At 45.7% G+C, this 265,054-nt stretch overlaps 5 protein-coding genes across 14 annotated transcripts; 2 read left to right on the forward strand and 3 right to left on the reverse strand.

Moving 5' to 3' along the window:
• Positions 1-12,014: 12,014 nt before the first annotated feature.
• On the reverse strand, positions 12,015-24,124 carry FGFR4 (fibroblast growth factor receptor 4). Its single transcript, XM_008692330.2, has 18 exons — positions 23,282-24,124; positions 19,600-19,743; positions 18,740-19,003; positions 18,569-18,649; positions 18,279-18,445; positions 17,634-17,757; positions 16,980-17,170; positions 16,705-16,843; positions 16,180-16,373; positions 15,926-16,071; positions 15,717-15,838; positions 14,410-14,520; positions 14,133-14,323; positions 13,627-13,749; positions 13,469-13,539; positions 13,109-13,246; positions 12,812-12,917; positions 12,015-12,713 (listed from the first exon to the last, which is right to left on the reverse strand). The coding sequence occupies exons 1-18, from the start codon at positions 23,313-23,315 to the stop codon at positions 12,570-12,572; spliced, it is 2,490 nt and encodes an 829-aa protein (XP_008690552.2). The 5' UTR covers positions 23,316-24,124; the 3' UTR covers positions 12,015-12,569.
• A 10,089-nt stretch (positions 24,125-34,213) lies between these two features.
• Positions 34,214-65,941, reverse strand: ZNF346 (zinc finger protein 346). 6 transcript variants are annotated; one of them, XM_040630252.1, is made up of 9 exons: positions 65,717-65,941; positions 65,341-65,407; positions 61,933-61,940; positions 54,057-54,160; positions 53,351-53,443; positions 51,534-51,678; positions 47,101-47,286; positions 40,556-40,649; positions 34,214-38,116 (listed from the first exon to the last, which is right to left on the reverse strand). In XM_040630252.1, exons 1-9 carry the CDS (start codon positions 65,889-65,891, stop codon positions 38,029-38,031), a joined length of 960 nt encoding a protein of 319 aa, XP_040486186.1. In that variant the 5' UTR covers positions 65,892-65,941; the 3' UTR covers positions 34,214-38,028. The 6 variants fall into 6 exon arrangements, 5 of the variants coding, with proteins under 5 accessions (XP_040486186.1, XP_008690555.1, XP_008690554.1 ...); XR_569026.2 differs by lacking the exons at positions 61,933-61,940; positions 65,341-65,407 and having other exon boundaries at positions 34,214-35,009; positions 37,969-38,116; positions 47,101-47,334; XM_008692333.2 differs by lacking the exons at positions 61,933-61,940; positions 65,341-65,407.
• Positions 65,942-65,987: 46 nt separating this feature from the next.
• On the forward strand, positions 65,988-198,073 carry UIMC1 (ubiquitin interaction motif containing 1). Of its 3 annotated transcripts, none has more exons than XM_040630253.1 (15): positions 65,988-66,123; positions 109,433-109,587; positions 118,390-118,474; positions 135,187-135,311; positions 136,047-136,152; positions 136,462-137,198; positions 143,541-143,605; positions 145,855-145,931; positions 151,134-151,237; positions 156,216-156,369; positions 192,223-192,301; positions 194,389-194,560; positions 195,880-195,943; positions 197,008-197,050; positions 197,607-198,073. In XM_040630253.1, the coding sequence occupies exons 1-15, from the start codon at positions 66,075-66,077 to the stop codon at positions 197,815-197,817; spliced, it is 2,226 nt and encodes a 741-aa protein (XP_040486187.1). In that variant the 5' UTR covers positions 65,988-66,074; the 3' UTR covers positions 197,818-198,073. The 3 variants fall into 3 exon arrangements, with proteins under 3 accessions (XP_040486187.1, XP_040486189.1, XP_040486188.1); XM_040630254.1 differs by lacking the exon at positions 65,988-66,123 and adding an exon at positions 88,576-89,044; XM_040630255.1 differs by lacking the exons at positions 136,047-136,152; positions 136,462-137,198 and having other exon boundaries at positions 65,994-66,123.
• A 5,667-nt stretch (positions 198,074-203,740) lies between these two features.
• Positions 203,741-220,090, forward strand: HK3 (hexokinase 3). Of its 3 annotated transcripts, none has more exons than XM_008692334.2 (19): positions 203,751-203,953; positions 207,029-207,150; positions 209,973-210,135; positions 210,341-210,495; positions 210,582-210,701; positions 210,792-210,887; positions 211,779-211,878; positions 211,960-212,143; positions 212,597-212,752; positions 212,886-213,137; positions 213,509-213,804; positions 213,898-214,037; positions 214,117-214,236; positions 216,864-216,959; positions 217,145-217,244; positions 218,847-219,030; positions 219,122-219,277; positions 219,447-219,680; positions 219,769-220,090. In XM_008692334.2, exons 1-19 carry the CDS (start codon positions 203,890-203,892, stop codon positions 219,911-219,913), a joined length of 2,883 nt encoding a protein of 960 aa, XP_008690556.1. In that variant the 5' UTR covers positions 203,751-203,889; the 3' UTR covers positions 219,914-220,090. The 3 variants fall into 3 exon arrangements, with proteins under 3 accessions (XP_008690558.1, XP_008690556.1, XP_008690557.1); XM_008692335.2 differs by having other exon boundaries at positions 212,904-213,137; XM_008692336.2 differs by lacking the exons at positions 219,447-219,680; positions 219,769-220,090 and having other exon boundaries at positions 203,741-203,953; positions 217,145-217,315; positions 219,122-219,271.
• A 121-nt stretch (positions 220,091-220,211) lies between these two features.
• UNC5A (unc-5 netrin receptor A) lies at positions 220,212-231,002 on the reverse strand. The gene is made up of 14 exons (XM_040630609.1): positions 230,341-231,002; positions 229,991-230,094; positions 229,664-229,844; positions 228,867-229,034; positions 228,143-228,307; positions 226,357-227,124; positions 224,770-224,842; positions 223,647-223,844; positions 223,232-223,400; positions 222,858-223,091; positions 222,589-222,738; positions 222,344-222,508; positions 221,479-221,657; positions 220,212-221,239 (listed from the first exon to the last, which is right to left on the reverse strand). The coding sequence occupies exons 1-14, from the start codon at positions 230,534-230,536 to the stop codon at positions 221,074-221,076; spliced, it is 2,916 nt and encodes a 971-aa protein (XP_040486543.1). The 5' UTR covers positions 230,537-231,002; the 3' UTR covers positions 220,212-221,073.
• Between the last annotated feature and the right edge of the window lie 34,052 nt (positions 231,003-265,054).

Consider the following 265,054-nt stretch of genomic DNA (forward strand, 5'->3'; position numbering starts at 1 on the left):
CCCAGCGCTCCCAGAAGGAGACGGAAGTCCACTGTGCCAGCCCTCCTCTTGGGCTCTGGATCCCGCCCTCACGCCTCCTCTGGCTTCTGCTCATCTCGCTCCTCTCGCTCCTCTGGAGCTCCAGCCTTCCGGTCTTCCTGCTCCTTTCTGGCAGCCCACAAACAGTGTAGTCTGTCTCTTAGGATAAAAACCTCAGTGCTCTTCTAGCCAGCCTGTGCCTCTCTTCTCTCCTCCACTGCCTCTGGCCTCCCTTCCTCATCTCCTCCTTCATCTTACCGCGGTCTGTCTTCAGGTCACCAACAGCCCCACTTTGACCAAATCTGGTGGCATTTCATAACCTTTGCTGCTGCACTTCTGGGAGCGTTTGACTCTGTTGACCTTTTGGAACAGACAAGGTTTCCAGGGACTCCCACTCTTGTCTGCTACCTCTCCTCTCAAGCCTCTCTCTATGCATTCGCATCGCGGGCATGCCTCCCAATTTTCCTGGCCAGCAAACAGGCCCACTTTGCCGATCATTTACGCAGTCTCCCTGAGGGATCTCATCTACTCGTCACTAGCATTCCCTAAATGCCAGCAATGCCTGAGTCTCAGTCTCTAGTCTAGATTTGTCTCAGAGCTCCAAACGCATTACCTGCATGTGTTGGGTACCTCGGGCTCAAGGTAGGTCATTCACTCAACTAATGCTTATTAAGCAACGTGCTCATTTATAATATAAATATATAAATACTTATTTGTTGCTGTGTGCCGAAAGTTGTCTCCTGTAAGCAGCACACAGTAGATGTCTCGTTACTGTGTGGTGATTTCATGTAGGAATGAATGTCTGGTGTAGTGCCTGGCACAGAGGAGCTGCTCAAAGTTGCCTCATCCCTCATCCTGGGTCCTCTCTATCCCAGGGATGGAAACAGTCCCATCGCCTCACCTCCAGTGCAAAAGCCACATAAGCGAGCAAAACTTCAGAGAAAGCCAAAGTGAAAGTCCTCCTTGTCTTGTCTAATATTTCACTCCCACGGTGGTCTAATCTGTAGACTCAGCAAAGGCAGCACTGCCCTCCTGATGGGAGCAGGAGCTCTTAGAGGAACCTGGAAGAGGTTGGTGCTTGGCTCTGGTTTTGGCTGAAAGGGATAGTAAAGAGGACTTGCATGTTACACTATTGCCACCGTGTGACCAGCTGGGGAATTACATTCATAGGGGAGGTTCTCCAGCCTGGGAAGGGCAGCTACCTGAACTCGGGTTCTCTGAGGACTGAGAATTTGTCCCCTGCTGCCAGTGCCATCCTCTGCCGTCCTGGCTCCCTTGGGCCTCCAAAGTCAGTGCTGTCACCTGTGGAGGAGGAAGCATCCCACCCTTGGGTTTAGGAATTATCTGTGCTTCTCTGACTCCAAAACTTTTGGGGGTTCGTCAGTGTGGCATTCAAGGCCCTTCAGAGCTGGTGCCTTTGACACCTGCTCTGTGCTTGGAACTCAGGGTGACCTAGCTCCAGACCTGCCCTGAGATGCTATCTCTGCTTTCTCCTCCCTCCCCCCCCCCCCCGGCTTTGTTTGTCCATCCCTTGATTCAGGAGCCTGAACACAACTGCCCAATGAGCATGTTAAGTTCCTGGGACAGTATTAATGTGAACAGCAATCTTTTATTGAGCCCCTACTGTGTGCCTCGTACTGTGCTGGGCCCCGTATGGGCATTTATTCCACATAGTCTTCACAAACTCCATAGAACAGTTTATTATGATTATTCCAATTTTGTAGAAAGAGGATGCTGAGGCAGAGAAAAGTAAAGGTGAAGTGAGCCATCAGGTGACAGAGCCCGGCCTGTAACTGCTAGGCCACCTAGTGTGGTGGAGAAGGTAGGCAGACTCTGGTTCAAATCCCATCTCTGCCACTCACTACCAGCTTCCCAACTTTGAGACCATTGTCCTGTCCTGCTGTAAAATGGGATGGCAGGGGCACCTGGGTGGCTCAGTCGGTTAAATGTCCGACTCTGGATTTCGGCTCAGGTCATGGTCTCAGGGCTATGAGATCGAGCCCCCAGTCATGTTCCTAGCTGGCTCCTCCCTCTCCCTCTGCCCCTACCCCCCTAAAAATAACAAAATGGGATGGCAGCTCCCACAATACACAGGTTCTGGCTCTGAGGGGCAGGCAGCATTGGAAACCTAACACCAGGAGATGAGAAGTTAGGGGCAGGGGTTGCAGCAGGCAGCCCGAGCTGGTGTGGGGCACACTGGGGTAAGGAGGCTACAGCCAGTGAGAGGGAGCCCCAGTTCAGAACCCAAACAGCAAGGAGTAGGGGCTCAAGGGTCCAAGCCCCCATCAACTCCCATCTATGTATGCAACCCCTATCTGTTCTCCCCACACCCACTTTAGCCTCTTCGTGTCTTACTCTCTTGGCAACCTCACGTGGGTCTTTCCAAACACACATCTGATCATGTCCCTTGCTGCAGAAAATTTTGTCATTCACCAAGGAATCAAGCCCTCACCCTGACCTTTGAGCCACGTGGGGGTCTGTGGCTGCAGCCCTGCCAGCTCTGCCATTCTCTCTGGTCTCTAGCCCCCTGCCATTTCCTTGAAAGCATTGTAGGCCTTTGTACATACTGTTTCCACTGCCTGAAACACTCTTTCCCTCCCTTCTTTGTCTAGTTAATGTCGGGTTGCTAGAAGATCTCCTCCTGGAAGAAGGGGAATTTGAGATCAGAAAGAGAAGTAGGCATTTAGAAAACCAGTAGGGAGCAGGAGAGTGTTCTAGGAAGAGAGAACAATCTGAGAAAAGGGATGGAGATGCAGGGGTGGGGGGTGGGGAAGGAGGGAGAGCAGAAGGAGGAAGTTGGGATTGAAACTAATAGGAATGAACTGTGCCTAAGGCCAGGGCCAAATCCTCAAATGCTTTGTGAAAGAGCCTGGACCCAAGGGCCCCTGGCTGGTTCTGTAGGAAGAGCATGCAACTCTTGGTCTCAGGGTTGTGAGTTTGAGCCCCCACATACATTGTGTATAGAGATTACTAAAAAATAATAAACTTAAAAAATGGGGCGCCTGGGTGGCTCAGGTGGTTAAGCCTCTGCCTTCAGCTCAGGTCATGATCTCAAGATCTTGGGATGGAACCCGGTGTTGGGCTCCCTGTTCAGCAGAAGTCTGCTTCTCCCTCTCCTTCTGCCCCTTCCCCCCCCTTGCTCTTTCTCTCTCTCTTCTCTCAAATAAACAAATAAAATCTTTAAAAAAAACTTAAAAAAAAAAAAAAAGAGAGAGAGAGAGCTTGGACCCAATCCTGAGAGCAGTGGAAAGTTTTTGAGCAGGATAATTATAGTAGTTTTGCCCACCTGGATTCCCCTGGGTATGGTGGAGAGGGGCTTATCAGCACTATTCTGAAAAATACAGCGCCCAGAACTGAATGGTCCTCCAGGAATGACCTCATCACCACCAGCAGGGGAAGACATCTCTTCACAGGATCCCGGAGTGAAACCTCTATAGGGAGGGCCCAAGGGCCCCCAGCCCCCACTCTACAGGAGGATGAAGTGGGATGCTGCACTTCTCATGGCTTCCAGAAGGTGGCACCATCACCGCAGTGTGTCCCCCTCCACTCTACTCTCTGCGGGAGACCCCTCCCAGGGCACAATTACAAGGCAGAGACCACAGAGGAAGGAAGAGGTGGATGAGGAAAGGAAAGCCAAGGGATGAGGCTGGGGGAGGTTGGGATACAAGGCATGAGGATGGGGGAGTTAGGGTGGTGTTGGTTCCCTGTTGCCTTTTTCAGAGTCAAGCCCAACACATTGGTCTGACTTAGCTTTTCATCATTATCTGCCCTGCCCACCTCCTTGCCACCCTTCTTCAGGCACCTGAAACACTCACTTGGACTCCACCTGGTCACCCAGTTCTTGGCCCTTTTCCATCTGCAAGTTCTTGACCACCTTCCTCTCCTTCCTGCCCCCATTAGCAAATCCTCTTATTCTATGTCTTAGATCGATTTCCACTTCTCTCCATCCCCTGGCCACCCCCTGGCCCTAGCCTGGGGGACTGCAGTGCAGCTGTGCAGGGTAACGCTGGTCCCAGGTCAGAGAATAAGAGGGGAAGTGGACAGTCCCTCTATGGCCTCGTTATTTCTGTCCCCTTGGGAGACCATGTGTATTTTGGGAGTGCTGTCCCAGTTCCCAGCTCTGTCTCTAGACTCTGCAACAGTCCCCTCCCCCATCTCCCCACATCTGCATCAGCAGCCCCTTGCTTCCTGGTCTCTTCACTCCCCCAGAGATGAGATCCGCAGCCTGCAATGCTCCCTACAGTGTGGCCTCATCTGGTACCGTGTTCCCCCTTACTCTGTGTATGTTCTGTCCAAATGGCCGGATTAGAATGCCTCAAATTCTCCCCACTCCTGCCTGCTTTCCAGACCTTTGCAGAGACTGTTCCTTCTCCCTGGGATGCTTTTCTTCCTGCTAATCACAAGGCCAAGTGCTCCCCTCCTTCACCCAAATGTCATTCCTCATGGAGCCCTTCTCTGAGTTGAGTCAGGGTCAGTTACCATTGTAGATACTCAGAGCTGCAGACAGCCGGCCTTGAGAGTCTGTGTTTCGTCAGCACTTTCCTGGCAGTTGGTTTAATGTCTCTCTCCACCTCCAGATTTTACCTCAGGACGGGAGCCTGTCTTCATCACAGGGTGTACCCGATGAGTATAGATCGGCACCTGGCTCTAGTAGGTGCTCAATAAATGTTTGCTGATTTACTGCACCTTCTGTCCCCCAACGCGCACATGTGCACACTCAGACCTTCTGTCTGGTCAGCTCTTCATTCTTCTCAACCTGAGCACCTGGGTCACCTCCTCTGGAAGTATTCCTGACCCCTCACCTGGGCACCTGCTGCTCCTGGGCTTCATTCCTTTGTCTGTTTTTTAAATTCCCTTTGCTCCTCATTCCCGACTCTGATCACCCTGCCCTTAGGCAGTCGTTCTAATGATTTTGTGTGTGTTCTCACAATGTGTGTTTTCTGTGTCATTTCTTTCGCGCAGATGGCTTTATGCATTAGAACTCAGTCCACTTCTTACCGTTTCCCGTCAGCACTAGGTTTCTGAGGTCCTTCCATGTGGCTTTGTCTGTTGGGTCCTCCACACATGTTACCGATCCATCTCCCGGTGATGGACTCCAGATTGTCTACGGCCCCGCCCCCCGCCTTCCCATGTAGTCATTTGTGAGGGTTGAGAGTGGGGGTGTATAAACAGGGCAAATGGCTAGATCATAGGGTATGTGTTTACATAATTAGCTGAAAGGTCCCAGACGGCTCTGGGATGGCTGTACCTGCAGTCCAGAAGGGCCCCCCATATTCCTGCCAACACCTGGCATTCTCTATCTTTCTAATTTTGTCAGTCTAATAGGTGCAAAAGGAGAGCATCTCTTGGATTCGTCTTGAGTGTTAGGATCTTTTCACATGCTTGTTAACCTCTGTGTATCATCGTCAGTGAATTATCTTGTCATAAGCTCTCTCTATCTGTATTTCGAGGTGTGTCTTTATTTATTTATTTATTTGGTGTATGTCTTTTTCTTGTAGATTTACAGTCCTATCTTAGTTATCGGTCCCTTGTCTCCCATGTTATCCTCAACACAGTGTGGGGGAATGTTGGTTTATAAGCAGATACCCTGAGCTTGTCCTTTTTTTTTTTTTTTTTTTTAACAGAGTGTAAGAGAGAGCAAGTTGGGGGGAAGGGCAGAGGGAGAGGGAGAGAAAATCTTAAGCAGGCTCCATGCCCAATGAAGAGCCGGATGTGGGACTCAGTCTCATGACCCTGAAATCATGACCCGAGCTGAAATCAGAGTTGGAGGCTCAACCAACTGGACCCCCTAGGTGCCCCTCCTGAGCCTGTCCTTTAAGGGCAGTGACAGTCCTGAGGCCTCCCTGGGTTTCCAGCTGCGCCTCAGGACTGGGACCAAGGTCAGAGGATGGGCTGACCATCCCTCTGTGGACACTGTGGGCTCATCACTGTGGTCCACTCAGGAGGCTATGTGTACGTTGCAGGGGCATTGTCCAGCTCCCAAAGGACTCGGGAGACTTCTCTGAGATCAGCTTGCCTGTCTGGGATTTGAATTTTGAGTTTGGGAAATTAAATTACTCATTCTGTGAACATCTATGGAGCACTTACTATGTGAAACGCCCATTGTAGACATTTGAGGTATGGCTGTGGACAGGACAGCCCCCTAGCTTCTCAGAGCTCACCTTCTAATGAGGTAGCAGCCACTAAAGAATGAACAAATAAGATAATTACGGAAGAAAACAAACAAAGGGCTAAAATATGGAATAACAGAGGGAGAACTTTAGCCAGGGTGGTCAGGAGAGGCCAGTCTTAAGAGGTGACCTTTGTTCTGAGAGCCAGCCAGAAGAACCAGGGGACTCGTGTTCTAGGCACAGATCTGCAAGTGCAAAGGCCCTGAGGTTTGTGTGAACTTGGGGTGATGTAAAAAGAGAACGATGGTCACTGGGGCTGGAGACTAGATGGAGGAGGGGTAAGTGAGGGGTTTGGGGAGTGGGCAGGGGTCAGTTTGGGCTGTGTCTAGTGGGCCTTGATTCCAGCCTGAGCTGGTGTGTGAAGCAGGCAGGAGGACAGTGTAGCTGCTTAGGAGAGCACTGGGCCCTAGAGGTTCTGAAACTGGCTCTGTGGCATCCTGAGGTTTGGGCCAGGCAGCCTTGGAAGCTGGTGTGTATGCAGAGGGGATACTTTTCTTCTGTGGTGTTTTTTCTTTACTTTACATTTTTAATTTTTGTAAACAAGTAATGCACATACCAGTACAAAACAAAAAGAAAGTTTCCCCACCCCTTACCTACCTAGTTCCCCTCCCCAGAAGCAACCATTGTGACCACTTGCCCACTGTTCCCGAGCAAATGCACCCCTGCAACCTCGGACACATATTTCACACGGGTGTGAACACAGCATGCACACTGCTCGTACCTCCGGTTTTCCTCTCAGCAGTGTAAGTTGGGAGGAGTCCCCCATCCGTGCGCTCAGAGCAGCCCCTTTGTGAAGGCGCTAGCGCAGGCCTGTCAGTGCATGGCTCTTTAAATAAACTAAAATAGGGGCACCTGGGTGGCTCAGTCAGTTGCGCGTCCAACCCTTGGTCTCGGCTGGGGTTGTGGCCTCTCGGTCGTGGAATCGTGGAATCGGCCCTGAGTCGGGCTCTGAGCTCCACGCGCCTCTGCTGGAGATTCTTTCTCGCTCTCTCCCTCCGCCCCCGTCCCCGCTCGTGTGCACATTCTCTCTCTCTAAAAATGGATAAATCTTTAAAAAAATAATGAATGAACTAAAGTAAAATAATCAGTTCCTCCGTCGCAGGAGCCACATTTGGCTGGTGGCTCCTGTCTTGGATAGCACAGTGCTAGAACCTTTCCATCAGTGCAGAAAGTTCTGTTGGACAGTGCTGCTCTAGGGAGTTCCATGCTCTCCCTCATTTATTTTTAACCGACTTCAGGGGTTGCTTGGAAGGGGCCACAGCCACTGGAGCAGAAGCTCGGGGGCATACGCAGTGGGTCCCCCAGCAGTAATAATAATCTTGGTCCTCCAGGATCCAAGAGCCGTTTTGTTTTAGAGGTTCTAGAGCCGTGGTCCTGATATGGGGCACTGTCTCAGCCCTGCAGCGAATCCACCTCTCCTGGGCTTCTGTTGTTGAAGGAAAGGGCCTGTCTGGCTGGGAGCCACATTGTCACCCTTCCCAAGTCATTCAGTTTTCTGACAAGCTTTAGGGTGGCCTGCTCTGCACTGGGCCTGAGTTCCCAGAGATGGAGCCTGAGACCGCCCTGAGTGGGACAGAAAGGGACATAAACGGATCATACTAGTCCTACATAGAGGCAGGATGCCTCAGCTGTGTTGTGAGGTCAGCGTGGGCTTTCTGGAGGAGGGGGTACCTGAGCTGAGTCCTGAAGGGTATGAGGGTGACCTGGAGTTCGAGAGCTGCGAGGAGCCCACAGCCATAACGTGTAGGGCCAGTGGGTGAGATCAGTAGGGCCACGTCAGGCTGGGCCCAAGTACCCACACAAGAACATGAGCCTGGCACTGGGGGGCCCGGAAGGAGCGGGCGCTGTGGAATGTGAGCAGCCACGGGGTTGAGAGGATGTGGGGAAAGACTGGGTGTGTTCAGCTGTTGGCAATTTCACGCCCCCTCCTTAGCCACTTCTCGGGGACAGGCCCCAGCCGTGGGGCCCAGGTGCCGACAAAGGTCAGATTTCCATAGCAAGAGAATACAAGGAGATTTCCTCCAGAGGGGAGCCCTCTCCCCTCAGAGAGAGCTGCAGCTGCCTCGAACACATACTCTGGGATTAGGCTAAATCCTATAGCAGGTGGAGGAGTGGGAGGAGAGGCTCCCAGTTAGGGAGCCAGAGTGTGGGAAGGGGTGGGCAGTGGCCGGCCTGGGGTGCACACCTGACTGTGTCTGTACCTGGCAGTGGGTCTCTTTATTTCCCCTCAGTGCTACACCGTGCCTTAGTTCTGCCAGGCAAGGCCCCGGATTTCGGGGGCAGGAACAGTAACTGATGAATTGGATCAGGGGCTATACAAGCAGGAAGGGGGGAGCGTGCAAGAAGACTAAAAAATGGGGCAGTTTCCCCTGAGGAGCAGAGAGAGGGGGTACAAGGGGTGGTTTTTTATTGAAAATCTTTTGTGCCATTGGAATCCATTGGAATTTTGGTTTAAATTGCTTAAACTGTGAATGCCTCTTTAAAACCGTGGTTTCCAGGGGCATCTGGCTGGCTTAGGTGGTAGAACATGTGACCCTTGATCTCGAGGTTGTGAATTTAAGCCCCATGTTTAGTGTAGAGATTACTTTAAAAAAATAAAAATCTTTAAAAAAAAATAAATAGGGGCGCCTGGGTGGCTCACTCAGTTAAGTGTCCAACTCTTGATCTCAGCTCAGGTCTTGATCTCAGGATCGTGAGTTCAAGCCCTGCATTGGGCTCCACACTGTGTGCGGAGCCTACTTTAAAAAAATAAATAAGTAAAATAGGGGCGCCTGGGTGGCTCAGTCGGTTGGTCGTCCAACTCTTAGTTTTAGCTCAGGTTGCGATCTCTGGATCGTGCGGCTCCACGCGCAGGCGGAGTCCGCTTGAGATTGTCCCTCTCCCTGCCCCTGTGCCCCTCCCCCCATCACACGTGTGCTTTCTCTCGCAAATAAATAAATAAATAAAATCTTTTTTTTAAAAAAGGTTTTATTTATTTATTTGAGAGAGAGTAAGAGAGAGCACGAGAGCAGGCTGAGGGGAGAGGGAGAAGCAGGCTCCCCGCTGAGCAGGGAGCCCAATGCCAGACTCGATCCCAGGACCCTGGGATCATGACCTGAGCTGAAGGCAGACGCTTAACAGACTGAGCCACCCAGGCGCCCAATAAAATCTTTTTTTAAAAAATAAGTTACATAAATAAATAATAAAAACTAAAACCGTGGTTTCCAAAGTGTGGAGCTCCAGACCAGCGGCGTCTGCAGCCCCTGAGAACTTGTCAGAAATGCACATCCCCAGGCTTCACCTCAAAGCTGCGAAACACAGACTTCTGGGGGTGGAGCCCAGCAACCCAGCCCTTCCAGGTGATTCTGATGTATGTTCAGGGTTCAGAACTACTGATTAAAAAACTATCAAAGCAGTGCTTGCTTCCTGGTGTTCAGTTTTGGGGAAGGAGACTATTGAGAGCAGCTCCTCTCTAGCCTCTGAACAGGGGGGCCCAGCGGGAGGAGGACGCCTCTTGGAGAAATGAGGTTTGAGTGAGATCTGCAGGGTGAGTAGGGTCTGGCCAGGTGTCAGTGGGGAAGAGTGTGCCCCAGGAAGTGTCCCGTGGGGGAGCAGCCCACGAGAGGCAGCAGGGCTGAAGGCCGTAGGGCTGGAGTTCTGTGCTTGGGCGTCGTGAATGTCCGCCCACCCATGTACATGGACGGTCTGTTGGCCGATGTCTCCTGCTTCGTGCAAACCCAGAGGCTTTCCTGGTTCCCGGAGCAGTGGGCAGCTGGGGCTCTGGGAATGAGTGCTGCACGAGGACGGAGCACCCACTCTCCCGCTTGCCCCCATGTAACCTCAGGCCAGTTACTTCTTTCTTCTGAGCCTCAGTGTCCTCATCTGGGCAGCAGGAACAAAAATGCTTTCCAGGAAGGGCTGCCATGAGGAGGGAATGAGATCATGGCAACCCGGCCCTGGAGGCCATTCCCTCCTAATCCCTGAGCAACAACAGCCATTGTTGACTGAGCACTTCCAACCGTTCTCTGAGACATGTCATCATTCCTGTGTTTCAGGCTTGAAGAGGGTAACTTTGGTCATAGCGTCTCCCCCATCTCCCCACCCTGCCACACTCATTGTGGACAACCTGACCTTCCCTCCCAGCAGCCTCCTGTTCCCTGGCTTGGACTTTCCAGATTGGGGCAGCTATCTATCTGTTGCTCCCACCAGAGCCCTGACTAATACACAGCCAGCAAGTGGCAGAGTCTGGAGGTGACCCAGTGCTTTTTCTGCAAGCTCCCAAGGCCAGTACCACTGGCAAGGAGGCCACTCAGAACTGGCAGACCGAGGGGACCAAGCTCCAGATGCTGCCATGCCGTTCAGAGAGGCTTGGGGGAGGGGAGATGGAGCAGCAAAGCTTGCATGGGGGAATTAGCAGCATCTGTCTCCTTCTGACTTGGGATGTCAGGAATGTGGCAAGCGTGTGCCTGCCAGGGATGTTGGCAGGGAGGGCGCACAGGGTGGGTAGCTGAGCCCCTCCTGGCCCCCGAGACCTACCAGGCACCATCTGCCCCTGTCACTCTGAGTGACCTGACTCTGGTCTCCCATGTGCACAGGACCTGCCAGGAACCTGGACTTGGGGGTTGGGGGTTGGTCAACTCAGCACCTTCCTTAGTCCCCCATCCTTGTGACCTTAGGCCTGTCACATTCCATTTCCCCATCATTAAGTTGGGAAGGCTGATCTTTGATGAGGCTGTGGTGGGAGACAGTGGTGGGTGACTGAGCCTAGCTCAGCAGTGGGCTCACAGAGGGGAAGTGGAAAAATGGGAGTTCTCATTCGTCATCCCCTGTCTCTATACACTACTCTAGCCTCCCAACACTTTCCTCCCCCAGGTGGATTCTTAGGGACCTGCCTGTCCTGTGATGGACTGGGCTGGGCACAGTGACCTCCAGTGGGAGACTAGGTTTGGGAGGGGGGCTCAGTCAGAAGGAGAGTGCATCGGTGGGGGTGTGAAGAGACCCAGAGCAAGAAGAGAAGCATGGCCATGAGCTGCTGCTCAGTCTTCTAGGACAGCCCGGCCCTTCTGCCCCAATATGTATTTTCAGCTGCCACCCATGGGAGGCCATGGGGCAATCCAGGTGGCCCTCACTAAGGGTCTGTCCTGTGCCAGGAGAAGACAGGAGGGAGCACCAGGCACGGGGTCAGGTACCTCCGCCTTGTGGTTCAGGGGCTGGAGAGCAGCAGTAAGTGCCTGGATGGCCCCCGGGGAAGGTTCCAGGCTCAAAGCCCTGGGAAGCTGATCTCCCTGCTCCCCCCAGAGGGTGTTTGAGAACAGGGCCATGACGGCCTCTCCAGGGAAAGGCCAGGCAGGCAGGGACAGCTGCAGCCTAGCCGGGCCGCAACCAGCTGCTGCCCGGGCCCCAGTCTGAGCAGCAGAGCGTGGGAGCGGGCAGCAGCCTCGAAGCTGGGCTTCAGGCTTTCACGCTGTGTTAACGGTCAGCTTGGTTAATGCTGAGCAGATGGGGGAGGGGTGCTGCCAGCTCCCTTGGGGACAGTCCCAGGGCAGGCACATGGACACGCATGTGCAGAGGGTCCAAGAGTTCCACCCAGCGGATGGTGCCATGTGGACTCCTCTGCCATTAGCGCTCATTCAGACCATCACGTACACAAGATGGTGCTACGAAGACAGACCAAGACAGAGGTGCACACAGTTCCTGGGGGCGCCCTGAGGTAGCTGAGGTGGATGCAAACCCGAGGCCTGGCACAGAGCCCTCCGTTTGTAGCACGCAGCAAAACTCCCAGCTTGGGGATCCCTCCAGCCAGTTTCCCCTCCATGCACTGCAGGGAAGACACCAGGAACACAGAGGTTTATTTCAAAAAATAATTTATAAAAGGCCATTTGCTTCTGTGTTTTCGGCAGGCTTCCAGCTGCTCAGCTAGGAACACAGGTACCAATGCTCTTTCCACAAGATGCTGGGACAAGCAGCAAAGGGGAGGCAGGGGACACCGGGGGAAATGGGGTTTAGAGGCCCAAGACCTCTCGGTGCAAGGAAGCAGGGAGGTTTAGGACAGCTCTACAGCTAGGTCCAGCCAAACCCCTGGATCAAGGACTGAGTGCTAAGGCCTCGGAGGCCAAGCAGAACCCTAACACTCAGGCCATTAGAACGCTGGGGCCATGACTCTAAAGGCAAGGGCAGGGCCTTAAGACTGAGGTTGAAGTCTGGCTTGGGAGCCCAGGCCAGAACAGGAAGCCTCATGTAGGGACCCCAGGAACAAGAACGGAACTCCCCAAAACAGAACTAGAGATCTGGGATGGTAGCCTGAAGTTGGGGCCTGAGGCTGCCCAAGCCAAGCACTGCCGGGGTGCAGCTCAGCTGGGGGTCCGAGGGCGGCCGCCTGCCTGCACCACCTCGTGGCCCTGCTCATGTCTCCGCCCCCGGGAAGGAAAAGGAGCTGGGCCCCAGGGGCAGGGGGTCGTGGCAGAAGACAGAGTCGTTGGAGGAGCAGCTGCTGGCGTCCCCGCCGGCAGGGGAGTAGGGTCCGAAGGTCAGGCGGAGGTCTAGGTACTACAGGGAACAGTCCTGGTCAGTCCTGGTGGTCAGCTGGGACGAGGGCCAGAGGGGAGTGGGCAGAGAGGGGTCATGGGACAAGAGGGGAGCGGTACCTCCTCGGAGACGGCCAGCAGGACCTTATCCAGTGCCTCCACCAGCTGCTTGAATGTAGGCCTCTGAGAGGGTGCTGCGTGCCAGCACTCCCGCATCAGCCCGTACCTGGCGGAGGGGGTGCGGGGTCAGCTCTAGGTGCAGGGCTTGATGAGGGGTAGGTAGGACCACTCAGCGGAAGGGCACGGGACCTAGGCTCAGACCTCCCCTTGGGGCTGGGAGGAGATGGTGACGGTGAATTAGGAGGCTGGGCAGAGGATAAGGACTGTAAAGTGGGGGAGAGGAGGGTGAGGCCTCACAGCTCTGGGGGGCAGTTCGGGGGCCGGTCCATCCGATGCCCCTCCCGCAGCAGTGAGAACAGCTCCTCCACGGGGATGCCGGGGTACGGGGAGCCCCCAAGGGTGAAGATCTCCCACAGCAGGATCCCGAACGACCACCTAGAGGCAGGACCAGGGCTCAGCAAGGCACAGCTTTGCTCCCTACTCTACGGCTGGGATGGGGGGCCTCGCAGGCACGAGCCACCATGGAGGGTAGGGATTGGAGTCTGGCCCCACGCAGGTCCTAGGGTTGTGTGACCTTGGGCAATTGCTTTGCCCTTTCTGTGGGGCAGGGCAATGAGTGCTGGCAGATATTCCAGACCCCCAAGCCCCAGGACTCACACGTCACTCTGATGTGTGTAGACTCGGTCAAATAAGGCCTCAGGCGCCATCCACTTGACAGGTAGGCGGCCCTGGATGGGAGAGGTAGGGGTCTCGGCGCGGAGTCCCACGGTCCCGGTACCCCCAAGCCCCCTTTCCAGCCCCGCCCCACCCCTCACATTGCTGGTTTTCTTGTAGTAGTCAATGTGGTGGATGCCGCGGGCCAGCCCGAAGTCGGCGATCTTCATCGCATTGTCCTCTGTCACCAGTACGTTTCGGGCAGCCAGGTCCCGGTGGATGCACTGGGGGCAGGGCAGGGACTTAGTTTTATTAGGACACGTGGCTGGAGGCTGGGCACACTGTACTTCCCAGTGACCCTGGGGGAGGCCTCGTCCACTCGTTGAACAGATGAGGAAGTCAAGATTCAGAGAGGGGAGACTAAAGCTAACTTCAGGGCCCATACCCTCCCGCTCACACGGCCTCTTCCCCTGTGCCATGAGAGGAAGGAATAGGGACATGCAGTGTCAACTGTGTACGGATGGGGGGTACAGAAGGGCTTGGGGACATTTAGACAGGGCAATGGAATGGGGAGAGCGGGAGAAGATGAGGACATTCAATGGCAGGGGCAGGAAAGGGAAGAGACGGAGCGGTGAGAATGGTCCAGAGTGCTGCCCACCGCCCATACCTTCCTCGACTCTAGATACTGCATGCCTCGGGCCACCTGGTAGGCGCAGGACACCAGGGCGGGGAAGGAAAGCGGCCCCTCACTGCTCCTCGGCCCGTCAGGGCTGAGGTCAGGGCCCGGGGGCCGCCGGGCCCGCAGGAACTCCCGCAGGTTTCCCTTGGCGGCACACTCCACAATCACGTACAGGGGCCCTGTAGAGGGGAGAGGGGCCAGGGAGGCTGCTGAGGCTGGGGCTCCATACCCCCCCATCCCTGCCCTTAGCCCCAGTCCAACCCACCTTCCTGAGTACAGACGCCCAGCAGATTGATAATGTTCTTGTGTCGGCCAATCAGCTTCATCACCTCCATCTCAGAGACCAGGTCTGCCAAGTCCTTGTCGGAGGCATTGTCTGCGGGGGGGACAGCCAGGGCGATATACATGGGGGAGCTGCAGGGTCGGGGACAGGACATGGAGTGCTAGGCCTGGAGTCAGAAAGGTCTGGACCTGAATTCCCACTAGGCTGTGTGGCCTTTAAAATGTCGTCTAACTTCTCCGAACCTCAGGATCCTCTTGTAGCAAATGGGACAATGGGTCGCGCCCTACCTCTCACGCCCTACCTCTCACAGCAGCAGGGAAGCAACAAGATCAAGGGTCCACAAGAGGTGGGCCTGTCCGTGAGGGGGACCAGGAAACAGGAGAACTCTGGACAGGAAGAAGTTCTATCTGGAGGTTTGGCATTAGTTCCTCAATGGGGTGAGAGCTCCTGGGGGCGGGAAGCAGGCTGGCGCCCTGAGGTCGGACAGGGGCCTGGTGTCCATCTGGCCTGAGAATTCAGGGAATCGTCAGTGGGGCGCAGCTAGGGGAGGCTGAGAAGAAGCTGCTCCAGATTCTCTTGAGAAGGCTGAGGACCAGGGGCTGGCTGGTGGCCCTGGGCCAATGACATACCCTCCCTGCCAGACCTCACGATGCACATTTCCCAATCCCTGCCTCCCAGAAAGTACCAGGTGGCCCCAGCTGTGCAGAGAGGAGGGGGTGGGGGAGCAGAGATGTGGTTTGGGCTGCTCTTGTAGTGGAGGGGGGTTAGCAGTGATAGGCCCCCATGGTAGGTCCCAGGTATGTCCTATGCACTCTGGGGCTGGTGCTTGGGCTGTTCTCCTAGAGTGGTGGACACAGGGAGACAGATCTGGGAAGGGTCCAGGGTGGGGGAGGCTGAAGGTGTGACTTGGGGGTACTCAGGAGGAATGAGGTGGAAGCCTGTGAGGCTGACAAGGTTGTTTGAGGCCAAGGCTGACATGAGGCCAGGGCTGAGTTGGGGGTCTCTGACCCCAGTCACCCCAAATCCTTATAGTCATCATCATTCCAGCGGTTAAGATTTTAGGTACCAGGCACTTTCCACGAACCTCAGGCCGGGAGGTAGGGACAATTATTTACCCCCAGGTGCCACGTGAGCACATAGGCTCAGACACGGCTTGCCTGGGTTGGTAGCGGAGTTGGGCCCTAGGCCCAAGGGTGGGGTCCTGCCGCCCTTCTGGTCTAACTGGTAGCACCATGAGCCTCTTCTGTTAGTCCCAAGGCCACAGCACGTCCCCCGGGACCACCACTCACCCTTGAGCATCTTGACAGCCACGGTGCTGGCTTGGTCAGGCCGGGCGGGGTCCATGCCGAAGGCCTCCGCACGCACCACCTGCCCGAAGCAGCCCTCACCCAGCGGCTTCCCGAGCACCAGCCTGGAAATGAGAAAGCCGAGGCCTCAGCCATATGAATGTCATTCCTGCCTGGAGCCCGCACCCCCACCCTCCCTCCACGCAGCATACCTGTCCCGGGGGAACTCCCACAGTGGGTCGAGAGGTAGGTCTAGACTCACAAGGCCAGCGAGCAAGGGAGGGCCACTGGAGGACAGACGGACGCCCCGTACTAAGGAGGAGCTCGACTTGGCCGAAGAACCAGACTCCAGGGAGAACTGTAAGGTGGGTGACTCGGTCAGCCTGCTGGAGCTGAGCTGGGTTGGGAAGGCGGGCCAAGAGCTTTGCTACGGGGACACCATGAGGGGTGGGGAACAGCATGGTACCTGTCGGGCCAGAGGGAAGCGGGACAACTTCTGCACAGTGGCGGGCTGCCTGGGGTGCTGGCTGATGAGAACCTGCCCTCGATACAGCCCGGCCAGCAGCAGGAGGACAACCAAAGCCAGAGAGCCGGACACGTACAGAATGATGTCCGTGTACCTGGCCTCAGGCGCTGCTGCTGTCCATGTGAGGTCCTCCTCTGCCCACAGACAGACACATATATAGACAGAAAACTGACCGGTCAGTGGTCGGATGGCCAGCTCCACACCCTCTAACTCAGGCCTCACAGCTCCCAACACACACACCGGGACACACACCAAGAAAGCTGCAGTTGTACCCATCCTGCACACCCCCACCCCAGAGCGTCACACGGCCGTCCCGTGTGGACACGCACAGAAGCACTGCTACACGAGGGATCAAACACACAAATCCGCATGCCACGTCCCAAGCCCTACAGGCCAAGGGACACAGCCCGCCGCTGGATCAGAGCAGGATTCCGGCAGCCTCTCCCGGCCCCCTCGAGTGCTCACCTGGCAGCACCGTGAGCCAGGCGGACTGGTAGGAGAGGCCAATGGAGTTGCCCGCCAGGCAGGTGTATTCGCCCGCATCCTCAGCTGACACGTTCCGAAGGTACAGGACCTCCACCTCTGAGCTATTGATGTCTGCTGTCTGGGGATGGGGACATACTCAGGGGTCACAACAGGGCCTGGGGCCATATTATGGCCAGGAAGGAAGCTGGGGACCACCCCCCACCCCCACGCCCCATGGGAGAGCCGTGGGGTTCAGGAGCTGCTGGGGGCCGGACCTTCAGGACTTGCACGTAGGGGAAGCCGTCGGCCCCGAAACTGCTGCCGTTGATGACGATGTGCTTCAGCCACTGGATGTGGGGCTGGGCGTCGCTGTACACCTTGCACAGCAGCTCCACGTCGCTGCCTGCCACGGCTGTCGTGTTGGCCGGGAGCCCCGCCTGCAGGATGGGCCGGTGCGGGGACCGCTCTGGGGGCCGGGCCAGGCGGTCAACCCTGACCGGTGGTACCCACGGAAGCACCCGGGTCACCTGCCTCCAGCATTTCCCCCACCTCAGCTCAAGGGAGGGAACTTCCCTGATACACAACTCAGACCTTGTCTGCCCCCTGCTTACCCTGCTGAAACCTTCCATAGCTCCCTACTGCCTTTAGGGTCAAGGACGACTTCAGACTCTAGCTTTCAAAACCCTCCACGACGCGGCTCCCCGCTTAGGTACCACACCCCAGGCACACACCTCCTCACAAATGCATTGTGTTCGTTACACCTCGGACCTTTATTCAGCCTGGGCCCTCTGCCTGGATGTCCCTCCCACTTTTTCTCTCAGCTGACCCCTGTTCCTCCAGGTCAAGATCGTCGCCTGCCAGACTGGGCGCTACCTGAGGGCAGTGTCAGGGCCCCACCCCCACACCGCCTTGCCTGCCCGTCCGCTCACCCAGCACATCCAGCAGGTAGCTGTAGCGGATGCTGCCCATCGCGTTCTCCACCAGGCAAGTGTATGTGCCACGGTCCGAGGGCACCACGCTTTCCATCACCAGGCTCCAGTGCTGGTGGCGCAGCTGGGGGTGGGGGAGGCGTCTATGAGTGGCCATTCACCTGTGCCCACCCCGGGTTCCAGGGCACGAAGAGGTCAGATCCTGCCCACAGGGGTCTTCTCAAGCTCCAGAGACCCTGGGGAGGCCAGGCCCAGGCCGAGAAGTGTCTGACCCCTTGGTTTGAGCCTCTGAGTTTTAGTGTGGCCTCTTCCTGGCTGTACCCCTTGAGCCAGTTTTGCCCTCTTGGAGGGAGTCTCAGCTTCCTCACTGCACCCAGGAGCTGAGAATGAGCTGCTAACACTCCATACCTGCCAGTCAGGGAGCTTCCCACTTTACGAGGAAAGCCAAGGCTGAGAGATTAAGTCACTTGCGGGAGGGCGGCAGAGTGGGGATTTGAATCGGAGCTGTCCCAGTCTACGGTCTAGTGCTCCTCCTAGGGCCCGCAGTGGCCTTCCTCATTAGAGAAGGAATGACTTCTAGGTATGAGCGGACCAATGGGGGAGTGAAAACGGAGGAGCAAACGATCTTGGAACCTGGAGACTCACCCGAATGCCTCCAATGCGATGCTCCCCATGGAAGTCCTGTCCGTCCTTGAGCCAGCGGATGGTGGGTGTGGGGTTGCCTGCAGCTGGACAGCGGAACTTGACGGTGTTCCCAGCAGGCACTGCGTGCAGTTTCTTCTCCATGCGCTGAGGGTGTGTCCAGTAGGGAGCTGGAGGGGAGGGGAAAGGAGAACTTAGTGCCCCCAGGATGACCACCTGTTTCCACACAGGTGTCTTCTTTTCAGTGACCAGCTGGGAGGTAGGGAAATGAGTCCCTGACGACTCATACTGACCTTGCTGGGGGTAAATATGCCCGTTCAAGGGGCCCCCATGGGCCTTAGGGTCCTCATTACCATTGCTGGAGGTCAAGGAGTCTATGTCAGGGACAAAAAGAGATGTCTGAGGTCTAGGATGGGAGGGTCTCTCTCCCCAGGCACCCTTTAGCCCCTGCTAGACCCCCTTACCATCCACAACCAAGGTAACATTGTGCAGGACAAGCATGGAGCCTCGGGCCAGGCAGAGGTAGCAGCCAGCGTCCTCCGGTAGGAAGCCGGCGATCTCCAAGCGGCCCCTCCAGCCTCGTACCCGGCCAGCAGGTGGTAGGCGACTGCCCTCCTTGTACCAGTGGCCACCACGCTCAGCCCGCCCACAGCATAGCCGCACAGGCTGCCCGAGGGCCACGGTCAGCTCCTGCTCTTGCTGCTCTGGGCTGGGGGCCAGGCAGGGCTCTGTGGGCCAAGGGCAGAGGTCAGTGAGCCCCACAGCCCCAGCTGAGGGGCCGCCTGTGTCTGGAGAAGATGCTGCACGGGCAGGGCACAAGCACCCCTGGGCACATGCCGGACACCGCTGCTCCTCTGCACACACATCCCATGCTACAGATGCTATATGTAAGGCACTTGCGTAGCACACGTGCTGGACTGGACATGCCATCGCCACACACACACGCACACGCACATGCTACAGGTGCCACATACAGGGCACAGCACACTCACAGTGCATACACCGCACATGCCGCTGGGCCTCCCAAACCACACACCCGGTGCACAGAACACACACACACACACACACATATACACACGGCCAGGGGCTCACCACCAGCTCTGCAGCCCAGCTCAGGACCCTCCACCCTGCAAGGCCATTCCTCTCTTGTGGACACAGAGATAGGCGGACGCTTGCTGGGAGCCAGACACTGAGTCTCAATGGTGGGGCCCTGTCCTGCTGTCACCACCTCAGGGGCTGGGCCAGGTCCTTTCCAGCTTCGCTCAGCTAGTAGCCTCCTCCAGGTGCCCACCCCTGCCACCCGCTCCCACCCTAAAGGCCATACCTAGCTCCATTTCCTCGGAGGCTTCAAGAGACAAAGCTGGAGCCCCAGGCACCTCCACCAGGACCCCCAGCAGAGCCAACAGCAGCCACATATCCTTCCTGCTGCTCACAGGGACCCAGTGCGGGCTTACCACCAACTGCCTTCCTGGAAAGGAGGGAGAAGAACTCCTGCTATGCATGCACCTTTGGTAGTGCTATTCCCCTATTTTGCGGATGAAGAAACTGAGACCGGAAGTGGTCAGGAGACTTGTCCAACCCCCCGCACCCCACGCAGCAGCACAGCAGAGACTGGAAGCCACTCTGCTGTTGCCAGAGCCCAAAGCTTCTTCCCAGTAGGTTGTGCGGGGGGCAGGGCCGGGCTTCCTGCTCTCCTCCGGTCCTGCTGAGACCCTGGCACAAGTTCACAGAAAGGGCAGTTTGGGGATTCTTTCCTTGGAGGAAAGCGGAGAATGGAGACATATCTTCTGCTCACTCTCAGCACACATAATTTATTTTTTGCTGAATAAATGAATTTATTGCTGAAGAACCAAAAAAAAAAAAAAAAAAAACCCATGAAATCTAATACAAGGCCAAACTTCAGCATCTGGGTGTTATCTGATCTGACCCACACTTCTAGCATTGCTGACATTTTCATGGCCAGCTTTGAATACCTTCAGTGGCAGGGCACTCACTCCTAACAAAGCAGCACAGTCCATGGCGAGCAGAAGTTCTTCCTCACTCTGAACCAGAATGGCATGCTGGGAATACATCTGCTCTTTGTATCCTCACAACTCCGTTTGAGGCAACATGGGCTCTGTGTCCAGCAAAGCCAAGTTCAAATCCTGACTCTTACCAACTTGCAAGTCCCTGTCCCTCTCTGGGTGCTGTCCTCAGAGGACTGCTTTGAGGATAAAAGAGACCATACGGAGGGGCTGGGGACACAGAATGTTGGCATGTTCTCCCCCCCCACCCCACCCCGTGACTGTCACTCTGGGTCTGCCCTTGGCCAATTACCTCTGATTCTGGTGCGGTTCCTGTCAGGTATGAGGTACACACCCACACTATCCGTATGCCACCAAGGATGTCTCCATCTCCCAAAAGGAGCACTCAAAACGGCATCAGCTGGGGCAGGGGAAGAGGTGACCAATGTAGTCACAGGGGACTACTGGCTATTACCTGGGACTCCATAAATCGGGAGGCACTGGTGTCTCTGAATCTACTTGCCCAGGAAGCTCACTGCACCCTGTCTCTTCAGCCACTGCCCCCGTTCCAGCTCTGGCTCTGAGGCAGGGGACACTTAGCTTGTCCTGACCAAAGCCATCATCTCCCCCTCCAACTGCTCCTTCCCTGGGTTGCCCCTGCAGCTGGGGCATCATCTCTCCCCATCCCACTTCACCCCTCCTCCACTTCCAGTCCCATCTGCCTCCTCAATCCTCCAGTCCTTCTCACCTCCCTTGCTTGGACCCAAGGCAGGCAATGGTCATCTCTAGCTTGGGCCTTTGCAAACATCTCTCTTGGCTCACCAGCCTCCACTCTCCAGCAGAGCTTTAGAAATTATAAGTATCTGCCATGTCACCACCCCAGATCCCCCAGCTTTCAAGCCCTTAATGGCTGCCCATGGCCAGCAGGATCCAATCTACAGTTTATCCACCATTCTAGGCCTCCCTCCCTGCCCTTGTCAATATCTTTGGTTGCAGTCTGCTCCTTCAGCCTCTTCAGCACTAAAGCCATTGGCTTTCAAAACTGGGCATGTCTTCTCTCTTGCACATACATACCTCTGTGTCCCCATTTCTCTTCACCACCCCACTCAGATTCCACTGTTCCTGCACCCACCCCCAGCTTCCATTGCCCTCCTCCATAGAATCCCCCCACCCTGCTCTGTTCTGCAGGGAGAGCAGCCCTCTGGGTCCACAGCTCCAGTTGGGAGAGGGGTGGGGAGGTCTGGGGATTTTATTTCCATTCCTAGGCTGCCCTGACCTTGTAACCTCAGGACCCTTCCTAGGATCACACGCGGCCGCAGACAGACCAACCCACCGCCTTGCTCAGGGGGTGAAGGGCCTGACTCTGGCATCAGACAGTCTTGGGTTCTCCTTCAGCCTCCCTCACTCAAGCGCTGGGGGACCCTGGGCAAATGACCGCACCTCTGGGATCCTCAGCTTCCTCATCTCTACTCGGGGCGCGCAGACGGTCCAGCAGCCGAGGGACCAGCGCGCTCTTCTTCCTCCACCCCTACCCGGCCACCCTGGGGGGAGGTGCGAGTCGGCAGGTCTAGAGGGGGAGCTGCAGAGACAGCCGGCCCGCCCCCGCCCGGGTGGGCAATGAGTAACCAGCTCCATGGCCAGGGTGCTCTTTGGACGGAGCGGGACAAAAGGCCCTGTGTGCGCTGCGGGTTACTGATTTACCGTCTCCTCCACCCCCCTTCCAAGAGGACGCCCAGGTCCCCCGTGCTGGGCGGGGGCAGCTCCCTGAGCCCCGCCGCCGCTCGCCCTCTGGCGGCGGGGAGCGCAGCCTGGGCCCGCAAGGGGACCCGGCTCACCTCAAGCCTCCGGGGTCCCGCTCCAGGCACAGAGTTCCCGGCTCACCTGGGTCCTCCGCGGCCCCGCTCCCAGCTCCGGCCAGTCCCGACACCCGCGCCCAGCGGGGACCGCAGACTCAGCCGGGGCGCTCCTCCGCCGCGGGCCAGAGAGCCAGGAATGCACCCGCGACAGCGGCGTGGCCGCGGGAGGCCCAGCGCCCCGCCCACCTCGGGCCCCGCCCCTCCTGGACCAGCTCTATCCTGACAGCAGCTTGGCGGGGGACAACCCAGCGCCCCGCCCACCTCCGCCCGGCCCCTCCTGGACCAGCTCTATCAAGAGAACCACCACGCGGCGAGGAGCGCAGCGTCCCGTCCACCTGGAGACCAGTCCCCAAATCCAACAGAGCTGAGGGGCGCACTGGGTCAGCCCGATCCGGGGCCCCTCCCCAGCCCTCTACACGCCCCATCAGACTCCGCCTCTTTTGCCGCACCTAAACCAGGCTTCCAAGTTCTAGTTACTTGCATTATCCTCTGCTCTTCACCCCTTTTAGGGAGCAACACCCAGCAGTCCTGACCGGCCAGCCTCCACAGACCTTGGCCCAACCTGGCTACTCTGGTTTCCGTGCAATCACCATACAGTGGCTAGGAGATCCCCTCTGCCCCCAACCACTCCCATCCATTCTCTGCACAACATTAAGACTGATATTTGAAATACAAATCTTGGGGGGCGCCTGGCTGGCTCCGTCGGTGGAGTATGCGACTTTTGATTTTGGGGTTGTGAGTTTGAACCCCACGTTGGGTGTAGAGATTACTTAAAAATAAAATCTTTTCTTAAAAAGATTTTATTTATTTGAGGGGGAGGGGCAGAGGGAGAGGGACAAGCAGACTCCCCGCTGAGCAGGGAACCCAAGGCCCGCTGGATCTAGGAGCCCTGAGATCACGACCTGAGCCAAGTTAGACGCTTAACCAAGTGAGCCACCCAAGCGCCCCTTAAAAATAGAATCTCAAAAAAAAAAAAAAAAAAAAAAAAAAAAAAAAAAAAAAAAGAAGAAGAAAAGAAAAGAAAAAAAAAAAAAACAAATCTGAATGTATCCACTACCCCTTTAAAACTTTCTACTAGCTTCCCATAATGATTCTTGGCATGACCTGGCCCCGGTCCACATCTCCACACAAATCCTTCATTTCTTACCTTGCTCCCACTCTACCTCTGGGCCTTTGCACATATGGTCCTCTCTTCTTGGAACGATTGTTCCCCTCCAGGTCTGGTTGGTTCCATCTTATTCTTAGATGTCAGCTCACTGCCTCAGAGAAGCCCTCTGGACCTGCCAGGTTCCTTTTAGATGCCTTCTGTCCTGTGAGCATGGAGAAAGAAGCAGGAAGTGAAGCGATTCAGAGCGCAGATTTCAGGACTCACATCTCAACACCATCACACTTGGAGTAACCTTGGCAGGTTACTCCATCTCTGTTTTTTCATTTTCTCATCAGTAAAGGAAGTATAATGATAGATAGTATCTTCCCCGCGACCTTTTGCAGAGTAAACATGTATAAGGCTGTAGAACTGCCTGGTATATGACACTTGCTTTGTAATGTTAACTATGATTATTTAGGACCCGTTATTTCTTCATCCTCACGGAACATTCCAGAACTGTTACTAAACAGTTGTGTAAATAGAAGGCAGGAACTGCTACAGACTTCAACAATGTATCCCAAGCACCTGGCACACAGTGGGTACCCCCAATAGTTCTGCCCCACCTTGCTCGGGTCTGCCTCACTTGGAAGCATCTCTCCCCTTGAGCAACTAGACAGTGGTCAAACTAGGAGGGCAGCTGAACTTTGACCTCTGCCCAAGCCTCACCTGAAGTCTAAGCCCTCCACTCCTCGGAAGGCTTCTTGAGGAGAAAGGAAACCCCTTAGCTGGGGTCTCAGACTCATCTCCCAGGTGCCCCGCTAGCTGGTGGAGACCCTGCCCAAAGGGAAGCAGCTTCCTTTCCCATTGCTATGCGGAGAAGTCTAGCTCTCTCCACCCTAACTCCCTCCGGGGATAGAGGCTTTTCCTTTGCATAACTTAAAAGCCCAATAAAGTGATTTTTTCCCCTTCTCAAACAAAATAATGATTTCCTCCCAAAGATAAATCAGAAAATAATTGGCTATCTTTTAAAACCAGTTGGTTCTGATCCCCTCATTCAGTGTCCTTCCTTGCTGAGTACCTGGAAAGGTTGAGGCTCCTGGCACTGGAGGAGCCCAGCAAATGGAAGCCTCCTGCCCAGAGGGGCCTCACCAGACCTCCCGGACTCCTGGAGAGATCCAGCTCCCCACCTGTGGTCCTCTGCGGGCTCCCCTTAGAGAATGTGCTTGTTGCGGGGCGGAGGGGGAGGGGTGAGCTGCCAGTAGGAGCTGGACCCCACACAGCTTCGTTCAACTTCCAGGCACTTCTCAGGTTTACCTGAGCCAAAGGCAAAGGAAAGGCTTTCATAGTCCAGGCTGTGCAACCTGCCTGCCTCCTGAGATGGCCAAGTCCCTCGGACTGGCAATCCTATACCTCCCACCCCCACGGCTGCACATCCCTGTCCATCTGCCACCCTGCACTCGTGACCTCTGAGGAGTCACACGGACCCTCTGTGGCATCTGATGCTCTTTCACGTCATTCATTCATACACACATTCATTTGCCAGGTGTCAGTTAAAGGTTCATTATGTGGTATGCACTGTTCAAGCGGTAATCTGCCCCAGCCCCTCCCCCTCAAGGAGCTGCTGCCCTGTAGTGTGGAGAGATGGCTAAGTAAACAGAGCACAGAAGGAGACATGCTGAGGGAGTCTGGGAGAGGCATCCAAGCCTGTCTCCCGATCACGGTCTCACTCTCTTGGTAACAATGTTCCACCAGTGACATTTGCAGTCTCTCTCTCTCAAAACCTTTCAAACACAAGCTCTTGGGGCGCCTGGGTGGCTCAGTCGTTAAGCGTCTGCCTTCAGCTCAGGGCGTGATCCCAGAGTTCTAGGATCGAGCCCCGCATTGGGCTCCCTGCTCCGCTGGGAAGCCTGCTTCTTCCTCTCCCACACCACCCGCTTGTGTTCCCTCTCTCACTGGCTGTCTCTCTCTCTGTCAAATAAATAAAATCTTTAAAAAACCCCCACAAAACACGACCCACCCCACACGCCCCTAGCAGGAGGTCAGGAGCCTGCCATCCTAAAATCCTGCCTTTAGTCTGCTTCTGCCTCAGTTTCTTTATTCAGAAAATGGGCACACTCCTGCTTCTTTTTCCCCAGGGATATTGGAGGAAGTGAATGGGACTGGGTTTCAGGAGAACAGGAAGTAGGGAGGAAGTTCTTTCCTTGGTGAGCTCCCACCGTCCACCAGATGCCATGCCAAGCTAGGTGTTATACATGCAGCATATCCTTTGATCCTCCCCCAAACCAGATGGGGTTAGAATCCTTAGCTACGTTTTGCAGGTAAGGAAACAGAGGCTCAGGCAGATGGAATGACTTGTCTAAAGTCATGTAGCAGGGCGATTGGCTGGCTCAGTCAGTAGAACACGTGACTCTGGATCTCAGGGTCACGATTTCAAGCCTCATGTCGGGCATGGAGCTTACTTAAAAACATGCAGTTGCATAGCAAGTGGACAACAGAGCTGAGCTGAACCCCGATCTTCTGGGACAAAGAGAGCGAGCTCAGGGCGACTCTCCACAGACTTGGGATTTTTGACGCTCCGGCACCAGCCTGCTTTCTGCCCCCATCCTTCACTTCAGCCCAGGAAGGTGCAGACCCTCCCGGACGTGAGTGCAAGAGGCGGCTGGGGCGGGGCACTGCTCTCCCCGTGCAGGTGGCCAGTACTGGCGGGGCACCTATGAAGCACCAGGTCCGAGGCGGAGGTTTGCGGAGTCTGGGCTCCTGAAGTGCGAGGCTGGGCCGGGAGGGACTCCTGAGGCCAGGCCCTGCCCCCCACCTGCCTGAGAGCAGAGCTGGGGGAGGGGGCAGACGTCGCCTGGTGCCGACCGTGTTGCTCTTGGATGGCAGCCGGGCCGGGGAACACTGGGGCTCTTGTGCGGAAGGGCTGCCCTGAGCCCCTGCCCAGGCCCCATTCCAGCCCAGGCCTGGCCCAAGCCCTGGCCTCTGAGCCAGGCCTGTGCTTTCTTGTCTTCTTTCCTTCATTTCTTTCCTTTAAAATGATTTTTATTTTGAGAAAGTTTTAAAATATAAAAAAAGTGCACAGGGTAATATCATATACTTGCTACTCAGAATTGACGATTATTATTACTTTTTCATTTTTTTTTTAAGATTTTATTTATTTATTTGACAGAGATAGAGACAGCCAGCGAGAGAGGGAACACAAGCAGGGGGAGTGGGAGAGGAAGAAGCAGGCTCATAGCGGAGGAGCCTGACGTGGGGCTCCATCCCATAATGCCGGGATCACGCCCTGAGCCGAAGGCAGACGCTTAACCGCTGTGCCACCCAGGCGCCCCTACTTTTTCATTTTTTCTAACCCCTTTTCTCTCTGGCTCTTCTCACAGACTCCAGGGAGGTCTGGCTTGGCTTGTCAACATGGAGGGGACACTGATAGCAAGTGACTGGTGAAAGGTTGGGTTTTAGAACCACACAGATAAAGGTTTGAATCCTGAAAACTTGGGAACTTCGACAAGTCACTTAATGTTAAGCCTCTGTTTCATTTTCTGTAAAATGGCAACAATAGGTTTTCTGTGAGGACTTGGTGTAATGATGTGTGAGAGCCCTGGCACACAGCCCAAGCTCAGGAAAAATTGGCCAGTATTAATAATAGCAGCTCTGGGTCTAGGTAGGACCTACCCAAATGTTGAGTAACACACTTTTGTGACCAAGAGTGAGGGACTGTAAGGGTCACCCCTCTCCCAACCCTTATATCTCCTTATTCCCCACCCATTGGGCACCTTTAAGCCCAATTTCTATGTGGGGAAAACAAAGCCATGAATTGCAGGCTGCCAGGGCATCGTGGTGGAGGCAGGGAGCCTGGTGCTGATGTTGGCAGCCTGGGAGAGGATGAAGCCAGAGAGAGGGGGATGGGCCAGGAGGAATATGGGGCTCTCCTTGGGATAGTCCTGGTGCTTCCCAGAGTCTCAGCAGCACCCTTGGCACTCTCGTCCCCTAGTCCCAGACAGTGCGGCCCCATGTCCTGGGAGGCTCTCAGGGTTTGTCAGACTCGGCTATCCCTAGACTTGGGCCTACAAACCTCACACCTACTGGGGCTTGGCATGCATATATTTGTGAAGGTGAGAAGGGTCCAGGACAGCTGTGAGGTGGCGGAAGCTGGGCAGGAAGGGTTACAGGGCTAGTAGTCTGCATCAGGAAAGAAGCCTCAGGGGGCCCTCACCCTTCTCTACCTTGCCTTGTGCCCACCTGGACTATATAGGATTTTGTCTGGGCATAAAAATCAGAAAACCTAAATGGCAAGGGCTTTAACGAAACAGGTTAACTCATCCCTCGTTAGTACCAGGTCTCCCAAGTCTGGGGATGGGTGACGGTGGGTCTGAAATCAGGGTTGAGGTCCCTTTAATTCTCTACACTTTGCCCAAATGGTTGTAAGATGGTGGCTTCAGCTCCTGCCATCACATTTGTGCTCAGGCAGGAGGAAAAAAGAAGCCACAGAGAGTTGAATCTGTATCCAGCAACTTCTGATTTTATCTCTTTGGGGAGCCTGTTATACATTGTCACCCCTAACTGCAATGGAGGCCAGAAGGGTCTGCTAGAAAGAAGGGGGGGCTTCATAGTCTCTGTATCACCAGCCTTCTCTTCAGTGCCCAAACGACTTCTTTATCATTATTATTTTTTAGGTAAACTCTACCTCCCAGTGTGGGACTCAAACTCATGACTCCAAGATCAAGATTTGCACGCTCCACTGACCGAGCCAGCCAGGTGCCCCACCAAAATGGCTTCTTTAAAACACAGATTTAGGGGCACCTGGGTGGCTCAGTGGGTGAGGTGTCTGCCTTTGGCTCAGGTCGTGATCCTGGGGTCCTGGGATTGAGCCCCACATCGCATCGGGCTCCCTGCACGGTGGGGAGCCTGCGTCTCCCTCTCCTCCCTGCTCTTGCTCTCTCTTGCTATCTGTGTCTCTCTCTCTCAAATAAATAAATAAATGAAATATTAAAAAAAAATAAAACTAAACATAAACCACAGATTTAACCAACTCACCCCTCAGCTTCAACTACTCTCTCCCTCCCTCCCGCTGGCAACCCCAGCTCCTCAGCTTGGCACTGGGGGCCCTTCCAGACCGGCCTCTGCTGCTGTCTCCTGTCCCACTTCCCGTCTCCGCAGGGATGCGTGTTCTGTGTGCCAGCTGCCCTGAGCTCCAGGTGAGCCCTCCTGAAAGTGCCTTGGTGCCTTTGTACTTGCTGTTCTCATTGCTGGGAGTATCCTTCCTTGGTCCTGCCTCCCCTCTTCCCTTCCCTCCAGCCATCGCACCAGATGACTGCCATTCAGCTTTCTGGACTCCTCACAAGTGTTCCCTCTTCTCTGACAACCTTCCTGACCACCTTGAACTGGACACCTGAACACTCCTCCTCTCTCTGAAAACAGCTCTTCCATTTTCTTTGAGGTCCTGGCCTTCCCTTACTCCCAGTCCACTGGGATTTGGGTCGAGCCAACTTCTCCCTGGTTCCTGTGGTGCGCATGTGCCCCTGGACTTGGCTAATGAGATTATTCCATCCCCCAGGCTATTATTATTGGTCAGGGATGAGCATGTGGCCCAAGCAGGGCTAATGAGAGCCAGTCTGGGTCTTTTATTGGAACTAATGGGGACCTAACACTCTCTGAGGCTACTGAGGCATGAATACGGAAGCCCAGCCCTGCTTGAGAGAGCCTGCTTATGAATGAGGCCAACACAGGAAACAAGAGGGCCGAGAGACGGAGCATGCCTGCATTTAGCCATGCCTCGAGGCAGAAATTACTACTTGGAACATTTCATTACCATGAGCCAAATAATTTTTTTCTTAAGCTAATTTGTCTTTTTTTTTTTTTACTCTTTATAAATAAAAAGCCCCTAATAAACGTCCTCTCAGTAGAAGTGACCCCTCCCTCCTTTGCGTCTCCACTACCCTCTGTTGGCTCCCAGGCCACAGTACTCACCAGTTTACATGTCAGCAAATTCATCACGTCATTGCCCTATTTCTTTAAAACCTTTCAACAGCTTCCTGTTGCTTTTATTTTTAAAGATTTCATTCATTTATTTGACAGAGAGAGAGAGAGAGAGCACAAACAGGGGGAGTGGCAGCAGAGGCAGAGGGAGAAGCAAGCTCCCCGCTGAGCAGCAAGCCCAATGCGGGCTCGATCCTAGAACCCTGGGATCATGACCTGAGCCAAGGCAGACGCTTAACCAACTGAGCCACCCAGGCGCCCCTTCCTGTTGCTTTTAGAATAAACACCTGTATTAGTTACCTACTGCTACATAACAAATACCCCTAAACGTAATGGCTTTGAATAACAAACATTTGGGGACGCCTGGGTGGCTCAGGGACGCCTGCGTGGCTGAACTTAAATTAGCTGGAGTTTGTTCCTTTTGCTTTTAGCTGAAAATCTTGATACACCCTGAGGGACCTGGGTCCTGCCAGTCTCTTTCCTTATCTGGTGACATACTATCCCTCTTTCAAGGTGATAAGCATCATCTTGCCTCAGGGCCTTGGCACATGCTTTTCCCTCTACCTGGAACATCCTCTCCCCACCTTTCCCTGTTTACGGGCTAATTCCTATTCATCCTTCAAGTCTCAGCTTGCGTGTCACTTCCTCAGAGAGACCGGCCTGCCCTGCCCCCACACCCCCTCCACCTAGGCTGTCCTATTATATGCTCTGGCTACATTGGCATTTTTCTTTTAGCATTTTATCACAATTGGAATGAGATCTAGGACTGAAATTATGTCTCATTCCAGGGTCCTGGCATATAGGGGGACTGAGGAAAAATAAACTCTTCTCATACTCTCTAGGGACCTCTGTCTTACCCTAACAGCCTTCTGCCACACGCTGCTCAGCCTCTATCAGACTTCCTGACTCTCAATATTTTCATTCGGGTGCAAGTAACAGATATCTCAACTCAAATGGGCTTAAGCAAAATAGTGAATTTATTGGCTTATGTAAGTTTAATGTATTTTTTTTTAAAGATTTTATTTATTTATTTGACAGAGATAGAGACAGCCAGCGAGAGAGGGAACACAAGCAGGAGGAGTGGGAGAGGAAGAGGCAGGCTCATAGCGGAGGAGCCTGATGTGGGGCTCGATCCCATAACGCTGGGATCACGCCCTGAGCCGAAGGCAGACGCTTAACCGCTGTGCCACCCAGGCGCCCCCAATGTATTTTTTAAAAGATTTTATTTATTTGAGACAGAGAGCATGAGTGGGGAGGCGAGGGAGAAGCAGGCTCCCCGCCGAGCCCAACCCCAGGACCCTGGGATCATGACCTGAGCCGAAGGCAGACATCTAACCAACTGAGCCACCCAGGTGCCCCTGGCTTATGTCATTTTAAAGTCCAGGGGTGGATCCAGGCCTCAGGAACAGCCAGACCAAGACTCATTCTCTTTTGCTTTCTTCCCTATGGCTCCGTTCTCTGGCAGGTGCTCCCCAAGAGGTGACAAAGAAGGCTACCAACAGCTCTGGGGTCAAAACCTTCCTGCTTAGGGGCGCCTGGGTGGCACAGCGGTTAAGCGTCTGCCTTTGGCTCAGGGCATGATCCCGGTGTTATGGGATCGAGCCCCACATCAGGCTCCTCCGCTATGAGCCTGCTTCTTCCTTTCCCACTCCCCCTGCTTGTGTTCCCTCTCTCGCTGGCTGTCTCTCTCTCTGTCGAATAAATAAATAAAATCTTAAAAAAAAAAAACCTTCCCATTTAGCAACTCCTTCCCGGTTCTAGCAGAAGCCAGGAGGGGGGAGGTCATCTCCACCCGAGCACACCAGCTGAGCGTGGGGTTCCTCAAGGAAGAAGACAGGTAAATAGACACCAGGAGGCCCCAACAAGGTATGGTTACTACACTTGGTGATTCTGGAAGACTTTCTGCATAATAAACCATTCCCGCACATGGTGATTTAAAACATTTAATGTTCCTCACAATTCTGTGGATTAAGTGGGCTCAGCTTGGCGGTTCTCCTGCTGGTCTCTTCTGAGGTTGATTATGCTGGTGGCTTCTCTGTGCTGGATGGTCTAAGATAGCCCTCTTCACATGCCTGGAGCTAGCTGCTGGCCTCTCTCACATGGACTCTCATCTCCACTTGGTCTAGCCCAGGATTCCTTTTACAGCGGCTGGAGCGGAAGCTGCAAGGCCTAAGTTCTAGCCTTGGAAGTTGCACAGTGTCACGTCACTGCATCCTCTGATCAGAGCAAGTCTCGAGTCCAGCTCAGGTTCCCCACCTCGGTGGCCTGAGTGACAACGCCACATCGCAGAAGTGCACAGTTGCAGGGAGGCAAAGATTCATGCGAGGCCGTTCCTGAAACAATCACCTGTACTGCACAGCTCCTCTCCTCTAGGTCCTTGCCTTTACTCTCCTCTCGACCTGGGTCCTTTGACCTTGGTAACCACTGGAGGCTCAGCTCTTTCAAAAAGTCTTTCTGTGAAATCCTAGCAATAGTCCCTACCAGCCCATACCCACTTTTAACTTACCCATTAATTGACTCAATCACTAAGCAGTTACTGAAGCAATCACCGTCCCCTGCTGGGCACCAGGGACCCACTATGATAAGACCCAGTTACTGTCCTCAAAGAGTTTCTAGTCTACAGAGGAGACGGAACTGAGCAGATCATCATAACATAGTACATTAAGGGCAATGTTAGAGGGGGCACAGGGCATCTGAGAGCACAGGAGGACAACCAGCTCAGCCTTGGGGGTTCATGATCCTCTTAGGGTCACTAGGTTGAGAGCGAAGCTGGAACTTGTATTAGTACTCCTGGTCGTGATAGAAAACCACCTTAAATTGCCTTAAGGAAAAAAGAGTATTGACTCATAACTAAACAGTCCTGAGAGTGTTGGTTTCATCAGAAATCAGTCACTTCTCAACTCCCAGCTGTTTTCCTCTGTAATGACTTAATTTTCATGCAGATTGTCTTTATGTGTTGGCAAAGACGGCTACTAACAGCCCAGGGTTACTCTGATTGCCCAGGCTTCGGTCACAGGTTCACCCCTGGAACCGGGGAGTGGGGTCAGTCTCTCCGGACTACAGGACTACAGGTGGAAGAATGGAAGAGAGATGTTACCCAAGGGAAAAAGAGTAAAAGAAAAGCTGAGTAGAGTGGCCATCAGGTGTCCTCCCAGGCAGGCGACCAAATTACAGCCTTCAAACAGTGTCCTCCGGAAGGAAATGTCCTGAGGGAAGGGCGAGGGGGCCTTTGGAAGTAGAGATAGCAGGTGTGCTGACAAAGACTTAGAAACATGGGGGTCAGATCCCTCGATGACTGCTTCTTGGTTATGTAAGCTCTCCAGGATTTTGCTTCTGAGTTTCCACTGTGAAATCGAGCCTTTTCGAGTTGTCTTGAGGGCTAGTGAAATATGAAATGCAGGGGCTCAGGACAAGTCATCCTATTCTCTTCAAGTAGCAAGGTCCTGGGACTGACCTACTTTGCCCAGCAGGGGGTGGAAAAAAGGCGCGTTCTCCACCTAGCGGCCATCAGGGTCATTGCGCTGTAGCATTGACGCGTTTACAGAACCGGCTCAAGTTTCTTCTGAGTTTTGGAGCGGCTGGACAGATGAAGCAGCATTTGTGGCGGACAGTGAGCCTCGGAGTGCCAGATCGGGGACATGCCGGCCCTCTCTGTAAGGTGGGCTTGGCACAGGGCAGGGCAGGTGAGGTTGTTAGGTGGACAGATGGCCAGAGGCAGAAATTGTTTTTTTCTACTCTATTTGACACTAATGACAGCTGAACAGAAGCAAGGTCTGGTTAGGGCTGGGAACAGCTCATCTGGTAGGGGCTGCTGTGAGGGCAGGGCTTTCTTTGTTACCTGCTTGGGGAAGAACCCCCAACTGCCCATCCCTACCTCTTCAGGACTCGGGCTCGAACTGTGACGGAAGATAGCAAGGCTTCAGGTCACATGAAGTTGGTGGCAGCGCTCAGACCAACAGCCAGGGACCCTGAATCCCAGACCAGTGTCCCCCATGACATGCCTCACGGCTGCTCTAAGGTTACATACACAGCTGTGTGTCCGCACTGAGGGGTTATTACATCCCAGCTTGCTTTTCATGCAGCTCTGGGTTAAGAGCTTTACATACATGATTCCATTGTCTTCTCCTCAGATGTCATTGGCTGCAGAACCTGAGGTGGCCCTGACGTGCCTGGGATAAGCTGAGGTTCCTTAGCAGTGAAAGGTGACTTCTGGCTGGAGCCCAGGGAAGAACCACCTCCGGCCAGCACGTTCCTCCCCAATCAGACTGAATTAGGTTTCTGGCATTTGATAAATCACTGCCACTTAATACAGGACTCTGTGCCAGATGCCATCTGCTTCTGGCCTCACATCCCCAGGGAGACCCAGAGCTTACTTCAGGCCAATAATATAAGGAACATTTACATAGTATCTATCATATGTCAGGTACTGTAATTGTTTCATATGTATCTATTCTTTTAATTCCCCCAAATAACCCTATAAGGTAGATACTCATGTCTCACCCTTAGATACAGGGCAGCTCCAGATCACACAGTCCTGCGGAGCTAAGATCTGAACGCTGGCTGCCTGATTCCAGAGCCTGAGTTTTTGCTGTTAAACTAGACTGCCTCTCCAGGGCTGATGCCTCTCCCTCCACGAGACCTTTCTTAGCCACCAGAGCCAAGGGCAGGGGCTCCCTCTGATGTTTACCTGTTGGATTGGGTATTGTGGGTCCTGGGTACTGACATGAGAGACCATTCCAGGCTAGAGAAATTCAAATATGATCTCAGGGATGCTCAAAGTAGGAGGGGCTCTGATATGAAGTCAACATGAACCCGTGGCTTCAAATTCCCACGTGCCACGACAGTGTCCAAATTAGAAAGACCGACAATACCAAGTGCTGACAAGTTGGTAAGCGGGTAGAAGCACAGGGGAAATCCATGTAGGGTAGCTAGACAAGCTAAGCACACGCCTGTCCTATGACGCAGCAGTGCTACTCCCGGGGGCATGCGTGCACAGGCACACCAAATGACACACGCGCAGTTTTTCACAAGAGCTTTACTTATAATAGTTCAAAACTGAAATAACCCAACTGTCCATCAACAGAACGGCTAAACTGTGGTGCGTTCATATAATGGACTACTACTGTGCAGCATGGCAAAAATGAACTTCTGATACACATAAAAACATGGATGAATCTCAGACATAATATTGAGCAAAAGAGGATGTGATTCCATTTTTATAAAGTTCAAGAGCAAGCAAAACTAATTTATGGCGATAGAGGTCAAAACAGTGTTTACTTCTGGGAGATAATAACCAGGAAGGGGAACAAGGGAAACTTCTGGGGAGCTGGCGATGTTCTGTACCTGGATCTGCAGGGTGACTGCCCAGATGTGCACACATATATAAGGATTATCAAACTGTACTTGAAAAATTAGAGCACATTACGAAATGTAGCTCAGAAAGTTAGAGAAAAAGTGATATTTCAAATAAAGACAATTTCTGGGTACGGCTTAGAGCAGTTATTTTTGCCCACCACCATCCATTCTTCTTCCTTAGTCTGGAAGGAGCCCCACACTGTCTTCTTTTCTCTTAGAGTCGATGTGTTTTAGATGGTGCCCACTCCTTCCCAGGCCCCAAATGAGGGCACCATCTCCCCTAGTCGCAGTGACTGGTTTAGGAATTGGAATAGGGCCAAGCTGGCTAATGACTCAATCCAGAATTTTTTCTTGGAACTAGTAAGAAAAGATTTTTTTTCTGTACTGTAGTTGCCTATCTATCAGGATACAAGCCTGGAGTTGCCAGTGGCCATCTTGTTACCTTCCGGAGAGAGTCCACCTGAGAAAGAGGCCGCACAGAGGAAAGCAGAGTGAGATTAAATTCTTCCTGAAGACACTGTGTCAGAACCTGGATCTAGCCATCCCTGTACTGAAATTTTCATTAGGTGAAACAAACTTTCCTTCTTAGCTAATCATTTTGATTTCAGTTTTTTACCGTTATAACTGGAGTCTAATACACTGGAAATCTTGGGTAAAATTATGAGAACTGTGCAGAGGCGGGGGCTTGGAATATAAAATAACTACTGAGCCTGGTCTAATCTATTCTATGGCTGCTTGTTCTGTGAGACCATAGTCCTGCCAGAAGGTGGATAGGGCAGACCCAGGGGTCCTGTGGGAAGGATTCTGGTCCTTGTTTGGAAAGGGTTCTGGACTAGCAATCTATAGAGAACTGGATTCCACTCTCCATTTTGTTGCTTCTTAGTGGCAGAACCTTGGGCAGAACCTTTGAGTCTTTTCTATAAAATGGAATATCATTACCTAGCTCAAAAGGGTATTATCAGATCAAATGCAAGTTTCCTAACTTCTCCAGCTTCTTCCATACCCTTAGGTGAGTTAGTGCCTGCATCCTGGGCATTCTCACTGCACCCTGTATGACCCTCTGACCATTGCCATAATTATCTTTATAGTGTGTGAGCTCCCCAACGGCAAGAAAGTGTTCATCCCTGTGCCCTCTTGCCAACAGGGCTGGGCACGTGGCTAGCCAGGACTCCTGAATCCAGATTAAGGGGTCTTCCGGGCCAAGGGCTCATGATCTGGCAGCCCACCCACCCTTCTGCCCTCCATTTCCTTGCCTGATAGATGAGGCTGATTCTGAGATCCTGGATGAGGTAAGGACTCCAGGGAAACTGCTGGACAGTCCTGGGCTTTGGATGCTGAGAGCTGAGAAGCCACTGTGGGGGCCACAGAGGGCCCTTCCCAGCTGGTCAAGAGCTGATGCCCAAGAACAGTTTGCTGAGTGAAGAATGGGGGCTGAGGCTGCCTGGGTACCCTCCTCAGATCTGAGGACATCTGCCATCTGAGACAAACGTTGGACAAAGGGCTCCTGAGGCCATCATACTCACTCCTTCCCTAGCTCATTTCTGGGTCATAGAAAAGCTTCCTGCAAGAATCTCTAGGCCTATAAGTTGATGGAACAAACCTAGTGCTGAGTAAGAGCTGTGAAGGAAAAGGCCATCTTTCCTTAGATACCCTCATTCATTCAAACATTCATTCATTCAACAAACATTTCATGACATACCACTCCACATTAGAGAAGTGGAGGTGAAAGAGGCTAGGTCTCAGCCCTGAAGGGATTAGCCTGGAGAGAGCCATATTGGCACAGCCTCCATTTTGGCTTCCCTGTCTGTCTCTTGTCCTGCTCTCCTGCATCTCTTCTCCACCAAACAGCCAGAATGATCCTCTCAAAAAAGTAGATTCTCAGCTTAACCCCCCTGAAGACCTCCATAAGGCCCTCTGTGACAGGACCTCTGAGGTGGTATTAAGTTTAGGGCACCTGGGAAGGCTTCAACAAGGTTGCCAAGCACTTTAGATGTTTATCTCTGCCCCACCTCTTAAGATCGGTATTTAAAGCCTTGAGAGTTTGAAAGGGGTGAGGGTAAGCAGTCAAGACACACATATTAGATCCAATGGCAATATGGCACCAAACCCCAGGTCTGTTAAGTTGCAGTCTGGCTCATGGGAGAAATTCTTTATTTAGATGCTTCAGTGACCAAGAGACAGAGCATAAGCACACGCACACACACCCATACACAATACGTAAAGGCATTGCACAGGCAAAGGGACAGGCAATCGGGAGAAGAGGCCACGAGAGCAGCTAGGGGCTTCTCTGACTCAGTGAAGAGGGGCCTATGATGGTGACACTCCTTGGAATTTCTGCTTGAGAGCTACAAGGAAAAGTCCACTCCCAGTGAGTCCCAGGCCATAACACACAGCAGAGTTGGAGAAATCTAAGCGTGGAGCCTGGGGAACATCTTTTTCCTTATTGCAGAAACCTGTACCAGCTCTCCTTTCTTCCCGTGGGGGTCCTATCCTGTTCCCTGGTACCCAGGAATCTCCTGGTGGATGACGGGAGAGGGATAGCACCACAGCAACCTGGGCAGGTGGTCTGCTGCATAAGGAGAAGGAGAGGGCTAGTAGAGCCAAGGAGCAGCAATGAACCTCTGAGCTGGCTGGCATGAGGCAGTTTGCCTTTAATGGCACAGAACCATCAAGGGAACTTGCATGTGGGGACTTTCCCACATGCCCCTGGGTCAGAGCACCTCTCTGACAGAGGAGGGGGAAAGCTCCCCTTGGAGCTTTCCATGATCCAGCAGGGTACTGAGGCCTCCTCCAGCTCTAGCTTTCCCCCAGCTGCTGTGGATCCTTAGCACCATTCAGGAACCGTGGAGAGGGGCAGAAAGGACAGCACTGCTTGGCCAGGACTGTGTCATTGCTCCAGGAGGAAACTTCACAGTGGGCAGAAAGCTGCATAACTGGCCAGCATCTGGTCCCAGGCTCAGGAAAGGCTGTACTTTTTGGGGAAGGGGGAGTGTCATATTAGCTCCAAGCTTCCATGGGGCAGCCATTTCCATCTACCCTTTCCCATGTAGGCCAAGGTCTGGTGTGAGAGCTCCAGGTTTCACTGGAGTGGCCTAGGGCCCAGGGAGAGCCCAGTTCTTTAGCTGCAGAGACTGGTTCAAAACTGACCTGCAGAGGAAAGACAGGCCTAGGGCTCATGATGTATGGCCCAAAGAGACTGGGGAAGGGGAAAGGCCAACCTCCAAACTACTACCCTGTGAGGCCCCAAGTCCTCTCAAGATCCAGGCCCTTCCCTTGTCCTGACCTACAGGGCCCATTCCAAAGGGGAAGAGCAGGGGTGGATTTGCCTGGACCACTCAGAGGCTATTTGTGGCCCACTCCTGCCTTAGGCCTATGTTCTCCAGGTATAAGAAACGAGAAAGAGGGAGCCAAGGGCTGACCATGGTCACAGGAAGCTGGCTCATGGCTGATTCAACCTGGGGTGCCGGACAGAAACATCTCTAGTCTTCCAAGGTGGCTGAGTCTTTCTGAATGGGCTGCCTTTGCACTGGAATCTGGCCCAGGGGTGACGCCATTGTTTTCGGTGACCTGTAATTTGAGAAGGAATAAATGCACAGCATCAGTTCGTGGCGGTTGTGATGTGCTCTAGGTCATTTATTCTAAGGATAGTACAGCTCTTCCAGCGCCTTGGAGTAATAAGGAGGGCAGCTCTCCTTTACTGAGGGCCACTGCATGCTAGGCACAATGCTCGGTGCCTTGCCTCCAGCATCTTATTTCATCCTCATGGCAATTCTACAAGGGGGAGACAGTACCCCCATTTTATATATGAGGAAACTGAAGTTCAGAAAGTGTAAGTCACCTGCCCCCACTAAGCTTTTTATTGTTGTTTTTCGTTGTTATTTTTACCCCCTTCCCCCCCCCCCCAAGCTTTTTGAAAGTGTGGTTGATTCAGGATGGCAGCCCATGTCTCTCCACTATACCATTTATTCTGCCTACAGGGCTCTATATGATCCGGACAGTACAGACTGACCACTCTCCCCTCACACTGAGTCAGAAGTGTCTCTCCTGTCTCTCTCTCTCTCTGAGCATCTAGCAACACCTGATGCTGTCTTATCCGTGTATGGATTTGTTTAGGGTCTGCTTCTGCCACTAGACGGGGATCCAAAAGATCAGGGAACACTACTGGTCTTGGTTCCTACTCTAGCCCTAGTGCCCCAAACAGGGCCTGGCACATAATCATAATAGGTACTCCATAAATATTTGTTGAATGAATGACAACTTATCTCTAATAGCTCCCCTTTCTGGTACTAGCAGTACACACACATTATCTCTAACTTTCATGTTACCCTACAAGGTGAGGAAAAGGAGCTCCATTTGGAATGGCAGAGCAAAATGAATGCACTTTGGAATCAAAAGATTTGAATTCTGGGTCTAACTCCAAGTAACTAAGCAATCTTAGGCAAGTCACTTAACCTACCTGACATTAGGTTTCCTTGGGTTGGAAAAGGGGGGTTTCTGTGTCTTTAATTCAGAGCTGCTATTGTGAATTAAATGAGATTAAATTAGGTGTTTCACAAATTGTATCTATAATCTCACAGAAAAGGAAGTGGAGGTTCAGAGAGGTTTACTGACTCACCCCAAGTCACAAAGCTAAAAGTGTAGGACAAAAACAGTAAATACTAGCATTTTTAAGATGGGGTGGCCCCAGGGTAGGGCTCTGGCTGGTTCCAGGTAGTCTGATGAAACTGCCACCAGTCACGCTGCATGGGAGGTATGTTAAAATGGGAGTGAGCCCCAGGCTGGATTGCGGGGGGCTTGTGCCAAATTCATCAAAAGAAACCTCGAGAGTCCTCCCAATTTAAGATCTATACACAAATAAATAAGAAGATCTGCTGCGATGTGGGAGGGGAAACTTCAGGCAAAGAGGACCAAGGACATTTTGACTCTAATATTCTGTGTTTCCACCACCTTTAATTCCTTCAGCTCTGTGAACAATACAGCGCCTACCACCAAAGTCAACGCAATCATTTTCGTAGACTCGCTTGCCTGGAACTCAGTCTCCTCAGCTGTAAAATGCAGGGTGTCCCATTCCAGAAAGTTACACAGTGGCGCACTGTCCACACTGCCCAGCGCCCTTCTGAGAGGAAGGCGCAGGATCACGTGAGCCCTCCCCTGGCCAGGCCCTAGCCTCCTCACGTCACACGGTGCCACAGCCCCCTTGTAAGCAGGATGCCTGGGCGGAGTGTGCTGTGGGCCAGACAAGCCTTGGTTTGAATTATAGGCTCTGCCTCGTACTGTCACTTGGAATGGTGCTTGCCTCTGTAGTAATAATCCCTTCTACCTAGGGCTGTTGTGAGGGTTATCTGAGAGAATTGGCTTGCCATATGCCCTGTAACAGAATAGGGGCTCAAAGAATGCTAGTCATTTTCAAGGTTATTCTGAACAGATGACGGATTCTGTTTACTTCTTCCCTTCAAAGCACTTATCACAATTAGTAATTACTGGTTGTTCACTTGCTTATTGTTTGTCTCCTCCCATCAGAACATCAGAATGTAAGGTCACGAGAGCAGGGACTGGGTCTCTGGCCAACACTCAGACGGTGTTCAGTAAATACTTGACCAAGGAATGAACAAACCTGGTCATATTTGGTAATAACCTGTAGAGGGAGCTCTTGCCATAGGATTGATGGCAATCGAGACTAGGTTCTTCAGGCCAATAGTGGGGGGAAAAAAAAGCTTCCCCAGTCAGACTGCTAAAGGGCAGGAAATCGAAGTACTTTTAGGAGACCGCCAAGGAAACTATTTCTCTACTAAAACCTTCAGCCCAGCAGGTCCAAAGGCTGCAGAGAAGCTGACGGGAGAGAAACGTACAGAGGAGACACTTCTTTCTGTTAACTGATGGATCTTCTGTTGACTGAGAAAAGGCTGTCAGGAGTCCATTTTAGCAAAGGAACACCTGGCTTTGTTTTTATTTAGAAGCCCTGAGCTCCTGTCGCAGACCCCTGAATTTCAAAGCACGGTTACTCACTGGTTCTTGTGTTTGAAGCCGCTGACGTGAGCTTGATACTGTTCTATGGAGTTCAGCACTATCTTACACGTCTTGCAGGGGTAGCCCTTCCCAGCTGAAACACACAGAAAAATCAAGATGCTTAGTTATCCAATAAAATGGGACCTGGGCACTGCTGCTCTTGACAGTAAATGCCCTTCTGAGGATGGATGGTGGGTGAGGTTAGGTGGTTGGCCCTGATGAGAATCCCACAGGCCTCAATGCTCAGGGGGCACAGGCTGTGTGCCTATGTACTTCCTGGGGTTGGGAACATCCTCATCCCCTGCAGCACCCCCAGCATTGAACCTGGTCCACAGTAGCTGTCTGCTGAGTAAATAAAAGATTGACAGAACAAAGACGTGACATTTGGTGTAACTGTCTTTTCTACCTTGACTCTGCTAAGCGGCCTCATTAAGAATGCCCTTCACTGAGAGATCTCTGGGAAACTGCCACTCTCCTTGGGCTTGTAATAACAGTAATTAATGAGAATGCCTGCTATGAAAATTAATCTATCTTTCTACCTTGGGACTCACAGACACCCCGTCTTACTACCAGGGCTGATCCAATGACAAAGTGGTCTTTGTTGACATGGTCTAGTAGAGAGCGTGGGTCAGGAACCAAAATATGGAGCTGGACTCCTGGCTCTGCCTTCATGTGATCTTGGCTAAATCCCTTCCTGATCCTCAGCTTTTCTCAACTATAAGCCAATTACACCGTAACTTATAACCATAATACTTATAATAAAAAGTAGTATTATCAACCAAGTATCTGATATAGGCCATACACACTATATAGTTTTGTTTGGCCCTCATGACGATCCTGTGAGAATCATCACCATTATTTTATAGATGAGGAAAATAAGGCACAGTCACATGTCTAAGAACACTGAGTTAGGAAGTGGCAAACTCAGGCTTGGCTGGCCACAAAGGCTATACTTATTCTAGCATGCCAAATGTTAGCTGTACAAGAAAGACAGCTGTACACGTAACTTCAAGAGCCCTCTGGTTCTGACGCTTTCCCAATCATCTGCCATCCTAAAGCTTCACAACTCCAGAGTGAGGTCACCTGGGCTCAAATCCCAGCTCTATCATTTCTTACCTGTAGGACCACAGGCCAGTTACTTAACCTCTCTGAGATTTGGTTTCCTCATTTGTAAAAGTGGGGCTTCTCTGAGACTCAGGTTCCTTACCTATAAAATGGGGTTAATATTAGTATCAACCTCATAAGGTTATTGTAATGATTTAAGTAAAAGTATTTGACACATAGTAAGTGCTCAACAAACGTGAGCTTTCATCACTAGCATTATTTTACTTTCACAGGTTCCGTGCGTCAGTCTGGTAAAGAGGTGGAGGGTATCTTTTAACCAGGCTCCCACGGCAGCTGAGGCTACTGCGAACACCGACGGTCGCTTCTACTGCGATAAACGAGCCGACGTTACGGCTACACTTGTTTCCTTCGCATCTTCCGGTATTTCCTTGAATGAATTTAAGGGAAATCACTGCAGTCAGAATTCAGGTTCTTTTTAGACATTAATGGACAGAATTTCCAGAAGGCTGAATTTTAGCTCCTCAGTTCTTCTCTCTCTAAACTCTCTAGGGGGGTCTCACTCATTCCCCTGAGTTTAATTACCGTCTAAAACATATGGAACTACCAATATTTAACAGCTACTGACCTACCAAATGGCAGTATCTCTAACCCAGACCTCTCCACTGAGGTCTAGACCTATTTATCCAACTGTCTACTTGGATATCTCACGGATATGAGATCTTAAACTTAAGCTGATGAAACCTGGCTTCAGGTTTACCTAATAGCTTAAGACTAAATCTGGTTATCATCCTTGACTATGCCCTTTCCTTCACCTTTCACATTTTTTTTTTGGTAAAGATTTTATTTTTATGTAATCTCTTACACCCAACATGGGGCTTGAACCCAAGATCAAGAATTGCACGCTCTACTGACTGACCCAGCCAGGTGCCCCTCACCTCCCACATTTGATGGCCAAATCCTGGCAATTCTACTTCCAAATAGCTCTTGAATCCATTTACTTCTGTCTACCTTCTCCACTGCTACCTTAGTCCAAGCTCCCATCTTCAATATCCAATATCCTCATTGCTGGGGTCTCCCCACTCCCCTTCCTCCCTGTTCCAAACATTCTCCACTTTGTAAGCAGAATGATCTAATAATGCTCAAACTGTCAGTGGCTTCCCAATGCTCTTAGGATAAAGGCCCAAATCCTTAACATTACCAACAACACCATAACTGGATGTTTGCTCATCTTCCCAGGATCGTTTGGCCCAACACTATTCTCCTTACACTTTGGGAAGCCTTCCTTGATCCCTGCTCCTCCCCCATCTTAAGTTATCCCATTTGTTTCCTTTTTTTTTTTTTTTTTTTTAAGATTTGTCTATTTATTTGAGAGAGAGAGTGCACACGTGTGCACGAGCGGGGAGCAGAGGGAGAGGAAGGGAGAGGAGATTCCCCGAGGAGCCAGATATGGGGCTCAATCCCAGGACCATGAGATCATGACCTGAGCCAAAATCAAAAGCCAGGCGCTCAACTGACTGAGCCACACAGGTGCCCCCCCACTTTTAAAAAGATTTATTTATTTATTTGAGAGAAAGAGAAAGCGAGAGCAGGGGGTAGGGGCAGAGAGAGTCCTAAGCAGAATCCATCGGTAGTGCAGAGCCCAATAAGGGGCTTGATCTCATCTCACAACCCTGAGATCATGGCCTTAGCTGAAACCAAAAGTTGATGCTTAATTGACTGCTCCACCCAGGCACCCCATTTTCTTTTCTTTTTTTAAAAATATTTTATTTTTAAGTAATCCCTGAGATCAAGAGTTGCACACTCGGGACGTGTGGGTGGCTCAGTCAAAATGTCTGCCTTCGGCTCAGGTCATGATCCCAGGGTCCTGGGACGGAGTCCTGCATTGGGCTCCCTACTTGGAGGGGAGCCTGCTTCTCCCTCTGGTCACTGCTTCCCCTGCTGTGCTCTCTCTCTCTCTGACAAATAAATAAAAAAAAACCCTTAAAAATAAAAGAGAGTCTCACACTCTCCTGACTGAGCCAGCCACGTGCCCCATTTGTTTTCTTTTCTTTTTTTTTTTTTTTTAAAGATTTTATTTATTTATGTGACAGAGAGACAGCCAGCGAGAGAGGGAACACAGCAGGGGAGTGAGAGAGGAAGAAGCAGGCTCCCAGCGGAGGAGCCCGATGTGGGACTCAATCCCGGAACGCCGGGATCACGCCCTGAGCCGAAGGCAGACGCTTTAACGACTGCGCTACCCAGGCGCCCCTTGTTTTCTTTTCTAAAGCTTGTCACACTTGTAGTTATTTATCAATGCCTAGCTTCTCTGCTAACCTCTAAGCTCTATGAGAACATAGACAGTACCTGTCTTGTTTACTACCATATATACAATGCCTGGCATATATTAGGAAAGAACCCAACAAATATTTCTTGACTATATATGAATTTAACAAGACCTGAAAACCTGTCCTATATAGTGGTTGAAGAGACCGGATCAGTATGGGGCAGAGAAAGCAGACCTGTTCTGTGTGGGAGGAAAGGCCCTAAACAGGGAGAGAAAATGATGGGGTAAAGCCAAGGAGGATCCTAGTAACCTGGGGATGTTGAATGCTCTGGCATTTGGAAGGATTTGGCTGCCTGAATGATATGCAGGCTTTAGTTTTGATATTCTTGGATAAACAAGAGAAATGTGAGCCTTGATTACAAAGCAAACTCCAAGTCTTTGCTCTGCTTGGTGGATGCTGCATCTTCTCCTTGGTGGAGAGATCTGGACACTCTGGGTCATCTCACATTTGACTCATACTTGTCATGAGACACATTGACAAGAGCCCCATGAAAACTATTCTCTGGACCCAACATAGAACTTGACCTAAGTTTCAGTGCTGGCTCTGCTGCTGCCTAGTGTGGGACTCCGGACAAATCACCTTATCTTTCTGATCCTAATGACCTCATTTGTAAAATGGGAATAATCAAACTTGCACAACAGAGCTGCTGTGAGGATTAAATCAGGTAATTACATGTGAGAGCATCTAGCTTAAGCCTGGACTGCAGCAGCAAGAGCTAAGTGTAGGATGCCTGACTGAATGAACAAACAAGCTTTGGAAGAGGCTGGCAGGGAAAAGTCAAGCTGCTAACACACTTAACACCTTTGCTAAGGCGGAGTCCCTGTCAGCTAAAGTCACTGCTTTGCATGTCCTAGATCAGCATCCCTCCTCTGTGGGTAAGTGGGTCAGAGTAGGTTCAGTGCCTCCACTGATGTCAGGTAGTTGGAAAGCCTCCTGCCAAGTATACTCAGAGCTGTAAGTTTTGGAGGAGTGTAAGTTTTGGAACCAGACAGAGCCAGAGACACATATTGATACTGTTACTTAACAACATCAGGTCCTATCAGCTGTATGACCTTAGGCAAGTCACTCTGAGTCTCAACTTCTTTATCTGTGAAATGAGAAAATCATACTTATTTTTAGGAATGCTGTGGGAATTAAATTATAATATATATGTTAATATCGAAGGGGGTGTGATACTCCTACCCCCTGCCTAGGTTTTTATGAAAAATTTTGGCTGATCTGTAAAGCAGTCAGGTGCCTTAAGCAAGAAAAAAGGACCTAGGATACAGTTCTAGGATTAAGTATGGTAATTAGCCTTAGACAAATGGAGGACTAGATATAGGAAGGAGACTTTGGCTTAAGATACAAGTTAAGATAAGCAGCCTAAAACGCGCCAGTGCCTAAGACATCCTAAGATAATGAGGAAAAGACCAGGGCAGGGCCAAATAAAGGAGGGCCAGGAGCTGGAGCAAAGAAGGGTCAGCTGTAAGAGAGCCCTAGGTCACGCCAGCTGGGTGCTGTGTTGTTTCTATCAGTCTCAGGCCAAAACAGCAGGGTGTCATAGAAGAACGGTTCTGAGGAGCGGGGTTCTGAAGTTTCCAGATGCCTCAGCATACGGGGCTGATGCTGTTCAAGGGGAAGGCACTGCTTGTATGTGGGAACACCAAGTAAATATCCAATTTTGAAGAGGTTTGTAAAGCAGCGTCCTTCAGTGGCATCGGCTCCTCAGCACCCTGCTGAAGCCACTGTTTCATGCCCATCTCATCTTGTCAGTGCTGCTGAGTGATGACCTGTGCTGTATGACTGCTCTGGGTTTGGGGATTGTTAGAGAGGCATGACCTCTCCCCTTGCTCACATGTGATCTGGCACATCTACAGCATCTGGGAGTTCGCCTTTCTAGGACTGTGGCAAGAGCACAGACGACCAGGAGCAGCGGGCTCCCCGAGGCCCAGTTGTTTGTCCTCGGCTACCATGGGGGCCGCGAGTGTTGGCTGTCTGGTGCTGCATCTCCATGGCCTCGGTGGGGACCCCCGAGGACCCATATGAATGCTCATGTAGGCTCCAAGAGACAGGGACTGTGTCAGCCTTGGTCACTACTGCACCTCAATGAGGGAACACAGTAGGTGCTCAATAAACATTTACCGACTGAATGAAAGAGAAAATAATAGTCTTCCCCTCCCACACTCTTACTATAAGCCATAAGTAGTTACTGTGATGGGAAGGGTTCTTAACTTTTCATGAATGCTTACTCCCATGATGCTGACTGGCATCTTTTTTTTTTTAAGACTCTATTTATTTATTTGACAAAGACAGCAAGAGAGCACAAGCAAGGGGAATGGTAGAGGGAGAGGAAGAAGCAGGCTCCCCGCCGAGCAGGGAGCCTGATGCGGGGCTTGATCCCAGGACCCTGGGATCATGACCTCAGCTGAAGGCAGATGCTTAACCATCTGAGCCACCCAGGTGCCCGCTGACTGGCATCCTGAAGTCAGGGAAAAACTAATGTTCTCTGAGTCAGAGTGGTATCCTTCACCACCCTATCGCAGGGATATAGGCAGGCCTGAGTTGCTGAGAGATGAGGGGCCCTGAGGACACTCTAAAATCTCGCAGAGGCTACTGAGGTCTTCACACAGGAATGTGGATGACAGGGAGCTTAAATCAGAGGTTGCAAACTGGTGGCCCTTGACCCAAACCTGGCTTGCAGACAGGTTTGACTCACACAGGGTTTAACATTTTTAAAATTTGGTAGCACATTTAAAACTGAGGGGAATTTTTTTTTTTTTTAAGAATTTATTTTCAAGTAATCTCTACACCCAACATGGGCCTTGAACTCACAACCCCAAGACCAAGAGTCACCTGGTCTACTGACTGAGCCAGCCCGCCGCCCCTAAAAATGAGGGGAATTCTTAAAGAAATCTGACTTTCTAGATTCTTTTGAAAAACTGAAGATATGGTAGTAACTAGCTGGAGCTGCCTAGGAGAGGCATGTACTCTTCAGCTCATCAAATCCCCTCTTGGCTCTTTCACTCATTTAAATGTCCTGTCTGGTTTCTATAGCCATTTGAGTTTGCAACGCCTGCTTTAGGAGATGTCAGGAAGAAAGGGCATAGCCTTGATAGTCTGGGGAACTCCAGTGGTCATGCCCTGATCCAGCTCTGGATGTGAGCTGGGCCCCCTTACCTGATGAGTCAGTGACAGCAGGGTCTGCCAGCCGCCCATAGTGTGCCATGAGTTTGAGCTTGGTTTCTTGTTTCCTGTGTTTCTTGCCCACATAATGTTGTTGAGCCATGACAGGGTCGTTGAAAGTCGCATGGCAGAGGCTGCAGAACTTGTCTGGGTCTATCATCTCTCTATTCTGGTGCAAGGCTAAGGTGGAGGCCACAAGGAAAGGGTTTGTAAGGCGTTTCGACAGAGCTGCGGTGAGAGAGTTCAAACAGAAACAATGAAAAGACCCAGAAGGTGCCAAGCTTTCTTTTCAGAATGCTGAATGGAAAGAAAGGGTCACTAACACACTTGCAGATGTGGCACTGTCTGTGCGAATCACACAGGGAAAGACTTCTCTAACTGGGAAAACTGGGAAGATTTGGGGGAGCTCAAAGACCAGCTACTTGGTCAGCAGCTTCCCCTACTTCAGGTACATGAATCCTGATTTTCTCCTATTCTGAGGAGGCTTTTGCTATCAAGCCGCCAAATTACAATAGACTAGAAATGTACAGGTTTGTAGTCTTTTCATCCCTCAGAATTCCTGAGAACTTCACAAAAAGTGGGACAAGAAACTTGGGTATTTTATTCCCATCCTCAAAGTGCCCTAGTTACAGAGCTGGGAGCCAATGCACAGATGTAGCAACTGAGGGCCTGAGGACCTGCAGGGTCATTTAGAAAAGGCAACCGTACTAGGGAGGCCTTTTGGGTTACACTGCCTTCTAGGCTGAGTAGGGGAGAGAGGGGATAACAATGACCTTTAGTTATATGCTTTGTACATATTATTTCCTCCTCTGGTCCTCAGAACTATCCATGAGATAGGTATCATTGTGCCACATTATAGAGAAAAACCAAGGGTCAGATGGGTAAAGCGACGTGTCCAAGATCATCCTGCTAGTGAGTGAACCTGCCTGTGTGACCCTAAAGACTATGCTGTCTTTGCTATGCCAGGCTGCCAAAATGTGGTAGGGTAACCTGAGGGCCACAGTTCATGCTTTCACCTTCAGAAAACATCCCTGGCTTTGGTCAATGAATTCAGTTAATTAGAATCTGTTATAGGTAGATGCACAAGGCCCTGTGGGTCAACAAAAGTCCCGATACCGATGGCAGGCCAGACTGCTGCTTTATGAAGTGGATGCCAAGACTCGCCAATGCGTCCATGTGTCTAGAATGCTGTCAACCTAGTAACCGCTGCTTTAAAAATGTGGTGTAGAACCCCCACCAATGGTGGAAGAGAAGTGGGGCTTAGCAGCACTCAGACAGATGGCTCAGATGCTTGTTCATCCCGGGACCACTTCAATGGGGGAAGTTTTTTTTTTTTAAAGATTTTATTTATTTATGTGACAGAGAGACAGCCAGCGAGAGAGGGAAATCAGCAGGGGAGAGGGAGAGGGAGAAGCAGGCTCCCAGCCGAGGAGCCTGATGTGGGACTTGATCCCGGAACGCCAGGATCATGCCTTGAGCCGAAGGCAGCTTAACGACTGCGACTGCGCTACCCAGGCGCCCCACAATGGGGGAAGTTTTGAGGATTTTTAGCAAGCCAGAGGAAACTCCTGGCTTTTCTCACAATGGTTTTCCAGCATAGGAATCTCAATTTTCCTGACCATGATTTTCCCTGTCCATTGTTTTATTAGCAAGTCACTTGAAAAGTAATGCGCATGTTGTAGAATAGTTAATATATGAGAAAATATTCTATATGTGGTGTTATGTTAAAAAAAAAGCAGGTTATACAGCAATCTGTTTCTTATGTCCTCAATTTTGTAAAATAAACAAATGAAAAAACATACTGGTGATGCATGGAAAAAAAGGCCAAAGGCATAGAGTAAAAGGGTGCTTTTCAGTATTTTCCAACTTTTCTACAATGAATGTAGATTTTTCACATCACAAAGGGGAGACGATAATGGTCGTTAAGACATAAAAAGGTTATTCTTTAAAAGATACTGAAGAGAAGCATCAGAGGTAAATGGTTAAGTAAAGTTGGAGGAACTGCTTCATGGACAGCCAAGAAATCACTATGGGGGTCTTCTCTCAGGAAACAGTTTGAAATATGGAAAGAGTTTTCTACAGGGATGTTTGCTGTACTATTACTTATAAATATCCAAAAAGGGGGAGGGGAAAATTCAACATTAGAGGAATGGTTAAATGTGGTATGATGGGCTATTATATAGTCATTAAAATGCTTATGAAAAAGTTTTTAGTAACATGGGGAAATACAAATGTTGTATTAAACAGAAAGTATATAAAGTACACACAATATGATCTTATCATTGTTAAAAGATATATGCAGAATCTTTATGTGTATACTAATATTTGGAAATGTCACCAATATATTAATAGTGTTTCTCTTTTTGGGGATATTTTACTTTCTTCTTTGTACTTTTTGCATTGTTTGTGCTAGAATTACTCCTACTGAGTATGCATAGTGAGTATCATTTTTATAAACACAATACGGTCATTTAAAGTATTCTGTTTATATGCACATATATATATGGATTTAATCTGGATATACATAAAACAACTATACACACAGATATACACACATGCACATAATAAAAGATTATAGGAGAAACAGTACTCCAAAATGTTAACAGTGGTTATCCCTGAATGGCAAAATTATAGGTACGTTTTCTTTTCATATAACTATATTTTCCATATTTTCTACAACATGCTTCTATTACTTTTACATTAGAAAAATGTTTAATTTCAGAAATAGAGTTCTACACTCACATAATAACATGGAAATGTGCTTAAACTACAAAATCCAGTGAAAAGTAAAATGGTACGTGGATACAAATGGTAGACGCACTTTGATTACGACGATATAAAAACTTATCTGTATGTGGCAAAGGCTGAAAATGAATATGGAAAATAACCTCTTTGTATGGAATCTTTGGGACCTGGCATATTCCAGGGAACTTTCCCATTTATGGAAAAGATCAATCCATATAAAGATAAATGACCTTATAAAATTCTGTTCTTAAGGTAGTTTCCCTAGGCCTGATGTTTTAAACCGACTTTTTTTTTAAGTTTATGCATTTTTTTTAGCAGTCTCTACACAAAATGTGGGGCTCGAACTCATGACCCCCAGATCAAGTCACATGCTGCACTGACTGAACCAGCCAGGTGCCCCCAACACCAGTTTTAAACAAAAGCAATTTGTACTAGCATAACTTAATGATGAACAAACCATAAGCAAGGCCAATGACATGCTCCAGGTGTTGGATGCTTGACCAAATACTACATTTCATAAGGGGATTCCACTCGCTGGCTACCTTGATGATGGTGATAATACTAACAGCAGCAGCTGTCATTTACTGAGCATCTATTATGTCCTAGGTTCCTTATATACTTTATTTCATCCTCACAACCCATAAACTAGATAGTATTATTAACATTTTATAGGTGAGGAAACTCAGGTACAAAGAAGTTAAGTCATACAGATGGTAAATAGCAGCACCAGGATTTAAGCCTGCATGTCTATGACCTCAAAGTCCATATTGTTGTTTCATAGCATGAATTAGATTTGGGTGTGTTAAGAGGGTATAATTATGAGTGATTTTTCACCTTATCTTCAAAGTCTTCCAAAACATTGTTGTCTTGTTTTCATAATACAGTATTATAAAAAAGAATAATAAGTATTATAAATAGTACAGTTAGTCTCCTTCTTGGTCCAAAATAAATAAAGAAGCAAAAATTACCAAGAAAAAAATGAAATAAAAATCAAAGAACTTTCATTCTTGACCAACTGTAGTTAGCACAGGTTAAAAATTCCAGAAAGTCAGGAGTTAATGAGATGAGAGTGAGGGTTGAGTACCATGGTGACAAGATAAAGGGGACTATTTCAGAAGTCACTGCACTGGGAATGAATTCATGGCAGTTGCAAACACGGCTTGCTGGGCAGTAGTGGCAGCACTAAAGTATCCCGCTTTGAAAAGCAAGTTCCTGTCTTGAGGAGAACAGGCAGCTTTGAGGATTAAAGTGAGCAGGGCATAACCTGAGCACACAAAAAAGACAAGGATTTAGCTTTCAACTTGGAACACATGGTAATAAGGGCAGGTGGAAGCTGGGCGGGAAAAATCTAAGTGGGAGAGGTAGGAGATAGAATGGTCTCATGGTATGGCCTGGAGGAATCTGGCACTCCCAATTATAATTATTTGTCAGGACAAAAGCTCAGGGCTAAAATGCTTCTACAGAGAAAAACTGATGTAACTAAAGAAAGGGAGGTTAGGTGAGCACAACTCGGAGGCTGCATTTCACTGAAGCTGGGTCTACTTTGATATTTTTAAGGACTCTCAAAAGTAGTTCAACCTCTCCAAGTCCGTGGCCCCAGTGAGTGTTTCTGGGAGCACCTGGCATTGGTGCCCTGAGGATGGGAGGGGTACCGATATAGCACTACTCAGGAAAACCAGTACCTTCCACCTTAGTGGATTGCTGCTTCAGCTTTAAGTTCTTTGCGTGGGTCTTCCCCAGGTAGTGCGACTGGGCCACGACAGGGGAGGAAAAGGTCATGTTACAGATGGGGCAGCACTGGTTCTTGTCTTTGCTTCTGCTGCTCTTCTGGTTGGGAGAAAGAACACAGGTCTGATCACGCCACTGCCCAGCCAGAAAATCTTCAATGGTTCCCCACTGCCCATAGAAGAATGGGCATTTCAGGCCCCCTTCATACACTAACCCCAACCTACCTTTCTGGATCTTTCTCCAGGTACTTCATTGCAGGCTCTACTAACCATTCCCCACTTTATTCTCTGTTGCTTCTTTGCTTTGCTTGGGCTATTCCTGCTACCTAGAATGATCTTCCTTTTTTCCTGCCTGGCATGTATCTGCTTAGCCTTCAAGGCCCATATACATATATATCACTTCTGGGAGACTATTACTCAAAAAAAATCATTCAGTACACAATTATCGAGCTGTTCTGTATGGGTATAGAAAGTTAATCTTGTTCCATCTTTGCATGCCCAGAGTACATTAAACAGACCTCTATCATACCACTTGTCATTCAAACTGACAGTGTCACAGCTTAGGAGACTTTGGGCATGGGCCATTGGACTCATCTTTGTTTCCTATCCTTAGCACTCTGCTGGAATCTGGCACATAGCAGATATTCAGGGTTTGCTGAAGAAGCAGATATTTGGGTTTTATCTGTTGATTGTGATTAGGCCAGAAAACCATGTATTTCAAGCCTATGTTAAGCACTCCCAGTCCCTCTCTGAGGTCTGATCTGTGAATAAAGTATTCATTCCAAGAGCAGTTTACAATTTTGGCACTACTGACATTTTGGACTAGATAATTATTTGTTGTAGAGAAAGGGGAATGTCAGTAACTTCATTTGAACTACTGAGGTTGAAGTAATCCAGATACAAAGAGGTGAAGTAACTTGTCTGGAGTCATCGAGTTGGTCTTGTCTTTCTGAATTCTAAATCATAAGCAGAAGGGCAACTAGGGGATGGGTCCAGCGCGTTGGAGAAGGGATGAGTAAGGCCCTTCCAAACCTGCGGCCACCATAATAGGAGGCAATCTGTAAATTTTCATTCACTGAGCATCCACTAGGAATTGGAATTTTACCTCATAATACCCTTAAAAGGTATGAATTATTATCTCCATTTTATGGGTAAAGTACAGAGACGTAAGTGATTTGCCCAAAGTCACCAAACCAGTAAGTTGCAGAGCTGGTATCGGGCCCTTTTTGGTGGGCTTCTCATCCCATGACATTTGAACAACCCCCCATGGAACAAAAATAATGCCTCCCGTGAGCAGGCATTTGGAAAGGTGTTTCTTCCACTTGTTTATTCAAAACATTCAAGTGCTGAACTAAGCTCTTTCCCTCCCATTTCAAGAAAGCAAGCAGCCTGGTTTCCTTCCCCTTTTTCTCCTTGAGTAGTGAATAAGCAGCTTCTTGTCCTGCTCCAATAAACCACTGGGTGGTAATGCATAACAATGGCTCCATTTACTGAGCCCTACTATGTGCCAGGCTCTGTGTTTGGTGCTTTTTATAAACCTTCCCTCATTTTAGTTTGGTAAAATCTTAAAAGACAGTTGATATTAGCATTCTCATTTTTAGGGAGGAAGAAATCAAGGCTCAGAGAAGGGACAAGACTTGTCCAAGTCACACAACATGGCCAGGATTTGAAGTCAATTCAGTCGGACTCAAAGCCCACCTTTTTTCCACCACACCAACCTGCCTGTTGGCTTCATCAGGAAGCGAGCAGTCTCAACATGGCAGCTGGATTACCTGATCTGAGTCTAGCTTCTTCGTTTCCCCTTTTAATGTCTCCATTCCATGGATTGCTAGGTATCTCTTCACTTTGTTGGCATGTTTTTTGCTCTGCAAGAACCCAGGAAAAAGATCAAAAATAGCCAAATGCCATTTCATATCTAAGGCACTCAAAAATACTAGAATTTCATCTGATCCATCCTCACAAAAACTTTTGAGGAGGAGAAGGTGGGGGAAGAAACCTAGTTTATTGAGCTACTACTCTGTTCAAGGCACTTTACATGCTATCAAATCTAACCTTTACAGCAATCTATGAGAAAATTACCATCATCTCTATCTTAACAGATAAGGAAACTAAGGCTGAAGATGGTGAGGTTTCTAGCCCCAGATGAGCAGCAGAGTTGTGATTCTAACTCAGGTCTATTTAAAACCAAAGTGCATACTTTCTACTATACCATACTGAAAGGGAAGATGTAAGTATGATGATCCTGATTTGGATGGGAGAAATGAGACACAGAAAAATTAAGTCAACCCTCAAGTCACAGTCAACACGCATGGTGGCAGTGTCTGGGTGGCTAAGAAAGAATTACATACACTTCATTGCGCAAGCCAGGGAGAAGTGAGGGCTTGGCACTGAGTGTGGAAAGTAAAGTATTTATTTTTTTTTCTTTTCTTTTTTTTTTTTTTTGGGAAGTAGAGTATTTCTAAAGGTACAATGGCATACCTGGTAGTGTGCCAGCTTCTGGGACTCAGAAATGAGCAAGGCGCAGCAAACCTTACACTGGGTATTGGTAAAGAGACACTGGTTCTTCTGGATCATGTGTTCCACTACAGAGAGGAAAATAAAAAAATCTTTGAGTTAAAAACCTACCTCAACAGCATTGTCTTTGAACCCTGTCTCAAATGTAGGCACTGAGTAATGGAATGTCATACGATTATATCTCGGCACACCTTAGTCATTCTTTCCCTATGATTTCATGACTCATGCTATGTTTTCTTTTCTTTTCTTTTTTTTTTTTTAAGATTTTATTTATTTATTTGACAGAGAGAGAGAGACAGCCAGCGAGAGAGGGAACACAGGCAGGGGGAGTGGGAGAGGAAGAAGCAGGCTCCCATAGGAGGAGCCTGATGTGGGGCTCGATCCCAGGACTCTGGGATCACACCCTGAGCCGAAGACAGATGCTTAACAACTGAGTCACCCAGGCACCCCCATGCTATGTTTTCATATCACCTATACAATTACTTTACAATTCTGTATAAGCCAATTTTCTTTACTGAGTAAAATTTTTTTTTGAGTTATAATTGATTTACAACATTGTAGCAGTTTCAGTGTACAATATAATGATTTGATATTTGTATATATTGCAAAATGGTCATCATGATAAATCTAGTTAACATCTGTCACCATATATAGTTACAAATCTTTTTCTGGTGATGAAAACTTTCCAGATTTACTCTCTTAGCAACTTTCAAATATACAATACAGCATTATTAACTACAATCACCATGCTATAAATTCTTTTAAAAAGAAATCTTTAGATCATAAACTTAAATAGCTACCAATAAAAATGAAATAATTCTAGACGGGCACTGGTACCAGAGGCTTGGAGCTCTCCTTAACAAAGAATAAGAGAGCAGCAGCTGTGAAGAAAGGTGTTAAGACATGACAGCACCCAACTGAGACTTCTGCCCAGATAGAATCAGAAAGATTGAAAGACTTGAAAAGAGAATTATTTTATCACTCATTTAAAAAAAACTGTAATAAATTCTGTATCTGTTTTATTATTTGTGAACATTTTCTGTGGAATTAAAAATAAAGCAACTCCCACATTTATTCCACTAAAAGATCAATAGCATTTTCTGATTTTATTATTTATTTATTTTAAAAAAGATTTTATTTTTATGTAATCTCTACACCCACTGCGGGGCTCAAACTCACAACCCTGAGATCAAGAGTTGCATGCTCTACTGACTGAGCCAGCTAGGCACCCCGCATTTTCTGATGTTAAAAATTTACATTGGTATAACTGTACACACCGTTTTGGTTAGAAAATTGTACTGGGGTTTAGTTATTAAGACTAGAACATTCTTTTTGTATGCAAAGAACATGAGTTTTTTTATTAAGGAAACATTAAAAATTGGTTTCTTTGGAATAAATCAGAAGATTTGAAAAGCAATTTTGGAGGATAAGTATCAATTAGAAGGTGCTGCTGGATATTTTACCTTCATGAGAAAAGGTAAATTAATCCTGTTATTATACAGTAAACACAAACTATTATCTAATATCAATTAAACGTGTGTGGTACAAATTGTGGTTAGGAACTTGGGCCTCCCAGGCATGCTGACTTAGGTTCAAATCCTGCTGCTGTTTCTGTGACCGTGTGATTTTATAGAAATTACTTAATGTCGGGGTGCCTGGGTGGCTCAGTTGGTTGAGTGTCTGGTTTCGGCCCAGGTTATGATCCTGGCATCCTGGGATGGAGCCTCAAGTCAGGCTCCTTGCTTAGCAGGGAGCTTACTTCTCTCTCTCACTCTGCCTCTCTCCCTGCTCTTTTTCTCTCGGGCACTCTCTCTCTAATAAATTAAGAAAATCTTAAAAAGAAAAAAAGAAATTACTTAATTTCCATCCTTTGATTTTCCTCTGTTTACAATGGGAGTACAGAAGTCCTCCCCTAACTGGCAGTTTCACTTTCTGTGATTTCAGTTACCCAGGGTCAAGCACAGTCTGGAGGCAGTTGATCTTCCCTCTCACATATCTTCAGAAGGTCAATAGTAGCCTAATGCTATGTCACAATGCCTACATCATTCGCTTCACTTGATCTCATCATGTAGGCATTTTATCATTTCACATCACCACAAGGGTGAGTACAGCACAGTAAGCTATTTTGAGAAAGAGATACCACGTTCACATAACTTTTACTACAGTATATTGTTATAATTGTTCTGTTTTATTAATAGTTATTATTGTTAATCTCTTACTGTGCTTAATTTCTAAACAAAACTTTATCATAGGTATGTATGTAAAGGAAGAAATATAGTATATATAGGGTTCGGTACCATCTGTTTTAGGCATTCAGTAGGGATCTTAGAATATATTCCCCATGAATAAGGGGGATTACGTACTGGTAACATGTATCTCATAGAATGTATTATTCTTATGGTTTTCCATGCAAAGCACCTAGTGCAATGTCCGGCTTAGTACATGCTCCTTGTAAATGGTGAATGTTATATGTCAAATTCTTTTTTGGGTCCTGTATTTCTGAGAAAATTAATTACTTTCTAGATTGTACCTGTGGGGGGGAATATATATATATATATATATACACACACACACACACACATATATATGTATATATATATATACATATATATACACACACATATATACATATATATACACATATATATATATATATTTTTTAAAGATTTTAAGTAATCTCTACGTCCAGTGGGATTTGAATTCACAACCCCAAGATCAAGAGTCACATGCTCCATGGACTAAGTCAGCCAGGTGCCCTAAGATATATATATATATATATTTTTTTTAAAGATTTTATTTATTTGTTTGACAGAGAGAGACACAGCCAGCAAGAGAGGGAACACGAGCAGGGGGAGTGGGAGAGGAAGAAGCAGGCTCCCAGTGGAACAGGGAGCCTGATGCGGGGCTCGATCCCAGGACTCTGGGATCAGGCCCTGGGCCGAAGGCAGACATTTAACGATTGACGTAGACGCTTAATGACTGTGCCACCCAGGTGCCCTGCCCTAAGATATTTCTTATTCTAGAAGTTGATAAGCGTTAAAATTTTTCTCACTGTTCTTGATCTTTGAAACACTCAATTCATTTAACATATTACACAATTCTACACTGTAGGAAACCATGACATTAACTGTTCTTAATTGTTGGGCCTGAGGAACTAAGCCTTACCTTTGGGAAGGAAGTAAAATTTCATACAAGGCATGAGTTCTATCATGACACCAGTAATCTGAGGCAGAGGCAGAGTTCAGAAAACTGTTAAGGAATAGCAAACTCACGTTTTTTTATCTTCTACTCTGGACCAAAATGTGGTCAAGATGCCCTGGAGGGAGGTTCTTGGTAGGAAACTTTTTTTTTTTTCTTTTAAGATTTATTTATTTGAGAGGGAGGGGCAGAGGGAGAGAATCTTTAAGCAGACTCCCTGCTGAGCAGGGAGCCTGATGTGGGGCTTGATCCCATGACCCATGAGATCATCACCTGAGCTGAAACCAAGAGTCTGATGCTTAACCAACTGAGCCACCCATGTGTCCCTCTTAGTAGGAAACTTTTGAGGTGACTTTCCCTACTCTGCAAGGTCTAAAGCTTATCTATGCCAGCCCTTTTGGGCAGAAAGGCTGCTGTCTGGCTGTATTTCTGCCCTTAGAGTCTCTGTTTATTTCCCCATTTTTCTCTTATGGTGCTTGGTAAATTTTTGTGAAAGACCTTCCTAGCCTCAGCTGAGTTCAGAGAAACAAAGGGAAGTGGGTCTGTGAACACATCTGGGCCACAGCTTTTATTTTAACCGACTGAGCCACCCAGGTGCCCTCAGAGCTTTTATTTTAAAGGGAGGATGAGAGGCTCCTCAGAATGCAAAGCCCATAAGGGGGAGATGGTACCCAGGAGTCAGAGTCCAGTCATTCTCTCCTGACCTGGAGATGCTGGATTTTTTTCTTTTTAATTATAGAAGATGAGGTTCTTTCTCAAAGATATTCAGAATCTGACTCTCAAAGGCTAAACAGGGCAGGAACCATGTATGACTTTGTATCCCGCTATCTAGTACAATACCTGACCCATAGCAGGGCCTTGGTGAGTAACTGCTGAATGAATGAAATGCACCTCTCTGACCTTAGAGAGTATATCCACACAGTCCACAAATATATATTTGGAATGCTTTCTGTGTGCCAGCAGTGGGGCCATATCAACAAGTAAGACAGAATACAAAGTAAACAAAAAGCAAAACAGTGACAGAGAGGGAGAAATGCTATGAAAACAAAGTAAGTGGCTCTCACTGTCAGATAAGTAAATTAATAATCTTTAAAAAAGGGGGGGGCGCCTGGTTGGCTCAGGCGGTTAAGCATATGCCTTGGGCTCAGGTCATGATCTCAGGGTCCTGGGATGGAGCACCATTGGGCTCCCTGCTCAGCGGGGAGCCTGCTTCTCCCTCTCCCTCTGCCTGCTGCTCTACTTGTGCTCTCTCTCCGTCAAATAAATAAATAAAAAATCTTTAAACAACAACAACAACAACAAAGTAAGTGGTAGAGAACGGGGGAGGGGGGGTAATATAGTCAGTGAAGACCATCTTACGAGGAATTAGCCATAAGGAGGTCTGGGGGAAATAGTGTTCCAGCCTGAGACAGTGCCCGGTCTCTGAGGCAGGGATGAGTTTGGCATATTGAAGGAGTGGAGAGGAGGTCAGTGTGGCTAGAGCATGGTGAATGAGACAAAAGTGGTAGGAAACAAAGTTGGAGAAGCAGTGTAAGGCCTACCAGATCATGTTGAACAAATATAAGGCCTCAAAAGCCACAATTTGAACTATGCATTTTGTTTTTAGTGCCATGAGAGGCAACAAGATCTGGCTTATGTTTCAAAAAGATTACTTTGATGATTGTGTCAGCAGACCGTATGGGGATGCCAATGGAAGCTGGCAACTGAGACAGAGAAAAGTGTATGGATTTGGAATTACATTCTAGAAGTAGATCTGATATGTAATTTCTCAGATTGGATGTGAGGGAGTGAAGGAAGGAGTCAAGGATACCTCTGAGGTTTTGAGCTTGAGCAACTGAACAGATGAGACGAAAACTGGAGGATGATAGCCTTGTAGGAGAATTTTTTTTTTTTTAAAGATTTTATTTATTCCTTTGACAGAGAGAGACAGGCAGTGAGAGAGGGAACACAAGAAGGGGGAATGGGAGAGGAAGAAGCAGGCTCCCAGCAGAAGAGCCTGACATGGGGCTCGATCCCAGAACGCCAGGATCACGCCCTGAGCCAAAGGCAGATGTTTAACGACTGAGCCACCCAGACGCCCCTGTAGGAGAATTTAAGACTTTTCTTTGGCTATGTTAAACACGAGTGGTCTATCAGATATTTGGGCAGAGATATCAAGTAGTCAGTTGGAGATTCACATCTGGAGCTCAAGGGAGAGGTCGGAGCTGGAGATTACAAATTGAGAATCATTAAGTATATCAATCATACTTTAGGCTATGGACTGGAAGAGAATGCCTAGTGTAGATGGAAAAGGAAAGAGGTCCTGGGACTGAGTCTTGGAGCCCTCCAAGCCCTGAGATAGAACTGTCCAGTCAAGCCCTTCTTAAATTCCTGACCCACAAGAACCATGAGAGGTTTACAAGGTTGGAGGAAGCTAAGGTCCACACTGGGAAAAAGAACTTACACAAATTATAAGAATTCTGAGAACGTGGCCTGAATGTGTGTCTCTATTGTCTTGATATGCACATACAACTTTTTTCATTTATTTATTTTTTAAAAAGATTTTATTTATTTGTCAGAGAGAGAGAGAAAGTGAGCACAAGTAGGGGGAGTGGCAGGCAGAGGGAGAAGCAGGCTCCCCGCTGAGCAAGGAGCCCGATGGGGGACTCGATCCCAGAACTCTGGGATCGCGACCTGCCGAAGGCGGATGCTTAACTGACTGAGCCACCCAGGCATTCCTCCACATACAACTTTAATCCAACTACCAACTACCTCCCCAGAACGGGACAGGTTTGATATAAGAAATTAGATGCTTAGAAAACCATTGGAAAGGCGGAAGGTACTTGGTTGGGCCTTCATAAATGTCTCTAGGAACAATATATGACTGTTGCAACAGAAGAGCTATAACTAGAGGCCTCCACTGCAACCCTATTGAAAGTAAGAAGCTTCCATTGTCAATGAACCCACATCTCAGCCTATGAAGCTTGATAATGGATGCTGAACACTGATGTAGGATGATCTCATAGTTCTACTTTTCTTGATAGTGACAATAGCCAAAAGTGATAGGAATATGATCTTCACGCATTTCTGTCTTCCAAATCTATGATAAGACATGATTGGGATGCCTGGGTGGCTCAGTTGGTTAAGCGTCTGCCTTCGGCTCAGGTCATGATCCCAGGGTCCTGGGATTGAGTCCTACATTGGGCTCCTTGCTCAGCGGAAGCCTGCTTCTCCTTCTGCCTGCCACTCCCCCTGCTTGTGTTCTCTGACAAATAAATAAAAATCTTAAAAAAAAAAAAAGACATGTTTGGCAGGATTGGATTCATATCCATATTGTAGCCAACGAGAAGATGTATAGGGCAGAGACTGAGAGATCTAGCACAGGGCTGATTTTCACAGGGTCAGTGAAGTATGGACAGAGAGAGCTAGTGTAGAAAAGCAAGATAATTCATAAACTTAAGGAATGTAGGAGTAGTAGTATTTGGGAGACAAAATGATCATGACACCTCAATTCAAGTTACAGCTGTCTTTGGGTGACTTAAATGTGCCTTAAGTAGCCTTAGGATACTAAGGGCCAGAATAGCTGGTCACTGCATGACTAAACCACTTTCTATATTTCAATTAATGGTGAACACTGCTAATCTATAATGACTTGCTATTCCTTGAGCCCATATGTGGCCTTAGAATCTTCAACTCAGCTCCACAGAAGTTCAAAAATTGTCTGAAGATGGTCCTCAGAGAGAGATGTAACCTATTTAGTAATCTGCTTATTGTGGCTTATTGGGAGGTAGTGGATTTTTAGGTACAGTTATAGTTAGAAAGCAGCATACAACAAAAGATCCCAGTAAAAGCAAGCTGGTTATAATCCACTAGTGGGTCAGATTTGTTAGGAAGGGTAGTCTAATGGGCAGGGTGGTCTACAAGAATGAATTGGACAGCCCCATTAAGATTAGTTAGCCTCAGGACTTCTATCTACTGTAAATCCATATTGTTGATGGTCTGAAAAAACTCAAATTTTAGAAAAAATGCATGAAGAAAGCAAATGTAATGGTATTGATGATGTGATGTTAAAATTTTTTCTACTCAGAACATGTATAAAACAGAGTTGAAGGGCGCCTGAGTGGCTCAGTAGGTTAAGCATCTGACTCCTGATTTCAGCTCTGGTTGTGATCTCAGGGTCATGGGATTGAGCCCTGCATCGGGCTCCATGCATGGAACCTGCTTGAGTTTCTTTCTCTACCTCTCCCACTCTGCTTCCTGCTCTCTCTCTCAAAAACAAACAAACCAAAAAACAACAAAAAATAAAACAAACAAAACAAAAAAGCAGAGTTGAGCTGAAAGTATAATAAATGAAATGAAAAATTCACGAGAGAAAATCAACATCAGTTTCAAAGTAGCAGAAGAAAGAATCAGTGAACTTGTAGATAGATCAATAGAAATATTTGGTCTGAAGAAAAGAGGGAAAAAAATTGAAGAATAATGAATAGAGCCTCAGAGACTTGTGGGATACAGAAAACATACCAAACAAATATATATGGGGACTCTCAGGGGAGAAAGGAGTAGGAAAAAAATATTTGAAGAAACAACGTCTGAAAACTCCCCATATTTGATTAAAGAAAAACATTAATCCATACAGCCAAAAATCTCAAGTCTCTCAGAGTACCTGGATGGCTCAGGTGGCTAAGCATCTGCCTTTGGCTCAGGTCATGATCCCAGGTTTGTGGGAACGAGCCCCACATCAGGCTCCCTTCTCAGCGGGAAGCCTGCTTCTCCCTCTCCCTCTGCCTGTCGCTCCCCCTGCTTGTGCACTCTGTCAAATTAATAAATAAGATCTTAAAAAAAAAAAAAAGGTCTCAAGTCTCTCAAAAATAGGAATACCAAGAGATCTGTACCCAGATCCATCATAGTCAAACTATTAAAAGATAAGGACGGGGCACATGGGTAGCTCAGTCAGTTAAGTGTTTGACTTTTGGTTTTGGCTCAGGTCTTGATCTCATGGGTCATGAGATCAAGCCCCCTGTTGGGCTCTGCACTCTGCAGGGAGTCTGCTTGAGAATTCTCTCCCTCTGCCCCTCCACCTGCTTGTGCTCTCTCTCTCTCTCTAAAATAAATACTTTTTTTTTTTAAAAGAAAGATAACGACAGAAACTCTTTTAAAGTAGCAAGAGAAAAATGACTCATCATGTATAGTGGAATAATTTGATTAATTACTTAACTTCTCATCTGCAACAATGAAAGCCAGAGGGCAGTGGAAGAACAGTAGTGAGAAGATCAAAACTGTCAACCAATAACTTCATGTCCAGCAAAACTATCCTTCAAACATTATGCTAAGAGATAAAAGCCAGTCACAAAAAGCCACATATTATACAATTCAGTTTATACGAAACATCCAGAATAGGCAAATATATAGAAACAGAAAGGGAATGAGTAGTTGCCAGAGGTAACTGCTAGAGGGTATAGGGTTTCTTTCTGGGGTGATGAAAATGTTCTGGAATTAGACAGTGGTGATGGTTGCACAATTCTCTGAATATACTAAAAACCACTGAATTGTATGTTTTACAAAGGTGAATTTAATGGTATATGAATTATGTATCAATAAAGACGTTATATTAAAAAACTATTCTTTAAGACTGGAAGCAAAATAAAGACATTCCCAGATAAAGACTCAGAGAATTAACTGCTAGCAGGTTTGCTTTGCAAGAAATACTAACAGCAGCCCTTCTGGCCAAAAGGAAGTGGTAGTAAATGGTAACTTGAATCCGGAGGAAGAAAAAAAGAACACCAGAAATGGTAAATATGTGGGTTAATATAAAAGACATGATAAACATTTTTCCCCCTAATTTCTTCTCTTAACTTCTTTAAAAGACATATTGTATAGGGTGCCTGGGTGGTGCACTGAGTTGGGTGCCTGACTCTTGGTTTCAGCTTAGGTTGTGATCTCCAGCTTGTGAGATGTCGAGCCCTGCATCTGGCTCCACACTCAGCAGCGGAGTCTGCTTGAGATTCTCTCTTCCTCTCCCTCTGCCCCTCCCCACTGCGCGCCCTCTCTCTAAAATAAATAAATCTTAAAAAAAACCCATATTGTATAAATCAATAATTATGACATCGAATAATTAGGTTTATAACATATATCAATGTAATATACATGACAATAATAGTACAAAGGAGGGGGAGGAATGGAGCACTATTAGAGGAATGTTTTTATAATTTACTAGAATTAAGTTAGTAGTATTAATTTGAAGTACACTGTGATGAGTAAAGATGCATCCTGTAGTCCTTGGGCACTAAGAAAATAAAAAAAGAAGTATAAAAAAATATTAACAAAGAAACTAAAATGGTCCACTAAAAATACTTCACACAAAAGAAGTCAGTAAAGGAGAAAGGAAAGAACAAAATGTAAGGAAATAAACAGCAACATGGAAAATGTAAATCTAGCCATATCAATAATGAAATTAAATGTGAATAGTCCAAACAGCCCACTCAAAAGGTAGAGACTGTCAAAGGATAAAAAAGCAAGATCGATACAATGGGATTCTATTTAGCAACAAAAAGTAATGCAGTACTAAAACACAGCACAACTTGGCTGAACCTCAAAAACATGCTGAGAGAAGCCAAATGGAAAAGACTACATATTGTATGGTTTTGCTTATATGAAATGTTCAGAAAAGGTAAATTTATAGAGGACAGTGGTTGCCTAGGGCAGGAGGTGAGAGTGGAGATTTAATGTAAACAGGCACAAAGGTATTAACTGGAGTGATGGAAATATTCTAAAACACAACTCTGTACTTTTACTAAAAAATCATTATACTGTACAGTTACTGTGGGTGAATTTTACGGCATATAAATTTTAACTCAATAAAAGTGCTAAGAGAAAAACAAAACAAAACAAAAACCAAGGAGAGTAGAACTTGGTGTTACAGGTATCTACCTAGACCTCATATAAATATTGGAAAGTGAGGAAAGTAGGAAAATCAACTGAGTCCTAACTGACACTGTATATTCACACACACATAAGCAATTCATTTTTTTAGAGCACAGCTGCTGTGTTCTCTGCTTCAAGGTCCTTCCCTGTCCCTGGAGGACAAAGGTCACTCCTTCTCTGTGCACAACCAACTCTTACACATTCCTCTTCACTGCCCCCGTTACATTATACTGAAACTGTTTCGGTGTCTGCTTCCTGGACTAGACGGTAAACCCCAACAGGGCAAGGACAGTATCTTCCTCGTCTCTGTAGCTCTGATGCCCAGCCAGTCCTGGGAACTGAGCAGGTATCAATGAATGTTTGTTAAATTAGTGAAAGGAAAATTGGGATGTGTTTGGGGGGGGGGGTGTTGTACCAAACAAGTTTTAAATTATGAGGCAGACAAAGAGCCCATATTAACTAAACTAGTTTTAAAACTGGAGAAGTACACACAAGGGTATAGGTCTATGTACCACCCCAAATTTAAACATGTCTTCCTTGGATATGGTCAAAATTCCATTTTATCCCAGGGCAATCAATTCACAAGCAACCTATTAAATTTTCCAAGATTAGTCTGCTTACCAAGCAAACAAACCATCTGATTTTATTACAGATTACTTGACAGGATTAGCACAGAAGGCCAGACAGTTCTTGTACTTCTGGGTTAGAATTAAGCAGCTAGCTCTGCTAAGGACTACGAAGAGAGGGTCACACAACCAGGTCAGGGCAGCTCTTTCCATTCTCCTCCATCTCCATCTTACCCAGTGCCAGGTCAAACGCAGAGCAAGCTGGGAAGCTTCAGCCCAGAGGCGGCTCCCAGTGTATCCTGTTCTCCACAGCTTCGGTACAAGCATGGGATACAAAGAAACTGGAGCCAGTTTCTCAGGCTCCTGGGCCCCATCTCATAAAAGGGACCAAGTAGGAGAGACCAGACACCTACAAACAGGGGTAAACCAGGTTGAAAACACCGAGGCCAGAAGGAACAGGGCGTAAGAAGGCCTTCTGAAGTCCTTGGCAGTGTGGGACACGAGAGAAAGGAGGCAAGCGACATCAGGGGTGGGGGAACCTGGAGACTGGGACGACCAAGAGTCAGGGAGAAATGGTGAGGGGCCAGGTTCTGTGGGTCTCCGAGAAGGCACGGATAGGAAATACAGTCCTCGAGTTTAGGAAGAGCTGCGCTCTGGTGGGTGAGAACGGAAGGGGGAAAAACCCCCGCGGCCTAAGTATGAGCAGGACCATTTGAGCGCGGAGACTTCATTCATGTGCTGCTGCAGCCTCAATTTTCGAAGGAGCTGGCCCACGGTACCCGGCCCGGCTGGGGTGCACGAGTCAAGAAGTCCCGGGGCGCGTCACGCAAGGGGGCGGGCCGGGCGCCAGGGGGTGTGACCGGAGACCCGGGGGCTGGTCCGCGTTCCCGCCCCGCGCTTCCGCCAGTCCCTGTGAAACGAGCCGGCGGGTGAGGCTGCCTCTGAGGTCCCCGGACTCACCTTCCTCCCTCCCCACTGGTTGGGCCCCGGACACTGCTTCCCACAGGCGGCGCGCCCTCTCGCGGTCGAAGCGCAGCCCGTCCGGTTCCCGTCCTTCTCGTTCCTCGGAGCTGTTGTATGGCCGGGCTCCTCCACTATCCGCGGCCTCCACGGTGCCCAACGCGGGATACTCCATCTTTCCTGCAATCCCTAACCGGCAGATAGCCCCTCATAAAGCTTGGTCTCGCGAGATGTGGGTGGGAGGGTGACTTTGCCAGGCCAACAAATCTCGCGAGGTTTGGGCGCTGCAGCCCGCGTTGCGGTGCGGGCCCAGGCGCTTCTTTTTGATCGCTGCTGGGGGACCTCGGAGTTAAGTGCTATGGAGTTGAATCAGTCGCTGGTTTTACAGCAGCCTCCCTCCGGGACAGGTTTGTGCAGTCCTTGGCTAAAGGGTCTCACCTTGCTCACCGTCAGCCTTTGACACTTCTCATTTTGTTCTCTTGAAGGCCCTGTTATGTGGGAATATTCTCTACGTTGTACTGTTAGGGATATTGAGGCCCAGAACCTAGAAATAGTTTACTCAACAGTTTGCTACCAGGATGTGGTAGAGCCAGGACTCCATCTCCGTGATTCGGTTACTGGTTACTGCTGATAATAGATACATTTGAGTTTCAAGTTCTAACTCCCAGCCCAGACCTCCCCCTTAAACTCTCCAATGTAACGGTCAGGTCTGAAATTTTATCTTCCATCCCCACAGCTTCTCCCCCAGTCTTTCCGAGCCACTATCTCTTGGCAAGGTTATTATGGCGTCTTCACTAGTCCTTTCCCTTGCCCTTCAGGTATTCTCAGCACAGCAGCCCCAGCAATCTTATAACAAGCCATACCATGGTACCCTGATGCTCCTACTCTCCAGCAGTTTCCCATCTCACTCTTGGTAAAAGCCAAAGTCCTTAGTTTTGGCCAAAGGGACTCATACAGTCTGACTTGCCTTAAGCTCCGTGATCTCATCTCCTATTGTGTCAGCCTCCAACACCTTCATTACTGTCCCAGTTACCCTGACGTCCTGGAATGCATTTACCCCGTATATCCTTATTTCCTTCTCTGGCTACCCTATCTAAAATTTAACGACTCCACACACATTTCATTTCCTCCTTTCCTGCTTTATTATTACTTTTCCTCCTTAACACTTAACGTCAGATACAGTATGTTTTTACTTTTTACCTTGTTTTTTGTGTGTTTTCCCACTAGTAGGCATGCCCCAAGAAAGCAGAGATTTTTGTCTGTTTTGTTCTCAGTTGAATCCCCAGCACCTTGAAATAGAGCCTGGGCTCTCCTAGGTACATAAAAAATATTTGTTGAATGAATGAAACTTTTGATATAATTACTTTATTTCAACTTCATTTATTCAAATGCTTATTGAGAGTTTACTATGAGTTAGATATTATTTTGGGCATTGGAATACCGTTGTGAACGAGAGAGACAGGGCAGCTCTAGTATAGTGTTTTTTATTCTAGTGGAAGAGAGTGTAATAACAAGTCAACAGATAGTGATAAGAGCTAAGGAGAAAATGAAACAGGAATACGTATTGGGTGAATGATGTGGAAGGAATATTAGTCAGGGTGGTCAGAGAAAGCCTCTCAAGAAATGACATTTTACCTAAGACCTGATTGATGAGAAGTGGAAGACCATGCAAAGAGCTGGGGAAGAATGTTCCAGGAAGAGGGAACAGCAGGTCCAAAGTCCCTGCGGCAGGCGTGAACTTGCTCTGTTGAAGAACAGGAAAAAGGACAGTATGGTTGGAGCCCAGTGTACTAGGGGGAAGTGATATCAGAGGAGGCAAAAGAGAGATAGAGACAGAGATGTTTCTTGCCTGAGATGACACAGCTCACTGGTGGGATTTACTTTATACTCTAAATATTTTGCATCATCTCTGTGTCAGGCCTGACTCATAAATAGATGATTGATGTTTGTGCAGTGTTTTATAGTTTACGAAGCACCTTTAACATACATTATAACATTTAATCCTTAAGGTGGTTCTATGAAGGATTCTTTCTTATTTGACAATAAAGAAACAGACTGGGAGAGGTGAATCTGTGAGAGGATCACCCAGCTAGTTAAAGTCAGAGCCCATGCTTGAACACCAGACCTCAGACTGCAAATCCATGTCCTCTTGCTAATACCAGATGACCAGCCTAAAAACCAATACTTATTTATCTTAAATAAAGTTTCTAGTTGCCCAGATTTCCATAGCATGAGTTATTCAGCTAGAAATTCAAAGGTATAGAGGACATTTTTGTCAAAGTCCCAGAATTCAAGCATATATATTTGACACAATGGAGCAAAAAACAGTCCCCCTCTCCTCGCTCCCAATCTGATTAGATGCTCAAAACAATTTAGATTACTCTCCAGTGAATGCTATCATGAGATTTTCTACTTCTCAGCTCTGTGAACACATCTCTTGTTGTTAGAAGTGACCATAAATTAGGTTTTACTAACAGGAGGTGTACAAGCATTATTTGACTCAGAATCTGAGATTGGTCCAAAACAGCAGGGTTTGCTCTTGAGGAAAACTGACAAAGCTATGTTGGCAGGAGAGGTGGGGAGGGATGATGACCACACGCACGCACACACACACACACCTTTGCTGCAACCCTAGCCCACTGCTCGGGATGGGTCATTTTATAGTGTCTTCAGGGATGCAGGAAAGCATTGTCTTCAGGACATGCCAGGTTTTAAATGTCCTTTCCAAGGACAGACTGAGGGTGTAGGGGAGTTTGCTGATCACTAGACTGGGATTTCCAGAGGGTTTTGAGGAGGGGAAGGAGGAGAATTAGATTCAAGTAGAGCTTTCCAACTTTTTCCATGTCACAACCCACTTAAAAAATGAGCATATTTGTTTGGCAAGTTAGACTAAACAGATAAGGCAGTTTCTTCTCATCACCCCAGTGGCGGTCTGGGAACTCCACTATTCCAGGCCCTACTGAGCCACACTTGGGGCAGGAGAGCTGAATATTCGGAGCCCTGTGAGGTGCAACGGATGGCCGTGATGTCTTATACCCTGATAATGTCTGAGGCAAGCAGGATTGGGATTAACCCCAATAATCTCTGAGACATAAACAGGCCGTCAGTTAAAGTCATGAGATACTCAGCTTGACATCAGCTGCTCCATTCTGCAGTCATTGACCAATGCAACATTAGGTAAATTATTTAACATTTGTAAGTCTGCTGCTTCATTTGTAAAACGAGTAAATGATACTTGCTTTAAATGAAGATTAACCAAAATAATTTCCATAAACTGCTTACCACATTGCCTGGCACAAAGTAAGTGGTAGTTGTTACCAGTTTATTCTGAAAGCTATATTTTTCTGATAATTTCACAAACTGATATTAGGTTCTAGTCTCCATCTTGGTGAAGCTAAACCCCATTTTTCTAGATCTAGAGTTTTAGATCCCATAATTTCTAGAACCAGTTTCAATTAATTGTGCATTTGCTTATGGGTCAGAGTGCCTTAGTTTAGTTTAATGTATCCAAGGAAATCTAGAGTGGCTTTTTTTTTTTTAAGATTTTATTTATTTATTTGACAGAGAGCACAAACAGGGGGAGTGGCAGGCAGAGGGAGGGGGAGAAGCAGGCTACTCCCTGAGCAAGGAGCCTGATGTGGGACTCATTCCCAGGACTTTGGGTTCATGACCTGAGCCTAAGGCAGATGCTTAACCAAGTGAGCCACCCAGGCACCTATAGAGTGGCTTAAAATGATCCAGTGAAGCTCTGCCATCTTCACTGAAGGATTGCCAAGAAATGGGTATAGATCTTGAACTGGCATAGTAACTTGAGTCACATTGAATCAACAGGCTTTATTTTGGGCCTACTACATTGTATGTCAGTATCTTTGTCCATTTGGGCTACTGTAACAAAATACCATAGACCAAATGGCTTAAACAACAGTTTATTTCTCAAGTTCTGGAGGCTGGAAGGTCCGAGATCAAAGTACTGGCAGATCTGGTGTCTGGTCTCTGGTGGGAACTGTCTTCCTGATTTATAGACAGCCGTCTTCTCCCTCTGTCCTCACATGGCGGAAGGGGTGAGAGAGTTCACTAGGGTCTCTTTCATAGGGGCACTCATCTCATTCATAAGGGCTCTACCCTCATCACCTAATCAGTTCCCAAAGGCCCCTCTTCCTAATAGTCTCACATTGGGGGTTAGGATTTCAACATTTTAATTTTTGGAGAACAAAAGCTGTTTATTATAGCCAGGGATTGTACTGTACTCCCTTATGGACAATACTTAATGGCTCCTGTTGCTTGTAGGAGAAAGTTAAAAAGTTAAAATGTCCTGCTGTGGTATGAGAGGCCCATTATAAAGTCTTTCTCCTTCCCTCTCCACTCCCTTCTTCTACTTCTTTTTTTTTATTTTTTATTTTTTTAGATTTTATTTATTTGAGTGAGAGAGTATGATGAGCAACAGGAGAGGGAAAGGGAGGGGCAGAGGAGTGGAGGGGTGGGAGGAGGAACAGAGCGGGAGGGGCAGAGGGGGAAGCGGACTGCACACTGAGATCATGACCTGAGTTGAAGGCAGACACTTAACTAACTGAACCACCCAGGTGCCCCATCCACTCCCTTCTTCTGATACTCTCCCAAGCACCTTGTGCTCGGCCATACTGAAAGGACTTTTCAGCAGTGTGGTTTGTTCCCTGACTGGGGCATCCTTTCACAGCTCTTTGCCTTTGCATGTACTGTTCCCACTGCCTTCAATGCCCTTCCACTATCTTGTCTTGTCCATTTGATGTACTTTGTTGATTTTGCTTTGTAGTCTTTGGCTGTAATGCATTATAGCCATGAATGTAACTGTATACTGAATCCTGAGTCCTTGAGTCAATCATCGAACCTGGGTGATTGTGGGACCCCTGACATACCTACTAAATGAATTTCTTCTTAACTCCTCCTCTTCCTCTAGGAAGTAGTAAACAATTCCTTCCCCCATGCTTCCATAACACTTTCTACCACCTTTTCCTTATTTAAACATTTTTTTAAATAATCATTTAATGCATATAAAATATTATATATAACTTATAAAGCGTAATAATATAATGAGCACCCATGAATTCATCATCCTTCTGAACTAGAACATTATCACCCCACGTATTCTTTTTTTTTTTTTTTTAAGATTTGTTTTTTTATTTGAGAGAGAGCAACAGTGTGTGTACATGAGCGGGGGGTGGGGGGACCCTGAGATCATGACCTGAGCCAAAACCAAGAGTCTGATGCTTAACCGACTGCACCACCCAGGTGCCCCATATCACCCCACCTATTTTTTTTTTTTAAGATTTATTTATTTATTTGAGAGAGAGAGAGAGTGAGGGGGGCGGGGCAGAGGAAGAGAATCTTCAAGCTGACTCCCAGCCAAGTGTAGAGCCTGATGTGGGGTTCTATCTCATGACCCATGAGATCATGACCTGAGCTGAAACGGAGTTAAACACCTAACTAACTGAGCTACTCACCTGGGAGGAAGGGTAGAGGCAGAGGGAGAGAATTCTCAAGCACACTGTCCACTGAGCGTGGAGACTGATGCAGTCTCCACCCCAGGACACTGAGATCATGACCTGAGCTGAAATCAAGAGTTGGATGCTCAACCAACTAAGCCACCCAGGTGCCCCTCACCCCACCTATTCCTAACCATTATTCTGAATTTTGTGTTTTTAATTTCCTTGCTTTAAAAAATTACGTGTATCCTTAACATATTAATTTTGCTTGCATTTGAGCTTCATAAACATTGTATCATACTATTTGTATTTTTTCTGTGACTTCCCTTTTTCACTTGACATTTTTTGTTTAATTTTATTTATTTATTTGAGAGAGAGAGTGAGAGAGAGAGAGAGAGCATGAGCAGGGGGTACGGGGAGAGGGAGAAGCAGACTCCACACCACTCCACACTGAGCAGGGTGCCTGAGGTGGGACTTGATCCCAGGACCCTGGGATCACACCCCAAGCCAAAGGCAGATGCCTAACCGACTGAGCTGCCCAGGCACCCGTTGACGTTAAGTGTCTAATATCCATGTTGTTGTAAGTAACTATAGTTCATTCATTTTTTTTTAAGTAGGCTCCATGCTCAATGTAGGGCTTGAACTCAAAACCTTGAGATCAAGAGTTATTTGCTCCACCGACTGAGCCAGCCTTGTACCCCTAGTTCATTCATTTTTCACTGTGGGATAATATTCTGTTATGTGAATATACCATAATTGATTTATCTGTTCTAGTGGTTGTGGACATTTGAGATGTTTCAGTTTTTGCTATTATGAACAGGGTTACTATTAACATTTTTAAAGATTTTTAATTTTTTAAAGTAACCTCTATACCCCATGTGGGGCTTGAACTCACAACCCTGAGATCAAGTGTTGCATGCTCTACTGACTGAGCCAGCCAGGTATCCTGACATTCTTCTACTTAACTCCTGGTGCACTTGGACAGGAGTTTCTTGGGATATACACCTAGGATTTTTTTTTTTAAGATTTTATTTATTTATTTGACAGAGAGAGAGAGAGAATACAAGTAGGTGGAGCAGCCGGCAAAGGGAGAGGGAGAAGCAGGCAGAGGGAGAGGGAAAAGCAGGCTCCCCATGGAGCAGGGAGCCTGATACGGGGCTCGATCCCAGGGCCCTGGGATCATGACCTGAGCTGAAGGCAAACACTTAACCAACTGAGCCACCCAGGTGCCCCTACACCTAGGAACTGTCCCGGTTGGTAGGGTATGTGAATGTTGTACTTTACAAGCTAATGCCAAATTGTTTTCTCAAGTGGTTGTATCAATTTATATTCTCGTCAGCAAAGTGTAAGAGTTCCTATTGATTTTCGTTCTCTTCAGCACTGCTACTGTCAGACTTCTTTATCTTTTGCCAATCTAGCAGGTGTAAATTGTATTAGATGTGTAGTAGACCTTTTCATTCTATTCTTTATCTCTCTTTCCTTTTATAATTCATGAAGCATTAAGCATCCTCCATGAACTAGGTATTTTGTTAGGTACTAGAGACTTTAATGTCTCTCTTTTTTTTCTGATTTACTTTTTTTATTGAGGTATAACTTACATGGTATAAAGTATATAAGTATAAATCTTGAATAAATTTTTACATATAAATACACCCGTATAATCACTATCTATATTAAGATATAGAACATTTCAGGCCCTGAATGCTCACTGTGCTTCTTCTCAGCAAAAAGGAATCATCCCGAATACTATTGTTACAGATTAGTTTTGTCTAATCTTGAACATTGTATAAATGAGTTGCTAATTTCCAAATATTTGGGGGCTTTTCTAGATTTCTTATTGTTAATTTCTAATTTAATCCATTGTGATCAAAGAACATATTCTGTAAGACTTTACTCTTTTGGAATCTTGAGATTTGTTTTGTAGCCCAGCATATGGTCTATTTGGTGAACATTCCATTTGTATTTGAAAAGAATGTGTGTTTTGCAGTTGTTGGGTATAGTGTCATATAAATATTCAATTATGTCAGTGTGGTTGATAGTGTATTCAGATCTTTTATATTCTTACTGATTTTTCTTTAGTTCTATCAGTTACTGAGGTGGGGGTGCATGTGTTCAAATCTCCAACTGTGACTGGATTTGTCTACTTTGCTTTTTGGTTCTGTTGTCTTTTTTTGCTTCATCTATTTCATTTCTGAATATATAATAGGAAAGTCATATTTTTCAGTTAGACACTTTTATCAGTGTGAAATGCCCCTCCTTATCTCTAGTAATACTTATTATCTAAAGTCTACTTTATCTGATATTAATTTAGCTGAGCTAGCTCTTTTCTGTTTGTATCTACATAGTACATATTTTTCCATCCTGTTGTTTTGTATTCTTTTAATCTTGATGATATTATATTTAAAGTACATCTCTGTAAATAGCATATAGTTGAATTTTTAAAATCCAGTCTGACGGTCTTTTTCTTTTATTTATAAGAGTGTTTAAACCCTTTCCATTTAATTTAATTACTGATGTATTGAGTTTATTTTTACCATTTTCCTGTTTTCTGTTCACTCCATATGTTCTTTGTTCCTTTATTTTCTTGGTTTTTTTTTTTTTTTTTGCCTTCTCTTGGATTGAACAACATTTTTAATCATTCTGTTTTTTATCCTTTATTTTTTATTGTTATTTAACTATTCAGATATTTGATCACGATTTGATTATTCTTTTAGTGATTGCCCTAGAGATTATAATATGCATCCTTAACTCATCACAGTCTGCCCTAAATTAGTATTTGCCACACTTCCTCAATAATGCTAGCACTTTAAAATTAACTCTAATACTTTCTGCTTCCTGTGTTATTGTTGTCATATATTTTATTTCAATGTATTGTTTTAAATCCCATAAGACATTATTTTTGTTGTTGGTTTAAATTGTCAGTATTCATTTATATTTACCAATTTAGTCACCCTTTTAGGTATTCTTCATTCTGTTTTGCAGGACCATGTCTCCATCTGGCTCATTTTCCTTCACCTAAGATTCCATTTAGTATTTTTTTGTAGTGCTGGTCTGCTCATGATGAATTCTCTCAGCTTTTGACTGTCAGAAACTTGTTCTGTTTTGCCCTTATCAAAATTTTTTAAAAATGCTGGTGGGGCACCAGGGTGGCTCAGTCAGTTAAGCGTCTGTCTTCTGCTCAGGTCGTGAACCCAGGGTCCTGGGATCCAGCCCTGCGCCAGGGCTCTGTGCTCAGAGGGGAGTCTGCTTGTCCCTTTCCCTCTGCCCCTTCTTACCTCCCCTCTCCCCCGCTCATGTTCTCTCTCTTTTTCTCTCTCAAATAAAGAAAATCTTTTAAAAAAAAGAAATTGCTGGTAAGATCTATATAGCATAAAATTTACCAATTTAACCATTTTTAAGTGTACAGTTCAGTGGCATTCAGTAGTTTACATTATTGTACAGCCATCACCACCATCCTTCTCCAGAACTTTTTCATCGTCCCAAACGGAAACTCTGTACACATTTAATGGTAACTCTCCGTTCCCCACTCCCCTTAGCCCTTGGTAACTACTATTCTACTTTCTGTCTTTATGACTTTTATTATTCTAGGTACTTCATATGAGTGGAATCATATCATATTTGTCCTTCCGTGTTTGACTTATTGAACTTAGCATAATGTTTTTAAGGTTCATCCATGGTGTGTTATGTATCAGAATTGCCTTCCTTCTTAATGCTGAGTAAAATTCCATTGTCTGTATAGATATACAAACGTATATATGTGCACACACATATACATATATGTACATATACATATATACGGACCACATTTTGTTTACCCATTTTACTACAGCCACTGCTTTTCTTGTGAGCACACTTAGGCTTGAACTTCTCCAAGCTTTGTTGTAAATGAAGTCAGTTACTTGGGGAAGAAATTAGGAGCTATCTGTTCTCTCTGCCTCCCTCTCTCCACCCTGCCTGCCTTTCCCTTGAAGCAAAGTCTAAGCCAGGGCTCTGAAGCTGCAGAAAATGGGACCAATGACAAGCTTCTGTCTGAGTGACCCTCGTACGCTACAGTCTGAGGACTTGGTTTTGGGACCTGAGAATCTGTTAGCTTGTCTATCCTGCTGTGGAACTGTTACTGAAAAACCCAAGTTCTGCTGCCTTAGCTCAAAAATCCAATACTCAAGAAATGAGGGTTTTTTTTCCCCTTTTCAATTTTTTATTTAGATTCTAGTTAGTTAACATATAATGCCATACTGGTTTCAGGACTAGAGTTTAGTGATTCATCACTTACATATAATACCCAGTGCTTATCGTAAGTGCCCTCCTCAATAGTCATCACCCATTTAGCCTGCCCCCCCACCTCCCTCCATCAACCTTCAGATTGTTCTCTATTGTTAAGAGTCTCTTATGGTTTGCTTGCCTCTGTCTTTTTTTCCCTTTCCCGATGTTCATTTGTTTTGTTGCTTAAATTCCACATAGGAGTGAAAGCATATGGTATTTGTCTTCATCTGACTAATTTATTTCACTTAGCATAATATACTGTAGATCCATCCATGTTATTGCAAATGGCAAGATTTCATTTTTTTGATGGCTGAGTAATATTCCAATATATTATATTATTTAATTTATATTTATTTTTAAATATTTTATTTATTTGAGAGAGAGAGAATGAGAGAGAGCATGGGGGGGGGAGGGTCAGAGGGAGAAGCAGACTCCCTGCTGAGCAGGGAGCCTGATGGGGGACTTGATCCTGGGATTCCAGGATCATGACCTGAGCTGAAGGCAGTCGCTTAACCAGCCACGCCACCCAGGCACCCTAATTTATATATCATTATATATCACATCTTCTTTCATCAGTTGATGGACATCTGGGCTCTCTCCATAGTTTGGCTGTTGTTGATAAAGCTGCTGTAAACATCGGGGTGCATGTACCCCTTTGAATCTGTAATTTTGTGTCCCTTGGGTAAATACCTAGTAGTGCAATTGCTGGATCATAGGGTAGTTCTATTTTTAACTTTCTAAGGAACCTCCATACTATTTTCCACAGGGGCTGCACCAGTTTGCATTCCCACCAGTTTGCATCCTCACCATCTCTTGTTCCCAGTGTTGTTAGTATGAACCATCCTGACAGGTGTGAGGTGATATCTCATTGTGGTTTTGATTTGCATTTCCCTCATGATGAGTGATGTTGAGCATCTTTTCATGTGTCTGCTGGCCATCTAGATGTTTACTTTGGAAAAATGTCTATTCATGTCTTCTGCCCATTTCTTAACTGGATTATTTGTTTTTTAGGTGTTGAATTTGATAAGTTCTTTGTAGATTTTGGATACTAACCCTGTATCAGGTATGTCATTTGCAAATATCTTCTCCCATTCTGTAGGTCGCCTTTTAGTTTTGTTGATTGTTTCCTTTGCTGTGCAGAAGCTGTTTATCTTGATGAAGTCCCAATAATTTTTTTTTCTTTTCTTTTTACTTGAGAGAAAGAGAGAGAGTGAGTGAGTGGAGGAGCAGAGTGAAAGGGACAAGCAGACTCCATGCTGAAGCATGGAGCCTGATATGGAGCTTGATCCCATGACCCTGAGATTAGGACCTGAGCCGAAACCAAGAGTCTGACACTCAAACGACTGAGCGCCCCAGGCACCCCAACCAGTAGTTCATTCTTGCTTTTGTTTTCCTTGCCTTCAGCAATGTGTCTGGTAAGAAGTTGCTATAGCGCAGGCCAAAGAGGCTGCTGCCTGTGTTCTTCTCTAGGATTTTGATGGTTTCCTGTCCCACATTTAGGTCTTTCATCCCTTTTGAGTTTATTTTTGTGTATGGTATAAGAAAGTGGTCCAGTTTCATTCTTCTGCATGCGACTGCCCAGGTCTCCCAACACCATTTGTTGAAGAGACTGTCTTTTTTCCATTGGATGTTCTTTCCTGCTTTGTCGAAGATTAGTTGACCATATAGTTGTGGGTGCATTTCTGGGCTTTCTATTCTGTTCATTGATCTAAGTGTCTCTTTTTGTCCCAGTACTGTACTGTCTTGGGGATTACAGCTCTGTAATATAGCTTGAAGTCTGGAATTGTGATGCCTCCAGCTTTGCTTTTCGTTTTCAGGATTGCTTTGGCTATTTGGGGTCTTTTGTGGTTCCATACAAATTTTAAGATTGTTTGTTCTAGTTCTGTGAAAAAGCTGGTGGTATTTTGATAGGGATTGCATTAAATGTGTAAATTGTTTTGGGTAATATAGACATTTTAACAATATTTATTCTTCCAATCCATGAGCATGGGATGTTTTTCCATTTCTTTGTGTCCTCTTCAATTTCTTTCATAGATGTTCTATAGTTTTCAGAGTATAGATCTTTGACCTCTTTGGTTAGGTTTATTCCTAGGTATCTTATTATTTTTGGTGTATTTGTAAATGGGATCAATTCCTTGAGAAGAGATGAGTTTTGATTGGAAAGGAATATGAGTATTTTTCAGGAAGCTGGCCACCTGGGGTGAAAGTGGACTCTTATCCAAAAACCAAATCCAAAATTTCTGCCTGGCCCAAAGATTTTTAAAGGAACTTTAGGGAGTTTAATCAGTAAAAGGGAAGCACAGTAGTATGTAACACTTATTGATTGCTTGCAGACTTCGTGGTGCAGGCTACAGAAGTTAATGTTGGTGCCTGGGTGGCTTAGTCATTAGGCGTCTGCCTTTGGCTCAGGTCATGGTCCTGGGATCGAGCGCCGAGTCTGCTGCTCCTTCTCCCTTGCCCGCTGCTCCCCTTACTTGTGCTGTCTCTCTCTCTGTCAGGTAAATAAATAAAATCTTGGAAAAAAAAATAAAAGAAGTTACCGTGGTGCTAGAAATTGTGCGAGCAGGTTTGTTTCTGAATCTTTCTAGGAAACAATGAATTATCTATAGATATAAAAAGAAATGCTTAATCAATCACATGGGGTAAAGGTGCTTGTTAAAACTTCAAGACTATTAAATTGGCCAGAGGGGCCCAAGGCAGTGGCTTCAGAACTACTGTGTCTCTTGAGCTCAGGCAAGGGTGATGAGGGCCCTAGTGGTCTCAGCATGCCCTGCCCAACTTAGAGCCTCCACTCCGCGAGCAGGGGCTGTGTGAGGGAATTCTCAGCTTCTCAACAGTGTCTGCCTGGGACTTAGCCTCAGCAGCAGGTAGCTGGAGACAGAATGAGAAACACTGATGTCCTGCTCCTCCTTGGAAGGAGACCTCTGACTATGACCTGGGGGGAAGTGTGCCCTGTGTTCTTCACTATAGCAGTATGGAGAGGAATCTCTACCTCACTGAGCTAGGAAGTGGAAGGGGGAGCAGTCTTGGTTCAAATATATGCAGAATCTCACTTTTCTTACTGAATTTTTAATAGTTTGTGTTTTTTGTGTGTTTTGTTTTTAGCAGGTATTTCTTCATTTACTGTTTGTCCTTAGGACTATTTTCAGAGGCTTGAAAAAAAAATTTTTTTTTAAGATTTATTTATCTGAGAGAGAGAGAGCGAGCGAGCGTGTGCCAGCAAGTGGGGGAGGGACAGAGGGAGAAGGAGACAAGAAAACTCCATGCTGAATGCCCAGCCTGACTCGGGGCTCTATCCCAGGAACCAGGACCTGAACCGAAATCAAGAGTTGGAAGCTCAATTGACTGAGCCACCCAGGAGCTCCAAAATGGTTTTTTTTTTTTTTTTAAAGATTATTTATTTATTTATTTGACAGAGAGAGACAACCAGCGAGAGAGGGAACACAAGCAGGGGGAGTGGGAGAGGAAGAAGCAGACTCCCAGCGGAGGAGCCTGATGTGGGGCTCGATTCCAGAACGCCGGGATCACGCCCTGAGCCGAAGGCAGACGCTTAACCGCTGCGCCACCCAGGCACCCTGAAAATGGTTGTTTTTAAAATAATTTTCCTGTTTCACTGAGGGCACACGTCAGTAGAGCTCTTACACTGTCATGCTATAAATGGATTTTCTAAGTAGATGAATTTTATGGTATGTTAATTACATCTCAATGAAGTTATTTTTTAATCTTATTTAAATTCGATTAACATATAGTGTATCAGCTTCAGATGTATAGTTCAGTTATTCATCAGTTGCATGTAACACTCAATGCTCATTACATCACGTGCCCTCCTTAATGCCCATCACCCAGTTACCCCAACCTCCCATCCACCTCCCCTCCAGCAGCCCTCAGTTTGTTTCCTAAGTTAAGAGTCTCTTATGGTTTGTCTCCCTCTCTGATTTCATTTTATTTTATTTTGCCCTCCCTTCTCCTATGATCCTCTATTTTGTTTCTTAAATTCCACATATGAGTGAAACCACATGATAATTGTCTTTCTCTGATTGACTTATTTCACTTAGCATAATACTCTCTAGTTCCATCCATGTCATTACAGATGGTAAGATTTCATCCTTTTTGATGGCTGAGTAGTATTCCATAGTGTGTGTGTGTGTGTGTGTGTGTGTGTGTGTGTGTGTGTGTGTATGTGTACATACCACATCTTTATCCATTCATCTGTCGATGGACATCTGGGCTCTTCCCATAGTTTGGCTGTTGTGGACACTGCTGCTATAAACATTGGGGTGCAGGTGCCCCTTTGGATCACTAAGTTTGTATCCTTTGGGTAAATACCTAGTAGTGCAGTTGCTGGGTTGTAGGGTATCAGTGAAGTTATTTTTAAGAAGAGAGAGAACATGTCACACTGTGTTTAAGGATTGAGGGGTTGTAGTCCCTGGCTCCTGGCCATGGTCATCCCTCCCATTTCTCCTGTACATGGATTTCACTAAATGATAAAAGTCATATTTTTTAAAAAAAGATTCCAATTCCAGATTATCTACTTATTACAAATTATTTGTTTCTTTGACACCTATATACACATTGTTTGTTAGCTGTCAGCATTGCGTATGGGTCTCTTGGGATTCTTCTGTCTTTAGCTTATCCTTATTTGATAGGGTTCTTGCCACATTCCTAGGAGGTTCTCTTGTTGATATTCCCTGTGGTAATGTGATAACTGTTATTGTATTGCTCTACCATGGCCTGTTTCAAGTTAGCCTCTCTCCCATGGGTGAACATTTGGATTGTTTCTAGTTTTTAGCAAGTATACTGTTTGGCTATAATCACCTTTGTTCGAGTCTGTTCTCTCTTTTGAATCATCTCCATGAGATGTACTCCCCAATGTGGTATTACTCAGGTCGGGAGTGTGATCATTTTTATGATTCTTGACAGCTCTTGCTGAATTTCTCTCTGGAAAGATTACACTTGTTTATACTGCATTCACAATGAAGAAATATACTTATTTTCTCACAGTCCTGTTACCATTGAGTTTTATTTGTTTCATTTTTGCTAATTTAACAAATGTGCTGTGGGACTTTTATTTTATATTTCTTCAGTGGTTCGTGATGCTCTACATTTGTTTTTTTTTTTTTTTTAAAGATTTATTTATTTTAGAGAGAGTGAGAGAGAGGGCACAAGCAGAGGGGAGGAGCAGAGGGAGAGACAGAACCTCAAGCTGACTCCGCACTGAGCACAGAGCCCAATGAGGGGCTCCAGCTCACAACACTGAGATCCTGACCTGAGCTGAAATCAAGAGTCAGAGGTTTAATCGACTGAGCCACACAGGTGCCCCTCTACCTTTGTTGTAGTGCTTGTTTATTGCCAACATTTTTTTGTGGGTTAACTCTCTGTGTTTGACAGTCCCAACTTTGTTTATAACTGTGTGACTTTGGGCAAGTCATTAGCCACTTTTTCTCACTATGACTCAATTTCTCAAACTGTGGATTAGAAATTGAACTAAAACAGTGTTTACTTTGTTTAGTAAAAGAACTCTTTTTTCCAAACATGATTCTATGTAGATTCCTAATGTTTGAAAGAGATTAAAAGTGGTAATTTATTAATATACAGTTATTTTATAAGTTAAAAATTATAACAGTTTTTTCTAAAATAAATTGATTTGAACAATGAGGCATTCCAGATAAAGACAAAATTTTGCCATTGGGTATTATAGGTGGCAATTGAAGTCTTTGTATCAGAGCCATCATGTAATTTACTCCTGTTCTTTTAACTTTCTATTTTGGCATAATTTCAGACTTATAGAAAAGTTAACAGAATAGTACAAAGAATTCCCATATAACCTTCATCTGGATTTCCCAAATGTTAAAATGTACTACTTTAGTGCCATCATTCTCTCTACACTTGCTTTATAGATAATATTTTTTTGAACCACTTGAGGTCAAGTTGTAGACATGATGCCACTTTGCCATTTTACTTCAGTGTATATTTCTCAATTTTATTTTTTTTTTAATTTAAAGATTTTGTGGGGTGCCTGGGTGTCTCAGTTGGTTAAGCATCTGCCTTTGGCTCAGGTCATGATCCCAGGGTCCTGGGATCGAGCCCTGCATCGGGCTCTCTGCTCAGTGGGGAGCCTGCTTCTCCTTCTCCCTCTGTCTACTGCTTTTCCTACTTGTGCTCTCTCTCTCTGTCAAATAAATAAAGATTTTATTTATTTATCTCGCCAGTGAGGGCGAGAGAGCATAGAGCGGGGGGAGGTCAGAGGGAGAGGGAGAAGCAGACTCTCCACTGAGCAGGGAGCCTGACACTGGGTGAGGTTTGATCCCAGGATCCCAAGATCGTGACCTGAGCCCAAGGGAGACACTTAACAGACTGAGCCACCCAGCTGCCCCTCAGTGTACATTTCTTAAAAACAAGGACATTTTCATATATAATCCCAGTACATTTATCAATGTAAAAAATCACATTGACACAATGGTGTTATTTAATCTATCTCTGTTATTCAAATGTCATTAATGATCCCAATAATTTCCTTTATAAAAGCAAAAGAGAATTCTAGATCATATGTTCCATTCAGTTTTCATGTCTCTTTAGTTTCCTTTAATCTGGATGAATTCCTCAGTTTTTGTCTTTCATGCCACTGTCCCTCAGTTTGGGTTTGTTTCTGTTTCTCTATGATTAGACTAAAGTTTATGCATTTTGGCAGCAAACCACAGGCATCACATTAGATTGAAACATGATATTGCTGTGTCTCATTACTAGTGATGATAACTCTGATCAGTTAATTAAGATGGTGCCTGCCAGTTTTCTCTACTGTAAAGTTACTGTTTTTTCCCTTTGTAATTAATAATGATTTTATAAGGAAATTCTTTGAGATTATATAAATATCTTGTTAGTTATCAACCTTGTATCCACTAGTTTTAGTATTCATTGATGACACTTACTTATTACTCTGTTGCTTGCCAAATGGTGATTTTCTAATTTCATCATTCTTTCTACATTTATTAATTGACATTCCACCTAATGGAAGAGCTGTCCCTTCTCCCTTATTTATTTATATCAATGTAGACTCAAGAATTATTTTATTTAATGAGTTATATTCCATGACTATCACTATTTATTTTGATTTTTATATTGTCCCATATTTGACCCTAGAAACCCCTCCAAATTGGCTCTGTATGTTTGACATGTTCTCATTTTTCTTTGAGCATATCTTTTTTTTTTAAGATTTTATTTATTTATTTGTCAGAGAGAGAGAGAGAGAGAACACAAGCAGGGGGAGGGGCAGTCAGAGGGAGAAGCAGGCTCCCCAAGGAGCAAGGAGCCCGATATGGGACTCGCTCCCGCGACCCTGGGATTATGACCTGAGCGGAAGGCAGACGCTTAACCAACTGAGCCACCCAGGCATCCCTCTTTGAGCATATCTTTACTTTCTTGCAATTTCAGATGATCCAGGCTCCTCTTGTTCTTTCCCTGGAGTCAGCCACTTTTCTGAGGAGTCCTAGATTTGTATAGGAGAGAATGGTTTTAAAAACCAAGATCTGGGGTCTAGGTGCTCCGACGTGAAACATGAGGAGTTGTAAATAAATGATTTTCCCAATATTAATAAATGATCCACTTTAAAAATGACAAGAAATTCTATGCAGAAATGGTAAGAGAAGCTTTAGAGAGATCACGGAAACATTAGATAACTTGTATCTATCAATCACTAAAAACTCTCTGGTGATTACTTTGCTTTAAAATATATAGTTCATTCATTTTTAATTACACGGTAGTTTTAAAAATAAAATCAGAACATTAAGAATATAGTAATCTCTTTGTCTGACCCCGATTTTAGACCTCTAGCTCCCTTTTCAGAAGTATCCTATATATTCTGCTTATTATGTATCCTTGTATCTTCCCAAGCCTATGAAAATACTTCTACATGTGTCTGTTACTTTAAAAAATGTGATATTACTTGTATAAGAGTTTGTGTTCACATACGTGGAATCATGCTGAGCGTGTCATTCATTCTTCTCTATGTGCTAGGCATTCTTCTAAGTACTGGGGATACAGCAATGTAGAGAATAAAGTCCCTATTCTCATGCAGCTTGCATCATCTTATAACTTGCTTTTTAAAGTTAATATCATGTTTTGAGATGTATCCATGATGGCACCTGTAGATTTAGTTCATTTCTTTTAATTGTTCTATATCATGCTATTATGTGAATATACTATACCATGTAAAATATCATTCCCTTACTGATGGACATTCAGATTTACACCAATTAGGAAGTTGTTTACTACAGGTAACAAAACATGACTGATGTAAATATTAAGGGCATTTATTATTTCACATTACAGAAAATCCAGAAGTTGTTTTTTTAATTTATTTTTTATTTTTAAAGATTTTATTTATTTATTTGAGAGAGAGAGAGGGAAAGCCCGAGCAGGGGGAGAGGCATAGGGACAAGCTGACTCCCTGCTGATCACAGAGCCCAACACGGAGCTCAATTCCAGGACCCTGAGATCATGAAGTGAGCCGAAGGCAGACGCTTAACCGACTGAGCCACCCAGGCGCCCCAGAAAGTCCAGAAGTTGAATGGTTTCCAGGTCTATATGATCAGTGCTCTCACCCTGCTATTCTCTATTTTTTCCTCTTCAAAGCTGGGTATTAGTTATCTGTTGTTGTGTAACAAATCACCTCAAATCTTAAATAATAAACATAATTTTTGTGGGTCAGCAGTTTAGGTATGGCTTAGCCAGGTGGTGCCTCTGACTTAAGGTCTCTTATGAGGTTGTAGTTAAACTGTCACCTTGTGGGGGTGGTGGTAGTGGTGGGTAGTGGTGGTGGAGGTGGAATTCTCCCCCACAGATGGGTCTTTCCACATGACTGCCTCCTAACGTGGCATTTGGAGTCCCCCAAAGTGAGCAAATGTAGAGGGTGAGAATGCCCAGGAAGGAAACCAGGAAACCACAGTCTTTTTATAACCTAGTTTTGGAAATGCATCCCATCACTTCTGCCTCATTATATTTTTTAAAAAGTAAGTAGCCCACCCTAAAGAGTGTGAATGCCAGGAGGTAGGATGATTGAGGGCCATTTTAGAAGCTGCTTATCAATGGCTGGTTACAAGATGGCTGCCAACAACAACCGAATCAGCATTCTTCTCTGAAGTATGATGCTTCAAAAGGACCTTTCTGGCCTTGCATTGAGACATTTTTTCATCTCCTCCTTCCCAATTCAATTCAGTCAACACGAATTGAATGTTTGTTTTTGGCCAGGCTCTTTGCTACTTGCTGGGGTTACATGGATCCTGTCTTCAGAAAGCTCACAAGTCTTATAAAAGAGATAGATACATACAGCAAATAACTCCATTGTACCATCGGTGATCAAATGTCCCAGCAGCTAAGGAAGCAAGCAGGAGAATTGTACTGGGGTTGAGATAGAACAACCCTGGACTTGGGTCTCCTCAACTGGTGTGTGCATTCTCATTCCAGAGATTAGCAAGAAGCAGGGGTTGGCCAGTGTCCCATAGCAGGGGGACTCAGGGCATTCCCTTTTCCAGTGTCCCTCCTGGCAATGACTACTTTGGTTTCATCCCAGATTGACGATTCCCTATCAGTCGTCTGGTCTTCTGGACCTCCTAGGGTCACCTGGAGCTGGTGGATGAATTAGGGCAGCCAAAAGCTGCATCTTTTTGGCCAATTTCCTATCTCTGTTAGCTTCCTCTGCCTTGTCCATGTTATTATAGACCTTGAAGGCCTCTTCCACCAAGGTTGACAGTGGAGTCTGAGGGCTGGCCTCTAACTTTTGTAATTTTCTCCTAATGTCTGGAGCAGATTAGATAATAAAATGCATGACAAACAGCGCCCTTCCCTCTGCAGACTCCAGGTCTATTAGTATAGCGGGCAGTCTTCAGAGTAGACAAGATCAATTTGACTGGCACAGTGACAAGCCCACACACCTCCTCTCTCCACAGACAGGGACAGAGGGAAGAAGTACCAAGAAGTTTTAAAGAGGGTAACAAAACAGGGAGTCTCCAGGTTGAAAGCAGTCAGTGGGCAGAGTGGGGGAAGCTGGAAGAGAGGGAGAAAGACAAGGAGAAAAAGAAACCAAGCAAGGGCTTAGAGGGAGGCACTCTGTCCACTGCCCATTGGGGTGATCAGGCCAAGAGAGTCAGTTTTTTCAACTCATCCCTTACATGTTTCTATTTAGACTACTTGGAGCCAGGGAATGAGAGGAGAAAGAGAGAGAAAAAAAAGAAAGTTTCCTGTGGCTATCAAACTTCCAGCTATTAGGCTACACTGTGTGAGGGTTATAGCTCCAGCACTCTTACTAGTCCCTGGTGAGGGACCGCCTGTTTGACCAAAATCTGCATGGTGTGAAGTGAGCCTTTCCCACCTCTACTGGTTAGTTATCTACCAGAGGGAGCATGTTCTCATAGGCTGCGAGGAGTTAAGCTGTAGCTGTAGACATCCCATTAGTAGAGTATAAGAAGGAGAGGGAAGAGCATGGAAAAGAAGAGGGAGGTTAAAGGAGGAAGGAAGGAAATTGGGAAGGAAGGACAAAGGGAAAAATATTACGTGAATGAGAGTAATGGGAACCCCCCGGGATGCTGGAGGCTGACTTACCTAGCACGGTGACACTAAGCAAAGGTTTAGGTGGCTGCTTGTCAGGTATGAAGGGGTTGCATACATACTCCCTGGAGTCCTGGTAGAGTTGCCAAAAAAGTGTGATACCAACCTCTAAGGAGACTTAGGCGGGAAAAGGGTGACATTTAAGAAGCGGGGAATTCTTGACACCTGTGCACTTAAGGGTCATGCTTCTTCATGTCTCACATGTCTAATTAGCATGTGAAATCTCTACTCTTAGTATTATAACGAGGGAAAACGTCAGTGAAAGGTCAGCATTAGTGGGCATCTTGGCACAGATTGGTTTGATCCAGTCTTCACCAGTCTTCATAGTTGAGTCCCTCCTTTCCATAAACATCTTGTTTCTACATTCCTGCAAGATATACTACTCAGGATGCATAGAGTTTTAGCTTTTCTTTTTATGGAGAGCCAGGGAATGCTGGATTTTGCAGTGAGGGTTGAGGGGACCTGAGTTTAGTCCCTGCTCTGTCTCATTTCAGGAGACTCATGAACCTTAGATTAGACTACTTTTGTTAGAGAAGTGAGCCAGAGCTTACAATATATAATTAATCTAGGTCAAGTACATAAAGCAATACCAGACTTCGCAAACAAAATACTACCAGCCCCACCAAGGATGAGGCAGAAAGGAGGACCCATCCACAGGTTGACCCAGGAGATCAGGTCCTTCTTAGAACTTGTAAGGAAAACTCCCCAGAGAACCAACTGTTGGCTAAACCAAGAGACCCTGGCCACTCCAAATGCAGTCAACTTACAAGGAGTCTCTAACTAGGCATATCTTTCCAGGTTAAAATTCCTCTCTCTCAAACATCCACAGGACTATTCAGAAGACTTGAAGTCATCCTACTCCTGTGAGGCTGCAGGAGACCTTAAATAAATATTCAAGGGGCACCTGGATGGCTCAGTCAGTTAAGCCTCTTTAAAGCTCTCCCTGACGTCTCTTCAGGGAGCTAGCCTGAAGACTCTCCTTTGTGCTATCTTCCTTGTGCTGTAGCATAAGCCCCAGTAAAGCCTTACTTGGAACTCCTGTTTGACCTCTTGTCAATTTGTATTGTTCAGCCAGCTCAAGAGCCTTTTTTAGCATCAGGGTTAGAGGACACAAAGGAAGAAATGGTTGAGTTGGATTTTGGAGGATCAGTTGGAGGTAGGTGACTTGGGAGGATAAGAAAAGTTCATTCTAGAATTAAATGTTACAGAAGGGGGTGCTGGGTGGCTCAGTTGGTTAAGCATCTACTGTCGGTTCAGGTCATGATCCCAGGGTCTTGGGATCGAGCCCCACTGCTCTTCGGGGAGCCTGCTTCTCCCTCTCCTCCTGGCTGGCGCTGTCTCTCACTATTTCTGTTGCTATCTCTGTCTCTCAAATAAATAAATAAAATCTTAAAAAAAAATGTTACAGGAAATGTTAAGAATAATCTAACTAGTGTTTGCTTCTGCAGCACATGTACTAAGCATAATATAACTAGTTCCATTATCGAATCATTAAAATATTTTGTTATGTTTATATTTAGGTTTCTTCTTTTATATTTTGTTTTTCTATTATTTTTTAAAGATTTTTATTTCCTTGAGAGAGAGAGAGTGCAAGTGAGAGAACAAGTGGGGGAGAGGGGCAGAGGGAGAAGCAGACTCTGCGCTGAGCAGGGAGCCAGATGTGGGGATCAATTCCAGGACCCCAGGTCTATTGAAGGCAGACGCTTAACCAACTGAGCCACCCAGGAGCCCCAGGTTTCTTCGTTAAAAAAAGAAATCATGATAGATGTATCTGAAGTCCTGTTTATTCCTCCTCCCCCCTCTCCTGCCCTTATGTTATCATGGTACACATCTGCATATCTACCTAGTTCATTTTCTATACTTAACACATTATTTTTTTACATTATCAGTATATACTGTGATTCCGTTAAATTTACGTAGGTCATTTCACAGTGCACATAATTGACATGTTGCTACTTATAACTCTTAGATATCAAATGTTGTTACATATAGGAGTCATTTATTAGTTTTATTTGTTGTAACATTTTATAGGAACATATCATGTTTTATTCATCTGTGTTTTATTGCATATTTCCGTTGTATACGTTTTTCACAAGGAAGCTCCAACATGAATTTGTCTTCTGGTGCACACCTGTAGGAGTTTCTTTCTGTATTCTTCTAGACATGAAGTTGCTGAATCCTAAAACGCACATTTAAAATTCACCAAAAGTGGCTGTTCTGATTTTACACTGCCAACTGACACCTCTAAGAGTTTATTTTCTCAGATTCCTTCCCTTCCCGGAAATGGTCAGACTGTAACATTTACCATCCGGACATAGTTTTCAAGTAGTCATACGAACAGATAATTTCAGCATAATTCTACATGCAAAGGGCTAGAGGAGGCTTGATGTGGCAGAGGAGACTTTGAAGGGGTTACTGTAGTTCTTTTTTTTTTTTTTTTTTAAGATTTTATTTATTTGACAGATACAGCGAGAGAGGGAACAGAAGCAGGCAGAGTGGGAGAGGGAGAAGCAAGGTCCCCACTGAGCAGGGAGCCCGATGGGGGCTCGATCCTAGGACCCTGGGATCATGACCTGAGCGGAAGGCAGGGCCTTAAAACGACTGGGCCACCCAGGCGCCCCTTCACTGTAGTTTTTGAGCGCCCTGTTGTTACTCTTTGGTTTCCCTTAACGTGCTAACAAATGATACAGCGAACAAGCACAGCGCGAGCGCTGGGGGAGGGCCCCACACTGCGCGAGAAGATCTAGTCTGACTTCCAGCGATGGCGCGCTCCAGCCCTAGGGCAGTGGTACGACCTGGCCGCGGCTTCCCCCCGCGGTGCGGGTTGGTAGCGTCCCCGGACGCCGGCGCACGCGCCCACACCCGTCCGGAGAGCGCGACTCCTCCCCGCGGTGCCTCACTTCGCGCGCGTGCCCGACCCCCCTCCCCCCGCTCCTGTTGTGCTGCGGACGCTCGCGACCCGCAGCGCCCCGGAGGAGGGGCTCGGCAGAGGGGCGCCGGCCGGTCGGTGAGTACCTGCCGCCTCCGCTCACCTCCAGCCCGCCCTCTTCCCGCCTCCTTTTTTCTCTCACCGGAGCCGCGGCCCGCTCCTCACTTGGAGCGGCGCCCCTGACGCGGGGTAGAGCGCTCTCGGCGCGGAGGCGGACCTCTCCGGACGCCGGGGTCGGCCCTTCGGGACGTCGGGGTGGGCCCTGAGGATGTTGGGTGGGCGTCTCCGGGCGCCGGGGTGGGCCCTTCGGGACACCAGGGTGGCCCCTGGGGACTTCGCTGGGCGTCGCCTGACGCCGTGGTGGGCTTCCGCCCCCAGTGCCAGGCCTGCCCACTTCGCGCCGGGGGTGCGGCCTTTATCCTCCGGGCGCTCCTTCGTCATTTCTCGTCAGTCGGTGGGCTCTGGTCCCCGCCGGTCCCTCGAAAGCGTCTTCCTCAAGCCGAACACCCCGGGAGGAGGCCCGGTTCTCGTCGTCTCCCCCACGGGGCCCCTCCCCCCGCAAGGCTACTGTTTCGTTGCGGAGTGATCCTTCCTTCTGTTAGTTATTTGCCCAGAAAGAAATATTTTGTTTGGAAATCCTTATTATTTGCCACTTCCCCCTCCAGCAGAACTGATGTTTCCTTCTGTACGTTGACCGTCTTTGAAGCCTATTACACGTACGCATTTATTTGATCTTAACGACACTTTGATGAGATAGGTACTATTAGCCTCAGTTTACAGATGAGGGAACTGAGGATGGAAGACCTATCTCGTAAGTGGTAGAGGTGTTTGGAAGCCGGGCAGCCTGACTCCGATATTCTTGCATTTAGTCACTATATCATACTAAGATGTAAGTATTATCCAAGAAAAAGTGAAGGTTTTATGCTTCTGTCTTTATTTTTTTCCTGTTGGGAGGCAGTGCCTTGGAGATGAATCAAAGAATGTATTTTTGGAGTCAGGCATATTGAGCTGCAGTTTACAACATAGCCATTTACCAACCTACTAAGAATTTACCAATTGTTTGAGTAAGTTTACAAACATGTAAAATAGTGATAAAAATCGTTAAAGTAATGATTAGTGATAAAAATAGTGTAAAATAGTGATATCTGTCACATAGAGTTATTGGGAGGATAACCTTTATAATGCGTGTGAGGTGCCTAGAATAGTATCCCAGGACTCAATAAATGACTATAATTATTACTCAAAATGTGTTTGGATTTTGTTACACACTTGTCCTGAGGCTGAGTATAAAGAGGGAAATAAAGAATTGTGCGTGTGCTTGTGTGTGCATGTAAATGCATTTACCTTTTTTATTTTATGTATTTATTTATTATCAGTGCCAAAAGGTGATTTTATTAAAGCAATAGGACAGGATCCGTGGGTAGAAAGAGCTGCCACATTTACCTTTTTTTAAATCAAGGAAACAGTGAGGCACCTGGGTGGCTCAGTTGGTTAAGCATCTGCCTTTGTTTTTTTTTTATTTTTATTTTTTTTTAAATATTTTATTTATTTATTTGACAGAGATAGAGACATCCAGCGAGAGAGGGAGCACAAGCAGGGGGAGTGGGAGAGGAAGAAGCAGGCTCCCGCTGTGCCACCCAGGCGCCCCAAGCATCTGCCTTTGGCTCAGGTCATGATCTCAGGGTTCTGGGATGGAGCCCCACATCAGGCTCCCTGCTCAGCGGGGGTCTGCTTCTCCCTCTCCCTCTGACCCTCCTCCCTGCATGTGCTCTCTGTCGCTCAAATAAATAAATAAAATGTTAAAAGAAAAAAAAAAAACCAACAAGGAAACAAGCTCTTGAAATCAGGTGATAATGTTTGATACCAAATTTCTTGAGTAGTGACTTACTCAGTAATTTACGGTTAATTGTTCATAAAGACTTATTGTTAAGGTCCCTATTTCCGCAAGCTTTCAAAGTGATTTTGACATGTTTGATAGGTAGAATGTCAAGATTTTAAGTTATTTATTCAGTAATTGTTCTTTAGATAGATCAAGATGATATGCTGAAAGAAAATGACAATATCCCAAATTGGGGAATTTCAAGGACACTACTAAAAATGCTACCCGTGAAGTAAATAGGAAGTCTCATTATTTGTCAGCTTTCCTGTTTGTGCATTCATTTAGAGACATTTCATTCCTGTCATGATTAAGATGAGGCTGTTGGCCTCTAAACTCTATTCTTCCTTCACAGTTAGTGGTAATTCATTCTTTAGCCTCAGTGCACGTAATTGAAGATAAGCCATTATTTTAGTGAGTTCTTCATTTTTAAGGGTAGCAACTTAAATAAACAGTAGTGCGCTATATGCTGGTCTGCTTGTTTAAATTGGCCAACCAGTGCCTTGTTTTCACTCTTAAAATTACTGTGTGGTTAAATCTCATGAAGCACTGAATTTTGGAGTCTGTAATCTGTGGGGGGGTCTCTACTTAATGCTTCTTATCAATCCCTTATCTGCTTAATTCTTGAAAACCCACTTTGAGACTGCAGGTCGTTCTGTGCTACAGAGAAGGGTAGAGTTTTTATTTATATATCTTTAAGAAATTATGTATATTTGGTGGTATAGCTAGTCTTGCTGTCAGATTTGAGCGTTTTGGTTTAAATAACTCTAGGGTACAAGAAACATTTAATAAGATGAAAACTATTCCATATAAGATGTTTTCCTGGGGTATCATGATTCCTTCAGAATTCCCCCAAACTAATTCTGACTTCTAAGTCTTACCTATGCAATTCAACCTATAATAATTTTGTCCTTCTGTGCCTTTATGTTGCATTTAATAATTTAAATACATACATTATACTGTTCATTCAGCACGTGTTTTTTTAAAAAGATTTTATTTATTTGAAAGCATAAGCTGGGGGGGAGAAGGGGGGGAAGCAGACTCCCCAGTGAGCAGGGACCCCAACGTGGGGGCTTGATCCAAGGACCCTGAGACCATGACCTGAGCTGAAGGCAGACGCTTAACTGACTGAGCCACCCAGGTGCCCCCATTCAGCACATACTTATGTGTGCATACCATACATCAGGCAGCAGTTTTAGTTAGAAGAGGTGTAAATATTAAGTCATGAAGTATTGGAGTCAGGAGACAGTGTCTCCTTTGTGACTTCTGACAAGTTACTTTTCTGAACTTATGCTTCCTAGTAATAATTATATATACTTTGGCTTTTGTGAAGATTAAAATATTTGGAACTCTTGAATTGCCATGTGAATTTTAGGATCAGCTTGTTAATTTACACACACACACACCCATCCAACTATGATATTATTAGGTATTGCATTGAATCCAAATGCCCGTTTGAGGAGTAGTAGTACTATTTTAAGTTTTTTGATCCTTGAACATGGGATGTTTTTCATTTATTTAGATTTTCTCTTATTTCTTTAAAAAATATTTTGTAGTTTTCAGGGTATGAGTTTTGCATGTCTTCTATTAAAGCTATGCCTAAGTAATTTAGTCCTTAGAATGCTATTTAAATGGATTTGTTTTCTTAATTTCATTTTCAGATTGGTCAATGCAAATGTATAGAAATACATTTAGTTTTGTTTTGATTTTGTATCCTGCAGCCTTGCCGAATTTGTGTATTCTTTTTTTAAAAAAATATTTTATTTATTTATTTATTTGAGAGAGACAGAGATAGTGAGAGAGAGCACGAGTGGGAAGGAGGGGGAGAAGCACATGGGACTCCATCCCAGGACCCTGGGATCATGACCCGAGCCAAAGGCAGACGCTTAGCCGACTGAGCCATCTAGGCGCCCCGAACTTGTGTATTCTGATAGGTTTTTCTTAGTGGATTTCTTAGAATTTTCTATATACAAGATTATTGCATCTAAATGATAAAACTGAATATTGTTTTACTTCTTCCTTTCCAGTCTAGATGCTTTTTATTTCTTTTTCTCTCTCTCTTTTTGCCTAATTGCTCTGGCTAGAACCTCTGCTATCATGTTGAATAGAAGTGCTGAGAGTGGACATGCTTGTTTTGGACCTGGTCTAAAGGGAAAGCTTTCTTTCACCATTAACTATGATGTTAACCATGGGTTTTTGATAGATGCTTTTTATCAGGTTGAGGAAGTTCTCTTCTATTCCTAGTTTGTTTAGTGTTTTTATCATGAAGGGGTGTTGAATTTTGTCAAATGCTCTTTCTGTGTATATTAAGATAATCATGTGGTTTTTGTCCTTTATTCTACTGATAGGTTATAATACATTGAGTTTCAGATCTTAAACCAACCTTGCCTTCTCTTGATACATTTTAGTCATGGTATATAATTCTTTTTATATAATACTGAATTTGGTTTGTTAGTATTTTGTTGATGATTTTTGCATCTATATTTAAAACAGATTTTGGTTTCTTGTTTTATCTTTCTTTTCTCTTAAAGATTTTATTTTTAAGTATTCTCTGTACCCAACGTGGGGCTCAAACCCAACTCTGAGACTAAGAGTAACATGTTCCACCGACTGAGCCAGCCAGGTGCTCCTGGTTTCTTGTTCTTTTATTGTTTTTGTCTGGTATTGGTATTAACTGGTCAGGTAGAATGGGTTGGGAAGTGTTCCCCCACTTTTTTTTTTTTTTTTAAGAGTTTGTGAAAGATTGTTACTTCTTTAAATGTTCAGTAGAATTTCACAGCAAATCAGAAATGGTAGGACTAGAGCTGAGCTGAAAAGCCTAGATGCATTTGTATATCTTGTGGGCCTTTAAATTGAGTTTGTGATTGAAAGCCCAAGAGTGAATGCCACTGTGAAGTTACAAAGTAGGGAGAAAAGGAGATTGAGTATAGTATAGTGGTAAACGCTTTTATTTAATGAGGGGAATAGAAGGAAGAGGAAGGAAAGGAGAGGTCAGATCTAGGAGAAAACTCAGTTGAGCAGTGTCACAGACACTAAGTTAGACTATCATAAAGGATTTGCCAAGATGGCTAGTGGAATGAGAACTGAAGAGAGGTATATGGATTTGGTGACAAGGGGATCTTTATGATCCAAAAAGGAGAGCAGATTCAGATTATATAACATAGGAGAGAAGAGGGTAGTAAATGGACATAGTGGATATGGAATGTGCTCTTTAAAATTAATGTCAAAACTTCAAATTATCTCCAGAGTTTAAAAGTTTAAAGAAAAATCAAAGTAATATGTACACATGGTTCAAAATTTAAGTAGTAGAGAAAATGTCTTTCCTGAAGTATCTTTCAAATTCTCTCTCACACTTCTGGCAATTTCTTGTGTATCCTTCCAGATGGATTTTATTTGATCTTTATTTATTTATTTTAAAGATTTATTTATTTATTTATTTGACAGAGACAGGCAGTGAGAGGGAACACAAGCAGGGGGAGTGGGAGAGGAAGAAGCAGGCTCCTAGCGGAGGAGCCTGATGCGGGGCTCGATCCTGGAATGCCAGGATCACGCCCTGAGCCGAAGGCAGACGCTTAACGACTGCGCCAGCCAGGCGCCCCTTTCCAGATGGATTTTAAAACAGGGCTGTGTGTGTGTTTTCTAATTTACACAAGTAAAATAATACTAAACATGCTGTTCTGCCTTTTTTAAAAATTAATGATTGCTTTGGAAATTTATAGTGTGTGTCAGTGTGTAGATTCTGAGTAAAAACATTTGATGATAAAGCAAAGGAGAGATAATTTTATTGGTGATAGCGTTGAGGGAAGTTATTTTTAGGCTCAGGAAGTGTTGATAATGTTTGTAGCAAGGAAATAGAGTGGATCTAGAAGGAACTTAAATATACAAAGGGTTGGGAGGAGTTTACTGGGAAAGACTTGAAGGCTTAAGTTCCTTAGAAAGGACCAGTGAAAAATGTCATTGGTATTTTGATCGGGATCGCACTGAAAGTGTAGATTGCTCTGGGTAGCATAGACATTTTAACTATGTTAATTCTTCCGATCCATGAGCATGGAATATTTTTCCATCTTTTTGTGTCTTCAGTGTCTTTCAAGAGTGATTTGTAGTTTCTAGAATATAGATCCTTTACATCTCTGGTTAAGTTAATTCCGAGATAACGTATAATTTTTGGTGCTATTGTAAATGGAATGGATTCCCTAATTTCTCTTTCTTCAGTCTCATTGTTCGTGTATAGAAATGCAGCTGATTTCTGAGCATTGATTTTGTATCCCGCCACATTACTGAATTGCTCTATAACTTCTAGTAGTTTGGGGATGGATTCTTTTGGGTTTTCCATATAGAGTATCATGTCATCCGCAAAGAGAGACAGTTTGACTTCTTTGCCGATTTGGATACCTTTTATCCCTTTTTGTTGTCTGATTGCTGTTGCAAGGACTTCTAGTACTATGTTGAATAATAGTGGCGAGAGTGGGCATCCTTGTCAATGACATTTTTCAAAGAACTGGAACAAACAGCCCTTAAATTTGTGTGGAACCAGAAAAGGCCCCAAGGAATTGTTGAAAAGGAAAAACAAAGCTGGGGGCATCACACTGCCGGATTTCAAGCTGTACTACAAAGCTGTGATCACAAAGACAGCATGGTACTGGCACAAAAACAGATACATAGACCAATGGAACAGAATAGAGAACCCAGAAATGGACCCTCGGCTCTTTGGGCAACTAATCTTTGACGAAGCGGGAAAAAACATCCGGTGGAAAAAAGAGTCTCTTCGATAAATGGTGCTGGGAAAATTGGACAGCTGCATGCAAAAGAATGAAACTTGACCACTCTCTTACACCATACACAAAGATAAACTCCAAAAGGATGAAAGACCTCGATGTGAGATAGGAATCCATCAAAATCCTAGAGGAGAACATAGGCAGCAACCTCTACGACATCGGCCACAGCAACTTTTTTCATGACACATCTCCAAAGGCAAGAGAAACAAAAGAAAAAATGAACTTGTGGGACTTCATCAAGATAAAAATCTTTTGCACAGCCAAGGAAACAATAAAAAAAAACTAAGAGGCAGCCCACGGAATGGGAGAAGATATTTGCAAATGACACTACAGATAAAAGACTGGTATCCAAGATCTACAAAGAACTTCTCAAACTCAATACACAAGAAACAAATAAACAAATCAAAAAATGGGCAGAAGATATTAATAGACACTTTTCCAACGAAGACATACAAATGGCTAACAGACACATGAAAAAATGTTTAAAATCATTAGCCATCAGGGAAATTCAAATCAAAACCACACTGAGATACCACCTTACACCAGTTATAATGGCAAAAATTGACAAGGCAGGAAACAACAAATGTTGGAGAGGATGTGGAGAAAGGGGATCCCTCCTACATTGTTGGTGGGAATGCGAGTTGGTACAGCCACTCTGGAAAACAGTGTGGAGGTCCCTTAAAAAGTGAAAAATTGAGCTACCCTATGACCCAGCCATTGCACTACTGGGTATTTACCCCAAAGATACAGACGTAGTGAAGAGAAGGGCCTTATGCACCCCAGTGTTCATAGCAGCATTGTCCACAATAGCTAAATCGTGGAAGGTACCGAGATGCCCTTCAACAGATGACTGGATTAAGAAGTTGTGGTCCATATATACAATGAAATATTACTCAACCATCGAAAAGAATGATTTCTCAACATTTGCTGCAACATGGACGGGACTGGAGGAGATAATGCTAAGTGAAATAAGTCAAGCAGAGAAAGACAATTATATGGTTTCGCTCATTTATGGAACATAAGAAGTAAGAAGATCAGTAGGAGAATAAAGGGAAGAAGAAAGGGGGGTAAACAGAAGGGAATGAACCACGAGAGACTATGGACTCTGGGAAACAAACTGAGGGCTTCGGAGGCGGGGGAATGTGATAGGCTGGTGATGGGTATTAAGGAAGGCACGTATTGCATGGTGCACTGGGTGTTATACGCAAGTAATCATGGAACTTTAAAAAAATAAATAAATTAAAAAAAAACTGATAGGAACAAGGAGAGGGGGAAGTTGTAAAGAAGACTTTCACTTTTACTCCATATACTTCCACATTATTTGAAGTTTCATTATAAGAATCTATTCATATATAATTTTTTTAAATTAAAAGTCCATCAAATGCCAAAAAAAAAAAAAAAGAAACGACCAGTGAAAAATCATTTGGCTTGGTTTTGTGAATCTCTCCAGGAATCTTATCTTGGTGGCTGGGGCAAAAAGTACACAACAAGTAGTATTTTCTCAGGATTAGGGGCTTTAGAGATTCCATTGAAATGGCTGACTGTGGGACTCAGGGTAGGTAGCAAGTTATGAGAGGCAAAATTGTGATTTCTTTTTCTAGTATTGAGTACAATTCTGACTGATAATTGTTTTCCTTAATTTAAACCCCACTTCTTTTTTACATTTTAAAGTAGGTAATACTTAGAAAAATTATTTAACTTTCTTAAGTTACTTGAATGAACAACCTACGAAAGGCTTTTAAGTGTTTTTTAGTTAAAAAGTTTTTCCTAAAAATTATTTTTGAACTAGAGATGAGAGCTGAAGGTTGTAAATTGATTAATTTCTGTTTTTGATGGCCTGAGAAAGATTTATCAATGCTGATTTTTTTAAATCTTCTGCACAAAAGGTATCCTGTTATTTACTATTTTTCTTTTATTTTTCACTTATTAGTGCACATCTTGGAGACTTTTCCATGAGATTATGTATAGCTGACCCTTGAACTATATAGAAGTTAGGCATGTGACACCCTGCGCAGTTGAAAATCTGTGTACAAACTCTTGATTCCTCAAAAACTTAACTACTAATAGCCTGTTGTTGACTGGAAGCCTTACTGATAACATAAACAGCCAATTAACACATATTTTCTATGTTACATATATTATATATACTGTATTCCCACAATAGATAAGCTGGTAATAAGGAAATGCATTAAAAAATAATAAAAAACATGTTTATGGGGATGCCTGGGTGGCTTAGTCAGTTGAGCGTCCTACTCTTGATTTTGGCTCAGGTCAGGATCTTAGGGTCCTGGGATTGAGTCCTGCATTGGGCTCCCTGCTCAGTGGGGAGTCAGCCTGTCTCCCCCTTTTTCTCCCCCTCCCCTTGTGTGCATGCACATTCTCTCTCTCTCTCAAATAAATCTTTTTTTTTTTTTTTTAAAGATTTTATTTATTTATTTGACAGAGAGAGACAGCCAGAGAGAGAGAACACAAGCAGGGGGAGTGGGAGAGGAAGAAGCAGGCTCCCAGTGGAGGAGCCTGATGTGGGGCTCGATCCCATAACGCCAGGATCACGCCCTGAACCGAAGGCAGATGCTTAACGACTGAGCCACTCAGGCGCCCCTCAAATAAATAAATCTTAAAAAAAATACTGTACTGTAAAAAACCCCACATATAAGTGAACCTACATAGTTCAAACCCACATTGTTCAAAGGTCAATTGCGTATGCCTTTGCTGTTTTTCTTTTTTTAAAATTGTAACAAAATATACATAATTTACCAAATATATAAAATTTTACCAAAATATACTTAAAACTTACAATTTTAACCATTTTGAGTGTACAGTTTGTTGGTATTAAGTAATTCACATTGTCATTCAACCATCAGCACCATCCATTTCCAGAACTTTTTTCATCTTCCTAAACTGAAACTCTGTATGCATTAAACAATAAGTACGCATCCTTCCTTCCCCCAGCCTGTGGCAACCACCAATCTGCTTTCTGTTCTATGAATCTGACTACTTTAAGTATCTCATGTAAGTGGAATCATACAGTATTTGTCCATTTGTGTCTGACTTGTTTCACTTAGAATAACATCTTCAAAGCTTATCCATTTTTAAAAAAGATTTTATTTACTTATTTGACAGTGTGTGCACACACAAGCAGGGGGAGTGGCAGGCAGACGGAAAGGGAGAAGCAGGCTCCCCTTGGGGCAGGGAACCAAATGCGGGGCTTGATCCCAGCACCCTGGGATCATGATCTGAACCGAAGGCAGACGCTTAACCTACTGAGCCACACAGGTGCCCCAAAGTTTATCCATGTTGAAGCATATGTCAGAGTTGCTTTCTTTTTTTAAGGCTGAATAATATTCCACTGTATGTGTATATTGTATTTTGTGTCTGTCAGTGGACATTTGAGTTGCTTCCACTCCTTGGCTATTGTGAATAATGCTGCTGTGAACGTGGGTGTACAAATATGTGTGAATCCTAGCTTTTGCTTCTTTTGTGTATATAACCTGGAAGGGGAATTGCTGGATCATATGAAAATTCTATTTTTAATATTTTGAGGAACTGCCCTACTAATTCCCATAATAGCTGCACCATTTTCCATTCCTCCTAGCAGCATACAAGGGTTCCAGTTTCTCCACATCCTCTCCAACACTTGCTATTTTCTGTTTTCTGGATAGTAGCCATCCTAAGGAGTGTGAGGTGGTATCTTGTGGTTTTGATTTGCAGTTCCCTAGTGATTAGTTATGTTGAACATCTTTTCATGTGCTTATTGGCCATTTGAATATCTTCTTTGGAGAAATGTCTATTGAAATCCTTTGCCCATTTTTTAATTGGATTGTTTTTTGTTACTCAGTTGTAGGAGTTCTTTATATAGTCTTGATATTAACCCCTTATCAGATAAATGGTTTGCAAAATTTCCCCCCATTTTGTGGGCCACTTTTTCACTTTATTGGTAGTGTCCTTTCATGCATAAGATTTTAAAATTTTGACATAGTCAATTATTTATTTCTGTTGTTGCCTGTTCTTTTAGTGTCACACCCAAGAAGTCATTGCAAAATTCAATGCCAGCTTTTTTTTTTCCTTTGGAAATTTAATCTTGGGTTCATAAGACTAAGTCATTGTTCTCAACCATATTTACTGCTAATGCTGGAGAATTAGTAACTCTCTTCACACGTAGTAAAGAAGAATTAGAGATGAGAAAGATGGTTACGTAGTAAGGGCAGCAGAAGGAGCAAATGTGTTTGGAATAGAATTAGAAGGGATAGACTTAGAATTTTAGAGTTATGCAGTTATAGTTAGATTTTTCTTGATCAGAGCTATGTTGTTCAGTAAACAGAGCTCTGGTATTTTCAAGCTTTTATTGTCGATAGGTGACAAAAAAAATGGTTTGTATTTTAATCACGAAGATGATGGAGTTCAGCCTTTACTTTGTTATTTTTTTTAAAGATTTTATTTATTTGAGAGAGAGAGAGAGAGAGAGAACGTGAGCGGGTTGGAGGGGCAGAGGGAAAGGGACAAGCAGACTCCCCACTGAGCAGGGAGCCCAATATGAGGCTCAATCCCAGAACCCTGGGATGATGACTTGAGCCAAAGGCAAGACACTCACCTGACTGAGCCACCCAGGCATCCCTCACTTTGTTATTTTTTTATTGGGTTCAGAAAATATTCTGACACCTCAATAAAAAAGCTTTTTCACTAATTTATGTTAGAAATCTTTTCCAAATTAAAAATACAGAATCCATTGAAATGAGAAATATAAGAGACTCTGTAGAGGTTAATTGTAACTTTACCACTCTATCAGAGTTGCACCTAAGCCTGTTTGTGTCTCTGCTTCTTTTTCATTTTGCAGGGACATTTAGCTTCTATCTGAATATATTTCAGATCCCTGAATAACAGGCACACTGTATTTGTCTTTTCCCCATCTTCTATGCCTTTCCAAATCCAATTCATTTATTCATACACTCATTTGGTCATTAAATTATTTAATCATTTATTCAGTAATATTTATTGAAAGCTAAGCTCTGAGCTAAATACTGGGATTCAGACGTGAATTAAGAAACAGTTTCTGCCTTTGTAACTTCACAGTTTCTGGGGAAATAAGATAGTAACCATCATTAAAACACAATATAGTTCTTCAGCATCATACTCAAAGTCCACCTGCAGCAAGGCCTTTCCCAACTTATGCAACCTAGGTGACCCAGGCCCCATCTTTTTGTGGATTACTATAGCATATATTGTTTGTGTTATATAATTACAAATATCTTCTTCACAGCAACGGAATTGAATACATAAACTATCATGAAAATAGTCTAACATCTCTTTGCCTTCCATTCTTTCTTAGCTGTTTAATGTTTATATTTTACTTAAATAGGCAATTCATTTAGGCAGCCAAAAATCAGTCTTTTCATTAGATTTCATTTGTATTGCCTTTGTACAACACAGTGTCATGTTCCTGTTGAACAAAAGCTTAGTTTCCATACTAATTCTCAAGTTGCAAGGGGTGCCTGGGTGGCTTAGTAGGTTAAGCATCTGACTCTTGATTTCAGCTCTGGTCATGATTTTGGGCTTGTGGGATTGGGCGGCAAGTTGGGCTCTGTGCTCAGTGGGCAGTCTGCTTGAGATTATCTCCCTTTCCCTCCCCCGCTCTGCTTGTGTAAGCACAAGCATATGTGCTGTCTCTCTCTCAAATAAATAAAATCTTCTTTTTAAAAAAGATTTATTTATTTGACAGAGAAAGAGAGAGCACAAGCAGGGGGAAAGGCGGAGGGAGAAGCAGACTCCCTACTGAGCTGGGAGCCAGGTGTGGGACTTGATCCCAGGATTTTGGGATCATGACCTGAGCTGAAGGGAGACACTTAACTGACTGAGCCACCCAGGTGCCCCTCAAATAAATAAATCTTTAAGAAAAGATAAAGTTGCAGTCTTTGTAAATGATCCTAATTCTCATTTAAGAGGAGAGAAGAAATAAATGGGTAAGTGAAGGAAGAACAGAATATGTTTTGAAATAGAAAAAGAAATATGTACTTTTGTCTTAAGTGATATTATGATAAAGCAGATATACCTACAAAGATAGGCTTTATATGTTTGTGATAAATTAACATCACATTTTTCTTATTCTAGAATGTTGTAATTTAAGCCAAAAGTTTAGGCCTTAATTTTCTTATTTACTATGTAAAGCAGATAAGGACACTTGGAGAGTGTTGTGTTTGATATGTTTGATGTGTTTTGATATGTTTTTTTTTTTCAATGAAGTAATTTCCTTTATTTAATGATCCATTTCAAGGATACATTTTGTTAATCCGAACAGCTAGGATGATGTGTTTTTAATCAATTGATTTTAGTATTATTTAAGTCATAGATTTTTTTAAAATGTTTTTTTATTATATTATGTTAGTCACCATACAGTACATCCCTGGTTTCCGATGTAAAGCTTGATGCTTCATTAGTTGCGTATAACACCCCGTGCACCATGCAATACGTGCCCTCCTCACTGCCCATCACCAGTCCATCCCATTCCCCCACCCCCCTCCCCTCTGAAGCCCTCAGTTTGTTTCTCAGAGCTCCAGGCCCTCCTATGATTCATTCCCTCTGATTACTCCCCTTTCTTTATCCTCTTCCCCTACTCGATTCTTCCTAGTCTCCTTTATGCTTCTAAGGATGAGAGACATTGCATAGATAGCGTTGTCTTTTCTCTGCTTGACTTATTTCACTTAGCATTATCTTCCTCCAGTGCACTCCAATGTTGCAGCAAATGTTGGAGAACCTTCGTTTCTTTCTGATAGCTGAGGTTTCCATTGTATATATGGACCACAACTCTTTAATTCAGTCATCTACAAGGCATCTTGGTTCTTTCCATGATTTGGCTATTGTGGAAATGTGTTGTTATGAACATTGGGGTATAAGGCCCTTTTCTTTCACTTATGTCTGTATCTTCGGGGTAAATAATCAGTAAAGTGACTAAGTCAATGGGTAGGTCGTAATAATTTTTCACTTTTGCGGACCTCCACACTGTTTTCCAGAGTGGCTGTACTATCGCATTCACCAACAATGCAGGAGGGATCCCTTTCCACATCCTCTCCAGCAATTTGTTAAGCTTTCGGTCAGTCCTTTTGCTACCTAACGGCGTATAAGGTGTATCTCAGTGTGGTTTGATTGAATTTCCTTTGATATGTATAATGATTTTGAACACTTTTCATGTGTCTGTTATTAAGCCGGTCCATTGGAAAAGTGTCCGTTCCATCTTCTGCCCAGCTTTTTATGATTTGTTTATTAGTTTCTGAGTGCTTTGAGGAGAAGTTCTTTTGTAGATCTTGGGATACCAGTCTTTAAGTGTGTGCTCATTTGCAAATATGTTCTCCCATTCCGTAAGTGCCTTTCTTAGTTTTTTGACTGTTTCTTTGGCCAGTGTGCGAGCTTGTTCTTGACTGAAATCCACAAGTTCATTTTTATCTTTTGTTTCTCTTGCCTTTGGAGTTGTGTCATGAAAAAGGTTGCTTTGGCCGATGTCGTATAGGTTGCTGCCTATGTTCTCCTCTAGGATTTTGATGGATTCCTGTCTCACATCGAGGTCTTTCGTCCATTTGGAGTTTATCTTTGTGTATGTTGTGAGAGAGTGGTCAAGTTTCATTCTTTTGCATGTAGCTGTCCAATTTTCCCAGCACCATTTATTGAAGAGACTGTCTTTTTTCCACCGGATGTTTTTTCCTGCTTTATCAAAGATTAGTTGCCCAAGGAGCCGAGGGTCCATTTCTGGGTTCTTTATTCTGTTCCATTGGTCTATGTGTCTGTTTTTGTGCAAGTACCATGCTGTCTTTGTGATCACAGCTTTGTAGTACAGCTCGAAATCCGGCATTGTAATGCCCCCAGCATTGTTTTTCCTTTTCAACAGTTCCTTGGCGATTCGGGGCCTTTGATATGTTTTTTTATCCATTCAGCCACTCTGAGTCTTTCAATTAGAGAATTTAGCCCGTTTACATTTAAAGTAATTAATGGTAGCTAAGTACTTATTGCCTTTTGTGTGTGTGTGCCATTGTGTTGTTTTTTGGCTGCTTTGTAATTCCTCTGTTCCTTCTTTTCTTGCTCTCTTCCTTTGTGATTTGATGATTTTCTCTTGTGGTATATTTAGATTCCTTTATCTTTTATGTATCTACTATAGGCTTTTGCTCTGTGATTGTCATGAGACTTATCTAAAACAATATACAACAGTCTGTTTTAAGTTGCTAGGCAACTTAAGTTTGAGCATATTCTAAAGCTCTACATTTTTACTCTCCCTACAAAGTCATTAAAAAAAAAAAGATTATTTATTTTAGTGGGGAGGGGCAGAGGGAGAGGGAGAGAGAGAATCTCAAACAGACTCTGTGCTGAGTGTGGAGCTGGATGCAGGGCTTGATCTCACTGCCCCGAGATCATGACCTGAGCTGAACCGAGAGTTGGATGCCCAACTGACAGCCACCCAGGCACTCCCAACATGTTTTTGATGTCACAGTTTATATCTTTTTATCTTGTGTGTCCCTTAACAAATTATTGTAGTCACAGTAAAATGTTCATTTTCTCTCCCGCTTTTAAGATTTTTTCCCCTCGTCTGTAACTTTTGACACTTTAATTATAATGTGTCTTGGTGTGGATTCCTTTGGGTTTATCTTTTTTAGAACTCTCTGGGCTTCCTGGATCTGGATGTCTGTTTCCTTCTCCAGGTTAGGGAAGTTTTTATCCATTATTTCTTCGAATAATTTTCCTGCCCCTTTTGTTCCCTCTTCCTTTGGGACCTCTGTAACATGAATGTTGGTCTGCTTGATATTGTCCTATAAGTTCTTTAATGTACCACTCATTTTTCATCTTTTTTCTTTTGCTGCTCTAATTGAGTTCCAGTGATGTGTCTTCAAGTGAAGTGATCCTTTCTTCTTCATCTAATCTGATGTTGAAGCCCTCTATTGTATTTTCCAGTTCAGTTATTGTATTCTTCAGTTCAGTTATTGTATTCTTCAGTAATGTGACTTCTATTTGATAATTTTTTATATTTTTAATTTTTTAATTAAAATTTTTACTTTGTTTATCCATTCTTTTTCTGAACTCAGGGAGCAATTTTATGATCATTCTTTCTTTCTTTCTTTTTTTTTTTTAGGAGCGAATACCAAATATTTATTTCTTTTGTGTGTGTGTGTGTGTGTGTGTGTTTTGTTTAGAGGTTTTTTTTTTTTTTCAATTAACATATTATTTATTATTTGTTCAGGGGTACAGGTCTGTGATTCATCAGTCTTACATGATATATAGCGTTCACCACAACACATGCCCTCCCTAGTGTCCATCACCGAGCCACCCCATTCCCCCCACGCCCCTCCCCTCCAGCAACCCTCAGTTTGTTTCCTGAGATTAAGAGTCTCTTATGGTTTGTCTCACTCTCTGGTTTTGTCTTGTTTCATTTTTTTCCCTCTCTTCCCCTATGATCCTCTGCCTTGTTTCTTAAATTCCACATATCAGTGAGATCATATATGATAACTGTCTTTCTCTGGTTGACTTATTTTGCTTAGCATAATACCCTCTAGTTCCATCTACATCGTTGCAGATGCCAACATTTCATTTTTTGATGGCTGTGTAATATTCCATTGTATATATATACACCACATCTTTATTCATTCATCTGTCATTGGACATCTAGGCTCTTTCCATAGTTTGGCTATTGTAGACATTGCTGGTATAGACATTGGGGTGCAGGTACCCCTTCGGTTCACTACATTTGTATCTTTGGGGTAGATACTCAGTTGTGCAATTGCTGGTTGTAGAGTAACTCTATTTTCAACTTTTTTGAGGAACCTCTATACTGTTTTCCAGAGTGGCTGCACCAGCTTGCATTCCCACTAACAGTGTAGGAGGGTTCCCCTTTCTCCACATCCTTGCTAACATCTGTCCTTTCCTGACTTGTTAATTTTAGCCGTTTTGACTGGTTTGAGGTAGTATTTCATTGCTTTTGATTTGTATTTCTCTGATGCCAAATGATGTTGAGCAATTTTTCATGTGTCTGTTGGCCATTTGGATGTATGACCATTATTTCGAATTTCTTTGTTAGGTAAATCGCTTACCTCTCTTTTGTTAAGGTGTTTTTCTGAACTTTCATCTAATTCTTTTCCTGTGGAACATACTCCTTTTTCTTTTTTTCCCCATTTTCTTTACTCTCCATGTTGATTGTATGCATTAGATAAGATAGCAACTCTTGCAGCCACCAAAAAAAAAAAAAAAAAAAAAAAATCTTGGCATTTGCAACGATGTAGATGGAACTAGAGGGTATTATGCTAAGCAAAATAAGTCAACCAGAGAAAGACAGTTATCATATGATCTCACTGATATGTGGAATTTAAGAAACAAAGCAGAGGATCATAGGGGAAGAAAGGAAAAAATGAAAGAAGACAAAACCAGAGAGGGAGACAAACCATAAGAGACTCTTAATCTCAGGAAGCAAACTGAGGGTTGCTGGAGGGGAGGGGCGTGGGGGGAATGGGGTGGCTGGGTGATGGGCACTAGGGAGGGTATGTGTTGTGGTGAGCGCTGTGTATTGTGTAAGACTGATTAATCACAGACCTGTACCCCTGAATCAGATAATACATTACATGTTAATTAATTGAATTTAAATTAAAAATAATAATTGAGAAAAAAAAACCCCAGCAACTCTCCAAGTTTTGAAAAAGTGGCCTTATGTAGGAGATGAATTTTATCTTTCAACCTTGCCTTAGCATTTAGCTGTCTCTCAAACTTTTGTGGTTATCCAAGAGTCTACTATATTTTTGGTGTCTTTTAGCACTTGAAGATATGCCAAAAACTGTCAGTGTCCCACAGGGGAGGAACTCAGTTACCACTTAGATTAAGGCTAATTGGAAGCCAGACTCTCAGGCTATAGCTTTTTTTTTTTTTTTTTTTTAAGATTTTATTTATTTATTTGACAGAGATAGAGACAGCCAGCAAGAGAGGGAACACAAGCAGGGGGAGTGGGAGAGGAAGAAGCAGCCTCATAGCAGAGGAGCCTGATGTGGGGCTTGATCCCATAATGCCGGGATCACGCCCTGAGCCGAAGGCAGACGCTTAACCGCTGTGCCACCCAGGCGCCCCCTCAGGCTGTAGCTTTTAAAGTATACAAATTATATATAAAGTCCTGCAAGACTGTCCGCTGGTGGCCCCCAGAGGCAGATGATCTGGGAGTATCCCCTGGGAAGCAGCTGTAAATTGGAGTGTCAGACAAGGGTGCAAACTCCTTTCTGGGGGATACTGGCAAGCTTGAGTGAGAGGGAGATGCAAAGATGGTGCCTGCTGGCCTCTGTCTTTGGAATACTTTAGTAGGCACCTATGTATGTTGAATTAGATACCTGCCTCTCAGGCTGATGCTTTAGGATAAGCAAATAAGCCTTTTCCACAGAAAGTCTGGGTGCTTTTCACTTGGCTGCCTTTGTGCTGAGCTCTGGGGTGCATGAATTTGCATGCCAGCTTTTTGAGAACTGCTTTTCAATTCCTTTGAGTTTTGGGAGTCTTGTGGATGCAAGCTGTGTTGGCTTTCAAAGCTAGATCTTTAGGGGGCTTATCTCTCAGGTGTAAGTCTTAAAAGTTGTGGTGCCAGGTATGGTTTTTTTTTTTTCCCCCAGCTTGGTTTATTTCTGTAATTTTATTTTATTTTATTTTTTTAATAATAATTTTTAATGTTATGTTAGCCACCATACAGTATATCCTTAGTTTTTGATGTAATGTTCCATGATTCATTATTTGCGTATAACACCCAGGGCACCATGCAATATGTGCCCTCCTTAATACCCGTCGCCGGTGACAGGTATGGGGTTTAAACCTGTTTCTCCTCAGGGAGAAGTTCCTGGGTTGAGTTCCCTGCCCATTGTGGGTTCTTGTGCCTGGGGTGGGGTTTATGAGATTGTCTCTTAACCTTACCTACTTTCTTTAATGTGGTTTCCCTCTCATTTGTGAATGGGTTGCTCTGCCAGGTTTTAGGTTTATTTAGAATTTGTTCCATATATATTTGTAGATTTGGTGTGTCCGTAGGAGGAGGTTAATTCAGGATCTTCCATTGTCACCTTGAACTGGACCCTTCCTTCCACAATACTTTTAAGTTTTCATTTGTAAGTCTTGCACTTATATTGTTAAATTTATTCCTAAGAATTTTATTATTTTTGATGCTATTAGAAATTGAATTTTATTTTTGTCCTATTTTTTTAAAGATTTTATTTTATTTTTGAGAGAGGGGGAAAGAGAGACTCTTTAGTAGGCTCCATACCCAATGCAGAGCCTGACATGGGGCTTGATCTCATGACCCTGAGATCATGACCTGAGCCAAAATCAAGTGTCAGATGCTTAACTTACTGAGCCACCCAGGCACCCCTAAAGATTTTATTTTTTAAGTAATCTCTACACCCAATATGGGTCTTGAACTCAGGACCCTGACATCAGGAGTCACATGCCCTACTGACTGAGCCAGCCAGGCACCCCTAGAAATGGAATTTTTAAAATTTCCTTTTTGGATTATTTATTGCTAGTGGATAACAGTACAATTGATTTTTTGTATATTGACTACATGCTGTAGTCTTTTTGAGCTTCTTCATTAGTTATAGTTTTTCAGTGGATTTCTTAGTGTTTTTTATTTTTTTGTTTTTGTTTTTTTAGAGATTTATGATTTATCTTAGCACAAAAGAGCCCCAGCAGGGGGAGGGGAAAGGGAAGGAGAGAAAGAATCCCCAAGCTGACTTCCTGCTNNNNGAGTATGAAGTCCAGCACAGGGCTCGTTCCCATGACCCTGAGACCATGACCCTAGCTGAAATCAAGAGTTGGACGCTTAACCGACTGAGCGACCCAGGCGCCCATTTTTAGTGTTTTTTTTTTTTTTTAAAGATTTTATTTATTTATTTGACAGAGATAGAGACAGCCAGCGAGAGAGGGAACACAGGCAGGGGGAGTGGAAGAGGAAGAAGCAGGCTCATAGCGGAGGAGCCTGATGTGGGGCTCGATCCCATAACGCCGGGATCACGCCCTGAGCCGAAGGCAGATGCTTAACCGCTGTGCCACCCAGGCGTCCCTTAGTGTTTTTTAAACACAGGATCGTGTCATCTGCAAGCGATGGCAGTTTTACTTCTTCCTTCCCAATTTGGATGTCTTTTATTTCTTTTTGCATAGTTGACCTGCCCAGAATTTCCAAGATAATGTTCATCCTGTCTTCTTCCTGTCTTAAGGAGAAAGCATTCAGTCTTTTACCTTTAAGTATGATATTAATTGTGGGGTTTTTTTAGATGTCCTTTATCAAGTTGAGGCATTGTTGAAAAAAATTCTTTTTTATGTAAATTATAATATGTAGTCAAAAGAGCGGGTTATCTGGGGCGCGTGGGTGCATCAGTCGGTTGAATGTCCGACTCTTGTTTTCAGCTCAGGTTATGCTCTCATGCATCATGAGATTGAGCCCCACGTCGGGCTCTGTGCTCAGTGGGGAGTCCACTTGAAGATTCTCTGCTTTTGCCCCTTCCCCCACTCGCATGTGTGATTGTGCATGCGTGCTCGCTGTCTGTCTCTCAAATAAATAAATAAACCTTAAAAAAGAGAACCAATTATCTAAGTTAATGTTTAAGGAACTAGGATAAATTGTTGTATTATTTCTATTGAAATGTCCCTACAGAGATGAGATACATCTAGATACAGTTTTTTAAATAGAAAAATTGAAATTATAATGAGTGGTGGAAATGTTCAGAAGTTATTTTACTTCTTTTAGATGGAAACCTTTTTTCTGTTACATGACTAAGTTACAAATAGCATCTGGAAAACTTACACTTAGAGTGAATTACTTACCCTGTGTTTCAGACAAAAGAATGCCTCGGAGAAAGAAAAAAGTTAAAGAAGCCTCTGAAGCTCAGAACCTGGAGAAGAAAGATGCAGAAACTGCCAGTTCTGTCAATCTGAAGAGGAAACGTAGACTTGAAGATGCATTCATTGTGATATCTGATAGTGATGGAGAGGTCAGTATTCTGAAGAGTGGAGCTCTAGGTCTCAAACTATGCCTTCTCCATGACTGGTTTGTTTTGCAATTCTACCTTAATGCCAACTTGCCAGAGCATGCAGTTTTTTTTGTTTTGTTTTTTTTAAGATTATTATTTATTTGAGAGAAAGAGTGAGAGAGAGCATGACTGGGGTGAGAGGCAGAGGGAGAAGCAGACTCCCCACTGAGCAGGGAGTCTGATGTGGGAATCGATCCTGCGACTCCAGGATCATGCCCTGAGCTGAAGGCGGCCGCTTCACCGACTGAGCCACCCAGGCGCCCCAGAGCATGCAGTTTTTTACTCAGCTTCACTTTGATTTGTAAATGGAATTAAGAATTACTTAACGTAATCATACTGTTTGGCTGAGGATGGATCATAGTTCCTCAGTTTTGTAATATTTTAACCCAAGGTGGTATTTTTAAACTATTAGAATAATGTAAGTCAAATGTAAATGTTAATTTTTATGTGTCTAGAAAGTGAGAGAAAGAGAATGTAAATGTAGTTAAGTCTTTATGGTCCAGTATGGTAGCAATGAGCCGCCTATAGCTATTTAAATTTGTATTAATTAAAATTAAATAAATCCGTTCCTCTGTTGGCCTGTCACATTTCAAGTGATCAAAGCCACGTGAGTCTAGTGTTTGCTGTATTAGATGGCACAGCGACAGAACATTTCCCTCATTTTGGAAAGCTTTATTGGACAATGCTGCTTTAGCTCTTAACATCTCTCCTTTGTTCTTTTTTTCCATTTGTTTGTTAGAGATTTCCCCTTGTCTGTAGGTCACATCCAGGAAGGCAACTAAGTCATTGTTTTTTCTTCCAAGTTCACTTCTCTTTTTTCTTTATCTTCCAACACATTTGATGGTAGAACTACTCATTGTTTTGTTATAAAGCTCAGAAATATCTTTAACTCATTCCTCTTTCTTTCTTTCTTTTTTTTTTTTAAGATTTTATTTATTTATTTGAGAGAGAGAGAGATTGCATGAGTATGTGGGGGGAGAGTGAGAGGGAGAAGCAAACTCCCCACTGAGCAGGGAGCCTGATGTGGGGCTCGATCCCAGAACTCCGAGATCATGACCTGAGCTAAAGGCAGACACTTAACTGACTGAGCCACCCAACTCATTCCTCTTTCTCATATTTTATAGCTAATCATTCACCACATCCTTTTTTTTTTTTTTTTAAGATTTTATTTATTGAGAGAAAGCACGTGCATGCACAAGCAGGGAAAGGGGCAAAAGTAGAGGGAGGGAGAGAATCCATGCTCGAGCCTGATACAGGACTCAGTCCCACAACCCCGAGGTCATGACCTGAGCTGAAATCAAAAGTCAGATACTTAACTGACTGCAACACCCAGGTGCCCCTTTTCACTACATCCTTTAGTTTTTACCTCTTAGAATGACACTCAGATCTATTCTTCCTCTTCCATTTCCATTTCTTTTCTTGATCATCTGTTATTTGAATTCTGGTAACAGACTCTGAACTTGCTTGTCTGTCTTTCTTTTTTTCCTCTATCGCAATTTTTTCTCTTATTTCACTTAGTTTACTCTAACTTTTTTTTAAGAATTCAGATTCTTTTTTTTTTAAGAATTCCGATTTTATTTTATTTTTTAAAAGATTTTATTTATTTATTTATTTATTAGAGAGAAAGAGAGAGATAGTGAGAGAGGGCAGAGCAGGAGGGAGGGGCAGAGAGAGAATGGGGGCTTGATCTCCACTCCGCAGGATCATGATCTGAGCCGAAGGCAGATACTTAACTGACTGAGCCACCCAGGTGCCCCAGGAATTCAGATTTTACATTATTGTACTTGCTTACTTAAAAATCTTTGGTTGTCTAGTCCCTACAAAATTAGTTCAGAATATTAATATGGTATACTCCATTAGAACCTTCAAAAATCTGTTCTTATTTATATTCTCATTAGTAGTGCATTAGTTGCCTTGTTTCTTGCCAAAACTGTTACCACATTTTTTCCCCAATTTGATAATCAAACTGTTGTATATTTTTAATAACTAGGAAAATTGAACATTTTTTCACATTTCTATTGGGTATTTATTTTTTTGAATTTCTTATAGTCTAGTTCTTAATTAGGATTTTGTCTAAATAGTTCTTATTTATTTATTTAAAGATTTTATTTGACAGAGAGAGACACAGTGAGAGAGGGAACACAAGCAGGTGGAGTGGGAGAGGGAGAAGCAGGCTTCCCGCTGAGCAGGATGCCGGATGCGGGGCTGGATCCCAAGACCCTGGGATCGTGACCCGAGCTGAAGGCAGATGCTTAACGACTGAGCCACCCAGGCCCCCTAAATAGTTTTTTTAAAGAAAGGTCTAAAAGTATAAAGAAGAAAACAGAACAGTCTATCGATTTTACCGCTTGAATAACCTCTCTTAATATTTACAAAAATAAAATAGTTATACACAAACACATGCAGATTCATTAAATTGTTATGTACATACATGTTAAAACAAACTAAAAACAGTTTAAAACTGTTTGAAAACAAAATAGTATAGAAAGGTATATAATGAAGGTATACACTGCAGTCAGTGCACATTTAATAAAAGGCAATAATTTCTTTATTCTTTATTTAGTACAGCTCGAAATCCGGCATTGTGATGCCCCCAGCTTTGTTTTTCCTTTTCAAGTTCCTTGGCGATTCGGGGCCTTTTCTGGTTCCATACAAATTTAAGGACTGTTTGTTCCAGTTCTTTGAAAAATGTCCTCGGTATTTTGATCGGGATAGCATTGAAAGTGTAGATTGCTCTGGGTAGCATGGACCTTTTAACTATGCTAATTCTTCCTATCCATGAGCATGGAATATTTTTCCACCTTTTTTGTCTTCCTCAGTGTCTTTCAAAAGTTATTTATAGTTTCTAGAATATAGGTCCTTTACGTCTCTGGTTAAGTTAATTCCAAGGTAACGTATGGTTTTTGGTGCTATTGTAAATGGGATGGATTCCCTAATTTCTCTTTCTTCGGTCTCGTTATTCGTGTATAGAAATGCAACTGATTTCTGAGCATTGATTTTGTATCCCGCCACATTACTGAATTGCTCTATAACTTCTAATAGTTTGGGAGTGGCTTCTTTTGGGTTTTCCATATAGAGTATCACGTCATCTGCGAAGAGAGACATTTTGACTTCTTCTTTGCCGATTTGGATACCTTTTATCCCTTTTTGTTGTCTGATTGCTGTTGCAAGGACTTCTAGTACTATGTTGAATCATAGTGGCGAGAGTGGGCATCCTTGTCGTGTTCTTGATCTTAAGGGAAAGGCTTCCAGCTTTTCCCCATTGAGAATGATATTTGCTGTAGGCTTTTCATAGATGGTTTTTATGAGATTGAGGAATGTGCCCTCTATCCCTACACTCTGAAGGGTTTTAATCAGGAAAGGACGCTGTATTTTGTCAGATGCTTTTTCTGCATCAGTTGAGAGGATCATATGGTTCCTGAGTCTTTTCTTGTTGATATGATGTATCACGCTGATTGATTTGCGAATATTGAACCACGCTTGCATCCCAGGTATGAATCCCACTTGATCGTGGTGGATAATCCTTTTAATGAACTGTTGGATTCTATTAGCAAGTATCTTGTTGAGGATTTTGGCGTCCATATTCATTAGGGAAATCGGTCTGTAATTCTCCTTTTTGATGGGGTCTTTGCCTGGTTTGGGGATCAAGGTAATACTGGCCTCATAGAATGAGTTTGGTAGCTTTCCTTCTGTTTCTATTTTTTGAAATAGCTTTAGGAGAATAGGTATTATTTCTTCTTTGAATGTTTGGTAGAATTCCCCAGGAAAACCGTCCGGGCCTGGAGTTTTGTTATTTGGAAGGTTGTTTATCACTGACTCAATTTCTTCATAATTAATTGGCCTGTTTAAGGAATCAATTTCTTCCGGTTTCAATCTTGGTAGTTTATAGGTTTCCAGGAAGGATTCCATCTCTTCCAGATTGCTTAGTTTATTGGCATATAGCTGTTGATAAAAATTTCTAATAATTCTTCCAATTTCAATGGTGTTCGTCGTGACCTCTCCTTTTTCATTCATAATTTTAATAATCTGGGTCCTTTCTCTTTTCTTTTGGATAAGTCTTGCCAGTGGTCTGTCAATTTTATTGATTCTCTCAAAGAACCAGCTTCTAGTCCTGTTGATCTGCTCTACTGTACTTCTGGTTTCTGCTTGATTGATTTCAGCTCTAATTTTGGTCAACTGCTTCCTCGTGCGTGGATTAGGCCTGTCCCTCTGTTGCTGTTCCAGCTTCTTGAGGTGAGAATATAAAAACTGCATTTTAGATTTTTCTATTCTTTTGAGTGAGGCTTGGATGGCTATGTATTTCCCCCTTAGGACTGCCTTTGCAGTATCCCATAGGTTTTGGACTGTTGTATTTTCATTCTCATTGGTCTCCATAAATTGTTTAATTTGATTTTTGATTTCCTGGTTTATCGAGTCATTCCTGAGCAGGATGGTTCTTAGTCTCCAAGTGTTTGAGTTTCTTCCAAATTTTTCCTTGTGGTTGAGTTCCAATTTCAGAGCGTTGTGGTCTGAGAATATGCAGGGGATAATTTCAATCTTTTGGTATCGGTTGAGACCTGTTTTGTGTCCCAGAACATGGTCTATTCTTGAGAATGTTCCATGGGCATTAGAATAGAATGAGTATTCTTTGGTTCTGGGGTGTAGTGTTCTATATATATCTATGAGGTCCAACTCGTCGAGTATGGCATTCAAAGCCTTTGATTCTTTGCTTAGTTTTTGCCAGGGTGTTCTGTCTATTTCTGAGAGTGGAGTGTTGAGGTCCCCTACTATTAATGTATTTTTATTTATATGTCTCTTTATTCTGGTTAAGAGTTGGCTTGTGTATCTTGCTGCTCCCCTGTTGGGGGCATATATATTTATAATTGTCATATCCACTTGTTGAATACTTCCCTTAAGAATAATATAGTGCCCTTCTGCATCTCTAACTATAGTCTGTAGTTTAAAATCCAATTTATCTGATATGAGAATTGCTACCCCAGCTTTCTTTTGAGGTCCATTTGCGTGAAAGATGGTACTCCATCCCCTTACTCTCAGTCTGAATGCATCTTTGGGTTCGAAATGAGTCTCTTGTAGACAGCAAATGGATGGGTCATTTCTTTTTATCCAATCTGCAACCCTGTGGCGTTTTATGGGATGGTTCAAACCATTTACATTAAGACTGATTACTGAGAGATATGATTTTAATGTTGCCATGTTGCCAGTAAAGTCTTTGTTTGTATTGGCTGTGACTTTCTGTTCTGTATCACTCTTGGGGCCTTTTTACTTTTATAGAACCCCCCGTAATATCTCCTGTAGGGCTGGTTTCGTGGTTACAAAATTGGTTAGTGACTGGCGATTCTGAAATGTCTTTATTTCTCCATCAATTCTGAATGACAGCCTTGCTGGATAAAGGATCCTTGGCTGCATGTTTTTCTCTGAAAGAGCTTTAAATATGCTCCCCCAACCCTTTCTCTCATTCCAGGTCTGTGTAGACAGGTCTGACGTAATTCTGATGCTTTTGCCTTGGTACGTGAGAAATTTCTTTGCCCTGGCCGCTTTCAATACTGTATCCTTGCATCTAATATTTGCGAATTGCACTATGACGTGACGTGGCGTAGGTTTGTCGTGGTTGAGCTTGGGAGGGGTCCTCTCTGCCTCTTGGACACGAATGTTTGTTTCCCTTGCTAGATTAGGGAAGTTTTCAGCTACAATTTGTTCAAATATCTCTTCTAGACCTCTGTTTTTCTCCACCCCCTCGGGGATGCCGATGATTCTAACATTGGATCGTTTCATTGAGTCAGTAATCTCCCGTAACCTACATTCGTGGGCGTGGATTTTTTTAAGACCATCTTCTATTTTCATTTTTTCCTCTATTAACCCATCCTCCAATTCACTAACCCGTTCCTCTGCTTCTGCGACCCTGGCCGTCAGAGCCTCTAGTTTTGCCTGCATTTGGCTCATAGAATTTTTAATTTCTGTCAGATTCGCTCTCATTTCTGTCCTTAGGGATTCTATATTCTCAGTAACCTTTTCGTTAATAGTTTTTTCAATTCTACTCATCATTTTGACCATCGTTACTCTGAATTCCATTTCTGATAATTTGGTTACATCCATATCCATTATTTCTGTGGCAGAGGCCACAGAATCACTGTCTTTTCTTTGCTGGGGGGGGCTTCTCCTTCTTGTCATTCTGATGAAGAGAGGTTGCGGGGTTTCCAGAGCCCAAATTATTGACTGGGTCCCAGGCCGTGCCCCTTGTTTTATAGGGATCTTAGGGATGTGGGCTTCTTCTTTAAAGATTTTATTTATTTATTTATGTGGCAGCCAACCAGCGAGAGAGGGAACAGAAGCAGGGGAGTGGGAGAGGAAGAAGCAGGCTCCCAGCGGAGGAGCCCGATGAGGGACTCCTTTCCGGAACGCCGGGATCACGCCCTAAGCCGAAGGCAGGCGCTCAATGACTGCGCCACCCAGGCGCCCGGGTTGTGGGCTTCTTGATTTTTCAGCCTGCCTTCTGTGTTCTGGGGGAGGGGCCTGCCACGCCGATACTCAGGCAACCCTGTTTGGGTAGAGTCTCCGCATCCCCTGGGAGGGGGGATGGGGATGGGCACTCTCTGAGCTGGTATTTCCAGGCTTTTGTTCTCTGGCGGCTTTCCTGGTGGTTTGCTGTGTCTCTTCTGAGAGTCAGAGCAGCAGCGGCCAAATTTCAGCCTCTGTCACGGAACAGAAGGATTGCGGCCCGTTCTCTACTAATGTTCTGGCCACTCCACTGATGTTCTGGCCACTTTAACTCTGTTACACTGGTGCTGCTCAACCCTGCAGCGTCCCGGGATGTGCGCCCCACACCTGGAGTCCCAGCCCTCACTTCCAGGGCCGGCGCTGTCCTTTGTGTTTCTAACACCGCCAGCCGCCAGCCGCCCCTGCGCGCTCCCGGAGGTTCCGGTCTCAGTCTGGTTCCGGTGAGCGCACCAGAGCTCCGGTTTTCAGTCTGGTGGCGCGCGTTCCCCGGCTCACGGCCTCAGTCCGCTCTCTCGCGGGTGCCGGTCCGCGAGTCCGCCCGCTCCCCCCGTGCAGGTGGCTACCACTTCCCAGCGCCCGAACGCAGCGGCTCCCTCCCCCTTCCGTTTATCTTCCGATATCTGTGCGCGGTTTCAAGGTTCCCTGCTTCGTACCTCAATACTCAGCGCTGGAGATGTTCATTTGTAGAGATCCAGATGTATCTTCCTGCGTCTCAGGCTGATTCCGTGGTTGTTCAGGCTGGTCTGGTACCTATCCAGCTCGACTCAGGGGACCGGCTGAAAAAGGGGTCCCCTATTCCTCCGCCATCTTAACTCCCTCCCCTCTATCTCTGGTTTTAAGCAATTTGATTATGATGTGTTTTTTTAAATTTATGATGTTTCTTGCGCCTGTGCTTCCTAGAACTTCTTGGATCAACAGATTTATAGTTTTCATCAAGTCTGGAATTTTCTCAGTCATTAATTCCTCAGAACTTTTTTTCTGTCCCTTGCCCCCTACAGGGACTGTAGTTACCTGTGTATTAGGCCACTTGAAACAGTCTCATAGTTCACTGATATTTTTTTCATTTTTGTGTGTGTGTCACATTTCAAAGTGCTCAGTAGCCACATGTGACTACTGGCTATCGTATTTGACCCCGCAGATATAGAACATTTCTGTCATCTGGACACTGCCTTTGGCAAGCACTGTTCCTTTAAGAGATAACCAGGACTAATCCTATCATGCCTTAAGTCTGTTTACTTTGGACACCAGAGAAATCCAAGCCTCCTATGGCATCTCCCATCACCTAGATTCTCATCCCCACCTGACTGTCATCTGGGGGGATGTTTGTAAGCTGACTTGATCTTGCCCCTCCTACTCTCAGAATGACTTTCTCCCTTGCAACTCGTGTCAGTGATCAATAAAAGCCCCAATGTTTTCAGCGTCCTGTGTGAAAGTTTCCTTCATCCTCTTGCTCGCGTTGAAAGATGGCTGTCCTCTGAACATATTGTTTCTCTTTGTACTTTCTCAAGTACTGGCTGTTTCCCTATGGGGTATCTTATCATGCCCTTTGCTTATGGGAGGAGGTTAAATATTGGTCTTTTTATTGATTTGTAAGAGCTCTTTATATATAAAGAAAATTAGCCCTTTCTCTCATAATTATATTACATAGTTTTCCCTAGTTCTCTTGCTTTTTAAGTACTGATTTCAAATAAATTAATACACACTGACTTTTAAATATAGTTACTCGTTTTTTAAAAATGTTTATTTATTTATTTGAGAGAGAGAAAGAGAGTGTGTGGGGGGCAGGGCAGTGGGAGAGGGAGAGACAGTGTTAAGCAGACTCCACGATGAGTGTAGAGCCTTGACATGGGGCTCAGTCTCACAACCCTGAGATCATGACCTGAGCTGAAACCAAGAGTCAGACACTTAACTGACTGTGCCATCCAGGCGCCCCCTGGTTACTCATTTTTTAATTCTCGAATCAAGCTTTCTCTGAACTTGAGTGCTTGCTTACAAATGGTATTATGCATGTGGCTAAGTTTTACACGAGTACCCATATGACAGATAATGTTGAACATATACATTTTAATTTTTATGATTTTTATTTGTTCCAGATCTACATGTTTTCTTTTTTGTACTGTACAGGATCTTTTTTCTGATGTTTTCTGTGAACATTTACAATAGCCACTGATTCTGCAAAGGCTCAGTGTTCTCTTAGTTATAGAAGAGGTAGTCTGATCACTGCTTTTAATAGTAGCTGCCCTGATGGTATTTCTTGTTTTGCAACAGGAACCAAAGGAGGAGAATGGATTGCAAAAAATGAAGACAAAGCAGTCGAATAGAACAAAGTGTTTGGCTAAAAGAAAAATTGCACGTATGTTTTTATTTTTGTGTTGAGAATGCTTTGAAAATTGCAGCATAGCATTGACGCTAATTTCTTCATTAAGAAGAGAGATCTCTGAGTAAGGATGTATGTGCTTCCTATTTGTTTTGGATTCCATTAATATTTTTAGGATTCATCATTACCTACAGCTTATACAATTGACTTATTATGGACAGAGGGTTGAAATTAAAATGTGAACTTCAGAGTTAGGGACACTTGATTTTGAATCCTTGCTTTAGCCCTTATTATATAGACTTTAGGCAAGTTAGTGCTTTCAGCCTACCTCTGTTTTCTTATCAATAAAATACAGATATAATACTTAGTGGCTCAAGTAATGGTACCTACTATAATGGTATCATTTTCATCATGTTAAAAAAACTATATTCAACTGAATAAATTTGTAGATTTAATTGGCTTTATTAAATGATTCATAAATTGGGCAGCATTCCATCTAGTAAATAGAGGGGTGCTCCTGAGGAGTTGTCCAAAGTGGAAGGTTTTTATAGAAAGGAGGGTGGGGCAAGAAAATTATTAGCAAAAAAAGAAAAAGAATTGTTTTAGGCAAGATCATCTTCCCTTGGTGGAAAGTATAGGGATCTTATTAGGTGGATTACCTCATCTTCATTAGGGATGAAGAGTTGATGTGCTTATCTCATTGCTGCTTAATCAGAAAATTCCTGGTTGACAGGTTAAGACTTACATTTCTGGGGGAATTTGAAATTGTAGTTAGGTTAGGTATTAAGCCCTGGTTTTGTGACTTGGCCTGGTCCAAATGATGCTATTTGGGCCTGTGGTTTTCTTTTTAACGTTCGTTAAAATTATGAGGGAAAAAGTCTTCTGTGTGTCTTCTCTACTCTTGACCCTTCACTCTGGTCATCACATGTGTTGGGGTTTTTCCCCATACGAAGCAATTCTCCAGTTTTTATTTTTATTTATTTATTTTTAAAAATATTTTATTTATTTATTTGACAGAGACACAGCGAGAGAGGGAACACCAGCAGGGGGAGTGGGAGAGGGAGAAGCAGGCTTCCTGCTGAGCAGGAAGCCTGAAGCGGGGCTTGCTCCCAGGACCCTGGGATCATGACCTGAGCCAAAAGCAGACGCGTAACAGTTGAGCCACCCAGGCGCCCCAGTTCTCCAGTTTTTAATCAGACATTGTCTGGTATCTCAGTTTAACCAAATTCTGACACTGTCTGCCCAGAGATAGTATCAGATCCCACAAGACAACCTTCACTTTTTGATGGCAACTGCAAGTCCAGGTCATTACCTGTGCATCTTACTGACTGGCGGATATAAAGAGGTTTACAGGACCACCTCCTTGGGTTTGATTAATTTGTTAGAATGGCTCACAGAACTCAGGGAAACCATTTATTTAGTAGATGACTGGTTTATTATAAAGGATATATCTCCGGAACAAGCGGATGGAAGAGATGTAAAGGGCAAGATATGGGGAAGGGCTGGAGAGCTTGCATGCCCTCTCCAGATGTGTCACCTTTCCAGTATCTCCACCAGCCTAGAAACTCACCAAACCCTATAGTTTACAGATATTTATGGAAGCTTCATTATGCAGGCACGAGTGATTAAATCATTGACCATTGGTGATTGAGTCAATGTCCAGCCAGCTCCTGTCTCTGTTCCCTCAAGGTTGGAGGACAGGGATGGAAGTTCCAACCCTCTAAACCCAGGGCTGGTTCCCTCATCCTTAGGGGCTTTCCAAAAGTAAGTGCATTAACATAACTCAGGTATGGTGAAAGGGGTTTGTTATGAATAAGAAAAGATACCTTTATTGTTCTTTTCCCTTAGGAAATTCCGAGGGATTTAAGAGCTCTCTGCCAGGAAACAAAGATCAAATATATATTTATTAGTGTAAGTCACAATAGCAGAAAAAAATTTTTTTTGTAGGTTTTGCTTTCTTCTCTGATTTTGTACTCAATTGTGAAGTTATTTAATTATTTTTGACATTTTAATGTGATGTGAAGTGTTCAGGTATTTCAGTGAATTTTTCAAAAAATATAAGTAGTTGAAATTATTACAAAAGTTGATTGAAGATAAACAAGGCTTTATTTCACTGTTAATCACTGTTAATCTGAATTTCAGTGATTTAAGGTAGAATTCTTAGCTTTGTTGTAAATCATTGCATTATGTCTAGAGGTGGCTGTCACTAGGTTAGATCTGTTGAATGTACTCAAGTTACTTTCAGTATGGAAATTGTTGATAGTAGTTATTTTTTGAGATGCAATAATCTTCATCATTTGATAGTTAAGTTTATGTCATCATTGGTGGACTATTGATAGTTGTCTGATTATTCTGGATCTTTGCAATCAAATTGGGTTTTACTTTTTTATTTATTTGTGTCATGCTTTTTTATCTGGTCTGACAACCCTCTTTATCTTTTTTATGTATTCTGACTTTTGTCTTTTACAGTTACATTTAATGTAATTATTGATGTTATTGAATTAAAATATACCATTTGAAAGCTGTTCATTTGTTCCAACTGTTCTTTGTCTTCTTCTTTTTCTGTCCTTTTTTTGTGTTTGTTGAGTATTATTTTGATTCCATTTTATTTCTATTATTTATATCTCTTAAAGTGTATTTAGTGGTTGCCTGGAGTCTCTAGTACACACATTTAATTAATTAGTCACCTTCAAATAATGTTATATTGTTTCATGTGTAGTGTAGGCTATGTAACTGTATACTCACAATTTTTGTCTACTCTACTTTGTGTTATTTTTGCCATACATTTTAGTTTTGCATTTGTTATAGTACACAACACATTGATGCTATTTTGCTTTAGATAATTCTCTTTTAAAACAATGAAAATAAAAAACAAAGAATGCCATACTTTATTTTTACCATCTCAAGGGCTGCTCATTTCTTTGTGTATATCCCAGTTTCTGTTGGAAAGCTTCCTTTATCACTTTTGTAATGTAGATCAGTTGCCAATTAATTCTGTTTTTATTTGTCTGAGAAAGTCTTTATTTCTCCCATTTTTATGGTAACTACTTTACTGAGATATAACTCATGTACCATACACTTCATTCATCATACAATGCCTTCATTATTTATACGGTAGTCTTTAGTATAGTAAGTGTTGTGCAGCTATTGCCACAGTCTAATTCTAGAACATTTTCATCACCCTCAAAGGAAACCCTGTATACTTCCAGTCATCTGAAGCCTTCATCCCGCTGAGCTCTCAGCAACTACTAATTTCTTTCTGTCTTCATAGATTTGCCTATTCTGGACATTACATGTACATGAAATCATATAACACGTATCTTTTTTGACTGGCTTCTTTCACTTAGCTTAATGTTTTCACATTCATCCATGTTTTGGCATCAGTACTTCATTCCTTTATTGCTAAGTAATACTTCATTATATTGTTGTGCCACATTTTGTTTATTCATTTATCATTTGATGGACATTTAGATTGTTTCTGCTCTGGCTATTACGACTAAAGTTGCTGTGAACATTTATGTGCAAGTTTTTGTGTGGACGTATGTTTTCATTTCTCTTGGGTGTATACCTAGGAGTAGAATTCCTGGGCCATATGGCAACTTAGTATTTAATTATTTGAGAAACTTTCAGACGTTTTCTAAAGTGGCTACCTGTTTTACATTTCTCCCGCCATTTTATGAGGGCTCCAATTCCGTCACATCCTTGCCAATACTTATTTTTCTTTTTTCTTTTTTTTAAATTATAGGCATGCTACTGGGTAAGAATGTTATCTCATTGTGGGTTTGATTTACATTTCTCTAATGACTAATGGTGTTGATCATCTTTTTGTGTGCTTATTGGCCATTTGTATATTTTCTTTGGGGAAAAGTTGATTCATATCCTTTGCTTATTAAAATTTTTTAAATTATAAAACTCACATAAGACATACTATTTTAGCCATTTAAAATGTTTTTATCATGAAAGGGGTGTTGAATTTTGTCATATGTATTTTTTCTGTGTCTATTGAAATGATCATTTGGGTTTTGTGTTTTACTTTGTTAATTTTGTATATTAATTGCTTTTCTTATGTTAAACTAACCCTGCATTCCTGGGATAAATTCTACCTTGTCATAGTGTAGAATACTTTCTGTATGTTGCTAGATTTATTTTTCTGGTATTATGTTGAGGATTTTTTTTTAAATTTTATTTTTATTTATTCGACAGAGATAGAGACAACCAGTGAGAGAGGGAACACAAGCAGGGGGAGCAGGAGAGGAAGAAGCAGGCTCATAGCAGAGGAGCCTGATGTGGGGCTCGATCCCATAACGCCAGGATCACGCCCTGAGCCGAAGGCAGACGCTTAACCGCTGTGCCACCCAGGCGCCCCATATGTTGAGGATTTTTGCATCTCAGTTTTCTATTCATGTCTTTGGATTTGGTGTCAGGCTAAAATTGGCCTCAGGGAATGAGTTGCATGTTGTTTCCTCCTTTAATTTTTGGAAGAGTTGGTATTAATTTTTAACTATTTGACAGAATTCACCAATGAGGCCATCTGGGCCTGGGCCTTTCTTTGTGAATAGGTTTTGATTACTGGTTCAGTCTCTTATCTGTTGTAGTTCTATTCAGATTTTGTTTCTTCTTGAGTCAGTTTTGGTAGTTTGTGTCATTTTAGGAATTTGTGTGTTTCATCTAAGTTAGCAAATCAAATGGCATATAGTTTTTCATAGTATTCCATTATAGTCCTTTTTATTTTTGTAAGGTTGTAAGTAATGTCTCCACTGTCATTCCTACTTTTAGTGTTTGAGTCTTCTTTTTTTTTTTTTCTTCCCCCTGATCGGTCTAACTCATAGTTGATCAATTTTGTTGTTTTCCAAACAGTTTTTCTTTTTATCAATTTTCCTGTTTTTCTATTGATTTCTTCTCTGTTACTCATTACTTCCTTCCTTCTGCTTTCTTTAGGTTTAGTTTGCTCTTTTTTTCCTGTGTCTTAAGGTAGAAGTTAAGGTTATTGATTCAAGATCTCTTTCTCTCTCTTTTTTTAAGATTTTATCTATTTATTTGTCAGAGAGAGAGAGCGAGAGAGAGAGCACACAAGCAGGGGAAGTGGCAGGCAGAGGGAGAAGCAGGCTCCCCACTGAACAGAGAGCCTGATGTGGGACTGATCCCAGGACACTGAGATCATGACCTGAGCCGAAGGCAGATGCTTAACTGACTGAGCCACCCAGGTACCCCAAGATCTCTCTTTTTTAATATAAGCCTTAGACAGCTGTAAATTTCCTTTTTTTAAGTACTGCTTTAGCTGCATCCTGTAAATTTTGAAGACCTATTTTATTTTCATTCATCTCAGAGTATTTCCTTTTTTTTCTTTTTTTTAAAATTCAAATTCAATTTAGTTAACATATGCTGTATTATTAGTTTCAGAGGTTGAATTTAGTGATTCATCAGTTGCATGTAACACCCAGTGCTCATTACATCAAGTGTCCTTTTTTTTTTTTTTTTAAGATTTTATTTATTTGACAGAGAGAGAGACAGCTAGCGAGAGAGGGAATACAAGCAGGGGGAGTGGGAGAGGAAGAAGCAGGCTCCCAGCAGAGGAGCCCGATGTGGGGCTCGATCCCAGAATGCCGGGATCACGCCCTGAGCCAAAGGCAGACGCTTAACGACTGCGCCACCCAGGCGCCCCTACATCAAGTGTCCTTAATGCCCGTCACCCAATTACCTCATCCCCCCCACCTACCCTCCAGCAAACCTCAGTTTGTTTCCTATAGTTAAGAGTCTCTTATGGTTTTCCTCCCTCTCTGTTTTCATCTTATTTTACTTTCCCTTCCCTTCCCCTGTGTTCATCTGTTTTGTTTCTTAAATTCCACATATGAGTGAAATCATATGGTATTTGTCTTTCTCTGATTGACTTATTTTGCTTAGCATAATACCCTCTCGTTCCATCCACATTGTTGCAAATGGCAAGATTTCATTCTTTTTGATGGCTAAATTCCATTGTGTGTGTGTATAAAATACACCACATTTTCTTTTTTTTTTTTTTAAAGATTTTATTTATTTATTTTACAGAGACAGCCAGCGAGAGAGGGAACACAAGCAGGGGGAGTGGGAGAGGAAGAAGCAGGCTCCTAGCAGAGGAGCCTGATGTGGGGCTCGATCCCAGAACACTGGGATCACGCCCTGAGCCGAAGGCAAACGCTTAACGACTGCGCCACCCAGGTGCCCCTACACCACATTTTCTTTATCCATTTATCAGTTGATGGACATGTGGGCTCTTTCCGTATTCTGGTTATTGTGGACATTGCTGCTGTAAACATTGGGATGCATGTGCCCCTTTGAATCACTGTGTTTCCGTCCTTTGGATAAATACCTAGTAGTGCAGTTGATGGGTTGTAGGATAGTTCTATTTTTAACTTTTTGAGGAACTTCCATACTGTTTTTCAGAGTGGCTGCACCAGTTTGCATTCTCACCAACAGTGTAAGAGGGTTCCCCTTTCTCCGCATCCTTACCAACATCTGTTGTTTCCTCTTTCCTTTTTTTTCTGAATTTTATTTTTAACTGACCTCTATACCCAATGTAGGGCTCAAATCGACAGCCCTGAGATCAAGAGTCGCACACTCTACTGACTGAGCCAGCCAGGCACCCCCAAAGTATTTTCTACTTTCCCTTTTGATTTCTACTTTAACCCATTGGTTAGTTTAGGGTGTTTTGTCTAATTGCACGTATTTGTCAGTTCTCTATATTTCTTCTGTGTGTTATTACTAATTTCACTCATTATGGTTGGAAAACATATATTGTGTGTTTTTTAATCCTTTTTTGTTTGTTGAGGCTTGTTTTATTGCTATCATATGATCTGTCTTTAAGAATATTTCATATATACTTGAGGAAAATGTATATTCTCCCAATAAGGGGAGTGTTCTGTAGATAGCAGTTTGGCCTAGTTGGTTGGAGTGTTATATAGATCTGTATTTTATCTAGGTAGGTTATATTGTTGTTTAAATTGTCTATTGATGTTCTGCCTAGTTCTCTCTCTATTACTGAAAGTGATATATTGAATCATCTTCATTTTTGAAAAATACTTCCCTTGTTTATAGAATTCTGGTTTGGTAATTTTTTCTTTCAGTATTTTCAGAATATCACTCAATTGTCTTCTGGCTGCACAGTTTTTGATGAGAAGATGATGAGAATCTTACCTTTATTCTTTTGTACGTAACCTGTCTTTATTGGTGACTGCCTTCAATATATTGTATTTTTTTAATTACCAGTTTAAATATGATGTTTAGGTGTGAATTTTTTTTTGGGGTGGGGAGAATATATATATATTTTAATAATCTTTTTGGATCCGGGATTTGTAGTCTTTTATTAACTTTTGAAAATTCCCAATTTTGTTTTATAAAGACTTTTTTTTTTTTTTAGTTTTAGGTTTACAGCAAAATTGAGGGGAAGATACAGTGATTTTTCATTTACTCCCTTACCTCATACATATATAGCTTCCTCTATCAGAGTGGAACATTTATTACAATTGATGAACATGGATTGACATATTATAGTCACCCTAAGTCCATAGTTTATATTGGAGTTCACTTTTGGTGTTATCCATTCTGTAGGTTTTGACAAAAATACAATGACATGCATCCATCATTATGGTATACATTTTCACTGTCCTAAAAATCCTTTGTGCCCTTCCTATTCATCCCTCCCCCTGCTCATCTCTTACAACCACTGGTCTTCAGTGTTGCCTTTTCCAGAATGTCATATAAGTTGGGATCCTACAGTATGAAGCATTTTCACATTGGATTCTTTGACTTAATAATATGCGTTTAAGGTTCTTCTGGGTCTTTTCATGTTCTGGTAGATCATTTCTTTATATCAGTGAATAATATTTCATTGTCTGAATAGCATTGTTTATTCATTTACCTACTGACAGTCATTTTGATTGCTTCCAAGTTTTAGCAATTAAGAATAACGCATCTGTGAGCGTTGGTGCGCATTTGTGTTCACCTCTTTTGGGTAAATAACCAAAGAGCATGATTGCTGGATTGTATGGTACGAGTATGTTTAATTTTGTAAGAAATTGCCAAACTGCCTTCCAAAGTGTCTGTGTCATTTTGCATTTCCATCAGCAGTGAGTGAGAGTTCCTGTTGCTCCAAATCCTCACCAGCATTTGGTGTTTTCAATGTTCCAGTATTTGGTCATTTTAGTAGGTGTATAGTAAATATCTCGTTGTTTTAAATTGCATTTCCCTAATGACCTATGCGGAATATCTTCTCATATGCTTATTTGCTATCTGTTTATCTTCTCAGTGAACTATCTGTAAGGTCGTTGGGTCAGTTTTTGTTTGGTTTGTTTTCTTATTGTTGAGTTTTAAGAGTTTTTTGTATATTTTGGATAACATTCCTTTATCAGGTGTATCTTTTGCACATACTTTCTCCCAGTCTGTGGCTTGTCTTCTCATTTTCCTGATATTGTCTTTTGCAGAGCCGGAATTTTTAATTTTAATGAAGTCTAGTTTATCAATTACTTCCTTCATGGATTATGCCTTTAGTGTTGTGTCTGAAAAGTCATTGCCGTACTGAAGTTCATCTAGATTTTCTCTTATGTTATCTTCTAGGACTTTTATAGATTTGTGTTTAATATTTTGATTTATGATCCATTTTGAGTTAATTTGGGGAAGGTGTTAGGTTGTTGTCTGGATTCATTTTTTTGGATATGGATACCAGTTTTTCCAGCAACATTTGCTGAGAATACTCTATTTGCGCCATTGTATTGCCTTTGCTCCTTTGTCAGAGATCAGATGACTATATGGGTCTATTTCTCCAGTCTCTATTCTGTTTCATTGATCTATTTGGGTTTTTGCTAATATCACATTGGCTTTGATTACTGTAGCTTTATATAGTAAGTGTTGAAGTTGGGTGGCATCAGTCCTTCAACTTTGTTCTCCTTACATGTTATGCTGGCTATTCTGCATCTTTTACCTTCTTCATATAAACTTTAGAATGAGTTCGTTGATATCTGCAAAATAATTTGCTGGGATTTTGATTGGAATTACATTGAATCTGCAGATAAAGTTGGGAAGAATTGACATTCTGACAGTGTTGAGTTTTTCTGTCCATGAACATGGACCGTGTCTTCATTTATTTCTTTGATTTTATTCATCAGAGACTTGTAGTTTTCCTCATATAGATCTTGTACTTATTTTGTTAGATGTATACCTAAATGATAAGTATTTCATTTTGGGGATGCTAATGTAAATGGTATTTTGTTGTAAATTTTAAATTACACTTGTTCATTGCTGGTATTTGGGAATGTGATTAACTTTTGTATATTAACCTTATATCCTGTAACCTTTCTGTAATTGCCTGTTAGTTCCAGGAGTTTTTTTGTCAGTTCTTTTGGATATTCTATATAGATGATCATGTTATCTGTGAACAAAGTTTTATTTCTTCCCATCTGTATACATTTCCTTTTCTTGTTATTGCATTAGTTGGTACGTCCACTATGATGTTGCCTAAAGTCTTGTTCTTGGTGGAAAAGCTTTGAGTTCTTACCATTAAGCCTGATTTTAGCTGTATGATTTTGTAGATTTTTTTTTTATCAGGTTGAAGACGTTCCCCTCTATTCCTAGCTTATTGAGAGTTTTTATCATGAATGTGTTTGATTTTGCCCAGTGCTTTTTCTGCACCTGTTGCTATGATATTGTGATTTTTCTTTTTTACCCTGTTGATGTGTTGGATAACATTCACTTTTGAATGTTAAACCAGCAATGCATGTCTGGGATAAATCTGACTTGGTCGTGGTGTGTAATTCTTTTTATGCATCGTTGGATTTGATTTGCTAAATTTTGTTAAGAATTTTTGCATCTGGGACACCTGGGTGGCTCAGCTCATGATCCCAGGGTCCTGAGATCGAGTCCCACATGGGGCTCCTTGTTCGGCGGGGAGCCTGCTTCTCCCTCTGCCTGCCACTTCCCCTGCTTGTGCTCTCTCTGACAAATAAATAAATAAAATCTTTAAAAAAACAAAAAGAATTTTTGCATCTGTGTTCATGAGAGATATTGGTCTGTAGTTTTCTTGTAATATTTTTGTCTAACTTTGGTGTTAGGGTTAATGATGGTCTTATAGATCGAGTTAGGAAGTATGGCCTCTGTTTCTATCCTCTGAAACAGATTATAGAGAATTTGTATTATTTTTTACTTAAATGTTCAGTAGAATTCACCAGTGAACCCATCTGGTCCTGATGCTTTCTGTTTTTAGAAGGTTATTAATTATGGATTCTATTTTTTTTAAGTAGATATAAACTATTCAGATTGTCTATTTCTTCTTATGTGAGTTTGGGCAGATTTTGTATTTCAAGGAATTGGTTATCAGATTTGTGAGTATAAAGTTGTTTTTAGTATGTCTTACCTGTTTTTAAAATGTCCACAAGATGTGTGTTGATACCCTCTTTCATTTCCGATATTAGTAATTTGTGTCTTCTCTCTTAGCCTGACTAGAATCTTATCAGTTTATCAATTTTATTGATCTTTTCAGAGAACCAGCTTTCGGTTTGTTTCATCTTGTCTGTTAAAATTGATTGATTGATTGATTTCTTTCTTTCGAGAGAACGAGCTGGGGGAAGGGCGGCATAGGGAGAGGGAGAAGGAGACTCCCCGCTGAGCAGGGAGCCTGACCAAGGGGGCTCAGTCCCAGGACCCTGAGATCATGACCTGAGCTGAAGGCAGCCACTAAACCAGCTGAGCCACCCAGGCGCCCCTTGTCTGTTGATTTCTTGTTTTCAATTTGATTGATGTCTGTTGTAATTATTATTTCTTTTTTTCTACTTACTTTGGATATAATTTATTTTCTAGTTCCCTTAGGTGGAAATGTAGATGGTTGATTTTAGGTCTTTCTTCTACCTAATATAGGCATTCAGTGCTAAAAATTTCCCTCTCAGCACGGCTTTTGCTGTATCCCACAAATTTTGATAAGTTGTGTTTTTATTTTCTCTTGAGATTTCTTTGACCCATGTGTTAATTGGAAGTGTGTTGTTTAATCTCCATGGGTTTTTGGATTTTCTGATTATCTTTTTATTATTGATTTCTAGTTTAATTTCGTTGTGGTCTGAGAGCAGACTTAGACTGATTTTTATTTAAATTTGTTAAGGTGTGTTTTATGGCCCAGAATGTGTTCTATCCTGGTGAATGTTTTATGTGAGCTTATTATTGGTTGGAATAACCAGAGATGTCAATTATATCCATTTGATTGATGGTGTTAAGTTCAATTATACCCTTAATGCTTTTCTGCCTGCTGGGTCAGTCCATTTCTGATAGAGGGATGTTGAAATTTTTAAATATGATAGTGGATTCATGTATTTCTCCTTGCAGTTCTATCAGTTTTTGCCTCACATAATGACACTGTTATTAGGCATTTACATGTTAAGGATTGGTATGTCTTCTTGGGGAATTGACCTCTTTATCATTATGTAATGCCCTTCTTTATACCTAATAACTTCCTTTACTCTGAAGTCTGCTCTGTCTGAAATTACTCCTACTTTCTATTTTCTTTTAAACATTTGTTTTTATTTGAGAGAGATGTACCAGGTAGAAAGAAACTGTAAGTGGGTCTTTGGTGATATGTTGGTGAGGTATTGGGGATAGGGAAAGTATTCTGCAGTTCTATGGTTAGGTGTCAGTCTTTCAGTGTCTGTGCCTCTGGACTTGAACCTCACAAGTGTTTCTCAGTAGCCTCCTCCCCCCTTTATGTGGGACAGGATGCCTAGAGAAGTTTGGAATTTGCTATTTCCCTTTTTTTGAGGTCAGTTTGACACTGATAATATCCCATCAGTGTGGACTCTGATTAACTGGTTTCACCTAGGACACACCTTCTTAAAAAGCACAGAGTGCTCTGGCGTATTTCAGAATAGTTCCTTTTCCCCTCCCTCTGTGGGATGCTCAAGAGGAAATTTTTGCTGTATTTATTGTGAGAACCCAGTTGCCCTCTTGGAGGTAAAACCCAACAAAAGTGTGGGGATTTGCTATGATTGAGTTCCTATGGAGTTTTTAATGCTTATGCACTGAGCCTACAGTAATATGTCAGTTACAGTTTGTTTTTCTACCCTGGCACTGGTTTCTGTGGCAGTGTCCACTATTGAATCTCTGTTCTGATAAACCATGACTCCCCTGTATTCCCCTGTTGATCTCTCCGTTTTGGGGCAATAGTTTGCCCTGTGTCCTCCCCCCTCATGGATTCAAGAAGAGTTGTTGATTTTTTAGTCTTTTCAGCTTTTTACTTCTTGGTAAGACAGAATGGCAACTTTCAAGTTGCTTACATGTGGAACCAGAAATTGGTTGTGTCATCCCCATTATATTTTCATTTGGCCTTTATATAGTGTATCATTTTTATATGTCTTTGTGATTAGCATTTTATGACAAATTGTAGGAATTCTTTATCTATTTTGGATATAAGTCCTTTGTCAGATTACATATATGTATGCATGTGTGTTGTGAATATGTGCTCCCATTTTGTGGCTTACCTTTTTATTTTCTTAAGAAGATTTAAATTTTGATGAGGTCCTTTTTTTTCTTTTACGCTTTTTTCTTTCTGAGTCTTGTCTAAGCCATCTTTGAGTACCCCAAGATTACAAAGATTTTCACTTATATTTTCTTCTAGAATTTTTATAGTTTTAGATTTTGTGTTTAGATGTGTGATCCATTTTAAGTTAGTTTTTATATATAGTGTGAGATAAGGGTTGAGGATAATTTTCTCATGGATATCCAGTTGTCGTAGCACTATTTGTTGAAAAGCCTGATTTTGTTGTTAAGTGTCTGCCTTCGGCTTGGGTCATGATCCTACGGTCCTGGGATAGAGCCCCCATCGGACTCCCTGCTTGGCGGGAAGCCTGCTTCTCCCTCTCCCACTCCTCCTGCTTGTGTTCCCTCTCTTGCTGTGTTTCTTTCTGTCAGATAAATAAAATCTTAAAAAAAAAAAAAGTAGCTTCATGCCCAGTGTGGAGCCCGGTGCAGAGCGTGAACTCAAGACCGTGAGATTGAGACCTGAGCTAAAATCAAGAATCAGACACTTAACCAACTGAACCACCCAGGTACCCCTGTATGTCTGTGTGTTATACATAAAGAGAGTAAGATTTTTTTGACCTCCAAGAACCAGTTTTTGTCCATTTGGAGATGATGTCACCCCTTTTGAGAATGCATGATCCAAGTTGTCAGATTTGTTGATAGATAATCGTCCACAGTATTCCCTTATTATTCTTTTCATGACTGTAGAATCTGTAGTATATATCCCTTGTGTTACTCATGATATTGTTAATTTGTGTTTTCTGTTCTTTTTTTCCTTGATCTAGTTACATTTTTATAAATTTTGATTTTTTTGTAGAACCAATTTTTTTTTTAAAGATTTTATTTATTTATTTGACAGAGAGACAGCCAGTGAGAGAGGGAACACAGGCAGGAGGGTTGGAGAGGAAGAAGCAGGCTCCCAGTGGAGGAGCCTGATGCGGGGCTCAATCCCAGAACGGTGGAATCACGCCCTGAGCCAAAGGCACATGCTTAACAAGACTGAGGCACCCAGGCGCCTCAGTTTTTTGCTTCTTTAATTTTTTTTTCCCTTCCATCTGGCATCTTCTATTTTGTTGATTTCTCTTCTTTATATTTCTTTCTGTTTACTTTGGGTTAATTTCACTCTTTATTTTTTAGTTTCTTAAAGTGTGAAGCTTGTATCATTGATTTTAAACTTTTTTCTTTTTTCTTTTTTTTTACATTTCTTTATTTGAGAGAGAGGGAGAGAGAACAAGGGGAGGGGCGGAGGGAGAGGGAGAGAATCTCAAGCAGACTTCATGCTGAGTGCAAACCCCTTGTGGGGCTTGATCCCAGGCCCGAAAATCATGACCTGAGCTGAAATCAAGAGTCAGCCGCTCAACTGACTGAGCCACCCAGGCGCACCTCAACTTTGTTCTTTTCTAATATGATCATGAGGGGTGCCTGTGTGGCTCAGTCAGTCATTAAGCGTCTGCCTTCGGCTCACGTCATGGTCCTGGGGTCCTGGGATCTAGCCCCACGTCAGTCTCTCAGCAGGGAGCCTGCTTCTCCCTCTCCCCCTGCTTGTGTTCCTTCTCTCACTGCCTCTCTGTCAAATAAATAAACAAATAAAATCTTTAAAAAATAATATGATTGTGAAAACCTATACATTTTTCTATAAATATTGTGTTAGGTGCATCCCACAGATTTTTATATGTTTTCATTCTCATTAAGGTCATTTCATATTTAGTAAGGTGCACTTTTTATGTTTGGATTCAGTTTTAAGGATCCCTCATTCTTAGCGATTTTATTTTACTTAAAAAAATGTTTAATGTTTACTCAATTTTATAAGTCAAAGAGACACAAAAAGATATAGTCAAAGAAGTGTCACTCTCTCCTTATCCCTTCTGCCTTGTTCCCAACCACCTGTAGGTAACCACTTGGATTAGTTTCTAATTTATCCTTCTTGTGTCACTTTGCAAACATAAACAGGTGTATTATATATTTTCTTATTTCTCCTTTATTACACAAAAAGTAGCATACTATATATAACTCTTTTGTATGTTTTTTTCTACTTAATATTATATCCTTGAAATCGTTCTATTCATGGTCCATAGATATTTTCCTTATTCTTTTTTTACATTTATATATATGCACATCAGAGTTTATTCAAGCAGTGTCCTATGTTAGTCATTAAGTAGATTCCAGTGTTCTGCAAATTTAAACAGTGCTGCAATGAAAAATGTAGTGCATTATTTACTTTTTTTTATTGTAAGTATATCGCTAGAGTGAATTGATAGAATTGGGATTTCTGGGTCACATATGTACTTTGTTAGATATCAAAATTCTCTCCATAAGCATTATACAAAATGGTGATATTCTAATTCTGTCATTTGTTTTACATTTATTAGCTGGAATAATTCTTTAAAGAGAAACTTCTCTTCATCTGTTTGGTTACCCTGTAATGTAGCTTGTATTGGAAGAGTAGCACACAAGCTTGATTCTTTTTTATTTAGCAGTTGATCTACCAAATACCATAGGATCTCACTCATATGTGGAATTTAAGAAAGAAAACAGATGAACATATGGGAAGGGGGAAAAGAAAAAAGGAGAGAGGAAACAAACCTAAGAGACTCTTAACGATAGAGAACAAACTGAGGATTGATTGAGGGAAGTGGGTAGGGGACGGGCTAGATGGATGCTGGTTATGAGGAGGGCACTTGTTATGATGAGCACTGGGTGTTGTATGTAAGTGATGAATTGCTGAATTCTACTCCAGAAACGAATATTGCACTGTATGTTAACTACCTAAAATTTAAATTTAAGAAAAACACTTGAAAAAACAAAAACCAAAATAGCTGATCCACTAACATTCTTCAACGGTGACCAGTTAGTTGTGGTTTTTTTTGTTTGTTTGGTTTGAAATTTTTATTTTTAAGTAATCTCTACATGAAGTATGGGACTTGAACTCAAACTCAAACCCAGTGACCCAAGATCAAGAGTTACATGCTCCATGGGGCGCCTGGGTGGCGCAGTTGTTGGGCGTCTGCCTTCGGCTCAGGGCGTGATCCCGGCGTTCCGGGATCGAGCCCCACATTGGGCTCCTCTGCTGGGAGCCTGCTTCTTCCTCTCCCACTCCCCTGCTGTGTTCCCTCTCTTGCTGGCTGTCTCTCTGTCACAAAAATAAGTAAAATCTTTAAAAAAAAAAAAAAAAAAAAAGAGCTACATGCTCCACTGACTGAGCCAGCCAGGCACTCCAGTTGTGGGTTTTTTTTTTTTTTTTAAGTGTCCTTATGAACTCATAAATTTAAACATATATTTTTTTAAGATTTTATTTATTTATTTGACAGAGATAGAGACAGCCAGCGAGAGAGGGAACACAAGCAGGGGGAGTGGGAGAGGAAGAAGCAGGCTCATAGCAGAGGAGCCTGATGTGGGGTTCGATCCCAGAACGCTGGGATCACGCCCTGAGCCAAAGGCAGAGGCTTAACCGCTGTGCCACCCAGGTGCCCCTAAACTAATATTTGATGTCTTAATTCATTGCAGTCATTATTCTTACTGATATTGCAGTTCAGTTTTTGGCCAGTGAGAACCTCTTAAAGTTTGCTACTAAGGTCTTTTGATATGACCCTAGTAGTGTAGTAGTGTCTGATACTTTGCTCATAACAGATACCTAGCTCATCTTCTACATTTCATGCTCCAGACTTGGAATCAGCCACTGTACTTTTGTATCAGCCATGGTACCTTTTTCCGAGGTACCCCAGTTGTCTTTAATGGGAAATGGTGTTTGGAGATTACATTCTGGTCACTAGGGATGTTCTTTTCTGCTGGGTAAATCAGAGGATTCTGAAGAGTAAAATTCTTCTGGTTAAGTGTTAAACACAAAGCAATGTGCTGTGTAGCAAAAAACCCTGGAATGGGAGCCAGTTCCTCTATTCATTTATCAAGTATTTATGGAGTCTCTGTCAGGTGCCAGACACTCTTTTATACATTGGAGATACAACAGTGAACAAAATAGGCAGAAACTCTGCCTTTATGGAGTTTACAGTCTAGTTAACCCATGATACTCATTGAAACAACTGTTACTTATCTTGGCCAACACCTTAACCTTTTGGTTCTTTCCTCATTTATAAGATTATAAAATTTTACTAAATAATCTGTAGTGTTTTCATTTGAAAAGTTTAATAATTTCTGTTTCTTGCTTCCATGCTTATTCAGTGTTTGTGGTGTTCCTTTCCTCTCTTTTTCTTATCCTCTTACAGAAATGACAGAAGAGGAACAGTTTGCTCTGGCTCTCAAAATGAGTGAGCAGGAAGCTAGGGAGATGAACAGCCAGGAGGAGGAAGAAGAGGAGCTCTTGAGGAAAGCCATTGCAGAAAGCCTGAATGTAAATATGCCATGTTGAAAAAGTTTGTGAGGATTGATTAGCAGTATATATATTTTTATTACTTCTGCAGTGTTACAGTTGTTTTAGGAATTAGCTGTAGTAGTTCATAGGGTTTTTAACTGACAAATATTTCCCATAATAATTTTTAAAGTGCTCGTCGAATTGTTGGTGAACCCAATTTGAAGTGTTTTGTTAATTTTATATGAAAGAGTTTTCTTCCACCCCACAGATTTTCGATACATGGTTTAAGAGAGCTAAGTAGTTGGCAGCTTCTGAAAAGAGTTACCAAGTCCCAAGAAACCAAAAGAGAACAAGATAAGGTGCTTACCTCCCCTGTTTTGGGGGAGAACAAAGGCAATGAGAAACTAGAGGTGGGTTATGGAAAAAAGAATGAGAAGTTAAACATTCTTCAAATAATGTTAAATTGTGATTTGAATATGTGTAGATGAAATTATTTTAAATGTGAAGGATATTTGCCAGTGGCAGGTCCTGAGCCATCCTTTATGTCATTCGTGTCTCTATTAGAAGAGAGCTTAGTATAGTGATCTGCTATAGCATTTTGCACATAGTAGGCATTTGGTACACATTGTGGAAGTCATTTGAATTGAGCATCTACGTTTTGGAAAGGAGAATCTCTTAGGGGACAGTGGCCTCTCTGTTTTGTCCTTCCTGTGACCCTTCATGTATAGCTATTTTAATAATAAACCTGGTCTGGTGTGGGATCACTTGTTTCAGAGTTGCCGGCCTTCTGATGCGTCTGCTACCAGATCTCGACCTCTGGCCACTGGACCATCTTCACAGTCCCACCAAGAGAAAACCACAGACTCTGGGACCACTGAAGGCATGTCTCCCTGTTCTGACTCCTTCCACTCATCAAGTATAACTATATCACAGGGATCTCATGCTGAGAGTAGATACAAAGAAATGCCCCATATCCCTTTGGTGGTATTAAAGAGGTTAAATCTGAAAATAGTTGAGATCTCACTAATATCCAGCATACTTTTATCTCCAAGGAAAAGTCAACATTTGGTTAAACACAAAGAAGAGCCTTTTACCCACATTATGTAATTCTTGGTAAGTGATAACTTACCAAGCCCTCTTAATAAAGAACAGTTTGTCCTTAGCCCTACTTTTTCTCAAATACCTACAGGCATATGGCAGCTGGTACCTTCATCACTGTTTAAAGGCTCACATATCAGTCAGGGAAACGAGGCTGAGGAAAGAGAGGAGCCTTGGGACCACACTGAAAACACTGAAGAGGAGCCGGTCTTTGGCAGCTCAGGAAGCTGGGATCAGTCAAGCCAGCCAGTGTTTGAGAATGAGAACGTTAAATGTTTTGACAGATGTACTGGCCACTTGGCTGAGCACACACAGTGTGGGAAGCCACAGGAAAGTACTGGGAGGGGTTGTGTTTTTCACAAAGCTGCCCAGGGTAGGGGGGACACATCTAGGCATTGTCTGCCTACCCCAGCAGATGCCAAAGGTCTCCAGGATGTTGGGGGCACTGTACACTACTTCTGGGGTATTCCATTCTGCCCTGCTGGAGTAGACCCTAACCAATATACCAAGGTCATTCTCTGCCAGTTGGAGGTTTATCAAAAGAGCCTAAAAATGGCTCAGAGGCAGCTCTTTAAAAAAAAAGGGTTTGGGGAACCAGTGTTACCTAGACCTCCTTCTCTGATCCAGAATGAATGTGGCCAAGGAGATCAGGCTAGTGAAAAAAATGAAGGCATCTCAGAAGATATGGGAGATGAAGACAAAGAGGAGAGGCAGGAGTCTAGGGCATCTGTCTGGCACTCAAAACCCAAGGATTTCCAAGAAAGCCCAATTAAAAGCTTGAAAGAGAAACTTTTGTTGGAGGAAGAACCAACAACCAGTCATGGTCAGGTAAGGGTCAGTGATGCTGTGATTAAGGATGATTTATTCACAGTTTAAACAAGGATTATTATAGCTATTTGTTCTTTTTGTGGTTTTTTCTTTTTTTCTTCTGATTTTTAAAGTAACACGTGCTCACTGTGGAAAATTAGGAAAGTACAGAAGAGTGTCAAGAAGAAAAAAATTACCCATAACCTCAGCACCAAGAGGCAATCATCATTATTTCTATGCATTTTAAAATATTTTTTCTTTTAAATTTTTCAATAAAATGAAGACTCTTCTGTATAAGCTGTTTCTCTTTCCCATTTCATAGTTTATGTTAGATCTTTTCCTATTTATTAAGTATACTTGAAAACATTATTCTATCACATGGATATACCATAATTTATTTTTTGTGTTTTAAAATTTTTGTCATTTCTAAAAAGTTAAGTTTTTGAATAGATAGTAATATTCATATGGCCCATAAATCGGAAAGATGTCAATGAAAAGTATGTCTCCTATCCCCTTCCCAAACCCACCAGTCCCTTCCCTGAAGTCAACCTATATTACTGGTTTCTAGTGTATCCTTCTAAGATATTTTATGTGGTACAAGCAAATGTGTATACATACTCTTTTCCTCACCTTTTTTTACACAAATGATCACATAATCTACACATTATTCTGCACCTTGCTTTTTCTCATTGAAATATTTCTGAGATCATTCCATAACATACATACCTAAAAAATTTCTTCCTTTTTTTGGATGTGTAATATATGGTGTACAGATGAGTTTATTTTTTTCAGTACCCCTATTGGTGGACTTTTAGGTTGTTTCTAATACTTTACTATTAAAAACACTACTGCACTGATTACTCTTGTATGGAGATGTTTCATCCACATGGGAGATATTTGCATAATTTCTTGCAGATGTAATTGGTAGATCAAAGGATATATGCATTTACAATTTCGTTAGCTGTTGCCAAATTGCTTTCCATAGAGGTTGTATAAATTTACACTCACAACAGTGTAAGAGTACCAGCTTCCCCCTTACCCGTTCCAAATCAGTACTATCAGGACTTTATGATCTTTGCCCATCTGAGGAATGAAAAATGCTATCTCAATACAGTCTTAATTTGCATTTCTCTTATTGTATGTGCAGTTGAAACCCATTTATATTTCCTTTTCTGTCTGTTTAGATCTTATGGACATTTTTCTTTTTCAACAATCTTTGTCTTAGTGGTTTGTGTGTATCCTTTATATATTAGGGGAAGTGGTCCTTTTTGTTATGAAGAGTAGATAGTTTTCCAGTGTATTTTTTTCCCCCACATGATGTTATATATCTGATTTTGCTTGTGGTGGTTTTCTATGATTTACCAAAAACAGTCCCCTGTTTGGGAACATTTAGGTTGTCTTTTCAGTTGTTTTCTGACATACCTAGCTTGTATTATATATCAAAGCTTATATTCTGTTTTTTTCTCTGATATTATAAAAGCAATCATATAATTACAAACTGTGTAAACTGTAAGTTTAAAGATTATTCTGTTTTATGACTGTACTCTTCTTTGTTGCTATTTCTGTTTTTGGGCTCTGAGTTTTGGTTTTGTTTTGCCGTTATTTTATTCTTTCTCTTATGATAGGGGTTCAAGAAATGGTAGCCACGAGAAATGTCATAGCATAGTGTAGAGAGCATGGATTTGGAGTTTGAATTTTGACTTTTGTGTATGTCTTTGAGCAAGCCATTTAACCTCTCTGAATCTCAGTTTTTACATCTGTAAAATGGGAATAGCAATTCATGTCTTACAGTAGTTTTAATGATTAAAGTGAATTATGTAAAATGTCTAATATGATGCTTAGGACATTAAGGCACTCAATAAATGATAGTTCTCTCTAAGGGATCAGAAGGCCATTCATTGAGGGTACCTGTCCGAATCATTCTTCCTCAGCAGCCTTATTCATCCACATTCTGGAAAGATTGCTATATGGGAAGAAAAAGCATTTTTCTTTTTTTTTTTTTTTTTAAAGATTTTATTTATTTATTTGACAGAGACAGCCAGCGAGAGAGGGAACACAAGCAGGGGGAGTGGGAGAGGAAGAAGCAGGCTCCCAGCAGAGGAGCCTGATGTGGGGCTCGATCCCAGAACGCTGGGATCACGCCCTGAGCCGAAGGCAGACGCTTAACGACTGCGCCACCCAGGCGCCCCCGAAAAAGCATTTTTCTTAATTCTTTTAGTGTCTTGCCTCTTTTCCAAAGGAAAGTTAGATTGTGCTTATGATAACATGTTTGTTAGTTCTTGGTAACTCAGAGATACTTCCCCTTAAGAGAATAAATTAACTCTAAAGAATGAACATTTATTTATTGTATTTGTTGACCGATTTTTTGTAATTCAGTTTGTTAGCTTGAAAATCCCAGGGGCCAGAGTTGTAGAGCATAGACTTGTGTCAAGTTCTGAGGTTTGAAAGCAGTGCCTTTGGAATAGCCTGGAAGTATTCAGAACCTAATGGCTGGCCCTATAAAGACTGAAGTTCTCTAACTTCCCTGAACTGGCCACCAGATGCTACAGATAGCATTATTGATTGGTACTATTTGGCCACAACCAATCAAATCAAGCTGGTTTAATTAAAAAGAGGACTTTATCATAAGGAAACAGGGTGCCTCATAAATTCTAAAACAGGTTGGTAACCAAGCCTGGAAAGGTACAGGGTCTAGAATATCATCTGTAATTTTTCTGTATCTCATTGCTATATTGTATCTGCTTCATTTTTCTCCCCTGCATATTGGCTTCAATTGCTTCTCTTTCACAATGGTAGGTGGAAGACACTGATCCTACAGCTCCCAAACTGAAATACAGGTTAAAGGAGATTTCTTCTTTCTTAATACGAATTTCAGATTTCTAGGAAAGGACTTAATGGCCCTTTGGAGTTAATAGCCTTCACCAGCCCAATTGACTGTGGCTTAAAGTGGGGTCTGTGTCAAATTGTACAAATGGCCAAGTCCACTACTATAATATAGTGGGGGGGGGGGTGACATACTAGTCTCAGTAAAAGGAGACCAGGGAGACAACCTAGTACGTATCCAGTATAGTCATTGTCATTAACATTAATTTTGGAAATTAGTTAGAAGTATTGAAAAATGCTGAAAAGTTTAAAAGAATAAAGTTGAAAGCATTCACAATCCTGTTTTCCAGTGATATATTCCTTCATCTTATCTTCTATACCTATTTTTATATGGTTTCTATCATATTTTTGTATTTTTAAGTTAACATTATGTAAACATTTTCTTTTGATGTTAAAATTATTTGTAGATTACACTTTTAATGACTACATAATATTCTGGCGTATGAATTTATTATAATATTTTAACCCTTTTCCTATTGTTGGATATTTTCATTGCGATAAATATCTTTTTAAATAAAATGTTGTTTTATTTAAAATTAGTATCCTTAGGGGAGCCTGGCTGGCTCAGTCGGTGGAATGTGCGACTCTTGATCTTGGGGTTGTGAGTTCAAGCCCCATGTTGGGTGTGGAGATTACTTAAAAATAAAATCTTTAAAAAATAAAATAATAAAATTAGTATTCTTAGAGATAGGGAGCAAGAAAAATTCTGTATTAAAGAGCTATGAACATAAAAAAAAGACTTCCTATTTATTGCCAAATTGCATTTCAGAAAGGTGCTCAGATGTGTACTCCTTCCTTTCAGCAATGTATGAGACTGCCTAGTTCACTGCAGTCTTGCCAACGTAGAATAGTATCTTTAAAAAACAAAGCAAAACAAATAAACTTACTAATTTTATAGGCAAATAATGAAAGTCTACATTGTAATTTCACCACTAATATTGGTCTTTTGCTTTCAGCAACTGTGGGTAGAAAGAATTTACGTGTTTATTAAATGTTTTCTATTGATTATGACTTTGCTGGAACTGCCCATTTGTGAGACTCCTTGGTTGATAGAGATAGCAAAAAGTTCCCAGAACTAGGGACTTATCACCTTGGGTCAAATAACTTTAAGTGTATATGAAGGTTATAAAAGCTTTAGAATCATGTAACTAATTTCTGGCATCACAGAAACAATAGAGAGGTTGTTAATGAAGATGGAGAGGTCATCTTGATGGCTGTATAGCAGGGAAGTGGAGGAGTAGCATATTGATGTGGTCACTATATTTTAAGGTCTGATCTTTAATTTTTCAGTCCAGATACTGGAATTTGTTTTTCAGAAATGGCAAGATTGTGTGGGGGGTGTAAAAAGTGACTTTGACTAGTCAAACTTCAAGCTGATATGTATACCAAATGACAGTTTGTTAATTTATTATGGAAGATATTTTTGGTGACCAGAATATTCAGGTCCACCATCTACTGTACCTCCTTCTAGGAAGAAGGTACCTAAAGGGCTGAAAATAGTAATCAGGAAATGGTAATAATTAAGGGATCATTCAGCTAGTCTATGGAAAGACCGATAAGCTACTAGTACCTGATAATAGAGGACATTTCTCTGGTGACCAGATGATGTGTTTGTTTATTTTTACTTCCCAGTCTACAGTGTTAAAGACGGTGCTTGCTTCTGAATCTTTGGATTTTTCTTTTTTAGATTCATTGCAGACTATCATTCCTTTTTCATTAACATATTATTTCTTAGGCAGAATGCAATGTCTTGATTAGGCCACAGCTTCCTTAGTTTAAGTTATATTCATATCATGCGTCCCCGTTCAACTTGATTAGATTTGGATATTCTAATAAAATTTTGTTTGCTTGTTTTGCTATGTTATTTCATATTCTGGAAGAACCTCAGTTTACCCCTATGTTCAGATTGCTGTCATTGAGGTGTAAATTTAGAAATTAAAAATGATGTATTGAGATGAAGACATTCTTGGGATTCTATGTTGAAATGGTTCTAAGAAGATTATTTGAGTAAATAACATAACATAGTGGTTAGAACATGGATTTTAGAGTCCGATTCTAGCTCCACTTTAGACCAACTCTGTAATTTCGGGTACATTATTTAACTCATCAAAGTTTCACTTTCCTCATTTCCAAAAAAAACGTATTATTTCTGCCTCAAAAGGTTCTTGTGAGGATTAAAGGAGATAATGCATTGTAAAGTGATTTGCATAAAGGCTTGGCACTTAATAGGTGTACAGTAATAAAAAAAAAATAACGCTAAGAAAGGTAAAGATATGCTTTAGCCTAAGGTAGAGATGGAGGTATCTTGTAACTCACCATTGCCTTGATTGCTTCTGAAGCCCAAGTTTCATCAACTGTAGTTATTCTAAGATGGTAAAATCTATTAAATGGACACTAGGTGTCAGTATCTACTTTTTTTTGATATTTCAGTAATGAAACTTTTGTCACTCCTGAGTTCAAGGTGATGTATTTATTGCTGTGGTATTTTAGTCTTTTTGACAGTTTTGTTCAACCCTCATTTTTCATAATGACTGCATTTCTGATCATTGTACAGCTTTATCTTCCCTTTGAATGAACGCTCATCTCAGCTATTTCTGTTTTTTAGTATATTTTATCATTTGCCTGAGTGGTGTAGAGATGCCTAACTTGTTTAGGTTATTTATATGCTGTTAGGAGACCCTGAAAACTTCAGTTAGTAGCTTTATATCTATTAGAAGAAGCCTCGCAGCTCAAGTACTTCTTCAGAAATTTCCCTAAGGCAGCAGTAGCTGCTTTTTCTGTGCACTTACATTTAATGAGTTGACATTTGCACCAACTTTACTATTAATCATAGAAAATAATCTTTTTAAAAATCTAGTCCCTATTTGTTACATTTCTTAAAAGACATCCCTGTAGCCAGATACTAAAATCATAGTGGCAGACTTGTAGCAAAAGGAATGTTTATAGCCTTCCCTTTGGGATGTCTGTGTTATGGCTTGGTTGTGTTCAGAGAGACTTCTTTCACAGATTGCGGTGTTTTTCCCAGTCGAATATTTCCATTGAAAACTGGGCTTTTCTCTATATTTCCTCCTTCCACGAATAGAACTTTATAGTTGCTTTTCTTGAAATCATAATTCATTTGACTCACCAATTAATATTTATGTGTCTTGCATTTTACAAAGTACATCACATATATTACCTTTTTAAATTCTCACAATAACAGTCTGTGAGACAGTCATTAATAACTTTTAAGATGAGGAAACAGATTGAGATGTGACACCCTCGATTACAGAGTTAATGGGTGATCCACCTGTGATGTAAATCCCACTCGTCTGACTCCACAGGATATGCTCTTTTTTTACTGAAACTTACTGACTTCTGTAAAATGTTTTATTCTTATTGCTAATTGCTGAGTGATAATGCTGAGCAATTTTTTTTTTTTTAAGAGGAGAAACAAGTTCATCTGTGCCTGTATATTTAGGATGTTGTATTTCTTTGCAGTCTTCCCAAGGGGTATTTGTCGAAGAAACTTCTGAAGAAGGAAACTCTGTACCTGCCTCACAAAGGTAAGATTATAAGTTGTTATAGGTCTGAACTCCCTGGTGGTGTCAGAGTAAGACAGATGAAGCACGTGAGTGAGACTGTACAGGGACCGCTTGCCAGGGATCTTTTAGCTCCTTTATATGCACAGACTAAGAGAAATCATGATCTTCTAGTTCTCAAATCTGTATCTCACAGAAGCCTGGAATATTAGAGTAGAAGAGATCTTTGAAGGTGGTGGTGTTTTTTTGTTTTGTTTTGTTTTTGGCATAGTCTAGCCATCTTGGCACATACCCCATTTATACCAAAGTGTTTACATCCTGCTACTCTCAACCTAGCTTCCTATGCCAATCTGAAGGCTCTACACTAGTTTCTTTTTCTTTACAGCCCTTCTAGTTCTCCTGTCCCCTTTTTTTATTCCCTTTGCTTATGCTAATTTTATCTGGATGTCCAAATTGTATACATCTTTTAAGTCTATTCTTAAGACTTATGTTTTTTATTATTCCTATTATTCAGGTCACAAAGATCATGGGTCACTCTCACTCCCTGTCTTATGCCACTTATAATCTGATTGTATCTTATTTTTCCCTTAAATTGTTATATTTGTATTACCTCCTCAATTATTCTTGCTGATTGATTGATGGGTGGTTGATTGATTACAAACTGCACTTTTCATTTGGATCGGGTTTATAATTTTCCCTTTTATCTGGTAGTTGACCTCTGGGGATTACTCAAGAGGTTAATTTTGTGTTGAGTGACCTACACCTCTCATATGGAAGTTGAGGCCCAATTACCATTTGCTGTATTTTGCTGGTGCTTCTTAGGGTTTTGGTTAAGTTGATCGTACTAGGTACTTCTTTCTGAGTTGAAGAATATGGTTTTGGTTTGATTCTCCTGCTGTTAAGACGATTTTGGAAGTGGTTTTAACTGGAATAGGCCTTTTGCTTCTTCCAGGCCCCTCTGCTTTGTTGTGGTGAGCCTGTGCAGAACAGATGTAAGTTTTAATAAATGATTATATGCTTTGTCACCAGGAGAGAGTTGGAACTGTAGGCAATGTGGTTTGACTTCAAATTGATTAGCCCATTTTATAAATGTCAGCAAATTGTTTTGTGATGGGCCCTTTGAATAGAGCCCTAATGTTACATGCAGAGTAAACTGTGTCTGACTTGGGTTTACAACAAATGTTATGAGATGTTTTATTTAGAAAGAGAAATCACTTGTGGTTTCCTATCAGGATTTAGTTATTTGTCATGAATCGGTGATGGTTAGTCTCTCTTCTCTGTGGTTCTTGGTTGATGTGAGGTTTTATTTTTTAAGCATCCTCTTGCATACGTGATCAGACTAGTCATAAAGCTCTGTGAAGCATGGCGGGGGGAGCTCAGATGCTCAGATCTCTCAGCCATGTGGTCCTGTGTCAGGAAGAGATTGCATTCCATGAACAGGCAGGGTAAACTGGAAGGTTTAATGATGGGAGTGGTTCATAACTATGTTACTCTCAGAAGAGATATTTAACTTGTGTGGGCAGGTTTTGCTGTAGGGCAGTTTGTGCACCTACTTTTTGTTGCTTGGAAAGCCACATCTTGAGATAAAGAGGAAATTTAACTGCAAGGTAAGGGAAAATTGAGTGTTGTTGTCAAGAGAATCTCCATATTTTCTATTATGAGTTTACAAATCTCTAACCTTCAGAAGGCTGAGATTGAGGCTATAAAACACCATTGACGTTCCTTTTTTTTTTTCTCTCTAAAGATGTATTTATTTATTTGAGAGAGAGAGAGCACGTGTGAGTGTGTGCACAGGGAGAGGGGCAGAGGGAGAGAATCTTTAAGCAGAGACTCCCCGCTGAGCAGGAAGCCCAGCGCAGGGCTCAGTCCCACAACCCATGAGATCATGACCTGAGCCGAAACCAAGAGTCAGACACCTAACCTACTTAGCCAAGTAGGTGCCCCCTGTTGACATTCTTATATGGGAGTGGAGTTTTTGTCTTCTAGAGTATTCACAGATAGTCCTTACCCTTCAACTTTCCTTTGTAAAGACTCAAAAAGGGGGTTCTTTTGGTTCAGTGATTTCACTGGAACCAGAGTTGTAAGCATATTTATTTTCCCCATTTCTGGCCTGGAGTTTTCACTACCAATTCCTTGCTTCCCTGTTGTGCTTTTGTGGTATTGGACGGCAGGTATCGGATTACCTGTGGCTTTGTAAATGACTCACCATTGCTTTTGGCCCTGTGTTCTGATTTATTATACTGGGATTCACTTGGGGTTTGGTTCTTTTTCAGCATTGCTGCTTTGACCAGTAAGAGAAGTTCAGTCCTTATGCCAGAGAGTTCTGCAGAGGAAATCACTGTGTGTCCTGGTAAGCACCCCACTGATCTTACTGAATTTCTGATCCCTAGCTATCTACCTTTTTGTGCTTATTAATTTTTCTGGGTTTTCCAACCCACTTTCAGGAGGTTTATGTGTGATTGATGTATGTATGTTTATGTCCTCTACATATATACATGTATACACACATATACATACACACACACACTTTTTTAATGGACATTAGCTCTGCTTCTCCATCTTTTCTCAGAGATATTTTAGTTTTGAAGTTAATATGCTCTTTTGTCTCCTTGTTTGCTTACCAGCCTCATCAGAGATGGCAGCACAGCATCAGGAATAGCACTTACCTGTACATTCAGAGGCAAGAGTACTCTGTATTTTGGTCTGTGGGTTCTCCAGATTGGGCTGTCCTCAAATCTGCCTGTCATGAAGCAGAGTTTTCTCAGAGCCTTCTACTAGTTTTACATTGCCATTCACTCCTTATAGCAGAGGGAGTCTAGAAATTGAATTTTATGCACAGTTCTGGCATTGACTTATTTTTAATCTCAGATAAGACCCTTAACCTGGTTAAGTACTGTGCTTTTTGTTAATTGTAGAGATGAAAAGACATGTGTACCTTACTTCAGGTGCACGAGATGCTCATTCAGAGTTGCACATGAATACATTTTGACATGCAAAATAATTTTGTTATTTTAATTACAACAAACTTTTATTTATTAAAAATTTTTTTGCTAATGGGATTTTATTTATTTATTTTAAGATTTATTTATTTTGGGGGGGGAAGGGCGAGGGAAGGAATCTCATGCAGACTCTGCTGAGTAAGGAGCCCGATGAGGGGCTTGATGTGGGGCTTGACTCTTGGGGCTCAGTGCAACAACCCTGAGATCATGACCTGAGCCGAAACCAAGAGTTGGATGTTTAACCTACTGAGCCACCTAGATGTCCCGATTTATTTATTTATTTATATATATATCACATATATATGATTTATTTATTTATATATATCACATATGTATGTATGATTTTATTTATTTGTCAGAGAGAGAGAATAAGCTGGGGGAGTGGCAGGCAGAGGGAGAAGCAGGCTCCCCTGCTTAGTGAGGAGTCGATGTGGCACTCAGTCCCAGGACCCTGGGATCATGACGTGTGCCGAAGGCGGATGCTTAACCGACTGAGCCACTGAGGCATCCCTATTTATTTTTAATTGAAGTATAGCTGATACACAATGTTACATTAGTTTCAGGTGTATGACATAGTGATTTGACATGTGTTATGCTATGCTTACCATGAGTGTACCTACCATTTATCACCCTACAACACTTTTATAGTACTGTAGACTGTATTCCTTCTGCTCTACTTTTTGTCACTGTGACATCCCTGTGACATATCCCTGTGAATATCCCAGTATCTGTATCTCCCACTCCACCTCGATACACAAAATAATTTTATTTTTTTAAAAGATTTTATTCATTTATTTATTTGAGAGAGAGAGAGAGAGAGAGAGGGCAAGCGAGCAGGGGGCAGGGGAAGCAGAGGGAGAGGGAGAGGGAGAAGCAGACTCCACACTGAGTGCAGAGCCTGAGGCGGAGCTCCGTCTCATGACCCTGAGATCATGAACTGAGCCAAAATCAGACACTTATCTGACTGAGCCACACAGGTGCCCCACACAAAATAATTTTATTTTTTAATTTTAATTTTAATTTTTTTAAAGATTTATTTATTTGAGAGAGAGCGTACAGGAGTGGGGGGAGGGGCTGACCAAGGAGCCTGATGCAGGGCTGGATCCCAGGACCCTGAGATCATGAGCTGAGCTAGAGGCAGACGTTTAACTGACTGAGCCACCCAGCTCCCCCCCACAAAATAATTTTAAATGAACTAAGATACCCATTATCTAAGGGAACTCTTGAGTTGAATCATTGTATAATATGAAGAATTATTTTGTGATATGAACCACTACTTTTTAAGGAATTTGTTTTAGCTTATATTTTCTTTTTTTGCTTTTCTTATAAGTGAGGCCAATTATATATATCAGTAATCCCATTCATAAGAGATTGAGGGACTTCTTATCAATGTTTAAACTCTTTGGGCAGTAAGTATGGTACACATGTTACCATAGTCATACCTAGTTTTCCCTTAGGTCTCATATGAACCTATCAGGGTCATGGAGACACATAGTTTTCTTATTTTGGTTTCTTTCAACTTCTTTTTCCTATGGAGACTTAAACTTAGTTTACATATTCTTCTAGGAAAGACCTGTAAACATTTATAAACCTTTGGCAGCATATCATAAAAGGACTTCTTTACTTATTTTTAAGTTTAATTATGTTGCTTTCTATTAAAAGTGGTCTCTTAATTAATATAAAATGTATTTGAATTACTACCTGATGATACCCACTAAGAGACCTCACTACCAAGTGCTCTGATTTTGGCAGGGGCACTCAGGAATGCTGTGCTATCTTTGTGAAAAGAAAACTTTACAACACCCCCAACCCCCTACTGCCCCATCTTGGATTGCTGACTTAAGCTATCCTGTTGGAAGTCACTCCGTCTGTTTAGGATGATGGCATGTGATGTTGCCTAGGGATCTTGCAGGAGGAACCTGTAAATACAATAATTTTGAAAGCCCTAGTTAATGAGAGAGGAAAAAGCAGGCCCTTCAGGCCTGAGGTTAGATAACTTTTATGATCATGACTTGCTGTCATTAGCTTGCTAATTAAGTCCAACTGTTTGCTGACAAAAACTACTTCTAAATGAGATCGCAAAAGGTTTCCATAATATTACTGTTCCTTTTGCTAAGGAAGTATAAATACTTCTCCATGGAGCCAGACTCCTGAATCTCTTTGTAAATATGTAATTTAGAAGCTATGCATCTAAATTTTCCAGAAAATTTGAGTTCTCAGTGTGTTCTAAATGGGTGAAATGCAGATTGAGTGGTAGTCCATCTTACCTTTTTATTTTGTCTTATAGTTCTGAAAGTTCTAGAGATCTGATACTCAAAATTATAACATCTTTTTAGAGTTACTTTGTTGAAGAAGCAGGATTATAGCCTTTTATGCCCACCTTGTGTATGCTCCTAGCATTGCTTATTTCTAAGGAGCTAATGCTCTCTTTTCTTTATAGTTGACTATTTTAGCTATTCACAGAAAGCTTAATTAAAGACTTTTATTATTATAGTAGTGCAGACAATGAGTAGCTCTTATTTTCTAAGAGACTAAATGTCTTTTTTGGTAATATCTCTCAAGGAAACTTGACAAAGAAGGTTTTTTTTTTTTTCATCAGTTTTATTAAATGATTCATGAATTGGGCAGCATCTCATGTAGCAAGTAGAGGGGGGTCCCAACAAAGACGACTTTGAAGTTTATGCACTGTAAGCCTTTTTCCACCAAGGTTGTAAAATCTGTGTGTGTGAGTGTGTGTATTCATTTTTCAAAAAAAATTATAAGGTATTAAAATATAGTTAACACTAGAAATGTATTTAATTCCTCTTTGATGTTGAGAAGATACCTCAGTATCTTATAGGTACTTTATTTGCCCAACGTAGGCCACTCATTGTATTTGTGAAGCACAGAAGTATCCGTCAGATGTACAGTGCATACAGTAGTTAAGAAAGGACTTACTGGATTTGTATTCTAAGTTTCTGTTTCAGGTTTGTTGTCTTTGTTTGACTAGAGTTACTGGTTTTTTTTGTTGTTGTTGTTGTTTTTTAGATTTATTTATTTATTTTAGAGAGAGCGTGAGCATGAGTGGGAGGGGCAGAGTGAGAGTGAGGGAGAATCCCAAGAAGGCTCCGCATGTGGGACTTGATCCCATAACCCTGAGATCACAACATGAGCTGAAACCAAGAGTTGGTCTCTTAACCGACTATGCCACCCAGGCACCCCTGTTCTTTTGTTATATTGATAGGTGTCTAGACCAGAAGTTGGCAGACTTTTTCTGCTAAAAGACTAGGTAGATATATTAGTTTCGTGGGCTAAAGGACTCAACTCTGCCATTGAAACTACTCAGTGCTGCCATTTTAGCACAAAAGCAACCATAGGATACGGGGAATAATGGTTGTGGCTGTGTTCCAATAAAACTTTATTTACAAAAACAGGAAGCTGGCTGGCTTTGGCCCATGAGCTATAGTTTGCTGACTCCTGTACTAGACTATGAGGGACACCATCTTATATCTCCATATTGCTTGTAGTCTGTATGGTGCCTGGAACTTGTTCATAAATATTTGTTGAGTTACTGTTGAATGAATAGATGCTGCCTAAAGAATATATTAAAGAAAGGTGTATCTTTGTTTAGGATGTATTTTCTATTTCTTCTCCTAATTTTTTTGTCTTCTCTAATCATCCCTTTAACTTTAGAACTAACATTGGCACATTTTTGTTTTCTGTCACAATAAATACACTTTAAGACCAGAACTATGCTGGAAAGAAGCCAGATGGATTAACTGATGAATGGATAAACAAATTGTGATATGCCCATACAGTGGAATACTACTACTCAGCAGTAAAAACAAATGAACTACTGAGAAGTTTGTTTTTCAAACACATTATACTAAATGAAAGAAAACAAAACAAAGAAACAAAACAAAAGATGGCACACTGTATGATTTCATTTATGTGACATTCTAGAAAAGGGAAAACTATGGGAACGTAAAGTAGATTGGTCATTGCGAGGAGCAAAGCAGTGGGGAATTCACTGCAAAGCAGTACATAAGAATTTTGGGGGGTGCTTAGAAATGTTTTATATATTTTTTTTTTAAGGTAGGGGTTGGGAGGTGGGGCAGAGGGAGATGGAGGGAGAGAAACCTAAGCAGATTTCATGCCCAGCACCCAGCCTGATGTGGGGCTCCATCTCAGGACCCTGAGATCATGACCTGAGCTGATATCAAGAGTCAGATGTTTAACTGACTGAGCCTCCCAGGCCCCCCAGAAATGTTTTATATCTTGACTGTGATTGTTATATGGTATAAATGATACCGTTTATGGGTATCTTTAAAAAAAATGATACCGTGTATAAATTATATACATTATACAAACTCACCAAGCTATAACTGAAAATTGGTGAATTTGGTTGTATATAAATTATGCCTTATTAAAGCTTTAAGAAGAATCAAACCAGATCTGCAATACCACTGCAGTATTATACACTAAACCTTAGGGGAAATAGGTGTGTGTGTGTTTTTTTTAACTATGAAAATACAAAATGAAAATTAATGACTTTTTAACTTTTTAAATTACAGAGACACAGCTAAGTTCTCCTGAAACGTTTGACCTTGAAAAAGAAGTCTCTCCAGGTGGCAGAGAGATCCTGGATGAAGTAAGAATAATAATTGCAGATAAGGAGGTGAATATTCTCTATAATTTTTCTTTCTACTGATATTCCTCTCTCTGATGCAACACTGACCTTGGCTGAAAAGATTTAGGTGACAGAAGGTTGTAGGCTTGGAGATGCTTATGTCAGAGATTCTTACAGTTAAGTTCACTTCACTACAGTTAAGTTCAGTTGAGCACTGTTTCTAAAAATAGGAGTAGTTACCATTTCTTGATTTCTTAATATGCTTTATTATTTCTGTTACAGATGGGGAAAACAGAGGCTTAGGATGTTTAAGTCATTTACTCATACTCAAAATGCTGATAATGCTAGAACTAGAATTTGAACATGGATTTATCTCCAAAGTCTGGGATATTTTCTATTATATTACTGATAAGTTAACAGAAATGAACAAACTTGGAAAAAGTCACTATTATTTATATTATATGTAACTTTCAGTCCTAATTTCTACATGGTATCAGAAATGCAGTCAGGATAGCAGCATGATACAATAAGCAGATTTTTATTGGCTTTTTTACCTTTCCTAACTTCACATATCCAGCATCATCCATAAAGGTGGTTGATACAAGTTCATACCTCTGATTAAGATTCTCAGTATATATTTATCATATTGAGTATTAAAAACAGTTTGCCAGGAATTTTAAAAGAGAATTCAGAATCTTTAAAATTTGTTCTCTAAAGCAGTCTGAGAATTAAACAGATTTTTCTATGGAAGTAAATATTTTGGTTACATTTGTGTATGATATCTTACCCTGAGCATTTAAAAATAAAGGTTTCATTCTCATTCCTTTTTATACTCTAGGTTTTTTGAAAGCAGTTTTTATAATAGGAGGTAGATCTCTTCCCTAGTCTCTGCATTGCAGGTAGCTGGGTAGAAATTCTGCTTTCGTGAATCATGCACACTGCTTGGTTCCTTGAAACCTGATCTGTCACAACTGACAGACCGAGATTCCCTGATGCTAGTGGTGGTAGGGAAGATGGTGACACTCCCTACAACAGAGTGACTGAGGACAGATCCTGCTAGATAATGTTAAAATGGCTTCTCAGGGAGGGACTAGAACCTTCTAAATGGGGATGGGGAGCAGAGTGTTATTAACATAGTCATCTTAACTACAGAAGAATCCCTACAATCCTTTTGTTAATCAAGGCTGATTTCTTACCCATCCATGACTGCAAAGGAGACTGTTCTTAGTTTGGGGCAAAGAGCATGAACCCTATTTAGAATTTATAGGGTATATGTCTGCACCACTACACATCAAAGGGATGGAATTATATGGCCTTTCTCACATTGAATGTTCTCTTTCCAGTGTTGCTGTTTGCTGGTATCTGTGGATGTCTGTAAATAGGCTTAGAATTCTGTTTCCATTAAAAGATGTTAGAGATACTGTAGTTTTTAAGTCATTGAGTAGTCACTTACTAGTTACAAGTCACTTATTAGAAAGGTAGAATCTGAACATTTTCGAGCACAAAGATAGTATCATAATGGGTGTGGACTCTTGATCTTGGAATCTGTGTACAGGGTCTTTTGTCCTAAAATGTCTTGTTTATTGGAAGGTGGTATGGTGTAGTACGAGGAGCTTGAGCATTGGAATTAGAAGGATCCCAACCCCATCACTTAACTTTGTGACCTGGGGCAAATTAAGTAATTGTTTTATTCACTTCATATATTTGACAGACACTATAGTTCGTATACTGTGTGCCAGTCGTTTGTTTTAGACTCTTGAGGTACAAAGATCAAAATAACAACAAAACAGTCCCTGCCTTCTAAGGGTCCTGGTAGAGGAGGAGACAGACACATAGATAATTATAATGTGGTCTGACAGATATAATGATAGACAGATGTCTATGGCATTAGGGAAGCATAGAAGAGGAATGCTTTTCTGAATTTCAGTTCTTCATATGTAAAATGGAGACAAAAAATAGCCTATTTTACTGGGTTGCTTTGAAGATTAAATTAGATAAAGAATATGAAACGCGTAGCAGAGATTTGGCACAAGTAGAAGTATGTGTGTGGAACCAGTTATTATTTTACTGCTTTGTAATATATTGTGGCTGTTCAGTGATATTAGCTTACTAATGACAGAGAATTGCTCAACAGTATCTGAGTTATTTGGAATAGCATGGCAGAATTGTAGTCCTTCTTGATTTGATTTCCTGCAGTGGTCAGATTCCTTTGGAAATAATATTTTCTGAATATCTTGCCTGAGATAATCCTTTGGTTGGGGATACTATTTTCTCAGAAAAGTTAATAGAAATTATTCGGAATCAAACAGTTGGTTTAGTCAGTTGGTTTTTAAGTAAACTGTGTTGAGTCCTGTGGAAAGAGGGGAAAGATCTAAAGAGCTTTCTAAGCTACACAGAAACTGGGTGGGGGAGGAACAGAGGGTTGGTGATTTGTAGGACGTTTATTTTCACCTGGTTTATTTCTTGAGGTGAGGTTTCTTTTGAGTCCAGAAGGTAAGGACCAACCTTTAAGAGATCAAGATTCAGTGTCCAAGTACCTCTTTTGAGAAATGACTGTATAGTATTTTAAAAGAAGTAGAAGCAGCTCTTCAGAGACTGAATCCCTGACTGCATGGTCCTAATAAAAGCTGCTTCGCTTATATTTTTTCCTCTTGAAGTCCGTCTATTGTAGTTAATATTTAAATAGAACTTTTAAATGGTGCTGAAAAAAATCTTACTTTATATAAAAATGTTCAGAAACCTCTGGGTTGTCTATGAATGTGATTGGAAGTGGTCTTGTATTCACAATAAGACAATAATAGACTATTCCCTCTTGAATACATTAATAGCTGAAGGTACCTTCTCTGCATTTTATAGAGCTAGTGGTGAATACAAAGGAGTATAGTGCTGGGTGTGAGCACCAGTGACGTTCATGTCATATAACATTTCTGTGCTTAGTGAACTTTAGAATGCCAAGTAACTGCTCAATTGCCATTAACTTTCAGTAACTCAAGACTGCTTGCAAATTTTAGGGTATATTGATTTTTCTCCCCTCTGTTCAGATGGCTTTGCATGCACAAGACAACTTTTCCTTGTAAGATTTATGAACAGAGGAACCTGGGTTTGTGAGAAGCTGAGTGACTAAGCTTGGAATAAGTAACACCTAGAACTTCCAGACATACTTGGCTCTCTCCACCTTCTAGAGAAGAATAATAGAACCAGATAGTCTCCCAATATCTGGCAGGGTCAGCAACAAAGTAGAGAGGATGCTTTTTTTGCTTTTGCTGCAATTTGGTAGAATAGAAATACTGAAGTTTTGATGCCACAAAAATCTTGGGTTTCAGTCTAGATGGTCCACTTACTAACTTTGTGATCAGCAGGTTACTTTACCTTTCAAACGAACATCAATTTCCTCCTCTGTAATAGTAGACCTAGTGTTCCCTCTGCCAGTTGGGTTGTTGTGAGTGATGCGTATGGAAAATGCTTGGCCAAGCCTGGTATAGAAAATAAATTCAATCACTGTTAGTTCCTATTTCATCTTTCTTTTTTGTCCGCTTTCAGAGTATGTCTTTTTAAGTAAAAGGCAGGTGGGTTGAAAACGACATTTTCTGGCAGTTGTAGAAACTGTTCAACTTGGTATTTAGATGGCCTGTTTCCCTCTGTTGGATCACATTCACAAGCAGTAGATTTTAGGGATGGCCTAAACCAAAAAAAACTCCAGTTGCCTCAGAGCTCAAATTATCTACCCATCGCAGTTTTGGTCTTGTTTTGATCTTGGACCAGAAGAGGGTTTATTTTTTCCCCGTAGTAAGGCATAATAACAGCCCAGGTGTTCTTTGCTCTTAAATGGATGCAGTGGCTATGCGGGACAGTTTCACATTGATTGGTTAGGACATGCTGTCCTTTGAAGCAAGTGTTAGGCAGTAGTGCTGCAGTGCTCACGCATACTGTTGAATTAATCACTGCAGAGTTCTTGGCTCTGACCTGTAAAGGTAAAATAAAACTGCCTCTCAGACACTGGCAACTGTGGAAAAAATGGTGATTATAAAACACTGAGAGGAATAAGAGAAGGTATAAGAATGGCTTCTGCAGAATTGTCTTAAGGACTTTTATTTGAGCCTGCTTAAATATTTGGGTCTTAGTTCTGTTCTGTTTGCTCTTTTAATCCAAAAGTCACAGATAAAACAGAAGAGGTGGTATGTCTTAACTGGGGTAAGCTGAGGTCTAGGTCTTAAATTTTAGTTGTGCTGCTTTTGCTTAGAATAACTCTTTTGTTTCCTAACTCCTTATGTCTGAAGTCACTTGCAATGCTCACAGTTCTTTTATGAGATTGAAAAGGTTTCTTTGAGATGCTGTTAATATGTAGATTGTTTGAAATACAGCAGACACAGCATACTGACCTAAGAACTTGATAGAGAGGAGTGCCTTCAGGTTTTGGAGCTAAATAGTCCTTGATTTGAGTTTCAGCTCTGCCTCTTATTTGTACTGTAACTTGGGGCAAGTTGCTTTACTGTTTTGGACAATGCTTTCTTCATGTGTAAGAAAGGTTATGTTAATACCTTTGTAAGATTACTATGAGGATTAAATGAGTATTACATGCAGAGTGCTTAGCATAGAGTATGCAGGTTCTGAGTAACTATTAACTATATTAGCGTATCTGCTAATCTTGAGATCTGAATTTGGCAAACTGATTGGTATTGTGTGTCTCTCTCTCTCTCCTTCTCCCCCCCCCTTTTTTTTTTGAGAGAGAGTGCGAGCTTGTGGTGGGGGTGAATCAGTGTTGGGCAGGGCAGAGGGAGAGAGAGAATCTTAAGCAGGCTCCATGCCTGGCGCAGAGCCTGATGTGGGGCTCAATGTCATGACCCTGAGATCATGACCTGGGCCGAAATCAAGAGTTGGAGGTTTAACCTACTGAGCCACTCAGGTGCTTCAGTATTGTCTCTTTGAAAGTAAATGGCATATGGGATAGACTCTCTTGCAGTTCTTTAAGGGAAAAGATATTTTATAAAGTAAAGGTATTACAGTTGCCATTTATTATTTCCTTCAGGTTGGTAACAGGGGAAATGCTGAGAAGGAAATACCTATTTCTACAGTCTCATCCAGTACCCAGGTGTCCTGCCCACTGTGTGACCAAGGCTTCCCACCCACAAAGATTGAGCGACACGCCATGTACTGCAATGGGCTGATAGGGCAAGACACAGGTAAAACTTATCAGGATTTATCATACTCTTTTCTTTGCACGGTAGTTTTGTAATCCTGTACAGTGCAGTACAGGAAAAACAGACCATTCTTCCTCAAAGTTAAAGTTGTTTTTTTTTTTTCTCTTTTCCCTATCTACTTAATTCTCTAGTACTTTTCATCTTCCTTATTACTTTGGCAGGTATGCTACTTTGTTGCATATACTGAGGAGAAAGGGAAGGGAAAAAATCTTTCATCTTTTAATGTTTCACCTTACTCTTTGGTCTATGTTGGCCAAAAATCAGTGCGATGCTATGGACCTTGCATTTCATCTTGTATATTCAAATATTGAGACTACTATGGAGCTTGAGGAAATAAGTTCTAGAATTGCCCATTTTTTTAAAAAATTGAAGTATAGTTGACAACAATGTTATAAGAGTTACCCATTTTTTTTTTCAAGGTAAGTCCCTGTGGGGTTTTGTGTGTAAAAGTTCTAACTAAAAACTGCAGCTAAAAAGTATCCCTAATTTCCGTTCATGTCCTGTATATCTCTGCTGCATCACCCTGGAACTTTTGGATACCTCTTGAAGAGAACATCAAAAATCTTGGTTTTGGTGCAGTTGTTGACCAAGAGAATCTGCTTGTTCATCACAACCCTTGAATTACCACCCCTAATCTTGCCTTTCTGTCTGTGGCTTTAAACTCTAAATATAATAGTATCAGCTCAGCTCTCTGTGATCCAACGTGCTGAATATAACCATATCTTAGATGATTGGAAGTGTTGCATGTCTCAGTCCTACTTGATTCCCATAACTTAGAAGTATTTAATCTGAAATTGTATAATTGTGAGGTATTTTATAAGTTAAGATTTCCAGGAAGAAAGGCACATGTTCTTTAATTTTTCTGAAGTATTTATTTATTATATAAGGTAGTACCTAAGCTTATAATTTACATAAATTTGTTGATTTTTCTGATTATAGTCATGTTCGTTATAATAATAATTGCTTATATTTTTTGAATACTTAAAATGAGTCAGACACTACTTACATAAATGGGACCACACTATAGTATATATACTATCCTACAACTTTTCTTTATTTGGCGGTAAATTTAGATCTTTCCAGGGACAGATATAGTTTTTACATAGTCGAGATCTTACTATCTGTAAACTTTTGTATTTTGCTTTTTCTAATAGCATAAAATTTCCCCCATGTCACTAAAGTTATGTATAAAAATATTTTTAATACTTACATAATATTTTGTAATCTGAATTGCCTCCACTTACTTAGCTGTTGTGTATTTAGCATGTTTCAGGTTGCCATATTATACTTATATGTCATTGAGCCTTTATGCCTAAAGTTGTTGTATTTTGGGAAATTATATATATGTATATATATGATTATATATATGTATATTTATGATTATATATATGTATATATATGATTATATATACGTATATATATGGTTATATATATGTGTATATATATATTATATATATGTGTATATATATAATATATATATATATTACTAGTTGGGGTGATAGTAAAAAAGGCTCTGGAGTCTAGTCAGTTTGAGGTTGAATCCCATCTTTATCACTTACTAGTGTGTGATTTTGTGCTAGTTTCCTAGCTTCCCTTTATGCAGCTGGCCAATTAATAGTAATGACCTTATTTGATTTTTGTGAGGTTAAATGAGATATTTTAAGGGAAGTACGTATAGTACATAGTAAATACTTAAGGACTTTCAGCTGCTGTTACTATTCCCAGTATAGAATTACTGGGTTAGAGATTTTGTCATCATTTTTAAGCATCATTTTAATAGATTGGTTATCTTTTAAATACAGTGAAAGTGGAAGATGTAAATCTGGTCATCATCTCCTTTTAGTAGAAGAACACTGAAGGACTAGGGTTCTAGATACAATTTTAATTTGACATAGCTCTTCAGGTATGATTTTTTTAGCAGAGGGTTCCAGGGACTGAAAGAATTCTGGAGCTGGACATTTGGTGACCAGAGAAGGAAGAAACTATCTTGCCTATCTCACCAAACATGCTTACCCAACTGGTATTAGTTATCTGAGTCAACAACCTACTCAGCATTGAGGTCCAAAAATAAATGAGTTTGAGAAGCTGAATGTACCTTGAGCTCTAGGATAGATAACCTTCTTCTGGTCAGAATTATTAGGTAAAGGGTAGTATAAAGTAGCTCCTACTGACACCTCTGAGACTGAACTCTCATAGTTGGTGGTTGAATAGCAGGTTTTGATGTTCATTACTGTCCAAAGACATCTTTCAGCTATATAACACTTGTCTTTTAGCCTGTTCTTCCTTACTAGGATGTGGTGGGGCAACTCACAGCCCCAAATACTTGCTGTTGAAATTGATTCAGACTTGTTTCTGAGTATTCTGAAACCAAATGCAGACTTATACCACCCGAACTTAGGGCTCAATCCCGTGACCCATGAGATCATGACCTGAGCCAAAACCGAGAGTCGGACACCCAACTGACTGAGCCTCTCAGGTGCCCCAACACTTTCTTTTTCATAGGGAAATTTGTTTTAAAAATTATTTTAGGAGTATAATAAAGACAAATCTAGAATACTATAAATTTCAACACCAACTTGTCTACCTAGAGTGAGATATTTGATTCCTTTCTGTCACCTATTGCCTTCCTCAGTGTTAATTCATCCAGATACTTACGGAACATTTTTTTTTTTCTTAATGGTGCTAGAATTTATGTGGGTTACTAAAGAAGTTTAAGACAGAATTTCTGTCATTAAGGAGCTTGCAGTCTCATTGGGGAGATAAGAATTAACCTAAGAAATTAATTAACAAGATGACACAAAGTCAGTGATAATGTACCCAAATGAATGATTCTGACAGTAAGTTCAATAGGAAAAAGGAGAGCTGCAGTGAATAGGGATGATGTCTCAGAGGGTGGGTTTAGCTTGGGCTGGGAAGGCTGGATAGGTTTGGTTAAACCATGAAAAAGTAGGGGGCCCTTTATCCTCTTATAGGTTAGATAAGATAGGAAGCAAGGGAAACAGCCACTAAACAACAGCTTCCGTTTAATCTTCCTAGTAGTGTTAACTTGCTAACCTAAATTACTCTCTATTACACTATAAGAGAATTTGAAGCAGGGAGTCCCCACTGGAACTGTCCCACTCTTTGCTTTATTCCTGTTCCTAGGAACAGAGTTTGGGGCTATAGGTGGGGTGGGGAAATAGAGGAATTATGTAAAGCACCTACTAGTGTGCCATGTGCCTGCCATATCGTAGGTCTTTGATAAGTTTGCTATCTTTGTTTTTTTCACCAACTTGCCTGCCCCTGTCTTCCTTGCCAGAGATAGTAGTGATTGTTCTGGTTCCTCTCACATTTTATGACTGGAATCAGAGGCCAAGCCCTCAGCCCAGTTTTTGGTTAAAAGGAGCCTCTCCTGCTATGGAAGGGAAGAGTTACTCTTGAAAACATATAACCCAGACTAAGAGACTGTTAGCCCAATGCCTGAGAGTATGGAATAAGAGAGAGGACTTACCTCCCAGAGTTAAGTATCCAGCTCTCTCCTCCTTCCTGTTTTTCCCCAAATCTGATCCTAGACATACTTGGTTTGGCTGTGTAAAAGAAATAGTAATTAGAGTCATTTACATGAAGTGTCTACCATTTATGCCTAGTTACCATGCAGCACAATAACAATTATGCATATCATTAAATATGTGTCTGATTAACTTTGTAAGTTTTATTTGATTATAATACTATACTCTGGGTAAGTTGGCTCAGTCTGCTCAGTTTGTTGCTCAATGACATGGCTATCCACAAGTATGGAAAATTAGAGGTAATGAGTGTTCTTTGCATTGTTTGAAGGGAGAAGATTTGCTAAATTAATCTAGACTAGGACAAAGGCAGGTTGCCTTTGTATTTGCTTTCTAGAAAATGTGTTTGAGACCATTTTTATTTAAACACTTAGGAAGAATGAAGCTCTCCATTACTCATTCAATAAATATCTACAAAATAACTGCTATATACCAAATACAGTGAACAGAATATACAAAGTTCCTGTTCTCATGGAGTATATATTCTAACAGTGGGATACTGACAATAAATAAATAAACATACAATATGTTAAGTGGTGATAAATATTTTAAAGAAGAAAAGAAAGCAGAGGAAGAGGAGGATAGGGAGTACTGAGGTCAGGAGGTAGCAGTTTAGAATAGGTGGTCAGGGAAGGTCCCATTGACAAGATGACATCTGAGCGGAGACCTAAAGGAAGTGAGGGATTTCAAGGTGGAGAGGAGAGTGCTTTACAGACAGAGGCAACAGTAAGTGCAAAGACCTTTACATGTGAACAGGCTTGGTGTGTGTGAGAAATGACAAAGAAGCCTGTGTGGCTGGAGTGAAGTAAGTGAGGGAAAGATAAACAATGAGATTAGAGAGGTAATTGGGGAGGGGACAAGTGGACAGGTCACATAGGGTTCTTAGGCCGTAGTAAGGATTTTAGCTTTTACTCTGAGCAAAGGGGGAACCATTGGAGGGATTTGGGTAAAGAATGAATTAATATTTGAGCAAAGGATCGCTCTGCTGTATTTATAGAGTGTTGGGGTGGGGGACAAGAGTGGAAGCTGGGAGAACAGCCAACATTTTATTTTTGGCAGTATGATACAGTGGGAGAAACATGGGGTTTGGAACTAGACAAATCTGAATTTAAATATCAGCTGTAGTACTTGTCAGCTGGATAATATTTGACAAATGACTTTACCTTTTTGAGGATCAGATGCCTTGTTTGTAAAATTAGTTTGACGTCATTAGGATTATCGTGAGAATCAGAGACACTTTAGGGCCACCTGGATGGCTCAGTCCGTTAAGCTCAGGTCATGATCTAGGAGTCCCAAGCCCTGTATTGGGCTCCCTGCTCAGTGGGGAATCTACTTCTCCCTCTCTCTCTGCTCTCCCCCACCCCTGCTCATGCTCTTTCTCTTGCTCACTCTCCCTCTCAAATAAATAAATAAAATCTAAAAAAAAAAAAAGAATCAGATACTTTATATAAAGTGCCTAGCACTGTGTCTAACATGTAATAAACGTTCAATAAATGGTAGCTGCTGTTATTACTGAATATTACTCCTGCCTGTGTAGTCTTTCTGAAGTCTGTATTTGCGTGCCAATACATAAAGGGTAAGCTATCAGCCAGGTAGAGCTAAGGGAAAGATTAAAGGCAAGGGGGGCGCCTGGGTAGCGCAGTCGTTAAGCGTCTGCCTTTGGCTCAGGGCGTGATCCTGGCGTTTCGGGATCGAGTCCCACATCGGGCTCCTCCGCTGGGAGCCTGCTTCTTCCTCTCCCACTCCCCTGCTGCGTTCTCTCTCGCTGGCTGTCTCTCTGTCACATAAATAAATAAAATCTTTAAAAAAAAAAAAAAAAAAAAGATTAAAGGCAGGGAAGTGGTAAGGTGGTAGGAATAATGAGCTAGTGAGAAATAGATTTTGTAGGAGAGTTAGGGAAGCTGAAGGCATTAACTGTGTACACTTTGGGCCTAGATACAGGGGTGTGGCTTCGAGTCAGGATACTGTCAAGAGTGGATCTTCTTTTCATGGATATCTCCTGGAAAAATAATAGTGGTAAGTGGGTGAATGGAGGTGAGAGTCTTTGCTAAAGACTTGCCTGACAGCTAACAGAGAAGGACTGAGGCTTAGAATAGGCTTGACTTGGGTGACTCAGCAAAAATCATAAGCCCGGAACATCTCTAATGAAAAAGATTTTTTAATTAGACAAAGTTTGACTTTTTCTGTTTTATATACCCGAATTTATCTGCCTGACTGTAGTTTGTGCCCCACTTAGTCTTCTCACTTGTGTTAATATGGCTTTTGTGGTACCTAGGAGGCTTAGATTAACTATATTCCTATTGACACCTAACTACTGAGGTGTTAACAATTGGGAAATAGCATAGGTTTAGTAAAAATAACATGGATTTTGGAGACAGAGGCCTGTGGGGAGATACACAAATCCAAACATACTGAGATTATAGTGCAGTTGGGCAGAAAAGGCGTGCACATGAATAACGGTAACAGAAGGTTAGAGTTACTAATGGACATACAGTCTGTGGTGTTGCAGAGGAAATGCGATTGGACATTGAGATGGAAGGGCATTAATGTAAAAGAACAGTAGGCAAAAATCACATAAATAGAAAAATACGAACAGTATACAGGAAAGAACACGTGATTCAATGTTGTAGTACGGGCAGTATGAAAGGAAATAGTAGGCAATTGTAGAATGACAAATTAACTTGAAATATGTTGGTTAATATGGGGTAGGGTTTTTTCCAACTGTAAAAGAGTTTTTTGTGTGTGTACTTCACTGTAGCATATAGGACTCTTTGGGATGTAAGTGTTAGAAATATAGTTCAAGTAACCTTTAAGCAAAAAACAAGTTAGTTCGGGTAATTGGGAAATCTGGTGTAGGTTTCAGACAGAGCTGGATCTAGGGGCTCAGACGATGTCTTCCCATCTCTTGACTCTACTTGTCTGTGTTCAGTAGATAGGTCTTTTCAAGGACAAACAAGATGTCTGCCTGCAGCTGTAGACTTTTAGTCTTTGGAAATGGAATGGAAAAAAGGAGTTCTTTCTCCTGAAACTCTTAAGTCATTCTAGAGAAAGACTTTTGATTAGGCTTTATTTGATTTAAGTGTCCATCCGTGGTCTAGTCACTGTAACCAAGTAGATGGGTATACATTGTTTATAAGTCAGAACAAATAACAGAAAAGCCTATTGATATCTGTCACAAAATTCTATAAATCACAGTAACAGAAAACACCATTAACAATGGGTTTAATATATAGGGTTTCTTTTTCTCACATAACAAGGTATCTAAAGTGAGGCAGTAACTCAGTGATGTAATAAGAATTTAGGCTTTTCTCTTTTGGCTCTACAATCCTTGACTTGTAGCTTCTTGACTCATGGTTTCAAGGTGGGTTTTTTATCTTTAGACCTCACATCTGTGTTCCAGGCAGGAAGGAGGGGTCAAAGGGGCAAGGCTGTAGATTTTCACTGTTGCAGTCTAATACTCCTATATTAGGAATCTAATATTCCTATAATCTTGTGGGATTGACCTTATTCCAAATTATGGTTTTAAATTTAGAATTGTTTATGTCTTTTGTGTATGTTTATATGTCTTTATGTGTATAAAATTATACTGCCTTTGAAGTTAATTTACTTTGTACAGTGATTCAAATTTACAAAAATTTTTGTGTTCTACTAAATTATTTAGTGAAGTGTTACGCTAGGTACTGGGGGTGCTCAAGAGGTGGTAAAGGGATAGGAGAGAGCCGACTGGGACCTCAAATTTATACTCAGGGAATTTACAGTCCAATGTAGCAAACAGACTTGGGTATAATTAAGTATGATACAAATCAGCTGAAGTACTAAAATAGAGGCACTAAGCACTTACAAAGGTGGAAGAGATTACTTCTGGTTGTCAAGAAAAAGAGCAGATTCTTATTTTAGTGTGTATATATTATATAATATATAGGTATATTATATATAATACATATATAATATATTATATAATATATAAAAAATATATTAATATATATAAATATATATTAATATATGTATATGTTATATATATTATTTACTTTTTATATTTTTTGATTAGTAGTAAATTGAAATTTTTTCTTTTTTTAAAAAAGCCAATTTGTCTCTCTTCTTTGAAGAATTGTTCTCTCAACTTTGCGCAAGTATCTTTTGGGTTCTTAGTATTTTTCTTATCTGTTTATATAAGTTCTTTATAAATGATTTGACTTTTGCTTCCAGGGTGCTTTCCAGGTTTTTTCTACCCATCCATCAGTTTTCACCAAGTTTCCAGATTTACGTAGCCTGAGACAGCAACTTCCTTGTGTGAATACTGTCAAAGCTTTTATTTCTTGAAGAGGAGTGCTGATTCTGTAGAAAGATCTAATTGGTGTAAATAGAAGTGGCACTGATACGAGGAAAAGAGTATTAGAATCCATGCAGAATTAAGGGGGTGGGCATCAAGGAGAAAGGATACACAATTTATTGCTCTTGATGATGGTAAGAGGAAGCTAAGAGATAGAGAAGGTCATGGCCTGGTATAGAAATCAGCAGGAGCCAGATACCCAAAGTGGTATACTGTTTAGTAGATTCCTCTTTGATAACTTGGGTCCAGAACTGTTTGGCATTTTCTGGAATGGCCACCATCTTATTTGATTTGAATGCCTATTGACATAGCTACTGGATGAACTCTTAGACCAGTACTTTCACCCCAGAATTACTAAGTTGCATTGCATGTAACCCTTCTCTTGTATTAATAACGTAGCAGCAGTGTGCTTCCCTTCCCCTTGCATCTTGGTTGTCTTCTGACAACTTTTGTTCAGCCTTTCTGTGGAACAGTTCCTCATATGTGCTCCACTGTGATACAGTAATAAAGTTGCTGTACGATTTGGCATATGAAATGGCAGTCTGACTGCAGTCTGTGTCTGCTTGAGTCCTCAGTGCCTTCACTCTTCTCATCTTATTCCTCTTACCATTGACTTTGTCTTTGCTTCAGTTACCCCTATTCATTATACCTTGCTGCTAAAGAGCCAGCCCTCAGGATTTCTTTTAGCAGTTTTCTTCTGCCAGATGTGCTTATTCTTTCCTTGAAAAATAAAATAGCTCTTATTAACACCTAAGGTTAATACCCAAAGTATTATGTGTTGAAGGAATATTATCAGCTAAAAACCACTTCAGAGAAGTTCTCTCACTTCATGATCTAGTCACACTTTTTAATTCAGGCATCTAGAGCATTTTAAGAAAGAAGAAAGTTCAAGGAATTTATATTAGATCAGTCATCTCCATTAGAGCTATCTTAGGGCCATAGGCAGGACTTCAGTTACCTTAGAAGATAAGTGTTACTGTTATCTTCATTTTACTCACAAGGAAACTGGCATCAGAGAGGTTTAGTACTTGTCCAGTATCAGATAGTTAATAAGCAGTAGAACCAGGGCCCAAGCCCAGGTTGACCTGATTTCCAGGGCTCTCATTCTTCTTGCTACAGGTTCTATCTGCCTTCCCATGCATGGAGATGGGAATACACACAGTCGGGAAAGTTTGAGGAGACCATGGAAGCCTCAGTCAGTTTTAGGAAAGCAGAGTACTAGAATCCTTCATCCCTGAATGCAAACATGAAATCTGATCTCATCAGAATTGACCTTGTCAGCTTTTCAATTACCTGGAAAAAACAGTTTGGTGGATTCAGACTATTTCCTAGCAAACAGAGTTGATATGACATAAGTCACCTCTGAAAAGCTTGTGTGCAAAGTGAAAGGATCAGGATGAACCATCAGAATTACTTCTGGTGGTGGCTGTGGAAATTGTCCATTTATAGACTGACTTGTTACTAAGGAGTCTGTGGGCATAATATAAAGGAGACACTTGATAGCGAGATACTATTTTTTCATTAAGTAAAAGGGTTTAATTTGCCAAGTCTTTACAAATCATACCTAATATCAACCAATAAGAGCTACCATTTATGAGTACCTGCTATATACCAGGAACTGTGCTTTTTGTATATTTTGTTTTAATTCTCTTAACAATTTTTGAAGCAGATATTATTCCACTTTTATAGAAGAGGAAATTGAGGCTTGACAGAAAAAGTTTCCCCAGCATCACCTACCTAGAAAGTGGCAGGAGCTGGGCTACACAATCAACTTTTTTTTTTTTCTTCAAGATTTTATTTATTTATTTGAGAGAGAGCAAAAGCGAGAGAGATCACAGAGGGGGAGAGGGAAAGGCAGAGTCCCGGCTGAGTGGAGAGCCCAATGTGGGGCTCGATCCCAGGACTCTGAGATTATGATCTGAGCCGAAGGCAGATGCTTAACTGACTGAGCCACCCAGGAGCCCCTCAGAATACTAAATTTAATATGGGAGTCAATATATTGTTTTAAGAATTTATATTAAAACTGTGTGTGTTTCTGTAAGAACAAACTAATGATAATATAATTTTGAGAATAAAGGGTTCTTCTTGGTGGAGGTAGGTGAAGGCAGAGGAAGGGATCAGGAAGTCCACAGTTAGATAATCCGTTTTGAGAATAGTGTAGTTTTTAAGTTGGGTGATTGGTTTGGATATATTTTCTTTTGTATATATTATTAACATTTTAAAGAACTTATGTGTTTCTGTTAATGCTTCTTGTCATTCATTTCACTTCTGTAGGAACCTTGATAAAGCAGCCATAAAATTCAGAAAAGTTCAGAGTTCCTTTTTCCTCTATATGAAACACTTTTTGTATTACCTTTATTTAGGCTCTGACCTAAATATTTGACCACTGGATATAGTTTCCATTAATCATTCTCTAGAGAGAAGCCTCTTGGGTTTTTTTCTGGGTTCTTTATATCTGTGCTACCTTTCATACCAGTTTCTTCAAAAGACAATGGCCAGTTTAATTTTTACTATTGTCTTGCAAAAGGACTATGTGTGTTTGTTTGTTTTAAATACAAACATAAAATGCAACATAAAAATTGAGAGGATAGTAGTACTTTGAACCCTAGTGTGCCACCCATTCATCAGCTCATGGTCCCTGCTGTTCTATCTATATTCCATCCATAACCTCTTCTCAGATTATTTCAAATCAGATCTCAGATATCCTTCGTTATATTACTGGGTATCCCTGAAAGATAAGATCTCTTTATTTTTTTATTTTATTTTTTAAAAGATTTTATTTATTTGATAGAGAGAGAGCACTAGAAGGGTGAAGGGAGAGAATCTTCAAGTAGACTCGGTGCTAAGCGCGGAGCCCAACGCAGGGCTGGATCTCATGACCCCTGAGATTATGATCTGAGCGGAAACCGAGGGTTGGATGCTCAACCGACTGAGCCACCCAGGCACCCCAAGATCTCTTTAAAAGAAAAGCCAGACTAACTATAAACATATTTTTTTTACCTAAAAAATTAATAGCATCAAATATTTGGTGAGTTCAAATCTCCTTGAGTCTCCTGATTGTTTCAAATCAGGATCCAACAAGGTTTATACATTGTAGGTAGTTTTTGATACTAGTAGCTCAGGCTCTCTTAATTTACAGGAGAGTCACACCTGCAAAGTGTTCCTTTTTAAGACTTAAACACTCATGATTTATACTCATAAGCTTAGTATTGTTACTAACAGTAACTGTGTCATAGTCGTTTTTATTCCCTCCATAGCATCCTAACAGTGCTATGCAGGTAGGCCCTCTGAAAATGTACTCTTCTAAAGCCAGAGTTGACAAACTTTTCTTAAAGGGACAGATAGTAAATGTTTTAAGCTTTACAGGCCATACAGTCTCTGTCACAACTACTCAGATCTCTGTTACAGCTACACAACTGTGCTATTATAGCACAAAAGCAGCCGGAGACAATATGTAAATTAATTAGGTGGCTATGTTCCAATAAAAGTTTATTTCTAAAAACAGTTGGTCAGCCCATAATTTGCCTATCTCTGTTGTACAGCATTGGTTTTTCAGAATGTGTTCTATAGATCACTAGGGTTCTGTGGAGGTGTGGAAAGGGCATGACAGCCAGGACTAGTACTGGTATGAGAGTCTGCCTTTACCACCTACCTCATCCAGAACTCTGCTTTTATGAATTTTTATATATTGGGTTTCAAATGAGATTTTATTTGAAAACAGGATTCTCTCGTTTAGAAAAAAAAAGTTTAAGTTCACAGGTCTATAACATATTCCTAGTCTTTATAACAGTGACTCCTATTACTATTGCTTTGTGTTAAGCACTATGCACTTAATGTATTTATGCTTACCTTTATCTCATCTGATCTTTGCAGCAACCTTAAAATTAAATTCTGTCATTCCCAAGGAGAAGTAAGTAACTTTGTCAAAATCACTAAGCTAGTAAGTTGGATTGTTTGAGTTTTTTTTTTTTTTTTTAAGATTTACTTATTTATTTGAGGTGGGAAGGGGCAGAGGGAGAAGGAGAAAGAATCTCAAACAGACTCCCCACTGAGCAGCAGAGCCTGATGCAGGGCTCGATTTCACAACCCTGAGATCATGACCTAGGCCAATATTAAGAGTCAGATCCTTAACCAACTGAGCCACCCAGGCAACCCTGGTTTGTTTGACTTTTTATTACTGAGACAGGAATTTTCTATATGTCCTGAATACTAGTCATTTGTCACATATATGTTGTACAGACAATATCTTCTAATCTGTGACTTGCCTATTTTCTTAATGGTATCTTGATGAGCAGAAGTTTTAAGATAAAGTTTAATTTGTCATTTTTTTTCTTTTATGGTTAATATTTTCTGTTAGGTTTATGATGCATTCTGAATTAATTTTTGTGGAAGATGTGAAGCAGTAAGGGTTGAGGTTTATTTCTTCTGTATGAATATCAGTTGCTCCAGTACCATTTGTGGAAAAAACTTGCTTTTCTTAATGGATTATTTTGTTGCCTTTGTAGAAAAATTAAATGACTATATAAGTGAGGTCTTGGTTCTCTGTTATAGTTCATTGATCTGTTTTTTATCTTTATGCCAATGATGCAAATATCTTGATTACAGTAGCTTCATAGTAAGTTTTGAAGTCAGGTAGTAAAAATTCCCCTTGTTCTTTTTTAAGATTGCTGGATATTATAATCTTTTGCATTTCTATATAAATTTTTCAGTAACTTGTAAGTATATTCCTAAGTTTCCAACTTTGTTAATATTTTTCTTGAAGTATATTTTTTCTGATAGAACAACTAAATAGTTTTTGCCATTTCAGCTCTTTTATGTCTACTGTTTGCCTAGTATATCTTTTTCCATTCAGTTACTTATTACATATTTGTATTTTCTTTTTTTTTTAAAGATTTTATTTATTTATTTGAGAAAGGGAGAGTTAGCACACCCAGGGGGAGCGGCAGAGGGAGAAGGAGAAGCAGGCTTCTTGCTGAGCAGGGAGCCCGATGTGGGGCTCAGTCCCAGGACCCTGGGATCATGATCCTGAGCCAAAGGCAGATGCTTAACTGACTGAGCCACCCATGCACCCTGTATTTTTTTTTTTAAGGATTTATTTATTTATTTATTTATTTGAGAGAGACAGAGAGCACATGCTCGTGGGGCAGAGGGGCAGAGGGAGAGAGAAACTTAAGTAGACTCCACGCTGAGTGAAGGAGGGATCACGACCTAAGCCGAAACCAAGTTGGTTGCTTAACCTGACTGCACCACCCAGGTGCCCCAATATTTTTATTTTTATTTTTAAAGTGAGTGTCTTCTAGACAGCAAACCATTGGGTCATGCTTTTTATCCATTCTATGATCTCTAATTTTTTGGGTCATGCTTTTTATCCATTCTATGATCTCTAATTTTTAATTGGAAAGTTTAGTCAATTGACATTTAAAATTTAATTATTGATGTGGTTGGATTTAGATCTACCATTTTATTGTTTTGTTGTTGTTTGGTTGTTCGTCTCTCTCTCTCTCTCTCTTTTTTCTTTCTTATCCTTTGATTATTTGAATATGTTAATAGAATTTTTTAATGCTATACCTCTTTGTATTTTTAGTGGCTGCTCTGGGGATAGTAGGCTTTTCATAGTCTACTTACACCACTTAACAAAAAAGTGTAGAAATCTTGTAACTGTATAAGTCCATTTACTATATTTTCCCTTAACTTTAATGCTATAGTTGTCAAATGTCACATGTATATCTCTATATATTATAAACCCCACAAAACATGCCAAAGCTTTTGCTTTAAACAGTCCTGTGTATTTTAAAGAAATTAAGAGGAAAATAGACTTTTGTATTTATCAGATAGTAATCATTTCTGATATTTTGAAGTTCTTCCTAATGATCTGAGTTCCTATTGTATCACCCATTTCAGCCCGAAGAAATTGCCTTTAGCATTTCTTACAGTGTGGGTCTACTGGCCACAAACTTACTTAGCGTGTTATTATCTGAAACTGTCTTGATTTCACCGTCATCCTTGAAGGTTATTTTTACTGAGTATAGAATTTGAGTTGATAGGTGTCCCCCCCCCCCCCACTTTAAAGACTTTGTTCCACCTTCTTCTGGCCTCCATTGTTTCTGATAAGAAATCTGTGATCAGGGGCGCCTGGGTGGCACAGCGGTTGAGCGTCTGCCTTCGGCTCAGGGCGTGATCCCGGCGTTGTGGGATCGAGCCCCACGTCAGGCTCCTCCGCTATGAGCCTGCTTCTTCCTCTCCTACTCCCCCTGCTTGTGTTCCCTCTCTCGCTGGCTGTCTCTATCTCTATCAAATAAATAAATAAAATCTTAAAAAAAAAGAAATCTGTGATCATTCAAATTGTTGTACCCCTGTAAGTTGAAAATGTCACATTTGCCTCATTCTTTTTGTATATTAAGTAATCTTGAATTTTATCTTGGACATTGTGAATGTTGTGGATATTCTAGAGTCTGTCTTATTTCTCAAAGTATTATTTGTTTGTTTTATTAGTTAACTGGGTTGGAATCAAACTGCACATTATTGTTTGGGGAGGCAGTTCAAATCTTAATTTGGTTCTTTTATCCTTAACTGGAGTCTCTCTTCTGCATGAGTGGTTCTGGAGTCAGTCAGAGACCTGGGTAGAGTTTATTTACAAAAAGTAGGTCTTCTCTTTTCTGGTTTTTCCTCTCGGAATATTCCTCAGTTTGGATTTGTCTCATGTTTTCCTATGATTAGATTCAGGTTAAACATTTTTGGCAAGAATATAACAAAGGGAATATTGTAGTCCTCTAAATGCATCATGTCTTAGTCATTTTGGGCTGCTCTAACAAAGGACCAAAGAATGGGTGGCTTATAAACAACAGAAATTTATTTCTCACGGTTCTGGAGGCTAGAAGTATGAGATCAGGGTACCAGCACTGTTGGGTTCTGGAGAGAGCCTTCTTCTGGGTTGTAGATTGCTGACTTTTTGCTGTGTCTCATATGATAAAAGGAGAGAGCTCTGGTTCTTCATCCCCTTATGATGGCACTAATCCCATTCATGAAGGCTCCACTCTCATGAGCTAATCACCACCCAAGGACCTCACCTTCTGATACTATCACATTGAGGGTTAGGATTTCAATATATGAATTATGAGGGGACACAAACATTCAGTCCTTAACATCACATCAAGGGGCAAATGATCATCAGTTTTTACTATTGGCATTGTTCAATTTGATCTTCTCTTTAAGGTGGTGTCTACCAGATTTTCTTCTATAAAGGTACCCTTTCCCCTTTTAGTGATCAGTATGTTAATCTATGGGGTAGTGCTTTGAGGCTCTATGAATATTCTGTTCCCAAGCAGGCATTCACCCATGGTTTTAGCATCAATTGGTGATTCTTGCTTAAATTAATTATTACTATAGCAGTAAATGGTGATTTGTGTGTGTGTGTGTGTGTGTGTGTGTGTGTGTGTTTCTGCTGTTCTTCTACATTGATTAGCTGAGATTTTTCTGTAAAGAGAGGAACTTTCTTTCCTTACGCCTTGTTACTGTTTTTTTAGTGTGGAATGAACTCATGTATTCATTTTTTTTTTCTTATTTTAGATTTTTAAATTTTGAAGTCATCTCTACATTCAGGGTGGGGCTTGAACTCACAACTGCAAGATCAAGATTTGCATGTTCCTCTGGCTGAGTCAGCCAGGTGCCCTGGATTCATTTCTTAAATTTAATGTGTTGTAGTTCATTCTTTCCAGTAGTCATTTTGATGTTCAAATTGTTCCAAATTTGACCAGTGGAAGTCCCTTCAGGTTGTCTTCTGTAACCTTTGGGCATGTGCCCAACAAATTTTTCAGCACTTCTTTTTACTACAAGAGGTTATAGGGCTACCATGACTTACCCTCTTCACATCTGGAATTTGCCATTTACCCAAGGGCTCTACTCCTAATCATTAGGCTGTTTTGCCTTCTAACAATGTTTTTGAACATCGTGTGTTTATTGTAGAAGATTTTAGGGAAATTTTATTCAGAAAAAATTTATCCATGACCCAGCCCAGTCCAAACCACTGCTATAGTTTGATATGTATCCTTTCTTTACTTTTTTTTTTTTTTAACGTAGTTAGTTTGTACCAGCAGGTTTTATGTTGAGCCTGTTTTTTATTTTCATTGTTTAACAGTATAATGAATCCCTATAAACCTATTTTCCAGCTTCAGTAGTTATCAACATATGAAGAATTTTTTTTCACTTATACCTCCCATCCACCCCCCACTAGATTTTGGGGAAGCAGTTTTCAGGCATATCATATCATATCATATCATCTATGAATACTTTAATATGTATCTCTAAAAGGTAAGGACTATTTAAAAAAAAATACAATCATGGGATCATTATTACATCAGTCAGCATCTCTTTTCCCTAATTATCTCATAAGTTTTTAAAATGGTTTGTTCAAATCAGGTTCCAAACAAGTTTTACACATTACATTTGGTTGATATCAGTTGCTTTTAATCTATTATCCTCCTTTCTCCCTTTCTCTCTTTTTCTTTACAGTTTGTTAAAGAGACTGGCTTTTTGTCTTTCAGAATTCCCTTTCTCGATTTTGCTGATTGTATCCCTGTTCTATCTTGAGTGTTATTCTGTTCTAGACAAAAATTTCTGGAAACCTTAGTTAGATTTGAGGTTTGATCAGATTTAGTTTGGATTTTTTTTTTTTTTAAAGAGTGCTTTATACGTGTTATTGTATGTTTCATATTGCATGTTTCATATTGCATCAGTTTGGGAAGCACATACTACCTGGTTATCTTTTATGATGTTATGATTGATCAGTAGGGTCAGCCTAATTCATTCATTAGAAAGCCAGCGCTTTCAACTAATGGTCATTGACGATCATTGTCTAGATCTGTTCTTTCTTTTTTTTTAAATTTAATTTAATTTATTTATTAGAGAGAGAGAGCATGTACACAAGCAGGGGAGCAGCAGAGGGAGAGAGAGAAGCAGGCTGCCAGCTAAGCAAGGAGTCTGATGTGAGGCTCGATCCCAGGACCCTGGGTTCATGACCTGAGCCGAAGGCAGACGCCTACTAACTGAGCCACCCAGGCACCCCTAGATCTGTTATTTCATGAAGGATGTCTCCTAATATATTTTTGAAGATTTATTTATTTGAGAGAGAGACCACGTGAGTGGGGGGGAAGGGGCAGAAGGAGAGACTCTCAAGCAAACTCCCTGCTGAGCACGGAGCCTGACATGGGGCTTGATCCCACAATCCTGAGATCACTACCCGAGCTGACTGGACCACCCAGGCACCCTGTCTCCTAATATTTTAACAGTTTTTTAAGTTATAAAGTGGTATATATGCTCACTGGAAAAAAAAAAAGGCAACAGAAAAATAATTACCCCCTCCCCACCATTACAGCTAATATTTTGGTGTATTTCTTTTCTGCTTTATTTTGAATCCCTGCATAGTATTTCATCTTGTGTTTGAACATTAGGTTGTTTAAATTTTTCATTGTTATAAATAATGCTTTGATAAAATATCTTTGTCTTACGATCTCATTTAAATTCAGATGATTTCCTCAGAATAGATTCCCAAAGTATAATTCATGGGTCAGTAGATATGAATTATTTTAAAATTCTAGATAAATATTGTCAAATTGCTTAAATAAAAATTCCAGCTGTTAAAAAAATTCAGCTATAAATATTATGCACAAGTACTAGGAAGAACTAGACAAGTGACCTTTTCTAAGACCTCTAAATTATTCAATACCTCGTAGATTGAGGAATTTTGTTCATAAAAATATAATGGTGGTAGACCCTTTATTTCTGTATATTAAGTGGGGATTGTGTGGCTTAAAGATTTTTCTCAGTATTTATTCTTGCCTTTAGCCTCAGGGTGGGGGGCACTGCTAAGAATATTTTTATATGAGTACTTTTGTCTTTGTATGGATAGGTATTGAACAAGCCATGCTGACACTTCAGATGCAGGGGCTAACTGTAGCAGCACTTAAGGTTAGGGTCAGGAGCTCAACATTCAAGTGTACCTCTTAAGAAAGCAAGCTTATCTCGACACTTGAAAGGAAATTACTACAACTTAGATAGGACAGGGGGCCTCTATGGCTTCTCTAAAACAAAGAAGACAATTTGGTATTGTGGTACTGGCTTTGGAGTCTAACAGACTTGGACTCATATCCCAGACCAGGTATTACAGAATTGAGGCCTCTGAATCTTTATTTTGCTCATCTGTAAATTGGACCCAATGATGCCTATCTATTTTAGGGTTGTTTCTGTTTAGGACGTGTCAACATAATCATTAGGGTTTTTGAGTTAGAAGCTATCTTTAGTAGAATAAGATGATCAAGTCTAGTACCTAAGAGAATAAAAAGAATTTATTTATTGAATGGAATGAGGTAGATAGGGCTTTTCTGTTTCAAGAGTTATTTTGGATCAGGCCGAAGAGACAATTTCATCTAAGTTATAAAAATATTCTATTGTTCTTTTTTTAAAAAAGATTTTATTTTTTTTACATTTTTTACACATGGGGCTGAATCCCAGCACCCTGGGATCATGACCTGAGCTGAAGGCAGACGCTCAACTGACTGAGCCACCCAGGTGCCCCCAAAATATTCTGTTTTTAAAGCCAAAAAGATACTCTGGAATACTTGTGAATAAGAAACTATCTTGCCAAATTTCATTATATAAATGTTTATATTGAGTGTCAATTTTATGCCAGGAATGTAGAATACTGAAGTGATTAACAGATAGTCTTCTGGGGGCGATAAGTAGGTAAAGCAGTAATTAGAGTGTTGTGTGAGAAGTGTTATGATAGGGGCGCCTGGGTGGCTCAGTCAATTAAGCATATCTGCCTTCAGCTCAGGTCGTGGTCCTGGAGTCCTGGGATCGAGTCCCACATTGGGCTCCCCGCTCAGTGGGGAGCCTGCTTCTCCCTCTCCCATTCCCCCTGCTTGTGCTCTCTCTCTCTCTCTCTGTCAAATAAATAAAATCTTTGAAAAAGAAAAAAAAGAAGTGTTCTGATAGATGCACATAGGGCCCTGTTTAATTAAGTGTGGAGTTTGGGGCCTTTTTGGGTCAGGGAAGGCCTCCTGGGTACGGGCACTGGTAATGCTGGGCCTGAGTTATTCTTAGAGCAGTATGGAAGATTGGAGGGATTGAGGCTAGAAACAGGGAGAGAAGTAACAAAGGAGTGTCAGTGGAAGTGGACAGATTCGAGAATCTTTTAGTGAGAGAATCACACTTTGTGACTGGGGATCAGGATGAAAGAAAGCAACTTTGAATTAGGTTTCTGCCTAAGCCCACTGTAGGATGCTCAACTTAGAGAGTCCCCATGAATAATTCAGAAGATGACTGTATTATTTATGTTCCCTTACTGACAACCCCAATCGACAATTTATATATAGCACCTACTATAACCCAGGTACTGTTATACAAGCTGAGAATACAATACTGAACAAAAGAGAAATCTGTGCCTCATGAAGCTTACATTCTCATGGAGAAAACAAATAATAAATAAAACTTAAGAAAAATAAAGCAAGAACTAGAGGATAGAGAAGGGAAGGGCAGGGAAGGCAGTGGGGGCCGGGGGAAGGAGCTCTTAAATGGATAGATCAAGGAAGACTTTCTGAGGTGATATTTGAGTAGAGTCGGTCCAGGTAAAGGGAGTAACTATAAAGCTCCTAAAGCAAGAGCGTGTTTGGCATGTTTCTTACAGCAGCAGGGAAGCCACAATGAGTACAGTGGGATGAGCAAAGGAGAAAAGAGAGGAGAGGTCAGATCAGTGATCAGATCATCTGGGTTTTTGCACTTTATTCTAAATATGATGAAATGCCATAGAACGGTTGAGAGCATGAGAGTGATGTAATCCAACTCTGGCTGCTGTGTGAAATATAGTCTGTAGAGGGCCGGGAGCAAAAGTAGAAGTGAACAGGAGGCACTTGCAGTAGTCCAGGCAGGGTCTAATGTTTACTTGGATCATAGTGATAGCTGTGAGGTAAAGAAGTTGCCAAATTTGGGATGTATGTTGAAGATTGAACCTACAGGATTTTCTGGAGTATGACAGAAGGAGAAAACTTAGGTGACACCATAGTTTTGCCCTAAGCAACTGGTTTAATGATGACTCCATTTTTTGAGATTAGGGAAATTCAAGGGATCCAAAATAGCCAAAACAGTCCTGAAAAAGAACAAAGTTGAGGGTGCACACTTCCTAATTATATAACTTACCAATCAAGACAGTATGCTGCTGGCATAAGGATAGATATATATATAGATCAATGGAATAGAATTGAGAGTCCAGAATTAAAACCATACATTTATAGCTAACCAGGTTTCGACAAGGCTATCAGAATAATTCAGTTGGGGGAAAATAGTCTATTCAACAAATGGTGCTAAGACAACTGAATATCCACATGCAAAAGAAAAAGTTGACTCCTACTTCACACTATATACAAAACTAGATCAAAGACCTAAAAGTAAGTGCTAAAAACTCTAAAACTCTCTTAGGGGTAAATCTTTATGACCTTGGATTTGGCAATGGATACTTAGATACGACACCAAAAGTATAAGCAATGTAAGACAAAAATAGATAATTTAGACACCATCAAAATTTAAAGCTGCTGTGCGTCAAAGGATGCTATCAAGAAAGTAAAAAGGGAAATACACAGAATGGGAGAAAATATTTGCAGATCATATGTCCGTTAAGGGTCTGGATTCCAGAATATATTACGAACTCTTACCACTCAACAATAAAAAGACAACTCAATTAAAACAAAGGACTCAAGTAGATACTTCTCCAAAGAAGATATAACCAACAAGCGCATGAAAAAATGATCAGCATCATTAGTCAATAGAGAAATGCAAGTCAAAACCACGAGATACTTCACACCCACTGGGATCTCTGTTTAAAAGAAAAATAAAAACAAAAATAACAAATGTTGGCAAGAATGTGAAGAAATTGGAATCCCGCACCCCCCCCCCCCAGTACATTTTCTGTGAGAATATAAAATGGTGCAGCCACTGTCTGGAAAAAAAGGAATGAACTACTGATATATGCTACAACATGGATGAACCTTGGAAACATATGTTAAGTGAAAGAAGCCAGTCACAAAAGACCAAACATAGTATGATTCCATTTATATGACATGCCCAGAATGGGCAAACCCATAGAGACAGAAGTAGATCATTGGGTTGCCTAGGGTTGGAGGTTAGCAGGGAAATGGAGAGTGACTGCTAATGGGAACAGGTTTCTTTTTCAGTTATTGAAAATACTATAAAAGTGATAGTGGTGATAGTTGCACAACTATGAATATACTAAAAACCACTGAATTATACTTTAAGTTGGTGAATTATCTAATATGTGAATCATATCTCAATACAGTTGTTGTATCAAAACAGAAAAGAATGGTGACCCCAGAGTCAGGATGGATACTGGCGGTTTGAGTATAGTAGAGGAGAAATAAAATACACTCTGGGAGAGTAGAAGAATAAACTGACTATAGAAACATATGATTGCTGGGCAGTACTGAGGGGCCACTTGAGGTTTGTGGTCTTAAATACACTGTGAGCCCAGTCAGCATTGTTGTGCTGCTTGTAAGGACACACAATAAATAGGTAGGGGGTTGGATTTAACCAAAATTGGGTTTTGCCAGGGAGTACAATAGAAATTAGAAATGAGTTGAGAAAATATTCAAGGGAATTGTTAATATGATAACCGTGAAATCTAAGTCAGGTAAGAAGTGAGGCCATGACAGGGTGATGGACAATGAAAAGGTGATAGTCTAGAATGAGACACCCCAGTGGGGCTGAAGGCTTAGTGGAGTTAGGATATTAGAGAGAGGTGGTGGTGATCAGAGAATGGGACATCTGAAAATGAGATCTTGGAAGTGGCACAATTATTATAGATAGGCTCAACCAGAACCAGGGTTGAGGAGCCAGGGTTCTTCACTGGAACCAGAGAACGCAGAAAATGGATTGGCTGTTTCTTACTGCTCCCAAGGATGGTATATAACTGGTACCATTCGAGATGCAAAGGACAGAGGTTAATTCATTATATACAATGGATGTCTTAGGCATTAGGCCTACTTCTCTCTCAGAACCCCACTTGAGAAAGGCTGAGATGGCATGATCCATGGGAGTTGAGAGCCAAAAGGTCAAGGAACTGAGAGGCCAGCATATTGGACAGGTCATACCCTAGGTTGAGCCTACGAAAACTGCAACTTCATATGCTTCATTCTAATAAGTAAATACTAAAGTCACCAAGAATGATGGCAGGAGTGGTGAAGAAATAAGATAGTAAGTGATATGTTAAAATTTTCAATGAATGGCCAGGAAGTGGGGTGGCTGGTAAGGGACAGGTGACCAGGAGGATAGTAGATGACTTCAGGGGCAGGGTAGCAGGGCTAGCACAACGGTTTGTGTTTCAAACTGGGTTTTTCTAGTAATCTGGAAAAAAATGAGAGACTATTTACCCTACCTCCAGGTCAGCAGGACTGTGGTGTAAGGAAGAAGAAACAGCCAGTACTTGAGAAAGTACAAAGAGAAACAATATGTTCAGAGGACAGCCATCTTTCAACGCGAGCAAGAGGATGAAGGAAACTTTCACACAGGACGCTGAAAACATTGGGGCTTTTATTGATCACTGACACGAGTTGCAAGGGAGAAAGTCATTCTGAGAGTAGGAGGGGCAAGATCAAGTCAGCTTACAAACATCCCCCCAGATGACAGTCAGGTGGGGATGAGAATCTAGGTGATGGGAGATGCCATAGGAGGCTTGGATTTCTCTGGTGTCCAAAGTAAACAGACTTAAGGCATGATAGGATTAGTCCTGGTTATCTCTTAAAGGAACAGTGCTTGCCAAAGGCAGTGTCCAGATGACAGAAATGTTCTATATCTGCGGGGTCAAATACGATAGCCAGTAGTCACATGTGGCTACTGAGCACTTTGAAATGTGACACACACACAAAAATGAAAAAAATATCAGTGAACTATGAGACTGTTTCAAGTGGCCTAATACACAGGTAACTACAGTCCCTGTAGGGGGCAAGGGACAGAAAAAAAGTTCTGAGGAATTAATGACTGAGAAAATTCCAGACTTGATGAAAACTATAAATCTGTTGATCCAAGAAGTTCTAGGAAGCACAGGCGCAAGAAACATCATAAATTTAAAAAAACACATCATAATCAAATTGCTTAAAACCAGAGATAGAGGGGAGGGAGTTAAGATGGCGGAGGAATAGGGGACCCCTTTTTCAGCCGGTCCCCTGAGTCGAGCTGGATAGGTACCAGACCAGCCTGAACAACCACGGAATCAGCCTGAGACGCAGGAAGATACATCTGGATCTCTACAAATGAACATCTCCAGCGCTGAGTATTGAGGTACGAAGCAGGGAACCTTGAAACCGCGCACAGATATCGGAAGATAAACGGAAGGGGAGAGCCGCTGCGTTCGGCGCTGGGAAGTGGTAGCTACCTGCACGGGGGAGCGGGCGGACTCGCGGACCGGCACCGCGAGAGCGGACTGAGGCCGTGAGCGAGAGCGCGCCACCAGACTGAAACCCGGAGCTCTGGTCGCTCACCGGAACCAGACTGAGACCGGAACCTCCGAGAGCGCGCAGGGGCGGCTGGCGGCTGGCGGTGTTAGAAACACAAGGACAGCGCCGGCCCTGGAAGTGAGGGCTGGGACTCCAGGTGTGGGGCGCACATCCGGGGGAGCTGCAGGGTGAGCAGCACCAGTGTAACAGAGTTAAAGTGGCCAGAACATCAGTGGACAATGGTCCGCGATCCCTCTGTTCTGAGACAGAGGCTGAGATTCAGCCACTGCTGCTCTGACTCTCAGAAGAGGCACAGCAAACCGCCAGGAAAGCCGCCAGAGAACAAAAGCCTGGAAATACCGGCTCACAGTGTGCCCATCCCCATCCCCCCTCGCAGGGGACACGGAGACTCTACCCAAACAGGGTTGCCTGACCATCAGCGCGGCAGGCCCCTCCCCCAGAAGGCAGGCTGAAAAGTCAAGAAGCCCACATCCCTAAGATCCCTATAAAACAAGGGCGCACGGCCTGGGTGCCGGTCAATAATTTGGGCTCTGGACAACCCCGCACCCTCTCCTCGTCAGAATGACAAGAAGGATGGGGCGCCTGGGTGGCACAGTGGTTAAGCGTCTGCCTTCGGCTCAGGGCGTGATCCCGGCGTTCCGGGATCGAGCCCCCGCATCAGGCTCCTCTGCTATGAGCCTGCTTCTTCCTCTCCCACTCCCCCTGCTTGTGTTCCCTCTCTCGCTGGCTGTCTCTCTCTGTCGAATAAATAAAATCTTAAAAAAAAAAAAAAAAAGAATGACAAGAAGGAGAAATCCCCCCAGCAAAGAAAAGACAATGAGTCTGTGGCCTCTGCCACAGAACTAATGGATATGGATATAACCAAATTATCAGAAATGGAATTCAGAGTAACAATGGTCAAGGTGATGTGTAGACTTGAAAAAAGTATTAACGAAAATGTTAATGAGAATATAGAATCTCTAAGGGCGGAAATGAGAGTGAATCTGGCAGAAATTAAAAATTCTATGAGCCAAATGCAGTCAAAACTAGAGGCTCTGACGGCCAGGGTAAATGAGGCAGAAGAACGTATCAGCAAATTGGAGAATGGGTTAGTAGAAGAAAAAGCTAAAATTGAATCTGGACTCAAAGGAATCCACGCTCAGGAATGTAGGTTACAGGAGATTACTGACTCAATGAAACGTTCCAATGTCAGAATCATCGGCATCCCCGAGGGGGTGGAGAAAAACAGAGGTCTAGAAGAGATATTTGAACAAACTGTAGCTGAAAACTTGCCTAATCTAGCAAGGGAAACAAACATTCGTGTCCAAGAGGCAGAGAGAGGACCCCTCCCAAGCTCAACCATGACAAACCTACGCCACGTCACGTCATAGTGCAATTCACAAATATTAGATCCAAGGATACAGTATTGAAAGCGGCCAGGGCAAAGAAATCTCTCACGTACCAACAAAGCAAAGGTATCAGAATTACGTCAGACCTGTCTACACAGACCTGGAATGAGAGAAAGGGTTGGGGGGGGCATTTTTAAAGCTCTTTCAGAGAAAAACATGCAGCCAAGGATCCTTTATCCAGCAAGGCTGTCATTCAGAATTGATGGAGAAATAAAGGTCTTCCAGAATCGCCAGTCATTGACCAATTTCGTAACCACGAAACCAGCCCTACAGGAGATATTAAGGGGGGTTCTAGAAAAGTAAAAAGGCCCCAAGAGTGACACAGAACAGAAAGTCACAATCTATAGAAACAAAGACTTTACTGGCAACATGGCATCATTAAAATCATATCTCTCAATAATCAGTCTCAATGTAAATGGCCTAAATGCTCCCATAAAGCGCCACAGGGCTGCAGATTGGATAAAAAGACATGACTCATCCATTTGCTGTCTACAAGAGACTCATTTTGAACCTAAAGATACATTCAGACTGAAAGTAAAGGAATCTTTCACGCCAATGGACCTCAAAAGAAAGCTGGGGTAGCAATTCTCATATCAGACAGATTGGATTTTAAACTAAAGACTATAGTTAGAGACACAGAAGGGCACTATATTATTCTTAAAGGATGTATCCAACAAGTGGATATGACAATTATAAATATATATGCCCCTAACAGGGGAGCAGCAAGATACACAAGCCAACTCTTAACCACAATAAAGAGACACAGAGATAAAAATACGCTAATAGTAGGAGACCTCAACACTCCACTATCAGCAATAGACAGATCACCTAAGCAAGAAATCAGCAAAGAAACAAGAGATTTGAATGCCATACTCGACGAGTTGGACCTCATAGAGATATATAGAACACTACCCCCCAGAACCAAAGAATACTCATTCTATTCTAATGCCCATGGAACATTCTCAAGAATAGACATTGTTCTGGGTCACAAAACACGTCTCAACCAATACCAAAAGACTGAAATTATTCCCTGCATATTCTCAGACCGCAACACTCTGAAATTGGAACTCAACCACAAGGAAAAATCTGGAAGAAACTCAAACACTTGGAGACTAACAACCATCCTGCTCAGGAATGATTCGATAAACCAGGAAATCAAAAATCAATTTAAGCAATTTATGGAGACCAACGAGAATGAAAACACAACGGTCCAAAACCTATGGGATACTGCAAAGGCAGTCCTAAGGGGGAAATACATAGCCATCCAAGCCTCACTCAAAAAGAATAGAAAAATCTAAAATGCAGTTTTTATATTCTCACCTCAAGAAGCTGGAACAGCAACAGAGGGACAGGCCTAATCCACGCACGAGGAAGCAGTTGACCAAGATTAGAGCAGAAATCAATGAATTAGAAACCAGGAGTACAGTAGAGCAGATCAACAGAACTAGAAGCTGTCTTTGAGAGAATCAATAAAATTGACAGACCACTGGCAAGACTTATCCAAAAGAATAGAGAAAGGGCCCAAATTAATAAAATTATGAATGAAAAAGGAGAGGTCACACCAACACCATTGAAATTGGCAGGATTATTAGAAACTTTTATCTACAGCTATATGCCAATAAATTAAGCAATCTGGAAGAGTTGGAGGCCTTCCTGGAAACCTATAAACTACCAAGACTGAAACAGGAAGAAGCTGATTTTTTAAACAGGCCAATTAATTATGAAGAGATTGAGTCAGTGATAAACAGCCTTCCAAATAACAAAACTCCAGGCCTGGGTGGTTTTCCTGGGGAATTCTACCAAACATTCAAAGAAGAAATAATACCTATTCTCCTAAAGCTATTTCAAAAAATAGAAACAGAAGGAAAGCTACCAAACTCATTCTATGAGGCCAGTATTACCTTGATCCCCAAACCAGGCAAAGACCCCATCAAAAGAAATTACAGACCGAGTTCCCTAATGAATATGGCCAAAATCCTCAACAAGATCCTGGCTAATAGAATCCACGTACATTAAAGGATTATCCATCATGACCAAAGTGGGATTCATCCCTGGGATGCAAGCGTGGCTCAACATTGAAATGTCAGCGTGATACATCATATCAACAAGAAAGACTCAGGAACCATATGATCCTCTCAACTGATGCAGAAAAAGCATCTGACAAAATCAGCATCCTTTCCTGATTAAAACCCTTCAGAGTGTAGGGATAGAGGCATTCCTCAATCTCATAAAAACCATCTATGAAAAGCCTACAGCAAATATCATTCTCAATGGGGAAAAGCTGGAGAGCCTTTCCCTTAAGATCAAGAACACGACAAAGGATGCCCACTCTCGCCACTATGATTCAACATAGTACTAGAAGTCCTTGCAACAGCAATCAGACAACAAAAAGGGATAAAAGGTATCCAAATCGGCAAAGAAGAAGTCAAAATGTCTCTCTTCGCAGATGACGTGATACTCTATATGGAAAGCCCAAAAGAATCCACGCCCAAACTATTAGAAGTTATAGAGCAATTCAGTAATGTGGCGGGATATAAAATCAATGCTCAGAAATCAGTTGCATTTCTATACACAAATAATGAGACTGAAGAAAGAGTAATTAGGGAATCCATCCCATTTACAATAGCACCAAAAACCATACGTTACCTTGGAATTAACTTAACCAGAGACGTAAAGGACCTATATTCTAGAAACTATAAATCACTCTTGAAAGACATTGAGGAAGACAAAAAAGGTGGAAAAATATTCCATGCTCATGGATCGGAAGAATTAACATAGTTAAAAGGTCTGTGCTACCCAGAGCAATCTACACTTTCAATGCTATCCCGATCAAAATACCGAGGACATTTTTCAAGGAACTGGAACAAATAGTCCTTAAATTTGTATGGAACCAGAAAAGGCCCCGAATCTCCAAGGAACTTGAAAAGGAAAAACAAAGCTGGGGGCATCACAATGCCGGATTTCGAGCTGTACTACAAAGCTGTGATCACAAAGACAGCATGGTACTTGTACAAAAACAGACACATAGACCAATGCAACAGAATAGAGAACCCAGAAATGGACCCTCGGCTCTTTGGGCAACTAATCTTTGATAAAGTAGGAAAAAACATCAGGTGGAAAAAAGACAGTCTCTTCAATAAATGGTGCTGGGAAAATTGGACAGCTGCATGCAAAAGAATGAAACTTGACCACTCTCTCACACCATACACAAAAATAAACGCCAAATGGATGAAAGACCTCAATGTGAGACAGGAATCCATCAAAATCCTAGAGGAGAACATAGGCAGCACCCTCTAGGACATCGGCCAAAGCAACCTTTTTCATGACACATCTCCAAAGGTAAGAGAAACAAAAGATAAAATGAACTTGTAGGACTTTATCAAGATAAAAAGCTTCTGTACAGCCAAGGAAACAGTCAAAAAAACTTAAGAGGCAGCCCACGGAATGGGAGAATATATTTGCAAATGATGCTACAGATAAAAGACTGGTATCCAAGATCTACAAAGAACTTCTCAAACTCAATACGCGAGAAACAAATAAATCAAAAAATGGGAAGAAGATATGAATAGACACTTTTCCAATGATGACATTCAAATGACTAACAGACACATGAAAAAGTGTTCAAAATCATTAGCCCTCAGGGAAATTCAAATCAAAACCACACTGAGATACCACCTTACGCCAGTTAGAATGGCAAAAATGGACAAGAAACAACAATTGCTGGAGAGGATGTGGAGAAAGGGGATCCCTCCTACATTGTTGGTGGGAATGCAAGTTGGTACAGCCACTCTGGAAAACAGTGTGGAGGTCCCTTAAAAAGTGAAAAATTGAGCTACCCTATGACCCAGCACTACTGGGTATTTACCCCAAAGATACAGACGTAGTGAAGAGAAGGGCCTTATGCACCCCAGTGTTCATAGCAGCATTGTCCACAATAGCTAAATCGTGGAAGGTACCGAGATGCCCTTCAACAGATGACTGGATTAAGAAGTTGTGGTCCATATATACAATGGAATATTACTCCGCTATCAGAAAGAACAAGTTCTCAACATTTGCTGCAACATGGACGGCACTGGAGGAGATAATGCTAAGTGAAATAAGTCAAGCAGAGAAAGACAATTATCATATGATTTCTCTCATCTATGGAACATAAGAACTAGGAAGATCGGTAGGGGAAGAAAGGGATAAAGAAGGGGGGGTAATCAGAAGGGGGAATGAAGCATGAGAGACTATGGACTCTGAGAAACAAACTGAGGGCTTCAGAGGGGAGGGGGGTGGGGGAATGGGATAGACTGGTGATAGGTAGTAAGGAGGGCACGTATTGCATGGTGCACTGGGTGTTATACGCAACTAATGAATCATCGAACTTTATATCAGAAACCAGGGATGTAACTGTTCGGTGATTAACATAATATAATAAAAAAACATTAAAAAAGAAAAACCAGAGATAGAGGAGAAAGACCTGAAAACCATCCAGAGAAAAAGACATGTTACGCACAGATGGGAAAAATAAGAATTAATCGGATTTCTTGTTAGGAAAATACACGTAAGAAGACAGTCGGGCAAAATCTTTTAAAATTCTGAAAGAAAAAGGTTATCAACCTAAATTTCTATACCCAGCAAAATCTTTCAAAAATGAGGGCTACTAAATGTAATAAGGTATCTTGGATTAGATCCAAGAATTTTTAAAAAGGGGGGTGTAGTAGTAGAAAAACTGGTGAAATTTGAATGAAGTCTGGAGTTTAGTTTATCGTTGTGTACCAAAGGGGTGCCTGGGTGGCTCAGTTGGTTGGGCGACCAACTGTTGGTCTAGGCTCAGATCTTGATCTCAGGGTCGTGGTTCAAGCCTGCATTGGCCTCCACGCCGGGTGTGGGGCCGACTAAAAAAAAAAAATAGTTATGTACCAATGTTAATGTTTTAGTTCCGACAAACATACCATGGTTACGTGAGATGTTAACATTAGGAGAAACTGTGAACGTTATAAAGAAATCTGTACACCATCTTTCCAACACTTTTACAAATCTAAACTATTCCAAATTAAAAATGTTATTAAAAATTTAAAAGATGAAACAGACTTTTCAGATATGCTAACACTGAAAGAATTCATCACCAGAGACCTACTCACAAGAAAGGTCAAAAGTCCTGGAGGCAACAGGAACACTGCAATGGACTGGATTGTGTCATCATGCCTCATGGGACTGAGGAGCTGAATTTTAAATTTTATTTGTTTCTAATTAAGATTTAAATTTAAAGAGTCACACGTCTCAGAAAATGATAGATAATTCTAATGATGACCTTTTTTGGGGGACTCGTCTTTTAGAAGAGGCTGGTAACACTGAGACAGGCATCATGCCCGTGGAACAAGCCTTCCCTTCTTCCTTTTAGCTCCTACTGAGGAAATGCTAGGCTGGAGGATGGTTAGTCTTAGCAGGACCATACACAATTCTGTGGCCTCCCATTTTTTTTTATTTTTTTACAATTTTTAAATTTATTCATTTAGCAGACTCCCTGCTGAGCAGGGAGCTGGATATGGGGCTTGATCCCAAGACTCGAGGATCATGACCTGAGCGGAAGGCAGACACTTAACTGACTGAGCCACCCAGACGTCCCCGTGGCCTCCCATTTTTTTCTGCTGAGATGGTTTTGAGTTTGAGGGACTCAAACTGTCATTCTGCCAAATTTCTCTTCTTTGTATATATAATTTCCACTCTTTCAAGGAGCCATCATCTTCACTGTTTACAGTTCTAGGCCACATGTTTTTATTTTTTAAAAGAATTTGTTTGTTAGAGCATGAGCGAGGGGATGAGCAGAGGGAGAGAGTCAAGCAGAGTCTCTGTTGAGCAGAGAGCCAGACCTGGGGCTTGATCCCAGAACCCTGGGATCATGAACTGAGCCCAAGGCAGATGCTTAACCGACTGAGGCATGCAGGTACCCCCCCACATCTTTATTTTTGATTGCTTGTCTTTTTTGGATTTTGGAAACAGTGTAGAAACAAATATTTGCATAGTACTGATAATTGTTTTGTAAGGCTTTGGTTATTTACTTGACCATTTTGTTTGTACAAATTAGTATGAGAACTGAAGATTAAGACCTAACCTAAATTATGGATAAGCTGGGCACTGGTTCTAAGGGTAGTCTTAAATCTTTGGATAAAGTTAAGAAAGAAATCTGGAATAATAATGGGAATATATAATAATGACAACAAATGTTTGCTGAAGGCTTTCTGTGGGCTGGGCACTATTACAACTTACTTTAATTATCTGATATGATCTTTGCCAAAACCTATGAGGGTAGATGCTGTTATCTCATTTTGTAGGTAAGTTGACTGACACTCAGGCTAAGTAACTTGCCTAAGGCAACACAGCTAGTAGAATCCCAACTTGGACAACTCTAAAGTGAATGCAGTTTATTCTGCTAGGTGTTGCTGCTTTTTTAAAATATATTAACAGTTCCAAGCCAAGTCCCAAGCACAGCTCCTTAGGATATTTTCCATCCACCGTTATATAAAGGCCTGAGTTAATGGTTGTAGGTTTATAGGTGTCTCTCTTAGCTCTCAGTGGTATCCCTCCTTTCTGTTCTATCCCTCCTACCTGGTAGTTGCTTTTCTGGTAGTTGTCCTCAGACTCCATTGTTCCCTTTTGAAATCTTTGGCTGTTGTCGCCAGCAGTTAGGTTTTTGGACTTAAGTTTCGTACTGAAATTTCTTCCTGCAGCTATCTGAATTGGCTGTCTCAGCCCTCAGAAACTAAAGTAGAAGGCTCCTTTACAATAACATATACCTTCATGCTCCTTCGTTGGGTAATAGGTTTCAAAGGGAAAATGTAGCTGCAGGGTCCAGTCCAGTTCACTCTGAGCATAACATTTAATAATAGAATTAGCATATAGTTTTCAGCCATCGGCCAAATTTCTCCCCTCAGATTCTTTTCTACTTGCCCACTCGTTTACCACTTCTAACTTTTTCTTTTCCATCCTTTACCCTCTTATTTCCCAGGAAAGGCAGCCTGCTTTTGTAAAACAACATATGCTTCTTTATTTTATGTTTGTTTTATTTTTTTAAGATTTTATTTTTAAGGGATCTGTACACCCAGTGTGGGGTTTGAACCCACAACTCTGAGATTAAGACTTGCACACTCCACCAGCTAAGCTACCCAGGTGCCTCAACATATGCTTCTGTAAAGTTAGACTTGTATTGTGTTCCTGGTGCCATGTTTCTTTGTTGTTGTTTTAGCTTTGTGATCTTGATCAGGTTATTTAATATTTCATCGTCTATAAAATACAGATAATCATATATGCTTTGCAGAATTGTTGTAAAAGATTAGAAATTATGTTTATAAATGTCCTTGGCACAGAGAATGTCCTCATAAAACAAGAGCTTTTTTAAATCCATTGCTGTGATTTAATTTGGCAAATATTTATTAGCATCTAATCAATGCTGGACTCTGCTGAGGATGCTGAAGAAACAAAACCCAGAATCTCTGAATTCAGAAAGTGGCATGGTATAGAAGGGGGACTGACATATAAACAAGTAACAGAAATGTGCTAAGTGCAATAGGGGTGTATATAAAGTGCTAGAAGCAATTAATTATTTTCCAGCCTTGCCTGTGGAGTGCTTTCCAAGTATTTCTTTTGGAAAAATATTTGGTAGTCAAGATAGAGGACAAATAGAAAGAGAGAAAGAGGGGGGAAAAATGACCCTTAAAGGTTTCTGTAATCTGTGAGGTGCCAGCCTTTTGAGAATTGATTTCAGCAAGGCACTTGATAAAATCTCTCATGAGGTCCTTATACATAAGATGGAGAAATGTGGACTGGCTGATAGAATAGGAAGTGAATTTGAAGGTGGTCATACAACTATGTCCAGGATGTTTTTCTCCTATAGTACTTTATTTTTACTTATAAAATCTCTGGGTTGGAAGGAGCCTTAGAAATAGTGTACTTCAACTGGTACCTAAGGCCTCTTTCTATAATCTGGTCTCTTTTTTCTTCCCTTTTAATTTTTAATTCAACAGTACAGAAAAATATATAGTGCAAAAATATGTCTCCCTCCTGTTGCATTCCCCAAGTGTCCCTGTCATCCTCCCCAGAGACAAACACTATTAATAGTTGCTTGTGAGGGGAGGGAGGGAGGGAAGGAAAAGAAGGAGGGAGGGGGAAAAAAATTGCTTGTATATATGCTCTTGTTTTATTATGCATATCTTTTTACACCTTGTGTTATAGTTATTTAGTGTATGTGCTGTCTCCCTAGTAAATTGTAAGCTCCTTAAGAGCAAGGACCCTGGGGTGCCTCGGTGCCTCAGTCAGTTAAGCATCTGCCTTCAGCTCAGGTCATGATCCCACTGGGATCAATTACCACAGCCTGCTCCCTGCTCAGCAGGGAGCCAGCTTCTCCCTTTCCCTCTGTAGCTCCCCCTGCTGGTTCGTCCCCCCCCCCCGAAATAAATGGATAAAATTAAAAAAAAAAAAAAAGCAAGGACCCTACCACATAATTTCCATATATCCCCCAAATCACTTGCACATTGAAGATTCTCAATAAGTATTTGCTTCATTAAGTATTTAAAGGAAATTTGGACCAGGAAAAAGAAGACAGGCCTACCTAGTAAAATGCCACAGGTTTCTGTCCTTGGCCATGTCATTTATCATAACCATTTTCCTCAGTGACTTGGATGAAGATGTAGAAAGCATGCTTGTCATATATGCAGATGACACAAAGCTGGAAAAGAGAGCTGATAACATCAGACGACAGAATCAGGACTGCTGATGATCTCAACAGACTAGAATGTTCAGCTGAAAAGAACAGGGATAAATATAAAGTCCTGTGTTTAAGGGGGGAAAATAATCAACAACTTAGTTGCCCAAGTATAGAATTAGGAGACTTGTATTGATAATTTTTTATTTGAAGGTAATTTGGAAGGGTAGGTGATGGATCTTAATTACTTTTAAGCTCAATTTAAGATTATCAATAAAGCAAATACAACCTTGGCTGGATTAGTAGAATATAAGTCTCAGTGGGTTAGTTTGTGGTTCTTGTGTTCTCTCTGCTGGTCAGACTGCTTGTTGAGTAATTGGTCCATTTTGGAGTTCCACACATATATAGAGAGACTGACAAATTGGGGTGTATGTAAAGGAGGTCAACTAGGAACATAAAACTTGGGTATAGGAAGTCAGACTGATTTAGATCTGTCCTGGGTTCTACCACTTACCATTTATGATAGCTTGGCAAAGTCAATTCCTCTGAGTTTGTTTCCATACCTTTAAAGTAGGGCAGAATAATAATACCAGTCTGCAGGGTTGTTATAAGGATTAGAATTAACCTAGGCAATCAAAAGTTTCTGTAGTCATTAGAGACTGGATTAATGACTACATATAGTCCCTGCTTTGAAGGAGGTTACATTTTAGTGGGGGAGACAACTGAGTAAATCCAAGATTGTAATGTAGCTTGTGAAGTGTTCAGAGAGCTGACTTATGGAAAAGGGGGTAAACTTACTCATACAGCCCCCAGTAAATACAGATTGAGCTGGATTGTTGTGTAGCAATAGAATGAGTTTCCCTAGGAGAGGTAAATTCCCCTCAGTGAATGGATATAATCAAGTTGAGACTGTATGATTACTTGTTGGGGATGCTTATAGAAGGCATTTTTTATGAGTAGAAGGTTGGACTAGAAGGATAGGCAAACTATGAACAGCTGGGGGCCAAATCCAGGCAGACATCTGTTTTTGTAAAGTTTTATTGGAACATACCACACCCCTTATTTATGTGTTGTCTATGGCTGCCTTCTACTACAGTGTAGAGTTGGGTAGTGTGACAGAGACCACATGGCCTGCCAAGCCTAAAGTATTTAATGTTTGGCCCTTTAGAGAAGAAGTTTGCTGGCTCCTGGACGAGATCAGTGCTTTACAACCTAAATTATTTTGTGAACTGATAACCTTCCTAAATTCTCTGGCATGGGGATTTCAAGTCAAGAGGGAAGAAGGCGAGATTTGAAGTGAGATGGTTATAGTTCTTCTTGCTACTGCAAGGAACGAAGACTGGAAAACAGTTGAGTAACCTCCAAGATCTTTTAAGAGACTGTTATTTAATAAATAGATGCCTTTTGGTGTGAGACAAAGTATTGGTATGCCACCTGGGCTAAAGCTGTCTATACCCACTAGCACTAGGAGGTGGTCCCAGTGTAGTGGGAAAAAGTGGTTGTGTTAACCATTGTGAACTTGTTTCCTGTCTTGTATTCGGAGCACTTTCTAGAGTAGAGATTGGAGTTACTATGGGTATTCAGATAGATGTAGCTATCATTACTGTATGTTATAGAACACCTCATTGGAGTGTGTGTCACACCAGACAGAATTTTGGTTGGGAAAGTGTAAAAGGATTGAGTGCTGCCTAGTTGGGGGTACTACACAAAACCTTTCCTTATGTGGACAAGATCTTTATCTTTTTTTTTTAATTAAAAAATTAAATTTTTAATTAAAAGATTTTTTTAAATTTTAGGTAGAGAGTGCGCGCCTGTGCATGAGCGGGGGGAAATGGGCAGAGGGAGCGGAACAAGCAGACTCTGCACTGAGCATGGAGCCCTTTGGGCTCCATCTCACAATTCTGAGATCATGAGCTGAGCTGAAACCAAGAGTCAGATGCTTAAGTGACTGTGCCACTTGGGCGCCCCTTGACTAGATCTTTAGATCTCATGGCAATAGGGGATAAAAAGATTTCATTAGCAAATACAGGAATATCTTGTGGCTGGCAATTTCAGTCCATACATTACGGTACATACATTATTCTCTTTCCTAGAAAGGCAGATGTTTCCCACACAGTGCACTTCTTCCAGTGGATTTTAAATTTCGCTTCTTCCCATACATTTTGTCTTTTATATTTGGAGTCTATTGCCAACTAACAGTTTTTCTTTCCCTCCCTCCCTCCCTCCTTCCCTCTGCCCCCTCCCTCCTCCCCCCTCCTCCACCCACCCTCCCTCCCTTCTTCCCTTCCTTCCTTCCTTCCTTCCTTCCTTCCTTCCTTCCTTCCTTCCTCTCTTTCCCTCCCCTCCCTTCCCCTCTTTCTTTTTTTGTCGAAAGTGTTGACTCGGAGACAAAAAGAGGCCAAGAGCAAGAGTGATAGTGGGACAGCTGCCCAGACTTCCCTAGACATTGACAAGTAAGTAGGTATGCTGTGTTCTCAGAGCTCTTTTAACATGCTATTGCTTGGACCGAATAAAGAGACCTATTCCTCTCCTACCCTGGTTTTCTTTGGACTTCTGATCACTTTATTACTTTGATGTCTGAACTTATTTTTCTTATTCTGAATTTATGTCAGTGCAGGTGGCCTCTGTATCTTTTTAAATTACCCTAAAAAAGTTCCTGCCACCCATTCCATTTCTACATTGCTCTTAGCTTTCTGTTTTCTTTGAATTTGTATATTGGTGTTTGGTACTTTTGGGAAGCTGTGAGCTGTTTTGCGATGTAATGGTACAGAAGTTGAGTTGCAAAAGGTTGGGCAATATAGGTGACTTCCTTGGGTTGTGGGTTGCAACTTGACTAAGAAAGTACATTCTCAGGGGTGATCGGGGGTAAGTGATGCCTCTTGAAAGTAAAGAGATTACCAACAATACATTAAAGCAGTCATTAGGCAGAAATGTTTATCTTTGAAATACAGATTTGAGATCCGAAATTTCAGGGCTGCTTTCCTTAATCCAGTTGAGCAGAGCTGATGACTTGTTCTTTTGGAATCCCGTCATGTGGACATTCCTCTAGGACTGTATTCATCCCACCATGTTGCAGTAAATGGTTTTTTCTTTTTTTATATTTCTGTCTTCCTGGGTAGGCTGTGAATTATTTGAAGGCAGATACTTGCCTTCGTTCATGTTTATATCCTCAGGATCTAATAAAATGCACCTGAGACCGTAGTCACAGTAATAGCTGTTTGTCGAACACCTAATGTTATTTACCAGCCACTGTGCTAAGTGTTTGATTTACTTTGTAACTCTCACAATAGCTGATAATATAGTTATTCTTTCTTTCTTTTTTTTTAAATAGTCAAGGAAATTGAAGAGAAATTATAAGTAACTGATTAAGATCATGCGGCCAGAACTGGCAAAACCTACTTGACTTAAAAACTTAAGCTCCTTCCCCAGTGCTGCTGTCTCTCATGCAGTAGGGCATTAATATATTATTTTTGCATTAATTCATAAATTTTTAAAAGTACACTGGTCTGGCTTTTCTCATAAGGCAGTTTTTTGCTCCTATTTTTAAAGACCTCCAGAGAAAGTTTTCCTTAGAGCTAATTCAGATCTCTCTTGCTGTATAGTAACTGAATAGTAATGACCAGAAAGAGAAGTCTAAAATAGCAAGCTTTGGAAAGTTGTCTTTAGCTCTTTAAAACTAAGATGATCTTAAGAATCAAGCAGACCTGGTTTCTGATATTTATTAGCTATAGGACCTTGAGGAGAATAGTACCTTCTTAATAGGGCAAAAAAATTGAGAAATTGTATTTAAAGAGCTTTGTACCAGTTCTTAACTACAGAGAAAATACTTAATGAATGTTCATTTTCTTCCTTTGTCCCCAGTGATTCCATTTTCACTGATGCCCAATAAACCTAACTTCAAGGACACAATTTCCTCTCTTCCTACAGATTCTACTGTTATAAAAAGATAAAAAATAACCATGTGTATGAAGTTACGCAAAAGTCCCTGGCAGAACTACATGGTTTTGGTAACTTCCTAGTTGATGTTGCAGAATTAGGGAAGGTTGTAGAATTAGGGAAGTCAGCATACAGACTTGATTTACTAATCAGACAAGTTCATCCACCCTAGTAAAAATGTCATCTTGATTTAATACTTTTGGTGTTCCTTTTCTGTCTAAATTTTAACTTCCCTTTGAAAAAACTATTACACTTAATTTCAGAAGAGTTTGACAGAATATTTTATGTCTGAAGAGCAATCAGCATTGTTTGAGATAGTTAGAAGAACTGATTTCATTACCATCCCACTGCTGCAACAGCAGGGTACAGAGAAACAGCCAGGGAAAACCGCTAATCACTCAGTCCTTTTGATTGGCGTTGGGTTAGTTTTATTGGCCATCCCGCTGAGCAAATCTGCATTGGTTGACATGTCTCCTCCACAGAATAATGTAAAAACACAATTGAGACAGAATAACATAAAAACACAATTTGAGACATATCCAGGAGCCCAGAGGCAAAAGCAAATCTTTAAACTGCTTTCCCCCCCTTTCTTTTGATTGGCTAGGAATGAGAAGTGTTATCTCTGTAAATCCTTGGTCCCATTCAGAGAGTACCAGAGTCATGTAGAGTCCTGTCTCCAGCTTGCAAGAGGTGACCAAGGAGGTGAGCCTGAAGAGAGTGGGAAGGTATGCTCAGCTATGGAGGAGAAGCAGCAGCAGCGGCCAAGGAACCTAAAGGTGTGTATGGAATGTTTTAGGAAATTCTCTGAAGTTCTGTTCTATGTTTTTTTTCCTTCCTCCTTCCTTTTCTGCTTATCTAGAACTCAAGACTTTGTTTTAAAATTCTATTTTCTTTTAATTAAAAAGTAATATATGCTCACTGTAGGAAATACAGGAAATTAAAAAAAAATATATAAAGAATCAGGGGAAATCATCACCCACAATGTAGTTACTTAGAAATAACAACTCTTAGTATTTTGGCCTATTTTCTTTTTTTTTAATGCATTTTTAATGTAGTTGAGACCGTGTGTGTGTGTGTGTGTGTGTGTGTGTAAACTTAATGTTGTAGTGTAAATACCTTCCTGGGTTTATTTTCAAACTATTTTTAAAAATTACTCTTAATGTTTGTATCACACAGAAGTCACTTAACCATTCTCATATTATTGGACATTCAGGTTCTTTCCAGTTCTCTCGTATTATAAGATTGTATTTGAACCATTAATCTGTGTACCACTGACTGTTTCTTAGAATAGATTTCCTAAAGTGGAACTCATTGGGGAATGCATATAAACATTTTAAAATCTGTTGAAACATACCACCAAATTCCTTTCCAGAAAGGATATCCAGTCATACCTCCCACTGCCAGGAGCATGTTTGAGATCAACTCTGTTTAGCACCTTGTGTGCCTGGTCTTAGGAAGCTGTCAGATCTGGCCCCTGGTCACTGGGAAGATGAATGTGCTTTCTGGGCTTTGCAATTAGAGATCAGGAAGAGCAAGTCTTGGCTTAGAGATCAAAGATAGAGCAGCAGCTCCATATTCTAGGCTTACTCACTTAGCAATCACTGCACACTAAGATGGATAAGCCATTATCTGTCATGACAAAAGAAAGGGACCCCTGTATGAATGGGGTGATTTTGAGGTAGTGATTTGGAGTTGGGGTTGGTAGGTAAGTGCCTGTATCATAGAGCCAGTTTTTTCTTCTGGCGTCACTACCTCTAGAAGCTACCTTGAAACTGTTATTTTCTATTTTTAAATCTCTCCAAATCTATCATTGGTCAAAGGCTATTGTTCTTTTATATGATCTTGTTGGAATAATTTGCCTTGACTCTGATTATCCATTCTTGGATAATATTCTTGGCATGAAGATGTATTCTGTTCATCATTACAGTGTGTGTTTTTACTTGTATACCCTCATTTATTAGAAAGCAAAAGACTTTCTTAGAGCTATGTCCTACATTCCCTCTCTCCTGGAGACAGGTGTGATCTGGGCTAAGGAAGTTGTATTTTAGATTCTCTGCCATGAGATAACCCTTTCATCTCTGTTTCTTTGTCATAGGAAAAAAAACGCAGTGAAGGCCGGCTCCTCAGTCTCTTGGAACAGTCTGAGCACAAGACTGCAGGTGAAGAACCCTGGACCAGTTTTCTGGGCTTATGTCACAGACCTTCCAATAAAAATAGCCACAGCCAACTCACTATTTGTTGGAGTTATGTCGGTGTACATTTGACCCATTAGCCAGACTTTGAGACTCAGTCTCGGTTATATCTTCCTAAAGATGATGAGGACATACCCTGTATTGTTCATTATATGTTTCATTTCAGGCTTTACAAAGCCTGAATTTTCGGGACTTCCTGTTAAGGGGGAAAAATTTTCCAAATCACAGAGGAATGACACAAGCCCCAAATACCTTCCAAAAGAACAGACTTGGAAAACCAGACATGCAGACATTTCTTCCTCCTCCTAATGTTTTGTGCATCATTTGTTACTTGTAATTAGTGTCCCAACCTACACTCCTGAGGGGTTGTAGGAAGTAACTCTGTCTCTTTGTGCCTAGTATTTAGGCAGCAGTAGAGTGGATTGGTTAAGAGCATTGCATAAAGTTAGTAATACTAACTTCATAGGTTTTAAGGGTTATATCTAGTAAAGTTCAAACATACTCCCTGGCATAAGTAGGCTCTTGATAAATGGTAGCTGCTATTATTACTCTTGTTATTAGTTGCCATTGTTAAAATTCACTAGATGCAGGTGGAAGAGGAGCTTTTGCTTAAGCCCGGTGAGATTTGCTTACCTTCTAGTTCTAACAGTTCATTCCCACTAAGCAAATCTGTTTTGCCTTCTGATGACTATAAAAGGCACCTCTCCAACTGCTATAATCTGCTGCCTCTAGATCAGCATGTTGTGAATCTCTGCAGGCGGCAGATTTCTCTTGGCAACCCCTTGTTCCTCAAGTCCAGATTTGAAGTAGATTATTCAGAGTGGTTCATTCGGAAGTGTTCACCTTGATACTTCAGCAGCTGAGCCTGTTGGATGCTAATGCTCACATCTTATGGGTCTGGGGATGGGGATCTGAGCTCTCTGTATAAGGCTGATGAAAAACAGTGCCAAGAACACAGGAAGCACATGAGCAATGAGAAGTGGTGTGATTATAACACTATTAACATTGTTACTTTTTCTCTCTTATTACAGATGGAGAAATAACGACCAAGTCTTCAGAAACAGGAGGCTTCAGGTGAATTGGGGTGTATGTTGAAGTATGGCTGTCAGTAGTTCTAGAAAAGTACAGGCCTGGTCCTGGGTTCTGTGTATAGTGTGATATTCAAACTATTGAAGGTAGAAATCACCATGGAACTGTGTGACCTCTCTCTGTGCTACCTCCCCCCCCCCCCAATATATCTGGGCTAAGAATTGGATGGCTAGTTCTGTTTCATGGCATTAAAACAGGCAGAGCAAAAGCTGTGACTTATTCTTCCCTCCTAACCCTGGTCTTCCAACCTAGATTTCAAGACATTTGGGAATTTGGTAAAAAATAATTTTTTAAAAAATTGGGGAATTTGGGTCTGAATTCTTATTGTCTCGCTATCTAACTGTGTGTGGCTTTGGGTATGTGATTTACCCAATGTCCGTATCTGTGAAAGGGGAATGATAGTACTTAACCTGGTTGGATTATTGCAAAGATTACATGAACTAATAATGTATGTAAAAGCCTCTGGTACAACGCATGACACATACTTAGTGCTTATTAGTAGGTATATATTGAATTCTGAATTTTTTCCCCTTCTCTCTAGGGTACCCTCACCAGGGATGGAAGAGGCAGGCTGCAGCAAAGAGATGCAGAGTTCCCTTGCACATCTTGACTTAAACGAGTCTCCCATCAAGTCTTTTGTTTCCATTTCAGAAGCCACAGATTGCTTAGTGGACTTTAAAAAGCAACTTACTGTCCGGCCAGGTAGCCGGACGCGGACCAAAGCAGGCAGAGGAAGAAGGAGAAAACCCTGAATTTCTAGGGTCCAGACGTTGACAAAACCATTAGCAATAGGGGTGGGCCATGGTCATTAAGTCTTAGTAGCCCCTGTTTCATTGTTGAGCAAGTTTTGGCCCTGCAGTTTTCACCACCAGCATCCACTCAGCATTCTCGTTTTGATGTTTTCTGTAAGCTATACAGACGATTGTGTATAGTATTCTGTTTTATAACAGTCTGGATTCACTTATAGTTAAAAGAAAATTTAAATATATTTGTTTGTATGAAATCTTATTTCAATAAGATGGAAATCTTCCTTTTTTTTCCTCTGTGTTATAGGGTTTGGGGTGGGAATATTTAAATTGTGGAGCTAAATTACATCCTAAATTACATGTTTCCAAATTAATTCCACTACTGGTCTTTGACATACTGCCTATATTCACTGAATGTATAGTGCACAATTCTGAGCACTGTGTGGTTACTTCCTTGACCTTTTCTGACATCATTGTGAAAGGTGCCAAGGCATCAAATCCTACTTTTTATTTTTCTATCCCTATTCAGCAGCCTGTCACTTCATCTTGCTGCTTCACCTAGTTAAGAATTCTGAGCCAGAGCATAGAACCTTTGAGGGATATCTCCTGCCATTCTTACCAGGAATTTGTAAGTGCTCTGTTACTAGTTCCTATGCAATTATTTTTCTTCCTAGATTAACCAGGGGGGGAAACCGGGCATATTCATCTATTAAAACCAAGATTAGTTCTCTTGCTGTCAAAGGTCAGCAGCAACAGGAAATAACTTCTGTTTCAGAATATTGGTAGAGGAGTGCACATTCTTGACCACATTGCCCAGGAGCTTTCAGTGCGGAACAAGATGTGGTCTGTCTGCAGTGTACTTGCAGACTTCAAAGATGAGAGGATGTTGAATGACAGAAGAAACTACCTGAGGAAGATGACCAAACAAGGACATTAAGAAAGCTAGCTTTGGCTCAAGCTGATTTGAAGATGTAATAAAAGACTGTGGGAGGTGGCTGCTGACCAGGAAAGGATCCTGGGACAGGATAAATAGGGACATCACTCAGAGTCTACTAATTCTGATTCATCAAATTCAAAGTTACCTTTTTCTTGATTTTAAGATGAAAATGAGGTATGTGTTAGACTGAGTGGGGAGGCTCAGAGATAGCTGGGACGGAAAGCACCGTATAGGCCTTTAAGGTACTTTTTTGCCTGTGCCGTTGCACACAAGCTCTTTGAGTTAAAAGAAGGCAGGACGACAGGCTCATGATTTCTTCCATGTTTTGGTGTTGGATGGCACTGACATTGTGGCCAGCATCACATAAATAATAGGTGTTATTTTTTTGAGGAACTACTATGGTTTAGGTAATGTATGTACCTTCATTTAATTCTCACAGCAACCCTGTGAGGCAGGTAGTATCCTCCTTAATTTTCAGGCGAGGAAACAAAGGCTCAGGGGAATAAATAAAGCCACTTTTGGTCCATGCAGTGAGACCACAGTGCCTCTCATATTCAGTCCTAAAAAAAATGGTTTCTTTTGACTCTTGTATTATTTTCGTGTTTTCCTTCTAACGAAAAGTAATTTATTAGTTCTGTCCCATCAACTTAATTTTCACTAGTCTCTCTCATTAAATGGCAATTTATTGGAGGTAAAACATTACAAACGGGATAGTATGTTTATCTCTTTGCCTGAAGAGAAGAAAGGGGAAAGGCTGATTCTAGAAAGTGCGTTTTTTTTTAGCTTAAAACTGGGCAGTCTCCCTAGAACATGGGTTTGATAAAGGCTGCTTGTTTATTCTCCGTGTGCCAGTGGTCCTGTGGGAGAGGCATTAGTGAGACAATGAAGAGACAGAAAGTCAGTGGAAAGAGCATCATATCACATGAACCTGAGTCTGAACCCCTGCTTCTGATACGGTTAACCCCCATGAGACTTAGTTTCCTTGTCCATAAAATGGGGGAATCATACTTACGGGGTTCTAAGGACTAAGATAATGGATATAAAGGCACAGTATCTGTCGTATGAAGAAGGTGATGAGTAAGTGGCATCAGTTATTAATGTGATGCTAGTTTTGTATGTCATAAGTAGTGTTTGGGTGAGAGAGAACAAAGCCAGAGAGAGATGGGGTGCAGATGCAAGAGGAAACAGTTCTTAGAGGAGTTAGCCCTTGACTATGTTAGCTTCATCAATTACCAGCCTTCTACAAGTTTGGGTCCCTGGACATTGAGAGCTCACCTAGGACCCTTAGATTTTGGGTTGTTTTGTTGTGTTGTGTTTTGTTTTTGCTTCTTCTGAAAGATGGGAAGCAGATGTTCTGCTGGTGTTACCAACTCTTGGAGAGCTGGAAATCTCCATGAACTTCACAAACTATTACCATAAATTGGGAAAGAGAAGAGGAGTTCTCTGTGTCAGGCATTGTGGTTGTGTAATTTCCTTTCATCCTTACAACAGCCCTCTTCTAGCAGAGGCTGTGCCTTGCCCATTTCCCCTGGGCACTCACCATTCTATTACATACCCACAATGTCCTGTTGCAAGAACTTGCAGCTCTCTGCCTTAGCACATCTCTAGATTTGTGTGTGGCATAGGCTGGGAAGGCCAGGACTTAGGCCCCTGAGGCAGTCCTCAGTCAGTGAAAAATAGAAGTTGGGGGATAAATCTTGAGCCTCCTTACCTCTTAGGTGGATGCATTCTCCACCAGAGTTCTCAGAGTTACTTTGTGGGATTGAACCTCAGTAGCTCCCAGCAGCAACTTAATTATATACGTTCTATTGTTTTTCTTTTCTTCCTACCTCACTTCCAGCTCCCCTGTCAGTGCTTTCTAGATCAGAGACTAGGGTGAGGGGCCCTCACTCTTGGGTTCATGTAAGGGCAGAGTTGGCACTTAGGTGAAGGTAAGAGGACCTCTTTGCATTTTGTAGCTAGGCACTTCCCATGCATCACCCTAATCCTAGCCCTGGCCGGGATCGCTTCCCAGTTAAGGTATTTGCACTCAAATTAGGTCTGCCTCTGGGGAAATCCAAAGTAAGGCAAATCCTATGGAGAAATTAGTCTCCGTGTTTTATGCTTAGAAAACTGAGACCCAGAGAGGTGAAGAGATTTGCCTAAAGTCATACACCTGGTAAATGGGATGGGATTTGAACCCAGGTCTACCTAACACTAGAGCTGACGCTCTCTGTACTTCACTACCCTACCTCCTACCTCTCACTTGAGTCCCAAAACTCAATGGAAATTTCAAGTTTGGGTGGGCTCATTCTCACCTGTGAGGCAGAGAAGCTTTGGCCCTAAGTTGATTTAGTAGATGGAAATTAGGCTGAGGGGAAGGCAGATAGTAAGTGGGTGGGGGTACCATTGGGAAGATAGAAGAATGTATAAATCTGGAGTGGAAAGACTGCTGAAGCCATATGCACCAGGAAGGCAGGAAGAGGTTATTTCAGTTTCAAAAGCCCTGGACTATTGAAGAGGTGGCTCTTCAATTTAACAAAAATTAACTGATACCTATTACATGTCAGGTCTAGATCCTGGGACCTGGGTCTCTGAAGATGAATAAGAAACATTCTCTGGGAGCCCATGATACAATGGGGGAATACAAACACATAAACAGATTATTATTTTTTTTTTTTAAGTAGGCTCCACATCCAGCACAGAGCCCAGTGTGGGGCTTGAACTCACAATCCTGAGATCAAGACCTGAACTGAGATCAAGAGTCAGATGCTCAACTGAGCCACCCAGGTGCCCCTAAACAGATGATTTTTAACAGACTGTTGTCAATGCAATGGTATAAGCCAATTCAAGACACTGGGATCAATAGACCACCCTCAGCTGGGGTCAAGGCCAAGAGGAAAGGCTCCACAGCATTGGTGGTGACTGAAGTCTAGAGGATAACGAAAAATTAGGTGAAAAGGCTAGGGAGGGCAAAGGGGGAGGTTATTTCAGATAAATCAGCATGAACAAAGACTTATAGCAAGAAGCAGCTTGATGGGTGTAGAAGATCTGCAAGGCACACCTGGAGTAAAAGGGTGTGCAGGGAAGGGTGGGGAACTTAGAGCCTGTGTGCTTGGCTGCTGGGCAGTGTCAGCTGTGAGAAGCAAGCCTATGAACAGCTCAAGAGTAGGGAGACCCTGGCTCCTAGCCCAACCGTGGCTGCAACCCACCTTTCCCTGACCACCAATTCCCATTCCTTAGTTCCTTCTGGACAGCTGGAGATTGGTACTAATGGGCTACGGGGGAGGCTTGTCAGGATTTGTCCTTCTTGTTGGTCAGTGGCCATCTGGCGTCTGAAGAGAACTGTTGGCCACTACTATGCCTCTGCTACAGCCAGGGTTGTCACAGCTGCTCACAGACCTTAAGCCCAAGGCACTTCCACCCTCCATAGGCTCTGACACAGACCTTCCCTGACACTTTGCCTAGGGACCCCTACTCCTTCGGAAATAGATACAGGACTTCCAGAAACGTGGATTAAAAAAACCTCTGGCATTACTTGTCAGGGACATGCCCTTACCCTGGCCCAGAAGACTGCGGACTTTGGCTGTCAGCATGAATCACATTCAGTTCCATATTCTTTCCCAACTAGACAAAACAGAGAGAGACTAGAGCCCCAGGCTAGGCAGGATGTTATGGGTGATGGCCACTCTGTCCTCCCTACCTCCAACCCCGATTTCCCTGTCTTTCAGAGCCTGTATGTCTGATTGGTACCCAGTGAAATGGGCAGTAGGGCTGATAATCTGGCATGTTTCCAGGCCCAGTCATGCCAAAACTAATACAAGAGCCACTGTCCCTGGTCTCCATCCTGGTGTCATACGGAGGCCATGTTCTGTCTGTAGATAATGGTAGGGTTAACTGCTAATGAGGTAGCCCAAAGTTTAAAAATATCTGCTCACCAATTTCCCAGAAATGAAAATTGATGTGGTATGTCTAATCTCCTATCATGGTGGGTGTCTTAGTCTGTTCAGACTTCTATAACAAAATACCACAGATTGAATAGTTCATAAACAACAGAAATTTATTTCTCACAGTCTGGTGAGATGCTGGAAGACTCAGATCAAGGTGCCAGCATGGTTGGGAGAGGGCCCTTTCTTAGGTTGCAGACTGCCAACTTCTTATATCCTCTCATGGCAGAAGGGGCAAGGATGCTCTCTGGGGTCTCTTTTATGAGGGCACTGACCCCATTTATTAGGGCTCTGCCCTTATGACCTAATCACTTTTTGAAGGCCCCATCTCCTAAAGTCTTCACCTTGGGCATTAGATTTTCAACATAAGCATTTTTTTTTTTTTTGGTGGGGGGCTGATATAGATATTCAGACCATAGCAGTGGTCATAGTGATGCCCCAAGGTTCTATGCATTCAAGAAGACTAGTTTGTGGGAAACCAGCTTTGTGGCCAACAACTCTATCGTAGCCTGAGATTCCCCTTCCCTGCTGGTAGAGAAGACCCAAGGTATGAACATATACCCCCTCTACCCCTCCTTGGCCTACCATCTCAAGGCTAGATTCCACAGTCTGGCTGCTACCTCTCCCATCATATATACCCACATACATGTATCTTTAGGTCTTTGGAGCTGACCCCCACACCATGAAGTTGCCTTGTGCTCCATGATTTTGTACACGCTCTTCTCTTTGTGAAGGATCACCTTTGCCAGCATACTGCTCTTCTTCCTTCAAGGCAGAGCTTCCTCAGCTTGCCCTGCCCACTCTAGGGCAGAGTTAGTCTCTTCCTCTTGTGTTCCACATTGCCTCTTGCTCGTTAGTACATTTTTGAAAACTGTCTATTGTATATTTTCATGCTAGATTCCTCCATCTTTCCAGGGGTGAGCCACCACGTCAAAACTCAGACTCTGAGTGTTTATAAAGTGGACGGAGCTCCCAGTATTAGGGGATGTCCCAGGGTCCTTGACCTAGTTCAGGGTTCCAGCTTCCTGCAGTCATCTTGCATAAGTTTGCACCATAGCACTGCCTGCCCTGGGCTTCTCTTAGGGCAGACTCAGAAGGAAGTGCACCTTCCTGAACTAACTGATGTCTAGATAGTGGTGGCCGAGGAAGAGGGTGGGACATTATAACTCAGGTGACCCATGAGTTTCATTTTTGGGTGCAAGCCAGGTCAGTGGGATGCGTCACATTGAGAGAGAAGAGCTCAAGCCTGAGGAAAGTGACCAACTGCTGCTTCTCCCGGGTAAGACCCTCCTCTAATTCCTCCTTGCTTCAGCCCCATCCCCTCACCTTCATCTCTCCAGCTTGGCCCATGCTAGCTGAGTAGAGGCTGGAATGACTAAGCCAGCTGGTCCTCAATGATAGCTCCCATCCTTGGCAGGGGTCCCTGGGATCCTTTTCAGAAGGAAGACTCACCTCATGTATCTGATTCAGCTGAGTTAAGCTGAGAGGCCAACTGTTACTCAAACATGTGCAGACCCTGGCTGAGTTCTGGGAATCTAGTGATGTGGGAGACATGTCCCTCCCCACCAGGCTCAGCTGGAAGAGGCAGACATGAGTACATTTACTGGGAGTGTAAATACTGAGGTTTCTTGGAGGAAGCTTCACAGTCTCTGGCATGTAGAAACACTGAATAAATGTCCAATAGAAGAGTGAATGAATAAGAGAGTAAATGAATGAAAGAATGATTGAGTTAGCTGGGCCTCAAAAGGAGAGCGAAAGCTTACTCTGTGTAAGGGGTTGGCCCTTTCCTGAGATTATAATTGCCTCAGTCACCCCATTTTAGTCTTGAAATAGACCTGTAACATTTGGGGAGCTAACATTCCTATTTGACAGATTTGGAAATTAGGTATATGTGACTTTGAGGAAATTTGTTGGAAACTGATTTCTTAGTTCTCTGAATAAGGACCCCATCCCCACCCCGCACCCCCAAATTTTTCAAAGCTGTGTTAGCACCTATCTGTGTCAAATGCTGTGCTGGGCTGAAGATGCAGATGACTCAGACACAGTGGTTCCAGGCTCGAGGAATACACAGTGGTTCCAGACTCGAGGCTGGACAGCAAGAGACAGGGCGAAACTTGTAGTCAGTGTGGCTGGAGTATGAGGGGGAGGAGCAAGAGAGGAAGCTTGGGGCCTGCAATTCTATGATAAAGAGTTTTACACTTTTTTCCCCCCACAGTGGGAGATATCACAATGTGAAGGTTTACCTCCTTTCTTAGGGGGAGATAGGGCTGGGGAATGGCATGATAAAATCTGTTTTTGCACAGTCATTCTGGTGATGTGTTGGGAGTTGGTGGTGCAGGGAGGTGGACAGTATCAGTTAGGAGGTTGTTGGAATAATCAGATGGGAAGAAAGTCTAGGGCAGTGGCAGTGGGAACCAGGAAGAGGGGATACGTGGGAGAGCACTTTCCATTCTTAGCTCTTTCTTCCTGAGACCTGATTGCATAGAGGAGGTGAGGGTCAGGAATGTAGACAGTCACCTGAATAGCTGTATGAGTGAGCAACCTTGATGTCTCCAGCCAAGGTGGAGGACAGGAAGAGTTTCATGGGGAAAAGTGAAGGAGAAAATGAATGTATCTTCGACCATGGAGTTTGAGGAGTCTCTCCAGCATCTGGAGAGTGATGTCTAACAGACCATCAGAATTTGGGATTTGGCTCAGGACGGGGATTTGGGAGCCCTGACACAGAGGTTTTAATCAAAACTTGGAGATGATACAAAGGGCTGTGGAGAAGAGGGCTGTGATCAGAAACAGGGGTGGGGCATTGTTAAAGGGGAGAGGAGAGAAAGAGTTTTGAAGATTATGAGGGACTCAGGAAGGAGGCCCAGGAAAGACTGGCTGTTGAAGCCAATGGACAAGAATTTTGCAGTGAAGAGAATGCTCATGGTTTGCATGCCTGACAGAGGACAGTAGGGGTGGGGACCGAGGAAAAGACCGGGATGGGGCAATCAGCAGCAAATAGGTGACCACGAGGAGGGCAAATTCATGGGCATGATGGGAGTGGAAGGTGGGGAGGGGTTGCAGGGATGGGAAGGTATCTTCCCCCGAAGTCTTGCTGTTACAGGAAGAGAGGTAGACTGATTCAGTGGACAAATCCCTTCTGCCCGTCGTGGGGCCTTTACTGCATTTCCCTTCTCCTTTACCCCTGAAAGATCCCTAAATCACTGAAGCTCCCTTGGGAACTTCTTGGAACAGCAATACCACCTCTAGCTTGAATTAGCAAAATACCAGACATATCTACAGTTCTTTACAGTATGCAAAGGACTGTCAGAACCATTAACTCCTTTAATCCTCACAAGAACTGAATTTTTGTTCTGTTATAGAGGAGGAAATTGAGGCTTAATTCAGATTTAGCTAAATAAATCTGAAGCCACACTCTGCACAAGGTTCTTTTGCTCTCATTATTTCATTTGCCCCACACAGGTCTTTGACATATGTTGGTCCCCATTTGGCAGATGAAGAAACTTAGGCCTCCATATTGGAGACCTGGTGCTAGCTCCTTTGGGGAGAGCTGGGTCCTTAACTCTGAGCACAGGGCTCTTTCCATTCTGCATCATTATAGCTTCCAAAACCCACCCCTGAGCTGATGTTTCTGTTGCATATTAAATTTCCCAAAGCATTTTTCAAGTCTTATTTCATTTAATTCTTACAACAACCTTGTGAAAGTAGGTATCTCCTCCCACATGAAGAAACTAAAACTCAAAGAAGTCATAAATGACTCACCCGAAGTTATGCCACTAGTGGAACCCCTTTCTGAAGTGCAGATTCATCCTTGTCCACTTCTCTCTTCAGGATGAAGTTTGTACACCTTAGCTTGGCAGAAAGGCCATCCATAGTCCAGCCTGCCTGCTTCTCCAGTGGGTCTTTGGCTCCTTGTTACCTCATACCCTTTGTTCCAAACCTCTAGAACATCTCTGAACTCCCAAGCACAGTAGCAGGTCCATTTCTTACTGCCTGCGTCAACCGTACTGTGATTGTTGGTAAGGCTGTGAGATCCCTCAGGACAAGGCCTATGTCTGCTTTGTACTTCAACATCTGGCACAGTAGGCATCAGGAACTGGTAAATGTAAATGAGTGACAGAATGAATAAATGGCGTTGGGATTAGAAATCAGCCTTCGCAGTGCTCTGCTAATATATGTGCTTCTGGAAAGTAGGGGCCTTCTGTTTGATTACTAAAGGATCATTGATGGTCAGAGGTTCTGAGTCTGCCTACAGCTTTCTTCCTGGTCCCCTTCTGAAGGACGAAAATTAGGGGTCACAGCCTCTGAGGGCCTATAGACTATGTGGTTCACCCGGGCTGTCCCTTTCCTCCTATAGGTGGCCACCCTCCATTGTGGAACCACATGGACTCCATTGGGCCAGTAGGGTTGCAGCAAAGGGAAGGAGCTCCTGGCTGCTCCCAGGAGGGCTTGCCCTGCCCCTCAGACAGCTCTGAGCTGGTAAGTTCAGCACTGGGTTTCTGACTCATGCCTATTCAAGGCTATCAAGAGCAGGATCAGTTGAAGATGCCATGGGGCCATGGGCTCACAGCAATGCAGTCCTTTCTAGTTTATCAAGCCTTTCAGATCCGATCTAGTACCTTTGTGGCTCCACACCAGCAAGTTGGGGATTATCTTCTCATTTTACAGCTGAGGAAGAGGGGGCTTAGAGAGGTAAAATGATTGGAGTTTTAACTCGTGACAGGAGCTTGAGCTGAGGTATTTCAGTTCCAAAGGTGTTATTACTTTTGCCACCTTGCTACACAGGTCCTGTCCCTGACCTAAATAGTCTAGAAAGGACCCTCTTGGGGTTTTCTGGTAGAAGACTGTATTCATAAGGGACTTCCTTCCCCTATTTCTCTAGTTACCCCTGCACATCTCCCTCCCTTCAAATGGCCACTGCAGTCAGGCCCACAGATATGATTTCAGTGCTGAACTCAACTTGGAGGTTATTCTGCAGCATAGTCCATAGGCCTCAGGTTAGCTCAGACTGAGTTTCTCTTTTCTGTCATCTTGACCAAGATTTAGAAACCCTTGCATATCACACCATCAAGCAGGAAACACTTGTGTAAGTCATTTCGTATCTCCTAGTCTGTTTCCTCATCAGTCAAATGGAGGAAAATAGTCTAATCCTTTGACCCCCTGGAGGATTAAGTGAGCTAATGGAGATAAAGGACCTGTACAGAGGAGGCATCTGTGAAAAGGTTCTTGAATTGTTCCCTGCAGTTTCTTTAGTTTTCCAGTTTGTTCTGACATCTGCTGGACTTGGCTTATTGCCCAAACTGTGGGGGCATCACCCCTCACTGCATTTCATGCTCCCACCTCACCCTTGTTCAGTCTCTGCCCCAGACCCTGCTGTCAACATTTCCTCTGTATGCAACTCATGGCTGGGCCACAGAAGTGAGAAATGACATGGCCCCTGGTACTGGGGACTCAGGGGACTTCTGAATATTATTATTTTCTCTGGAATAGGGCCACACAGCCAGGAAAAGTGGCAGGGCAAGGACTCAGTAAGTTTTCTCATCCTATGGGGTTTCTTCACTGCAACCTTCATCAGTTTTGGGTTATTTTCAGGTGAAATTGCTTGTTTCTATAAGGCTTCACATTCATGTGGAAACACCTCTTCAGTCAGATCTGGGTTCAAATTCCACTCTGTCCCTTAATAGCTGCTTGGGTTATGCAGATGACTGTTCCTCTCTGAGCCTCAGTCTCCTCATTTGTAACATAACCTAGGAATAACCCTTCCTGGTGTGTGTGGCTGCTAGAAGCATCTCCTATAATGTAAACATGGAACTGAACATCTGGCACTCCAGTTAGGGTCATTTGCCTCCTTAGGGATCTGTTTTCCATTCTCTTCCTAAAGCAGAGGTGGAACTGAGTCACCCCCATCTCCCTCACTGAACAGCCTCTCCTCCCTGGCTCCCCCTGCCTCCTTATTCAGATGCCTGGGTGGTTACTTTACAGATACGGGTCCAGTGTGGAGCAGTGGGTCATAGGAATGGAATTCCTGTGGAATAGTGGTGAGGACCTGGGAAAGGCTAAGCCCAGGAGAACAGAGTCACAGGTTGGGACTCCAGCAAACCCAGGGAGGCTGCTGGCGTCTCTTTGAAGGACAGGCCAGAGGGTCATCTGAGGGAGGTGTCCACATAGAGGTGGAGTACAGGGGCTCCTCTTAGCTCCCTCACAAGGGGCTACTGGTGGGGAAGAACCTTGGGTGTCCCATCCTCTGCTTTCTGCCTGCCTACCCCTCCCATTACTCTGATTCACACCTGGCCACCCTTCCCCCAAATCCATCCCCTCACTCTGAAGAAAATCCCTATATCCTCTTCCCCAGATTTACAAATGGCTTGTTCCCTTCCTTCATTTAGGTCACTTCCTCAGGGAGAACTTCCCAGACCAATATCCAAAAACACCTTTTCTCCCCTGGTCACTCTCAAACTTCTATTCCTGCCTTAAATAAATAAATTTAATAAATAAATAAATAAACAAACAAATAAATAAATAAATAAATAGCTACCGTTACTACCAGAACCATATTATATGTTTATTTGCTTATTTTCTGCCTCTGTGCTGAACTCTGGGCTCCACAAGAGCAGAACTCACCTGGTTATGCAACATATAGTGCTTAGAATAGTGTTGGGCCCCTAGTAGGCGCTCAGTCAATGTCTGTGGAAAGGATGGCCGACTGCTGGGAGGACTCTCCTCCACAGTGTGGCCTCCAAGTTCTCCGGAGCTGAGCTTACTTAGGCTCCAGAGCTAAGTGGATTGGGAGAGGGAAGCACCTGACTTGAAATTCATTCCCACATTTGTTCATTTGTTTGCTCATTCAGTGAATGACAACTCACTGAGCAGCCCACCTCTGGGTACTGGAGCCAGAGCGAATCAGTGTTATAACAGGAGAGGCCTCGAAGAAATGGAAGGGGCAGGGGATATAGGGATCTGAGAAGGAGCAGCCAGAGAATGGAGCAGGAGGAGGAGGTGGGTGTGTCTCCCCTCCAGGAAGGAGCCTTCTGAGAATGCAGGAACTGAGTATGGGCTGTGGGCAGCAAGAGAACCTAGGTGTGTGAAGAGGTGAGGAGTGGGGCTGGGCAGGTGCTGGGGAGACCAGCGAGGCTCAGAGAGGACTTAGGCAGGGCTCTAGTCAGCCCCTGGGAAAGCTAAGGGACGTGCTGTTCTGGACTGGGAAAGGGGGGAGCAAGCTGGGCAGGGCGGGCCTGGTTGGAGTCAGAGGACTTGGCTAGGCAATGGGGCTCCTGCCCAGATATTAGCCTGTTTCTCCCCAGGTGCTGGAGTGTCTACAGCAATTCAAGGTGACGGAGACACAGCTGCAGCAGATCCAAGCCAGCCTCCTGGGCTCTATGGAGCAGGCACTGCGGGGGCAGGCCACCCCTGCCTCTGCTGTCCGGATGCTGCCCACATACGTGGGGTCCACCCCACACGGCACTGGTGGGTGGCATAGGCCAAAATGGGTGGCCAGGCCTGGGGAGATAATTCTGATCTGGGGGACGGAGAAGTCCTTTATCCCTCTTCCCATTAAGGTTCCCAACTCGAAGCTCCCTTAATGAGACTTTGTAGTCCTTGGGGATGTTTCTGGGAGGCAGAGGGCTTGGTCTCACCAGCTGCATGCCTTTCTGTGTCCTGTTTGCCCCAGAGCAAGGAGATTTTGTAGTGCTGGAGCTGGGGGCTACAGGGGCCTCACTGCGTGTTCTGTGGGTGACCCTGATGGGCACTGAGGGTCATAGGATGGAGCCCCAGAGCCAGGAGTTTGTGATCCCCCCAGAGGTGATGCTGGGTCCTGGTCAGCAGGTGAGAACTCACTGCCCAGTCTCTGGGAACTGGCTGGGTGGCTGGGGCTCTGGTGGACAGAGCTGAGCCCCCAACTTGTCCCACAGCTCTTTGACTTTGCTGCCCACTGTCTGTCTGAGTTCCTGGATGCACTCCCCATGGACAAACAGGGTCTGCAGCTTGGGTTCAGCTTCTCCTTCCCTTGTCACCAGACGGGCCTGGACAGGGTGAGGCAGAGTCGGCATGGGGACAGTGGGTGGAAGAGTTGTAACCCCATGAAGGCTGTTGGAGGAGTGACCCAGCTTTTCTGCCCCCAGAGCACCCTTATTTCCTGGACCAAAGGTTTTAGGTGCAGTGGTGTGGAAGGCCACGATGTGGTCCAGTTGCTGCGAGATGCCATCGAGAGGCAGGGGGTGAGTGGAAGCAGGGGCAATGGGAGGGCTGCCTGTGTGGCTGGGCCTGGGGCCAGCACGCAAAGGCTGTGCCTGTGCTTCTGGGAGGGCCTGCTTTCCTTTTCTATTTATATCCTTTATCCAGTTTAACCCTGGGGCAAATGTCGCTACCATTCCCATTTCATTGGTAAGGAGTTTGAGGCTAAGAAGGGTCAAATAAATTTTCAGGACCATAGGGCAAAACAAAGATGAAAAGACTTGATCCTGTCTTCAAAGACCTCACAGTCTAGTGGAAAAGCATTCTGACAAAGGATTGTCCCTGTCAAGAAGGTGGTTACAGTGACTCTGGTAGCACTGGGAAGGGCACACTTGGACTTGGGCGGGGGCTTGAAGGAGGAGTTTGCCGGGTGCATAAGCTGGGGCTGGGGTGGAAGGTCTGTTTTCAGAGAAAGGTATATGCAAACACTTGGATGTGGAAGAAAGGTGGGTCTGGATCCATCTGGACTAACTGCAGTGATGCTAGTGGGTGGAAGTCAGGGCTGGGAGGGGCTGGCTTGGGAAGCCAAATACCTACAGTGCGGTCTTCAAGGTGCCACGCTTGCTCACAATCATCTTGGTCCTGTGGGGAGCACTGGTGTTCTGGAGGTAATGACTGAGGTTGGGAGACTTTGAGAGACCCAGGGCCTGAGTAGGGGGTGGAAGAGACAAGGGGGAGTGTGGGATGGGAGGAAAATTCTCTACGAGGGGTTGTGGGGGGAGGACCTAGAGTATGTGTGTGGGCATGAACACACATTGTGTTTCATGGACTCTGAGCACCTCCATCAAAGCCAAGGCCTTAGCCTTGCCCATCCCCCAGGTTCCCTGCTCTGCCCACTTAGGTCAGCCATGACCTCTGCCCTCTCCATTGTCCAGGCCTACAGCATCGATGTGTTTGCCGTGGTGAATGACACAGTGGGCACCATGATGGGCTGTGAGCCAGGGGTTGGGCCGTGTGAAGTCGGGCTTGTTGTAGGTGAGCCATGGGCCATTTGTGGTGATGGGTGGGGGGTACAGCTACCTGATGGGCAGGTCCTGATGGATTCATCCCTGCCAGACACTGGCACCAATGCATGTTACATGGAGGAGGCAAGGCATGTGGCAGTGCTGGATGAGGACCGGGGCCGCGTCTGCATCAGCGTTGAGTGGGGCTCCTTCAGTGATGATGGGGTCCTGGGACCAGTGCTGACCACCTTTGACCATGCCTTGGACCGAGAGTCCCTGAATCCTGGTGCCCAGAGGTGGCCTGACCTTCTGCTCTAGGGCCTATCACTCTTCTGCTTCCTTTCTCACTGCTGTCCCTGAACTCAGGCCCTTAGGCCCCTCCCTATTGCTTGCTCATAGGGTTTCCAGGTGGCATCTTGGGGGGCCCTGGCCAGGCTCAAAGAAGGAAGGGCTCAAGATTCTAGAACCCATAATTTTCAACTCATAGCCCTCTCTTATTACTAACAGGTGTTGGGGATTGGGGGTAGCAAAACGTTCCCTGTCCTCCAGGAACCCCTCTGAACCTAAGCCAGAGGGGGCAGTGGGGTCTGGATAAACATCCATCTATCTCCTGGGAAGCCATTGCTTCTGGAACCTCCAGTCTGGGGGACCCCAAAGAAAATGATCTTTCTTTTGGGGCCCTTGGAGGTGGGGCCAGGTGGGCTAAGGGCTTAAGGAAATCTCTGTCCAGACACCCTTCTTACCTGTAGGTTTGAGAAGATGATTGGAGGCTTGTACCTGGGTGAGCTGGTGAGGCTTGTGTTGGCTCACCTGGCCCAGCGAGGGGTCCTCTTTGGTGGCTGCACCTCCCCTGCCCTGCTGAGCCGAGGCAGCATCCTCCTGGATCATGTGGCTGAGATGGAGGAGTAAGTAGGGAAAGCCAGTGGGCTTAGACAAGGAGCTTCTTGGCTTGGGAGAGGGGAGGTTGCTCTGTCCCCCAGGTAGCCATGGGGCTGGGGGAGGGCAGGAAGCTTTGGGGCTACTTGAGTCCCAAAGCAGTACCCTGTGTCCCTCCAGCCCCTTGGCTGGGGCAGCCCGTGTGCATGCTCTCCTGCAGGACTTGGGCCTGAGCGTGGGGGCCTCGGATGCTGAGCTCGTTCAGTACGTATGTGCAGCCGTGTTGACTCGGGCTGCCCGGCTCTGTGCCGCCGCCCTGGCTGCTGTTCTCTCCCGCCTCCAGCACAGCCGGGAGCAGCAGATGCTTCAGATTGCTGTGGCCACCGGAGGCCGAGTGTTTGAGAGACACCCCAGGTACTGGAAATACACACAATCCTGTGTGGGCAAGCAGCAGGAACATGAGTGTTTTCCATAAAGACCCAGAGGGCACTCAGGCACCATGTGTGTGAGGCAGTGGGTATGAGTGGCACCTGAGCAGAGTAAGGTCAGATGGGGACTAAGGGAGGCCAGAAGAAGTCAGAAGAGAGAAAAGATGCTTCCCTTTGGGTGTGCAAGGGAGGGGGACTCTGGGGGCACTGGGAGCACTGGAGACACTGGGCATAAGGTTGATGTAGAGCTGGATTTAGAACTGAAGGGATCTGAAGTGATGGGGCCCAGGGCTTCAGCAAGCCCTGGGGCTCAGGGTCAGGTGTCAAGCCAGGTATGCCTGCTTTGTGTCTGTGTAGTTTCCTCAGCGTCCTGCAGAAGACTGTGATGCTCCTGGCCCCCCAATGTGATGTCTCCTTCATTCCCTCTGTGGATGGGGGTGGCCGGGGCGTGGCAATGGTGACTGCTGTGGCTGCCCGTCTGGCTGCTCACCGGCGCCTGCTGGAAGAGAACTTGGCACCTTTCCGGTTGAACCATAATCAGCTGGCAGCAGTGCAGGCACAGATGCGGGAGGCAATGGTCAAGGGGCTCCGAGGGGAGGCCTCATCCCTCCGCATGCTGCCCACTTATGTCCGGGCCACGCCTGATGGCACTGGTGAGGACCTGGCCTGAGTGTGGGGCTGGGGTGTGGGTTCCTGGAGGTCACAGAATGTGCTTTGTCCTGACACTGAGGACCTCTGTCCCACAGAGCGTGGGGACTTCCTGGCCCTGGACCTGGGGGGCACCAACTTCCGGGTGCTCTTGGTGCGCGTGACAGCAGGAGGTGTGAAGATCACCAGCCAGGTCTACTCCATCCCGGAGGATGTGGCCCAGGGCTCTGGACAGCAGGTAGCCAGAGCTTGGACCTGATGTCAGGGGCGGGGAAGGACCAGGGCTGGGCCACCCCCTGACTTGCCCTCCACCTCAGCTCTTCGACCGCATCGTGGACTGCATTGTGGACTTCCAGCAGAAGCAGGGCCTGAGTGGGCAGAGCCTTCCGCTGGGTTTCACCTTCTCCTTCCCATGCAGGCAGCTCGGCCTCGACCAGGTGAGGGAGGGCCAGGAGAAACCATCCCCAAGGGTTTTCCACCCTCATACCCTTCATGGAATGGGCAGAAGGCTGGGGAGAGGGCTTCAAGTATCCTGGGCTGGATGGGGGAGGGCAGAAGCACGGCTGGGCTGAGCCAACACCTAGCCTCGGTTTCACTGGACATGGTGGGTGCAGGTGGAGGGGGTGTGGTAAAATGGCCTGGAAACCAGGGCTGTAAAGAGGCCTGGGATGGAAAAGATTATGGATACCCCTGGGGACTGCTAATGGGCAGGAAAGTGGAGCCAGGTTAGGTGTGGGCACTTGGGAGCAGTATAGGCCCAGCTCAGGGCTGATGAAGGAACACATTGACTGTAGCCCACAGCCCTGGTGTACTGATCTAGGAGAACTGAGGGGAACAGCACTCGTTCCTAGTTCTCGAAAGGGCTCGGTTGCGCGGTTTCTTTGCCCTACCTCCCCTTCCCAAACTTGCTGTGTCCCTCTCCTGCCTGGCTTGGTGTTGGGTGGCTGACCGGAAGGGCAGAGCCGCAGGCACGGATCTAGACATAGCAGCACTAAGCCTACGCCTCTGCATGGCCTTCAGCAAGAATGCTCGGCTTCTGAGTGCACACCCCTGACGCCTGTCCTGGAGACAGCTCCTCCCATACTCTGGTCCAAGCTCCCAGGAGTCTCCTCGTCAACACCCCCAGCTTCTGCCAAAAAGCCTCCTGTGAGGAAGAACTTGCTGCCCCTGAAATTGCCCACTATGTTCTTCCTGAAAAGCTCTGCCTACTCTACCCCACCCAGCCTTTGTGCAGTGTTCAGCTGTGCTCCAGCTCTGACCTCTCTCAGACACATGCTTCTGTACTTGGCTTTCTTTTACACAGTGGCCCTTTGGAATCAAGCATTCAGCAGTGTCTCTCTGCTGATCTGCTCCGCTCTAGACTAAGCATGCTGGTACCATTTGATTATTCCTTGTAAGGTGTGAGAAGCAGGTGGGACTCAGTATGCAAAATCAGGTGCGCAAGAAGAAACACGGCCCTATTCATTTTCTAGAACTGAACTTAATTTCTGTGTTGAGCCCACATTCTTTTTGGGGGGGTGATAACTTAATGATAATCAATTTGGGGACCTTTATCCCCAGATAGGGGCCCCTTTCAGCTGCATAGCATCCTTTGCTGTGTGTGGGCAGACACTCTGGGAACTCAGGAGATGTTCAGGCCCCAGCTGTATGGACTCTGCCACTTCCTCTCTTGACACCTCCCTTGACAACTCACCTTCCCCTCCATGGGGAAGGAGGACAGAGACCTACTCTGCTATCAGATCACTCAAATCTCTTCTGTGTCCTCCCTTCCCACAGGGGCATGGCCCAGGTAGAAGCATAGGACACCCTACTCAGGAAAGTCCAAAACCTGGCTCTGAGGGCCCCCAGCTCCCCTTCCCCAGACCAGGGGTCTTTCTTTTGTCTGGGAGCAGAGAAGTATTGCTGCTACTTGTAATCTGGGTTCCCCCACATTAGCCCTCCTTCTCATTTGCCCTCTCACTCTCTGGTTTCTGGTTTCTGTGTTTGAGGCAATGAGCATTGAGCACTCTGGCTGTGGTTACATAGGGAAAGGGATAAAAGGAAATATTGTTGGGGGAAGCGTCAGTTCATATCTCTAAAATCTTCTGCCCCAAAGATTTCCTTTCTTTTTTTTTTTTTTAAAGGTTTACTTAGTTTAGCGAGGGTGCAGGTGGGGGAGGGGCAGAGGGGCAGGGAGAGAGAGAATCTTGAGCAGACTCCCTGCTGAGCATGGAGCCCAGACGCAGGGCTCTATCCCACCACCCTGAGATCATGACCTGAGCCGAAATCAAGAGTTAGACACTCAACTGACTGAGCCCCAGGGCACCCCCGGAAAGCTTTTCATGCCTGCTCTACATCTCCTGCTTTGGGCAGAGCTGTGATCTTCTAACAGCAGGAGAATAATTCCCCCTGCCCGCTCCCTCAGAGGAAGCACACTTAGGAAAGAATAGTCCTAGACTGTGTAGCCCATCACTAAGTTCACAATTTAAGGCCAGTTTCTCCCAATAAAGGCCCATCTGTCTTGTCTCCTCCCATCCTGCCTAGGTGTTCTGGGTTCTGGCTTTCCCTTTTGTCCTTCACTCATTTCTGGAACACAAGTGAATCTCCTATCGATACGGCTCCGTCCCTAATTCCTCAGTTTCCTTATTCTCAAGTAACTCTTATCAGTTCTTTCTAAAAGAGCAGAATTTTCTGTCATTTGGACCTCTGAGCCTTCTCTGTCCTCCCCCTTCTCATACATAGCACTATTTTACCTGCTCTGTTCATTCCTAACCCAATTATGAAGGGCCATTCCTTCTGGGCAGCCGTCTTAAAACGTCCAGACTTTCAGACCATCTGAGCATTCTGGCACTAATAATAGAAGACACAGGTCCGATAGTTATTAATAGGTTTCTTTACATTGGAAGCCTCCTGGGGAGTTAGGTGGGGGCAGAGGGCAAGGCCCTCAGCCATGTGGCAGAGTGGGCATGGAATCCTGCTTGGTGAGGGGGGATATCATATGCTTCTGATGGGATACAGACTTTGGGGAGGGAGAGTGAGATTCCAAGGGCCTTCACCTTCCTGTCCCACCTTTGTCCCACCCCAGGGCATCCTCCTAAACTGGACAAAAGGTTTCAGTGCATCAGACTGTGAGGGCCAAGATGTTGTGTGTCTGCTGCGGGAAGCCATCGGGCGAAGACAGGTGAGGGGTCTGCCTCCAGGGGTGCTTTGGGGCTGTGGCAGGACTTGAAGGGAGCAAAGGGTCTCCTGCTTCTTGACCTGGGGGGGTGGAGTGGGTGGCTCTCTGCAGTAGAGACCTCTGGGTCCAGCGCTGGTTGCCATGACAACTGTGTTGCCCAGCAACTAGCAGCATCCTTTTGTGTGCAGGCAGTAGAGCTGAATGTGGTTGCCATTGTCAATGACACGGTGGGGACCATGATGTCCTGTGGCTATGAGGATCCCCGTTGCGAGGTCGGCCTCATCGTTGGTGAGGAGGGCCCTGCTCTTTTGTGCTCCTACTGCCTGATGTTAATTCATTGCCTCCTGTTGATTCCTCAGGTTGGACGTTCCTCTGGCCTTGGGGATGTGGCATCATTCCTGCCTGACTCAGCTAGGCCCTGCAACACTCATTTAGGCTGGGTGTCTGAACTTGGCTCAGCTCAGCTACTGATTCATAGTCATTTAAGCTTTCTGAGCCTCAGTTTGCCCTTCTGTTAAATGAATATGAGCTTTGGAGTCATACAGATTTGGGTGGAAATACTAGCTCTGCCACTTCCATCTGTAGGACCTTGGCCAAATCACCAGAGCCTCGGTTTCCTTCTATGATAGAGATAATAGTAACACCTATCTCAAGGATCGTGAGGGTGAGAGGAGAGGGAACAGTGCCTGGCCCATGGTACACAATGCTTGGAACTGGGTAGAGGCTGGGGGTGGAGGACACAGAATGAGCTGTGAGTGTCCTTCAGGTAGCCCAAGATCCTGTCTTTATTAAGCATTTCTCCTCTGGCCAGATAGGGGCTGGATGAAGAGACAGAAAGACTATACATAAAGATGGGGGAGATACCTATCTTCTCAAAACCCACCATTTAGTGGGGATTAAGCCCAGGACAGATGCAGCAGTCAGAGAGAGCTGAACCTGACTGTGCACAACAGGGTGACAAGGCCAGGAGCAGAAAGGAAGTGGTCCTAACACAAACGGGACTTGAAAAGAGGGTCTAGGTCAGGGAGGAGGGCTCCCACAGCTCTCTGGGCATCAGTCTCCTAGGGCAGGAGGTATGTGGTAGCCACCTTTTTGAAACTGGGAGCTTCTTGAACATAGAGCCTAGAGTGGGGAGGTGCTCAGGTGAGGTATGCCTAGATTGCTTTATGAATAAACTGGTCAGAGGAAATCCAGGTGGGGCTGACAAGGAGACCACTTGCCTAGAGCTGACCATGTGTTGGTGAGAGGAAGGGGATATCTTTACCCAGAATGTGCCTTCTGCCTAGAATGCCTTTCCTTTCTGTGCTTCTTGGCTTCAAAGTCAAATCCAAACATCGTTTCCTCTCTGTAGCTTTTCCTGAACCTCTAGGCGGGAAGACTCAGCTGTGCTCAAGGCTCCCATGATGCTCTTCTTTGCACTTCTATTTGGGTGCATACAGGCAATATCAGAGTTAGCGGCTTATTGCCCACCCCCTGGCCACTGTGGGGCTCCTCATGTCTGATTCCTGTCTATGTCCCCAGCTCCTGACCCAGAACCTGCTAGTTTAGACTAAAGCTCTGGAAAGCTAGTCAAGGGAGCTTGGGCCTCTCAACTGAGGACAGTGGGGGAGCTTTCACAAACCTATCAGGGGTGCCCTGGCATAGTATGGAAGATCCACGGATGCTGGTGCTCGTAGGGAAGTCAGTGGAGGCCCAGAGGGGCTGATGCTGCCAGGGTCTGCAGAAGGAATGTCCGAAAGGAAGGCAGACCAGGACATAGGACAGGTTGTGAGTGTGGGGAAATGGAGAGGTAAGAAAGGAGCCCAAATTTTGCCATCTCAGTTTGGGAAGGGCACAGAGGGTCTTATCTATGTCAGTAACTGACTTCTACCCTGTCTGGCCTCTCTGCAGGAACTGGCACCAATGCCTGCTACATGGAGGAGCTTCGGAATGTGGCAGCTGTGGCTGGGGACTCAGGCCACATGTGCATCAATATGGAATGGGGTGCCTTTGGGGATGATGGCTCTTTGGACTTGCTTAGAACCTGCTTTGATGCAAATGTGGACCAGGCATCCATCAACCCTGGCAAGCAGAGGTATGCGTGGGGCTGGGCAGGGGTAGCGGGTGGTGGCTGGCACTGGTTATGGTAGCCAGTAGGGTCTCCTGACCTTTGTGCTTTCATGCAGCTTTGAGAAGATGATCAGTGGCATGTACCTAGGGGAGATCGTCCGCCACATTCTCTTGCGTTTGACCAGCCTTGGAGTTCTCTTCCGGGGCCAGCAGACCCAGCGCCTTCAGACCAGGGACATTTTCAAGACCAAGTTTCTCTCTGAGATTGAAAGGTGCCTAAGGCCTGTATTGCCTCCTTCCATCTCCCAGAAGAATCTATCTATCCACTTCGGGTAAAATGCTGGTTGGTGGGAGGTCTATTCCAGAGGATGGAGAACTCAGGAGGTGGGAAAGCTAATGCAGGACCTTGGCCCTCTGTGCTCTATTCCTTCCTGTCCCCAGTGACAGCCTGGCTCTGAGGCAGGTCCGAGCCATCCTGGAGGATCTGGGGCTGCCCCTGACCTCAGATGATGCCCTGATGGTCCTGGAGGTGTGCCAGGCTGTGTCCCAGCGGGCTGCCCAGCTCTGTGGGGCGGGTGTGGCTGCTGTGGTGGAGAAGATCCGTGAGAACCGGGGCCTGGAAGAGCTGACTGTGTCCGTAGGGGTGGATGGGACCCTCTACAAGCTGCACCCCCAGTGAGTCTGGGTTCTGGGATGGGCAGGGAGGAATGCCCCGGTGGGATCTGGCTGGCCTGGGCTCACCTCAGCCCCCCACGTCCCACAGCTTCTCCGGCCTGGTGGCAGCCACGGTGAGGGAGCTGGCCCCTCGCTGTGCGGTCACCTTCCTGCAGTCGGAAGATGGGTCCGGCAAAGGTGCAGCCCTGGTCACTGCAGTTGCCTGCCGTCTTGCCCAGATGGCCCGTGTTTGAGAAAGTCTTCAGAAACTACTCTTGCTGGACCAGGGCCCAGGTTCCACTGTCCCCAGCCACCCAGGACTCCCAGAATAGCCCACGTGTGGCTCTTCTGCAGCCGCTAGCCTTGACCTCTGGCTTTCCCAGAGAGAAGTAGCACTCGGGTTAGCAATATATATATATAATTTATTTACATTCACGTCCGCTAAAATCCCTACGCGCCCTGGCGGCCGGGCAAGGCTGTGTACATAAGGCCAAGTGTAAGTGCGCGAATGCACTTAAGACAGAGTCAGGGCACGAGCTTCACACAACAGGCCCACATCGGGGAACCGGCCAGCCCCAGGAACGGGCACACCACGGCACGCACACTTGCCATTGTCCAGCCCGGGACTCCCATTGCATATTCACATGCCCTGTTGGGCAGGGCTCCTCCAGGCTGGGGGCAGGGAGAGGACCAGGCAGGAGCCACTGGGTGTCCCTGGGTGGGTGGGAGAAGGGCAGCATGTGAGAGGCAGATGTGGACTGACACTGGTGTGAGAGACGTGAGTGGCCTCTGGGTGTACAGCATGAGATGTGTGTGTGTAGTCAGTGGGGGGGAGCATGTGAGATGAGCACACGAGACATGCATGGGCACGTGCCCGTGTGGTGGTCGTGTGCCTGAATCCAGGGGCCTCCCCTTGTCCAGCTGTGGCCCTCGGTCTCACAGGCTTGGAGCCAGGCCCCTCAGATGTGCCCCTACCTGGCAGGCACAGAAATGTTTGCATAAGGTCCAGCTCAGGCAGGGGCTCTGGGGGCCATGTCCCAAGCCCAGCGTGTGCGTGCATGCCCGTGTGTATGCAGGCTCCTGGCCGGGGCAGGAGGAGAGGTAGCATCACACGCACATACATACACACAGATGGGCTGGGCCTGGCTTGGGCTCTAGGCACTGTCCACCCGGGGCCCCACAGGCTGGGGCAGGGTCAGAGCAGGTGGCAGTGCCAGCCTGGCCAAGCAGGCCTTAGAGGGGCGGAAGTGTGGGCAGGGTCTGAAGGGCCGGTGTTAAGGGACAGTGTCTGCCAGGAGGGGGCCTGTCCACACAGCTTCCCCTGAGTATGGGGGAAGGGCCCCATCTGGCTTCTGCCCGTCCCTGGCGGGTGCCAAAGCTGGTGAGAGTGTAGGCATTGTAGGCCTGCCCGGCCTCAGCACTCCGCCTCTGACACCGTGAAGAGGCCAGCGTCGGGCTGGCCCAGTCCGGCTACGGCTGCAGCCAGCTGGCTGAGGTTGCCATTGGGGAAGTGCCGCGCCTCCCACAGGTTGAGGATCATGGCTGTGGGGCTGGGCTTGGAGGCAAAGAAGCTGAGATGGCTGTGGAACGGAGGGGACAGGAGCCAGTCAGCAGCCCTGCCTCATCCCTGGCTGCACCCTTCTGCCTCTCAGCCCGCCCAAGGGCATGACCTCCCCTCGGCCAAGTGCACTGGAGACCCTGGCTGCTGGTGGATGGGGTGCAAGCCCCATCGAGCTTCCTATCCACCCCACCCATCCTCCCCCACCGGGATGGACTGCAGGGGGCCTTTGTAGCCCGTCCCTGCCCATCTCCCACCCACCTGTCCAGGTGGAGCTTCTGGGCCAGAGTCCGCCAGTCGGCACCCCGGCTACAGGGCGGGTCGAGGCTGGTAATGATCTTCTGCCGAATGAGGAAGGGGATCTTGAAGGCACTGGGGCCCACTAGGGCTGGGACCCCCCCTTCACTCTCCAGAGCCAGCAGCTCAGCAAATCTTGTGTCCTGGAGGTGGGGGAGGGGTGGAGGTGCCTGTTAGAACTTTCATGGCCCAGGCCCACTGCCACCTCTTGCTGGGGGAGCACCCAAACCACCTCAGAGCATGCGGGAAGCACGGACACTGTTTCCTGGGCACCCTTGGTGTGCCAGAGCCCTGCTCACTAGAGCTTAGAAGGTCTCAAGGCTCAGAGGTATGGTGACCTGCCCAAAGTCACACAGCCAGTGAGCAGAGGAGCTGTCTAGCCTCATTCCCCTCCTCTCTCCCCATCGCTCCCCCCGAGTGACCCTTACTGACCATTTAGAACTCACTGTGCTCCTCTCACTATCTTTGTCCTCCCCACTTAGTTCCCACTGCCAGAAGCCCCCTTTCCCTCATTTCTGTCTGTCTCTTATTCATCCTTCAAGGCATTGTACAGGGTTCCTCCTCCTGGAAACCCCAGGGCCCCCAGGCTCTGTCTCTCCCTCCTGCTGCTCCCACATCCTCTTCAATCTCCACCCAAAGTCAGATAGCGATTGCATCTGTCTGCATCTGTCTGTTTGCATCTGCACCTCTCTCCCTGAAGACCCGGAGGAAGCCGCTAAGCAGTTTCTAGGAGGAGGTGGGCTTGGTGGCAGGATAGGCCCAGCGTGTGGGGGAGAGTAGTGGGGGGAGCAGGCACATTTCTGCAGTGCTGACACCCCCTTCTGCCCACCTTGGTGATGTTGAAGTTGATATTGAAGCTCTGCCCATCGCCTTCCACCTGCCACACCCACACCTTGCAGGCCAGGTCGCTGGTGCTGGGGCTGACGCGCTCCAAGGTGAAGGTGCGGTGCAGGCACTGCTGCGTGCCGTTCCAGATATGGTAAAAGGGGATCTCCTGAGGGGGCGGGCGGAGAGGCGCGGTCAGGCGTGCCCGGCCTTGGGTGCGCCCGCTCCAGGCACCCTGCGCGCCCTCACCTGGTAGCTGACGAGGAGCTTGCTCTTCCACAGGGAGCTGGGCACGTCGTGGATGGACAGGCGCAGGTTGTGGTAACTGTCCTTGAAGTGCAGGACTCGAGGCTCCTGGATCAGCTGGCCCCCCAGCTGCTTCTCCAGCTGCACCACCTCCTGCAGCACACCGCAGGCGCTCCGCTGAGCCTGGGGCCTAAGCACCTTTCCCGCCGCCGCCCCCTCCCAGAAGGGCCGGGGGTGGGGCGGCCTCCCCGTGGGGGGGGGGCGGGCAGTACCTTGAGTGCGTCGTGGGTGTCGTGTAGGCAGTAGACGCGGATGTTGTACTCGAGGGAGGTGCAGGCCACGGGGGCAAAGAGAAGCAGCTTGAGGCGCTTGGTCGCGGCCACGCTGAGCGCCTCCCCCACCAGGGCAAAGCGGCCCAGTTGCTCGGTGAAGACGTAGCAGGCGCCGGCCTCCAGCTGGCAGTAGTAGAGGTGGGACGGCGCCTCCTCGCCCAGGTGCAGCACATCCTGTGAGCAAGGGCCCCACGGCTCAGCTCGTGGCCAGCTCCAACTCCGAGCGGTGGCCAGACTGGGGCGAGCGCGGCTCAAGGGCCAGGTGGGGACCCCTCAGGGCTCAGGTGGGTGGGCTCGGGGCCGCTCCTGCTCACCTCCCAGCTGCCCTCACAGGACTGCTTTTTGAGGCGCAGGCTCCAGCTCTCCGGGCAGGGCTCCCCACAGTGGTCCATGGCGAGGATGACCGGCCGGGTAAGCAGGACTCCGGGGGGCCCGCAGCTAACGATGGGACTCAGCAGGGTCTGACAGCCAGCTAGGGGCAACCTCAAGTGGGGAAATACGGGTGGGAAGGGAAAGGCATCAGGGGGCTGTCCCGGGAGCCGGCTGGGGCAGGGCAGTGGCACCCCGGGCTGGGGTCCCAGAGCTGGGTGGAGCTTATGGGCAGTTCTCCCCTGCCCTGCCTCGGGCTAGGCCAGAGCAGTCTGACCGTGGGTGGACAGGGCGTGTCATGGTGACTGAAGGCAGAGGGCAGGACCCGCCCAGCCCCAGCAACAGGGCCCGCGCCCACACCTCACGTCCTCCGGCTTGTGCAGCGTGAGGTAGACCTCGTAGATCTTTCCTCGGGGTATGGCGTCTGGGGGGATGAGGAGGCTGATCCCTGTGACAAAGCGGGAGGGGGGCTGGGCTTCACCAGGGCGGCAAAGACACCAAACACCCACTCTGCCAGCCCCTACAGGAGCCTCCCTTTGAGGACTGACCAGTGCCAGCCTGGACTAGGGGACAGAGGTGCCACAGGGACTGCCAGGCTGTCCATCTACCCACACGGGCTTCAAACGGAGTCCTAGGGACCCCAAGAGAGGCTGAGGGAACCTGGGTGGGAAAAGCATGCCTTGTTAGCCTGGGCACAGAACACCCTGGAACCAAAGGTAACCACCCTGTAGTTACCTGACCTGTCACCCGAACTCCCTGCTTAAAACCTTCCCTGCCTCCAGCATAAGGTCCAGCTCCCTGGCCTGGCACTGAAGGCCCTTCACCTCTGGCCCCAACTGCCTTTCCGGCAGCTTCCTCAGCCCAGCCTGTGCTGTATAGTTGGCCATTCTGAAGCCCTCTCTTGAGCACACGTCTGCCTGGTGCCCTCCTGCTCTGCTCAAGCTCTCCTCCTCCCCATCGGCCCTGGCCATCTTTGGGGACAGCCATTCCCAGCCCCCATGGCTTTGCTCCTCATTCGGTAGTGGCCCCTGCAGGTAGGGCAGGCCTTTAACAACCTTGCTGGCTTCGGTAGCCCTCCCTGGTTTGGGAGCCATTGCACGTGTATCCTCTTGTCTGGTGGATTCGGCTCTGTCCCAGGGTCTTGCAGGGCAGCATCAGAAGTGACAGCTCAGGGAGGAGTGGTTCCAGGGGAGAGGCAGTGGGACAGGGGCTGCAGAGTTCTTCTGGGGACGGCAAGGAGTGGTCCTGCTCCACCGTCCTGCTCTTTTAGGACAGGGGCCCCTACATCAGGAGGGACCTCAGAGGCACGTGACTGGGGAGGGGAAGGAGTTCTATGACTTTATCCCACCAAGTCCAAAAGCTTACATTTGTGCTCCAGAGTGAACTCTGAGGTGGGCTGGTTGGAATGACACTACTGCCCAGAAACTGAAGCCCAGGAGAGGGAAGCCACTGATGGCATATTTACAGCTACTGCTCCCTTCACCAGCTCTGTGATGCCTCCCGGTACCGGCCGCCAGTGCTGGTGACGGTCGCAGAGATCCACGTGCGAGTGCTCTCTGTGGTGGAGGTATACATTCAGTGGTGCTCATGTCCAGTACTCAGGGCAGTGAGGAAAACCAGGGGCCCTGCTCTCCTGAGGCACTCAGCCTGGCGGGTAGAAAGACAAGTGGATGGTAGCAAAGGGTGCTGGAGGAGAGCGGGGAGGGGCGGCAGCCCCCCGGCCCAGGGCGCAGGAAAGGCTGATGGGTCTCTGAGGGCCCACTGTGCGCCTGTCCCTTTCTAGGAGCTTCACGTGGACCATCTCACCTCATCATCCTAGCAGCCCCGTGAGCAGGACATGAGGCACAGAGAGAGGGCTGCCAGGCCAAGCGCTGAGCGAGAAGCAGCAGATGAGTCGGCGCGTGGGGCAGAGGGACCCGCGTGTGCGAAGGGCGGCATGGTGTGTCTGGAGTGCCAAGAGCCCACCATGACTGCCGCATGCAGAAAAAGAATGCACAGGACGGTAGAGGCCACGGCAGCTGGCCAGAGGGGACAGACAGTTCATTGTGGCCTGGTCATGTGGGCTTCATGTGGGGGCATGGGGAGCCCCGAAAAGGGCTCAGGAAGGGGAGGGACGTGATTAAGTCTGGCTTCGTTGGTGAGTGCTTGTTGTCTGGAACCAGGGGAGAGGTAGGTATGGTGGCCTGAGCCAGAAAAGACAATGGGGAAGAGGAGAACCGGGAGGATGCAGGAGCATTTGAGGAGGAAGAAGGACGGAACTGGTGTGTGACTGACTAAAAGCTGTGGTGGAGGTGAGGGGGCAAAGTGAAAAAGAGCAGGAGGTCAAGGTGACCTCCAGTTTCTGGCTTGAGCAGCTTGACTCCGCTGTCCCCGAGGTGGGGAAAGCCAGGAAGCAGGAGGTTCTGGGGGAGGGTGGGAGACAGTGCTGTTTTAGGCACCAGGAATCTGAGGTGCTGTGAGACATCCAGATGGAGCTGCCCAGGAGGCAGCTGGGTGTATGATTCTGTCGCCCAGGAGAAATGTGGCTGGGGAGGGAGGAGTGGGAGTGATCTGCACAGACGTGGCGAGTAAAGCCACGGAGGAGGCGAGATTGCTCTGCGGGAGGGTGCCAGGAGGGAGCTCTGAGAAACACCTCCATTTAGGGCACAGGCACCAGGAGTAGCTGGAGAGGGGTAAGAAAATCAGGGGCACGTGGGGTCATCTGAGCTGAGGGAATAGAGACTTTCAGGGTGGGAACACCAGAGGCTGCCGTGCTTGCTCAAAGATGACTGTGGAACGGGCCTGTGGATTCCCGATCCTGGACCTGCCGGAAGGGTGTCCGTGAGGTGGTGGGCAGAGCGGCCCCCCGTCCAGGCACTTGTCCTCTGCCATCTCTCCATCTCTCCACTAGTTTGCCAGCTCCTTGGGGCTGGCACCTCTCCTACCTCTCGGCCCAGGGCCCAGCACAGAGTCCGGCACACACAGGCCGGCTGACCGTGTAAACGAATGGACGGTAGTCCTGTGCCCTTACGTAACAGAAAGGAGACACTCTGGCCATGGCCTCAGTGCTGGCCCCACTGTCAGCCATGACTGGATTCTCTCCAAAACTCTCTTCCCTTTCCTTGCTGGCCTGGCTCAGCACTTGGGGTGAGGCTGAGCAGCCCAGAAAGGACATCAGAGCTGTCCCACCCTCCTCTAGGAGGGACACAAAGGCTAGTTTTGCCTCTTAGAGCTCCCCAGGGCACTCTGGGGTCCTTCCCACCTGTGTTAGGGATCATCAGCCGGCCCCCGAGGAAGTTGAAGGTCCCATAGGTCATGTTGCTGGTGCCGCGGGGCAGGGAGCGGAAGTAGTTCTGGGTAGAGAGGCGGGAGACGAAGTCCTCGGCCTCAGAGGTGGGCGAGCTGTGGTGCAGCGTGTGGCGCCCACCACCCAGCGGGCTGAGCAGGTGCCCATTGGCGAGCTGGAACTTGGGGCTTGGCCCGTCCTGCCGGGGACACAGACTGCCCTGGCAGGTGGTGGTGGTGGTGCTGAGGTCCGGCTGGATGGTGAGCAGATGGGGATTGTCTGCAAGGGTAAAGACAGACTCAGGGGATGTCACTGAGGTGACCTGTTGGGCAGCTCTTGGCGTGGGGGCCCGGCAGGAATGTGGAGAGCGAGGGGGCACCCCACCTGCTTTGCTAGGCTTGATGCTGACGGGCTGGAAGCCGGAGGTGAGGATGGACGAGTCAGCCACGTCTGAGTCCAGCCCTTCCTTCTTGCGGCAATAAACAAGGATGAGGACGAGCAGCAGCAGGAGGAGGCACACAGCCACAGCAATGAGGCCCACGTAGAGGGCCACGTCCTCAGGCCCGGAAGCAGCTGCGGGAAAGAGCGCGGCCTTGGGAGGGGAAGGGTGCAGGAGGCCGGGAAGGAGAGGTCAGCGGTCTACAGCCCAGGAGGATGAGGCGCTCACTCACTGGGCATCAGCACTAGCGGGGCTGCGGGTGCTGGCGGCAGGGAGCACGGAGTCAGCATGTGCGCGTCTCAGCCCCACATCTGCCACCACCTTGCTGTGTCACTCTGGGCAAATCACAGTGCTCACTGCTCGTTCGGTCTGAGGTCGCTGCTACTGAAGGGTGGAGGAGGGGAAGAGACACTTCCCCAGACAGCCCTCGTGGGCTGCTAGGCTGAACCTACTCTTCTGGGGCACAGGGCAGCTGGGGCTGGCAGAAGTTCCTGGGATCCCCAAAGTAGGGGCTCTTCTTCCTGGGGGGGGGGTCTGCTAATCTGATTCCTAGTCATGTCCTTGGGCCAGAAGCAGGGGTGCCACGGCTCTTCTCCTTGTCTGCCTCCCCAGGCCTGAGGCAGGGCTGGGGAGGGGGTGATTGCCTGGAGGAAGCTATATTGATTTTAGAAGGGCTTTGCATAATGGAAGAAATGTCCATCAGAAAGGAATTGACACAGATAATTAGGTTTTTAATTGAAAGAATGGGGGAGGGTGTGTTGTAGAGAAAAAAATCCAACAGAGATCTTTAATTGTTAGTTATGGCCTTGTAATTAACAGGCCTCACAAGGCCAGTGTCCCCATAGGACTTGTGTGTGCACTTGGGGGACCGCTTGGAGGTGAAACTGCAGGAGAGGAGGGGATCCAGGAGCCTGGGGTGCATGGGAAGGGTTCACATGTATGCATGTTTCAGGAGAGGCAGGAGAGGTACTGGGGTATACACAGGCACATGTGTGGGTATATTAGGGATGGGGAGTTCCCAAGGGTCCTAAACTTTGGAGAGGGGGTACAGCCTGTGGCAGAGGACTGATTCCCTTAGCCTTCACCTTCCTGGGGCTGGTCAGGGCCAATCCTGGCAAAATCAAGAGGACTCCTGGGACAGGGAGGACTCACTGTGCACACAGAGGTCGCTGGTACAATTTCGGGTATCCAGGTCAGTGCCCCGGCACTCCTCGCCTCCATTGCGGGGTGCTGGGTCAGAACACTCACGACTCCGCCAGTGGGTGCAGTCGAGCCCACAGGCCGACCACTTGCTCCATGGGCTCCAGCTGCCATCCACTAGACGAGAGACAGGAACAGAGAGGAGACGGTGCGGTCAGCCCGGGCGGCAGCCTAGGCAGTTGGCCAGCGTGGCCCTGCTGGGCATCCAGACCTAGGTGCAATGCTGTGGTAAGGAGCACACCCTCTGGTGTCCAGCTGGCCTGAATGACGCATGCTAATGACGGGAGGCACGATGATGCCGGGCCTGCTTTGCTCTAGCCGCACTAGGGGGCCGTCCTGGCCCTGGGGCAGCAAGGGCACTCGGTCCCACGATGACCCTGTGATTCCAGGCACAGGTGGTTCTGTAGGCTCAGGCGGTGCCCTGCCCCTGCCCCACACCGTCTGTACCTGTCCTGATTGTACCTCAGACTGACTCAGGCCCTCTGTCAAGGCCTCGCCTGGACACAGACCAAGCCCTGCTTCCAATCACACTAAACCCCATCCCAGCCTTGGACTGAGCCTGGCCCTGCGTGCAGGCGGGTGGGATGGAGCCATGGGGGGCAGGCTGGTGGGCACAATGGAGCCAGGGCACGGAGATGGCGTGGTGAGCGATGCGGGAGGCAGCGGCCGCTGGTACCTGGGCACAGGGTGGCGCAGGCTGTTTTCTGGACATTCTGCCCCTCACAGAAGGCACCCCCGTTGAGAGGCGCCGGGTTGGTGCAGCTCCGGCTCCGTTTCTGCCAGCCGCGCCCACAGCTGGCGCTGCAGACGGACCACTCGGTCCACGTCGACCACCCACCGTTCACTGGCCGGACAGAGAAGGACTGGGGTCAGGGAGCGGGGGCTTCCTCAGACACGCTGGCCCAGGGGCCAGGGCAGGAGGGCAGAGGGGCTGTGAGCTGGAACGGGGCAGGCTGTGGCTGTGCTGGCAGAGAAGCCCTGGAGGGGAGCCCATGCTTGTGCTTGCTGGCCCCTGGGGCCTGGCAGGACCCGCTCCACAGCCCTTCTCCCAGCAGGCTCTGCAAGGGCTCAGGGCAGCCGGCCCTCGCTGCAGCTCCCATGCTCCTCCGGCCCAGACCCCAGTCTTTCAGGAGGGCAACTCCTGCACCCGTCCCCTCTGCCTGCTCCTGGGGTGCCTGTGGTCCGTCACCTTTCCTAGACTCCCATCCTGTGCCCTCATCTCCACCTGCACTATGTCCCTGGCCCACAGGTAACCCAAGGGATGGTCTCGCCACAGAGGACCACCAACCTGTCCCACACCTCTGCCCAGATACGCCCCTTGGCTCCTGGACAGCCACAGCAAGCCCTCTCCCTGTCCTTCCCAGGGAGGCCACAGCCTGGTCCCCTGGGCCCTGGCTCCATGGGGAGCCACCCACCATCGTCGCCCGTCTCCCTGCACCTGGGGCCCTCTGCCCCACCAGCACTGGGGCCCACCGTAGACGATGACAGCAGCTGAGGCGCTGCGGCGACGCGCTACGATGTTCTTGGCCACGCAGGTGTAGTTGGCCGTGTCGGCCAGGCGGGCCTGTCGCACCACCAGGCTGTGCTCCCTTGTGATGTACACATTGGGGTCCAGGGACGGGTCCACCAGGTCCTCGTTCCGGAGCCACTCCACCTGGGGGAGGGAGCCATGCCACTGCACTGCCCGCCCGTGCTGGCCCTACCTGGAGCGCGAGTAGCCCCTGGGGGCGTCAGGGCAGGCAGGACCCGAGACCTGGGAGCCCTACCCACCTGCGGAGTGGGCAGCAGAGCCCCTCTCACCTCAGCCGGGGGGATGCCCTCTGGTGGGCGGCAGGGCAGCACGATGCCCTGCTCCAGGGACACCTCCTTGGCCAGTGGCTCCTGCTCGAAGTTCTTGCGCAAATCTGAGAGAAGAGCAAGAGTGTCCTCCAGCCTGAATGCCTCATGCCGGCTCAGCCTGGCTGGCCCTGTCTCCTGGTCCCGCAGGGGCCATGGTGCATGGCAGGAGAAAGTGCCAAGTGACTAGGGGGACACGGGGGTGGCTGGGCAGTGTGCAGAGGCACTTTCTCCACCCATCAAGGCAGGACCAGACCCTTACCCCTGGTGATACCCTCCTTCCGCCCCAGCCAAGGGCCAGGCCCTGGACTCACAGGCAATGCGGATGTAGGCCTTCTGACTCTTGGTGGTGCCCGAGGAGCTCCACGCCACACACTGGCACCAGTACTCCTCCAGCCCAAACACCTTCTCCACCTGCTGCCTCGAGACGTTGATGCGGACCTCCATGGCCGGCAGCCCTGGGGGGCAGGAGGGGTGGGTAGCCAGGGTCCTGGTTGTGCCATGCCTCATACAGTTCTTGCCACCCAGATCTGTGGGGGTCCCTGCACCACCACGGCTACTCTGCTCAGAAGGAGAGTGGACCCTGAGGTCAACCCTTAGCCTGGAAGGAACTCTGGGGGAGCTCCACAGGGTGCTCCATTTCTCTCTCCTGAAGGCCAGGAGCCAGTCCTTAGCACTTCCATTCGTTATACTCTGTTAGCAACGCCTGTCTCCCTCGAGCCACAGAAACATCTCTACGTCGCAGAGACAACAGCCCAGAAGAGCTTTGGGCTACAAGGGCTGGCCTTCAAGGACCCAAGGCAGAAGGGCTGGGGCAGACACGCTAGCTCGGGGGCTTTGTGGTTAAAACAAGGTGAGGAAGGATCTGGTTCACCTCCCTGGGGGTTAGCAGGTAGGTTCTGACATGTGATAATGTAATAACAGCTATTAACCATATAATTACTGCGATTATGTAGTATGATAATAGACCCCTGGGGCTTAGCCAGGGTCTCCCACATGCGGGCTTATTTTCTTCAATCTCCTCCCTTGGACGGTATTGCCCCCACTCTATGGACAAGGAAACAGAGGCTTAGAGAGACGGTGACTTGCTGTAGCCGCTCAGGGCTGTCTGAATCCAGAGTGTGTTCGGGGGTTCACCCGCCCATTTCACGGGGGAAACGGTGGTGGGGGTGAGGGGGGGCAGTCTGCAGAGGTGAAGCTGGCCGGTGACGGGTATCTCTACCCTGACTGCACTGGGCTGAAGGGACCCCTCTCAAGGACAGACGGAGCCCCCCTACCCTCTGCCACACCTGGACCCAGAAAATGGGGCACCAGGGGGCCCAGAGCCTCTGAGGACCCAGAAGGGGAGATACCAGCCCTCTTCCGGTCCCCTGGCCCTTGGCCAAAACCAGTGTCCCCAGGAGTGAGAAAAGACTGTTTCCAATTTCTCCTTCTCCTGACCCCAATTTCCCTCGGGTCATTGGCTTATCAGGAGAAGGGAGAGAGGCCGGGCAGCCAATGTGTTTCCATTGTTAACAGAGAAATTCAATTAGGGCTGCACTGCGGGAGGAGGGGCAGCCTAGCTGAGAAGGCAGGCCTGGAGGCTGTGTTCCCTCTTACCTTCCCTAACATGTCTTTCCCTGACCACTCCCAGACCCCTCCTCCTGAATCTCTCCAGCTTCCACACTGGGTCCCCAGACTTTTCCCACTTGGCCCTGCCCCCGGCAAGTTCTCACGGGAGACTTGGAGGTGGGGGGCCGTGTCCACCTCTGGCTGAGGTCGTCATGGCTGAGCTCCCTCCATTCTGGGCACTGCCTGCCACCTCTTTTCTTGAAGGTGAAGAATGTGTGCGTTCTCTGGGGGTAGGGTGAGGGCTGAGAACCCAGGGTCCCTCACAGGGTCTGTATACAGGAAGAGGGCCCTGGGCTCCAGCTACCTGTCAAGCACACGGAGTCTTAGGGCAACTGAGAAGGAGCCGTGCATTCAGTTGGGGTGGTGACAGGGCCCTCCAGCTCTAAGCCTCTGGGGTTAGTGGTGAGAGACTGTCAGAGCTTTCTGAACTAGGTACCTCTCCTGAGTGGACATGTCTATGGATGGATGGACTGTTGCATCCCCCGTGGTGGTGGTGGGAGCTCAGGCAACTCAGCTTGGGGAGAACAGCACTAAATTTAAGCACTCCTATTTCTTTCTCCCCTCTGTCCTGCCACTGCCACCCCCTCATCTCCTTCCTGCTGCCATGAATGAGGGCCAAGTTTGTCCATGATGTCCCAGATCCAGGCAGTGCCCTTGAGGCCCACATGCTCCAGGAGGGTGGTGGACCCAGGGGGAGACCCAGACACTGCCCTGCTGGTCCTTGATGTGAAGACGGTGCCTTCCTCCCTGCAGGTCACTGAGCAGATGCCAGGGGAGGAAGGAGGCAGGGTCCCTGCTGGCCCTGGCATGTGTGGGGTGTGAGTGGGTATGTAAATGCTGTGGGCACATGGGGAGGCCCCGGTGTGGGCGTGCTGCGTATTTTTGGGAAGTGGAGGGTTAGAGGGGTGGAGGGTGGGGCTCTGAGGCCAAGTTGGGGCTTAGGTTCTCACGTTCTCACCAATCTGCTTCTAATAATCCGTTCGTTTAACAATACATTACACTCCCACGTGGGACTCTAGGGCTTGGTCTCACAGATTTTGGGCTTTTATAACATTAGCAGGTTTGGGTTTGAGGGTTTTCAGGCTTTGGTCCCTTCTCCTGGCCTTCTGGATGCAGAATGGGGACAAGTGAGGGGAAGACAGGGGTGCTGTCTCCTGGGGTGTCCACCCAGCTACCCAGGAAGGGTGGGGCTTCAGATCTGCGCTGACCTAGGACCCCCCATACCTGCCTGACAACGGAATGTTTCTGGGTCAGGGTCTTCGGCCTGAGTGTCTGCGCGGCACCACTATGCGCTGCAGTGCCATCTGTTCGTGAGCAGGGGAAGCTGTCTCTTCTCGAAGGCCTCAATGGCTTTGGGCGGAGAAATCAACAAGATCAATACACAGTCAGATGTGCCGGCCGTGGGAGGCCTGAGTCTGTGTGCTCAGGGCAGGAAAGGGCCGCAGTGATGACGGGAGGGATATGTCCCCAGGAGCTCTGCTCTCTGCCTGGTTTGAAGGGAGCAAGGCCAGAAGAGTCTGCTGGGGAGTGCGTGGTGGCTCTTGGCATGTGTGGCCCAGCCTGTGACGGCTATGCAGGCACTGACCTGGGTCTCAGCCAAGCCTTGGATTCCAGACCTCCTGAGGGCAGGAGACAAGGAGGGATGTGTGGAGAAGCCTGGAAGGGGAGGCTGGGAGCAGTAGGAGACTGGCCTAGAGCCTTCTAAGAAGTTCCAGACAGGCCCTCAATGATGCGGGAAGGCAGTTGTCTGGCTACAGCTTCCTTCTGCTCCCCTGTCCTCTCCCTGGGGGCTGTGTCACAGCAGTGGGGGGCCTCATCACGCCCCAAAGTGGTGCTGGGCCCTGAGTGTGTGGTGGGAAGAGAGGGAAGGCCTGGAACTGGGCTCACACAGGGTGCATGAGATCTCATGGCTTCCCCCACCAATCTGAAAGGGGACCCTCCTTACCCCCATTTTGCAGATGAGGAAACAGAGGCCCGGGGCGGGGAAGGCAGACACTCCCAACAGGCCCTAAAGTTGCAGGGGCAGGGAGGCTTCTGGTACTCTGCTGGGGTCTGAAGGTGGGGTCTGAAGGTGGGGGGTCATCTTGGGGGCTAACCTAGGCCTGGCACAGAGTTAACCTCTGGGGACTGCAAGAGAGAAGCTGCAAGCAGCAGCTGTGCATACGGCAGGGCACTGCGGAGCTCCGGGGCCTGGGCGGGAACGGCTAGCTGGGGACCTGACACTTGGCGGGAAGGAGACCAGCCCCTGCCGACTCTGGTAGGGGAGAGTCAGGTGTGACTCCTAGGGACCTGAATGTTTGGCTGGAACTCTTTTGGGGCCTGGATGAGTCACAGCCATCTGTAACACGTCAGGCTGGTTCTGAGGACTAAGTCACCCGCTGCCTAAACTCACAGCTACCTTTGCTCGCATCCCGGTTATTGTGAGAGCTGCCATGTTCTCCCCAGCAGGGCCCCTTCCTCCAGTCTCCTCCTGTGCAGCACCAACTTGCCACAGTTCTGTGTCTCACTGCCTGCCCCCCAGGGCCCCTTCGGCCCCCACCTGGGTCTCGGCAGGCTGGCCCACCACTCCAGTGTTTGCATCTTCTGACCCTTCGGCCTGGGAAATGCTCATTGCAATGAGACTCGCGCTTGGAAATTACCCCTCCTCTTTCCTGGGCTACCAGACCCTCCTGCCTGGCGGCTTGCGCCACCCCTCCGGGTCTCTCGCCTGCCTTGACATCAGCATGAGCTGTCCTGGGCACGGCCTGCCTGTCCTCGTCTGCACCGCAGCTCCGGCCTCACACTGGTGGCCCACGGGTGTGTGCTGTGTGTCTCGGACTCAGCCTGAGGGCTCCTCGTGTGTGGGGCCTCACAACGTGCCAAGGAAGGGAGAGGAAGTCAACCTAACTGGGGTCCAGCTAGTGAGGAGGAAGAGAGGCTGTAGTTAGCTCCCCCAGGCCTGCCCTTGGGGAGTGCTGGGACCCAAACAAGGGCTCTCTGCTCACATCCCCATTGTCCACCTGCTGCCTAAGGCCAGGGTAGGGGCAGAAAATGGGGCGTCCCATGGAAAGGGAACTTCTTGAGTCAGCCTGCTGTCCCTGGAACCCCTCCCTCCACGTCTCAGTTCAGTCTCACTGGTTCCCTCTCCTCAGTGTCTCTGGGTCTGCCTCTTCTATCAGTCCCCTCACCCACACGGGCCCCAAGTGTCACCTACAGCTCTGGCCATACCTCCCAGCAGTTTGAAATCGCATGGGACTGTGACCTCACTCCAGAGCCCGATGGGTGAGTCTTCCAGATGGCACCACTCACTGGTCCCTGTGCACGCCTCTTACCCTCCCTGCTGACCCTGACAGCACACCCACGTCTCTGACTCCAAGCCTTTGCTCGAGCTGAGCCCCTTTCCTGGAATGCCGCTCCCCTCTCCTCTCTCTGACTAGCTCTCGTAACCCCTTCGTTTCCACATCACCTCCCCTGAGGAGCTTCAGTCCTGCTTTCCTCTTGCTGCCATAGCTCCCAGGACTCACTGAGAGGTCACCGTGCTGCCCACCTCTCGGCAGGGGTGGGGCTCTCTGAGGGCGGTGGCTGTGTGACCAGCATGGAAGTGGATGCTCGGGGAACGTGCACATGAGTGAACGGGGGCACACGGATCAAACAATCAGAGTGTGAGGTCTGTGAACTCTTCCACCATCGGGGACCTTCACCCTCCAAACTGCCTTTCTTGGCTGGCACCTCTCACCAGGCTGCCCCTGGCCCAGCCCGGGCTCCGGTGTGGCGGTGGGACTCCCCCCCTCCAACCACGGAATCCTGGGGCGTGTGCAGGGGGCTTCCCTTTTACTCATGCCCCCACCGACGGTGAGTGGGGCCCCAGATGTGGGAGCCCTGCCTCGTCTGGGGAGCTGGGGTGGCAGGCTCAGGGCTGGTGACACCGCGGCCTTCTGCTCACGGGGGCGCAGCCAGCGGCAACTATAAGCCCCTCCCTGGGGCTCCATTTCCCTGAGGCTGAGACTCGTTTCCCCTTCAACTGGCCCTGCCTGGCCGCCCCTCCTGGCTCACCGCTGCCGTCGTCCGTGCTGCGCTCAATTGCGTGGTCCACCTGGCGCACCCACTCCCCGTTGCACTTGAAGAAGATCTGCGTGGCAGGCGTGGCCTTGCACGCCAGCAGCACCGGCTTGTTCTTGACGATGTACACATCCTCGGGCTCCACCAGGAAGTGGGGAAGCAGGTCCGGGTTGGCGCCGGGTACCGGGTTGGCCACCGTGGCGCTCTGCTGGGCACCTGCAGCGGGGGCAAAGCAGGAAGGTGAGCCGGGGCCTCTGCCAGGCCTTCAGGGCCCTTGGGGGCTACGTGCCCATTCAGGGGCTGGGGCCGGGCCCTGGGAAGGCAGCTGGTGGGACTGACGGGAGGAGAGTGAGCCAAGGCTGCCACTTCCAGCCCAGCAATCTAGGCTACTGAATGCGCCCCTGAGCCTCAGTGTCCCCTCTGTAAAATGGGGGGAGCCCACCCACTTCTGAAGACTTTGGAGAGATGAAATGAGACGAGGGTAGGTGTGCCAGCACTTAGGGGGCCCTCCACACACGGCAGGTTAGGGCTCTTTGTGACTCAGGTAGAAGAAGTTGAGGGTCCTGTAGAGGCAGCCCACCACCCTAGGAGGTCCAGAGAACGCTGGAGGGAGGGAGAGGACCCCAGCAGGGCAGGTGGGCAGGGTCCCTTGCTCCTGTGCCTGGCTGTCTCTGGGGCCACTTCTGGGTTCATCCTCATTCCTGGCCCCTGGAAGTAGGAGGTGCTCAGAAAATAGCACATGAATGAAGGAGGCGAGGGGGCAGCTGCGAGGTGGGGCGTGGGGGGTTGCTGGCGACAGCTCTATAAGAGAGGCCCAGGGGGAGAGCCTGGGCTGCCAGTGGGCCCGGACAGAGTGGGAGTCAGGAGAGTGTGTCTGGGAGCCTGAGGGACCTAGGCCAGTTCCCGCCCCTTCAAGGAGACCTGAATATGGGCTTCCTTCTAATTTTAACTGAAAACCACAACCATCCCACAAGTCATTTGTTGCTAATGACACAGGTAGGTAACCCCCCACAGCAGTCTGACAGTCTGTTGGACCAGCAGGACCTCTGGGAGGGTGGAGAAGGGTGAGTTGGGAGGGAATGGGAGGATGGGGGGGGGTACCCTCAGCCTCCAGCCAGTTACCCACCAAACAGGCCCCCAACAGCCTGGCTTCCCTTGGGGCCACTGTGATTTCCGCACAACCCACTCTTACAGCCAACAGTGGTCTCTGGGCATAAAGAGGGAAGAACTTGGTGGTACAGCCACTCTGGAAAACCGTGTGGAGGTCCCTTAAAAAGTTAAAAATTGAGCTACCCTATGATCCAGCCATTGCACTACTGGGTGTTTACCCCAAAGATACAGACGTAGTGAAGAGAAGGGCCATATGCACCCCAATGTTCATAGCAGCAATGTCCACAATAGCTAAATCGTGGAAGGAGCGGAGATGGCCTTCAACAGATGAGTGGATTAAGAAGATGTGGTCCATATATACAATGGAATATTACTCAGCTATCAGAAAGAATGATTTCTCAACATTTGCTGCAACATGGACGGCACTGGAGGAGATAATGCTTAGTGAAATAAGTCAAGCAGAGAAAGACAACTATCATATGATTTCTCTCATCTATGGAACATAAGAACTAGGAAGATCGGTAGGGGAAGAAAGGGATAAAGAAAGGGGGGGGTAATCAGAAGGGGGAATGAAACATGAGAGACTGTGGACTCTGAGAAACAAGCTGAGGGCTTCAGAGGGGAGGGGGGTGGGGGAATGGGATAGACCGGTGATGGGTAGTAAGGAGGGCACGTATTGCATGGTGCACTGGGTGTTATACGCAACTAATGAATCATCGAGCCTTACATCGGAAACCGGGGATGTACTGTATGGTGACTAACATAATATAATAAAAAATCATTATTAAAAAAAAAAAAAAGAGGGAAGAACTTGGGCTTTAGACACCAACTCCGCTCCTTGCTAGCAGTGACCTTGGGTGAGTTAGGCATTCTGTCATTTGTGACACTGAGGTCCCATCTGCCCTTTGGGAAAGTCTGGAGGGGCCTCATGTAGGCAGCCTCTTGGGTTTTCTCCCGCCTACCCTTTTGGGGGGCAGTCCAAAACCCACAGAGGGCTTCTAACGCAAGAAGACCTGGCTCCCTCTCTGGCTGGAGGGCATCCACACTGCCCTTTCTTTGCCGTTTGCATAGGGCCTCCCTTTCCAAGGTGGGAGTCTGCCCTCTCCACCCCAAGACCGTGATTTTGGGGAGGGGATCCATGCCTGGTCCTGTAGGTGTTTTGGGCCAGCTCACGTGAGCTGGGAATGCTGGCTGAGAGGCTAAAACCTGGTGCGACTTCAAGCATGCCACCCCCACCCCGAGCCCGTCTCCCCGCCTGCCAGAGGGAGCACCCCGCTCTTTGGGCTATTGTGAGGATGAGATGAGAAAAGGCACCGTGCTCGGCCTACGCTGACTGCTGCCAGGGCCTAGTGGTTTTGCATTTCCAATGGCAAAGGGGTTCTCTCCCTCAGCTCAGCAGCCCTCAGAGCAACGTCTTCTTGGTTGAGGGCTGATGAGGAAACTGAGGCACAGAGCCACCAATGCCTTGCCCTCAGGATGGGGGTGGGGAGTCATGCCCTTGTGTGGGAGGTGGAGGGCATTTCTGACTCAGCAAGACAGCATCTGCAGGAGGGCCCTCACCCCTCAGCCCCCACCATGGCCTCTCCCCAGCTTGTCTCTGCCTCTCGTGAGCTCTTTGGCTGGGGCCTGCGCCCTTTCCTTCAGCTCCAAGACGAAGGCCAACCTGCCCAGCAACCACACTGGCAGCTGGGAAAACAAAGCTCCCCTTTCTCCATCCTGCCCCATCGGATATACCTCGGGGGCTCTGCCAGTGCCCCCTGGGGTCTGTTTGAGGCTGAGGAAGGTGGGGGTGCGGCAGAGCGGAGCTGCCGCCTAGACATCTTACAGACGGACGCTGAGCTCCCAGGGGAAGTCACAGACCTCGGACCCCCTGGCTCGCACTCTGGACTCACAGAGTGCGTGGGGGCCCACCTCATTTTTGTTATTACACTCGCTCTTCACTGCCACTCGGTAGCCACTCGCCACTCAGAGAGGGCAGGGCTGGGGCAGGCTCAGGCCTCCTAAGATGTGGACTGTGAACGGGAGCGTGAGCTCTGTGCGTGGGCCTGGAGTGGGGAGCTGGCAGGCCAGGGGCCTCTTTAGACACACTATCTCCACAGACCCGAGGGCTGCACAGAGCGGGGCCACTCTTGACCACTGCATGGGGCCTGGAGGGGGCTGGGGGTAGGGGTCACCGGCTCCAGCGGGGGACGGGACCCCTTAGTGGCAGGTTCCGGGCTTCCCTGCGCCTCACCTTGCAGAGGCTCGATGCAATGGCCGGGGCCTGCCTGCTGGCTCGGGGCTGGGTGGGCCGGGGTCCCGGCCGGGGGCACGGGCAGTGAGTGGCCCTCTAGCCTCCCTATTGATTGCGGCACCAAGCACTGCTCACGTCAGCTGCCCGCTGAACCCAGCACAATCCCTCATGTCTGCATTTAACTGCTAATGAAAAATAAATGTACTGTGACCAGTAAGGGACATAGCTCACTTCTCCAGCACCTCTGTCACGCCACGCTGGTGCGGCCTCCCTTCCTCACCCTGAGGGGAGGCATTTACCGGGTGGACCCAGGGGGCACCCTCCAGGCTGCAGCTATGCCCTCTCCCAAGGACACTCTGAGGCCACGGGTAGGGGTAGATTCAGGCCCCACTCTTGGAGCTACTAGAAGCTTCCTGGGTGGCCAGAGCTGGCTTCCCATCCTCTGGCCCCGGAGCCCACCATGCGGTCTCCATCCTGTGGTCAGCACCTGTGATCTGCCTGACCCCTCACTGTCCCACTTAGGCCCCTTGCCTGAACTAAGGTGGAGCATGAGCCGCGGGTCTCTCCCCCTCCATAACACAGGCCACCAGAGTGAGCATCTTTCTCCTTGACGTGAATCCCGTACTTTGCTAAAACAAAGTGAGCACTAAGCAGTGCATGCTCAGGGCCAAATGATTGGTGAGCCTTCCCATGAGGCACGAGCTCTCTAGTTTGCCACAGTCCCCACCGCTCCCTATTGCCCTACCCCAGGCCTGCCTCTTCTAGTTTCCGCTGTGTGCCTGGCTCCCACGGGTGTTTCAGGATGGGGCCAAGTGCTTTTGCTGGCATCCCTGAGTCTTCTGTTCCAGCACAGACAACTCTCCAGCCTTCCTGTGCAGAAACATCAACTGATCACTCCTAGGCACCACCCCCACCCCCTCTAGGTCTCTGCCCACAGTCTTCTATGTCTCAAACACCCTTCCTCCCTCCTCTGCCACCACTCTTCTTCCTTCTCCTCAGGGCCCAGTTCTACTGTCACTTCCTCTAGAAAGAGAGTTCCCCCACCTCACTCTCCCAGGAAAGCACACATACCGTTTTGCCCTCTCTGCATCCAGGGCCTGGGCTCACTGGTGCTGTAGCTCTTACACAGGAGAAACAAGTGGGCAGCTAAGGCCTTTGTCTTCAGCCAGCCTATCCACCCTGGTCCCTGCCGCTCAGCTCAAGGCTGCCTCGGGCCAGCATTAGCAACTGGGGAGGCAGAGCGGGCCGCCTACTGCTGCTGCCCTCGGGGCTGCTGAGCAATGAACATGGAAGGATTACTCTGCCGGGACAGACACTCAGGGGCTGCAGGAAGGCTGGCAGGTACAGGTCCCACCAACCAGACTGCCCTAGCATGCTCTGAACGCCAGCCTTCACTTCCCCAGAGGCTCTGTTCACCATGCCCCAGCCAAGCCTCTCCCACTTGCAAAGGACGTGTGGCCCAGCTGCCTTACTGGAAATCAGTTAGAAAACCTCTTTCACTAACTGGCAGATCCCCAGTGGGTTCTTGGTCACCTGCATACAGCCCAGGCCCCGAGGCATGAACCCCACTTCTAGTGAGCCCTGGGGCTGGCCAGCTGGCCCCCACCTGTCTTGGGAGGGCACTGGCTGTCCAAGCTGCCCCAGCTGACACCCCTGCTCCGGACACCCCATTAAGGGTGGGAGCAACATTCCAAGCAGTCCCCATCCCCAGCATCTCCTGCACAATGAACAACGAGGGAGAAGGGCTTGGGAGACGACGTGGGTTCATCTTGGTGTATGTGGAAGCAGGTGGGGGCTTGGCCAGAGCTGAGCCTGGGACTGACTCCCTTCCCTCCCAGAGTGCTCCCATGACCTGAAATGTATTCATTCATTCATTCATTCATTCATTCATTCATTCATTCATTCAACAAATACTTCTGGAGTGCCAGAACTGTTCTGGGATACAGTGAGCATGACAAACACAGTCCCTGCTCTCCAAGTTGGAGAAACAAAACAAAATAGAGGATTCTAGATGTTGCTGAGGGTGATGACGCAGGTAAAAGGGGTGCTATTTCAGAAAGGGTGTGGGTGCAAGGGCTCTAGAGGGGGGAGAACTCAGGGCAGATGTCTCTGCACAGGTGACAGCTGAGCAGAGCCCTGAATGCCAAAGCCAGATGGAAGAGGGTTTGAGGAAAAGGGAGCAGCAGAGAACAGCCGGGCTTGTGCGAGGCCCGTGAGGAGGTCAGCATGGCCAAAGTTGAGAGAGGGCAGGGAAGACTCATGAGAGACAGGGAGCAGGGGCCTGACCTGGGGCCTTTAGGGTCCAGTCCAGTAAGGAGCTGGGATTTTATTGCAACGGCAGTGGGAGCCTCTGGAGAGCTGTGTGCAAGGGAATGATGAGATCTTCTTGCATGAACAGGTAGGTGGAGGGAGGCAGGAGGGGCAGTGGGGAGGTGGATGAGGGAGCAGCTAATGGAGTGGACCCCATGGCAGACCTGCCCCATGAGGTCCATCTGGGAACTCTCATCCAGTCTTTAAGTTTCAGCAGGTGTGCCACTTCCTCTGGGATGCCTTCCTGGGTCCACACTCTCTGTCACTCGCCCTAGTGTCCACCTGTGCCCTGAGCCTCCCTCCAGGGTGCATTCAGAATTGGTACATACAGGATAGTTTGTGCACTATTGTACTTGCTTGGGGTGGGAGCCCAGGATACGGATGGAGTGTTTGTTGAGTGACTGAATGACTACCCCCTTCTTCTCCCTTGAATTTCAGCAGCTCTGCCAAGGGTGGCCACTTCACTCTTGGGAGAGCCAGAGGTTGTGCAGAGAGGCCTGCGGGCGGAGTTTGGGCAGGGAGAAGGCTCCTGCATGGCCATGTGCCGCTGCCCTGTTGCTCTTCAGAAGTTGAGCCCCCCTTTTTCACTTGCAGCCTGGGATGATGAGACCTGCCCGTGTAACTCTGAGGCCCAGGGTGGGTGTGAAAGTGCTTTCAAATGTTTTATTTTTAAAAGCACCATGAAAATATGAGGTGTGATTAATCAAGCTATTAATGAACTCGTATTTTCTGAGCAAAGACTGAGTCCCTGGGAGGGAGGGAGGAAGGGTGGGGGCAGGGTGTCATCTGGCCTCGTTCAGCCGGGAGACGTGAGCGCTGCTTTCCCAGCGCAGCCTTGGCCCTGCTGCCACCTGCTCCCTTTCATCTTCCCAACAGTCCTAGTGGTCAGAGCCACAAGTTCCCACTTTGTCTGCTCTTGAGAAATATTCTGGATTGGAAATGGGGTGGAGGAGGGAGCCCGGAGCCTGGCAGTTTTCTCTTTGCTCCAGCCTGAACTTTTCCTGCCCATTCACCCAACTTTGAGCCCCCTGACCCCTGGGCACTTATGTTCCCAGACTGCCTTGCCTGGAGATTTGCACTTGGTAGGTCCCCATGGGGCCTGGGTGTCCCGGCTTCATAGGCCTGGGGGGAGAGAAGAGAGTGCCATGGGCTAACGCACCACACCCTTCACCTGGCATTGGAGGCCCTGTTGGTTCAGGGCCTGAGCTGCCACTTGTCCTTGCCTCTCGGGCCTCCCTCCAAGTGAGCCTGGGCGATGGCAACTTGACTCTCAGCATTTCCTCAAGGATTCGTGCACTTTGTGTGCCAGGCTCTGCCTCCCTCACCTCCCGGCTAAGAGTACCTAGTTTTCTGCAGAGGATGCTCTCCCTCCGCCCCATTCAGGCCATATGCTCATTCGGTCCAGGTGGGCTGAGCCCATATCTGGCCCCGGACGTGGGCATCTGACACTGGTTCCCAGACGTACAGGTCACCCACGTGAACAGATGGCATTCTGGGATTTGGATTGGGCTGCTGGGAAGAGAACTCTCTTTCTTCTGGGCCAGTCCCGAAGGCCTTGTGGGTCCCTCTGCCTGGGTGACTTCTACTTGTCCTTCAAGGCCTGCTCAAATACCTCCTCCCCGGGAAGTTTCCCTGACCCCCCCACCCCCACCCCGCCAGAGCAGGCCAGCCCTCCTCCGAGCTTCCACAGACTTGTCCAGTGCCTTGTACCTCATAGTGTCACCACTCATGAGTCTGTCTGCCCACTGCCAGCACCTTGAAGGCAGGGACTGAATGGTGACATGCCTTTGCACATCCCTGGAGCCTGGCCGGGACGTGACACACAGCGAGCACCCAGTAGGTGTTTGTTGAATGCGTGGTGAACGTCAGCTCCTTGAAGGGCTGGAAGTGGAGGGCACGCACTCAAATCTGACGGGAAGCCGGCTCTGCTTGCCCTCCAATCAATCACGCAAGCCGGCAGCAATCAAGGAAATCAATGGGAAGGGAACTTGATTTCTGAAGCACCTGGGCCAGACCCCAGGGAGGCAGAGCGCGTGCGCAGGGCCCCGGGGAGGCGGCTGGGACCGCAAGCCAGGGCCACAGTGGCGGGGGGCTGGGGGTGCAGACATGCAGGGGAACGGCGAGGTCTGCTCTCCTGCCCACTTGCACCTTCACGGCCTGAGACTGCTTCATGCGCTATTAGTTTTTAAACGTGGGCAACTGCATGATGAGGGCTTCCCCGAGCGGCTCTGATAAGCAGGGACGAAGCTGCACTTGCTGTCACAGAGGCGTGGACAGCTGCAGGAGGTGGTGGCCGTGGAGGAACGGCGGGCCGGAGGCCCGGGGACTACAGACCAGGCCGCGACTCAGACACATGGACCTGCCTGGAGGTGACACTGGGGTGCCACAGGGCCGGGGCAAGCTGGGGTAGGTGCCTCAGAATCCTTCCAAATCCGACATGTACCAGATCCCTGCGCTGCCTGTCGGCTGCTTCTGGGGCCCATCCGGCTGTTGCAGGAAACCCCCCCTCCCCCGCCTACTGTTTCTTAAGCCTTGGTTTTCCCATCTGGGGCACCCCACGCTGACCCTGCACCGGCTGCCATCCTGCCTGGGGTCTGGAGGCGCCCACCAAAGCCTCTCTTCTTTCCCTGCTCTGCCCCTTGGCCCATCTCTCGGTCATTGTCTCGCAGGCCGCTGCTTGTCGCTCCCAATAGCAAGGACTTCCTGGAGGGCCGTCGCAGGACTGAGGCCAGGCTCTTCGGTCCCAGTGGGTGCGTGGTCAGTGAACGAGGGAGGACGCAGCTGCGGGGCCTCCGCCTAGGAGTGTGCACAAAGTGGAAGGAACAGGGTGGGGGGCTGCTCCCCTAGCCACACTCACACGCGCACACACACACACACACACACACACACGTGCGTGTGCGCGTGCTTGGCCCTCCCGTTTCCATGGCAATGCGTGTGTGGAAGTGCTACAGAAGCCGCGGCCACCTCCCCAGGATCGGCGGAAAGTTGCCCCCTTCCCCAGGGGGCTCTGGGGCCTGGTCACAGGCACAGACAGGGGCGCCACGAGGAGGGCCTGCGGGCAGGCCGAACTGCAAAGCACAAAGTGGGGAGGGGTGGGGGACAGCGCCGCTTTGTCCGCTCAGAAGACACTCGTACCTGCTGCGGCCAGGCCGTACTGCCCGTGGCATCTGGGAACTGTACTCAGGGGCTTTCTGTTGGCCCCTTGTTCTACAGACAGGGAATGCGGGCTCAGGACTTGCGTAAGGTCATCCAGCCACAGAGGGCTGAGTGAGTTCTTGACACCTCTCAGCCTGGGCCAGGCACAGGGCAGGGGTTCTGGGCATTCACTGGACCAGTGTCAGGCCCTGTCCATTTACCGTCCTCTGCTCACTCTGTGTACACACTGACACTCTGTTCCTCAAGCCCTCCAAGCTTATCTCACCCCAGGGCCTTTGCACTTGCTTTCCTCTGCCTGCAACACGCTGCCCCTTGCTCTTCCGCTATTGCCCGCTTGAATCCCTCGGGTCTCAGCTGCACGGTTACCTCCTCCGAGCTACCGTGTCTGAACGTGCCCCTTCTGGCCTCCTGTCTCTTTCCCAGGCTATTTTCCTTACAGCACTCACCACTACGGGAGGTCATCTTGTTTGGAGACTTGTTTGCTTGTTACTGTCCGTGTCCCCTTCCCTACAATGTTGCATGACAACAGGGACCACGCTTGTCAGGTTCACTGCTGTAGTCCCAGAACCCAGCCCTGGGCACATCGTAGGTGCTAGACAAGCATGTGCTGAGTTCCGGAACACACAAACTTGGGTCTTCCAACTCGACCCAGTGCCCGCACTCAATGTCACGGTGCTACCATCACTAAGGTCCCCAAACCCACCAGGGAAGGAGTCTTAGAAACTAGTGGGATGCCAAAGGAGGGAGTGCTGTGACGGGGGGACAGGTCCCAGGGGCCTCTTCCCAGTGCCCCTTCCTACCGGAGGGCCTTGCTTTGGGCCAGAGAAATAGTTAATAAAGCTGAGGCCTAAATAAGCATTTGATTAACAAACGATAAAATAGCTATTGTGTCCCTGAATTAAGCTGTAATTGTGGCTGATAATTGGCTGGTTAGAATTTAATAAGCTGCAATTAAATAGAATGGAATCCAGGGTAATTATGTGGTCGCACAGCCCAGAGAGAACTAGGGGAGGAAGGCTTTCTCCTACTATGGCATCTTCCGCTGGTGCAGTGTGTGTGTTGCTGCGGGTGTGTTTCTGGTTGGGGTGGTAGTGGTTGTGTGTGTGTGTGCGTGTGTGTGCGTGTGCGTGGCAGGCTTCCTCCACCTTTCACCTGGCAGAGGTTGGGCAGTGGGCGCCGGCCCAGCCTCCTTACCGCTGCTCAGCAGGTCAGCAGGCAAGCTCTAAGCCCTGCCAGGGCCTATGGCAGCCCTGGCAGAAAGAGACCTCCCAGGATCCCTGGCACTGTTCCCTGCAGGGCAGGAGGCTGTGGGAGGGAGGCCAGGAGGGCTCTGGGCAGGCAGGCGGGGTGGGGGTCTACCTGTCTTCCTAATGAGGAAGGTGGGGCTCAGAGAGAGGAGGGACTTGCTCAAGGTCACTCAGGGATCAGTGGCCAGGCTCGGTCAGATTCTCACATTGCCCGTGGATCAAGGGTAACTCCGACTGGCCAGCAGGCTGAAGGATGCCGCCTGCCCTTCCCCTCCCCGCTGCCCCAGCCCGCTCCTGAGCCGCCCCTCGCCAGGTAACCACCCGGGCTAAGCTACGAGTGGGGCAATTGTTGCACACACGCACCCTTAAAACAAGGCGCCCCCTCCACTCCCCTCTCCCTTGGCCTTCCTGCCCACCCACCAGCCTGCCCGCCAGAGGCCCTAATGGCCGCAGAGCTCCCCGGTGCCTCAGCCCCGCGGGCCCAGTCCCACCCCCAGGCCAGGTGAGGCCTCGGCGATTCCGAAGGATGATGAACGGCATCGCCGACGCGCCGTTTATGACCCCATCAGCATTTTTACAATGTTGCTGGCAATTAATTTAATTAAAGACCCTGTCCCAGATAGGGTGGCATTTCATATCTCACTGGTTTAATGCCAGCCTGGCCCCCGTGGAGGCCAGGGGTGATGCAGGAGCAGTAGCACCGCCCCCTCGCCTGCCTGGGCTCTGTGTGCGCTGGCCCGGGCGGGGCAGTTTCAGCCTCTGGACAGAGCCCGGCGACAAGGGGGCGGCCGTAAGGGACGTGCCCTTGGCCGGTGGGAGCTGCTGCCCACAACCACGGCCAGCAAATGCCCACCCACTTACACGTGCGTGTGCGCACACGCTCACACATATACGCGGTCTTAGCAGAACATGGATTTTCTTATTTAACCCTCACAATAATTCTAGAAGGCAAAGAGCTATTTTAAATTTCCAATTTCCAGGCAATGAAACCGAGGGACAGAGAGGTGAAGTAAGTAGTGAGCGATGGATTCCTACCCAGGCCAGATGGCTACAGTGCCCTAAGCTCTTAGCCAGGACACATGCGTTCACCAATTACGTGCCGGATGCAACGTGCCGGCCACGAGCTAGGCATGGGCCACAGAGCAGTACCCAAGACAGACTCCAGTCCTTGCCACATGGAGCATCCAGTGGTCACAGGCCCACCTAGGAAGTCCTGGGCACACAGTGTTCCAGAATCACACTCGCTGGGCCAAGTGCTCTGGCATTCACGCGCACATACACACCAAGCCTTGTACACACGTACACACACACGTACACACACACACCCCCAACACTGCCTACTGTCCTTTGGGCTAAATCTGGCCGGGGTGGCCGACGCCCTCACCAGGATGGTAACCCTGAGACCAAAGATCATCAGCCATCCCGTGACCCCATTCTCGGCAGCTGAGCCCACCTGGACCTCTCTGCGTACAGGGACCCAGAGGAAAACCCAGTCCCGATCCTGCTCCTAGCAGCAGCAGCCGTGTCCGAGCCTGCACCCCAGCTCCTCCTCCGTTCCCCACCACGCGGCTTGCCCTGCTACTCTGCCCTCTCCTGAGTCTGCTCCCATGGCCCCCAGCTAGGGTCCCCAGCCCCCTCACTGCTGAGCTCTACTTTCCCTGCTTCCAGATCACTCCCAGAACCTCACACCAGGCACGTCCCAAGTTGGGCTCAGTGGCTCCCCCAAACCTCCTGCTCCCAGGGATTGCTCTCAGTCAGCAGGGCTATTCCCCCACGGAGCCTCAGGGCGAATCGCAGAGCCACGAGACCCTCTTGCTCCCTGACCACTATTCTAGCCCCCTGAGTGCCCCCAGCCTCCCGCCCACCCACTTCTTCCTCTCTCCTCTCTCGCTGTAGGGCTCCCCAACTCCTCAGCCCCCACCCCGCAGTGCCCAAAACGTGCCTTCCCGTGGGCCATCTCCTGGCTTCGGCGCCACCCTCAACTCTACCAGCACAGTGCTATTTTTAGAAAGAAAATCTCATCCCACACTGCGAACCCCTGAAACGGTTCCCACTGACCACAGGGTGAAGCTCAGCTCCCTGTAACCCAGCCCTACCCCACCCAGGGCAGCAGCCTCATCCTGGGCACCGCTCAGTGCATCCACTAATCCCCTCTCACCGCACTCCTGCACCCTTCCCCTCACTCGAACTTTCCCCTGCACCTGCAGGGCACCCCACCCACTCCCAATGCCCACCAGCCCTGTCAACTCATAATTCAAGGTGTCACCTTCTCCTGATGCCTCTCCAGCTCCTCTCTGTGCAGGAGACACATGGCTTGCTCGTCTGGCTTCTGGCTGAGAGAGCATTACTCACTGACACAGGCTGGCGGGACCATGGCTGCCTCTTCCATCAGACTGTGCGCCCTTCAGGGCATGCAGCAGGTGTGAGTCCCCTCCTCAGCAGTGTCCACCTCGAGGACTGGCCAGCTGGGGGCAGTAACTGCGGCTGAGTCAGAGCATCCCCCTGACTTACGGCAAGCTCTGGTCGGGGCGCTGTGTCATCTCTATCCCTGCCAGCGACTGGCCCGGGGCACGTACTTGCTGAGAGCAGGGGCCAGAGACCTCAGCCAGGCATCAGAAGACTGGGTCTCCAGTCCACACTCTGCCTCTACAAGACCATGTGGCCTCGGGCAAGTCACTGGCCTCTCTGAGCCTCAGAAGGGTCGTGGGTGGCAAAGTCAGGTATCTTCAAGGGTTGGGCGGGGGCCAGACATGGAGAGTAAAGATGCCTGTCCGAAAGGTCAGCCCAGCCCAGCCCAGCCCAGCCGGCTGCTACTCCACAGGCAGGCTGGCCAAGACGCACTGGGTTTTCATCTTTGAAGAGAAGCTGGAAATCCATTTTTATGTGAAATTTCCTGTTTTAAAACGTTGACAACTAATTTAAACATTTAAACGCCTTGTGGGCCAAGCAAGTTGGCAGGCCAAAGCTAGACTGGACAATGTCCAAGGTCTCCTCCAACTTTACAGACCTAAGAAACCGGGGTCCCACCAGGGCGAGGGCCCACCAGTCACTGCCCTGCCCTCCTGGTCTCCTCCTCCCTGGCTCTTCCCACCTTTGCCAGCACCCCATCAACCTGTCTTCCCCCCCAGGACCTCTCCTCATCAAGGCTTCCTGAAGGAAGTCCCCTGGGGTCTGGGCAGAGGCTGGAGGAGTCGTCAGTCCACCACCCCAGGTGGCTGGGATTTAATTGTCGGCACAGGCCTCCACCCTCAGCTGAGGCCTGCAGGCACTGCCCCTCCCCTAGAGCCTAAGGGCTGGAGAGAGGGAGAGCCGCACCCTGCTCCGGGAAAACAGTGGGGTCAGGAGAAGGGGCAGACGGAGGGCTAACGGCTGCCCTGCCTTGCTTGCCTTGGGTCTGGTCCTCAGATCCTGACCCACTGAGAGCCAGAGAAGGCTGCTGAAGACAGACGCAGGTAGGACAGGGGTGGGCATTCACAGATGAAACACCCTATGACGAGCATCCCCCCTCCCCCCCAAATTCTGGTGGGTCAGAGCCCAGGCCTGGCTGTGAACTTCCAGCAGGGAAGAGGGTGTCTGGCTGCGCCCCTCATACCCCTGACCGAGACAGTAATGAGCCCTCACCCCATTTTAATTACCCGCTGTCCAAATAATTACCAGCTTGTTTATTGTACTTAATGGCAGCCGTACTTTTTTCTCCTAATATTGATTTCATGTTTTCCTGGTTTGTTCATTATCTTTCCTGCCCCTTTAATGGGCTCCGAGGTCTTGGGAGGAGGTTTGCTGCGGGGACTAGAGGAAGGTAGGGGAGAGGGTGTGAGGGAACATGGAGGCAGGAGAGACAGGTGGCCTAGGCCTTGCTGTGCAGCCTGAGGCAAGCCACTGCCCTCTCTGGGCCTTGAGTCCCAGAACCCCAGATCCCTGCACACTCTCTCATCTTTGATGCAATCAGGGTGGAGCATTTAAAAATGAGACAGGAAGGAAAGTTGCCACGGCAGGGGAAAGAGAAGCTGGCGTACTCTCTCCCCTAAAGGGATGGGCAGACTCAGACAAGTGTGAGGGTAGGAGGAATCTGGGGGTGGATGGGGGTCGGGTGGCGCTAATGCCAGAATGAGGTGGGGAGGGGGTGCTCCGGGAAGCCAGCCTGGAGGAGGGTGCAGTGTGGAGGCTGCTGGTCAGTGGGGGTGTGGAGCGGGTGGGTAAGCAGCCTCCTCATCCTTGAGTCTTCCCTATCTGGCTGGGAAGGGAGCAAGAGCCTCCACCCTCATGAAGCCCAGCCCCTCCCTGGGCCTGACCTTGGTCCTTGGCCTGCACCTCCCCTGTCTGCCGTAGCCATGGAAACATGGGTGATGCTATGATGTCATCTGGGCTGTGGAAGCACAGCTCATTTTTCTGATTTGGGGGGAGGGGGCAATAAGGAGAGATAGGGGCAAAGGGGGAGAGGAGGGCCAGGGCCTCTGTGGGTGAAGATTTAGAGCCTCTTGAAGGGGTCATTAGCTCTTAATAAATCTCTAATAATTGCATGAATATTTAAATCTTAATACAAAAATACAGTGGGCCCAGTGAGTCTCCCTGTGTGGGTATTTACTGCTCTCGGGCTGGAATATATAAAAGTTGGTATCGGTCTGATTGAACTGCTGTTATCGCCACAGCTAAATGGGTAATTGGGAGCGAGGGATGCTATCTGCGGATATAAATTACATACAGTAAACCGAGGGCATTAACTGAGGGTTTATTATCAATTATCTCTGTGCTTGTTCCCCTTAAAACGAACTTTAAGTATATTAATGAGAAATTTACAGGTCTTAATGAATCGAGGGACGCTAAAGGCTGCAGAGGGTCTCCCACCTCGGCTCCTGTTCCCTGGTGGGGGCCCCCACCCAAGGGAGGCCCTGAAGAGGACTCTCGGCTCGGCGTGGCAGGCCGCACACCCCAGCCCTCCTGCTTGCACCAGCTGGGACGGCAGGTCAGTCCCTGAGGGGCGCAGAGCCCCTCTGCCAAACCTCATCCCAGAGAAAGGGGCTGGGTGAGGACGGGGAGGGTCGTCTGAGCAACCTTTCGTCCAGCAAAGACCCAGCCAGGGCCTGTCCTGCTGTTGGGAGCTTACAGCCGGCTACAGCCCAGCTGTAGACGGATGTGGGCCAGGCAGACCTTCATCTGCCCCTGAACCAGAAAGTGGGTGCTGCCATTGGAGCCGCACAAATGGCACGCGATGGGGTGGGGGCTGAGAGGGGCTGGGTGCTCCCGTGGAGGCTCCGGCCACAGAGCACTTGTGTCATGTCTGTAGCCACCCTGCTTTCGGACGTCCAGCCCTGCTGAGATGTGCTCACAGCCCACAGGCCTGCTGGCTTCAAGGTCAGCATGACCTCCTTCTGGGCCAATTCACCACCCGGCAGCCTTGGCTCCCTCTGGGGCCTCCACGCCAGGACTGTGCCTACTCTCCTGGCATCCTCAGCCTCTCCCGCCAGGCCCTGGGTGACGGCCTGAATTTTACACAGAGGGTAAAACCCAGGCCCCTCTCTCAGGAGCTCACCCACTTATGGAAGACAGACATTGGCTAGCTGTCAGAGCAGGAAGTCAAGGTTATAACCCAGAGTTCTGGTACAGAAGCACTGGTGTCATGAGAACACATAACTGGGGGCTTGATCTGAAGCATCCAGGAGGGCTTCCTGGAGGCAGAGTCACCAGGCTGTGTAAAATGCCTCGAAAGCCCACAGGTCTCCAAGGATGCTCAACTCTCCTCCATCAAGGACAAGAAAAACACTTGTTTGACTCTTTTGCCCCTCTCCAGCCTGGGTCCCTTCTCTTTCTTGCCCTCTCAGGTCTACTTCTGTCCTCTCTCCTGTTCCTGGCTCCACCACTCCACTAAAACCCTTTCTCTCACTTGTCAGTGCCTCCTCCGTCTGACTCAGGAGCTCCTCCTGGCCTCCACTGTCAGGGCTCGGCTGAGGCTCTTCCCTTCCTCCTGTCCCTCTGACCTGCTTTCTCCTTGCTCCTGGAGAATGGTGGGCTTCAACGAGGACCTTGGGGCAGAAGACCCCAACAACCCCACGGCAGGACCTTCGGGCCTGTAGCTAGGACACGTCCTCTCAGCCATCCTGCGTGGCCACTCCAAACGGTTAGTTCCCCATGCAAACAGCATTGTCACTACCCCAGCTGGAAAGCTGCTGGCTCTGCCTCTCCTGTCCCTTTTTCTCCTGTCCCTTCAGATGTCACAGGCCATTGTCCCCCTCCCCCCCGGCCCAAATCACCATCTAATCCTGTGGCCTCTCACCTGTTCTCCTAGCACTCTAAGATCAGTCCTGCCTCAGAGCCGTCGTACCTGCTGTTCCCTCTGCCCAGGATGCCCTTCCTACTGATGCTGTAGCTCACCCTCGTCGTCCAGATCTTGGCTCAGGATACCTCCTCAGAGAGGCTTTCCCTGAGTGCTGCATATCAAACAGTACCCCTGGCACTCTGACAGGTTCCCTGTGTGACCCTTTTGCTGCCTGGAAGTAGCAGGGCAGCTCCAGGAGTGGACAGCCTGTCCACCTCGATCACCTGGAACATGTCCTGGGATATTGGAGGCCCTCACTGCATGCTTCCAAGTGAAGGAATAAGTAAGTTTGTGCAGGATCTGCTCGGTGCCAGGCCCTGAGCCCTGCACTGTGGGGGGCTTCTGGGGTGCTCACTGTCCGGGGGGGGGGGCGGTTGGCAGGTGCAGCACACAGCACGTGTGCCCTGCTGCATGGAAGAGGCCAGGGGATGCACTTGCCTCGGGGGAAAGGCAGTGGCCTGGAGGGGGCAGTGGGGAAGGGCATTCTAGGCTGGGGTAATGGCAGAAGTAAAGAAGTCGAGGCAGGACATATCCGGTGGCGGCAGAGGTTCAGTTAGGAGAGGTTTGAACCTGTGCCAGGACACCGCACGCGGGAAAGCTGGGCCGATGGGAGCGACATGCTGGAGAGACGGCTCTGTCACGCAAGCAGGAAGAGAGTGGAGGCTGTGGCCACACTGCAGAGGGAGCAGCCTGACCTGGAACAGGCTGCTGGAGACAGGGACGGATGGGAAGAGCATCTGGGGGGCGGGGTAAGGAGGGAGGGAACAGGGAGCAGAAGATGACGCTGTCATTTCCTGCCTGGCTCAGTGGATAGATGGCCACACAGCCAGGCATAGTTAACTGGGAAAGCCCACTGCTCACGCTCCAGGGCGGGCAAGATCGAGAGAGCCATCGACCCACCCTGTGGCAACCCCATACGTGTAGTGACTGCTGTCTGCCGAGCACGGGGCGGGGAGTCCGTGGCCGGACTGAGCTCTGAGGACCACTGAGTGCAGGAGGTCACAGAGAGTCGCTGAGCCTCCGCCCTGCCTGGGCCTCTATCTTCCAAATGGAACAACGAGAGGAGAGGCTGGCTTTCAGAAGCTGCAAACTGCTGGTCCACAGGCCTCTAGATGTGTCTTGTAGGTTTAAACCACCATTTAAAGACTAGGAAGTCTCACACAAACACTGGTTTCCCCCTCCTGTGAAGAAGGAAGCTGGGTCATACCAGGCCGCACACTCCCGGAGCCATGACTGGCTGCTCTCTTTTGGGGTAACACAGTCCAGCCAAGTCCCCTCTGGCCCCTTCTCTCACTGGCCTGTAGAACCAGAGGGTGCCCATATCTGGCTCAGTCTGGCCGCCACTCCCACCTCGGTGGGTGGAAATAACCCTCCGCCGGACCGGAACACGAAAAGCCCAGGAGAAGAGAGCGGGGCTGGGCAGCGGTGCAGACACTGGTCCGCAACCCCCTGGGATTCCATGTTTGCCCCACACCCCACCCAGAGAACCCCCAGGCTCATGGGATCCATCCCAGTCTGTCTCAAGGACATGACAAAGCCTGGGACCTCTAATATGTCTGTTGAGACACTTTCATCAGTGCGGACCCGAGTTTAGTTATAGCTTTTATTTAAAAAGTGCCTTTACTCCCCCAAACACAACCCCATTTGCTTAACTCTCTCCGGCCCTCCACTGCGTCTCCACACCTCGCCTCCGAGCCCCTCTCCCTCCCTGCTGCCTCCTGCCTCTGTAAATAATCCTCTGTGCCTATAATTAGCCCCAAGAAGAATAATTCATAACAGACTTTACTTCTCATGGCATCTTTCTTGCTAACATGTCACTGAGTGCCTCACGGGGTCAGCAGGAAGGAAACCAGACTCAGGAAACAGCCAAGCGCCCCCCCCCCCAGGCGTTCCCTCCCGGTCTGTCTGCAAGCACGGAGTGGGTGGGGTGGGCCAAGACTCCCCACCGTGTCCTCCCCTGCCAGCCTGAGCGGGAGGCTGGGTGCTGATGCCCAGCCAGGGTGGACCAGGGTGGGTCTGGGACGTGAACCACCAATCCAGAGGCTCTTCCCTGGGTAATCAGCATCAGAAGAGGGATAATAATGATAATTATGGCAGCTAACACTTACGTAGTGTCTACTATGCCCCAGGCTCTGCTTTTTAAAAATCAGGGTTATCTGGGGCGCCCGGGTGGCTCAGTGGGTTAAGCCTCCGACTCTTGGTTTCAGCTCAGTTCATGATCTCAGGGTCGTGAGATCACCGCCCCCCCAACACGCTCACTGCTGAGTCTGCATGAGATTCTCTGCCTCTCCCTCTGCCCCTCCTCCTGCTCTCTTTCTCTCAAATAAATAAATAAATAAATGAAATCTTTTTAAAAAGTCAGGGTTGTTTTTTTTGATGTATAAAATAAAACTCGCCCCTTCAAATCCATAGTCTGATTTGGTTTGACAAGGGTACCCACCACCACAATCAAAACAGGAAACAGTTTTGTTCCCCCTAAAAATGTTCCCTATAGTCCTTTTACTATCAGTCCCTTCTCCCAACCCCAGCAACCACTGGTCTGCTTTCTGTCACTACAGTTTTCCCTTTCCTAGAATGCCACAGAAGCGGGATTATACAGTGTGCAGCCTTTCGTGCCTGGCTTCTCTCACTTAGCACAGTGCTTTTGAGGTTCACGGGTGCTGCTGCTTGAGTCAGCGCTTGGTTCCTTTTTATTGCTGAGCAGTATCCCATCATATAAATGTACCGCGGCTTGCTTACCCATCCACCGGTGCTATTTCTAGATCTTGGTGATCACACAGCTGCTGGGAACATTCACATACAGGCTTTGGTGGACAGGTCTTCGTTTCTCTTGGGAGTGGGACTGCAAGGACCTGTGGTAAGCTTGTGTTGAACTTGATTAGAAATTCTTTATGTACATATATATGCATACATAACATGTCACTTAATTCTCTCAACAAGTTCATGAGTTAGGTACTATCACTATTCCCATTTTACAGGTGACAAACTAAGGCTCAGAGAGATGAAGTAACTTGCCCAAGGTCACATTGCTAGAAGTGGCAGAGCCAGCAGTCTGGCTCCAGGGTGCATATCCTAACACCTCACAGCATTCCTGGGTCGAGCCCTGGGTGAGGCTTGGGATGGGGGCAGAACACTGACCTGAGAGCTGAAGGCCTGGGTCTCAGTCCCAGCTTCACCTCTGCCTGGCAGTGTGCCCCGTCCAAGTCCCTTAGCATCTGGCACATCCCTGTTTGCAAATGGCACCTACAGTTGGATCACTGGGCAGCTCTGTGGCTTGAAGAAGATAAACCGGAGCAGACACTGGGCGCCCCTCCAACTTTAGCTTTGTGGTCATTACCACGCTGTCGGACCTCCGCACCGTACAAGGTTAGTGGAAGAGAAAAGAATACTCCCTGCCTACCATGGCCTTCAGTGCACAACCAAGTCACACGGCAGGCATTCGATGCCTAGTCATTCACCACCCTCTGCTACAGACCAAATGTTTGTGGGGTCCCCCCATTCATAAGTTGAAATCCGAATCCCCAGTGGTATTAGGAGGTGGGCCTTTGGAAGGTGACTAGGTCATTAGTGGGAGCCCTCATGAATGGGATTAGTGCCCCCATAAAAGAGACCCTAGACAGCCTGCTACATGTGAGACACGGGGAAGAGATGGCCGTATCTGAACCGGGAAGCAGGCCCTTACCACTCAATCTGCCGGCACCCTCATCTTGGACTTCTCTGCCACCAGAACTGAGAGGGAGATCTCTGTTTATAAGCCACACAGTCTGTGGTATTTTCTGTTACAGAAGCCCAAATAGACTGAGACACCTTCGGTGAGGAAACCCATGCCCAAATATCCAGAAGGAGGGAAGCAGCTTTCCCCACCTTGGCCACTTGAGGACGGGGGACATCGATGAGAAGGGCGAGATTGAGGAAGGCAGGAAGCTCTCACCAACCCCGCCACGACTGCCTTTTTGCAAGGCTGTCAATGTGGGGTCACCTGCGCAGGTCTTCCTGTCATCTGGTCCCATTTACCCCACTGCAGAATGAGATTTCTCTGAAGTTGGCCTGGTGATGATATATCCCCTTGTTTAGTGATTTAGAAGACGGTCATCAGGGAGGCCCGGGGCCAGGTTGGGGAGAAGCCTCCCTCTTGTTCTGCCTACCAGCTCCTTCACAGTGAATCCCTGCTTGTCCCTCACTTGAGGGCTTGGCCACCCTGAGGTCTGCTCCAGATCAGTGGCTCCCGGACAGGGTGAGGGCCCCAATCAAACAGAAAGAAATGACGAGATGTGGTCAGCCCCTGGCTGGGCCCAACTGGTTATTAAAACAAGAGCTTGAAAGTGTGAGTGTCACCTCATTGAGGGAAGCTGGAAGGCTTGGTGGTGGGAATGAATAATGGCTCTGGTCCCTCCGCAGACCCACAGCCCAACTCCTGTCACTGCCCCACCTCCTATCTGCGCCCCCTCATGTCAGCACGGCTGTGCTCCTTCCCCACTCCCTCGGACACTCCGATCCAGTGCCCCACCTCTCTTAGGCCACCAGGGTCCTCACGAGTCCTCCCTCTCCCCACTAACTCCCCCCGCCAATGCTAGAGAGGCCTGAAGGAGGTTAACGCTGAGAAGAAAAAGGAGGTAGTGAAACCACAGGAGGACAAAGAACCCAGGGTGCTGCCTGGTTCCTGTCACATCTAGACAGGCACTGCAGGACAGTTTCAGAGGCAAAGACTCCACCCACAGACTGAGCAAGTCCAAGCCTTCACTAGGGGTGATGGCAAGGGACAGCCCAGGCCCTGTGGACGTGGCCATGAGGGATGGCCCTGGGCCTGCCCAGCCTGCTGGTCCTCCTGGCCTGTCTGTGGATCAGCAATGCTGTTATCCCACCCCACTGAGCCAATGTGACAACAGCCATCCATCACCCAGTTGCATCCAGCACACGTGCCCTGGGTTGCATGTCCACTCCACTCACTGCCTGTGGATCAGGGAATGGGGAGAAGACAGAAGGGAGAAGTGAGCTAAGTGCAGTGAGGGATCAGAGGAGGTAGACGTGACTTCCTGACGGGAGCTAAAGGAGCAGAGTGAGCAAGGCAGTAGCATCTGAGAAAGGCCTTGGAGGTGGCACAGGGTATCAGCAGGAGAGACGACAGGGGAGCGGCAGGTACCAAATCAGGGAAGCAGAAAAGAAAATAATGTTCAATGACTGGACACCTGCTGACTCCTCCCCAGCTTCCATCTCTCCCATTGTCCCAAACCACTTCTCTGGGGATCCCCTGTTGTTCTACATTCAGCTGTGTGTGTTGGGTAGAAATGACTCTCCCACCAGCTCCAGGAGTGGGCCCTGATTGGCTTAAACCAATTGTATTTCCTGTCCTGGATTTGGTGATTGGTTTGGGAGAGGTGTGGGAGCCAGTCAATGAATGATGTGGGGGTTGGGCTGCTGCAGTCATTTTGCTACCAAGACAAGGAGTGTGTGGAGTTGTTGGGCGCTGCCCTGAGGATGCCAAGCATGTAGCCAAAGCCACAGACGGCAGAGCAGAGAAACGGAGAGAGTAGTTGCTGAGTGACATCGTTTGAGCCAGTGGATCAAGCCTTGCCCAAAGTCAGCCATACCTTTGGGCTTTTTAGTTACAAGAGTCAATAACATCCATTTACTGTTTAAGTCTGTTTGAGTTGAGTGTTCTGTCATATTGCAACCAAAAGATGCTTAACTGAGAATCCAGTTTGGCTGGAGTGTAGGAAACAAGAGAAGAGAGGCACAAAGACAGGACTGGCAAGATGGGGGAGCAACATTTTACCAGGGGCTGGACTGATAGCTTGGGAAACTGCTATTCATTTCCAGAGGCACTGGGGAACCATGGAAGGTTTTTCAGCAGAGGCATGACTAGATGCCGCTGGCTTTCTAGAATCCTAAAATACCATCTGAACTGGGCCTCACCAATGCCTACTCTCTGCCTCTCCAGCTCCCTCACACAAGTTAAACAGCAGAATCGGGTTTGTAAGAAAGCATAACATGTTCACCTTCCATGGACATGCAGGGCCACCTTGCCTGGAGCAAGCTCGGGGAACATCAGTGGAAGCCTATCGGGCAGGAGTCCAGACCTGGAGGAACGGAGGCTCCACAGGGCGAGTATTTGTTTTGCTCAGTGATGTGCTCCCAGCATCTAAAACAGAGGCTAGCACATAGTAGGCAGGTGCCCAGTGAATCTTGTTGAATGGATTAATGAATCCTCTGGAGGTGGTGGCGGGGACTTCCCCAGGGGAGCCAGCAGAGGTAGGAGCAGAGGTAGGTGGAGTGGCCTCAAGAGCGGGCAGTGGCACCAAGCAGAGCTGTCCGTGGTGCTGAAAGCATGCGCTGCCTCAGGGACCGCTATCTGTGGTGCTAACACAGAGCCCACAGCCCATCCATGGTAACTCGGAAAGGGCTCAGAGGACCTAAGAACCACAGTGGGGAAGCAGACTCCATAATCTTGCCTCCCCTTGCTAATCCAAGTCCCCCAAGACCTTCTGCATGAGACAGATAACTTGGCCCAGACCCAAGCAGGCCCGCTTCCTGATGGTAACATTGTCCCCAGCATAGGTATCAGTCCATCCTCAGGTGTCCAAGCTCTCCAGGGTTGTGGGTTCCTGAAGGGCTTGAACGTCAGTCTTCATTCAGTCAGCCTCTGCTGGGGACCCTGGAAGAGACAGCCAGGCAGAGATGGGCCCTGGGCAGGCAGCTGGAGAGAGACTCTGCATGCCAACAGCATTAACTGGAGGGCCTGGCGGAGCTTCCAGTCCTCACTGGCTCATGGGCACTGCCAAGCAAGGTGCCTGTGCTGGAAGACAGTACACAGAGGGAGGGTGTGTGGCTGCTCTATGGTGACAGGGGAGATGGACGGGGCAAGATGGAGCACAGGTCAACACTGTGAAGGTGGAAATGGGAGGGCGGGGATAGGGGACAGCAATGGGGGTGAGGGACTGGGGAGGAAGTAAAGTTTCAGAACAGCAGTGGACTGGTAAGTGAGGAGCCATTTTCATCAGATAGGGACAAGGTAGTCCCAAATACAGGCTCAGACACACACACGTACAGAGGCAGGACTACCAGGTGGTTCGGTCTGGCCCAGGCATTTGGCTGTGACAGGACTTCCTCTCTGACATCATCCTCACAGCCTGGAGACCTCCCAACATTCTAATTTTGCCTAAGAACTATTCTGACTCCACCATCCATGAACTTATCTAACCTTTCCGGAAGCAATTTATATTTCCAGCCTGTATCACCTCTAGGGGAAATGATTTTCAAAGTTTATTCCCTGCTGAGTGCAGCAGGATTTCCTGTTATTGGTTTTAAACTTACCTCTCTTGAGCTTTGGTGGGGTCCAGGAATGGGGAGAGGTTCATTCTGTCAGGCTGGGATTTAGTGAAGGAGCCCATGTTCCTTCTCTACACCCTTTCTGATGTTATAGATTTCTACCATATTCCTGCTTAGCTTCTCTCTGTACCCAGTTGTCCCAGGCGGGGTAGTCTGATTTTATACGACAGTTGCCTTCTCATCACAACTCTCTTGAGAACAACCACTCGTGGCTGTAGTGAACTTTATAGTTGCCTATACACTCCTCTGTGTGAGAGCTCAGCGTCTCTCACTCCTGTGCAGCAGGCCCCAGGGATCACGACTTCCATTTCACAGACATACAAACTGAGGGCAAAGGAAGGCAAATGAATTATTCAGATCATGTAAGTCTGTAATAAAACCCAGGTTCCCCCCATCTTGGGTGGGGGGCCCTCCTAAGGAGGCATGAGCACAAATACACCAGAATGTTGACGCACGTGCCCCTTGCTCATGTGTCAGGAGAAGGGAACATTTATGGCTTGCTTCAAACTCCCTTCCCAACCATGTCCAGCCTTCTATTGCCTTTCTGGGTCCCTCTTTAGGAAAGAAACTTCAAATACCGTTCCCCAGACACCATCCGCATTATTTTCCCCCAACTAAAACTTGCTGGCCATTCTCTGCCCAACCCACTGCCTTTCAAGATAAGATTCTCTAAAGCTTATCCCTCACCAGCCTGGCATTTTACTACCACCCAGGAGAGTTTAGATTTAACTGCAAACTTGGTGATTTCACTGTACACATTCTCTTCCAGATCTTTTATTTAAATGTTAAAAAAAAAAGATTAGCTCCAATTCTTGGCTGAGCTCACATCTTACACTTCTCTATCCAGAACACTGTGTATTAATTCAGACCTTTTGTTTCCTTTCTTTGTCAGCTCCTTATCAATGATAAAACAGTTGCTTCAAATTCCAGATTAATCCATTTTTAAGATACACTTTCACAGGGGACCCACACCCCAGAACAGGTAGGATACACAGAGTCAGAGGACACACACACACACACACACCCTTTCTCAAAGCATCCATTTCTACTGATGTTGGTGCCTCTACACCAATGTTCAGGCACACAAGTGTTTACTCACACACCCACACTTCCCTCCACACTCACTCATACACCTGCATGCTGAGGAGGGACTTGGCATTGGCCTTTGAGGAGCCCAGTGATTTCACGTGTTTGACAGGAGGGAAGGGGATGGAGCCAGGCAGAAAAATGCCAGCACATGAGAGAAATGGATCAGAGGCTCTGGAGCATCTGGAGCTGTTGGGAGGGGATCAGGGAATTTCCTGAAATTTGGACTAGGGTTGTTAGAGAAGCCTGATGAGGACCTCTCTCGGCCATGGGCAGGGGGCCCGGCGAGCTGCCCAACTGCCATACAGTGGGCTGGGCAGGCAGCCTCTGTTCACACTTAGAAGAGAGGCAGGCCTGGCAGGTGACCCTGAGCCCCCAGGTGCAGGCATCCCTGTTTTCCAAGCATGCCGTGAGGTCACCTTCACCCGTGGGCACATATTTCCTCGGTTGTACCAATACCAGGTGTACCAAGCCATCCCCTGGCCAGAGACCTCATTTTCAGCCTCATGAGATGCGTGAGAGCCCCTGTCACCCCTCCAAGACAGCCTGAGACCACCTCTCTCCTTGGCCACACTGCTTGCAGAGGGCAGAGGTTGCCCACAGTGCCAGGCAGGGACCTAGAACTTCTGAATGCTTTCATGAGAAGTAGCTGCCACCTGAAATCCCGAAGGGGTGATGACTCCCAGCCTGGAGAGTCCTACAAGCACCGATCATGGCCCAGAGCAAGCTTATCTCCTTCCTGCACTCCATGCTGCCGCGGGGGTGTCCCACTGGCCTGTTTTCTCTAGCCACCTGGCACAGGGTGGGTCCAGCTTGCCAGCCACTCTGGCCCAGCTACAGGGGACAGAGCGCACCGAGGCTGTCTCCACAGGAGCCCTCACAGGACACATGAGGCCTGTCAGAGAACTGGGAGGGAGGAGGGAGGAACGCCTGCAAACTGAATTATAATCAGGGACACCATCTCCCAGCACCTGGGGACAGCTTCCCCTTAGGGGGGTGGGATGTCAGAGCTCAGATTCCTGCAGGGGTGCAGGCAGAAGGGAGGAGGGGAAGTACTTACACTACTGGATAGATACGTCTCTGAGCAAGCTGGGCCCTGATCCCTACTGCATCTCCTGCTGCTTGGGAGTTCTGATATCAGATTCCTCTTGCTCTCTTTTTCGTCCTCTCCTGGCATTTTTCTTTCCCTCAGGTCCTCAGAGGAGAAGACTCCATAGAAAGATCTTTAAATGAATGGCCCCTCCCGGGCCCTGAGGAATATATTAGAGTTCTGAAGTGATAGCCAAAATGGTGGAAGTAATCCAGAGAAGACAGGGAGACGTATCGGGCAGGCTGGGCCACTAATGCCAACCATGCATCTCGGCAGGGCCGGGGAGCCGCGAGCCACTTCTCACAGGCAGACAGGCCAGGGAGCGAGAGGAGGAGAGAGGAGGGGGACCTCTATCTCAGTGCCTTCTCTGTTCTCTGCACTCCCGACAGCATGCAATTATTCCATTTCTTCATGTGCTCACTGGCTCGTTGCCCATCTCCTCCACGAGAGCACCAGCCTTCAGGAGGGCGCCGCCATACTTCCCCGCGTCCCCAGGGTCTGGCTCAGAGCCTGGTACAGAATGGTGCTCAACAAACATTTGTTGAGGACTTGAGTTAAGGGATGTACGAACGAGTGGTGAGTGAATGAATGAACAAGCGAGGCCATCCACGCAGACTCCCAGCCTGCACCCAAGCCTGTCCGGGGGACATGGCCAGGCTCCTGAGGTTGCTCAGAGAAAGCCCCACCCCAGTCCCTGCCAACGGCCTAAAGATTCTCTTCCCTACTTGGACTTGGCTGCAGCCCCAGATATTCCTGCTGTGCCCTGGAACTTAGCCTGTTACCTACATACTGTCAGCGAGAGTGACCACCACGCATGCCAGACCCATGCTTGACACTGGGTCTTCATGGCTTTGGTACTGTCCCTGCCATGGCCAGGGTGCAGGCCTTGTCAGCCATCATCTGGATCATTCTGGTTCTGAGCTTTGCTCTCTCACCCACTGATCTGCCATTGGACCACCATGATCCTTCTAAAACCCAGATCTGATCATGTGTGTCCTGATTTCAAGTCTTCAGCAGGTCCCCACTGTCTCTGGAATGGCTTGAAACTCCTTGGTGTGGCATTAAGGGCCTTGCATAATGTGGACTCAACTTATCTTCACAGCCTCAACTTCTGCCACCGTTACCATGGCAACAGCAAGGCCAGCAGCTAACAGGTCCTCTGTTCTCACCACACACCTTGCCCTATGCCACTCACTATGGCACGGGCTTATTTGATGCCCTCACCCTATAGGGTAGGGGAGCAATGTCCCCATTTTATAGGTAAGGAAAGTGAGGTATAACTAAAGCAGCTAAGTTATTTGCTCCAAGTTGAACAGCAATGACAGCAAGAATTATTATTAGAGCTAAAATGTATTGGCCATGAACTCTATTCCTGGCACTGTTTCAAGGACTTCATAACTGTTACCCCATTTAATCTTCAGACCAGCCCTCTCTCTGAAGTCAGACTGACAGCCAAACACTTGACTTCTCCATGCCTCAGTTTCCATATCTGTAAAATGGGAATCATGACAGTACCCCCTCAAAGCTGTGTGAAAGTGCTTAAAAGGGAGGAGGGTTCCCCAGGCAGGGGTGTGCCATCTGGGGCTTTGGGGAGATGCAGGCACAGCAGTAACGCTGGCTGGGCTGAAAGCAGGAGGACAGATGAGGACCTCTGCCAGAAGGCAGAGGGCAGGAGACAGGGCTTATGGGGGTGGCTGGAGGATGGGGGTGGCCACAGCAGAGCAGGGTTGTGGGGAGACAGGCCTCCACTGCAGCTCCAGCCCAACACTGGCATGTCTTCCGTGGAGCAGAAAGACGGGTCAATCCAAGGTTCACCCTGCAGGGAATGGAGCCTCCAGGACGCTTCTGGGTACGTGCTGGCATATCTCCCCCGGCCCGGAAGACCTGGCCTTAGGGACAGGGAGAGGGGGCCCTGGGGTCTCTATACCAGCTGACTGGAGTTGCCAGCTGCAGTCCCATAAATCGTGCCCTGGCCCAGGCTGGCAGTCCATTAACATGAAAGATTTTATCGCGCTTTACAACCTCCCTGTCTTGTACAGCGACAGCAGGTAATTAAAACAATAATTGTTTTCTGATGTTGCTTCTGCTGAACGATAAAAGCTTCCAGTTATTTTCCTTTCACTGGGGTAAGGTGGGGGGAGGGGTCTGATCTGGGGGAGTGGGGGAGGGTGGGGAGCCACACAAGTTTAGGACGGCAGAAGGGTGAGGAAGGGCCTCCTGCGTGCCCACTGTGGGGAGAGGCCAGCCGGATCCTGGTTCTCACTTGGCAAAGCTCCGAGGACCTCCTATTGCACACGCGCCAGTATATAAGCAGATTCACGCCACACACGTGCCCCCGGCAGGCGCATGCCTTCACGCCCAGACCTTGGCTGCCCTGTGAGCTGCTCCAGGGAGGCCATCCTGCTTGAGAGCCCCTGGGAGGGAAGGGGAGGGGAGGGGGGGGGGGGGGGGGGGAGGGGAGGGCTGGCAGCAGCTGGGACCCGGAGGAACTCATCTGTTGGGAACCCTGTAGAGCAGCTCCCATCCATCCAGAGAGGGCGGCACAGAGGTTCTAAAGACTGGAGGTGATGAGCAAGCATTGGGGAGCAGTTTGGAGGCCTAGGAGTGCAGCCCCGGTGCTAATGAACTTGCGCTTCCCAGGTGCCCAGAGACTGGCACACCAGAGGTGACTTGCCAGGGAAGGGCTGGGTTTCCTCAAGTCACGGAGAGCTTGACTTAAGGATGACAGGATGCGAGGTACGGTGAGGAGTCTTCCGTGCCCTTCTGTACCCATCCATCCACCCATCCATCCATCCATCCATCCATCCATCCATCCATCCACCCATCCAATATTGAGCATCTACTTAGTGCCAGGCTTGTTCTAGGCACAGGGGATGTAGCAGGGAGCAAGCCAAAGTCCCTCTGGAAGCTTGTGTTCTAATGTTGGGATGGGGGGGGGAATAAACAAGTAAGTAAGTCAATAAAGAAGGTCACCTCTGATGTTGCAAAGCCGCCACATGAGGTTAGGGGACCAAGGGGAGCCTCTGTGAGGAGATGACTTTCAGTGGGGCTTGAATGACAAGAAGAAACAAGAAGATAGTGGGGGCTGAGACTTCTGGGTCCCAGTGCCTTCAAGGGACCCTCAGACCTCACCATCTCTACCCCCTGGTCCTGCAACACTCCCACTCCTTGCCACCTCCAGCCCCAAACCCAGGAAGCCTGTGATGGGCACAGGTGGGCGGAGGGTGATGACTGGCATGAGCTTGGTTTATGCCGGTGCCTGTGAATGACATCACACCTGGGGGCTTCCCCACCCCTGCCCCCCCCCGCCCCCCAGGCCCACAGTAAATCATCCTGATGCTTTAAAACAAATACTTCTTAATCACTAAAAATTGAAGTGATTTCATGTGAAAATGTTAATGCATTCGGAATCACAGCCGCGCACTGCGTCTGACAAATTAGCACCCGGCCCGCGTTGTTTGTAGCTACATTTATCCTGGCGATGAGATGCAGAGGGGTGGCGAGGGCC

This window comes from Ursus maritimus, unplaced genomic scaffold (assembly GCF_017311325.1).
Source record: "Ursus maritimus isolate PB19 unplaced genomic scaffold, ASM1731132v1 scaffold_15, whole genome shotgun sequence".
NCBI lineage: Eukaryota > Metazoa > Chordata > Mammalia > Carnivora > Ursidae > Ursus > Ursus maritimus.

Coding starts and splice junctions, on each gene's coding strand:
- FGFR4 (XM_008692330.2), bottom strand. CDS start 23,315: ATGTGCAAAGGCCCAGAGGTAGAGTGGGAGCAAG. Junction 16,844..16,979: donor CCTACGTGCAAGTCCTGAAG/GTCCGGCCCCCA, acceptor CCCCATCCCCAG/ACAGCAGACATCAATAGCTC. Junction 15,839..15,925: donor TGGGAGTTCCCCCGGGACAG/GTATGCTGCGTG, acceptor TCTCATTTCCAG/GCTGGTGCTCGGGAAGCCGC.
- ZNF346 (XM_040630252.1), bottom strand. CDS start 65,891: ATGGAGTATCCCGCGTTGGGCACCGTGGAGGCCGCGGATAGTGGAGGA. Junction 65,408..65,716: donor ACCAGTGGGGAGGGAGGAAG/GTGAGTCCGGGG, acceptor CACCCACCAGAG/CGCAGCTCTTCCTAAACTCG. Junction 38,117..40,555: donor GGCTTCAAACACAAGAACCA/GTGAGTAACCGT, acceptor CTCAAATTACAG/GTCACCGAAAACAATGGCGT.
- UIMC1 (XM_040630253.1), top strand. CDS start 66,075: ATGGAGTTGAATCAGTCGCTGGTTTTACAGCAGCCTCCCTCCGGGACA. Junction 109,588..118,389: donor TATCTGATAGTGATGGAGAG/GTCAGTATTCTG, acceptor GTTTTGCAACAG/GAACCAAAGGAGGAGAATGG. Junction 135,312..136,046: donor CCATTGCAGAAAGCCTGAAT/GTAAATATGCCA, acceptor CACTTGTTTCAG/AGTTGCCGGCCTTCTGATGC.
- HK3 (XM_008692334.2), top strand. CDS start 203,890: ATGCGTCACATTGAGAGAGAAGAGCTCAAGCCTGAGGAAAGTGACCAA. Junction 212,753..212,885: donor CATGTGGCTGAGATGGAGGA/GTAAGTAGGGAA, acceptor GTCCCAAAGCAG/TACCCTGTGTCCCTCCAGCC. Junction 216,960..217,144: donor AAGCCATCGGGCGAAGACAG/GTGAGGGGTCTG, acceptor TTTTGTGTGCAG/GCAGTAGAGCTGAATGTGGT.
- UNC5A (XM_040630609.1), bottom strand. CDS start 230,536: ATGAGGCATGGCACAACCAGGACCCTGGCTACCCACCCCTCCTGCCCC. Junction 228,308..228,866: donor CTGCGCCACCCTGTGCCCAG/GTACCAGCGGCC, acceptor TCTCTCGTCTAG/TGGATGGCAGCTGGAGCCCA. Junction 223,092..223,231: donor CCTGTGAGGGCAGCTGGGAG/GTGAGCAGGAGC, acceptor CCTTGCTCACAG/GATGTGCTGCACCTGGGCGA.